General features: G+C 34.4%; 1 protein-coding gene across 2 annotated transcripts; it reads right to left on the bottom strand.

Annotated features, from left to right (window-relative positions):
- Positions 1 to 53,503: 53,503 nt before the first annotated feature.
- On the bottom strand, positions 53,504 to 187,648 carry LOC120627163 (lachesin-like). Of its 2 annotated transcripts, XM_039895038.1 has the most exons (10): positions 187,579 to 187,648; positions 128,099 to 128,181; positions 127,255 to 127,376; positions 113,861 to 114,046; positions 111,094 to 111,283; positions 60,566 to 60,697; positions 59,567 to 59,686; positions 57,568 to 57,747; positions 56,035 to 56,206; positions 53,504 to 53,914 (listed from the first exon to the last, which is right to left on the bottom strand). In XM_039895038.1, the coding sequence occupies exons 1-10, from the start codon at positions 187,602 to 187,604 to the stop codon at positions 53,893 to 53,895; spliced, it is 1,233 nt and encodes a 410-aa protein (XP_039750972.1). In that variant the 5' UTR covers positions 187,605 to 187,648; the 3' UTR covers positions 53,504 to 53,892. The 2 variants fall into 2 exon arrangements, with proteins under 2 accessions (XP_039750972.1, XP_039750973.1); XM_039895039.1 differs by lacking the exon at positions 53,504 to 53,914 and having other exon boundaries at positions 55,492 to 56,206.
- Between the last annotated feature and the right edge of the window lie 25,495 nt (positions 187,649 to 213,143).

Genomic DNA, 213,143 nt, shown 5'->3' with positions numbered 1-213,143 from the left:
TAACACAGTTTCTAACTAACACAGTTGTTACGGTTCCTTAGATTATAAGAATCCGTTGTAAATGAGACACAATAAAGACAATTATTATAGTTAACTTACTTGTGCATGAATGGGCATCTTCGAGGTAAATTTTTTGTGGTATATATAAAAAAAAATAGTATCACAAGAGTTTATTAAAAAAATAACCTATCCATAGGTTTTCCATGCGATTTCTTTACACGGCAAATACTCCTGAGTCGTGTGCATAACTGAACGCAGTAGAGCAATCGTACCGTTATGCGGCATTGGCGGTTTATAGCGGCATTGAATCTGAGTTAAAGTTTTGACCTACCTGAAATAAATATTGCGATTAAGTTAAATGCTTCATTTGCTGCCTGGTTACAAGTACTGAACAGCACTGCTGCTAACAACAAGCACACATCGAACAAACTGTTTGCTGTGGCTCATGTAATCCGCATCTTTTGTAGTCGCATACGATGCGATCAATGCTAGAGGAATCAATTTTTGACGCGATTCATAGCGTACCATGGGTTGCGCGATCATTATTGAAAAGGCATAAGTATTCTTGCTTCAAAACATGCATGCATGATACTATAAATAAAATATTTCAATGTTTTCATATAGTGAAAATCCAAGTCGAAAATCTCTTTATTCAACTAGGTATAGATGGTACTATTGATGCGTACAAACAATAATCTGTGCATGATAGAGAGAGTAATACATTCGTATCATCATCAGCTTTATCAACCCATTACCGACCGACTAAAGGGAACGGGTCTCCTCTCAGAATGGTCTTAGTCTTAGTTTAGGTCCTAATCTACCAAGGCCAAGTGCGCATTGATAGACTTCACATGCCGTTGAGAACATTATAGAGAACTCTCAGGCATGCAGGTTTTCTCACGATGTTTTCCTTCACCGTATAAGCAAGTGATATTTCAAAGGCTTGAATTAAAACGCATATAACTTCAAAAAGTCAGTGGTGCGTGCCTGGGCTCGAACTCGGTCTCCAAGAGAGAATATCACAGATTTTTTTTCACATTTGTATAGATAATATCAATAATTGAAAATCTATTTTTACCAATACCGTTATGGCTACTGACAGCATGTTGTAAATTGCATGCGTATTTTGATAATTTTGATAAATTTAAATCGATCATATCCCAGCATTAAAAAAGAAGACGGTAGATTTGCTAAACTGTGTCAAAAGTGTATACGTACAAGCTGATTTACCGCACCCGTGTCTATTCGACCGGTAAATAAAGGCTATGAGACAAGTGCTCGAAAATTGACTCAGCGTTTTTCACAGTTCGCCGTATTTAAACGTATAAGTGCCTTTTTATTTGACGAGTCTAGAAAAGTGCCCAGTTTTATTAGATTAAACATCAGATCCTTAGGTTTCTTTGCATGGAGTTCACTCACTACTTTCGCCTTTGAAAACTTTTTAGACTTTCTAAAGACTTTACAATAAAATCTAAATGAAGGCATATTTTATAGTTGAGATTACTTTTTATTAGTCAATTCAAAAATAGTTTAATGATACAGTTCTTGTTGTATTTATAACGGTAATTTTTATAAAGGGGCTCGTAATATAGTAAAACTTTTTTGTAACTATAGATTGCAATATGTGGCTTATTCTCTTAATTAGGTATGGCTACATGAATGGCATAACAAAGTCTCGAAATTTATAAAACTTGTGTTTGTGTTACTACATGCCTTACCAAACTTGTTGGACGCTTTACCCAAGTAAACTCATTGTTCTTTTGAGATTGTTTTATACATTTTATATTTTTGTTTGTTTTGGTTAAAATGTATAAAACAATATTGTTTTATACATTTTAACCAAAACAAACTGCCTTATGGCTTATAGGCCTCTATATATACATCTGTTATTAATTTAAAAATATTTGGCTTGTTTACAGACTGTTAAAGCTTTACCAGAACAAGAATATCTAAGTATACCGGGTTTTAAGTCTAGTAGCCAAATGAATAAAGACTACAATTATTTGTTATTTTTCACCGAAAAAAACCGCATTAAAATAGCTACATAGGAGAAGGTTCGACTCAATTTCGTTCAGAAGACTCTTAGAGCGTTAAAGCGGTCAAACTTTTATAATATCTTTTTGCAACGAGGGTCAAAATGACTGATACAATGACCAAGTAAAAGCGAGGTTAAATTCATCTCATGTTTCTCAATGACAAAGCTTCCGAAAAATCGAGAACGATGAGTTAAGGTTAATCCCTCTTAAGCAAAAACGTTTTGATCCAAAAAGATCGGAACAGGCTCTATATAATACAACCGTATTTACCGCTAAGCTAAAGCCTTAAGGGGTTATAAGATTAATAATGGCTTGATTTAATGCGTTTAAAAACAAAAAACTACACCTTTGTATAATAACTAAAGTCTATGTCTGATGCCTAAACGAGCTGCCTCATTGGTCTAGGTCAAAAATAATATAAGGTGTTTTATATTTTCGAAAACTCGATCGCAGTCACAAATCATACTTCTTACAGGGGGTCGCGAGTCGAATTAAACATAAATGTATAAATTCAAATTCCAAATTTCTTTATTCATGTAGGCCGATCACAGGCACTTATGGAGCGTGCATACATATATGTTTACATAATTGTAAGGCGATGGTGATAACTTCGTTCGCCAACTTAAACCTAAAAGCTACGAGGGTTCCAAACGCGCCCTGGTATTTTTTTTTGTTATCACCATCTCACTGTAAATTAATATTAAGCTATAAACTTAGAGCAATTAACACCCAAGCATTTTTATCGCTTAAGTACTCCTTAACATTATAATAGGATTTTTCTATATTTTAAGGTTAAGTAACATTTTAAAGTATGCTTAAATTTTAAGGTGCACCCAAAAGTTAAAATGCCTACGTATATACTTTGAAATTCACACATACTCGTATATACTCGACATACTGACTTTACTTTTCTTCGGCGTGGATAGCACCACTGCGCTGATTGCTGATGCCGGTGCCATGCTTATTATTATATTTCTATACATTTCTTATAGCCCCTAGACGCTGTAACGTTCGCACACAATTATTGCTTCAAAGCGTTTAGTGACCATCACACAATCGTAGCGTAGTGTTATATACTTAGTATAAAACCTTCCTGAATTATGGACAATCGAATTTATGAAATACGAGCTTTTGCCCGCGACTTCGCTAAGCCTTAATAAGGGGTTTACTGCTGTCTGCTGAGGAGTTTTGTACTCTATCTCCAACCACAGTTTGGGCAAAATTAAACACATATTATATCCTCTATAGTAAAAAAATAATTATTTAAATAGGTTATAATTTCTCGGAGATATGGCGTAAAATCATCTAACACTTTCAACCCCTCTCTCAAAGAAACCGAGCTTAAAGTCGGAATAAAAAGTATGCTATATTACTTCTAACACTTTCAAGAATAGGTGTACAAAGTTTCATGAGGATCGTTTAAGTAGTTTTTGCGTGAAAACGTAAAAAACAAACTTACATTGACATTTATAGTATTAGTAGGGATAGGGATAGGGATAGCGATAGGGATAGGGGGATTTTTCAAAAACTACGTTCACATGAGCCTTCAAACATAAAGTACTCTGTAGTATTAGTATAGATATTTATTGGTTTACCAAAGCTTTGGTTATGAACTTTAATGAATTATTAATGGTTATTAATGCTGTATCATTTGGATGATATTCTGATATTGATGTAATGTTTCATAACGTTTATTGACAGGCGTGAAGTGAGCTGAAAATGATTTATCGATGTGTAACGGTCAACGGCTAGGTTGTTTGTAATGTTTGCGTGCATAGGGGGTTTAACCGGGGTAGGTATGAAGCAGGAAGATCCCAAAAAAATTAAAAATTGCATTGCAGTGCATTTGTGTTTCTATTAATGATAGCTGTGATCGTTTTTATCGTTTTATTGCTATTTCCTCTTCAAACGTATAACGTTGTACTATTTACATATTTTCGCCAGAGTTACAATCATAAGCATCTATACTAATATAAGTCTCAACCAATGAGAGAGTTGCAGCCTACGCTGACGGCACGGATGATGATGATTATCAATAATTGGCTTTGATTTTTTCAGGATAAAGTGTTGCCTAGGTCGCTCTTTAATTAACTTTATCTTCTTTAATTAACTTTATCTAAATATTACGTCGATTAATTACTCTGTTGCCAAAAGAATTTATGGAAAGCACCCAACCTAACGTTTTATTTGGATTTAAAAATAGAACATGGTTTGACAGCTCAATCGATCTTGATATACTATTGCATAGATAAAGCTTGCGTCCTGGAGATGGACATAGAATATTATCCCGAGAAAACTACCCGCCTGATTTTTTAAGACCGTAGACAGTTCGCATCTTTTTTGTAACTTTAGTGTAAATAGAATTAATTATGCCTAACTTTGAAAGAAGACACAGACACTGTATTCTTCCGCTCGCTCAGCTCTTGATTGCTCTGCTCTTCAACAAACTTTTCATAAACGCTCGGCTGCGTTTTAAATACTGTCGGGTGAATTAAAATCAATTACTTCCTTTGAATTAAGTATTTCACGAGAATTCATTTGATATAGCCTTAGTAGAAGACTTTCTGAGATTTCATTTGGTTTCTTTAATAGTGCAATAATAGTGGTTTACACGTAAAATTTTACAAGATACCTAATAATATTCAGAATCACATTTATCAACCTATTACCGGCCTATCCAACATTGCAAGGGTCTCCAGAAAGTCAAGTGTGGATTGGAAGACTTCTTACGCCTTTATGGCGAACTCTCGAGCGTGCAGGTTTCAAGGCAATGATGAGCGTGGATTTCTCTCACCGTCAAAGCAAGTGATATTTTATTCAATCAATCAGGCCGATTGGTGCAGTGGGCGGCAACCCTGCATTCTGAGTCCAAGGCCTCGGACTTGATTCCCACAGCTGAAAAATGTTTGTGCGATGAACATTAATGTTTTTCAATGCCTGAGGGTTTATATGTATATCATAAGAATTTATGTATATTATTCATAAATTCCGCAGTCATCTTAGTACCCATACCATAAGCTACGCTTACCTTGGGGCTAGATGGCGATGTGTATTGACGTAGTATATCTATAAGTAGCCTATAACAGTCTACTCACACACACCAAAGATCGCAGTACATGGTAGCAGAAGCACGGAGGAGGCTACTGCTCGTTCTCCACAATATGACGCCTCATACGACACCCGTGGTAAGGGGTGGATATCGAACACGGTTCGATATCCACCCGTATCGAAAAGAAGGTTGAAGTAACCGTCGGCTATCACCACTCGCCTACTACTCATATAACCCAAAGATTCTTTACAGTTCAACTTTCTTGTAGTTAGAATTTCAAATAACTCTTATTAAATACATTTCTATTTCATTTCGAGTAAGAAATACTTGTACAAAATACGAGTAGGTCACCAAAATACTTTACTAAAATATTTTATTGCATGAAAGACTTTTATTGTTTTAACTTGATTAAAACAAATCTTCCCTAATTTTATTTTCCAGAATTGGAGTTTAACAGCAGCAAAATGGTTCAACTGCCAACCTTATTTAGGGTTGCAGCAAAAAGGGCTTCTTCTTGAAGCAATAATGATATGATAATTCGATGGCCCATTCGATGTTATTGGGTCAGCTTCGATCTCAGGGGAAATATAAATTTCCAGACCCAACGTAACAAGGTGTAATCTTTATGAAAAAAAAAACAGAAAATTGTAAGTTAGATTCTAGCAATTATCATCATCAAAAATCATGCAAATATTAACAAATTAGCGTAACAAAAATTAATTTCAACATACAAAAGTCATCGGGAAATAATATTATTAATATATTACTCGTGAGGGTATGGGAGTACCTCCTGCCTAGTGTTTTAGAAAAATAACGTAGACCTTTACAGAAAGAAATTGGAAATAAAAACCTGAAGCAAATCAAAAACAAGTTGAAACGCTACCTATTACATTGAGTGTACGTGCAAAAGCTACAAGGCGGACGTTCATCCAGACCATTCCTACAAATTCCATTAAATTTTGTTTTTTTCCTTACTTTAAATATTAATTAATAAGCTAGTGCAACCCTCTTGAGCGCAAAAATCTTCCATAATGAAGATTAGCGTAATGTAATCGAGATTTAAACAATAATGTATATTTTTTAATAAACAGGTTTAAATTTAATTTAATTTAATTTTTTTTTTGTTTGATCAGAAACTTCTCCAACTGAGTGAATATAAATTCTAAGCATACAGTATTATTATTTGAATGAAACACAATATCTTGTACCGCTTGACTGGTTGTTATACCCATTATTCATTTACATCTGATTGCATTTAATCTTTACTAATAGAACGGACAATAGGTAGTTTTCATTACATTACATTACAGTGTCATCTTATATACTTTGAATAATATATTTATTTGATATACTTAACTTTCATTCTAAATACTCTGCTAGCAAGATCACGTGGTTTTCTTTTTGCTTTTAATTTTGTATCTACAAATCAAGCTTAAATTGATTTAAAATATACTATGCCGTTATAAATCCCAATACATGGTAAACCTTCGTAAGGTGAAGATAATCCCTATCCCTATCCCTACTTCCCTATCCCTATCCCTACAAATAATATAAATGTCAATGTAAGTTTGTTTGTTACACTTTCACGCAAAAACTACTTAACCGATCCTCATGAAACTTTGTACACATATTCTTGGAAGTGTTAGAAGTACTATAGAATACTTTTAATCCCGATTTTAAGCTCGGTTCCTTTGGGAGAGTGAATGAAAGTGTTTGACGATTTTATACCATAACTCCGACAAATTATAACCGATTTGTATAATTATTTTTGTACTATAGAGGATATAATGTAGATATATAATAAAGATCTGAATGTGGTTGAAGATAAAGGACAGAACTCCTCAGCGGACGGCAGCAAACCCCTCATTTAAGGCTTAGCGATACTGAATACTTTAATTTTTTTTAGAACTAAAACTAAATTGAACGCCACGTCAAAATCAAACGCAGACGAAGTCGCGGGCAACAGCTAGTATTATATATATGCATTAGGATATGTTATGAATATATTTCGCGAATATTATCTAAGAATAACAAATTTAATACTGATAATTCATTATTTGATACTGATAATAAAAATGTTGTTGTATGTATGTCTTTATAATTAGAATGAGGAATGTTTGTGAAGAATTATTAAATGTCGAATAGAATACCGTCTCGTAACTAGTTCTTTTTTTATTGTGTGACTGGCGGATTAGTTAAATATTTTAATTATTATTGTCGTAGGATTTCCACTGTTGCTTCTTGGCCATAAACCCATCAGAGACTGTTGTTGTAATAACATTATTAATCTAATAATCAATTCTAGTTTTTTATTATTTTTAGTAAATTCCACTTGAAAAAACTATCAAGAATTTAAAATATTGCAGTTTGTTTTACATAGAATATAGAAGGTCGATCAAATGATCCTTATATTGTTTAAAATTGGAAACGAAGTTGGACCGCAAACAGTTCAATAGAATGTGGACTTTTCCTTTGGTAAATAAAACTGGTCATTAGACAGCGGTGGAAACGTTCGCTCCAATTGTCTTTGCTCGAAAAAACGGGTCCAGAACCTAATGACCCGTCAGCCGTTCATCAATCAATCGTTTCGTCTCCCACTTTCTTTATCCTGTTTTTTTCTAATAAAGTTTTAAAACAAACAGTTTAAAATTCCATGATTCCTGTAGAAAACAAAATAAATAATTGGATTTCTGCTAAGAAAATCTTAAATGCTTAATGTTCCCTCTAAAACACGAAGAAAAGCCAAATTGTAACCTCCATCTATGTAGTTACTAACTAGAACTAACATTACTACTAATTGAAAACGTTTATTCCCATTAATTTCGTTCCAAAATAATGAGTTCAAAACCTAATGACCCATCAGCTGTCATCAATCAATCGTTTTATCTACCTATTATTTATCCGGACAGATAAAAAATATTACTTATAATTTAAAATAAGTAGCGTACACTTTATAGTCGCAGGAAATCACTGCCAGCCCCAAAACATTTTAAATAACTCGTATAAAAGGAGGATTTTACCATTTTATCCCATCTTCTAGCTTTTTCCCATCCTGAGCAAAAACCTAGACCAACGAAGGAGTTAATACTTTTATAATGTTCATAAGTTATTTGGAAAATAGAACATATTAGTTTATATACAGTGTTTCAACTCAAAAACTATTGCACGATGTTGCACAAATCTTCTAAGGGTAACTCATGGTGTGATTCAGCTAAAATGCTTGTATCAAAAGTTTAAAAAGTATCCAATATCTGTAGCAAAAAAACGAAACTTACTGTTAAAAAGATTAAATGATATATTTTATTTTTAATAATAATTATTGGTAAACGGTTCAGAATGCTGACTATCCATTCGGTAAATAAAACTGCCAGTCATTAGACAGCGGCTGAAATGGTCGCTACAAATTGTCTTTGCACGAAAAACGGGTCCTAAACCTAATGACCCGTCAGGCGGTCATAAATCAATCCTTCGAGCCCAATTCGACTTTTTAGTGGCAAAAAAGCTAATACATCTCTATTTAAATATATTGGTTAGAAGAGTTTTCTTCCCTTTTACTTTTATGACCCCTTGGTACTTAACGAGATAGAGTGAAGCAGTTTAGATTTGAGAATCAAAATTGTACAATTTAAATGTCGCTTTTTTGTCATAATCATTACCTTTGAGACGGACTTCCTAAGCCTGGTTTAGAGTAACATAGTGTACCTAAGAACTAAGCTTGAAGCGAGGAGGCCTGTAGGAAAATATTAAGATCGCTGACGGTCATAATAAAACCTTTATGGCCGTCAGCGATCTTAATATTCGAAAAAGGAGGCCCTCAATTCGACTGTCTGTTATTTTTATTTGTATATTTATTACTAGATTACTCCAATTATCAATCGATTTTAATGATTATTTTGTTGTTTGATACGTTATACTTCAGAGGGACCACCATTATAATTTAGTGAAGATTTATTGGCGGAATCCTGCAGTAATAAAGAGAAATCTCCAAATATTAAGGACATACCTATAGCAATATGAGTACTTTTTAAAGGAACTAGTGCCTCTTCTTGAGCGCCATGTGGTCAAGTGGAACTGAAGATAAAGATCATCGATGGCCACCGAACAATGGAATATTAAGTATTACACGGGCTTCTATTATGGTGTATGGCTGCTAATCAATTTATACTCGTCACGATAAAAAAAAATACAGGGAAGTCCTGCGAAAACTACTAAACCATTAACACCCCGGTCTCGGGAATAGCAATATATTGTTACATGCTGTTAACATTTGGCTATTACAACTTAGATTGTAGCAAAACTAGCCACTATAGAAATAAATAATATACTTAATATATTCTTTTCATCCTTTTCAGTTGTTTGACAAAGTCGGTTATTTTTTGTCCAAAAATTTTATGGGTACTAAGCTGATGAATATTTTTATGAATATAATACACATAAATACTTATAATATACAGATATACTCCCAGACACTGAAAATCATTCCTGCTAATTACACAAACGTTTTTCCAGTTGTGGGAATCGAACCCACGGCCTTGGACTCAGAAAACCGGGTCGTTGCCCACTGCGCCAATCGGCTGTCTAAACAATACGTCATACTTGCGAAAATAAAAGAGTTATGTGCTCAGATGAAGGAGCTACTGGAATATATATATATATATATATATATATATATATATATATTTATTCCATATATATATATATATATGGCCATATATATATATATATATATATATATTTGTAGTTATAGGTCGTCAAATTTGACACCTCATACTGAAAATATTATATAAAACACTTTGCAAAATGATTTTACGAGTGTTACGAGTGCTTTTATGTGTCACAGAAAATACTGCCACTGTAATTATTTTAAGTTTTGAACTATTCAAATGATTCTGCAAACTTTTGTATATTTATAAAACGTGCTGCACAGTTTGTAATAAAATTTTACATATGCTAACTACACAAGTATTGCATGCACTGCAGTACTTTATAACAAACTTTGCTATTGAGTTGTTCCAACGATAATATATTTGTATAGGCGAACTTGTAGCAGTGTGACAGTTGGATATTAATGTACAAGAAGATATGAACACCATTTATTCATCTATTGTGTATATATAAAGTTAAGTATTGGTACTAAAATATCGATTGAAAAACACTTTGCAAAATGATTTTACGAGTGTTACGAGTGCTTTTATGTGTCACAGAAAATACTGCCACTGTAATTATTTTAAGTTTTGAACTATTCAAATGATTCTGCAAACTTTTGTATATTTATAAAACGTGCTGCACAGTTTGTAATAAAATTTTACATATGCTAACTACACAAGTATTGCATGCACTGCAGTACTTTATAACAAACTTTGCTATTGAGTTGTTCCAACGATAATATATTTGTATAGGCGAACTTGTAGCAGTGTGACAGTTGGATATTAATGTACAAGAAGATATGAACACCATTTATTCATCTATTGTGTATATATAAAGTTAAGTATTGGTACTAAAATATCGATTGAAAAAAACAGAAAAGACTAGAGTTGACCTTAATCGAAGATTTAGTTTCACCAAATAATGGGCAATGCTGCTAGCACCTAACGAGTACCTAAGGAGTCGAGGGTATTTTATAATAAAAAATAGTTTTTTGATATCTTGGTTATTTTGCGTGTTTGTAAATATTTCACGTTTTATGTTATTAAAAAAACCAAAACTTTGATGCTAAAGATCGCAGGCCCCGGGCTACAACCAATTTACTCGGTATAGGTATGTATAAGTTAGTAAGAAATAGCCAAAAACATAAAAAGTTTTTAATTTGAATTTTCTTTAAATTTACCTTGTTAAGTGTTGCAAAACAAATTCCTTAACGCGTTAAAAGTTTTTCTCAAAATGTAAGACTGGCCTAAACCCAGTGTCGCGGATGTGTGCGAAAGAGTTCCCGTGGTCCAGCCACCAGGTCCAGGCGACTGGTTGGAACACCGTGGGGTGTAGCCCAGCAGTCCGAAGTTACTAGGTCGGAGATGATAATGTACGTAGAATCAAATGCTTGTTTAGAACTGGAACTCATTCTATTCTAGAGTGATAAGCAGACCTCGGCTGCTAGGGCACGTTTTGTACACGATAAGTCAAAAATCTATTCTAAAACGATTTATATAAATAATATCGTGAATAATTTCTACATTTGTATTATATTATCTTTTGAGTTTATTCAAAACCCCCGAGTTAACTCAGATGTAAATGATTTACGATATTTATCAACACGGATTAAATAAACCCAGCACAATTTTTAGCCGCAAAGAAAACATTTTTGTCCCAGTGGACTTTTATGTATGACCGATACATTTTATGTGGATAATTGAGCAGCTTTCATTATTATTTCTTTGTATACTTGTTTATGTACCTTTAATGTACGAAATACATTTCTTTTTATGCCGTTTTTATTAGCCATATAAGCCGTTTGCCACATGTGGCACGGGCTAGTCCCATTGATAGTAGCCTGCGGTAACCTACACAAGGGTCAAGTGTAAATAGAGCGTTATTGTATAGCAACAGTGCTACAATACAAACCCATTTACTTCGGTAATTCAGTATTATATAGTATAATAGGAGAGCTTTTTTTGACAGAGCTAGTCCGGGGTAGTACTACCCATTATTTCAACCGCCAGGCAGCGTTTCAGTTGTCCGGTATATATTCAAATGTAAATTCAAAAACACAAATTCAAAGGCCCAGTTTATAAGCACGTTTGAAACGTCAAGTCAGTCGGTTTGTTGTGACTCTGCTACCGGTTCGGAAGGTAGAGTTCACCAAGAAAAGCCGGCCATAAACTCAGCAGATTTCTCTTTTACAGCATCATTTTATAGATTACAAACTTTAAAATGTCCTATCTTTGAATTTTCTTAGATTTAAAAGGTGTTTTTTGCATAATTACTTTTATTTACGTTTTTGACAGCCGATTGGCGCAGTGGGCAGCGACCCTGCTTGTTGAGTCCAACGCTGTGGGTTCGATTACCACATCTGGAAAATGTTTGAATTATGAATTTGAATGTTTTTCAGTGTCCGAGTGTATTTTTATAGGAGATGGTTCTCAGTTTACTATCAGGTTTGACATCTGATTGGTCCGTCAACTATAACATGTCCTAAAGTCCTGCGGTTCTACTTATGGCGAGCTTGTCCCAATTCTCCGGTGCCGCTAATGCAAACCTTAAGGTGATTATCAGCTACGTTCCTTCTACACTATAGACTACCATGGTAGTATAAAACATGGCTGTATAAAATCATTCAACGAACAATATACACACTCACAACCTCTTAATATAAACGCATATAAGAATACGTTCTCTCATGGATAAAGTGCGAATAAAACAGCTCATGTATTTCTAAATGTATGAAAAGTCACGCGTACATTCTTGAAGAGCTCACGGCTTTAATAAAATAAACTCGCATTTTCAATGAGACTTTATCTCCTCTTACAACTCATTGTCAGCCATTCCTATGCCCTTTTGGCGCGTAATTGAATAAGAGGATTGTTATAAACAGAAAAGAATTTAATAACATTGGATCCCAAGTAAGCAATCACACGATGGGACTATAAATAAAATTGAACGGACCGATGAATATAATTGCTTGGACCAATTAAGTCAGTATAGGCAACGCCATACCAGTGCCGCAGTTCTAAGAAACTTTTGAGTTCTAACGCATCGGCGTAGCAGACGAATAAATATGGCCCTTACTGTATGATTGCTAACCCGTGCATAATATATAAATGCGATGTCAAGTACGTTTTTGCTTGCCTTTTAAATGACATTTACGCTAAATATAAGCTATTTGACACTGCTTTTTTATTCGTTTGATAATATTCTTTTGTTTTTAACAAGCACGTAATTTGTTAAATAGTTTAATATTTAAAACTTTGGCACCATTGTCTTCGATAGACTTATTTTGCTGGGCATAGATATTTTGTAGGGTTTTCTATATTCACGATCGATTTAGTCCAGAGTGGGGTCTCTTTATCTCCTGTCTATTAATTACTCTTAGTAATTCAGTAGAAAGTAGTTCTTCATAATACATAGATACAGTTTTCTGCATCACACGCTGATTGACTGTTATTTTAAATAAGGCCTATGTAATAAAAATAAAATGGCTAAAAAAACTATTCATATTCTGAACATCAGACATTGATTAAAGGTTCAGCTTAAGACCTACGTCTCAGGTTAATAGTCAGGGGTCAGCACTGTGTAAGACTGCACACTGCTGCCCTGCAGTTTTCACTGCATGTAAAGCGAAGTGTTGCTCTGTTTTAGACGATGATTTTCCACTTATCCACTTCCACTTTCCACTTATTAGGTGGGCCATCTACTTAGTCCGTCAATTGATACTATAAGACAATAACATTAAGAGTTTTATTTTGCTTAGTCTTCGGCCGTTTATATACACAGTGTACAAGGTTAAACGTACTATTAATTATTGAATGTATTAAATTAGGCGATTTTTTACAGATGTAGGTAAAAGTGGATGCATATCGTTTCAAGCTTAATAAGAAGTCCCCAAACGGAATTTTTGTATCCCATTCGAAGTCACCTTAATAACAAACTGTGAAAGTTTGCACTGTTAGCAGTAAAAAAAATTGATTTTATTTTTGCTTTTTGAAAGTCCAGACTGCCAGATTAATCTTTCTAAAAGTTAGTCATGAATAGACAAAGATAGGGCGGACATTTATATTACTTAGTCAATATTTTAATTGCTAATCTTGATTGATATTTCAATTTTTAGATATTAGAATAATTATCATATATTCAACTATTATGCTATTGGTGTCCAGGGTACAGATCACGTAGAACCGATTGACGTTAGGTTTTTAAGGTGCTGGAATGGCGACCCCGCACTGGTAAAGGCAGCGTAGGTTGTCCCCCAACGAGGTGGACAGACGACATCAGGCGAGTCGCTGGGAGCCGCTGGTAGGCAAGCGGCCCAGGGCCGTAGGTTGTGGAACTCCCTACAAAAGACCTATGTTCAGCAGTGGACGTCTATTAAATTGATGAAGACGATGACGATGACGATGAACTTTAAATCAATATACAATAATTGTATAATGATAGAAGATAATACACCGGGAGGGACTGAAGTGTATCAATAATGCAGTCGCATTTATATCGAAATACCCACTACCTCAATGTCATGAACATTGGTTGTTAATCAAACATAATTTCAATTGTTTCTTGAAAACTATCTATTAACTATTTAATAAAATATCTGGCAAATATGAATTTATAGTTATCAAAAGTTTAATTATTTACCCACTTTATAAATTTGCTGTAACAATAAATTATTCACTGTGCAATCCACCAGTGAGATTTCTTTTTACGGAACATTAAGCATATCATGTCGTTGGTACCTGACACATGATTTGATGAAAATAATTAATATCATCTTAGAGACTCAAGAATAACAATAATATTGTTTTGAGATGGGGACACTTTGCGAATGCAATAATTTTATTCATTGTCTTTGTTCATAAAAGCCAAAAACAAACTACGAGACTTTTCCATAAATTTTTAATATGTTTCAGTGTGTATACTGTGGGTATACATAGCCGCTGCGACTGTTATTGAGTATATTTTATGTTTCTTCGGTGCCTTTTATTCATAGCCAATGGCTTTCTACGTGCTAAAGTGCCACATAAATTTAATATTATTACGTTTTCAGCAACACATATTCATATATTAAAATATTTATACCGGCTCCTGTTTATATTTTACAGTGTTCTCTAACATTATACTGTTTAAATGTAAAAGGATGTTATATATCTACTTTTGGTGTTTTACGGAATGAAGTGATAAATGCACACGAGCAACAATATATATAACAATAATAATAATAAATGCTTCGGTACTCAAAAGCCCCGCAAACGGAGGAGTTTTTTTATTTATAAATTTTAAATAGTGTTTTTTCTTTTATAATTTTACTGTTTAACATAATAATTATTTATCAATCAATTAAATACATTTATAATAATAAATGCTTGGGTACTCAAAAGCCACGCAAACGGTGGGGTTTTGACTTTGGCTTTATTAATCACAAACACAATTATAAACGTACAAAGACTTCAAAAGAAGGAGAAAAAACACATAAACAATTAATATCTATGTTGCGTCCATGTGGTTAATATATCCCTCCTTAGCTTTGTGCTGCAGAAGCGTTCGTTTTAAGTAGGGATCCAAAAATCATTAAAACTGACTCAAAATTCATTAGAACTAAGACTACATAAATTAAAGGTAATCGTGGCGACTTCGAAGAGTGCTCCCAACAATTTGGATACATGAAGTAAGTAATGACGTAGTCCCATGGCTGGCGAGCTGATTAAAGTAACGAGAAATTGAATTTTGAGTAAAAGTTGAATGCGCTCGCTAGTGGCTAAGCAACGTTGCTGTTTGAGGTACCTAAATTAAATATTAGTATTTAGTTTTATACAACCTAACATTACTTAGAGTGAAAAAGTTTAATTGAAAATGAGCGTAGCAGTATTCCTTGGTCGGTAGGTACCTACTGTCATAGAATCGCCACAATGTTTATTTATTTATGTACAAGGTAGCCGTTCATTAATTTTTCACCGGGTGGTAAGGGATGTTTAGGATGGTAGTGGGCTTTCCGGTTTGGGGGTATCGCCGTAATACAAAACCGATAACCAATGTCGGTTTCTACGCGACATCATACCGGCAGGGTGATTAGTTATCTCGCGACAGGCGTAAATCTTGCAATCACTGCTGTCAAACGTCACTTTTCTTTATTTATTGTATGGAAAAGTGACGTTTGACAGCAGTGATTGTAAGATTTACGCCTGTCGCGAGATAACTAATCTCCCTGCCGAACGCTAAATCGCTTGGCGGGGCACTTTTTGTCAGTAAATAGCCACAGCCAAACCCTAGACCGGACTAGAAAAAGTTTAGAAATTACATTTCCCCAAATTGACCCGCCGGGAACGAACCCGGGAAATCGTCAAAATTGCTTGGGTTAAGATACGTTATTAGTCGTGACACATTCAATATTGGCAACGCGGATGCCTCGAATATGTATGTGATAATACCCACGCGACGTTATGTAGGTACAATTCATCACGCGTCCTCCACTGTAGGAAACCGTCGTGAGAAAACTTGCATATCTCTAGGGAAATTTGAAATATGTGTAATAGTGAATTGCTGTTTCACTTGAGTTAGTCTCAGTCCCATGTTTATGTAGTTTACCTACATGAAACAAAAGTGTAAGTCCGCACAATATACAATATAATACAATATAATACCCACAGAATTAAGAACATACAGAATCCTCATTCAGAGATTATCGTATGCAGTGCATTGTATCCAAAAACAGTAAAAACGCCCCGCGCACGTCTCACTTTACACACGCGGTCCCTTTTGTAAAGTTTAGAATATTAGAGGTAAAATAATTACTTTCAAGTGCAGAATGGTATCAGGTGACTTACCGTTAGTTCGAGAAACAACTCTAAAGTGAAGTGTTTTTTGACGCTCTTAGTTGTGTCTCGATATTAGTCGTGTACACGGTTTCTGTTTTGGTTTCGGTTTTGGTTTCGTGGTACCGGTGACCACCGCAAAGACCAGGCATATCTGCACTGTGCAACCTATAATTTCTTCAATCTTTATACAACGAATCATATAACTCTTCAATATACGCTCGTATCGTCCCGACACCGGAACATCCGTAGAAGATGTTGACTTGACAACTCACAACTACAAAGTTTAAGATTACTATTTCTATCTATCCGCAGCCTAATTACGTCCCACTGCTGGCACAGGCCTGGTCTCTCATAGGAGAGACGGTAACGCAAAGACCCACCACGCTGCTCCAATGCGGGTTGGTGGCCAACTTACTTCTAAACAATATTTTAAATCTTTTTTTTAATCATCAATACCTTAAGTTCGTCGTTACAATATTGTATTTGTCAGATTTTACTAAATATGTGATAAAAAATACATCGGAAAATATGCTCCATTAAAAACGTGCATAAAACTTGTCAACTGGAAATTAGTTGTCACATGGGGATTTAACTTTTAGTAGCTTATAAAATAAACGCTTGACAATTTTCAAATAAAAAAATCCTTTTATTTTTTTACCCTTATATTATGTTTGGAAATTGGGAACGCAAACAAAGTTTAGAGAAAATCGTTCACTAGAATGCTAGCTGTCCCTTTAGCAAATAAAACTGCCAGTCACTAGACAGCTGGCGGTTAAAACGTTCGCTCTAATTTTCTTTAGTTAGAAACAGTGTTAACCCGTAATTTGTTATCGTTTTGTAAGTTTTCAGGGCATAAGTATACAATTAAGTTAAGATACAGCAAATTTTTATAAGCGGACTTTCTATTATAATATGCATGCTTGACTTTATGAAAGGAAGGAAGACGAAGGAAGCTCTTACGGCCGACTGGCGTAGAGTGCAGAGACCCTGCTCTCTGAGTCCTAGGCCGTGGGTTCGATTCCCACAACTGGAAAATGTTTGTGTGATGAACATGATTGTTTTTCAGTGTCTGGGTGTTTATCTGTATATTATAAGTATTTATGTGTATTATATTCATAAAAATATTCGACAGCTACCTTAGTATCCATAACAAAAGCTATGCTTAATTTTTGGCTAGATGGCGATGTGTGTATTGTCGTAGTATATTTATTATATTTTATGATTTATTTATTTTATTTATATTTATTAGATCAATCATCGATCACGCAGTTTAAATGCGGGTTATCTGTAATTTATTAACACAAGTTAGTGTTGGAGAGACATCGGGATGTGACTTAAATAAAACTTGTTTTCACTTGTTAAATTTAATCTATAATCGGGCAGACCTTTGTCTTGCAAATGCTTGGTAAACATGCATATGTTACAACGCACTGCTTCTTTTATAAGGCTCATACAGTTTACAATGTTGACAACAAAAATAACCAAAAATAACACTTTACGATATTTCACAAACTATATAGTTATTAATCTATTTCGAAAATCATTAATTATAACGAATTAAATATAACATAAAATAAAGTATGTAAAAATAAATAAAATCTAAATCGTCTTCGAAATCACCGCAGCGAGGTACAGTTGCTAAGATGCTGGCAGCATTGCCCCTTTGGATGGCCAAACTAATTCGTTGGCCAAGGTAACTGCCCGCTCTAGGATCACCGGTAGACTCGATAACCCTTTTCGATAGTTCTTTGAAAAGAGCTAGTGCCTCCGGACCCCACAATTAAATAAAGCAAATAATTATTATTTAAGCAATTCTATATCAATTAATCCTGTAGTAATAATAATCCTAAAAGTGTAGTGACGTCGCAGTGTAATATGGCATAGCGTAACTAATATTCGGGTGTCATTCGCTTAACACACACAACCATAGTCATAACAACCAGGGCGTGATGTTATCTCCTCTCCAAGAAACGGAGATGGACTTTTGAAAACACCAAATTTCGTTGCTCTGGGTTAATAACTGGGTCTTCCAAATCCAATACCTAATATGCTCTTATATGACTTGTGTCATAATAAATATGACTGTATTACCTTAACCCGAAAACTTTGTTATAGAATACCATTTAGAACATCTATACGAAAAATCTGCAGGCAAGCGTTCTCCATTATTTAGAATGACACAATCATATAACGAGAACTTTAATAATATAGACATTTTTTCTACGCGAATAGGCCTTTAAGAAGCTGGTCATAGATCGTTTAAAATAGTCTTAAAATTAAATTTATATTCTAGTATTCCGGGTGATAATCAATTACTGTTACAGACAAAGTTTTGCGATCACAAGGTATTGATAAATAATTATGTACAGATTTCCTTCTTATGTTTTTTTTTGTTTGTATTATTGTAGAAATTGTTGCAACTTGAATAATATTAACAAATATTTCTGGTAATATGTGGTTTACGCTGTTGACGCCGCAGTGAGTAATTATTTGTACTATGTATACCATTGTGTAATGTGATACTGTGTTGTTGTTTGTGAACCCAAATAAATAAATAAATAAATATTTAATTGCCAGTCCGCATTCGAACATGCTTATCACCCAAACCACAAAGCAGTAATAATCAATTATTATCTTTAACGGCCCGTTACCAGCCCACTACAGGGCACTTGTCTCCTTTCAAAATGAGAAGGGTTAAGACCGAAGCTCAGCTGACCAAGTGACTCGTAATACTTCACACGCCTCTGAGAAAATAAGGAGAACTCTCAGGCATGCATGTTTAGATTAAAAACGTTCATAATTTTGGTAAGTTACTTTAAAAAAGTGCGTACCGGGGATTGAACTTTGTACCAGTGGCGTGTATACAGGGTATGCAAAGGATATGCAGATGATACAAAAAGATGAAAATATCCAGTACGAGTTATAGATACTTAAGGGTAGGCTTTTTATAAGTCTAACAATGTTAACCTTAAGTTTTTTATACCTACTGGAGATTTTCTTCATTCTATATCATCTGCATACCCTGTGCAACTTGGTACTCCCGAGAGGTAAGTCGAAGTGTTAATTACAATATACCACCGCTTTATTTTAAATACAACAATGATTTTATAAGCAACAATAATATTTATATCAGACCATTCAATGTACGCAATTTTCGGCCTATGATTATATGATAATTCGATTGCCCATTGTGTATCATTGGGTCGCTGTCGGTTCCGATCCCGTGTGATATACATTTTCAAAGGTAAATATGAAAAGCTATCTCTATGAATCTTTTTGCCGCATTTACGCATTGGTAATATCGAATAGTGAACGATAAATTTTTGATGGCATTAAAATTATCAAAAGCATTTTCATTAATGTTTTATTGATGCCAAACATTATGCATAGCGTTTGCTTACAGCCTCGCTCGTCAGCGGTAAGCATGTCATAGGTCAGGGTTTCTGGATTCGTTTTCTTGAATCAGTTTCTGTCAGAATTAGGGTTACGGATTTATAACTAACCTTACTTCAAACATTTACAGTTAAAAATATTGTAATATACTAATTAAAAGTTGATGATAATGTTTATAATTAAAACTTATATTACTTTCCGTTGAGAAAGGAGGCCCCTTTTCTGCAGTAAAAGAATAATAAGCTTAGGAGTAGGATGTGTAACTTCCTAATGCCTTCTTGAACTCAGACGAACTTCCGGTCTTAAAACAGCCAACGTCTGTGTCAAGTATGAAGTCCACATAAAAAATATCTCACGGATCTTACACCTTAAGGATCAGAATATCTTTATAACTTACTTTTTTTCAAAATAATACGAATTTCAATCCTACAATTTTCATTTTTCATCTTTCATCCCCTGTTTCAGATATGCATTTGATATAAATTCTTTTTATATAGATACACATTAAGATTCCAGGCAGATATGGGATACTTATTTCCCGTTAAAAAAAAGGAACAGTTCCCGAGAGATTTAATATACTTTGTTTTTGTACGACTTCGCGGCTGAACCGATCTTTATGTTAAATATTACATAAAGATTCAAAAATTGCGAAGTAAAAAAAGTATATACTAGATACTTATTCAGGAAAACTAAACAATCCTCACCCGTTTAAAAAAAACCGAAACCGATGCGATATCACGGGCCTAGTACCTACAGTTATAAAATAAAAAACATGCTATGTTTCAATTCGGAAAATAAGAATCCTTTTAGTTATTGAAGTTATACCCTCTTTGTTTCTTACTTTAAATGTAAAAAACCGTCAGCCAATAGGTACGTCTGATCTCCGCTATTTGCCGGCCAAATGAACATGGGCACGGTAAATCAGCTTACATGTTCACAAAGGCTTTTTCTTGTTCGGTGATCCATGATCCACGGGCAGAATTTAAAGAGCATTAAAAGTACTTAGCTTTTTTCTCCATTACTTAACTCACGTAACTCAGGAGTTTTCCTTATAGAGTTCACTAGTCAAACATTTTTCCTTTGGAACGTTATGAAAATCAAATGAAAATTAATTTTGCTGAATTTATCGTACGCAGTTGTAAAGCTATGGCATCAGCGCCGCGTTTAAACTGCGTTCAAGTTTGCGCCCCGAGCGTGTCCAGACAAAAGAGTTACTGAGAACAGAACTAGAGTTGTTTGAACCACTAAGGACGCAGGTTGTATTGTGCGCTTGAAAGTCGCATAAAGTCAATGGCCTATAACAGTCCATTGCTGGACTAGAGGCCTCCCCTAACGGGAGGTTAAGCCCATAAATAAATATAATAATAATAAATATACTACGACAATACACATCGCCATCTAGCACCAAAGTTATCGTAACTTGTGTTATGGAATAGCTGATGAATATTTTATGAATATAATACATATAAATACTGATGAGATACAAAAAAACACCCAGCCACTGAAAAACATTCATGTTCATCACATAAACATTTTTCAGTTGTGGGAAACGAAACCACGGCCTTGGACTCTGCAGCAGGGTCGATGCCTTCTGCGCCGGCAGTCAAATATCATCACCACGCTGGGCAGATGCGTTGGTGCTCGTAGTAGATGGTAGTGCACATAGTATTTTCTTAGTTGCCTCGTATTTTATTAATCACCTTGTACGACACCCATGGGAAGAGACGGAATGGTGGCAACTGTATTTGGATCTGTTACCACACAGTACAAACGCGTCTCACCTCGCGCATTTTTCGGCAAGTAAACCCTGCTTTTTATTGCCCTTGCCTCCAATCTCACCTGCATTCTACGATGGTAGCTAACCCGTTAGGTGTGTGGCAGTTAGAATAATCCCATACCCCTAATTGGTTTATACGTGACATCGTTCAGGAACGATTGAGTCATTACCTGCCGAAGCCTCCTACCGAAGTTCTCGGGACCCCCTACTTATTAGAACACACCGATTATCAATAATGGACAGAGGATGGAGTTATTGTTATTAAGATTATTTTATTAAAATAAGTATTAAGTTATTTTTAATTTCTAGTCACAGTATTCGTTATTGAATGCTTAAAAAATATATTTATTAACACCAAAGAAGTAAAACTTCATTTTAAACTTAGATATGTGATAACTCATCTCTTGACTTTTTTTAAGTCGAGACTGCAGTAGTATTATCAATCTTCTAAGTATGATTAGTTTTTGGAATATTCTTTATTATTTTTATTATCTATACTTGGAGAAAATATGTTTTTTATTTATTTATTCACTTTATTGCATAACCAAAAAGACTGTTTACAAAAGGTAGACTTAATGCTTGATATCAAATTTATAAATCTAAAATGCATTAAAAAATATCGGAACCCGCAGAATTTAAAATTGAATATTTCCAGCAATCGCGGCCTGAGTGAGCTTTGCCAATTAAGCCACGATTCTCATCGAGCGATGCCAAAATCATTATATGCAGACTGTGCGAAACTTTTCAGTTTCGATCTTTAAACAAGAAATTACACATTGCCTATTAAATTTTAAATTATATTTAAGATTTTATTGCATGAATTTATATTATTTTATGTATTTTATATAGTTATATATTTATTGTATATTTTATTATCAATTATCTAGTACCGGAACGATTAATCGTTTAGCAGCGCGTTATCGTCGATAAGGTAGTGTTTAATAACAAAGGCCTGTGGCTCCCAGAGAAAGTTCAGCAATTATGAAATCTGAAACTGTATTTGCTGGGCATCGAACCCGGTACCTCACTTATAAGACCACAGCGCTCACATTGCGCAAGGAAGGTTGGAACGTCTTTAAGAGACTTATGTTAATACGCCATTGGAGCTGTTATTTTAGATGTTTAAACCGAAAAATAAGAAGTAAGAAAGATAAGAAGTCTGTTATACACCTTTTTAGATTTAAGCTGTCATTGTACAAATCCTTTCTTTTGTTATGTTCACTTTTAATTTTTGTCTTGGTATTAAATTACTTTCTACAGCACCAGTATATTGTTACATTTATTGTTTGCTAGGTATATAGTATATAATTGCTACACACAGTTTTTGTCAGTTACATCAATATAAACATACACCAGTGGCGTGCATACAGGGTATGCACTAGTATGGTGGGCAAATGATATAAAATTTAAAAAATCTCCAGTACGAATAATAAAAACATCAGGATAGGCATTGTAAGAGTCATAAAAGATAAAGTTTTTATTACTTGTACTGGAAATTTTCTTCATTTTATATCCCCTCTATGCACGCCACTGACACCGACACATTTTTCTATATATGTAAAATTCATATAATATATTGCGAATTTGACGGGATTTGAACCCGCATCTCTGTGGTTAGCTCGGATTTTCTTGACAATTTCGACGTCAGTTCACTTATCCGTAGCTACATTGTTGTTATGGTAGTAAGTTTGGTTTATTTTTGTATGTCTTCTTTCGTCTTTTACGCGAATGCTAAAGTTGGCGGTATGCTTTGGTAGAGCAGTAATTAGTCACGGCCGGAACCTCCTACTTGGGATGAAACTTAAATCCTCTTACCTTTAATAACCAGCTTGCATAGCTGCACTAGAGAAAACTGTGAAGAATATAATAATCAATAAAAAATATACACTTTCATGTTTAAGATATTTATTTCCATAAAAGACACACGTCACTTAAATGGAAACAAGAAATTAATAGATATGTAATCTAAGTGTTAAATATAATACGGTATTATTACAAAAAGTTGTTGACCACGTATTAAAAATGTATTTGAATTTAAATTAAACAGTTTTGGATTATATGTTCCGATAGTTTAGTTTTAAATACATTTAATGAGTTTACATGTTTAAAATGTATTTATAAAATAAGTTCGCGCAACATTTAATGCAATTATAATATGTATTAATTCTATTAAAACAATACGTGTTACACACAAGGATGTCTATGCTGCCGAGATAAAGGCGAATTCTGACATTTTGTTTAAACCTGAGTTTCAGACTGGTGATACATCTACAGAAGGAGCTCTCCCTACGTATCTTCCCCTTTTTTTCTACCTGTTGCGTTGAGAAAAAGTCCTTTCGTAGGTGCAGGACATTTTTAATTCAGTGTTCAGTACAAAAATCACCTTTTTCATTCGCCCGACAGTGAAAATACATATTTTCCCGCGCAATAAGTAGAAAATCTTGTTTTTGCTATGGAGTTTTCCCAAACACAAAAACCTTGCCTGTCTGTCTATATTCTATTTTATTCAATGGAAATGCATAAAGCGTGCTTCCTCGCATAATAACTTTCTATTTTCCGTATTTCCCACCACCTATAAAAGTACCATCAGAGTGAATATTCCTGGGAAGTGCGCTCCACCTAAGGCTGCAGAATATTTTTTTATTAGGTGTGAATGCAGCCAAGCGCTTGTCCATACATTAAAAAAATGTGAAGTTTAAATCGTCTTAGTTCCCCAGTAGCATTGGAATGCTCAGACAACGATGTGACGCTTACGCTCGTTTGCTAGATACTCGGACTACGAGGAGTTAGGCCCTATCTCTAACGCCCCAAAAAATAATATCATCTAAATCGCTTACTTAGGTTAGTAACTAACCACTGCCGAAGCCTCCCACAAGGCCAGTTTAGAGAAAATTTGGAGATTATTAATCCTGCTATAGCGTCAGGGAGGTCGACGGAGGGTGAAGTTATTGTTACTTTATTATTCAGTTACTCCCTAGCTTATATTAGACGCTCGTTTCTCTTTTTGCAATTAGGCCCCTATTCCTAACGCCCCAAAAATAAAAAAAACTATTAAAATAGTTCATTAAGCCATCTTAACCGACAGTTCATTAGCTTAAAGGATTATTTAAATGACTATTAGTCACGTACCGGTGGTCTGGTTAATAACGTTAATTCGGACCAGTTCGCCGTTTCTCTGTTTCGTATTGTAGGGTACACGTGAGATGCATGACACGATTGACACGTATTACCGGAACTGATGAGGTTTCTGTGTTTGTAATTACATGCCTTGAAGTCAAGGTAGGGCTAGCTAGCCAAAAGGCTGGTGAATTTCTTTTCTTAGCGACTAAAGGTTTTTGTGAACACAGAAAAACAAAACTTTTGTGGTGAAAGGTTTTCCTCTAATAGTGGGTCAGATAAATCACTAATTAAACTTTCATAAATTTTATAGTTGAATAGTCTGTGGCACCCTTATTGAAACTGTTACTATTCCGAAAAAGAGCAACTGCTGAGTTTCTTGCATAGTAAGTTAAGAAATACTTAAGCTTGTTAATTAATTCTAAATGGTACGTAAATCGTATTAATAAACTAACCCCGAGCTAAGAACAGGTTTTCAGGTTTTCAGGCTTTGGTCAAATTATGCAAAGGTGGGTATAAACTAATTTGGAAACCCAAACAACTTGACGTCTTGAGTTTATTAATCAAACCTTAGATAAGCATTCCGTAGTGAATTTTTCGATCAATATAATGTAGTATTTAACATCATTGGTATTTTTTAAAGTTATATGTAAATTAAGGATACGGTCAAAAGAAAGAAAATAAATATTTATATAAATTGTTAGGAATCATTAAAAGTTATTTACATTTAAAAACAACGGAAATGAGAGTCATACAATAGAAATTGTTTTCACAGATAACAATTCAAGAAATCATACAAAACCTTCAAAAACAATCGTAAAACCCGAGTGAATAGCGCAAGGGATGTCAATCCGGATGGATACAAAAATAAGATTTTGTGATGAATCGTCTTATTTTTCTTTCTAAAGAAAAGTGTGTTCCATTTATAAAAGTTTGTATAAACTTCAGATCCACAATAAAAATAAAATATGCTCGAATTATAAAAGGCTACGATTTATCTTAGACTAGATCTGCCTGCGGCTGTGTGCGTGTATTGTGTGCCTATTTCACTGCTAATCTCACAAAGAAAATGATGCTATGTAAATTACCTAAAACTTTATTGGGATATCAAAAGTATAAAAATAATTTTCAAATTCAGGAGTTCCAGAGATCACTGCGTTCTAATATATCAAAATTCACCTCTAATCTGAAACCCCATTTTGGGGGAGAATTTTTTTTAAATCCTGAAACAATTATTCCTTAATATTAATTGTCAACCTAAATATAATTTTTATCTATATCGATAAAAATTATATTTAGGTTGGCAATTATAATAACAACTTGAAAAATGTCGGGCTTAAATGGAAACTTTCAGCCTCTATATAACATTAGACCCATAGAATAAAAAAAAACATAGCCCCAGCTGTCAGATAATGAGCTATAAAACACACAATATTTTTAAATCCGACTGTTGGTTTCAGAAATAAATTAGCGCGTCCAAAAAACATATAAAAACGAACACTTACTTTAGTAGTGATAATTTGAAAGGATTCACATCTTCCGGGTTTTTGTTTCTAAATTAGAGATTTTTAGTTAGCAAGTAATGTTTACTATGAACGGGAAAATGAACAGTTTCCAGCGGACAAATTACCCGACTTACCCAGTTCGTTTGTGTAATTGTTTGCTTCCTCGCATTTCCCAAACTACTCATTAGGTTTTGATAAACATGAGAGTGGTTGGTTGACTTTGTCTTCCTATTCGGGGTTCCATTTCTACATGATACGTATAATATACGCATTTATACATTAGTCATAGTTAATGGACGACCTAACCGGCGTAGCGTGAGTGCTGGGTTTTAACCGAGAGGTCCCGGGGGAATTTGGGAATTCTTAAGTTCCGATTTTTTCTGTGGTTTGATTTGGTGGGAGGCTTCGTGGCCAGTTGCCCCACTGCCCAGAAAGCAATCAGGCAAGCATTTTAGTGTTCCGTACGAAATCATTTAGAAACCGATTAATGGTATGGGTTTAATATTACATAGGTTAGCCCGTTTTGATCTTAGACTGCATAATCACTTACCAACACATTGAATTACAGTGAAGGGTAACTTGTAGTGGAATTTAAATAAAAAAAAGATAGCATGTACAGCCTAGTGGGTAAGACTTCGGCTTCTCTTTTGGTGTACCAAGTTCGATTTCCAGCAATCACCCTTTAATGTTTCGGAGTTTTGTGTGTTTTATAACTATTGTTAATGATTTTTGCACGCAAATCTTGGCTGAATATGTAGATCATGAATTACGCATAACATCTATGTTTTTTGTACCATGTTCAAACCCTGCATGCTTGAGAGTTCTTCATAATATTCTCAAAGGCTTGGAAAAAAAATTGAAATTAATGGTTAAAGAAGCGGTGAAAGCATAGTGGCTAGGACTTCGGCTTCACTTTTGGGAAGCCGAGCTCGAATCCCAGCACCTCTAACTTTTTTAAGTTATGTGCGGTTTAAGCAATTAAAATATCACTAGCTTCAACGGTGAAGGAAAACATCGTGAGGAAACCTGCATGCCTGAGAGTTCAACATAATGTTATCAAAGGCGTGTGGAGTCCACCAATGCGCACTGGGCCGGCTGATGCCCAGATGAGCTGCTGATGGGCTACGGCATCAATCTTTTACACCAAGCAATACGAGTAGACGCCAGTTTTGCTCGCCTGAACAAGGCTGTGATAAAAAGTCATTTCCATTTCGCAGTGAAGTAAAAAATAACTCTATAAAACCAAACTGCCCATCTCATAAGCGAGCTTAAGTACATAAAACTGCCAGTCATTAGATAGCGGTTGAAAAGGTCGCTCAAATTGTCTTTGACCGAAAAAAGGGTCTCATTAGTGTTACCATATCTTGCTAATATAGTCGAGTCTATACGAATACTACAAATGCGAAAGTATATCTGTACAGTGTGTTCAGTTTGGTACCTATGTTTGGCCCAACAACTGATGCTTACGAAATTTTGCACAGAGATACCTTGTATTTTTGAGACGTACAAGAGAGTAGAAAGTTCACAATGAGTAAGGTCACAGGTTCAAGATTATATTACTTGTCCACGAATTTTCGGTTTTCTAAAATCTCGTTGCTTGAAATCCCTTTTGTTTTCCATATTTTTGTGTGCAAAATTTCATTAAGATTGGTTAAACTATTGAAGCGAATATAGGCACCAAACAAACAAACAGACACATCTTTGCATTTACATTATAAGTATGGATTAAATATGTCCCTGTCTGGTTATGCCAACTTTGCACCTCCAATATGGTTTGTCGAGCTATGCGGATGACTTCATGAAAACCCAAATATAAATAAATTAAAACCATTATTTATCGTTTTAACTATCAGCGACCACTACTGATTATATTATATAATAGCAAAACGCAGGTTTTTAGGTAGGTATTAATCGCATTCTAGTTTAAATTCCACTACAAAACCTTACACTTAAACACCACTTCTTTAATAATATAATTAACCTAAACAGTCGCAAGTGTGTCCACTACATAAAATGTAATCAAAAATACTCGTCAAACTTAGTATCAAATATTAATAAAGAAAATATCTTGTGTAGGTACTCATACAGCCAGGACTGGAAATACATGGGGACCGCAGACACAAACTGATGACTGGCCATCAATCTATCGTTAGGGTCTAATTTGGTTTTTAGCGGATGAAAATAAATTGTATATCCACAAACACTGAAGTTACAAACTGGGCCCTTCTATACATACTCTATTAATACGTATACACTTTGGGAAACGCGTCTTTAAGCATGTTGTGAAATGTAATTAAAGATTGGTGTACGCGTGTTCGTATTAAGGTATACTCATACTCAAAAGTCCAGCTTAGTTATTTTTTTTTGTTTATTTTATTTATATTTTTATATTCCATTACTGGTTAGCCTTTGACTGCTATATCACATGGTTATATACTTGTCTTTAGTCTAACTTGTTAGGGATATGGCAGTTATATTGAATTATAAGAAAAAGATTAGGGGTGTTTCTTCTCTATATAGTACCGGAACGCTAAATTTCTTGGCAGCGCGTGTTTGTCGGTAGGTTGGTAACTAGCCACGGCTGAAGCCTCCAACCTGATTACGTAAATAATGGAGTACAGTGGATATATATATATATATATATATATATATATATATATATATATATATATATCCACTTTACTAAATAAATAACGCCGTCAAATGATAACCGATTTAAATAATTACTTTTAAGTTTATAATGTCTGTTTAATTATGCCCAAATTTCGTGTAGGTCTGATGAAAAAGATTGGAGATAGAGGACACAACTCCTCAGCGGACGGCAGCCAACCCGTCTTTAAAGTCCTCTAATAAAAACTACCCATTGAGATTTAAAAGTTCGCGAATAGCTGCAATATAAAATATAATTATTTCTATGCAATACCTATTATTTACAAATTTTACTCTTGCAATTTACTGCAATTAGACCACTTTGATACTCTTCAAATATAATTTTTATTAATATGAATGTATGTATCAATGTAACTCAAATATATTAGAATAACACGATTGAAAAGTATAACTTTGACTCCATTATAATATGGCTCTTTTAGTAGACACGTAAAAAATTACCTAGCAGTGACCTAATCATTTACAATAAGTTATATTATTATTTATTAGTACAAGCCAAGTTACGCGTGCCATCGTTAATAAGCCGACATGCCTTTTATAAAATGTATGGTAAATTGAAAAGTATTGTTCGTATCAAAAAGAAGTGGGTTTTAGCTATCCTAAATACATAAAGTGCGTAGAATTAGACCGAAATCGAATGACACATGTCTTTCGAAAAACAAAAACAAACGCAGACGAAGTCGCGGGCAACAGCTAGTATTATATATAACGTTTCAAATCGAAAACCCTGGACAATCGAACACAGTGCCTTGGGATCTATAGCCGAAGATGCTTACCAGTACACCTGACATACCTACCCTCATATTATTACCCTTTAATCGGTTTCTATCGAATCGTATCAATATACCAAATTCGTGCCTTTATTTTTCCTGCTTAGATTTTCTGTTACACAGACGTGTCTGAGCTTTTATTTATTCGTTTATTCTGAGTTACTTTCGATTATTCTGTACTTTTCTCATACTGCACTTACTGTGGATATACGATTAGTATTACTCCTACCTGGGGTATTCACAAATGAAATAGCACTTCTATAACTTTTACATTTTGCGTTACCTTTTATGTAGCGAAATTCAAAAGCCCTAAGTGAGGTCAAATGTAAATGATTAATGCTTTTGCTAACGTAAGTAAGGGAAAAATGAATTAAAAACAAAAATATTTTCACGGGATAAATTTTTTGTCTATAGAGATAATCTGCCATTATAGATGTACGTAGAATGTGGACTCTAGTTCGATCTTGTTAGTTTAACATTTATGTATGCTGCTTTGTGATGAGACAATATTTTTCATCTTCATCATCATCCTATTAACATACTTCTGTTGGACACAGGCTAGGCAGGGTCAGAACAGACCCATCACGCTGCCCTAATGAGGGTTGGCGAGCTATGCTGGCAACATAATATAAGATTTGTGTTTGGGCTTAGGAAGTTTGACCATATAACTCAACACCGAATTAAACTCCAATGGCTCACTATTAGACACCGACGAAACTATCATATTTTAAGTTTTCTTTACACTATTCTGTTTCATCCACATACTTCGACTTATCTTAAAGATCGCTTTACATTTCTTGGTGCTATCTCAATTCTTTTACTTACTCTCTGTTCTCAGAGAGACAATAAGCTGAAAGTGCCAATCAGCCGTACGCACTGTTACAATGAGTCATTTACTAACAAGGCAATTAAATTGTGGAATGATCTTCCACGTGACATTCGTTACGCTAAATCACACAGTATTTTTAAGACTCGTCTAAAGAATTATTATTTAACACTGTGAGTTGGATTATTATATTCCACATTTACTTTTTGCCCCGATAACATTATTATATTTAGTTTTAATATTAGTTATTTTACCATATAGTATTTTATTTTATTTTATATATGTACTGTTTTTGTAATTATTAATATGTATGTATATTCTTAGAGTTTTGCGCACCGCTATAAGGATTCATATGTGAGCCAATTCCTCATAATGGTTGCCTGGAAGAAATCACTATAAGTGATAAGGCCGCCTTTGTTACACAAATTTAATTGTACCTTTGTTGTTTTTGTCTCTTTTATTTATTTATTTTTCTTTGATTGATTGATTGATAATAAGTTTATTTAAAATACGTAATGTATTTTAAATAAAATGCTCTATTTTCTGATTCTGTGGGAGCGTGATTAATATTTTCACAAATACAAATAAATCAAACCAGTTTTAATCATTTTAGTGATATACGTCTTCTACTCGTTATTCAAAAAACCAATCGCAGATTTAATATTTTATCATGGGTTTTTTAATATTATTATTTTATTTTTTGTCTTTGATTAGGATAAACTTTACAACTAACTCTTACTTTCTGTAAAAACATGTTGTAGAATAATAACAAATTCTCGTTAAACATACAGGGACTTTATACTTTGTACGGTACCTACTAAAACATCGCATTATCTCGAACTGCATGAAATGACACGCGCACATTCTTTGGAGTACGTAGAGCTTTAATAAAAGAAATTCGCATTTTCAATAGCGACATTTTCTCCTCTTACAACTCATTGTCAGCTATTCCTATGCCCTTTTGACGCGTAATTGAAAAAGACGATTGCTATCAGCTGAAAAGAATTTAATAACACACGATATAAGTGCGACGTCGAGTACGTTTCTACTTGCCGTAAATGACGTATAAACGGAGCAAAAATGTAGCGAATAATCCGACATTGCTTTTACTTTAAGCCGTTGATTTTTAATATGCTTTTCCTACGGTTATTTTGCAAAAACAATAACTTATCAGTTTTGCATTGAACTAAGATTATCCAGAGAATACAGTTTTATAATCTTGATTGACCTATTAGTGATCTGCTACTTCACGTTTTTTTATGTTATATTAGCGAGTGTTTTATGTTAGGTTAGCGAGTTTATAACATAGGTTGTTAGATATAAGAACCCGGACATATGGCTTAACGTACCCTGTAGGATCAGGGGTAGACAAGACAGTAGGGGTATAGATTATAACGGTGAGATCCTAGTGGATACGACTTCGGCTTCACGGTCAGGGAGCCGAATTCTAATCCCAGAAAGTAGGTACTTTTGTTAGTAGGTGCTAATGCTATGTGTTATTTAAGCCGTTAAATTATCACTTGCTTGCATGGTGAAGGAAAACATCGTTAAGTAATTAACTAACCTGCACACCTGAGAGTTCTCTGTAATGTTCTCAAAGACGTGTGACGCCGACCAATCCGTACTGGGCTGAAGGTGGCCTACGGCATAAACTTTTCTCACTGTAGGTGGAGACCCGTGGCCTGTACTAATCGGTTTATATGAGGATATAGAACGAAAAATTTTTCAGGAATCGAACGTAGAACTTTACTCAAACATCGTAACTACGCGACCCAAAGACGCAATACCGTTCAGTTTCATATAAAAAGGAAGAAGAGGCCAGCAAAACAAGCCTTGGCATAATTTATATTTCTCAGAATAGTTTTCATATCAGAAAGCGATGTATTATGAAGTGTCTCAAATATAAGATTTTTTGATGATTCACTCGTTTAATTTCAATAATGTAAATAAAAAATTAAAGACTGACATAAGCGTATCACGTGGTATATTTAAGAAAGCTGTCAAAAATCACAATAGTTTCCATTTAAGAAGAGTTGTAATAGTATTTACTGGTATCAATGTATTTATGATATGTTAAAGTAAGTATATATTTGTTTTTAATTTTTTTTTTTATTTATTATATTGTGTATTATTTTATTTGTGTAATCTTGTTTAAGTATTAGTATGTAGTTATTAGTATGTTTTTTATAACCTTTTGTTTTCCTTATCATAAGGTTGCCTGGCAGAGATCGCTACGGACGCCTTTTGTATACTGCTTCTCTCTATGATTTTTTTTATTCTTCTTCTGTATTTTTTTGTGTGCAAATAAAGAGTTTAAATAAATAATTAAATAAGCGTTGTTTTCTATTTGCAATTAATTAGTCAAGTAAGATTGTCCATTCCATATGTACGAGTATTCCATCCAATCCACAATGATTTAGCGCGCTTTAGCAAAAGCTCCATAAAGATCTTGGAGGGTAATAGAAAAGAAGCGCTAGTTTATTAAAACGGTAATAGACTTGGGTGAAACGGAACGCAGGAAAATAACGCGCGAATAAACGGATTATCGGGGAATAACGACAATGACGATATATAGGAGAGCGCGTAAAAAGGCTTACAACACTGCGGACTTTGTTGTTGAGAAGCTTAGACTGTTTTTTAGGAACGATTTTTTTTTTATTATCCTACTACAAGTAAGGCCTTGACTGCAATATCACCTGGTGGTAAGTGATTATGCAGTCTGGATGGTAGCGGGCTAACCTGTTAGGGAGTATGGTAGTCATACCCCTAATAGGTTTCTACGCGTTATCGCACCGAAACACTAAATCGCTTAGCGGTACGTTTTTGTCGGTAGGGTGGTTTGGCCACGGCCAAAGCCAACCAGCCTAAAGCTTTCTACATCATTGAGACGAAAATGTTACTATCAGTTTCTGGTACAGATAAATAATAAAAATAAAAAAATGTTTTAACCTAAAGATAGAAATTAGTAAATTTTACCAAGTCTAATAAATAATAGAAGAGAAAACAACGTTATTGTTATTAAAGTTATAAATATATTGAATACTGCATTAATTGTAACGTTCAAGTAAAACCTATTTAAGTAGTGATAACATATTGGATACTTCATCCACGCTTTATCTAATCTCACATAACTTTTTCTTTAATATGGTGGTTAAAATATTTAAATTCTTCGAATAAAGCCATCTTTTGTAACTTTTGTATTTGTGGCTGCGATCTGAAACCTAATAACTTTTTGGTATTTTTTTTGTTCATCCCCACAAATTTTTAGTACACCTTTGCTCTACGTTGTAAATTATCTAGGTTTAAAAAAAATAAGAAGGTTGATTGTTTACTTATTAAATATTACAATAATGAAACAACGGAAGATAATATACTGTTTTTCAACCTTTTACTGAAAACATTGTCTTAAATCTGCTACTTTTTAACATATAGACAGGTGTGTAGTGTTTGCCTATTTAAGACTATAAAAATGTCAGCGTGTCTAAATCATTTCGTGAAAAGCCGAAAGTTCACGTATTATAATAAGTGCCTTAAGTACCAGAGTAAGTATGTAAGTACCCAACGAATTAATGAACATGAAATACTTTTTGAATGACTTCAAATTCCGAACTAAATGTTAGTGGTTTAAAAAGTTCCGCCGCTATACACTTTTCCACGGTCTAGGTATAAAAATCTACTACACTTACGACACGACCCATTTAAGAAATATAAAACCGCAATACCCTGTTGGGTCAAACGAAACGGCGATAAATCAGTTAAAGTGGCACAGCGATAAGTGGCGATCGTTCGGCAAGTATTCAGTATTTGAAATTGGGGGCGACACCTGCCCTCACATTGATAAACCATAGAAATGCAATGCAGGCATTCAACGCTCATGCCTTTTCTAAGAACCAATTCTGGACTTTAGTAAAGCAAAAGTAATGTATTTGCACCACTATGGTTACAGAATGGATGGATTGCGTAAAATTTGTTCGAGCTAGGAGCACTGATCTCATTAGCAAGTTGACAGAACTATGTTCTACGAGATCAAATAAGTTTTAAGAAAATACTTAGAATTACCAAAGTTAGCTACCGATATTGCTCAATGAGCAGCAAGGCTGAATTAGCAGTGAGCAAAGCAAATAGTTGAAGAACAAATAGGAGTTAGTAAAGATCAAGATGAAAGAAGTACTCCGCAACCGCAGACTTAAGATCCCTTTGCGCATTCGACTCCTGCGTTGTTACATCTGGCCCATACTGCTATACGGTGGGGCTTGGACTATTAAACAAGACCTCAGGAAAAGCATAGAACGTATGGCCATTAGTTGGAATCGCAAAGTATCCAATGAGGAAGTTCTGCGACGCGTCAAGCAACGGAGCGAACTTTTGCACACCATTAAGATCAGAAAAGTTGCATACCTGTGGCACGTGCTAAGGCACGAGAGATATGAGTCCTATAACTTATTATGATGGGAAAAGTTGCAGGAAGAAGAGGCGTTGGTCGCAGAAAAAAGTCCTGGCTTCGTAATATCAGAGAGTGGAATCGAGAGTGCAGCAGAATTATCTTACCTCGCGAAAAATAGACAAGATTTTACGTAGCTGACTGCCAACCTTAGCTAGTCGGAGATGCCTCTCCGACTGGCGAATGTTGGAAAAGAAGAACAAACAAATATTACGGAGAAACGCTGGACTAGGGTTCTTAGGCTAATTCATTTAAATCCAAATCTGCCTTTGCGCGGAAACAATACTTGTCGCAATTAAACTAACTGTATGACGTGATTAACAGGAAACTTAAAATATACCCACTAGGATTACATAAATGCAAAGAAATTATAAATAAGTACCTCTCATCACTAAATTATGATGAGGTGAAATCTTTTATTAGAACGCTTTTTATAAAATTGAATTTATCAGTCGTGAATTTACACAAATTCTGTCTTACACAAACTTTGATCAACCACACACAAACACACAAACACGCACACACACACACACACTCACACACATACACACACACAAACATATACAGAAACACGCATACTTATTTTGTATATTATAGACTAATAAACTATTTTTATTTTTTATTTATTTTTCGGTACCTACTGGACTGTCGTTCCTGCAAGACGGGTAAATACAATGTTGGCAGACCAACAACATGATGGACTACATCAAACGAGGTGTAGAATCCTCTGAACTATAAATAATCTACGTGCAAGTGTGGACGTCCATCGGTTGATGATAAGTTAAAAATAAGTTAATGTAGTTTTTATTTAAGTACTTTTTTAATTAGATAGAAAATGGTGGTTAGTGGCCTAATTCGGACAAACTAGTATTGCACATATAGACCTAAATAGGTAACTCGACCTCGACCTCGAAGTCGTGCGGCCGGGCGATTTGGCGTCCCGATACCTATCAGGGGTATGGTTTAGCTCACTACCATCCCACTTGCATCTTTATTTACCACCAGTTGAGATTGCGGTCAAAGGGTAACTTATAGTGGAATAAAAGAAATTCAAAGCACTTCGGTAGGTTTATAAATTATCCTAGTACCTAATACAACTGAAAAGATTTTTTTTTACAGTTATACGTATTTTACCTGATAAAATTCTTTCACTAGTTTAACGGCCATAGTGATTTGCAGCATATTTCTCTGGAAGCATTCGCCTACAGAGTATAGGCTACAGAGGCGGTGCTGTCACGTGGCTATAATTCTTTAAAAACGTCCCGACAGCTGCAGCGTCAGAATGTCAGCGCTTGAGAGGATTTACTATGTCAGGAGCGGGAATATTTCATGACGGCTAAGCAAGCGAACTGCAGTCTATCGTCACCTTTTAGTTAAACACCTTTTTTTGAAGTGCAAGGAATATGTAGACGCAATGATCTTTGACAATATCGATGCCGAAATAAACTTTCGATTATAAATTACTAATTACTAAATATATTTATAGTATATTGTATTTTTGTGGGTTAATTAATGTTTAATATATTCAGGATAAATATAACCTAAAATAAACTATTTAAAACTAAATAAAATCTAAAACGTCCTCGAAACCACCGCAGCGAGGCACAGTTCCTAAGATGCTGGCAGCATTGCCCCTTTGGATGGCCAAACTAATTCGTTGGCCAAGGTAACTGCCCGCTCTAGGATCACCAGTAGACTCGATAAATAAAATAAAATAATAAAATAATAATAATAATCTAAATATATTATATTGGTTTTCATCGACTGCAAACTTTCTTCAGATATATAATAAAAAATTAAGATTAATTTGCTTTACTCTGCGAAATGCAGGAGAATCTGTATGACTTTACAATCTTTATTAATTATTTGTTGTAAAGTCAACATCTCCTGGGGATGCTCCGGTTTGAGAGCGAAAGCGTAGAGGGTTCATTGCCGAAGATTTGTTTGGTGTGGAGTATAAAGATTGTAGAAATTATAAACTTTACCATACAGAATCTCCTTCATTTTGCAGCATAGCATATTAAGCTTAATTTTCATAATATACCATGGAATTCAGCAAAGTTACGCCTGCTTCGATCCAATATTCGTTCAGAAAAAAATAGTATTTTTACTATTTTTTTCTGAACGAATATTGGACAACACAGGACAGACAGGTACGAGTAATACAAAATAAATGTAAACTCATCGTGTGTGCATACTGTTTTTACATTATATAATATTATATATCTAATATTCAATAATATTTTGACATCATCATAATATCAACTGAATAACGTCACTTCTGGACATAGGTCTTTTGTATGGCCTTTCAAATAGCACGGTCTTGTATCGCTTGGTGTCATCTGTCTACCTCGTCGAGGTCTACCAACGCTGCGTTTATCGGTGCAAGGTAGCCATTCTAGCACCCTAGGATCCCAACGTCCATCGGTTCTCCGAGCCATGTGCTTTACATAATTTTCATATTTTAACATATATATAAATAATTTAATATACCCTTCACTTACATGTAAAGTTAATAAAATTATATTTACATTTATGACTTTGAAAAGCATTATTCCCATAATTGCCTTAGAAAAACATAAAACATTATCTATTGGCTTCGTTGAAATTTAAAGCCAATTTGAAGCCATTGTTAGATGTCTCATCAATAAATTCAGATTACAAGCCAAGCATTTCGAACTTCGGTACAATTTTACTATTATTGAAGTTAATAATATAATTACACTCTTATTTTTATGTAATCGACCTAGTGTCAAAAAAAATAATAAATTATTATATTGACTTTATCGAGAAACAAATGTCACGTGCACTGATTTTCCATGATTTTATAGCCACAAAGACTGTTCAAGCAAACTTGTCAAGTTGGTTACCATTATATAGCCATTAGGAGTTCTTTCATGTTAAAATCCAAAAAGGTACGTCATACACAAACGAAACGTCGGGGTATGGGTAGAACTGCCATACCCCGAGGTCGTGAGGTAATGAACATGCTAACAACTAGATCAACAGAGCAGAGTAATTTAAGTTTAAAATATAGATCGATTAAATAAGGTCCTTTATAAGATCAAATTCAATAAGCTACATTACCGAAATCCAAAGAGAACGCAATCGCTTCAGTAGGCCGGTTATGATATCGTTAAAGCGAGAGGCGTTGAAGCCACCGACACTAAAAATACGTGACTATTTTATACGATCCTATCTCAAGGAGGAAAAGCGCCTTCCTATATAAAGAGATTTAAATAAGCCCACTTTACCGGATCATACGTTCCTGTATAAAAGTTTGGGAATATTATTCAATATATTCTGCTCTGTTGAGACCTGTTAATTTTCTTTTCTGTGTGAAGCTTACGCTTAGCCTGGTTTACGCATTATCACATTACGCTAGTTTATCTGTGTCGCTTTGAGTTTTTGTGCATTAGAAGACCGAAGGAAGCAGCCTTTCATATAGTCATATATTGCATATATCTATATCCACAGTAATAGACGAGCTTTTAGTTTTCCACTTTTGGTAACCAGAAATCCAGAAACCACACACAATACAAAATTTGGAAGGAAGTAAAATGTAGAAAATGATTGGTACTTTCCTTGCTAATATATAGAAAGAAATACGAAGTACATGAATGATCTATAGATAGTAATAGCTTTCTACATTTTACTTGGCACCGATATCAAAATGTTGTAGAAAATATTAGTTTCGTGATTTTTAGTTATAATATTTTTAGAGTAATCGGTCGAATTTTGACAATAATTTGGCCACTGAAAGAATGCATTTCTAACGACTTTTAGTTGGTTTTATAAAACTCGATATATAAACTTCGATCAAGCGAATCCTTTCGTGCCACATTTAAAGAAATAGATATGGTTACTCACAGTAGCTTCGCAATATATTTATAATAATATAATGTTTTTAACAAAATATTAGTAATATAAACAAAAAGTAGATATAAACAACGGACATAAATTAGTTATGTCTGCATATCGTCTGAGAAAAGTACAGCAATTATTTGTAGGGATAGGTGTATGCTCTTATAACATGATACCGAAGGTTACATTAGATATACCTTTACCTAACTTTAAACAATGGATTTAAACACATTTAATTAATCGTGGTTATTACACGTTTGATGAATTCCTTAACGACAAGGCTGCTTGGAAGTAGGCCGCTCCGCTGTCATCTCTCGCAAGATAGAGAAGAGTTTATTGCCGGTTCTTCTCGGTAGAATCTGCCTTCCAAACCGGTGGAAGTGGTACTACAAACAGACTGACTTGACGTTTCAAAAGTGCTTATAAACTAGGCCTTCTTTTAATAAATGAATTAAAAACTTGAATTTAAAAAAAAAAATTAACATAACCGCAGTATTACTTTAAAAAAGTTTAATTTAATTTATTCATCATTTAATTAAGTTTAAAATACTAATAATAAAAGTGTAAAGAGGCATAATATAGTTTTTCCTTTTAGTGGTAAATAATCATTAATAACTCTGAAAATAAAAAATAAAAATTGTTCGTAAAGCGATGTTTAAAGTGGCATTCACTTTAAAAGCACAATATCGTCTATTGAATTACGACCTGTCAAAAACGAATTCTATCAAATACCAAACTATAGTCCAAACTATGTTAAAAATAGTCTGTCATGACAAGTGAACGCTTAATAGTTCATACACTAACCTACATTATTAAGCCCTACTGCCCTTTATCAAATGGCAGCTTAAATTTTGGCTCCTTTGAAGTGTCAAATGTGACAAACGAATCTCTTACTATAGTGTGGAACTTACAATAAGCGTTTTTTGGATATTGAAGTTTTCCTAATTGCTATTACAATGTTAAAATGTTGTCAACTGTCCAATTGTTATATTAGAGGTCAGTGAATGACTCATGTGAGATTGACTGCACACGGCACTGTTATGTTATGTAGCGAAGGCATCCGGAAAATATTCTATTATTTTTATTTACATTAACTTACAACCGAATAAATAAATAAAATTACTGCGTCATTTCCCTTCATTTAAAAATATTGTCACATAACAATATAAAAAAGTATCTACCTATAAAAGAAAAAAAACTTTACTTCAGATAACAAAAGTAGAGTTTCATTTCTTTTTACGACGAAATTCAATAATATACATTACCGAAATCGAAATAGACTCAATCGCTTTAGGGGTTAGTTATGATATTGTTAAAGCGAAAAAGCGTTGAACCACCAAGACTGAAATACGTGATTATTTTATACGATTTTATTATTATTTCACACGCTAGAGTACTGAATGGTTGGCCAAGTAGTTAGCACGAGGTTCGATTCGACCAACTAGTTATGGGTAATGGTTTAAAAGCTGCCATACCCTGTAACTTAGCTTTACGAGGAAAGCGCTTTGCTATTAGAGACCACATCAACACTTCATCAGGTGTTATTGCTGCCAGTTGCTAACACGTCATCAAATAAAAAAATATAGCTTGCGCTTTTACAATGTACCTACCAATTGCCAACACCTGTCGACATGAGTCCGTAATAATGTGCGCCGTTCGGGTTTATCTTCTGAAAAGCAATATGTGACCTTCCCACAGCCTCTCCAACTGAAAATGATGTGTCAGACGTTCAATTTGATATTCTATGTCAGAATATTTTCTTATGAATTTATATTACTCGACACCCAACCGGTGTCAATAAACCACAATAATGCATGTCGTTCGAGATTCATGGCACCTCAGAAGCAATATGGCGACCTTCCTAACTGAAAATGTCACGTCAGGCGTTTACCTTTTTATTATTTCTTTTCTGATTCTGCTTTAAGTACATATTTTTTTTGCTGCGCATTTTTAACGTATACATATTTTACTATCCAGCTCAATTTATTTTAAAAATAAAGAAGAGTTGGAGTTTCAGGTGTAGTTGAAGTGCTTTTGTGACAGAGCTCGTCCGGGGGCAACTACTGCCACGCTTATTTCTACCATCACGCAACAATGTTGTGTTCAGGTCCGAAAGACGTGGCTGGTGGACACTGGGCGGTAGTCCTCAAGACGTGTTGCTAACATGCCCTGTGAAGTGTTTTTCTGTTTATAGGCAACGATGGTTTTCCACTTATCATAAGGAGGTCCATCAATTATTACTATAAGAGAGGGCCGGAGTCAAGCTGAAATGCACTTTTAAAAATTAGCAAAGTATATCTATTAAGCTTCTTAATGTGCCGAAATATAATCCATTACCTACCTCAATAAAGTGAGTAGCAAATGTATATTTTTTATAGTCCTTATTGGAAGAGTCTTAAAATTCAAATTCAAATTTTTTTTTAAATTTTATCTAAATACCTCTAAAAGAATTAATTTCACGAAGAAGTTGTGGAACTAAACTTTTCTATTATTTTGTCGGCTTAGGACTACTCCCTCCAAAAAGTCGTGTTTATTAAGCATTTTACACATTCAGTGAATATGTAAAGCCAAACTGTCGGTATAGCACATTCACATAGAGGAAATGTGAAAATGTTATAGGAATCATAAATTGTGATCCGCCGTTGTATTTGACAATACAGTCTACACCTGCCCAAATGTCCCCGAGACAATAAACCAGAATAATGCATTTTGCCCTGGTTTTATGTCGACTTAGAAGGAAAACAATATTTTATAACCTGAAACGATGAACTAGTATGTTGTTTGAATTTATTACTAGACTTGCCCTGTGTTTCGCCAGCGTGTTTAGAACGAACTAGAAAGAGTGTTTGAACATGGAAAAAAGGAAAAAATATATTTCCTTTTTGGACGTGTTAAGTTGAAAATACAGACTTTTTTAATAATAATGTTAAAGAATAATGTTAATTATTATTTTAGGCTCGTGAAATTAATTTACTTCCTTGAATTTTTAAATTGAAATAATAAATAATTGTATGTACAAAAAAATGTCTTGGTTAAAAATTTCAATGAAAATTTATAAAATTAAAATGTGTGGTTAAAATCTAATACCTCTTTATTAAACACCGGTACTGATGCCTAATATTGATATTACCAAAAATTTGACGAATATTTGGCATAAGCATTACTAAGATCCTTTAACTTTTCTTTTTTTGTAATTTATTAGGAAACTATCAAATAATCTAATCGAAAATGGCTGTTTATTTAATTAATGTTCAGTGGAAGTGGGTGCGAGAGGTACACCAGTTAAATGTATAGTCTACTTAAAATCTTGGTTTGGAGAGAACTACAGTATATATAACTATATTAAAGAACGAGTTAGTATAGCTGCACTAACAGGTAATTATCAAATGTAGCTGTTAGTGCAGCTGATGTTTTTCATCTCTTACACTAACAAGTGACGCCACGCAATGGACCAGGCATCCAGTTAATTTATGGAATTCTAGGACGATCATCTCAGTGGTACGGTTTTTGACGGTCCAATTGGTCTGTCTTGTCTCCCAGTAGACAATTGAGTAAAAAAGGAGAGCCAAATGGTTACTAAAAAAAACCGTTAGGCGGCCGAACAACGCCGTATACTGGGCAGATATTGACAAGTGATAGCATTAAATCGGGATACTATACGCACTCTCATATTTTGCCTTTCGCAATTTTTGAAAAACAGATATCACGGACCAGCTAAAATATTTAATGAAAACCTAGGATTGCAGAAAAGTATTTGAGATTTTATGATTTCTTCATTGTGTTAGATGTAGGTAATACGGCTAGTTACTGGCAAAACTGATACCAATAATTCAGCGTTACAGCCTAGATTAACTTATCGGAGATATGTCATTTTATGCAATTAAACATCACATATATATTTATAAAAGCTTCTCAAAGTCTATTTATAAAAGCTTCTCAAAGTCTTGTGCGCTGTAGTGGGCCAGTGTAGGTTGATAATTACAAAGAAGACGTTTCGTTACGAATATAAACTTCAAAACCAAAGTTAACCTTTATATCAAGCTGCACGTTGAACTTGGTACCCCCGAAAGGGAAGCTGATCTCTACCTACTAGTCTATCACCGCTTCCACTTCAATAGATAACGTAACCACGTAAACGTCAATTTTGTTTTAAAGGTCTCAATGTTTACGATCTCAGAATATGTAGGTAGGTACTGCTTTCTGACAGGGTCGTTAAATTCTGGTCGCGTTCACCTCTAACCACTGGGGATAATTGAAGGGACTATTTCCTTCCAATATAAAACGAATAGTCTTTTTTCTTTTAAAGCTATTATGTCTTGAGCCGGGTCGTCTATTATTTTCATTGAAGACATTAGTCGAAACCTAACCTTTTCAGAAGCTGGAAATCTAGTGACTATTCTAGACTATTAAACTATCACAATCATTATGTCGAAATCCCTGACGCAGCTGGAGCGCTGTGGACCCAGGTTCGAATACCGGCACTTTTAAAATTTATAAATTCTGAATTTTGTCTGGTTTGGTATGGTAGTCACGCTCCTACTGACAAAGACGTGCCGCTTAGCGATTAAGCGTTCCGGTATGATGTTTCGTAGAAGCTGATTAGGAGTATGGGTTTAATATAACTGTCATACTCCCTAACAGGTTAGCCCGCTACCATCTTAGGCTGCATCTTCACTTACCGCCAGTGACGTGGATAGAGGGTACGCACAGGGTATGCAGACGATGTAAAATAAAGAAAATCGCCAGTACGAGTTATAAATAGTTAAGGGCAGGCTTTTTACAACTCTTACAATGCCTATCCTTAAGTTATTTACAAGTCTTACTGGAGATTTTCTTCATTTTGTATCATCTGCATACCCTCTATGCATGCTACTGCTTAACGCCAGGTAAGATTACAGTCTTGTAGTGGAATAAAAATAAAAACATACTCAGCCCATTTATTGAAATATCCTATGGCTTAAAACAGGACGACTGTTATAAAAAAGAGGGATTAAAATTTTAGACCCATCCCGATGACCCAATGAGGGTTGGAAGGTTTTTAGCGATTATTGGAGGATGTTACTGATAAAAACCGGAATCTTAACTTTAGCTTTACGTGCTCTTAGAGGCACGTAGGTTGGCAACACTAGATTATTTCATTCTAGTCGAAAGAACATTTTTTTACAGAAAAGTTCAATGCATAAATATATTTCGGACATTTTTTCCCTAGAAATGTTCGAGTTGATTAACAAAGGGAATGGTACTGTCTATACGTCGCAGCAAAATGAAATCAGGGATTCTGTCAAATCCTCAGGGATTTCACACATCCCTGAATGAGGCATATACTGACTTTACTTGTTACTGTAAACATCTAGTGAAATGACCGAAAACTAAAGTTTTTCTGGGGGTTATAAAAGTAAAAAAGGATACGCATGCTAGACCATTTTTTTTTTTTTGATGAAGAAATTATAAATTCAGACAGATTCTCCTGCTTTTCGCGGAGTATAGCAAATTAAGCTTAATTTTGATAATTTATTCATGTTAGCCTATCACAGGCACTTATGAAGCGTTCGTACATATATGTTTACATAATTGTAAGCGGATGGTGATAACTTCGTTCGCCAACTTAAACCTTACGAGACTAGGAGGGTTCCAAACGCGCCCTGGTCTAAGAAGAGCCCACAACAAACTTAGCCGAGTAATATCTATCTCATCATATCTCTCATAGCTACTTATGCCTTGTTGTTGCATTATTTTGAGACCCATTTTCATTTTAAGGGGTTCATAAAAAGATACTTTGTATTTTATCTTCTATTTAAGTACACCTCGTTTTATTATACCATGGACTTCATATAAGCGAAATTTCTCAGTATTTATGTGGATTACGCAGCTGAAGTAGCAGTAGGCGGAACAGATAACAAAAATCTACCACTAACAAAATTCAAGCGAGCATTTTTTTAAACTCTTAACAAAAAAAAAAGCTAATTTTTTTTTAAACTCTGATAGTATACCTACTTAGTTAACTTTTGTAACTGTATAACAACATTTGTAATTGTATTATTTGCCTAATTAATTTAAAGTCTCATTATTAGCTATTTATGATTATTATATTTTTATTCTTTAAATCTCTATTCATTAGCCTGTTACTTCAGTTTTCTGAAAACTGACTTCCTGTTTTGATTTTTTTTAATTTATCCATATTTTTTTTTAATTATTTTTTTGGTTTATTTTCTTTGTTTTGTTATTATTTCTCTTCTTTCTATTTTTTTATACCCTAACATTAAATAAATACATATTGTTCGTGTAGTTCATAAGTATAATGATAATAATAATGTATGATTATTTTCAAAGATTTAATTTAATTTAATGATAAAATTTATAATAATAATAATTGTTATAATACCTTTATATTTAAAAAAAAATTATTTTGAATGGTTCAAAATATATAAATAATAATAGTTTTTATGTTTATAAATTTATGTATGTATGTATTCTACTCTTTTTCATCCTTGGACACCACTCTGCGTTAAACAACGCTTTAATTTGTCCGTCTCAAGGATCTCAGCGTTCTGCTAGGGAGAATATTCTCCGAATGATGAAATGTAAGTCTCAAAGTTACTCGGAATCCGGAATGCACTCCCTGACAATATTCGTCGCTCTAAATCCCTGCTATTTTCAAAAGCCGTGTTAGGCATCACTATTTGTCATTATAATTTTGTTGTTCGTATATGTGTACTGATGTATCTATAGTAAATATATATAAATATTTATTATTGTATATATATATCAAGATATATATATCTTATTTTATTTAGCTCATTTAATAATTTATTATATTAGTTGTGAGTAGTATGTACTTTAGTGTGTAAATTTATGTATTGTTTATTGTAATTGCGATTTCCCGTCTCTCTTGTATTATTGTGTACTATCGTTAAGGTTACCTGGCAGAGATCACTTTTAGTGATAAGGTCGCTTTTGCTTTTAATTTTTTCAAGTAATTTTTTTAATTTCTCCTTCACTGCGCAATAAAGATGTTTAAATAAAATAAATAAATAAATAAAATGTAATTGTTAACAAGTGTAAGTGGATTTGCCGTACTAACTAATTTATAAAAATAGTTGATAAGAAATTAAATTGAAATGAAATTTTTTTGCATTTGCACACTGTCTGTGGCAGTCGATTGTGAAGGGACTGTTTAATTTAATGTTTACTTGTTAAGTACTCACAAATCGGCAAATAAATAGGTATTATTATTATTATTATTATTATTAAATAATATAAGGCTTTTGCTTCACTACCATCACGCCTAGATTAAGCCCGCTCGCCTAGAGGTTCTATTCAATTTTTCCTAGGTACTCAAGAGGGCGCCCTAAATAGTAATAACTGTATGTCTATACTCAATTTCGTATGATTTTTCAATAATCTGATTTGTCCATTACCGTATAACCTAATAACCACCCTACTGAATAGGTATACTCGTATAATCCTTTAAAAGTATTCGGGTATGGCCGTACGTTATGTTATTTAAATATATTAATAATTCAGATTAAATATTAAGTTAAGATATTCCGTATTATAGCGACATTGTATTTTTAAGGTCATTTATACAAAAAATTGTTGTAATTTTTGTAAATTTTTGCGAGGAAAAGCTACAATGGAGTATAAGTGAGTTAGTCGAGTATAAGAATTGAAGAAATTATAAATTACACAATACAGATTCTCCCGCTTTTCGAGGAGTATAGCAAATTTAGCTTAATTTTCATAATATATCATGGATTTTCGCAAAGTTACGCCTGCTATCTCTACAATAAATTCCAATGCAATGTACATTCAATTAATCTACATTTTCATTTACATCTAATGATTAAAACTCAAAATTAATAATAAGTGTAATCTAGAGTAGTCAGATTGTGTTTTGTAGTATTATCCTTATGTCTTCCCTTTTATAAGGAAGACCACTAACTTGTTGATGTTATTTTATCTGAAATTTTTCGATTAGATTGACTCTAGCCGTCAAGCAGCTTTCCCCACTAAAGCCTTCGCTTATACAAGAAACTACGGGCTTTGAGTATTTCTCGTTTTTTTTTTCATTTATTGGGTATACCAGCGATTTTACATAAATAAAAATAATATTCGTGATCATACATCCAGAGTGACAGAGTTAGTACAGTAGTGACAGAGTATGCAAAACCATTTGAAGGTTTTGCATACTCAAATAGCATGTAGTTTGTATTGCATACATATACAAACTACATGCTATTTGAGATAATGAACTAATCATTTTCAAAGTGAATAAATAAAAAAGAAATAAAAAGGACAGCAACAAAAGCCGAAACAGAAACTAACGGAAAAAACCAAATTATGAATGGCTCTGAACAAGTGTATGTACAAAAATGTAAAAGTAAAAAGCACTAGTGCGAAAATTACATCTTTCCGCACGATATACAGCTATAATAAGTATCACTTTTTGAGCTACTGTATTAAAAATCCTTTACAGTATCCAGCATTCGCATATAGGGCCGTTGATACATCTTATAGATATGATCGTATAAAACAGTCACGTATGTTTAGCGTCAGGCGTCGACGCTTCGCTCTTTAACAGCATCATAACCACCCGCGGTCACTACGCCCGGGTCTCTGCAATTGAGCTTATTGAATTCGTGAAATGGGTTTTGTATTCGCAAGTTCCTGGTTTCCTACAGTTTTGTTTGCAACTTATTGTATTCAATATTGATAAGAATGCTACTTCTGCGTATCTAATAATTTCAAAGCCCAAATAAATCAATTATTGTTGATAGTCCGGTTGCTTGGAAGCATCCAGCTCCGCTTTCATCTCTCACAAGATAGAAATGTTGGAAAAGAGCAACTGCTGAGTTTCTTTCCGGCTTCTTCTCGGTAGAAACTGCGTTCCGAACTGGTGGTAGAGTGACTACACCCAGACAGACTTGACATTTCAAAAGTGCTTAAATTAGGCCTACTTGAAATGAATTTTGAATTTAGTTTTTTTTTTAATTTTGAATTTTGTTTTTTTTTTTTTAATTTTGATAGTTTGAAGATAACATGGAGAATATATTTCATCATATTTTGATACTCCTCGGTGACGTGGAAAATCTGCCTGCCTTGCCTTAAATCGAAAAGAAACAAATCGATGCCTTAGGGATGTGGTGCTGGAGGCGAGTGCTTTGAGTCTTTTGGGCCAAACTTCCCACCAAGGCGATAGAACGATTCCATAGAGCGCCTTGTTGTGTAGGACCAGGTAGAAGACACCAGAGCGGAAGGTCGCCCATGCGATAGACTGATCAAGTAAAATCCGCTGTGAGCGGCCTCTTGCATGAGTGTTCCAGACTGTCTGCCAGTAGGAAAAATTTCGTGAAACAAATAACAGTCCCCCTCCAATACTAACCAACCCCCCCCCCCATCTAGATTCCCCCCTCTCCTACGAGAGAAATGGCTTTTTCTCAGCAAAGGGACCTTAAGGACCTGAGGACTAAGTATAAAGGATTAAATCAACATAGTAGGCTTCTGATAGAAACCTTTTTAAGATAGGTTATCTTTGTGAACGTCCTGCCATTTGTCACATTAGTTTAAAACTTCGGTACTAAAAAAAATTATAGTAAATTAAGCCAAGGCGTCCAAATTGCGTACTTAGCAGCGTTCAAATTTGCGTTTAGCGCACTACCCGGGGATTTAATATGAAACTTGCAGCTTACTTTTGCCGCCAATCCAAGAACCGCAGTTTCAAGCGAGTCTTGTGATTGGTTGTACGCAAGACGCAAAATAAAACGCCACTACGGCCGCAGGTTACACATCGAAGTATGGATTCCGCTTTAGATCCACTTATTTTAACTACCAATATAATGTGACTTTACAATAAGACATTAAATACATGGACGCTCGCATACAAATAAGTCATCGCATAACAAGAGTGGGATGAGATACCCAACCGACCTTTGACATGGGCCCTGGAGGCACCATAACACGACAAAATTTGCGTAACGTAATTAGCGCATGCTCCCTAAGGCGAAAAGTAATTAATGTGCTTAATAAAATAAAAAAATTAAAACATTAATATTAAAAGTCAAACATCAAAAGAAATATTTTTAAATTTTTCCTGGTCTTCTTGTCGTGCATATATTGATTTAGGACCTGCTTTTAATTCATAGGGAGGTTTTTGTGTATAGCTAATTTTACACGGCGAGAAAAAAATCTACTTTCTATTGAAATTTAAATGGGTCACCATAATTTTTTTTAAATTTTATTTTTAGTTATAGTTGACAAACGAAGCCGATTGCCCACCTGATGGTGATGGTGATAACTAGATTCATAAACTAAAAAACAAAGGTTCCAAACGTTCCAAATGCATTTTGATCTCAGAAGAAGACCTCACCATTTCGAAGTGTCTATAAATAATCGGTTACGTATGAATTTAGAGTATTCAAAGATTTTTTTTGTTCCACTACAAGTAAGCCCTTAACTGCAATCTCACCTGATGATGCAATCTAAGATGGTAACGGGTATCGCAGTTATAATAAACCCATACGGGTTAAAGGGTTTCTACGCGATATCGTACCGGAACGCTAAATCGCTTAGCAGCACGTTTTGGTCGGTAGGGTGATAACTAGCTGTATTCAAAGCCTCAAACCAGACCAGACCAGAGTAAAGTCCAAAATTATAAATTTCCTAATTGCCCATGTCGGGGATCGAACCCGGGACCTCCCACTTAAAACCACAGCGCTCACCACTGCGCCAGGAAGGTTGTTAAAGCTCAGTTTCATACCCCAGCGTTTTGATATATTAATTTATAATAGGATATTCTATAATGTTACGTTTTATTATACTTGCAACTAATTGATATTGTACAACTCTATGATTTAAAACAGTACATCTGTTAAAATTAATACCTACCCTAACCCAGTGGGTGTACGGGTAAATATGAATTTCCCTTGCCCACTGGTGGGAGAAGCCGCTGAGCGCTGGAAGCTTTCCTTACCGCTGGTAGAATCACTACAAACAGATATTGCTTATATTTCGGCCAACTTGAAATATATTTATTTTGATTTCTATGATATAGAACTTTACTTATTTCTATGTGGCCTACATGACTACTTAAAACTTATGGCGAACCTGTTTTGCGTTTAGAAATAAAAAAGCAGTGCTGTGAGGATGAAGTAACCGAAATTGAAGCGTATAGACGGTCGGTAGCCTATGACATTATTAAACTTCAGCGCATCTCTGCCGGGAGTGACACTAAAAAACTACGTGACCGCGTTGCACAATCGATGTTTCCCCTCTGAAAAATCATCCAGTCCGAAATTCGCTCCGGATACGGAGTGAATACAGAAAAAATTACGGCAACGTCCGACCGGGACGTTTACTGAGTATCCTGCATAAATTACGTGTGTAATACTCTAGTTTGAGTTTTATTATCGCTTGCACGATATCTAGGACGATGGGGTCGCTATATATCTGAGTTTTTATATCCTTTTTTCGGCTTGTCAGACTATGTTTTACTAATAAAACCTCCATATATTTTGCACTATTATTAAACTAGGATTTGTATGTAAATACTTGAATGTAACGTCATCATACATGTAGTGAAGTCACGGTGAGAGACAATGTATACAGGGACTTTTCTTATAATTTCTAATTGTGCTGAGCGATTAATTAATTATTCTATTAAGCGATATTGTAATGATTGTTTATACAAAATATGACTTATTGTTGCGTGATTCTTACGTATCTGAACATTATTAAAACCGAGCAAGCTTTATGTATACATATATGGAAGCGGTGATAGACAAGTGGGTAAGACGTCGTCTTGTTTTTTTAGGGGCCGAGTTCGAATCAAATCAAAATATCACTTGATTCAACGATAAAGAAAAACATCGCGAGGATACCAGGTATGCACCTGAGAGTTCCCCTTAATATTCTCAAAGGTATGTGAAGTCCACCAATCCGCACTGGGCCAGTATGGTGTAGGTATTTACGGAGGCACCGCTAACTTTTTCGAAGTTATGTGCGTTATAAATTTAGGAATTTTTACTCACTTTAACGGTGAGGGAAAACATCGTCAGGAAACCTACATGATTGAAAGTTCTCCATAATGAGCTGGAGCTCTGTGCGTGACATCTATCTCACTACCGTGTAATTCTTATGTACGCATCAAAAGTGCCACCTGTGGGCCTACTTGAATAAAGATATTTTTGACTTTGACTTGACTTTGACTATCAATCTGAACTTGACCAGAGTGGTAGACTACGGCCTTATGATGATGATGGTGAAGCTTTTAGCTTATTGATCCACAATTTTAGAGCAACTTTTCTGATACTTACCTTATACCGGGCCACTTTCCTCCTTTTCAATGTGTCGATGTCCTGTTGATACTATTATTAAGTATTTATTATTTAACTCTTTATTTGTACACCGCTAGATGGAAGTAGAATACAAAAGGCGTCCTTATCGCTAAGTAGCGATCTCTGCAAGCCACCTTAGGACTAGGACAATAAGAGCGAGCATGAACAGGTCGTGTTAAATTATTATAAAAAAATCAAATACCTAAATACGGATAAATAAACAAAAATGCATAAATAAAAATAATATAATATAATAAACTTATATATACTCAATCAACTCATAAATACTTAAGAACATGTACAACATTAGGTAATAATAAAAATAAAAATAAACTCGGTACTAAAAGTCGTCATCAATATGCTATAGTCGTCAGCGATTTGCTAAAAAATTAATACTTAATAGGAGAAAAGAATAATGTGCAATTTCTTTTCTAAACCTATCTTTAGTTAGCTCTATAAACCTTTGGAATAAAACGTCGACGCATTAATTCAAGTGCAACACGAAAAATGCATTAGCGGCCGCCGGCCATTCGTCATTGTCCCCGCTTTCTTTTGGACAACGCTTAACCTACGAGAATATTGGCTGGGACATTAAAATCCCATTCCGACCAAATGTTGCCAATTTTTCCAAATGGCAGGCAATAAAACTGTAATAATAATGTGATAAATAAAGTGATAAATATTGACTACATTTTTGTAAAGGGTTTTTTTTATATATTAACTAGCGTACGTAGCCCGCTTCGCCGGGCTAGATTTTGCTTTATTTTATTTAAACAATAAACTAGCATCATTAGATTTTTAATTTAAGTCTCATAATATATTAAATCATTTATTTCTCTTCTATTCTCTTCTCGAGCGGGTGAAGATCCCATCCCATCTACACCCATGTACACCCAACAATAGAAAATCATCATAGTAAATAAAAGCTGTATTTGACAGTTCCAAAATAGGAGTGCTCCGATTGTCACCAAACTTTACAGGATTACTGGCCAGGTCAATCCGGAGATTCCCTGAAAGTTTCATTGAAATCGGTTCGGAGCCGTTACGGAACATACCCACACACTTTCTCTTTTATACATATAGAAGATAGAAGATAGAAGATGGACTATGTAAGTTTAGGTCGCGACGGCTGGGAAGATCTTAGTAGCAAAGCTTTTATAGTAGATGATATGATTGCATTCTGGTCTGAAGATCGTAGTTGCTGGTGTAATGCCAGGAAAATGAGGCATAACCTACGCCTCAGGTTAGACAAGGGGCTTAACTTTGTAGGCCGCGTTCCTTGTGACGTCGTGACTTTGAAACAAAAGCAGACAGATAAATAATTATTTTGAACCTGCTCCAAAAATGCTGGTGTATGAGACGTCTTCGGTGATTGTTTCGGTTTTTAAAAATCACGCGAAAACCCTATTTCCGGCTTCAGCATTAAAGCATGCAAAATTTCCTTAAGATTTATGTAGTTGTGGAGCCGAACATATGTAACAAACAAAAAACATGCATAAATATATATGCACTATAATATATTAGTATGGAGGATAAGAATAAGGATTGTGATACAGAGTTCCATCTAGATCGTCTAGACAGAGCAAACGGGAAGTGAGGGTGGTTCGGCGCGGTGCCCTAACAGATCTCTATAGCAAGCAACCTACGCGGAAACTTCGTAATGACAACGAGTCTGCAATGACGCTGTTTTAGTGGTTCCGGCATTTTCCTCGAGATCAAAGGCGTATCAATTCTTCATATTTTGATTATAGTGCGAATATGGAGACAGAATCAGGAAATCTGAATTAGCGGTAGCAGCTGCCGAATCTGCTCTCTGCATCTACAAATGCTTAAGCTCCGTAAATACCTACTCCTTTATTTGTAATGACTACGTTTTTGCGGCGCTTGCGTTTGAGATTCTGGGCCCATGGTCTTTGGGTACGAAAAAATTTATTAAAATCGTGTCCCAAATATTCGTCTAGACGCCTGGTGACCCAAAGAGCTGGTGCTATATTCTATGGCAATAACCGATGGGTACAGAATTGTTGCAGGAAATAATTACCACTTACTTTATTTACTTACGTCAAATTCAATCATGTTAAAAGAATATACTGGTTATTAAAAAGCTTTAATGGCATTTAAACATATAAGTGATAGACAGATGGACGTGAAAATCAATAGAAACAAGGCGTTTTTACAAAAAGGGCTTTAAGAAACACACAATTACTTTTTTGAATTTTATTTTAACTTTACAGCAGTTTGTAAATTACACATTTATTGTCAAAGTCAACGTAACATATTTATTAGCACAAGATTTCGAGTTAAGTTCTGAAACAACCAGAAAGTTTTGAAGGCGTACACACACTATATCAAGATATCATTACGATAAAACTGTCACACTCTGAGAGAACTTTTGCAGAATCCCACAGAATTCCACAAGTAACATCGTGCAGGCGATCACTTTGAAAGATATTTTTTTGTACACAATTTTGTTATTTCTTCGTGTGTGCTGGCCTATATTTATAAATTGAATTTCACAAAAAGCTAGGTCAACCCAACGGGTCTATCCGCATCGGCAAAAGCGTCAAAATTTGCTTCCTGGTTGCGACCAATCACAGGGCACTTAATCGAACCGGGACGTGTTTTGATTGGCCGCAAAGTCACTACATGGACTTCAGTTAGACGCTTTAGTTTGGCTGTAGATCAAAAGAACTCGTGTACAATGCAGCCATGACTAGAGCCAGTGGCAGCAGAGTTTAAATAAAGTAAAGTAATACGCATCTCACACTTGGTCGCAACGGTCGTCTGGCGGACTACTCGATGCGTCAAACTATGTCATTTACTGTGAACTTCCACGCGTTGCTCTTGTGGACAATCGGAGGACAAATAAATACAATTTTTACCCCTATGTAGCACTGTCGTACTGGAAAGGTCGTTTTCGAGCATCGAAACACTGTAATGTAACACCTAAAATTTCCTTCCTCTTAAAGCTCAAATTCATCTATAATTCTATTTGTAGTATAAGAAACGATGGGGCATTATCAGTTTGCACGGATACAACGCTTTCATAATTTTTATGTCTATCTATATTACACAGCGAAAATATGTGTGTATGTGTCCCTAACAATTTAATCATCTCCGTTACCTTGGGTTCCCTCAATTCAAGAGGGAATGTGTATTTCCTAGGCAAGCACTCTCCAGTTATAGCTTCATCATACAGATACTGATGTTACAGATTTTCGATACTCGACAACGAGTACACGATTGCGAGATTCCAAACTAAGGGATACCGGCCTGAAGATGGGTCGCATCGTGATCGCGGTTGCACAGTGTGTGAGGTCACTAAGTGTACTTATTCTTATGTTTATTGAATATTTTGTTAATATTATATTTTAATAGTTTTAAGTGAATACATGTCTGACTAGAATATTACACTTAACACATACGAGTACACTCGTACATTATGTACGTTGGATGGAAAATCTATGTTTTAGGTTATAACATGTAAGACAATTTATTATTTCAACTATTAGTAACTATTTACAATAAATATAGAGTTATTACAAACCGAAGGAAGCACAGTATGAAACACATAAATATTGCACAATAGTTTCTATATAAGATAAATTAACTGGAAAAAAGAATCAGAAAAAACAGAATTTTCAAACTAAGGGATTTCTAAGTATAGATTAGCCTGCTTCTCCGCCATTTTGTTATTAAAAGCTGTTAACAATGACACGTACGTTATTCTTAACAGTCTTCAGCCCCGAAACCCATTTAGTCGATCCGATTTAGATATCTTTAGGCGATATTCAAAATGTGTTCAGTTTCTACGCTAGTTATAAAAAATTTAAACATTTCATGTTGTCAACTGAAACAGCTGATCGAACTGAGAATAGATAATTCCAATTTTTTTTCCAGAGTGGACTGCTGGACCAAAAGTTGAACATGCGATGGAAACAATACTGCGTGTTTCAAAATTTGTATCACGGTACTGTGATATAATACTTACGCCATAAACGTTATCTGGCAGTAAAGAAGATCATTTAATATTTACATAACAATTATTTATTATTATTATAAACAGTTACTTACCAAGTATTTACTTATGATATAATGATAATGATAATGACGATAAATTCCTATATACATACTTTAATTTCGGAACTAACATAACATCGAATAACTAATAGTCATAAGTAGTAATTATTAGTAATTATTGCAGTATTACCAACTTACTTGCATAATGATGTAGTATATATTACCATTTTTTATATATAATGACCAGTGACTTTCAAATTGGGGCAAGTTTGTGGGACAATTGAAGAAAGGTAATCCCAAAAGTAATTACTTATTTACATGTCTAACGCCTGAACAGACCTCTAATTAACACTGGACTGGCCTTCGCTGTACATAATATAACAGCTTAAATTTTGTGGCTATTCGAAGCGCCAAATGTAATAAACATGTGTCTCCGGAACTAGTTTTTAGTAATTAAAATTTTAGTTCCTTGGACATTTATATTACAGCTTCACAACTTACACAGCCAAACTGGAAACAAAAAAAGTAGCAACTCCAGCGGGAGCCTTGTTCGGCTTCCAGTTTTTTTGTCAAAAGACAATAAAAACACAACTCTATTGACTACTTAAGCAGTTTCTTGTAATACGAGATGATAGTTTTCACATTCAGTTAAGCTAAATCTGAAAAAAATTAATATAGTAACTTATATCAAATGGAATACATTAGGCCATGTTACCGAATGAATGATAATAAGATGTTAAATTGAATCTTAATAGTTTAAAAGGTGTGCACATACTGCAGTGCTGTTAACAACAACGCGTACAATTGCGGTGGCAGGTGTTGTGTTAGATACTGGTGGGCGTGAGAAGTTGCAGGGAGGGTGCGTGCTGGAAGATTCCTTGCACGCTGCCACGCTGCACCCGACACCATGGGCTCGTCCGCGTAGCCGTTCATGCTGAGTTCTAGCCCTGAGGAAAATGAAAACTCATTACTTCTTAACCAATGGTGGTCAGAGCAAATTTAGCGTCATATAAAAATTACTCAAAAAGTGCCACTTTGAAACTCTCTTCAACCTGTACATTTAAATATATTGCACGATTAATGTATCACGCCCTGTAGTGGAATATTACACAGTACAGACTTTCCTTCTCTTAAAAGAGAGGGATGCCAGTTTTTTTCAAATGCGCCAAAACTGTTATGTGGTCAATTCCCAGTTCTTCAGCTACGTTGTAACCACTGATACGCCGATCATGCTCTACTTTTTCAAAAATGGCATCCATTTAATCCTTAATAGGGAACCAGAGCGAGGTACATCTTTGACAACAAAATTTCCGGATTGAAAACCAAATTTGTGCTACTCAGACGCTTCACTAGGGCCATGAGCATCGCAAATTCTTTTCGCGGCTTGCGTTGCATTTTTACCTTTTTTGTAGTAAAATTTTAAAATGTATCGAATTTCTTCATTAGATTCACTCATCCTCACAGTACGAAAAACAAATAAAAATCACACATTTTCCTAATTTGAATTTATCTTCTTTAAATTTGAAACTTTTAATGATACCAAAACCAGCCAGATACAAATAGTATAACCAAAGAGATTTTATTACGTTCATACATACTATAATGCGAAAAGACTTTTTCCCCAACCTAATATTTATAAACTTAAATATTAATTATTATTATTACTTTTTATCAATAAAACTTCATATGCTATATTTTTATGTATTTATGTTAAATTATGGAGTTACGACTGCATAATTTTAACAATGTAATTATTAAAAACATTTATTACATAAAACTTACTATACACTCAATGAATTTCGTAATGACATAGTTACTTTGAATCATCTGGCTCTGCTTTCATCATCACAAGATACAAATATAAATGTTAAAATATTAATTGTCGATGTTGGAAAAGAGCAACTAATGAGTTTTTTGCCGGTTCCTTTTCGTTAGATTCGTTCTACAAACTGACAGACCTTTTGAAAGTGCGTTTAATTCAAAATTTAAAATACAAAATTAATTTTATGTCAAATAGCCTTACTTCTTAAACTAAAAACTAATTTTGTATTTTAAATTTTTAATCAAGACTTAAAACGACTCAATACACTGACACACGCCCACCAAAATGGGACCTGGATTAACACATAGAATACTTTTTTATCTCACAAGAATGTTTCAGCCCTCCGGGAAAACGAAAATTCCTCGCCGGCGGAAACTAGTTATCATCTAAAACTTACAACTCTCCAGGTGCCGACAAAAATGTACCGCTATGCAAAATTTGCCACCGTTTTAGCAGTTATAAATTTATACTGTATTATATACTCACTGTGTAAGCTGACTTGGCTCTCCATCTTCCCCAGCGCATTGACGGAGGCACACACGTAGGTTCCGTAATCGCCCGGTGCAAGCGACTTTATCGTGAGATTCATCCATAAAGAATACTCGTTCACCGCCGTTTCCGTGATGCGGAATTTCGGATTTTCCAGCAATTTGTCGCTTACTAACGCTGCAAAATTTGTTACTCTTCAATAATGATAGGTTTTTTAAAGCTTTTATCACATTTTTTACTTTTTAACAGTAGGGGAATTTATTTCAAGGTTCTCAATTTTACGGTATGTTAAACATGAAAATACTGCGTTATGTTGATACTGTTCGTTACAGTAGCTAGAAAGATACTCATTATTTCGTTACTTTTAACAAAAAGTAATTGGTTTTACAGTATTACAAGGTTTTATTACTATTTTTTTTTACAAACTAGCTACAACACGCGACTGCGGTCGCGTTTATTATGGTTTTCTACAAAATTCCACTCGAACTGTTAATTTTCCTGGGATAAAAAGCCATAGGCAATCCTCGTGTCAATTATCATTCTGATCTGTCCAGCCGTTGTGGCTGTGTTAAATAATGTTTAATAATTATAGGTTTTTATCAAGTTTCAATTACAAACTCTTATAAAACAATTTTATTTAGTTTCTGTCCCGGTGGCTATGTGAATATCAAAAAATAATAGTATTATCACACACTCTTTAAAATGTTTATTGCATTGTTTGTTCTTTTTTTTCTTTTTCCAAGGAAATCGATAGTGGAGTATTTTAGTGTCTTGCTTTCAAACATTGCGGTAAACATCCTAGCATAGTTAATTTATTATCTTAAGTGAATTTATGTACGTAAAGCAAGAAATAAGTCCATCAAACGATATGAAATAGAAATTACTGACTTCAATGTATCTACAGAATTAGTCTTTATTAGTTGGCTAATAGCACAATTATTATATCTGACCGAAGGCCTCGAGATTTCTACAGAGCAGCATTAATCTTGTTTGAATAATGATCTTTGCCCACTTTTTATGACATCTCCATGTTTCTAAATTTGCTTTTTGCTAGTATTTTTCCAGTACTAAAACTACCGAATACTAAAAGCAAAAAACCGTTGAGTTTCGGTTTTTTCTTGGTTGTATTTTGTTGTGAATGTGTGCCAGAGTTACTGCAAACAGTTGGTACCCAACAGATTGGGCTGGAGACATTTGTTCCACAGTTGTATTCACTTTCCGAGCAAGGGCGTAAGGTAATTGGCCAAGTAAATTTGATTCCAACCCTTGTCAGTTGATATAATTGCAATATGCTAATGTCCAGAATGTGAGTCATTATGTGGTAATGGCAGACAGATGAAGCTCAATGTAGGGTATTGTTTATCATCAGCCCCGTCTACCTCAATCGTTTCATAGACAGAGATCAAGGAGTTTACCTAGACAGTGGACGGTTAACTTAACTCAACTCATTATCTGGCGCTGGTCCAAGTTTACTAAGCGAATATTTAATAATGCTATTCCGTGCTCCATGTGTTGCTTGAGGAAGATATCATTAATTACATAGATTTTGCTTTGTTTCGTGATTAATCGCTCCACTCTCATATTATCTTGTGTCCTCGTAGAGTAAAAGCAATCTATTCTCGTTTATCTGATTTCTTCCCGGTTCATGTTAATAAATCTTTGGTGGGTACACAATAGATAGCCGTAAAACTGCATTACATTCTGTACCAGTATTGCCCCATGTTGATATTATCGACTAATCCTTTTTGATTCTTATTTATTTTACCACTTCAATCGAAGCGTGAATATCTTCAGCTTATTTATGGGAACTCTCATTAGGTTGAGAGTACCGAGTAAATATGCTACTTAAATTGTCTGATTAGGTAGTGTCTGTTTTCCTTTTAAACTTATCTTATACTCTCCATCTTTTAGATACACTTAGTAACTATAAATTTATGAATACCTATTCTAAATCATGTCATTATGCAAAACCATTTTAAAACAGAAGTATACATACAATCCTCACGAGACCAGGAGTTCATGGCTTTAGGAGAGGCTTCTATATAACACTGGAGTTCGACGTCACTACCAAGAGGAGCGCCAACCAGTTGATTTGTCACTTTCACTTGTGGGATAACTGTAAACAAACATACATCATTTTCCCTGTTGACTGCTATATTGACATCTTAGACAACCTTAAGCATCTTAGAGGTCCGGTCAATTTATTTATAAAGCATTAATTCAAAGCTTATTAAGCTTTGAATTAATAATTAATTATTATATTATTAATTTAATTATTTTATCAATAATTTTTTTTTATTGAATAAATACACTTTAATTGTATGCCAACGAGCGAATAAGAGAAAAGTCATTGAGCAAGATTAAGAAGATGTACTCAGCGGCTTTATCGTTGCCTAGCAATCTCTTGCAGACAACCCGAGGTACAAAAATGCAGCCATACTTAGAGGGTACCTACTGCAAAGTTAATGATTATGAAAATTAAGCATTATAAGTTAAGTTTGTCTTAACACTTATTCATTGTAAAGTCAACATCTCCTGAGGATGCTCCGATTTCGGAGCGAAACGTGCGTAGAGGGTACATTGCCGAAGATCTGTTTGGTGAGGAGTGTACGGATTGAAGAAATTATAAATTACACCATACAGATTCTCCTGCTGGTCGCGGAGAATATCAAATTAGGCTTAATTTTCATAATATATTATGGATTTCCGCAAAGTAACGCCTGCTTCTATCCAAAGTTAATGATATTATCTGCACTAGCAACATAATATAATAAAAAAGTTTTATACTTTTTAATGTGTGTTATATGTGTGGTACTGGATTTATAAGATATACTGAAAACATAATAATTTTATTCAAATTAATATACTAAATACACAATGTTTTTTTCAAATGAAATATGTGCTAAACTTTTTATGAATTAATAATTCGTCATGGCTTGCATGAATTAAGTAAATAAATCGTTGCCTATCAGTTTGTCCTTTTCTTTAGACTTACAATGCACTTGCACGTGATATCGGCGACTGACGGTGGGCGGTACGCCGTTACTTGCAATGCAGTAGTACGCGCCCATATCGTTCCGTTGCACATGAGACAACTCGAGACCCTCGCCTTTGTGACTCTCGACCACTGTAACAAAGGAAACTAGTTTCAAGTTTTGTTAGAGCACTGTAACATTTTATCTCACCAAACAAGAGCCGAGTTCTTAGCTGTATTGTAGATTTCGACATCTTCGGAACAGGTGCTGAGCTCTATACGGAATTTCAAGGATGTGAAAGGACATTGCCCGTGGTCAGGCACAGGATTTGGCGGCGTGTCACATGTATATTTAATCCAAAATAAATATCTGATCTCTATATTGTTTTTTATCAACATTTCTTTTATCCTACCATTAAAAAACTCTGTTGACTTTACAATTTATTAATTGTAAAGTCAACAGAGTTTTTTAATGGTAGACAATTATTCATTGTAAAGTCAACATCTCCTGAGGGTACTCCGGTTTCAGAGCGAAACGTGCGTAGAGGGTACATTGCCGAAATTGATTAAAATCGCATGTCATAAATATTAAACAATAAAAATTAAAAATTAAAAATTTAAAAAATTAGTATAAAAGATAAAATAGAAAATTACAATGAACAATGATAATTGTTAGAAAAAAAAATTATATTAATTACTGTTTGCTCCGTGTGAATGTATGTAAACCCAATCAGTGCTTTCAGAACGGGTTGTTTAGCTTTCCAGTATTATATATGTCATATTTTTATTTATATATTGCTAGACGACAAGTTTTTTAAAACCCCGTACAATATTTTATTTAGTAAATTAAACTTTTATTATTCTGACTCGTTAATTGATACAAGAGAATGCACTTATGGCACTTATAATTTTATTTTAAAATTCCGTTCTGCTCATCCAAATAAGTAAATAAATGCCTTTGAGTATAAAAATATTATACTGGAAGGCACTTACCTACTTGAAGTTCAAAAATACGCACAGAGAACGAATTTCCAGTTTAATTTACAGTACGTTTACTCCTTATTCCTAATTATTGCGGGAATTCAAAGGAGAAATTTAGTGGAAAATGAAAACGCTTCTCTTAATGACGAAAGTAACGTACAAACTCGACGGAAGATCCCTCTGTGTTCATTTAAACCGAGCAGTATTTAAACAATCGACGGTTTGTTTGTATGTATAGTGCTTTCCTAACTTCATTTTGAAATTCTCAAGCCGTTCAGAATTGAAAAATACTCGTATTCGGACACGTAAGATAAAATAGTGACGGCGAATGCGGCGCTTCTCATTCAATAGGAATGTAGTCCGTTTTGAAATCGCTTTTCAAGTATAAATCTTTTATTATGCTAACACGGTTCATTTAACGCGGCATTAAGTGAATTTGTCGAACATCGTATTTTAAAAATGAACGGGTAAAAGTGCTACGATAAAATGAAGGAACGAAAATTACGATCTCCAAGAGACGGTTGGTTGAGTACTGAAATTTTCTTTTAATATTAATAGAACCGCGGACAGAAAAATGCGACAGTTCATAAATTTATAGAGCCCTTGAATTTGGAAGTAATATAAATATTAAGTATTTTTTAATGACAGTTTATTAATAATTTTAAGCGGTACATGTTGACCCCCTTAAAACTAAACAAGCAAACAGACTACAAACAGATTTAGATTTTTGGTTCGGATCAAAACAAATTACTGCCTTTGTTATAAAAAAAAAATATCGGTACCAATCAGAAATTAAGATAGGTGTGCCCGTGCCCGTGGAGAGTTTTAAGCTGGAAATCCCGGTCATTAGCACTAAGAAATGATCATAATCATTAAAGCTCGCCAAACTGGGTCTAATTTAATTTTAACTTAGCAGCATAGGTAGCTTATCAACATACTTTAAAATAATCAAAAGTCAATTAAATATGATAATGAATTAAATAAAGTTTGTATACTTTTTTTGTTTAAGTTTGTATTTGTAATTTGTAATTTTGTCACGTAAATGCACTCCTAGGACAGCTTTCTCCATCGTCCCTTCTCTGAATAAATCTTTTTTTTATAGGCTCGAACTAGCGATCATAATGCAATAATAGTTATTTATTTTTTTATAAGAAATATGTTATCTATATTTTTTTATTACATGTGTAAGTGTAAGTGTACCTCAAATTTTTTTAATGAAAAATTGTATTACAAATAGTTATGTATCCTAGAACCGATACGAAAACAAGGCTCAATTAAATTTTAAATGGTATAAAAATATCTTTTAAACAAAAATACAATGTTCCGAGTCAGTAAAATATAAAAAGTAAAATATTGAATATGCACATAATATGGATGAGTGTTTTATACTATTTGATGGCGATTTAATAATTCAATACAAAAGCTTTTTATGGTCCTAGAGGATTTTAGCTTCGGCTTGGCATGATTTCAAAGAGCATATTCAAAGCAGTGTAATTACCATGATGTATGCATTCGATGTTTATAGGAAACGCGAGTGCAAAATTGGGGTTGATATTAAGCCGGCCACGTTATAACAATTAGAGGTCTGAGAGATGAAATTAAAAAATTGGTATAATACGTGGTTATCCTCGTCCCACTTCATTGCTGGGTAGTGCAGGTAGCGGTGATAGCCAAGTGGGTAGTAGCTCGAATTCGGGAGGCCGAGTTCGAATCCCAGCACCCACCTCTAACTTTTCTAGGTTATGTGCGTTCTACGTACTTAAAATATCACTTGCTTCTACGGTGAAAGAAAACATCGTGAGGAAACCGACATGCCTGGGAGTTCTCCATAATGTTCTCAAAGGCTTGTGGAGTCCACCAATCCGCACTGGGTTAGCATGGTGGACTACCGCTCTTCTCATTGTGGGGGAAGGCTCGTGCCCTGCATGGGGCCGGTAATGGGTTGATATGATGATCCTCTGACCACAACATAAGAAAATTTTGTACTAGATGTTGCCCGTCAAAGTGTCAAGTTTGAATTTGTCACTGTTGATTTTTAAAATCTGGATTTACGGACGGAAACTGGTGACTAACATAGGATAAAAATATGCAAGCTACCACCGGATACCGAACAAAAGTATTTTTTGAATCTTGGTTCCTCGTTTTTTTTCCAGAATTTAATTTTTAAATTCTATCAAGATTGGAATATTGGCTGGATTTAACTTGATTGGTTTACTGGTTAAGCCAAATCTACACACACTTTTACCATTATATTATTCAGTTTAAATATTCCATATCATCACCATTACCATATCTACCAATGGACGTCCACTGTTGGACATAGCTCTTTGGTAGGGATTTCTTAATTCCACTGGTCCTTTGGTCCTCCAAACCTCGGAGTCCTCCTCCCGTATTTCGTACACATGTACATTCAGTGAATTCAATTTCAGCAAAGCAACACATTTATGACTACCCTGATAGAATGTGCTCACACAATGGTCCTGTTATTTTTTTAAGTTCTAAATCTGGTCAGTTCGAACCGAGTTCGAATCCCTGCACGCACATCTAACTGTAAGTTATCTGCGTCTTCAACGGCGAAGGAAAACAACGTGAGGAAACCGGCATACCTGAGAGATCTCCATAATGTTCTCGAAAGGTGTGTGAAGTCCACCAACCCAAACTGGGCCAGGGTAGGAGGAGACCCATGCCCTGTACCCGAACTAGTTTATCCCTGTACAATTTAAGACTGCATCATCACGTACCACCAAGTGAGATTGTATTAAAGAGCTAACTTGTAGTTTAATAAAAAAAACTGGTCTTCGTAACTTAAGAGCGTTTCTTTTCAACTCTTAGGTCAGTACATATGTACCTAAGATTCATATGTACTGACCTAAGAGCCTACCTAAGATAAATTAGATAGACGGATAAGAAATCCTCCCCCTAAACCAGCTTATATGGGAAACATGCATTAAGAAACGATGCGGCTGGCCGGCTTTAATGTGCGTTTAACAGCAGCTAATAATATTTCAGTTTGTTAGAAGTTTTACAGCTAAAAACCTTTTGTATAGTTTTATTAAAAGTCTCCGGACTCCTAACCGTCTCAGATGACGAAATTGACTTTCTTAATAATCGCGTAGGAAGACTGATGTTTAGGGATTAAAATACCTATCATTTTTCTGTCCCTAACCGCTTAAGATACAGAAGCACGCATAATGATCAAGAAACTTTCAAATCGCGTAAGTGTAAAAAAACAACCGGAAATTTTAATTTTTAAATTAATGAATTAGAACTCAAAGAATCCTCCACAAAAATATGTCAAATCGGACAGAACATCAACATTTTCAAAGATATTTTCCCATTCAAATTTCTCTTTTGTACTTGTATCATTAGGTAGATAGGTATATTTATGGTTTATACCTATGATGTTATTATCCCATTCTTCGTTAGAACTATTGTCATTTTAATCCAAATAGAAAAAGAAGCGACCATTTTGTCGTAACTTGTACGCTTTGTACGTGACAAAAATAAAACTTTGAAATAGTGATATGTTATCCTTTTATAAGTTATATTTCTTAATGTTATATCAATTTTTTTCTTATGTACAGAAGTAAGTACTACTGATTGACGTTTTGAGGTTAAGGATGTTTGTTAATATTAAAAACGGAATAGCCTGCGATTTTACCATGTTTGGTTCGGTTTTTTGGAATCACGCGGTGGGAATCATTTTTCCTCAGGATGCAATCTATCTCCTTGTCAAATTTTATCGACATCTGTTCAGTGGTTTATTTGACTGGCCGACTGACGCAGTGGGCAGCGAACCTGTATTTCTGAGTCCAAGGCCGTAGGTTTGATTCCCACAACTGGAAAATGTTTGTATGATGAACATGATTATTTTTTAGAATAATTGTTTTATAAATATAACCTAAAATAAACTATTTAAAACTTAATTAAATCTAAAACGTCCTCGAAACCACCGCAGCGAGGCAATATATTTTTTAATGTATGGGTGTCTATTTGTATATTGTGAGTATTTATGTATATTATTCATAAAAATATTCAGCAGCCATCTTAGTACCCATATCACAAGCTACGCTTACTTTGAGGCTAAATGGAGATGTGTGTATAGTCGTAGTAGGTATATTTATTTATTTGTTTATAAAATAAAGGCAACTCGATAAGAAACGTATATTAATAACATTCTCAGCAGTTGAGCGTTCAGAGCAGTTGGGATAATGGAGTAGGTGAGTTGCACATTCTAGGCCTGTCAGATTACAACAATAAACAGTATAATAATTGGGTATATCTATAAAAGTATCGTCATCATATATGTTGGGGCTGCCTATCTGGATAAGTTGCGACTTTTTATTTTGCTATGACCTGTTTTTTAACATATTAATTAATAAATTTTATAAAAGGGTGACAGACAAACAGGGTTACTTTTGACTTTATACAATTGAATAGGGAGGTTAAATCTATGCTGGGACATCGATTTTTATTTATTTTCTATTATAAATACTGGCGTGAACGACTTCTTACGCGTAAATTAGAACAGCTATACACATTCGGGGTGACCTGTGTTTATGCCACCTTATCGAGGCATGGCATCACGGTTATGACATTATTAAAGTAGACCGAACCTATCCAACGATCATAAAAAATACGTGGTAGCATAAAAATAGCTGTTCTCTGTCCAACAGTGAGTACGCATAAAATTGAATTCTAACTTTGACCTAGGAGCTTACTTCTATCGCTTAAAGAAGTATGACTTTATTACTTATAAAGCTCTTGTTTAAGTATTATCTAGTACGTTTAAACGAGCAATTCTTGTAAATAATATGTATATCTATAATCTGAATCTCGAAGTGTGAAGAATTATCTTTTACTAGATGTGCCCTGCGGCTTCGCCCGCGTAATTTTGGGAGGCAGCGTACTGCTACATAGTCTACACCTATAGTCATATATGAGATTTTGAGATATTTTCACAAAAATTTTTTTTTCTTACGTAATTTTTTTTTTTAAATCAAAAGTATGCTATATTATTTCTAATACCTCCAAGAATATGTATAAAAAGTTTCATGGAGATCGGTTCAGAAGTTTTCGCATCAAAGCGTAACAAACAAACTTACATTAGTAAGGATTAAAATTAACAAAACTTCTCATACATCCACTTGAGGCGTAGGTGTTAAGGCCCATGTACCTTTAAATATACCGATAACCACACCTTTCAGTTCAACAGCAACAATGGTGCTTAGCGGCAGTACTGCCGGTAAAGAACGGTAATACTTCTCCGGACGAGGTCAGTCACAAAAAGCTCTACTGCTAATATTTATTATTATTGTAGTGCACGAAACCCTTCGTGTGCGTGTTTTATAGTTGTGGGTCTATATCATCATTAACACAAAAGACAAACGCAAAACACAATATATTCATTGCCTGCACACTACAAGCCGCGGTTTTCCTTTCAGCACGCCTAGGATGGGCAGGAGACAATTATATCCCCGGGGAAAGGATATAAATTTATCTTCTTCCACAGCTTTATCAACTCTCAGAGCACAGGTGCACAAGTTGAAATAATATCCAAATAACATATGTGTATTAATAAACGGGGGTAAACTACTCTTATTCCATGTTCCAGTGATTTAGCAGGTGGGCACGTTAATTATATCCCTTATCAGGGTATATAATCGGGGATATAATTTTTATCTCCTGCCCATGCTAGCCCTGCAGAAGGTAAGATTTTAGGCCGTAGTCCACTAAGCTGGGCATATTTAAAAATGCTGTTAAGGCTCATTATCTCGCTCAGTAAAGACGACTATTATTATTTATTTATCTACTCAAACTCATATTTAAGTATTTATGGTATGTTAAAATTTGTATTAGTATATTTATTTTTTATATTTATCAATAGTATTATTGTATTTGTGTAGTCTAGTTTATGTACTAGTATGTATTTGTATGTTGGTTTATGGTATTTTTATGTATGTACTAAATAGTGTACCCCACCTATTCGCTTTTCTTTTTAGTTTTCCTAATCCTAGGGTTGCCTGGCAGAGATCGCTACTTAGCGATAAGGCCGCCTTTTGTATCCTGCTTTATTCTTCATGTGTTTCTTCTTTTTTTTTTGTCTCGTTTTTCTGAGTGGTGCCAAATAAAGAGTATATATATAAAAAAAAATAAGGTAGCCAAGCGTGGATTTACACGCCTTTGAGATTATTATGGAGAATACTCAAGCATGCAGATATCTTCACGATGTATTCCTTCAACGATAAAACAAGTGATATTTTAATTAAAGGAATCAAAAAAAAAAATACTCCCACAACTCGAAAAAGTTAGAAGTACGTGTCGGGGATCGAACTCGATCCCGCTAAAAAGGAAGTCGGAGCTCTGACAACTAGGTTTTCATAACTTCAAAAAAAAACTATATTTTTTAGTTAACTTTGATCAAAATAAAGTAGAAACAGCGTAGAGTTATTTGCGATGTATATAATCTAAGCGCATTTTACATGTTAAGTCCATTAGGATTGTGTTCATAAGTGTAGAAGCATGTACTCCCACGTTTGGCAAAGTACATCAATTTGTTTTGTGGGAAATATTCCTCTTTCGGTAATGTAACGGCTAACATGCTAATTTGTTGCAATTAATCATTACCAACCCATTGCTTATTCAATGTCCAATAGAGGGCACCGGTTTCTCTCAGAGTGGTTGGAGTTTCAGACTCGAAAAATCCTTCATAATTTTGGAAATCCTTCGAAAGTAGTTTAAAAAATAATTTTATCTATGTAACATTATATATAAAATTAATTAATTATAACATATGTTGTATTATAAAATATGTTTGTACTTTTATGAATTTTACGCCATGTTATGAATTAGTGTTTTTTTTATTTTTCATATTTAGGGCCTAAATTATACTTCTTATATTATCCTCTCACTAATGGTTGTATGGGAGACATTGCTTTAGCAACAACCTTATCTCTTATTATTTGTGTGTGCTGAAAATATGTGTGTCGAAATATATGTTTATATTCGGAAACCGGGGTTTCTTGATTTAGCCAGATGCGTATGGTGGATCACCTAAATTATATAACTCATTTAGTTTTATGTTTGCAAGGAAGATAATAGTCATAGACAAAAGTCTTGGGTCGCTCCCCAAGGGTCCATTGCACGATATGCTTCCACGTCACGTTTGGTTTAACAAACCGTTACGTTACATCCAAGCTACGAAGTAACCGAATAATGTTATTTGATTGAGATAAATTTCCAAGAAAAACAACAGAATTAATTTTACTACACTTCAAACTACTTACTATCACAAATACTAACAAGCTTGACGTAAGTACTGAAGTAAATAAATTTGAGTTTTTGAATTTATTTGGCAAATAGTTCAATTGTTAATACTAATGACATTGGTTTATTTTATCGTATACCGCTTAAAAGATTTTATCGTCTGCCGTAGTATCAGGAATTATTTGTTGCAGATTTGAAGGATACAGATTTTTAGAGTATGGATATACTCTAAGTTAAAAAAAAATACTTTATGCAAGTTGATGCACTCGACCAAAACTTTAAGTAAAAATAAATAAACAAATTGTCATAAAGTGCAACTCGTTAGATTTGATTGCGGAGGGATCTTCCACTGACTTGAAGAAAAGAGCAGTAATTATCCAGTAAATTCTGCTTTAATTTAGGTATATAGTATTCCTAATGATAAGTAATTAAGACCTTGACCGACATTGAACATTGACCGCACAATGGGCAATTTATTTAGCATTTTTTTAATATCTCAACATCCTTTTTTTAGGCGTACTCCCATTATTTCTTTTTATTTCTTATTGATTAAAACTCAAAAAGAAAAATCCTGAGCAAATAACTCACAAAAGGCAAAAGTGAAACTTCTTATTAGTGAGTAATAGGATAAATTATTTTATTATTATTTTGGTTTTATTATTTTTTTTGGTTTATTATTTTTTACCAAGCTTTAAAGTTAATGGATATTTCGATGTATAACATGATTAGATATTATTATTGAGTTTTCGTGGTAACTGAAATAGAATATGTGATTGTTTCTGTATTTACATTTAGTCAGTTCCAATGGTACCTATATTTTTATATATATAACTCATATATTTAAAAATATAACTCATATATTTAAATCACAACGATTCTAAATAAGGTTAAATTGATATATATATTCTAAAAATAAATGGTGAATTTGTATTAAAAGTAAGATAAACGGTGCCATTATTCTGAGTAAATGATATTATAGCAGGTTATATTTTATACTTTTCTGTCCGAAACTAAATAATACAGCCACTTTAACCACTGAAAATATTGGGTTATTAGGCATGTAAATTGCGGAATACCTCCACGCGATTGTGAAAATGAATGGATGCGCTTCCAAACTGTTCATTAACATAATTTATTCGTGGCCGTCAGAACGGGCCCTAAATTTGTGTAAAGCTTTTTTTAAATGGAAAAATGGTCTCGTGATTCTCAGCAAAGAACTTGCGAGCCAGTTTAATAATGTTATATTATTATCAAAATGGAAAAACTTGATAAGACGTAAAGTAATGAAACAGGAAGAAAGATATAGTAGAAATGACTGTACTGCAATTTAATTTAAACTGTCTGCTCTACCCAAAAAAATCATTAAATATCTAATTTGGTCAGAATATTTCTATATATTATATTATTAAAGCGGCGAAAGCCCAGTGAGCCCAGGAGCTCGACTTCACCTTCGGGGGGCATAGTTCGAAATCCAGCACGCACCTCTAACTTTTCTAAGTTATCTGCGTTTTAAGTAATTAAAATATCACTTGCTTCAACGGTGAAGGATCATCGTGAGGAAACCTGCATGCCTGAGAGTTCTCCGTAATGTTTGCAAGGGCGTGTGGTGTTCACCAATACGCACTGGACCAGCATGGTGGATTACGGCCTTAACCCCTTCTCATTGTGGGAGGGGACCCGTGCCCTGTAGTTGGTCGGTAATGGGTTGATATGATGATGATGATAATTAATAAAATATATGTTTTCGGTATATCCAATTAAACTTTTTCCTCTAATAATAAAAAAAATATTAAAGTAAGTAAATATTAAATATTAGTAAGTTTACATTTAGAAAAAATAATTCAGTGGGTCCCTGGGGGTGCGAAGAAGCAATCTTATATTATAAATAATAAAAAATATACTACGACAATACACACATTGCCATGTACCCCCAAAATGAAACAGGGTCTCTAACAGTGTATAATCAATACATATTTGAAAATTTAATTAATGTACATAAAAATATAACAAATTTTAAAAAGAAAGTGGAATGTAACAATATTAATATTAGAAGTTTTAATAAACTTGTGGTGCAATTTACTAGGCTGCATGAAATTAGTAATTTATTTAAGGGTAATTGTATATCCCTTTATAACAAATTACCAGATGAAATCCTTGAGATGTCTCTCAATAAGTTCTAAGTTTATATACAACGTAAGCTTATAGAAAAATCCTATTATAATATAAAGGATTACATGTATGATAAAAAACGTTTGGGTTTGAATTGCTCTTACTTCATAGCTCAACATTAACTAGACTGTGAGATGGTGATAACAAAAAAAACACCCTGCTAAGTTTGTTGTGGGCTCTTCTTAGACCAGGGCGCGTTTGGAACCTCCTAGCTTTAGTTTTAAGTTAACGAATGCAGTCACCATCACTAATACTAGTGTTACATGTTAAATGTATGAACCCTTTATAAGTGCCTGTAATAAGGTCTACGTGGATAAAATATTTTTGAATTTCAATTCGAATTTGCCTACTGCCATAATTGGCCTTCAAATTTATTATATAATTTGAATCGCTGGACATGCATTGTCGTTACAAATGTGTACAAATAAACGAGCTTACAATAAATAAAAAGGCACTATAACAGTAAGATAAGTCAATACGTAAGTAGTAAGTAGTTATTTCGAATAATAGATATTTTCCTTTTCCATAACATTGCTGTATAATTTTCCGGTATGATAATCAAATCCTAAGACATTAATAATTACAATTTCTATATATTTTTTTTTATTCCTAAAAAAAAATATAGTATATAGTGTTTTTACCTACGCTTGGAAGCAATGTGTCATCTCTTGTTCAAACGTGTCTCATTGTAATATGGACCTTTCAAAAAGTAGGTTGAAACTGCAACGTTTACTACTAGATGACGCTACAGTCGCTATGAGATTGATGTGAAAGGCATATACTAGTTTCGGCATCGACAGTAGGAGAGCCGTAGCTTAATTGGAGAAAGCTCTCAGGCCGTGATTGCCAGAGAGTCGCAGGTTCAAATCCTGTCGGTTCCGAAAATGTTTATGTGCATTTTAAATATCAAAAATTAATAATTACAAGTTGTATCGTAATTTGATGGACTAAGTTGACCATTCTTGTTAGATGATGTGTAAACAGTTCTCTTAATACATGACTTGGTTCACGAATTCAATGTCAGAGCGAAACAGGCAGTAGGCTTGCTACATACTCGTAGCGAAGTCAAGTCAAATAACAAACACCCATATTAACAATGTCAAGTCAAATAACAAACAACCTTACAAACCTAAGGGTGAAACTCATAAGATATTAAAATTGCGTGATAAACCCACACTCTCACACAAATCTACGCACTGATGCGCTTCAAAACCTTTATTAATATTATTTATTTATGGCTGCCTTCACTCTTGATTATGGCTTTTGAATTTGGGGTAGGCTGTTTTTCATCGGGAACAATGGTGCGAACTTTTCAGGTATTTTAATAATTGTAACTTATTTTACGAATACGAAGGTAACTTATGTTACGAATACGAAGCCAAGTGGGTAAGGCATCGGCTTTCCTTTCGTGGAGACCGAGTTCAAGCACGGCTCGCACCACTGACTTTTCGGATTTATGCGCGTTTTCAACGCCTAAGAGTTATCCATAGAATTCTACAGATAAGTCTACAAGTCTACGAATCCGCACTTGGCAAGCGTGGTTAACTAGGGCCTAAACTCGAGACTCGAGCCCATCTAGAGATTATGATGACGATGATGATACGAATACGTGTAATATTCGTAGTTTAGTTTAGCTATCGGCTGTCTCCATTTTACATCTAGCAATAATGTGAATAAGCTCACTTGAAAGTCTACTTAAGGCTTTAACAGTTTGGAAACTGCAGTTAAAATATATCTCAGGGAGCCCTTACAGTTTTCTAATTCTTTAAAAATCTTTCCAGTGCTTTTTAAGAATACCAGGATCTGCTGATCGTGGACATGATCAATTTCTTAAATGCATAATTTATACCACAGAATTAAGATTATACAGAAACCGTGTACATGACTGATATTGAAGCTTCAAGTATCACTTTACTTAGGTAGTGTTTCTCGAACAGGCGGCCAGTAATTATTTTACCTACTATGTTCCAAGCGTTTACCATAAAATGTGAAATGAGAAAAAGTTTGTGAGCTAGCAAAATTCAATTCCATTTCCATTTTTCACTGTTTTTGGGCACAATGCACTTCATGCAATTATGGCTGTAAGAGTGTTCTGTATGTTTTTAGATCTATGATTTACCACATACATACCTACTCAAATAATCGAGAAAGTACCACAATAAACCCAAATCAACTTTCGGATGCGCTGCCAAACCGTTCATTAACATAATTTATTCACTACCGTCAGTGCCGACCTTAAATTTGTGGAAAGCTATTCTTCACGGCGAAAAAAAAATTGTGTAAATCGGTCACGTATTTTTCAGCGTCGTTGGATACGTACGGTCTACTTTAATAATGCCATAACCACGATGCCAGGCCGTGATAAGGTCGCGTAAACTTCACTTGCCTCTTAGTTATATTATTCCATTTACGCTTAAGGTCTATATCACACAAATTTACCTACGTTATACTTGCGCCATATATTTACCACTACAGGTCACAGGTCTATTGCGAAATGGTCATGATGTTTTTATCACCGGTAAAGCAAGTATAATCTTTTATTACTACAAGTTAGCACTTGATTGTAATCTCACCTTGTGGTAAGTGATGATGCAGTCTAAGATGGTAGCGGGCAAACCTGCTAAGGATAATGGCAGTAATATTAAACACATAACCCTTAATCGCTTTCTACACGAAATCGTACCGGAACCCAAAATCGCTTAGCAGAATGGCCGAAGCATCCAATCAGAAATGACCAAAGAAAAAGTAGACAAAAATTTGCGGAATTCCATTATATATTCCGCGAAAAGCTGCAGAATCTGTATGGTGTTATTTATATTATCTTCAATCTTTATACTCCACAACAAACAGATCTTACTCTCAACCTTGTGGAAGAGAAATTATGAATTCCCAAATTACCCTTGCCGGCAATCGAACCTATAACTTAAAACCAATGCGCTGTGCAATACGGAGGTGGGCCCAATTAGGGCATTTTATTTCCTAATTGTATACCAACGAGTCGATTTTCATACCGTCCGCAAAATGACAATTATTTAAAGTAAATATTTATTTTTAAATTAAAGTACTAACATTAAGCAATATCTAGGTCAATGTACAACAATTTTAAGCTTATACCCAGCTCCATTCAATTTTGCCCCATCTAATTCTCCGTGAAAGTACTTAAATTAAAAAAGCACGTAGGGTAAATAGTTATGGGCCAGAGATCAAATTCGGCCCCCGGAAAAGGAGACTTAAGGCATAACTACTACGCTATCACAGCTTATTGCATATCATTTTGAATAATTAAATGCAGGGTTAATATAGATTTAAAATTTAAGCGCCTTGTTTTAAAAAAAATGACAAACATCTTTGACTTTGACTATCAAAATGAAGAACGAAAGCAGATTTACAACATCTTCAATAAGTTTTCTATCTTGCGGGAGACAAGAGCGAAGCTGGCTGATTCCAATCTACCTTGTCATTTCTTAAAGGCAATTGTAAATGTTGGAAAAGAGCAACTACTGAGTTTCACACTATTAAATGTTTAAACTTGTGTTTGAATTTTTTTAAATACCATATTTTCATTGACTTCTATTTTATAGCAGACAGACTGCAAAATTGCAGTTTTACCATAGAGTATCAAATTCCTCCTGACCTCAATGACAGAATGATTGACGAAAGCAAAAAGTGGCGCATTTATATTGCCATCCACCGACTAGCGTTTCCATATTCAAGCTCTACATAGCGCCTGTTTTTCCTGTACACATCAAATGTGCGAAAATTTTGCCCCAACAACAGAAGGTTTGACTGGTTGACAAAAAATAATAATTTTTGAGATGGGTTTTTTGGAGCTGGCATTTTGTATCGTGCGGTTCAGAAAAACTTTAAAATATAATGTACTAACTTGCCAATTATTGAACTACTGTTTAAAAAAATCACTTTTGATATAAACAAATTTTCCATTATAGAATTGTAGATAGAGTTGATAAATATCATGATTTAACTAAAACCAATAAGCCAGTTTTTTCATGTATGATAAATACATGAAAAACTATAAAAAACTAGCTAATTTTAAATTAACATTGCAATTATGTATGCATAAATAGGAGTTATTATTTGGATTTTTTGGTTGATAATTCTGATTTACTAACTGAGAAATATCTCTAAGATGTCATGAGAAAAAAAAAACTAAATTTATTTATTTCAAGAAGGCCTTTTTTAAAGGCGATTGGCGACGTCCAGTATGTGATAGCAGAAATGCAGGATTTTAAAGTGAAGCTAGCCTCACCCTTAAATGAATTGTTTATTTTTATATTGTAATTGTTTATAGTTAAGTATATTATATTATATAGTAATTGTTTATATAGGAACTCATTGGTTAGGCCCTAGTGCTCGAAGAAAAATTAAAAAACTTCGGCAAACATTAATACAGGCTTTAAACTACAGCTGCCTAAATAAATATTTTTTACACACAAACGTAATCATAATAATTATACCAACACTATTTTCCGCAAAGCCTCAAAAAACGCCACAGAGTAATTTTCGGGCGCCGTAATTAAAACATCGTTCGTATCGCAGGCCGCAAAACTTCGCGTCTGTTTTTCCAGTGAGCATCAAATGTGTGAAACTTTCGCCTCGATGACAGAATGATGGACGGATGGACGAAAGCAAAAAGTAGTGTAAAAACAGACCCAGTTTGTTATAGCCTACTTATCGTGTTCACAAATTCATATTTTGTTTGAATAGAATGAATGTTTTTACTGCCTTCACTTCAACACTTGTCTCCGTAGTACTTAAGTATTTTACTGTTTTTACCCGACTGAGCAACCGGGAAGAAGATTTGTGGCTCGCAAAGCCTAAAGAGTGAACTTTAAATAAAAACTAAAATTCTTATGAACTTTATTTTTAATAAAAAACTTTTTACGATTATTTTCGTGGCGTGGGTATTATTTAATCGAGAAATCCTGATTTATATTCCTATCTAGTGTCAATAGAGGAATTTTTTTTTTAGCTAATAGTTCAAATATGACACTGTTTGATTAAGATTGTCTAAATATTTTTACATTAAGATTAAGTAGTTGAATAAATTTTTTCTTTTTTTTTAAGATATACACTTGCGAACCTGCCATCCCCACCATAAACGCATAGTTTCTAAGGGGATGGATAATTATGTTGGAAAAATATTTGTTACTTTTATTTTGAACAATAAATTAAAAAAAAAAAAATTATAATTTTTAAATCAGCTCAGTCTACTCTTGTGGGAGCCCTAAAGCAGGCCAGTGTAAGTTCTAGTACTATCATCAACATCATCATATCGACCCATTACCGGCCCACTACAGGGCACAGGTCTCCTCCAACAATGAGAAGGGGTTGAGGCCGTAGTCCACGCGGGCCCAATGCTGATTGGTGGACGCCACATACCTTTGAGAACATTATGTAGAACTTTCAGGCATGCAGGTTTCGTCACGATGTTTTCCTTCATTGTTGAAGCAAGTGCTATTTTTAATTACTAAAAAATCAGAAGTGCGTGCTGGGATTCGTACTCGGGCCTCCCCGTAAGTGAAGTCGAGCTCCTACCCACTGCGCTATCACCACTTCTCTATCTCAATCAGATAAGATTCGTAAAGAGTTTATGCTCACCATGCTCAGTCCACATCTCTAGTACTATGCCATGTAGAAAATAAAGCGACTTCTATACACCTTTCAGGTAAGCGCTTTAAAAGATGCTCCTCAAAGACCGCATCGCCACTTCTAAAGTCAGTCATTAAACCAGTCATTCAAATAAAAAAAGAATGTACTCATTACAAACGACAATGATTAAGCAAGAAAAATCAAATGTAATTACTTTTAAATTGTTCTTTCTAATTATCTTAATAAAATTTACTTTTAACTTGAACATCGCAATTTATAAAGGATGTTCTTCCCAACAATTGGATTCATTTAATGTTGCGGCAGGAAATTACGTTAATTACTTTTTTCTTGAAAACCTGAATGGAATGTAAAGGACTCATAAATACTAGATTGGAATTTCCAAGTCAACAGACTGCCGCGCCGTTGACTTTTGGATTTTGCCTACAGAATTTTTATAACTCGGCTTTTCCATTTTTTTATTTCATGTGTAAAATACATGCACTGCTACTAGAAAATGAAAAGTATGCAATACATTTTAAAGTTTAAACTGTAATGGCTCCCCAAGATGGTAATTTGCGCTTTACTTATCTGCAATTGAAGGTTTCATTCGCGTACACTTCAATTGATTGCTGGAATGAATATATAAATAAATATACTACGACAATACACATATCGCCACCTAGCCCCAAAGTAAGCGTAGCTTGTGTTATGGGTACTAAGACGACTGATGAATATTTTTATGAATAATATACATAAATACTTTAGAATATATATATAAACACCCAGACACTGAAAAACATTCATGCTCATCACACAAACATTATCCAGTTGTGGGAATCGAACCCACGGCCTTAGACTCTGAAAGCAGGGTCGCTGCAAACTGCGCCAATCGGCCGTCAATTGAATGAATTTTCAATCGGCCGTCAATTGAATGAATTTTGAATGAATTGGAATGTTCAACTAACGTCCGTTTTCTATATTCAATCTAACTGTAATCTGTTGATAAGTTTTGTAGCAAAGTTCTCATTAGTTAAAAGTTGTATGGATATTCTTTGCCAATAACAACTAAGCTTAGTAATAAATCTATCGATTACGGATGGTTTGAATATTGAAAATGGACGTTAGAATGGCTGTCTTTAGTTTTTACCTTTGATAGCTGGAATTTGATAACCTCTGAACTACATACGATATTAATTTAAACATTTTAAGTTTTAATAACACATTTATATAAGATGTCGTTGCCAATGACTAATGCGTGTGAATCCACGGGGCACCAAATAGTGTAATAATATTTTTATTTGTAGCCCGATGTGTTACGCCTTCTTTTTAATATCACGTTCGTCGTGCTAGCGAACATAAATAAAATTATTCTTGTGGTCTTTGTATTTGTTTGACTGGAGACTTTTGACGTAATATATATATGTTAAGCCCACCAATCTGCATTAGAGAAGAAGAGGAAGAAGAATATCTTTATTTGCAAAATAGACGTTTTAAAGCTGTTACATATTTAAAAAGGTTTTAGGTTACAGTGTATTGCCATACATGGCATGCAAAATAAATAAATAATAAATAAATATATGACGACAATGTACACATCGCCATCTAGCCCCAAAATTTTATAAATAATATACATAAATACTTAGAATATACATATAAACACCCAGACAATGAAAAACATTCATGCTCATCACACGAACATTTTCCAGTTGTGGGAATCGAACCCACGGCCTTGGACTCAGAAAGCAGGATCGCTGCAAACCGCGCCAATCGGCCGTCAATCATGTAAGAATCATGCAAAAAAAATTTTACAACAAAATGAAATTCGTTGCAAAAAATCATTAACAGTATAAAAGTTCTTATTTTAACTATTTTTTGAGTTCAGATCAAAATACAGTTGTCACCCACCCACACTCCCCTCCTCGAGGCGATTAGCTTAGTTTAAGCGTGTAAGTGTAAGAAGCGTGACCAGTGCTCTAAAACCATATCTCCTATGTGAGAGGAGTACTGTGGTCAGCAGCAGTGACGTTAATAGGCTGATGGTTATGATGGCTAGCTTTTTTCCGAGGCTTCGCTCGAGTAAATTTATTTTTTGAGAAATAGGTTGAATTCCGCAATAACAGTTCTCTCTGTCTGGATATCCTTATCTCTAGCCCTGTCAACGTATTATCTGCATCTGTATCACGTCCTTAGTTACATTAGGACCAGCCTGTCGCGGATGTGTGTGGAACCATTCCCGTTATTCAGCCACTAGGTGACGAGTTTGAGCCGCGTGTGGTTTAGTCGGTAAGAGTCTGACAAAACTACTGCACTTCCTCGAGTGCGTTAGTATCTATGAGGATTCCCAACGACCACAACCAGTGGAGACCGGTTTTGGTCGTTGGGAATCCTTTAAATTAAAAAGAAATAAGACTACTAGGGTAGAGACGGAGGAAAGGAAAAAAAAGAACGGAGAAGTAAATTTTAAATGAGATTTCTTTGTCCAATTATTTTTACTTAGGCTTTTAAATACAAGAGAACCAAAAATGTGGTAATTTGGTAGCTAAACATTGGTTCGTGGAATTCAGGCAAATCGGTCAAGAAACGGTGGCATAACTGGTACCTAGAAATAACTTTTAAAAAAATAGGTACAAATGTTAAACGTCTCAAACAAAGACAGATTAGTCAGTTTTTTCCAATTCAAATTCAAATTCAATTTTAAGTTAGCCTACTTTACAAGCACCTTTGAACCGTCAAGTATATCTGTTTGCAGTGACTGTACCACTGGATTGTAAGGCAGATTCATAGAAACTACTGAGAAGAAGGCAGCCAGAAACTTGGTAGCTGCTCTTTTCTAACATCCACATTTTAAAAAAAAACTGTATTTTGGAAGATGAGAGCGGAGCTGGCTGATTTCATGCAGCCATATCACTAAAACAATTGTTTGTAATTTATGAGACAGTTTGTAAATTTACCAATGTAGACTCACTCATAACCGACACAGATTGTTTTAAAATATCCTATATAAAATTCCGGGGAAAAGCGATTAAACTAAATTATTTTATTTATATCATAATATCATATTTATAATTAAATTATTTATATATATTTATGTTGTATGTGTATACAAGCTTCTACAGTATTTTCTTCTACGCCTTTTGTTGCCTGGAACCGATCGCTATATTGTAATTACCTTCCACCTTACCACTCTTTTATATGGCGTTTTTTGAATTTTCTGTGTGTGATGTACAATGAAAGTGTATTCATTCTCTCATTCATTTAGAAAACGAGAATTTAGGAAACAAGATGGAACCGCAATAGTCACCAGTTCCAAGCTTCATCTGTGACTAATTTATAAAGTCCGATTGCAGTCCCGTTGAACATGGCATACGGTTCATTAACGTCCGCTTTTCAGTTTCAAATCGCTTAATTACAACGAGGTCTATAATTTTAGAGCTCTATTTATATCGTACGGTAATGAAAATAATTACGCTTTAGATAATGTTTAGTATTCTAAGCCGAATTTTGCACAGATGGGCGGACTGTTAATTCTTCCATGTAACCTCCTCTCCCTTATACCTTACCCACTGCTAAGAACTTTAAAAGCAATTAATAATTAAAACAGCGTTTGAAAATGAATTTAGTTTATTATAAAATGACCGGTGCTAAATGAACCCGCTTTTTATAAGAAACTTTTATTAATTTATATACAATAAATTATTTCGAATAAAAGTTGCATGCAATACTGATTAATAACAGACTTCTTTTACTTTTTGTTGCACGAATAAAATGAGATATTTGAGAGGCTTGAGTGAGAGGCTTTTCAGTTGACTCGTATGTTTTTTGATTAAGCTTCTTTTTCAGAACAATGTTTTAATTTACAAAAGGGGACTATTAATATAGTAATGAGTCTTTTTAACGACTGAAACGTTTGACAGAACAATGTTATATACCTTTATGGATTGAAAGGGTTCACTGTTAATCATAATAGTAGACAATCTTAATATCACTCAAATTTCACCATAGGAAATTCGAGTGATGTGTTATCCTGACAGACATCACATTCTTGGCATACGATATTATTATACGGGGCGGTATTAAATTTGATCGTACGCCGGTTATATTATACATTATTACATTCCTGTCACGTCGAATGTATACAGGCTTATCATAATGTGTAGCTTAGTGTCATAAAATGTGTACAATTTACCCCTGTCAGGGATTTGAGGTGGAATTTGAGAAACAATGGTTCGTTTTACGTAATTTAGTACCCCTTTCAGATCATCACACTGTTTACCTAATTAAAATTTTCTTTACTCGATAAAAAAATGAGATGGACCGATATAAATATTTTTTTCTTTTTTTTGTTTTATGAACAGCTTAAAGTTAACAGAACACATAAGTGATTTTATTTGGGAACTGCCATTAGAAATAACATTGAATACAAAGCATACATAGCTTTCGATTGGGATTGTTACAATTAAATCAATTATCTATAAAAAAGAGATACAGATTTTTATTTCAGTCTCACAACTCAAGCGATCACTTTTTAATTGAGTCATAATCAAGTCATTAGTGTATCAAATTTAATAAGCAATTCTGACTAAGACTGCAATAGTCTAAAATTATATTACTTTAAATAAAATATAAAAGTAAATATTTGCGCTACAAACTCTCCTAACTTTACATTACAAGACGCATAAATTATTGCCGGCTTCGAGGCGGATATTTTAGTTAATTCGTAAACTTCATACTATTTCCCTTGCCGGCAACGAGTTAAGACGTTAATTAAAACACTTTGCCAACTTTTAGTACTGAATTTCTTAAAGTACGGCAATCAGCTTAATGGCTCAATCAAAGATCACAACAGCCCCATCACATTAAATGTATTATGGCAGACTATTTGCTTTGACTATGTATTTCAGTCTCCCATTTCTTTCATTGGTTTTTAATACAACATAACGTTTTATGTTGATGACCAATGAAACTAATGTTTAACTAGATTTTAATATTAACATAATTTCAGGCCTTTCATAATTACGTTTACGAATCTACAAATTTCAATTAAAGTCGAAGAAAAGGTATTTTAAAAACAATAAAGTACACAAATAACGCAAATATTAGAAAATTTTAGGACTGCAAAAGCGGCCTTATTGCGCCCAACAATCTTCAACATGCAAACACGATTTGAATAAAGAACCTGCTCCAAGAGAACGAAAGTACCATGTGAATACTAATTAATAAATTATATTACTAAGTACTTATATACAACGTGTTACCTAATTACGAAGTACTGTTCAAGGGTGTATAGGTATATTTCGTAAAGAATCACCCTGTAAAAATATTAAATCAAAAGGAGTATATTTATTTTTCAAATAATAATTCAAAACATTATATATACTAAGTGTTTACTTATGACATCCCTAGTGAAGATTAAAGACCGACACGCGCAAAGTACCTACGTGTACCTAGTACGTGAAGGGAGACACTTGGTTTTAATTTTGCATGTGATTTTGCAGCACCTGATTTCTTTCAGTAAAAGCTATGGCAGTGCACTCAAAACTATTAGCGTTTCGATTTCACAGATAAGTCTCTGAGACAGTAAATAGTATACCTCTATAGACTGTGAAGTATTTTTGGTTTTACACGTTGTATAAATACATTTACACGTTGTATAAATCTATAACAATTAATTAATGTTTTATGATATAATAACCGTAAAAGTCAGAGAAAATTTAAGTTAACTAATAACTCGTTGAACAGAATCTTTTGCTTTTTCAAGTAAAACTCAAAGTAATATTAATATAGACTTTTTTTACTATGTTTTTTTTACTATGTTTAAAAAACGTGTAATATACATGTTGTTAGTGCTCTTAATAAATAAATAAACTGTTTGTACGCATGAGAGTCAGGTACATGGCTTCGTTTGAGAATTTTATACAAGTAATATTTCCTAATGCATAACCTTTCGTTGATATTATTTGAAAAATACCTCGACTTTTATATTTTGAGTAATCTCTATGAAATAAGTTATATAAATTATACGAGTAATACATTTAAAACGATAATAATATCTAGTTGATTTAAGACTGAATTATAAAATAAGCTTCTCTCAAGCTAGAATAATAACAAACGTACGTGTTGTGGGAACGGAATAAGTCTAGTCTAGAAAAGATAGGTGAACAAAATAAAGATGGTATTTTCAAAAGAAAAATTGTTATTTCCGTTTTGTTACAATACTGGAATTGAAAATATCGTCCCTCCCAGCCACAGAGATCCCGTTTTAAACAGCCGTTAGCAGATAAAAGTTTATATGGTGCTATATAGAGAAACGTTTAAAAGCAAAAATAATAGAAAGAAAAAATTGGAAACGTTCCTGTCAAATTAAAAAAAACTTAGAATTATTGTATGGTAATAATAAAAAAAGGATCAGAAAGCTTTAGTTATATAGGTTGTTTAAAGATGTAATAATAGTTTTTGTCGTGTCTTTAATAAAGTAGAAACTAAGAGTAGAAAAAAGTTCAAAAAAAAAAGATTTTTTTGCCGCAATATATAGATTTGGGTCTAGATAATATTCCACAAATTAAAATAAGTAATAGATGCACTCAATACAAACGCGAGAATTCCATAAGACCCTAATTCACAAATAAATGTAACATGTTTAATTAAGATTTACGTTAAGATTATTTAGCTACATACTGACTAAAAGGATTAGCTCTAAAGCAACTGCGGGCTATATTATACAAGATAGTAGTTTTAAAGTTAATGAGCTCAGACGATTTCTAGGAGTATTTGTATTAATTAAATCGGACAATCTCATGAAATTTCGTGTTTTACGCCGGTAGAGTAACGGGCAAAGTTTCATTGCGAGCTTTTATCTAATTTATTTTTATTGTTATATGAGGTTTATGGGCCATTTTACACCCCCTGCAGTGGATTACAATGGAGCACAGAATATGGCATGTTTGTTGTTTTATATCGCGATTAAAGTTAATCCTTCTAACAGATACTGCTCTGGCAGATATTCAATAACCAGCTTTTGTATATAATATTTTACCGCGACTTCGAGAACTTGTTAAGCTTTCCATCCCGTTTGTTATCACTCATCATCATATCAACCCATTACCGGCCCTATACTACCCGGCCTGTATTTTAAATTGCGGTGGGTCAATAGTCCAAATCCCTTTATATAAGATCGAAAACCATTGCCCAGCATTGGAACAATATTATAATATAATATTTGTATTTACCTCCTAGAGCTATTTATTTAGCTTTTTTTTTACTGTAAACCAAATGCAGGCGCCTTAGGAAATAATTAAGAACGCTAAACCTAAACTAAACGTTGTTAGAATCTCTCTGGAGCAAATTAGTTTTTAAAATTGAAAATGGTAAGAATTTCTAAAAGAGTTTTCCACTTTCTTTAGGTACTATTTGCTTCATTAGTTCAAATATTAGTTTGAAGAAAGTATTCCACGGCTATGTTTATTATAAAATATTTATTATAATAAATTGTTAGTCAGGTCCGTATAATATGTACTTAAAATTTTAGATTTTTTAGAAATTTAGATTTCTAGCATACAATTTGAGACGGAGCCGTCTTTTAGAGTGTTTAAGTGAAATGTTTTTGGTTTTTTTTTAATGGAAAATAGATATAAAACAAACAATTCTTCCTGGACGAGCTATCCTTTTCTCGAGAAATAATTTATAACCATAAACCTTTTACGAACGACTTCGTCATCAATTGTTAAGAGCTATTTAATTTCTAAAATTGAAAATACCAAGACTTCGCGCATCCATTCCTAGTCTCGGCAAAACTATATCTCGTTTTTATTAAAAATGCGGAGTGTTCAAACGAGGAGTAAACGACCAATAAAAGGTTATTGTTACTGCGGTGACGCCCGCACGTTACCTAACTTATAAAATTAGCTTTCCTTTGGAATCGCCTTTCTTGGCCACCTAAGTATATATTACTGTTGACTGCGTGTCATATTTCAAGTAATTTAAACACCATTTATTAAAAGTACGACCGAAAATCCCTCGAATATCTGTCTTTATTGTTATTTTTCCGCTTTTATTACGGTATTTTACAAACCCCGTGGAAAGTGTTTGTGTTCTTGGGATAATAAGTAGTAATAAGGACTTAAAATAAATTAATAATTACTAACGAATAAATTATAATTTATTTATTTATTTAACATCTCCTTCGCCTTTGTACTTGCGTGAGCGCTTTCAGGTAACTCCAGAGATAGAAGATGTCTCTGATAACACTATATTTTTCTCCACCTCATTTGCAGTTCTTGCCGCGTGACTTTTTATTTCCCTTCCACACAATAATCGATGCGATAATCCATCCCTGAATGTGTTTAAGTCAAGGCTGAAGCAGCGCTATCTGGCATCTCCATATAAACAGTTTATTAGTAGCCTGTCATTATGAATTTCATATATTATTGTATGTATATATATATTCATACATTGTAGTTTACATTTGGTATTTTTAATTATCTGTGCATGTCTATGTATTGTATAAAATGCGCATCAGTTATTCCTTTCGGTACCTAATCAGCATGTACCCGTTTTCACATTCGAGGGCTTCTGGAAGAAATCTCTTTAGAGATAACTTGTCGTTGTGCACTACCTCTTTCATGTTAATTTTGTATTTGAAGTAGCTTATATAATATAATAATATGAAAGGCCTATGATTTAGTTGTATAAAAGGGAGTATCTCTTTTTTTACAACCAGCTCTGTGCCAAAATCTAGTTGATTGGTTACTTAATCAAAGAAAGGTAGAACAATCAAACAAACGAAAAAAACAACACAAACTCGCATTTGTAATATTAGTAAGGATAATATAATCTTATAATATTTGGAGTAGATACCTATTTAGAATAAAAGCAAGCAAATAGTCCACGTGTAACTTTTATTAACTATTTTTCCCGGTATTTTATCCAATATGATACGAAACACGTCGCATCGCCCACCTGCGATATCACTGTGTTTTTCCGGCTCCGATAAATCGGGCTATTAATCCGAAAAGATTTTTCATATCGGACTCCCAGTTCTAGTGATTAGTAAAGTCAAGAAAAAAACAAAATCATTAATTAGCTTTATTTTAAGCTTATTAACGTCCTACTGCTCAGTATAGGCTTCGTCTCTCTTAGGAGAGACGGTTTTAGAGCATAGACTCTGCACGTTGCGCGTTATTATTAGAATAGGGCTTTATTATTTATATCATAGATAGACTAGCGGATGTCAGCACGGGGCTGGATACTGCCAATTCCCTAACTCCTACCTATGTCAGGCTACCTACGGAAGACTTCTTACGGAAATGCCGAACAATTCCTAGCTCGACCTGGCAATCATTGAAACAGCTATTGTCTATTATTGGAAATTTTTAAACCTAACCGAAATCGTCGATTTGGCTATTACGGATGTATCTTTTCTTTAACTATGTGCATTAGAGCCTGAAGTCACGTCGTAGACGTTAAACGTTTAATCACCCTTCGTATTCAACTTCTCGTAAGAATCTACATGAGATTGTAAAGTTAATTTTCCATACTCTCCTTGTATTCGCTTGTAATTCTTACAATGTTTCTTATTAGTTGTTTAAAGTAAGTACATGTGTTATTATCCAACACTACGATTCAAATACGCATCTCAATCTTAGCGTCATGATTTTTTTCAATTTATACTACGTAATAGTAATCGTTATTCAAAGTTGTAAACCCAGATATTCAATTACAAAGAGATAAATTTTAGTTTAAATAACAATAAATGAGTCTCGAAAGTAATATGTTTATATATTTAGTTAAATAATTATAAATTGTATACTGGATATCCGATAATATCAGAACTCTTGAATCAGCAAGTCCGCTATGATACTTGCAATTGTAAGCGTAATATTTGTACATATGGAAGTTGGTGGACTTTTTTATCCCATTATTTTTACGTTCTAAATCCCATCCACAATCGCGCGATACGAATGCAAACCACCTTTGAATTTCTTCTTCATTGTCGCCCAAGCTTCGGATTTGCATAACAACACGCTGGCAAGTAAATGTACAAAGCAAACACTTAGCGTCCCGACGCTTGCACTTGCACTTTAAACTAGACATTTATAGATGTTATATGAAAAACATTTTAAAATATACACCCTTAAACCCTACTACCTCATATTTAAGCAGTGATTGCCCAGTGGCTAGGAGCTCGAATTCACTTTCGGGGGGCAGAGTACAAATTACACATAACTTAGAAAAGTTGGAGGTGCGTGATAATAAACTTTTCTAAGTAATATGCGTTTTGAGTAATTAAAATATCACTTGCTTCAACGGTGAAGGAAAACATCGTGAGGAAATCTGCATGCCTAAGAGTTCTACATAATGTTTCTAAAAGTGTGCGGTGTCCACCAATCCGCACTGGGCCAGCATGGTGGACTAAGGCCTTAAACCCTTCTCATTGTTGAAGGAGACCCGTGCCCTGTAGTGGGCCGGTAATAAGTTGATATGATGATGATGATGATCACCTAATATTATTTACTTAAGACTTAAGTCTTAAGTAATTAATATTAGGCTTGATAATTATTAGACTTAAGACTTAGTCAAGACGTATGAATGTATGGATGTTAGTTACTTTATGACGCAAACACTACTGAACGGATTCAACTGAAATATGAATGGATTATACTTTGAATTAACACATTTACATTTTCCAGTACAATCCATGGTTATCGCGCGATTTATGAAAAAAATTATTTCACGTCGGATGAGTTATTATTTTTGATGCGGAGCCTAGAGGCCAACAAACACCACTATCTTTTCTAAGTTATGGGCATTTTAAGCAATTAAAATATAACTTGCTTATTTTTTTATTTAACTCTTTATTTGTACACCACTACATAGTTAGGAAAAAAATAGAGAGAAACACAAAGACTGGAGTAGAATACAAAAGGCGGCCTTATCGCTTAAAAGCGATCTCTTAGTACTAGGTGGTGTAAAATTATTATAAACCTACATTCAAATAACTACATACGAATACATAAACAAAATGTACACAAAAAAAAAGGAAATATATATATATTTCCTTTTTTTTAGTGTTTTTTTTTTATTTTATTTTTGTTTAAAATAAGTATATAAATAATAAACTAATATATATTATGATAAGCTATATTGATGAATAGATGGAAAAAAAAAACAGTCGTCTTATTGCTTCAACGGTGAAGGAAAACATCGTCAGAAAACTTGTGTGCCAGAGAGTTCTCTATAATGTTCTCAAATGCGTGTGGAGTCCACCATTCTACAACGGACCAGCGTGGTGCACTACGACTTAAGCCCTTTTCACTGTGAGACACCCGTTCCCTGTAGTGGGCTGGTAATGGGTTGAAATGATGATGATGATGATGATGAATTTCAAGTGATAGATCAAACAGAAGACCGTGTTAGAATAGAGTCAGAGACTATAAGAAAGTATTCGTATTGACGTTCTGTCTATGTTGCTCTGTGGTATTTTTGAGTATGGCATCTCTATTCAGTCGTGCAAGTGTGTCAACACTTCTACTGCTTTATCTTTGCTGTAAGTAGACAATAATTAATAATTATATAAAATACAGCAACTGCTTGGATATTATTTAAATGAATACTTGAAATTTTCAAAGTTGGTTGAAAATGTAATGGCGAAAGTTAAAATAAGACTGAAACGCACATATGAAGCAAACAAGTGACACGTAGTATTTTGAATTACAAGAGTGTCATTTTCCTTATACCCGCAACGATTAAAACATTATCAATAGGTATTGATTACAAATCTAAAAGACTGTGTGATGGTTTGAATAACCCGAACAACAGATAAACGTGATTTTGACAGTATAGCCAGAAAATTACGTGGACCGCTTTTTATCCCGAATACTCAATTTCTATCTAAAGACCAGTTAATAAAAGTGGAAGAATTTTAATGGAATTTGGTATATACGTCTTTGGTTTTGGAATAATAACAGTGATTCTTGCTAACCTCTAAAACTTCATATCTTCTTTCACGTTGCAAATTTCGTATTTATAAAATAAATCGGGAAGTATAGATTAGTGGGAGATCTAGGTATTGATCACTTTCCTGCGAGTTAGAATGTGTCACAACGCATCCTATTTTTTTGTGGAAAGGCAGCCAAAATCTAACCGAATATAATCATAACATGACTCAGATACGAAGCAATATAACGCAACGAACATCACAAGTAATATTATCCATTCGTACAATACGATACGTACGACCGAAAACCGCCTTTGGATTCCTTCTTCATTGTTATAACACAAAGATTGGATTTGCATAACGGCACGACGTCATTGCGATTACAAGTAAATGTAACGCAAACGCTTGGCACTCCGACGCTTGCACTCACATTCCAGGCCAGACATTTATGGCAGATATTCAAATGGAACGTAACAATGAAAGTGTATGGTTAATTTTTACGAGCTTTATGTAACCCTTCTCATTGGCGAGGAGATCCATGCCATGAACTTTATTTAATAGATACAACAGAAGACTGCAACTAAATATCATGGCAGATAGTCAAATGAAACTTATCAATAAAGTACAATGTACACTAATTATTGGTTATGTTATTTCATGTATGTATATATATCTTATTTGTATTTATATGTGATATATATATATATATATATGTATAGATATTATAGTTATATATTTTATTTATATATGTGTCTAATGTTTAAATCTTATTGATTGCACCGTCTATCTCTTTTCTGTTTTGCCTTTGGTTGCCTGGAAGAAATCGCTATGTAGCGATAAGGCCACCAGATTGTACTCTCTTGCTTAATGTTTATATATCTGTAACTACTTTTTTTCTTTGGTGTACAATAAAAGTGTATTCCTTCATTCAATGAAACTGTATGGTTGTTTCATTGTAAATTTTTAGTAGTTATTAAATGTTGCTAATAGGTACAGAAAAGGACCGCAATTATATTTTATTTCCACGGTGAAAGAAAATAGATTGAATTTAAACAACACTACGCCGTCACCGCACTGGCAGGTAAATGTATTAGGCAAACACTCGACACCGCGATGCTTGCTCTCACATTCCAAGCCAGACATTTATGACTTATATTCAAATGAAGCGTAAAAATAAAAGTGTATGGTAGTTTGATGGTTAATTTTAAACAATATTTTTATGCAAATAGATTGACTTTACATAACAGTACGCTCTCCTTACGCGGGCAAGTACCTACATGTATAAGCCAAACACTTAGCACCCCGATGCTATTAGCATTCACATTCAAAGCCAGACATTTATGGCTGATATTCAAATGCAGCGTAACAATGGAAGTGTATGGTTGTTTGATAGTTGATTTTAAACAGTCATTTTATATAATACATACAACAGAAAACCGCAACTAAATTATATTTCCACAGTCATAGCAAATTGTTTGACTTTACATAACAGTACGCTTTCTCCGCGCTGGCAAGTACATGTATAAGGCAAACAATTGGAACCCTAATGCTTGCACTTACATTCATAAGCACACATTTATGGCAGATAACCAAATGAAGTATACCAATGAAACTGTATGGTTATTTGATGGTTGATTTTTAACAGTAGTTTTATGTAGCTAATGGATATGGGAGGGAACCGCATTTAAATCATATTTTCATAGACAAAGGAAATAAATAGATTGACTTTACATAACCGTACGCTGTCACCGCACCAGCAAGTAAATGTATAAGGCAAACACTTGGCACCCCGATGCTTGCACTCACATTCTAAGCCAGACATTTATGGCTGATATTCAAATGCAGCGTAAGAATAAAAGTGTATGGTTGTTTGATAGTTGATTTTAAACAGTCATTTTATATAATACATACACCAGAAAACCGCAACTAAATTATATTTCCACAGTCAAAGCAAATAAATTGACTTTACATAACAGTACGCTCTCCCTACACTGGCAAGTACATGTATAAGGCAAACACTTGGCACCGCGATGCTTGCACTCACATTCCAAGCCAGACATTTATGGCTGATATTCAAATGCAGCGTAAGAATAAAAGTGTATGTTTGTTTGATAGTTGATTTTAAACAGTTATTTTATGTAATAGATACAACACAAAACCGCAACTAAATTATAATTCCACAGTCATAGCAAATTGTTTGGCAAACAATTGGAACCCCAATGCTTGCACTTACATTTATAAGCACACATTAAGGCAGATAATCAAATGAAGTATACCAATGAAACTGTATGGTTATTTGATGGTTGATTTTTAACAGTAGTTTTATGTAGCTAATGGATATGGGAGGGAACCGCATTTAAATCATATTTTCATAGACAAAGGAAATAAATAGATTGACTTTACATAATCGTACGCTGTCACCGCACCAGCAAGTAAATGTATAAGGCAAATACCTAACTATACTCTAAAGGGGTATACCTAAACTAAAAACTACCACAGCATGTCCCTCTTGTTGGCTTTGTTAGATGCCTGGGGAACAAATACTTGGTACCCAGATGCTTGCAGTTACACCCCAAGGCAGACATTTATGGTAGATAGTCCAATAAAATATATCTAAATATATAGTTGTTTGATGGTTAATTTTAACAGTAATTATATGAAAAAGGTATAAAAGAAGCCCACAATTAAATTCTTTCACAGACAAAGGAAATAGATTGACTTTACATAACAGCACACCGTAACCGCGCTGTCCAGTTAGGGCAATCACTTGCTCTAACATTCAAATGCATACAAATTATCAGACATTTATGGCAACTCAAGTGTAGTATTGTGAGTCTATTTTGACATTGTTGTGGAGATGTAGAGTTAGATTTTTTTTCATTTTGTATTCTGGTTCTACACGCATAACATAAAGATTATGTCATTATCAGCCAAAAACAGCGTTGGCAAATAGTTGTAGGTACAAGGAAACACTTTGCGTCCTGGTGCTAGTAAGAGTCGCATTCGGGGCATTATATGACGGACGATTGGCACAGCGGGCAGCGACCCTGCTTTCTGAATCCAAACGGCGGGATCGATTCCTACAACTGGAAAATGTTTGTGCGATTAACATGAATGTTCTGCAGAATCTGGGTGTTTATATGTATATTATAACTTTATAAGTATTTTTGTATATTATTCATAAAATATTTATCAATCTTTGGGGTTAGATGTCAATGTATGTATTGTCGTAATATATTTACTTATTTATTTATTAAAAACATAAAGGCAGAAATGCCGCGCCTCTTTTAGGTACCGCAACAAGTTCAGGATACACCACTAGCCACTTTTAGAGTTAATACATTAATGTTTAGGTTAATTAATGTAACACGGTAAAGACAGATTTTGACCATTATAATCTACACATACAAAATCTATCACCTTTAACAGTGCAATAGACTGCATTGAACTGTAATTTTATTATTTTTAACCGACTTCAAAAAGGAGGAAGTTCTCAATACGCTGAGTTTAATAATCCGATGTACATGATTATTCTTTAGTTTTATGTGAAACAGTTGCCATTTGGTCCAATAAAAATTTAGCACAGTTTGGTTTCGTAGTTTTCATTTTATGAACATTTTTGTTTGCTTGAACGATGTTACTTTCGTTCGTATACGGCTTTTTATTTAATATTTTAATCTAATCGCCATTTCATAAGATCTTATATTGAATTTATAATGAATATTTGTTTAACATACGTTGTGTAAGCTTTATCCGAACCGCTAAGTAAACAATTGACTAATAATTCCGCTTTGTAAACTGCCACATACCGAATGGAAATTTCCCCTACCTATCTAACTGTAGCAGATATTATTGGTTGCCTTAATGTAAATGCAAATTGTAAATTGCTTGTTTACTCTCTGTTCAAATGCCGCGCCTTTATTTGCACGTGGATTTAATTTGTACCTTTAATTAAACGCGCGGGAAATTAAAATCATCGTCAGTCTAATTAACATTCCACCCTTGGGCCCAGGTTTCCCCTATATAGGATATGGAGCTTAGATGCACCACTCATATCGGATGTGTGTTGATGGGTCCGATACTTGGATACTTGGATAATGGCTACGGTTAGTATAGAATCATAAAGCCGTAGTTAGAGGAAAGGTGCAAGGGCAATCTCTTTAGCTCTCTTCTCTTGCTCTTTATTAAAATAATGTTTATTTGATTAAAATAACTTTCTCTCCGTTAGCAATTTTGGTATGAATTGGAAAAATTAATACTCACCTGATTTACATAATGCGCAAAAAAAAGGTACATCTTCAATAATTGCAATAAAACAGAGCAGCCAGCTCTGTATTCAAAACTGCACGACGCGACGCGAGCTCACATCGTCGGCAAAGATTAATCACATTTCGAGATTGTGCTTTACACCAATTGACATGTGCCTCTTAACTCAGATCTCTATTTACTAATTACTACTGCTCTATTTACTGATATTAACACAATAAGTTAAAATAATCATTCTGCAGGCTGCTCACATAACATATCCTGTGCTCCATTGTATTACGATGCAAGAGGTGTAAAATGGTCCATAAACCTCATATAACAATAAAATAAATTAGATTAAAGCTCGCAATGAAACTTTGCCCATAACTCTGCTAGCGTATAACAAGAAATTCCATAAGATTGTCTGATTTAATTAGTATAAAATAACTCTAGAAATTGTCTTAGCTGAAAAAATAAGACCACGATAGAGAACATTCACTTGAATCTAACAGAGATACGTGCAAGTGAACTGATGCCAATTTTGTCAAGATGAACGCTACCAAAACCCAAAGAGTTGTTTTGCAAAGAGTTTTTTTTTCAAGAAAAAACTCTTCCACTCTGATTCTCTCTTTCAAACTGTAGCCTTATCTGTGAGCGACCATATGAATATTTTTAATAAAAGCATCTCGTCCAATATCAATTTCGGGAAATGCATCAAGTTTCAGTTTCGAACTGCTAACAACATTACGCCAAAACAATTCCTTACACTACAGCTCTGGCTAATACTTCTCGAAAGCCTTGTGGTTAGGTCTTCAACTAACATTTAAGGGGGCCTTATTTGGTCCCCAACACGCGCTGAAGAGCGCGGAGCTATGTGTGGGTTGAGCAATTAAATATTGTTGCTTTTATGGTGAAGCAAAACATCGCGAGGAAACCGGCATGCCTGAAATATCTGCGTGATATTTTCAAAGGCATGTTAAGTACATCTCCTCTATATTTGGCCAGCATGGTGAACTACGACCTCAACCATTCTTATATATCCTGTAGGGCTAGCATAGGTGTGAGAAAAAAATTATATCCCCCGGTATAGGAACGTAGCAGAGGTTTTAGGTTTCCCGTTTATTATTATACATAAATTATTTGGAGATTATTTCCATCTGTACGCCAATGCTCTGAGAGTTGATAAGACTGTGGGAGAAGATACACTTTTATCCTTTCCCCGGGGAGACAATTGTCTCTTGCCCATGCTAGCCGTGCTGTAGTGGGTTGATGATCATTATGATACCTCTCGGGATAGCTCCGCCAAACACTGATCCAATAGATCTACCAAGCTGTGCGTTGTAGCTGTACACACCGTTCTGTTTTCGATGGGCATAGATACATAGTACGAAATATATATCGTGCTCAGTAGGTGTCTTAATGTCTGAAAACTAGCAAATTAAATTCAACCACGGAAAGTCTCGGAGCTTTAATAGGAGCACGACCAAATTACCTCAATAATGGTAATTGTGATTTCCTGTTGTCAAACGCTGACTTTATTTGCTATGTAAATATAAGGTTGTTAATAACATTCGTTTTAAGTTTCATATGAAAGTAATGTATGCCGATTGTGTGCTGTGTGTTTCGTTTATTTGGTCTTTAAAGTTTTTTAAGAAATTTTTAACAAAAAAAAATATTTATTATGAAATCGTATCGAACTATATAACAAATTTCGAACAGGTTATAAAATACGATCTGTAGAGGTGTTCCAACCAATTTTATGAAGAAGATATGTTACACACGTTCGATGAAATTACTGAACCGATCTTGATGAAATTTTGCATATACTCGTATCTTGCACCCTGGAAATAGGACGAATATCGTAGGACATAGGACATCTCGGAAAAGTACTTGTGAGAGTTCAAGAGGAATTATATAAAAAAGCTTTTGTTGCTTTTGCACGGCTTTGCAGCATAGTTTATCTTGGCATTGCTTGCATCTTGGATCATACTTCTTGTCCCTAGAAAACTCGGACGACATAAATATTCTAATGTTTTCTAGTATAACATATTTTTTTTTTATTTAATGCTTTGAAACATAATTTATTCTCCTTTGTTATCCAGGTACCGTTGGAAATTTATCATATAAAAATGTTCAACTATTATAATCAAATATAATAATACCGACTGTATTATTTAAAAGTAGGTAGCAAATTATATTCAACGTAAGAAAGCCGCCGAGTTGCAAGACGAGCATCGCCAAATTACCGCAATAATGGTAATTGCGACTCCCCACTGAAAATGCCGACTTCATTCACTTTGTAAAATTCACGTGCAATTTTTAAACCGGTAAAGATTTGGGATAAGGAAGCCGTATGAAAAGCTATTTATTTTGATGTTATTACTATCAATTTATTGTACTAATTTGCTGAAGTATTGTCGGATAGAAGCTATTCCGTTACAAGACCTTGACATACGATATTTTCAACAAATATCTAGAAATTATTGAATAGTATTGGTTCCAATTGAAAAACAGTGATAGTCTAGTGAGTTCGGCATCAGCTTATCTTTCGGGAAGACCTAGTTCCATCCCAGAAACGTACCTCTATATTTTCGAAGTTATGTGCTTTTTTATTTTGAACAATTATATTTCGCTTGCTTAGTGGTGAAGGGAATCACGATGATACCTGCATGCCTGAGATATATGATATCTCCATAATGGTCTTAACGGCGTGTGAAGTCTACCAGCCAGTGGGTCAGCGTAAACTCTCATTCGGAGAAAAGGACCTTGATGAGTATAGGTTCAGTAGTAGTCTATCAAGTGGATACAATCTGGATGAATAAGTATTTCAGATGTCACTATCAGGTGTGAAGTGTACTCTGATGAGATAGCAGAATGCTCTGGACCTAAAAAAAATTAAAACATATAAAAGTGCCATTTTGGTCTTTGATCTTTGGAGTGCTAAATGACCCTAAAGAGTCAAGATCATGATTACACTGGGCAGATAGCCATTTAGCTTTGAAATTTTAGCAAAATGTGGCATTGTAGCAATTTTGCCACAATACTCAAAAAAGAGTAGGTTACGGTCCATCATTTCGGTCGTTTATTGAAAAGGACCAAATTTACTGTGTGGTAATATAACTAAATATCCTTATCACGAGAGGTAGAGAGAGTCTTAACACCTACGAGGAGGTGAGATCTCCTGAAATGAGATTAGAGCAAGTTGAAAAAAAAGAGATTCACCTCAATGTCGCGTAACACCACAGAGATTACCTCATATAAATACTGTGAAAACTTCACTTCGAGACCAAATACTCTGTCTATTGTTGACAGAACACTCAATTATACAGTGACTAAAGGTTATATTCACGGACAGAAATATTTAAAGTGTAGCTATTAGGAACAACACTGGCGTAAAACATGTAAGTTTAAAATCATAAATCACGAGCATAATATAAAACGGCTGAACGATAATGAAATAATTATAATAATAATGTGCGAGATAATTTTCAAAGAGCTATTTATTAAAAAATGAACCGAGGCGTAGAATGATAGCTTAGCAAGCGTGAAGAGGGTACTGATTATGTAGTAAGTAAGGTATTCCCTTCATGTGCTATGCAAAATCTTTATTTATTTATTATTTATTTATACTCGTTATTTGCACACAAATAAGAATACAGAAGCAGAATAAAAAAACACACACAGAAGAAGTATACAAAGGCGGCCTTATCGATTCGTAGCGATCTCTTCCAGGCTACCTTAGGATAAGAAAACAAAAGGATAACATACTGCAGGTTGTACATATAAAAAAAATACATACTAATAACTACATACGTGTTGTACATAATACTCGAACTAGATTACATAAATCAAATAATACATAATATAATAAATATTAAAAAAAATAATAATAATAAAGTAATATATACTTTAACATATCATATCTTTCTTACTAGTCTAGTGATTAGATCGACTATTGAACACGGAATTCGTTCAATTCCCAGTCAGGCTAAAATATCGTTAAGTATTTGGATTTCCTGACAATTATCTCTCATTAGCTACCAGACCGGATAGTTTATTTAATGTTGTTGTGAGTGCATGCCAAGCCATCGGTCCCGGCGAACTAGCTTTTGACAATAATCGTTCAAATCCAGGAACGGAGCAGAGTGGAAGATCCGAGCTTTAAATCATTTTCCTCTATGATTTATAGCCATATAGAACCTATGCCACTCTCTAGTCTATGAACTATCCCTAAAAATTATGTCATTATTGCTCTATAATTGCTGCGTGCTCATAATTGCTGCGTAATTAATAATTATAATATACTAGTTGAACCCTGCCACACTTCGCTGTGGCACATTTTTGTGGAATGGTTGAGAAATGAGAAACAAAACAAAGAATACATATAAGTTTAATTTTGCAATATTTGTGGATATACAATATTTTTTTTGTTTTTCCACTGTCTGCGTAGACATAAAGACTCGCGGATATGTGACTGATGCAAAAAATAGATAAAAACAATCCTTGATGCGGATTATATACCATGCTAAAATTTCAGCTCGATCGGTACAGAACTTTTTGAGTTTTTAAAGCGTACACAAACCAACATAACATTTTTATATAAATAGATATGTATAAGTAGGAATAAAATTCTAGTAACAATAAAGGAATAACTGTTTTTATTATTGGTAGCACAGGTACAAACAGAAAAGATCTGAGACTGCACGATCGAATTGCGGCGATCATTATTTACACTCTTAACAAAGTATTTCGCAAATAAAATCCTAACGATGAGCATAAACTCCGCAAATTATTCGATTCATTTCAAAGGAATCCTACTAAAAGGAACGAAGAGTAACTCAAAGCTTTTATACCCCGTTTAAAGCCGCCCTATTGTCTCCGACGATATATGTATTAAGCTTGCTTTCTCTTGCGTAAATAAAATCGATTGGGGAAAGAGGTGCTTAGGAATAAGTGCAAGGGAGGTGGGCGCCGTTGGGTCTAGGTGTAATGCTTCATGCGATGTCGGGGACGATGCAAAATAGATTGAATTGAAAAAAGACGCGCTAGCTATCGGCACTTTGGGGAAAAGGAAATTTCAATCTGTAGGGCCAACAATACGGTGAATGGCCTTCTTATTTTGAAATACCAATTCTCAAATTCTATAGTCTATTTAGGTATCTAGCCCCAATGAAACTAAACGTAAATAATAATTTCACAATCGAAGTAGCAATAAAGTTTTAACACTTTCTGTCGGTCCGAAATAGATCTTTAAAAGTTGATGGCATTAGTGTTTATGTTCTAAATAGAGTTGTGACAGACGAACCAAATCGCACCATTAGGGTTTGTTTCTAGTTTTGTTGGCGGTAATCTAAATAGAGTAGTATGTTCGTGCAGGACAGCTTATCTGTTGACCAAATTTTTTTATTTTATTTTCTCTTTATTGCATAAACAAAAAAAACGGTTTATAATAGGTAGACTTAATGGTAAAGCATTTTCTACCGGCCTATCTTCGGTGTGTAAAAACCGAGAGTGGGTGTGGCAAAAACAAAATTTATATAGTATATTTATATATATATACAGTATATATATATATGAGTTAAGAAAATTAAAATTGTAGTCACGTCATACTCCATTATTTTCAAAATAATCTATTTTATCACAAAACACTCTATTATGTTAAATTTTATTTTATCATATTATAATGTTAAGTGGATAGCGCGTTCTAAGATAGAATTTTCGATTAAAACCGCCATTATATTTTTACGAAACTAAACCCTCAGGCGTTCACTCCATTTCACTGCTCGTTCCACAGAGTGATATAAATATTTACGTGAAAGTCCTCTAAAACCAGTGATAAAAGCGTAAAAGCGACAAAAAACTGACTGCAAACAGATTCGTAGGAGATGCGACTTTTGTATTCCATTTGTAGGGTGTGAGTGGAGGGTTAGTGTAGTAGTTTACAAAATAAGCTGTCCTTAGTAAATGGCATTTTTCATGTATCTTTTCATAAATAACGGTAAATACTTTTTATAATCTGCGCATTATTAAGATAATTATTTTCCAGAGGAACGGGTAAATACCAGTTAACGAAAGTAGAAGTTTTTTTTGTTATACTACATCATTTCTATATATTACACTCATGATAACATTGCTAACATACATGTATAAATACTTTTACACCCGGTGAACGTCTTGGTAGTACCAAAAGAAAAATACTCTAAAGTAGCAATTTCTATACAAAATGTTTATAATTTTTCGGCAGTTCCTTTGGGTCTTGCGTAATTTTCAAAATTATAAACCACCCTATATTGTGAAACACTCACAGCAATAAATTTATATTATATAAAATTAAAAAATATTTGTAACCCAGAGCCAGAGTTAGAGTTAACGATAAATAAATCTTCATCAGTTCTTGAATCAATTGGATTTTGTTATTCATCAGGTATGTGTTATCGGGCGGCATTCAAGACTAGAACTATCTACATTGCAACGACATGGAGCTTACGTTGGGGCTCGGCTGATTCAAGTTTCCTCCAGCCGTAGACCTGCCTTACTGGGAGGACAATCGAGAGGCTTTCCTCGAGCTCATCGAAGAGGTATTTAACTTCGAGGACGTCGTGAGGTCCGCCTTTAGTAGAACTCTTTGTGACGGAGTCCGTCCGTGGACGTATTGGCCATGCTATTTTCTGTCGCAAAACAGCAGTCTTACAATGCTTTGTTCCGTTCTGAAGCGCGTGGTTGCCGGTGTAATAGGCAATTAACTAATGTTCAAAAAATATCCAAAAAATATCTTATTTTTGCAGAAATTAAACGTTTTGTAAATGAAAATAGCTAATTATATTTAAAGACACTATTTCGCCGCGAAAACGCTCACCGGGTGCCATGGCCTTACTCGTGACTTCGTCGGCAAATGAGAGTTTTAGTAATTCCTTGTTCTAGATTATTGATTTTAGTATTGATAACAAAAAGTTAGCAACTGATAGTTTGAAATCACAAAATTATTATAATACTCAAGCCACCAAGATAGTAGTAGGTGTATGTATGTATGTATGTATATAAATACTTTATTGTACACTCAGTAACGTGTATTTATGAGATAACAACATTAACCACAAATATAGGAATGAATGTTCTAAACGGCGGCCTTATCGCTACAGAGACAAAATTCAGGATAGGCAGATATTGGATACAAAAGGCGGCCTTATCGCTTAGTAGTATCAGTTGTAGTAGAGCTTTTCGTGACAAGGTTTAAGCTGGGAATTATTACCACTATGGATATTTCTGTGGTAAAGCAGAACTGCTATGTTCTGGTCTGAAGGGTGTGGTAGCGGGTGTAATATCAGGCATATGATGATAAACTAATTCGCCTCATCTTGATGGACATAGGTCCATAGTGCGGCACTTTGTATGACGTGTTCCTTGCTTGCAGTTCTTCTTCTTCTGTTCCTGGGCCTTTTCCGCACTTGGTTGGTCTGGGACCGTCCGTTGTACGTATGGCCACTGATGCGGTTCCCCGCTGGATCACTCCAGCCAGCCGAACTCACACCAGAAGCTTAGCAGGCCGCCCAGGTCGCCGATTGCTTTATGGAGTGTTGCTGAGGAGCCAAGGTGTGCTGCGCGTTGTTCTGCTACTCCATTGCATTGGAGTATTACGTGTATCGGTGTTTCTTCCGTCTCCATGCATGCTTGCAGTTATAAGCGACGGTTTGGCTGGCATCTGCTTGATACGTAATTTATTACTATAGCAAAAGCCAAACATTCCGTAACAAAACAAAAGCGAAACATTCCGTAAAAAAGAGTGAATTCCTTAAAAACCGTTTACAGAATCGAAGGCCAAAACTGAGGTGGGTATTGAAGACGCAGCAATTGCATTGTAAAAGCAGCGAGGAAGAATGTTTATTTGCTCGATGTTAATTAAGGATTCAATCTTCATAGAAATAAAAGAGGTATGTTACAAAGCAAAATAAACGAGGACGTTTTGTGAGACACTCATGCAAAGAAGTCTACAGATAACAGTGCCGCGTATTGGAATTGTCGCTAAGTGTTGGGTGGATTGCTTATATTGAAAATCGGTATTATGATAAACATCGCAACGGTAAAGGATAGTGTTAATTAATTATTAAATTGGATAAATATTATATGATTGGATATAATTATATCCAATCGACTTAGTAGGTAGGACGTCGACTTCAGTTTCGGGGAGCCGAATTCGAATCCCAGCGCTCACCTCGTTATGTGCGTTTTAATTAAAATATAACTTACTGTGAATGTAACAATCGTGAATAAACCTGCATGCCTGAGAGTTCTACATAATGTTCTCAAAGGTGTGTGGAGTCCACCAATCCGTACTGGACCAACGTGGTGGACTACGGGCTTAAACTCTTCTTATTGCGGGGCGGTAATGAGTTGATATGATGATAATGTTTTGATTGGGTGAAACAATTGTACCAAGAGGAATAATTTAGAATTGATTCTACGTAGAAATAAACGAGGTATGACTTATGACTCGAAGGCAAACATTCCATCAGTAACAAAAAGTAAAAACCGTTTACCGAGTTGAAAGATAAAACCGAGGTGGGTATTGAAGATGCAGCAATTGCGTTGTAAAATCGACGAGGAAGAATGTTTATTCGCTCGTTTTTAATTAAAGATTTAATCTACGTAGAAATAAAAGAAGTATGTTTAGAGGCAAAGTACACAAGGATATTACTCTTTTGTTTGACACATGCCCAAGACGTTTACGGACCACGCTACCGGATAAGTTCGATAACTGATTTATTGACGAGTAGTCTGTCGACCATAGCACAGGTGAAAATGTGCCATGGTGCAAAATGTTCAGCCGCGAAGCGATTAAGCGTCCCAGTACAATGCCATGAAACCGATTACTAGCTGTAAATGCAAGCAACACGTTTCTGCTTTCTGTGGCCGTGGGTATCGAACCCACGACCTCGCTCACAAGGTCGCTGTCCACTACGCCAATCGGCTGTCAAATACATGGATACATTTCTAAAAATTCAAGTCTCTTAAAAAATAATCAAAACTACAGGTATCTACGTAACACTTCAATTTTACACAGGATTGTAATTTTAAAGCTGCTAACAACTCTTCCAACTGTAAATACGAAGCAAAACAATCTGCAATATATTTCGAGCTATAAAGTTGCCGCGAGGTGCGACGGCAAATTGTTAGCAGTTCTACTTGTTTTGGCGAATTGTCGACTTCTCTATAGCTCTAGCTATTTCTTATTGCTATGGTGATAGGAGCCGGAAAATATCATTATAAAACCATTGACATTGGGGTTAGGGCTTCAGCCTCCAGTTCGGGGGACCCAGATAAACTCCCCAGCAACTCCCACATTCACCTCCAACTATTCACAGCTATGTTTGCTTTTTAATTAATGCTATTAAATATCAACTGCCGTGGTATAGAGATTGCAGAATTTTAAAACCCAGATTTTATACCAAGATAGAAATGCAAAATTTCTTCCACATCAGCGGAACACAGGCAGCAAACAAACAAACAGACAAACTTCCGCATTTATTGAGTGTGGATTGTAATTGTTGATTGCGGTTATATGACATTACTTGCAACAATAGAATAATAGAGCTTGGTAACTTCCGAGAACTGTATAAGATAAAACTTTAAAGCTTCTTGTCTCGGTAGATTGTAAATGTTTTATATATTATACTAGCGGTCTCTCGCGACTTCGCCCGCGTATAAGTCAACCTTAAAAGATAGACATATCTTATTGTGAACTTTTATTTAGGACTTTTAATGTGGAACAACTTTGTCATACATCATTTTATAGAAACTTTAACCGTTTGAGCGGAAGCTCTCAAAAGGAGAAAAACCCCGATTTTGAAACATTCTTCATTGGTGCTATGCTCCTATTGATCTTAGCGTGATAATGTATATTTTATAGCCTTTCACGATAAATGAGCTATCCAACACTGAAAGAATTTTTCAAATCGGATCAGTAGTTCCTGAGACCATCGCGTAAAAGTAAATAAATAAACAAACAAACTCCTCAGCTTTTTATAGTAGTATAAAATGACAGTTATTGGTAAATATGGTTTATGTTGTCAAAAAAAAATACGTTTTATAGGTTAGAAGGGTCAATCCATTGTGGATCGCTACTACTATACTTTTCGCTTTACATTGTTTGAAACGTAAATATATTAAAGCGAGCACTATACCAGCTGTTAGAAACACATTTTGAGCAGAAGTATTGAGTAGACCTTCTGCTTATGTAATACTGAAATCAAAAACGAAAAACATGGCAAGCGGTCTACGCGACAAAAATAAATTGATGGGCTCTGGCTTAAACAAACGGGTTCCTACGGACTCGGATTTAAAATCTATAATATTACGCCTAAACGTTATGATAAAGTGCTGTTTTGAACAGACACGTTCAAAGTACAAAGGAAGAAGTTGCACATTTTTATTTTTACGCCCACTGCACCTTTCGTGTTAACTAGGTATTCACGAGCATAAAAGTCTAGCCTTCCTGAAAAACTATTATCAAAATATGCTTTAATAAAGGGTTGAAATGAAAAATTCTTCCGTTTCAAAAGAAAGCACTCGTAACTGGCGGAACAATGTCTGAATGGAAGCGTTTTAATATATTCAGTGCTACGTGGTTTTTTATTTGGAAGGAAAAACGAAATACGCATACAAGCATAAAAGGTGCATTGAACGACTGTTTGTTTGCCTTTTGCTATATTTTTATAATAATTTATATAAAAATCTGACACACCGTAAGTGATGTTAGGGTAAAGTTTTACAGTCGGAGCAGAGTAATACATACTCGTATATATGTTCAGTTTGATAGTAAATAACTCGCCGGACTCATAATTTAAATAAAATATAATTCTGCTTATATTTATTTTTGCTTTAATTTTTTTTATTTTGATATTTAGCCTGAAATATGAGTATTTATTATTATTATTAAGCTTTGTTTGGCTTGAGAGATTTTTAATAAACTATAGCCTTTATAACATAATAAGTTCATATTTGGTACCTATTAGGTATACCTAAAGGTAGGGTATACCCTACCTTAAACTACCAATCCCAAAAAATGAATATATGCGGGAATAGGGTTCTCTTTTCTTCTTCGTGAAATCTTAAAACGGTTATTTTAAAGAAAAAAAAATATTAGAGTATGTCGTATCGACCTAACATTATAAATAAACAGAAGGAATTTACACGTATAAATAGTGAACATATGTTATTCAAATGCCACAAAACCTTATAAAAGTACAAGCAAATATCATTGTACAAACAATTTTGAAACACAACATTTGGCAACAAACGATAGCTGCTGGATATGCTTACATGAAATTTTCATTTGGTGTGCGACTGTTTGCACGAAATATTGGCTAATTGTTTGTACAGCGGCATATCCATAGCGGGGTTCAGGTTCCTGTAGGTACGGGCGAAATATAATTGTTGGTAAAACAATTGTTGTACCGTCAGTGCAATTACGTAATCATTATTTGGGACGTCATACATAAAAACGATTGGTAATTATAATCATTATAAAAAGTTGCCTACTAATTCGATAAATTTAATTTGATTTAACGAATTAGTAGTCAGTTTGGTAGATCCTGAAGTCTTGTAATATTCATTTAAAAAATGAAAAAAAATTTAAAGAAAGTAATGATTAATTCGGTATATAAGAAACAGCCTCTAGCGAGTGTAAGTGACGTGGTGCTTACTGTTACAACCATTCATCCTAGCAAAAAAATAGACAAGGTTATCAGGACAACGTCTAAAGTTGCAATAAAACTTGTTGTTGAGAAATTATAATGATAACAAGTAACATATATTTCAGTTTTTTACATTAATTTTTAACCTATATTTTTTCTACTACTTACGTATAATATTATACGTAACGTACAATATGTGCGTGTGAAGTGGTTGTGATTTTTTTATGAATATAACTTTAGACCTTTATGTTTTTGCTATAGTACTCCGCGATCCTATTTGACCTTAATTGTAAAAACAGCTGATGTCGTGGTTGTTACCGCGTATGTTTTTTAAAATTTTTGTACATTTATTTCTCTTAGAGTATTAATTTCAGGAACAAGGTGATAAACAAAAGTGCAAGGAATTATCACGTTACCTGTGATACCCATCGACATTCCAATCTTATTTCCAACTAACCTGGTATATACAGATGCCACAGTAATATCGTATTCTGTAGTCTTTGATTTAACGCTTAATGTGTTATTACGATACATTAGAGTATTCAATATTAATAAAATACAATATAAATTTATTAAATTTCTGGTCATCAGTTTTATATAAAAAATGTATTCGTATTTCTAAAACTCCATGAGAGTGGCTACGGGCAATTTTTCGCTTACAAAAGATGGCCGAAGTAAAAATGGAAATTCATTAGCAACTTTCCGTAAACTGTATTGCCTTTAAAAAATCAGTACCGAAACTTTGCTATTACTCCTGTTGCCCGCAGGAACGTAGCTCGATGTAGAGTATCAAAAGAAATAAACAAATATTTCATGAAAAATTTAGCGGGGACTGCTCGCTTGTCCTTTTTTACTCTCATCTTGCGAACGGCCCCGCGGCGTAAAAGTGTCGGAATCTTGTTTGTTGAAGTCAATTTAAGTTACGAGGTGTGATAAATTATGTTTGTAAAATAACATATCTACTACCCCTACTGAAAGCCAGTTGGCGCAGTGGTTTTTGCGCCCAAGGCCGTGGTTTCGATTCCCACAACTGGAGATGCTTGTATGATGAACATGAATGTTTTTCAGTGTCTGGGTGTTTATCGGTATATAACATGTATTTATGTGTATTATACTCATAAAAATATTCATCAGCTATCTTACTATCCCTAACATAAGCTACGCTTACTTTGTAGCTAGATGGCGATGTGTGTATTGTCGTAGTATATTTATTTTTATTTTATTATATTTAAACCGCTTCCGATTTATTATTACCGCCATCTGCGAATTCTCTACAGATGTCAGTACTTACTAGTACTGACATCTGTAGAGAACAACTGTAGAGACATAATCATATTAGCGGAAATAGTAAGATGTGATGAAATGACATCGTAGTTAGAAAGTAAACCTGCACCTTGGAACCCCCGAGAGTATTGAGGATAATTTTGTTACCGTTGTGTGTTCTATCAACTTTATAATGGTAATTGTTCTGAAGAGTTGTTTGCATTTATAATACCAAACCTGCTCTTTGACCGTACAAGAGTTGGATAAAAATCTTCCTTAGAAGCTGGCAACGTATCGCTGCTCTGGTGCTGCAGATAAGAAAAAATGTGACTGCAATAATTTAAACATTAGAAGTAAGAATAAACTTACAGTGCAATATACTAGGTTACATAAAATTCATAATTCGTTTAAAGGAAATTGCATACAATTCTACAATAAACTACCAATTGACATCTTGGAGATGTCTCTTAAAAAGTTCAAAGTTTGTATTAAACGTAAGCTTATAGAAAAGTCCTATTATAGTATAAAGGACTACGTAAACGATAAAAAAGCTTGGGTGTAAATTATTGCTCTAACCAGGTTGCTCTTCTAATAATTTAAAATGACATTGTGAGATGGCGATAACAAAAAAAAAAAAAAACACCCGGCTAAGTTTGTTGTGGGCTTCTTCTTAGACCGGGACGCGTTTGGAACCCTCGTAGCTTTAGTTTTAAGTTTACGAATGTGGTTATCGGCATCATCTCACTACCGTGTAATTCTTATGTACGCATCAAAAGTGCCACCTGTGGGCCTACTTGAATAAAGATATTTTTGACTTTGACTTTGACTTTGACTTATGGGTGACGGTAATCAATTAACAAGTAGTAGTTACATAAACTCGTATGGAAAATAATAATAAAATTCCTTGCTCTGTTTTTGTAATGGCATTATAAGAGACGATAGGTTTCCTGCGCAATCGCAGTTTTATTATCCTAGATTCAGCTTTACGCCTTAAAATTTACTTGATTTCAGAAACTGAGACCTTTCTATACTATGTATTCGAGTTGATTTTGTTTAAACACAATATCTAAATAGTAATAATAAAAAGTCGTGTAATTAAAGAAATACAAACTGTATAAGAAGTCAGTCGGGTAATGCATAGGAATATGCATTACTCGACTGACATCTTTTTTTTTAACAAAGAAATTAATATTGTCATCATCATCATCACGCTAACCCATTACTGGCACACTACAGAGCACGGGTCTCTTTCCATAACGAGAAGGGGTTAAGGCCGTGGCCACGACGCTAGCCCAGTGCGGATTGGTGGACTACACACATCTTGAGAACATTTAACGTTTCCTTCACCGTTGAAGCAAGTGATATTTTAATTACTTAAAACATACATAACTTATAGGTGATTGCTGGGATTGGAACTCGGCCCCCGAAAATGTAGTCGAGCTCCTACCCAATGCGCTATCACCGCTTCCTTACTTTAATATCATAATGTCAATAAAATATCTCACCCATAAAAAATTTGCGCTGCAAGAATATAAAGCGTGATTTTACAAACTGTAAATTGGATTCACAACGTTAAGCTTTGGAATGAAAAAAGCGTTTTGTAATGAAATAGAAAAATGATTGTCTGCTAACACCAAGCGGAAAGAAAGCCATTTATGTCAAGTTGTCAACGCGTTTGTCCACATTTTTCCCTTTGAATAGTGAGATTTAAAATCTTTGCATTAAATTATGCTATCACATATTATGTATGGTATGCTATAACGATATTGACAAATATCTTTGTTAATCCATACATTAATGCTGATAGCCTACATTCGAACAAACAATTTGCTTATAATTTGGGTCAGCAAACAACCAAGCAAATGGATATTTCACGTAACAGAAACAACGGATATCATTCCAAGCCGTGTTATTGTGGCGTATTTGTCTGATTTGGACGTAAATTTTAATTATCCTCTTTGTTTGGAACATGGAACGCCAAAGAAACTATGGCAGATCTCGCTAGGCTTCGTTAAATAATTTTCTTTTGTTTCGTTATTCAAAAATATAGCTGTTGCCAGCGACTTTGTCGTACGTATATTATGCTCAGACCCTTGAACTACCGAACAACCACTATACCAAAATAATACTTCACAGGCTTTATAGGTATATTATCTATTGTCTTTGAGATTTATCTATGAAACCGAAACGCTAATAGTGTTTGAGTAAACCATTGCAATCGTTTTTACTGAAAGAAATCTGATACAGCATCTCATGCAAAAGTAAAATCAAGGGACTCCTGTCTCTTTATTAGGTACACGTCTTGTAGCGTAGGCTACTGTACTATGCAGGTGCGGGTCTTTTATCTTCAATAGGGTTGTCACAAGTAAACAAAAAACTTACGTTTTACATTAGTTTGTATGGAAAAATAAATATCCTTCTTTAGATTTAATTTTAATCAGGGAAATATGATTATTCAACCTTTAACAGTATTTCGCAAATCAGTGACAAGTTGTATAGAATATCTCTTGCTCTGTAACAAATGAAAAAAAAACCCACAAGAAGCGTATTTTATTCGGAATATAATGTAGCCTAACTGCTATTCCACACACCGAAGGCAAAAGACCTAGAGGCAAATCCCCAACAAGATGGGCAGACCAGTTAAAAAAATCAAATTCGGACCACTTTTAAATCGCCAAAATGGCCTTCGAAGCCGATGTAGACAGTTTACCAACGCGAAGTTGAGATCTCACCAGGACCACGATCTTCAGTGATGAAGGAACGACCAGAGAGAGAACTGCTATTCCAATCTATTAATTTAATTCGTATAACCGTTCTGGTATGATTAAGTAACAAAAATCCGTCAAAACTTTTACCTGTAGGTACTGGCCGAGGTACTTTTGTTAAGACTTCTCAAACTCAATGCTCTATAAATTGAGATCTAGAAGACATAATACCAATTAGTATATATTTATTATAGTCACATATTTATTTTTTAATTGTTGATGTTGTTGCAAAAACAGCGTTCTCTTTATGAGATACATATTTTTTCTCTTCTTAAACTCCATGTATATTATTATTATTGTTTGTATAGACCAACAGAGTATAAAAACATTCTACAGAATATATACTATATATTTTGCGCACGAAAAGGATGCGTACACAATGCGCGCTATGACGTTCGTTTTCTAGCTGCACGTCGTGTAAATCTTAGCAGACGACCTTAAATCCCGACATATACGTTTGTATCGACATAACTACCTGCATTATGGACCGACTATCAGTAGGTGGTATCAGTACATCACGTGGTCATCCGTATTTATAATGTCTCATTACAAGCTTCTAACGCGCATCTCACTTGCATCAGTTGGTATCTGCTACATGCATACAGCGTTTGTATCGATATACCTACCTGAAAGCAATAATCTGTTTTTCTAACCTCGACAGCGCAGCGCTTATAAAACGAATCGCGCGTAGAAATTACGCTGAGTTCCGTTAATGTTAATTTTACCAACTATTTACACTTTAATAACCAAAATATATATAGTGGATTCATTCTAAGAATATGCATACTCAAGTAGGTAAAAGCTGAATATAAAACTCTTAATAAACTGCAAGGGATATTATAGGTGTAAATACAAGGTTAGCTCGGTAAGCCATAATGCTCATGAGGAGTAAGCTCATAAAGAAAAACTTATGTATCCAATCGGAGGCAACTGTGTTATAACAACAAAGCTGTAATAAACGGTAATAGCCGTACACTATTCCGAACTATCCAGGCACTGCTATAATGAAATGAGCCATCCTTGAAACTTTCATATTTTATTAAGACTTTGACTGCATTCACGACTAGAATAACTTCAGATTTTTGCAGAGTGGTGTCAGAAACTACGGTCGTTACCGTATTTTTAAATTAACTTATTACTTTTATATTCGTCCGTCTTCCGGGATAAGTAGAGATTACTAATTAAAAATCCTTTTAAGACGCATGCGGATAATTTGTGGCGTTTAGTTTTTCATCTTAGGGCTGCTGATTAAAATACGTTTTTATTGAATAAATGCAACTAAGACGAATTTCCATCTACTCGTACGTATAAGCTACTTAGCTTTGTAGTGGACTACCAAAATACAAACGTAGGATTACTTGCTCATAAAAATATTTGGTTGTGATATTTTGTCTGGTGGGAAGAATACTGACAAAGATTATGAATTTCTTTCGTTTATAAGCACGTAAACTCTTTCTGTTTGTAGTGATTCTACTACTGGTTCGGACGGCAGATTGTACCAAAATTTTGCAATTAAACCTAGTATTCTTATCCTCTGTGAGATGAGCTAAAAAAATCCACGAATTCCATATTGAATTATTCAATAAGTGCATTTCCTATTAGCCAAAATCTGAGCTCTTTTGAACAAATTTTAAGGCAAACTTAATCTTTCAAATTTGTATAGAGTTGTCAAACTTTAACCTTATGAAATATATTAGATTTTGCGTGGATGTACAGTCCTTTCACAGTTATTTTACCTCTGTAATTGCTCATAATAACATTACGCCAACCTTACAGCTGGAGGTAAAATAACTGTAAAAGTACTGTAATATTAGCTTACACTACTGAATGTAATAAAACAACCAATTTCAAAATAAGAACACTAAATTAGTTAATGAGGCTCGACAAATTTGAAAAAGGAAGATGAGTTTTTACAAATAATTTTTTTATTGTAATAATTGAAGGAAGAAGCAGATGGACCCTGGTGGCAAGTAGAAAACCCTCGCCTATAAACAGAGCAACACTGCAACACTTCGCAGGTCGTGTAAGGACCATGTTCGCCAAAGTGGCGCCCTACCCACACCGGCTACCTCGCTCTTTAGACCAAAACATAGCATTGCTGCTTGCAGAAATTAGCACGGTCGTAGAACTTCACCTAACGAGCTCTGTTACAAAAAGCCCTACAACTTACTAGACGATTCTATGCTATACATGTAATTGGCTCTGCACTCTCGGATTTCGTTTAAACTCGAGACTATTTCTCTAATAAAAAAAATTAAGAATAAAAATCTGCTTCCATAAATGCATAGCTAAAAAAATAATATAATTAAATATGCATCCGAATATCAGACCTCTATTATGTAGGTAGGTACTAGCTGTAGCCCGCGTTTTTTGTCCACGTTTATGACGGTTTTTTAAAAATCCACATTTGTTTTAGTAGGATAAAATAGCCTATGTTACTCTTCAAATAACTCCAAATCAAAAATCTAATTATTGGTTGCGTGGTCAGGGCGCTAAACAAGGACAAGCAAACAAACAAAAACGTCTGTTTTTGTTTGTTTGCTTGTCCTTTCGCATTTAGAATATTAGTAAGGATGTTATAATACAATGTGTTAACATTAAAATTTAACGAAGGTCAAAAATACTAACCTTTTCTCTCCCTACCGCCGTCATGTCTGAAGACGATCGGTCGGTTGTGTTCTCTTCGCCACATGACTGTGGGTGGCGGGACACCAGTGGCGCTACAGGTCAAACGCACGCTGCCTCCTTCCCTTGCTGAGCTGCCTTCTGTGACGCTGTCTACTATGTCAGGTGGGATCACTACTGATAAGTGACCCATCTGCATGAAATAAGTTCTATAATTAACACAATGATGAATACAGTGTCTGATTTACTGTCTTACAAATAGGACCATGTTAATGTAAAGAAGGATTTATTAGTCTGTTCATTTCTAAATGAATCGATTTTAAAGAAATATTTGCTTATAATAAAACTGTAACGGGTCGAATTCTGTACATTGAAGATTTTTTTCGGAAGGCACTTAGTCGATATTTAAACCAAACGCATCAAACTTTGAATGATTTGAGTTTCATACTACGAGGTAGGACAATTCCTTTGGGAGGGAGGATAAAAGTGTTTGATGATTTTACACCATAACATATTCTTTTTGTACTAGATAGGTTATACTATCAGTTTGGTTTTGCTTTGATGATTTTGTGTAGATTTAATGAATATGATTGGAAATACAGGACTCCTCAGCGGACAGCAGCAAGTTCATCACTTAAGGTTTAACTATACAGAATACATAAAGTGATGCCACATTTAAGAGTACTAATGCTGTGACTGAATAAAATATGTAAACCTGTAGCATACGAATCAACTAACAATCCGATTCCGATTGTTCTTTAACGGTTACTATTCTTTGTTAGAGATAGGAAGTGAGAGTGATGTATATCAAATTATCTTTCAGACTTCTAAATCCGGGCACTCATGCATTTACTGACTTGGGTAAACGATGGTTACTCAGCGCGCAACGACTAATATGTAGGTTTGCTGTTAAGCCACACATTATTTGCAGTCATTTGTTATAGGAAATTAAAAGTATTTTAAATAAGACAAAACGGGAATGGGTCCCCTGGAGGGTCATTTGCTATTGGAAATGTATACGCCATTGAAGGTTTTAAATAGTGAGTGATTATAGCTCCAAGAGCCAGAACAGAAATAATTCTAATACTAACCGTTCTTAATATTTATAATATATTTCTTGAGTGCGTGTGTATGGCACTGAACGCCTCCTGAACGGCTGGACCGATTTGAATGAATTTTGTGGTATGCGTTTGGGTGGCACCCTGAATGGTTTGGATTCACAAATTAGCCCGACAGATGGCGCTGGGGTTGGCTAGTATCAGTCTATATTTGGCACTACTAGTAAGATTGAAAAAAATTTACGTTTGGTATCTGCTTTTTTCGGTAGGTGAAGACTTTGTAATTAACGCGTAAATTACATTTTTTATTGAAACAGAATAGTAATGTTACGAAAAAAGCAGGATATATAAATTGAAATGCTACTTCATAGTTGTATTTATTTATCCGGCTCTTTCAATTTTGTAAGTTTTAATAAGCCAATGTCAAAGTCAAATATTTCTTTATTTAAATAGGCACACAAAAAGGCAAATTTAATGTAAACATAAACATTTGAAGATATTTAAACAAAATTACTATCAATTATTTGTATTTTCATTATTAAAGATACTATGGCGAATGACGCCAGCATGTTAGAGGCGACTCCAATAAGAGCTGTGCTTTTAAAGGCTCCAGCACGCATTAAATTAATACTTTCTACTAAACGGCCGCCCTATAGTTAACCATGGGGTGAGTATTAAGTCTGTGGTAATTTATTTTCGCCCCTTGATCAGTTGGAATCAATCGCTAAACGACTTATTCTATAAACTGTCAATAACAGATCACAAATGGCGCCGGGGCACAAAGCCGCAGCAATTACGGTTTTATACCCCCATAACTCCATTATGTTTGATATAGGGCGACAATATTAATTTGTTATATTTCTCACAAAATTGCTTTTCTTATAAGCCTTCCTTTTAGTTTTTAATACAGCTGGAATTTGTGGAAATGCTTCGACTCGGTTTCAGGTTTTTCAATTTCGTTATATGTGAAAACGTGCTTGTAAACATTTTTCTTTTTGGCGTACCTGCACGTACTTTATCAGGAATGATATTTTTGTGGTATATCTTGTTCTAATTTGTAACTGATATTTTTGAAGATAAATTTAGGCTATTAGGTATATATTTTGATGATAATCAACTATGATATCATTATCAATAGCTTATAAAAGGCCACTGCTGGGCAGATGTGTAGATGATCGCAGTAGATGGTAGTAACACAGAGGACGCTGCTGCCCATACTTTGTAATATCGCGGGAAGAGAAGTGGTGGTAACAAGTGCTGTATCCTAATCTGCCGTCAACACACGATACAAACATCGAGTAAATAATAATTATGTTAAGTTTTGTGATCTTAGGTCTTAAACACTCTCTTCTATGGGATAGGTGGCCTGAGTGATGTGAACTAATGAGTTCCGAGCTAAATATTATCAAAATTTACAAATCCCAGAATAATAAACGTATGAGACTCTGGGCCCAAAAAAATTTATTAACACCGTGTCCTAAAAATTGGTCTTGACGTCTGCGCGGGCGCAAGCTTAGCAACGGTCTAGCAATTCAAAGGGCCAATAGCGCCAGCATTTTACCATGCCCATATGTTGACAGTTAGACGGCTTATAAATTTTGTAAATATTTTTAGTTAATATATTTTTTTTATTTTTATCAAAATATTGTTCATAGAGTGGAATTAAAATAAATAAAGAATAATAAATCTGTACAAATGAATTTGTTTCTTACCTGACTCTTCATAGGGTCTGTATTGACTTGGCACATGTAGGTGCCAGAGTCGTTTGCTTGGACATTGCTGACGTGCAACTTCCAAGTGTTGTGGTTATTGTATGTGACAGACAGCCGAGGGTTTAAAGCAATCATGTTTGTGTGTATTGCCAGTATCGCTTTGGAATCTGACTTTATCCACGCAACCTGAAAAGAAAATCAGTGTCAATATTAATTTATTATAAACTAGCAGTTGGCAGCGTTTATTACGGTGTTTAATAATACCTTGGGAAATGTTTGTTTTCACAGGATAAAAATAGCTCAATATTTCTCTCCAAACTTTCATCTAACTTTTTGCCAAAAATCAAGTTGATGGGCTGCTTAATAATAACACACTTTATCATTTACAATATTACTAGCTGTTGCCCGCATTCTTCATACTCGTTTAATACGGTTTTTTGCAAATACTGTGGGCACCTTTTGTTTTACCAGGATAAAAGTGGCCAACATGTTGCTCCGTATCCGTACTTTCAACTACCGTTTAGCCAAATTTCAAGTCAAACAATGCAAAAGCAAGCAAACTTTCGCATTTATAATATTATCTACTAGCTGTTTTCCCAGGATAAAAAAATCAAGTTCTTTGAATGCTTAGTTAGGGCGTAAGAAGGACAAACAAACATACTTAGGCATTTAATATGTTAGTATGGGTTAAAGTACGAGAAAATTGCAGAAAAATAGATAAATACTGCTATCGGAATGTGCCTTGCTAGTCTAGAAATTCCTAAGTTCAACTATGGATCACGAATTGGATTGCTGAGTTGGCTAAAAATTGTTAGGTATTGAATTTAATTTCTCATGAAAAATTTCACAGGAAGACCTCGCAAGTTACGAATTTGAGCCGTGTGTATACCAGTGCCTTAGGGAGCAAGTAGGTACTTTTGATTCTTATTTTAATGACTAACCTGGGATAATAATCGTTAAAGCCCATCGACACGGATTGGAGCAGCTTGGAGGGTCGCAATACTTTGAGAGAAGAGAATTACTGTAGCCATCAGTTTGACCACATAAGAAGAGAAGGGTTCTGATTATCGGATTATAAGTAGATATTTTTGTAGAGTAGCATGTTGTCATCTTTCGAAAATGTACTGTATTTTTGAATTGTTCCTATATAGTAGGCAGGCAGGGCAATATCCTCGTAATAATATTAATTCAATAACTATCGATTGTAACTCGGACGTCTACCTAAGAGCTTTAGAGCTTTCGTTGAAACTAAGCTCTTGATAGATTCCATATGGACTTTGCTCGATTCGCACGTGTAACCTGAATATAACGTAGTTCCACCATGGAAGCGGCGGACTTTGCAAATAAAAACATACGTGTGCACGAGTAAGCTCTTCTAATATACCTACCTACAGGTAGTATCCGAGACCACTATTTGTACCAGCAATTTTTAAAAATATTTCATCGTTATTACCTAACCTTCATGCTTAAATGCCTGAACTGGTTTTGATATAATTTGTTACTAACGTTTGCCAAATAAGAGTATGCAATCGTCATTGAGGCTTTTCCTCCTCAGCCTATTGATATTCCACAGGTGTGAAAAGATAGGAAAAGAGATAGAGATTAGAGTAAAACTCCCCATGCTGCTCCTATTTGGGTCGTACAGCAGGTTGGTACTTTAACAAGTCTTTTTTTAGTTAAAATTAATGCACCAAGCAGATGGTAATTTGTAACTGTTTTTTTTTTGTTTTATTGTAAAATATCTGTGGTATTTATTTAGCTAAATACCTAGCAACTTTGAGGCTCAACGTTGGAATCCATAAGTCATAAATGCTGGATCTTAAAGAATACGTCAAAATCAACTTAGCCGGCTATTACAAATTATTGCCACAGAAAAGTCAAATTAGGTCATCTTTCTTTTGAACTGGGAGCAGATAACATTATTTGCGAGTAACTCGCTGAGTGCCTTCAATTATACTTTTTCCCTTTGTGTTTCCAGTTTTGCTTTTAAATAAAACTGCAGGAATTTTATAATTTAAGGTCGCTCGTTGTAAATATACTGAAAAGTTTATGAATTCATGTATTTTTTGTTCAAACATAAATATGAAATTAAATGTAGAAAGTGACTGCCTCGCGGGTTTATATAATTTCCTTCATAAATAGTAGATTGTTTTACAAGGGCATTGAACAATCAATTTTGTCCGAGATGGTTATCACCGGAGCCGGAGATTGCGAGGAAATTTGTTCGAGGTCTAGGTTCGATTCCCGGGTCATATCAAACGTTAACATTTATGTGAATGATTTTTTATTTCCATTGCGAGGAAACAAAATATTGTGAATAAAATAAATTTCAAAATAAAGTTCTAATTAACACAAAATAACCTAAATTCACGGTGTACAAATTAAGAGTTTAATTAAATAAACAAAATGCAATGCAATTTTTGTTTCATGTTACGTGAATGCACTTACAATTTTTGGTTATTTTAATAATACTAAATTCTGAATCTCATCGGTGCTTAATTAAAAATAATGCAAACTAATCTCCCAAAAAGGACCTTTATGTTACAAAATTATTTGAATTTAAATATGCATAATATTAAAATATATTAAAAAAAACAACTACATGTATAACATATTGTTACATAAAACATAACTACACAAATAAATATCATTATTTACCGGCAATGCAAGCATGCAGATAGTATGAGTATGCGTGAAATTATAATGAACGAACTTTACCTTCAGGTATATGGATATTTGACATCTTAACTAATGTAATAAATGTGAAAGAGTGTTTGTTTGTCTGTTTGTCCTTCCTCTACGCCCTAATTAAGCAACGTATATTCTATATTTTTCACATAAGGTTAGTTGGAAGGACAAAGCGTAGCATAGGTACTTTTTATCCCGAAAAGAAACAGTATAGACATGATTTTTAAAAAAGCGCAATTAACGCGGACAATGGCCTGTAAGTGAGTAATAACTACTTATTTGTTAGTATGAGCTATTTTGAAATCAGTTATGGGCACTTCAATAATTTTATATAATTTTATCGATGAACATAAATCATGCCGCAACAATGTTAAGGTCTAGGCTAATCGGTTGCCATGAAGTTTGGCAGCGGTTGTTTTTTTTTTAATCACTACAATTTATTATGCTATTCACTCTTCCTTTGCATATCCCGAAGGCAATGTTACTCAATTTATAAGTAGCACGAAATATACGATCATCGGTTAAAATAATTTTATTATAATATTGTTGACGCTTTTTTATCAAAATTTGTTAAATAGTTCCTCCATTTTAAAATGTCAGTAATTAAGTGATGCGTTCCTATCAAGAGTTGCCTTCTTTGTTGAATCTGATGATAATACAATTAGATCCAGAATAAGGAAACAAAACACTCTCCGGGATTGCATACGAGCGTGAAATTTCATTTAATGTCTAGATTAATGTCATAAATTGCTAGCAATTTCCTCGACGCTCCTCCAAGTTTTAAATCGTTTGTATTGTACAGGGTTAGAGGCGAAAGCTAATATGACTCAAGTGAACTCTGATCTCTTGGCGGAATTCCCCTACTGATATGACGTTATATCAGTAGGGGAATTCTGCCAAATATTTCAATAATCAGATTCGTGTAGCAACATTGTCCAATCGCTTAGTTGATGATCATTATTGTCCAGGAAAATTTTAAATTTCAAATAATTCAATGCTCTATTTGAACAGCTTTTTCAGATGATAACCTCAAGTTTATTTATTATTTAGTATTATTGACTTACCATAATTTACAAGTGTCTTAATACTATTTTGGTGTAATCATAAATTCTTACGAATTTCACCGTACACCGTATCGTCAACAATAGTAACCTCTTAGGAAATTAATTACCAATAGTGACACCTACCTACTCACTATGTCAATCAAGATAATCCATATTAGTAAGAATTCCCTCAATATTAATCGGTAGGTATGTTAAAGGTTAGAATTGGTACTAAGTAGGCAGGTACTATGCATATATTTTAATATTAACACACAATCTTATTTAAAACTATATCCTATAACTTTATAAAATATAATATAGCTACGGTCGTCAGCTTTATGTACATTCCTAAACATTTAGAGCCCTGTGTATTATTACAAGACCTCAAATACAGTCAAATATTGTTTCGTTTTGCTTATTACTTAATTTTTGGCTTTGGACCATAAATTATTTTCATAACAATTGTGAATTTTGAGCTATTATGTTCCTTAATTCAGAAGTACCTATCTATTCTCTGAAACTTAAGTGACTTATACTATGTGCCGCTACGCTATGGGCCTTATAAGAAAGTTAAAAAAGGTTAGTTAAGAAAGGCCTTACAGGAAACAGGCGATGGAGAGAGCAACTTGTATGCTACGTGTATCTCTACGTGATCAAATCAGAATTGAAGAGATCCGTAACAGAATTACATAGCTAAATGGGATATCAAGGTGCTGATTTGGCGACCCTGCACTGGGCAAAGCAGCGTTGGTCGACTCCCAACGAGGTGGACGGACGATATTAAGTGAGTCACTGGGAACCGCTGGAAACAAGCGGCCATAGACCATGGGTTTTGGAACTATCAACCAAAGACCGGTAAACTTCAATTGGTTGATGTGATGACTTCAGAAATTACTCCTCTGACGGTCAGACTGATAGAAGGTGACAGGAGCGATTAATATCGTAACCACTTATGAAAATCGCAACCTAAATAACGAAGTATTTAAAAATATTTTATGACGGCGCAGCAATATTCACACAGAACACTAACCTAAAAATCAAAATATTTCGTGACAATTGCTTTGTTTGTTAATGGCACTTGGCATCACAATTCTCTCGAAAAGCTCGTAGCAATATGAAATGTGCCATCATTCTAGCATAATACTAAACGCCATTGAAAATGTTCAATATTTTCAAAAGTAATACAATTGCACTGGCTAATTTCATCTGCTCCAAAACAAAAGACGTCATAAAAATCTAAATAATCAGGATTTTTAAATGATTGGAGTTTAACTACGTTGCAATGGTAACGTAAAAGTGGGGTGTGACACATAAAATGTTACGTGTTTCATCCGAGGAATGTCCCATCCAACCGCTTTCACGTATTTTTCATGTGACATCTCGCTTTGTTGCGGCTGGGAAATAAATTAGTAACAATTTCATTGTTTGTGAGAATTATTTCCAACTAGCACTGGAGCTAACGTTTGTAGCGGAGGGTTTCGTTACGTTTATATAAACGCGTTCTCTTTATATGACGTTCCACGACAGAAGTTATTATTTTGATTGTATGTTTTAAACAAAGAATAAATAATGGCATTACCGTACAGAAGGTCTTAAGTATTATTATAATTGTAATGAAAATATCTTACATGTATTTTGGGATGTAACTGAAATTAAAGCAACAGAGAAATCTTAGAAATGTATTTTGTATTCTCATTTCATATTATAGTAGCAGTAAAACGTGACTTGTTCTGTTTCGACTTTTCTTATACTGTTTTCCACGGTATAGATCAGCCTGTATAATACCCCCATTTAAAGTGCCTTTCTACAACGAAGTAAATTAGTTTTGTCGAAATCGGTTCTACTTTTCTAGCGATAATTAGAAGCCGTAGTCTTGGGTGTGTGTTGTCTATAACAGAAGCACCCCTGACGCAGCGGTGAGTGTGAATTTAAATAGGTGGTCCCGGGTTCGCAGGGGTAATTTGGGAATATATAATTTCAGAATTTTCTCTGGTCTGGTCTGGTGGGAGGTTTGGCCGTTACTAGTTACCACCCAACCGACAAAGACGTGCCGCCAAACGATTTAGTGTTCCGGTGTGGTGTCGCGTAGAAACCTATTAGAGGTACCACCAGGTGAGATTGCAGTCAAAAGGCTAAGTTGTAGTGGAATAAAAAATATATAAAAATAATAAAAAAACGCTGTAGATGGCCTCCGACGTGTCGTTAGAATACTTACTATGGAAACGCCAATTGTGACTCTAATACGCCTGACGCGTACTCTCTAATACGTAGTACGCCGCCTACGCAGTCATATCGAAGGATTTTGGCGTACAGGCACGCGTTTTGTCTTAGAAGATGGTGAAATTTACAAAAAAACAAGACGAACAACTTTTAATTTCATTAAAATTATTTAATAAACAGAATTTTATTTCATTCCAACCTTCGACCTGTCTCTTCACGAGAAGACGATGACGACTTTTTCTTCTCTTCTATTTCAATAACATTTGTATGACAAGATCAATCATCCTCCTTCTTTTCGAGACGTACTCTTAAAATGATCCATTTATCCATATTTTAATCACTATCATCGATTCGCATTGAGCGCATGCGAGAATCTAAAATATTTCCGAGTGACCATCACAATTAACGCTGGATGCCGTCCAAATTCAGCAAACGCAGGACGTGAACTACGGCGTTTGTTGCTTTTTGTTATAGACCACCGCCTAAGATAAGTACTATTGGTAAAAAAATTAACAATTAAAATTAACCTGTGCAAACAAAACGATAAATAAACGTACAAAAACGCTGATAAAATCAAGTGCAGACGTTTATGACATCACATTATATTTATTTATGTAATAATATCAATGTATAAATTTTCGAAACTCACACTCTATTACTCTTTATATACTCGTAATAGGTATTTATATACTAAGGAGCATAAAATTTAAATGCATTCAGTGGAACTCAGAAAACTTTTATCGTTTTCATTAGTTGAACAAAACGCAGAGAGTTTCACTAAACGCTTTTGAATCTTTTACTTGAGGCTTTAACAAAACTAGACCGAGTTAGTAAAGTAATAAGTACTATTAGCGGAAATTTTCACTATGAAAATATTATAGTAAAAATATTTAAGAAAAAAATATTTAAAAAACTACTCAACTCTAACTCTAACTCGTGCTCTTGCCAGACTACCTATCTAATTTAACTACTGCGTGTATAATTAAAAGGTAAAACCCTGCATCCTCTCTTTAGTTTACCTTTACTAGTTGCTTTTTTTAATGTTCGTCTAGAATTAAATACGCAGTATTTTATAAGTGGCACTCATTACCCCTGTGACACGTTTATTTTTCTTTTAAATAACATTTGAAAACTTCAACTGAGAGAAAAATCTTCTATTTTTTATAAACTACGAGCTTTAGTATCCTTATCTTATTTCGTACAGTGTAGGCCTGCCGTTATTAACATATTTTTTTTAAATTTCGGATTTAAAATTAATCTTTGTCCATCTTTGTAATAAGTATCGATAATATTTGGTTAGCGGTTGAGCCAGACATAGGTAACATATACCACAAAAAAATTTAAAAGTAAAATTTAAAATAATTGAGGAAAGGTTAACATTGCTGGTGTCCTTTTTACAAAGAAAGTACCCTTGAATTAAAAATGTTGTAGAAAATATTTATTTCTTGCTTTTTAGTTATATAACAAAGTCGGTTCCTTTTTGTAAAAAAAAAAACACATTCTTTAGTGTATAGTTTTGCAATTATCTAAGTTATAAAATAAAAACGGCAAATGCTCATAACCCTTTACGAGATTTCTTTTCCCGATGCTTGGCTACTAATTGTTGAGGAGTTCTCCCAGCACTTCACCATCAACTTTTTTATTGTGATGAAAAATTTCTTAGCAACCATATACCATAATCGAAGCGCAACCCGTATAGTACTAATAATTATATAGTCCCGGTGGCCATCCATGATCTTCATCGTTAGTTCCACTGGACTATATGGTTAGTTTCGAAAGAAGAATCACAAGTTCTTTAAAAATTACTCACACTGCTATAGGTGTGCCTAAAATCGTGAACGAGTTCCCTCGATTCCTCCAGGATCCCTCCAACAAATCATGAAATATAATGTACCAAAAAAAACAAGAATCATCAAAATCGGTTTAAAATTGCCGGAGTAATTGAGTTACAAATATACAAAAAAACATACAGTGGAAATAAGACACTCCTCCTTTTTTTAAAGTCAGTTGAAAATACATTTTATTATGTATGCCGTAGGAATCCTTTATTTCCTGGGGTTTAAATTATTCTATGGCCGTCTCCATGATGAGAGCAAGTCAATATCAAATATATTTAATTCAATGCAACGTTTGAGCCGCACATAGGATACAAACAAACAAAAAAACAAACATTCAGAAAGGCACAATTTCACAATTATAATATTAGCATTTTAAACATGACTGTTTTATCCGTATTTCCGCATCAACTAGAAGTTTGCTGTGTTCGAACTAGGTATGACGATTATTTCATTCAAAACTTTCTACTTAGTTCATACTAATTCTTAATTATATTATAAAACAGTGTTTGTTGTAAAACCACCGACCTTTTACCTTTTATACAGCATCAGAGCTACGAATTTACGTACAATTTGCGTAGATACTGGTCTACCCTTTATAGGTAAATAGAGGCGATAGACTGTAGACAATAAAAATCGTAACGTCGCGGAATTTTATGCAATTCCTTAGAATGAACATCCCAACTAATCCGCGATAAACTGGAAAATCTGTATAGTTTAATTTTTAATTTCTTTAATGTATGAATTCCCCACGAAACAGAATTTGTTTGGGCAGTGTACACTCTACGCACGTTTCGCTCAAATGTTAAAGCATCCTCAGGAGATGTTCAATTTGCAATAAGTAATTGCTGAGTCTTAGCAATTACTATTTATTTATATTTATATTTATTGCGGATTATAGAAAATTAATTAATTTAATGTTCATTGTATATCATGGAATTGAGCAATTTAACGCCTGCTTCTAACTATTATTTAATATATAACGAGCAGTGGAGATAAAATTATTACTTCAACTGTAAGCTACGAAAGAAGCTTCGCGTACTTTGCCACGTTATTAGGCAGACGAGCGACGTTTAATTGTACCATGAGAGAGATTAATTACACCACATTAATAAGTTTATGACTGTGTCGCGGTGAAAAAGCTTGTAATTTACGTGACATGAAATAAACTTTGCTATTTGCAAAGGTAGATTAAAATTTTAATTACAAATTATTGTTATCTTTGTCACTGCGTTGTATAATTATAAACACGTTGATATCAACGGGTATACACATACATGTGTAAAGGAAAAGGTGACTGACTGACTAACCTTTAAACCCACATCCCAAACAAACGAACGGATCGAGCTAAAATTTGGCATATATGTATGCTATAACGTAGGCGTTAAAAAAGGGGTTTTAAAAATTCATCTCCTAATAGGGATTTGAAATTTGTATGAAAGTCGAAATATAATTTAACGTGGGCAAAGCTGCGGGCATTGGATGATATTAATATAAATGAGAAAGTTTGTTTGTTAGTTTGTTTATCTTTATCGCAGTAACATGGCAACTAAGTAATTTTGTTTATTGTTTGAAAAGGAGGTAGATTATGGGTCGGCGAGTGACAAAAATAATTACTCTTATCCTATAAACAAAGTGCAATTCGGTTAGTACCGTTATATTGCATGTATGCATAAATGATGGAACGGATTTAAATAGTGTATTTTGTCGTGATTAATTGAAATACTGAGTGTATTACTTGAAAGATTTCTTTATGATTTAGCAAAACTTTAAGCAGTGAAATTGAGACGTGACAAAAAGATGTTTACGTTAGCCGAGCGCGTAGAAAAAAGGGAAGGAAAAAGAAAAGTGTACCACATAGTACCCAACGGTCTAAAACTAAAGATGCATGATGTTTTCGCATTGTGTCACAAATTGCCGAGAGTTTGCAAACTCATTGGTTTGTATTGCTTTATGAGTTTAGTCGCATACAAATAGTACGTGTGTTTCATTTTCTATTTTCGCAGACTTACTGCATTGCTCTAATTTTAACGTGATATCCGAAGCCCCTTATTTATACCCCTTTTGGGGATTACGAGTTTTAATATTTAGTGTAAGTTAAGTTAACTTGATTGAGTTCTGTGTTGTATTATAACTAGCGACAACGTGCGTTAACAACGACATCGTGCGTTTAATAAATTCGAATACGTTTCCTACACAAATTTTCATCTTTTATACCACACAAAAAATCCCGACCTACCACGTCGTTGCAAACCCACTTTTTCTTTGTTTGCTGGGCCCCTATGGATCATAAAAAAAAAAACCGTAAACCAAAATCAACTTTATTAATAGCATGTATGTAGATCTGGTATGATCGAAACTAAGATGAATACACTAAATTTAAATAACATGCACTTAACTATATAAAAAATAAAATTGTTAAATGGATTTAAATTCCACAATTTTTGGGTAGACAATAAAGTTTTATACGCCTCTTGAATTTTATAACTCATTTCTTTTCAATAAAAATTTCAGCCTCGAATATTTTCGACGATTGGCTTGAATTTTTGCAGAATAATCAGTGGGGATAAAATCGAAAATTCTTTTATTGAGAGGCAAATTACTGAAATGCTGCGATTCCCAGTCGATTTGCGAGTGAGCTGGTTATCTATAGGTACTAATTGACAATTATTTACACAATTAATAGTGCACAACGAAAGCAGTCAATGAAGCGAGGAGATTCGGCTCTACCATTTTTGCATACTTCCTGATTAAATTGACACAACTTACTTTGGTCATCTTTATTTTATAGCTACTTTAGCGTATTTTACTAGGTAGACACAGATTTTTTATCGATGTTTTTAAGTATTTTACTGTAGGTATTTTTCTGTCAAAGTCCAAGGTGCAATGGCGCTGTGGTTTTATAAGTGGAAAGTTCCGTGTTCGATCCCCGCTGATATAATTTTTAATTTCTGATTATTTTCTGATCTGGTCTAGTTGGAGTGTTCTGCCGTGGCTATTTACCATCCACCCGAAAAAAAAGGTCTCGGTAAGCGATTAAGCGGTTCGGTTCAAAACTAGCCACCACCTCCAACCAAACAAAAAAAGCGAGATTCCAATTTGTATAGATTGTCATCGTCATTTGTTATAATGATACCCATACTAAATAATAAATAAATAAATATACTACGACAATACACACATCACCATCTCACTGAAAACCATTCATGTTCATCACACAAACATTTTCCAGTTGCGGGAGAGCCAAACATTTTGTTAGCAAAATACAAATCGAATACTACGAGTAAGTAACTCATTATTGGAATTATATTTTTTTCATTATTAGAAATTCAGCTTCCAGCGACCAAATCCAATACTGTCACCCTTAAAAGTAAATAAGGACCTTTTAAGCCTTTAATATTGACTGTGTATCCACAGGAACATCAGTATAATACATATTTATTTTATTCTCTTCGCAAAAATATTATAGCGCTTTTTAAGAAATGGCGATACGAGAACTGCCTTGTTGAATGAATATTCTTGTAGTAATCATCATCTCAACCACAGGACGTTCACTGCTAGACAGAAAAGTCCTATGTCTTCTGAAGAGGTTTCTACTCGTTTATATGCCGCTTATATCCAGCGATTACCTCTAACTCCCTGCGTATTAAGTCGTCTATCCACCACGTGGGGGGGTGACTAGTTTACCAACAACTCAATTTTGAGGGCGGGGTCGCTACTCCAGCACCTTAGGACCCCAAGGTCCATCTGTTTTCTGAGCTAGCATGCTAGCGTGCCGACAGTGCCTTATTATGAGGCCCATAGTCTTTAACTATGGGCCTCATAATAAGCCACTGTCACTCAGCGTGCGATGGATAGAGCTATGTTTGAATGGTCAAATTAGAAATGAGGAGATCCGTAGAAAAACCAGAGTTACCGTCATAGAGCCGCGAAGATAAAGTGGCAATGGGCGGGTTACATAGCTCGAAGAACCGATTCAGTAGAAAAAAAACTGATATAATTTGGAACAACCTCCTTACTTGAAGGAAAAGATCATGTCGTATGCTGACACTGAGCATGCCATTCCATAAGACCAAGTTGTATAAGCTTTCCTTCACAGTGCAGGCTATCGAATAGTTGAATGATCTCCCTACGAACATACGACAGGCAAAATCGCTTGATATGTTTTAAAATGCAGTTAAAGCTTATTATCTTGCGCAATAAGACGACTGGTTTTTATTTTCTATTCATTCACATCAATCTATTCATTAATATAGCTTATTATATAAGTTTATTATTTTTATATTTATTTTATATATATATATATATATATATTTATTTTATTTGTGTATATTTTGTTTATATATCGTATGTAGTTATTTGAATGTAGGTTTATAATAATTTTATACCACCTATTTATTCTGGCTCTTGTTGTCCTAATCCTTAGGTTGCATGGCAGAGATCGCTTTTAAGCGATAAGGCCGCCTTTTGTGTTCTACTACAGGTTTGTGTTTCTCTCTATTAGTCCTTTATTTTCCTAACTGTGCAGTGGTGTACGAATAAAGAGTTTAAATAATAAATAAACAAAATGTTAAAAATTCTTACGTCAGTGAAAAACTCGAATGGATTTTCCATTTTTCGAACAGTACATGCGGAAGCTTATTTTTCATATGCATATATTACAAAAAATATCTGAGTATTTGTTATAAAATGATAACCAAAATAAACATACTGGTTAGAAATTATATCAATACAACTTTTTCGGTATATTGCAACAGTGTCAGTTATTAAAAAATACAAATACCGCGCAGTCACAGCAAAATTGTAAAACTAAACACCATCGTTTCAACTTTCATTATTAAATAGCACGTTTAGTGAATATTTTCATATCCTTCTTTTTTCGACGACAAGATAGCCATGATACAGTAATATATTTTATTTATATATTTTTATAATTTTTAAATCTTATTGATTGCACCACCTACCTCTTTTCTATGTTTTTTCCTTTCACGCCTTTGGTTGCCTGGAAGAAATCGCTATGTAGCGATAAGGCCACCAAATTGTACTCTCTCTGTAACTACTTTTTTTCTTTGGTGAACAATAAAAGTGTATTCATTCATTCATTCATGATAAATAAAGATGTTTGCGGAATACGGCAGTTATGTTAACCCATACACCTAGTAGGGTTTCACGCTGCATAGTACTGGAATACTAAATTGCTAAGCGACACGTTTTTGTGAAAAAATTATTTCCCAAACTGCCAAGCCTGCGATCGCAGTTCGACGTAATAATACACCATACTTTATATAACCTGCCTGAAGGTTCTCACTGACCTTGATGTTTCATTATCATCATCATATCAACCCATTACCGGCCCACTATAGGGTGCAGGTACATAGAACATAATTTGTACAATTGGCGGTTAAAAAGTGATCTCTTCGAACCAAATTGCAGAGGACAATACAGTGTGACAATAGCTTATTATAAAAAGTATTTATATTATTATAAATGCTAAAGTGCGCCAATTTGTCTACCTTTTTTCAATTCGAGGTTTCCATTAAAGACTTTACTGAATCTGATGTCAAGGCTAGTTATTATAAAATATTTATACATAAAACTGTTTACTTACCCTATAATTAGAAAGGTGATTGACGACACATGTAAAATGGACCTCCCGACCCTGCGTAACCGTATGGTTTTCCAAAGCTTGCAAGAATTCCGGTTCCACTTCTGCTTGGATCGGCATTTCACCTACAAGAATATTGATAAATATTGCCAAAAGGCATAAGGTACTCAAGATGCAAGTTCGAATTGAAGCTTAAAGCACGTGCAAGTGTGCTCTGGGTGCTTTTATATTCCAATTTGTAATGAATTTATAAATGCCATATCTTTTTTCTTATGAAGAAACCTTGACATCAATGGCAATATGTTACCAAAGATTTGTCAGTAATGTAAATCTTGTAAATTCTACTGAGATGGTCATTGGCAGTGGAATAAATAAGACCTTTTAACACTAATCTGGTCGATTTTTCCTCATTGAAGTGAATGTTGGAGTTTAATCACATTAATTATTCAAATATAAGTATCATTTGTAGGATTCCTACCAAAAAATTTATATGTAGTTATTACTTAGATCTTATACATACACTGCCTCGTGTTTACCTACGGATTACGAGGTCCTATTTGAATCCCAGGTCGGGTCAGGTCAAATTTGTTACTTGTTATTGTGTTTTTTGGATCAAAAACTAAATACTACTACTACTAAGTACTATGCCGTCGTGCGTTGGTCCCGATCCCGATTATTATTGTAAGTAGGCATGTTCAAAGCCACCCAGACCAAAGAGTAGAAAATGCCAAACGGTATTCAGGACCTCCCTCTTAAGACCACGCGACCACTGCGCTAGGGAGGTCTTCAAACATCAAGGTTGGCGAAATGAAACTGGCACAGTAAGCCCACTGGAGCTTTTTCTTACCTGTCACAAAAACGCTCAAAAACGTCGTCAGCCAGCAGGCCGCCTTTGTCGACGGTGAAAGCATGTGTTTGTCGATGATGTTTCTGAAACAAAATATAACGTATTTTATTGAGGAACAGTACTATATATCACAGTAAGCGATGATAGGCTAGGATTTTGACTTCTCTTTCGGGGGGATTGTGTTCCATCCCCGGCACGCTCTAACTTCTCTGTGTTAAGTGTGTTTCAAGCAGTAAAATGTTACTTGATTTAACAGTGGAGGAACATAATGTGAGGAAACCGGCATACTTGATAGTTCTCCATTGTGTTCACACATAAGTAACTCGGACGCCCAATAAACGTCGGGGTCTCTGAGTGTTGGATTTGCGAGTTATCGGTAAAGGCAGCGTTGGTAGTCAAACTCCCAACCTTAATGCCTTATCTTACTCCGTTGATCCCGGTTATTACCACTAATACATAGTGATAAAAGTTGTAATATAATCTGAAGATGCAAGGTCAGGACTATACGGCGGATGCATTAACACCTCCCAGCCAAACTCTTTTAATTTTTGATGAGTGGCTTAAGTCGTGTGAGGCGTTATCATGATGAAAAACCACACCCCTTCGGTTGATTGATTCCGGCCGCTTCCCTGTGTACTTTAGTGGGCTAGTAGTATTAGTAATAGTGAGATGATTGAGGGAGTTGTGAAAAATAATGTAATCCGCCATAAAACAGCTAAAAATCCTCACAACCTTTCAAACAAATAAAACAAATTATACATACATATAATTTATGTTAATGTAAGTGTTCCAGTGTGTCGTTCCTTTATATGCAATAAAGTTGTTTAAATAAATAAATAAATAATAATACACACACACATATGCATACACACATATGCACACACACATATGCACACACACACATATGCACACACACACACACATACACGCACACACATTCCCATTCACAAAGACACGCCAAACTTAAAACACCCCGTAGTTATTGCATTGGGGGTTTAAAAAAAGTCTATTCTATAAAACGTGTATGAACTGAAATTTTGTTCGTTACCTAAAAACGCCCGGTTAATTTGGCGTAACGCTTTTGTTTCGCACGTGGCCACTCATTTACGTCGGTTTTTATTTGAACACGAAAAGGTTAAGTAAACATTACTCTGGAAAATTAATTTTGCGCTCTTTTAAGTATTATTCTTGGTTTTATTTGCTAAAGTCATCGAGTTAATTGGGCCTCAAGAGTACGAATAGAATTAAATGCAAAACTATTCAGTTTGTTTAAAAAATCTCTAGGCAGCATTAAGTTGGCTAGATATTAATCCTAATAAATAATATGCCAATTATATATTAAAAGATGTCGTCATATAATTAAAACTATTATTTATTACATAGCTCGAGGACCCGATGAACCTTGGGGTCCCAAGGTGCTTAATGGTGACCCTGCAAGTGAGTCGCTGGGAGCCGCAGAAAACAACCGGCCCAGGACCGTGGATTTTTTAAATCCCTATAAAAGATCGTCAATTGATTGAAGTGATGATGATGATAATTATGATCATTTAGCATTTATTGTCATTAAGCCTCAGCTTAGGACCTGTGCCTAGCAACAGACAGTTTCCATGGTCAATTTTCACCACGACGCGGTGGTCAAATCTCCAGAAAGATTCATAACTACGCGGGGGATATTAAAGTGCACGAGTGTGTGCACTCTCATAATCCGATGGATAAGCAGCTCTAGCAGGACCAGAAAAAGAAGATTGGGGGTGAATTACTGCCAGTTTTCCAGTTATTAAGAATTTATTTATTGAAAGATAATACTATTCATTGATCCAGGGTTTGAACCTAGGACCTTTTGATCTTCAAATATGCCCACCACTAGACCAACGACGCAATAATAGAACGATGGTAAGATAGAAAATACCAGCACACATCTCTTACTTTTCTAACCCGTGCCCTGTAATGGGCACTCTGGTAGGAGACGGATTAAAAGATTAAAATCTCCACGATACTCTATTTGGGGTTAGCGTGCTTTTCAATACAACGGGGTAGGCAACGCCTTTCCAACAGATAATATTGAATTCATTGACCGAATCACCCAATTCTGTGGTACATAGATCTCGAACTCAATTGATACGTCTAAATATAGCGCTATCCTTTACAATAGAATCGGCTCCATTACCTAATTATTTTTTGGGCCGACCTCCTGACTCGAACTCTTCGAACTTGCTAGAGTAGACTAACGAGGTCATATTATATAGATTTGAATTAAATAACCAAAAATAAAACTCTTTTAAAATGCGTCTTAATGAGCCACTATAAATGATGTGATATATTTTTGTAAAACTGTAAATAATTAGTATTAAAAAAAACTATTTTCTTTATTGTTTTATTGTATTTCTTTCTTTCATGTCTATACACACCAATGTTGAATACAGGCAATTGCTTGTTCCGATTTTGATTCAGAAGTTATGGCTGACGAAGTTCCTTATCAACTTGCAAAAGGTCAATCAACACCCATTTAACGAAGATCCGCCAATGGGAATGTAGTAAACAAAATCATTTATGATCCAGTACACGTACAAATAATGCTATACAAATAATATTATCTCTGATTAATTACCCGCAAATCCCCACATAATTCGATCACAGCCGTAATTAAAGGCTATACAGAAATCAATCAATGCAAGACCACAAATCGATGCGGACCGTAGAAGGCCGCACTTTCATTTGGTATATACCCTTAGTGTAAGATTTTTGTACTCTCGCAATCGTAGTGTCCTTTTCGAGGAACGTAACTATACGGTATAGTTACGTTACTCGAATAAATAAAATGTATTTAATATCAACATTATAGTCACAAATTTTATGTTGATTTTATTTTGCAAACTTCATATCGCTCTTATTCATTCTCACCAGTTTCTCTGTCATATTGTGCTTTTCGTTCCAAATGGTGAAATACCTTCGTTATCCTATTGCCTAATCTGCCCTGTCCACCACAAATCCTGCATCTGTCTCACATTTTAGACCGAATTTTTATTCCTCCTTTCCTAACAGCTTAGTCTCTATCTTATTAAATATAACGTCCTCTCTCATTTCCAATCTGGCTTTAGATTCGTTCCATAAATTTACAGACTATACTACGGTCACTCCTCTACCATAAATTGTGTCAGGATTTGGAAATGCTGATATAAGTCACAAAAAACCAAAAATCTTGATTTTGAGTTCCTTTATATATCACACATGTGTATGATATATAATTATTTATTTAGTTTTAGAATTTAATTTTAGTATTATCTAATAGTAAGCATGTAAGAGATCCATTGAATAATGCTAAGAACTTATGTTACAAAAAAGATGCTAGAAACAGTGTAACATCTGTAACCATTATAATTGAAGGTCAGTCTATACATTGTTTTTTAATTTTATATATGTAAATTGCACCTTTCCCAAACTCGAGCCGATTCTCGTGGGAAGCTGGAGCTCGAAGCTCGAGCTCGAATGGCCATCAAAATTTTCTAATTATAAGAGTGTTATATCTGATTGTGACAGAGCTCGTCCGGGATGGAATACCGCCACACCTACGCCTGAGGTTTATGAATACAGGCAGGCACGGTGTAGGATAAGTTCCTGCTATGCCCTGCAAAGTGTTTCTACTTACAGGCGATGGTTTTCTACTTGCCATTAATTATTACTATAAAAATGAGTTCTAATCAGAACTGAGTACCAGCTTGAATTACAAACTGATGTTACATCTTACCGTTTTCGTCTATGACGTGTTTGTGCTGGAATTTTTGGAGACACACAGATTTCAATAACAAGCGTACAAATCTTTTACTAGGGGTCCTATATTATAGAAACAGTAAACACCGGCCAAGGAATAAATATCCCTGTGCGAGCACCTCCGCGTTACCCGAGGGTACCTACGCGCGCCCCGGGGAACTAATTGCTCCCCTATCGGTATTGATGGCACACAAACGAAGTGGGATCAATGTAAATTATCCACAGTTGATCCACTGCAATGTTTTATTTGTTTAATCCCTGATTTACATAATAATATGTATTACGTATTAGAAATTAGTGCTTAGAGTTATTCAGTGAGCTTTGGAGATAGGTACGCCTAAAGTTACTCTACATGATAATGTGGTGATGAAACCAAAGTAACAGTTAGTAAAGTAAGATAAAAAGTTATTTAATAGGCGTTTGAGACAGGTATGCTCAAAGAAATTATGTGATGAAATCGGAAATTTGGAGTTAGAACCAAAGCAACAAATTAAACTCTTCAAGTGGCAAGGAATGTGAAAGTGGTTATGGCACAAAGCTTGGAACATATTATTGCGTTCCCAAGGTTTAGAAATGGTGTTTAGGTATTGAAATGGTGAACTTGCACTAAAAAATGTAGCCTTGATACACGATATTAAGTAAGCATCAAGAACGTATGTAAGCTGCATTAGAACATAGAGTGTGACAATCCTTACAACAAAACCTATTCAGATGCATCGGTCTGTAAAGTCTACCAATCCGCATAGTCGGCGTGGTGGAATATGGCCTGTATGGAAGGCTTACCTCTTCATTCTGACAGAAGACCAGTGCCATGTTATAGCGGTTCGGCCCAGCAATGGGTTTAGCATATGGATGATGATGCAGGTCTTTAACCGTTTTTTACATGGAAATTGTTATCAAAAGAAATGATCCAGAGACATTTGCCTTAAGTCTATTTCCAGAATTTCTCGAAACTACTTTCTTGTTTCCTATGTTGTTTGTAGATCTTTGCGTAGTAATAAGGTTCGTTGTAACAATATTTCATTTGTATTAGTATCAGTCAAACAGTGTTCTTTTCTCGGAAAGCGTTCAACCTTTCATACGTTATTGATTTACAAACATATAAGCAGCTAATAACATAATCTTCACAAACTGCTACTCAATGCAATATTTAGGAGAGTATTATTTGAGTTATTTTATTGATATTTATCTATTGAGTGTTTTAATTCAAGAAAAATTATTTATATTTTATGAGTCGTTCAAATAAGATAAACCATCCCTTCTTTGTTTTTCCGGATGCTAAGCATAGACATTTTATTACTAGCAATCTAACAAAAGTAGTTTTTCAATTTGTGAGTTTATTCTTATTTTTCCCGAACATGGCGACAGAAGACCAAGTTTCATCATCATCATCATCGTCATTAATTAAACCATAGCACATAGGTCATAGGGCTTTTGTAGGGAGTTCCAGAATCCACGGTCCTGGGCCGTGGACTAAGAGAAAGCCTTTGTTTCGGTGGAAACCTGGGCTGTGTTTAGGACAATGCAGACAACGAAACCGATCCAACTGCAGCAAGGAGTGCGAAAGGGAGATGTTATATCCCCGAAGCTGTTTACCGCGGCATTGGAGGACGTTTTTAAGCTTTTGGATTGGAACGGGCTTGGTATCAACAGCAACGGCTAGTACATCACTCAACTTCGGTTTGCCAACGAGTACTCATAATGGCAAACCTTACTCTGGGAGACCCTAATGTGATGCTCAACGACCTCAGCAGAGTTTCTACATAGGTGGGCCTTCGTATGAACATGAGCAAGACGAAAATTATATCTAACGCTCATGTTCCGCTACACCCAGTAATTTTTAGGAGCTCTATGCTCAAAATTGTAGACATACATATACCTAGGACATAAGATCCATTTGGGTAGGTCATACAATGGGCCTCATAAGAAGACTCATAGTCACTCAGCGGGCGATAGAGAGAGCTATAATAGAAGTATCTCTACGTTATCAAATCAGAAATGAGGAGATCCGTGCAAGAACTAGAGTTACCTAAGCAAGTCGCGAAGCTGTAGTGGCAATGGGCGGTGCACATAGCTTGGAGACAGTTACTAGTAAGTATATTATTAATCAAATATATTTGAAATGAAAATGAAATGAAAATACACTTTATTGTACACCTAACAGAAATTAAATTATAAACAAAAACAACACAATAAAACACAGGTACAATGGGCGGCCTTATCGCTAAAAAGCGATCTCTGCCAGGCAACCCAATCAAGGAAAGGAAAAAAAACCAAAAAAACACAGACTTAAGGGTTAGGTTGTACACAAGAGCAGAGCAGTTAACAAATTAAAAATAGATATATATATCAATTACTATATCATACAAAGTACAAGCCAACAACACAAAGAAAAGTGACTCCGAAGCAAAAAAAAAAAAAAAATAACTAATTAGGGTGGCATAAAATGTTTTTTAAGGAGTCTTTTAAAAATCGGTAGTGACTGCGCGCGCCTAATTTGAAAGGGGAGAGAGTTCCATAGCCGAACAGCTTCAACTGAAAAGGATTTAGAATAGAAAGAAGTACTATGGGAAGGAATTTTTAGTATAAGATTATCTTCAGAACGGAGAGAGCGACAGTGAGAATCACTGAGAAACTCAAACCGTACTTTAAGATATGGAGGAGTAGCTGGATTGAACAGAACACAGTATAAGAGAGAAAGAATATGAATATTCGTGCGAAGGCGAATTGGAAGCCACTCGAGTTTGTCGCGAAATTCTGAAATGTGGTCATATTTACGAAGGCCAAATATGAACCGTATGCAAAGATTTTGAATGCGCTCGAGTTTATGAAATTGCTCCATAGTTAAATCAAGATAGCAAGTATCAGCGTAATCAAGAATTGGAAAGAGGAGAGATTGAGCTAGCGCAATTTTAGTTGGTATGGGAAGGAAATTACTTAATCGCCGAAGAGAACCTACAGCTGCAAACATCTTCCTGCTCACCTCACTAATCTGGGAAACCCAAGAAAGAAATCTGTCAAAAACAACCCCAAGATTCTTGACTGTGTCACTAAATTGTAATTGTACTCCATCAAAAACAACAGAAGGTAAGGTAGTCCAATCTATCCGTGAAATTAAATTCTGACTGTCTTTTATAATTATTTTTGTTTTAGACGGATTTACCCTGAGTCCATAAGATCTACTCCATTGTACAACAGCTTCTAAGTCCTTATTTACTTGTTCAATCGCTTGGGGTAGATCTTGAAACTTAGATTGGGTATATATCTGTAGATCGTCTGCATACAGGTGGTAGAGAGAGGATAAATTCTGAGTAATTGAACTAATGAAAATTAAAAACAGGAGAGGAGACAACACGCCACCTTGGGGCACACCGGCATTTATTGGACACCATTCTGAATATGAATTTTCAATCCGTATCCGCTGCCGGCGGCCGTGCAAGTAACTATGAAACCAGTCAATGACAATAGGAGATATGTAAGAGAACATAAAATAGTTAAAAGTAGAACATGATCAACATTATTCAAAGCATTACTGAAATCTAATAATGCTAATACAGTTACAGATTTATTATCCATCTCGAAACGGATATCTTTAGTAATTTTAACTAAAGCAGTAGTCGTACTATGACCGGAACGAAAACCAGATTGAAATGGATTTAAAAGGTTACATCGAGTAAGAAACAGGGTCATTTGTCTATGAACTATCCGCTCAAAGACTTTGGACAAAAAGGGGAGAATAGAGATAGGCCGATAATCAGAGAAGCATGCGGGATTCCGATTTTTAGGAATTGGAGTTACCTGTGCATTTTTCCAAGAACTAGGAAAAACGCCAGTATTAATAGAATTATTAAAGAGGAATGTAATGACAGGTGCAAGTATTTCAAGGAGTGGTGTGATCATCTTACCACTAATGCTGTCTGTACCAACAGCATCCGAGTTAACCTCTATAATACTTCTCTTAACATCACTAACGTCAATTTGACTAAAAATAAATGCGGGATCATTCGGGGTGGGCAAAGCTAGAATTTGATTTTTTGTATTTAATTTAGTAGTACTATCAATTGTACAAGAAGAGGAGAAGTGCTTATTAAGCTGGTTTAAATTAACATTATTGCAGGAAATATTCCTATTTGCTTTCCCAACACCAAGAGATTTCAGAAATTTCCATACCCTACCAGAGTCTTCCTCTTCAAGTACGGATTTATGAATATGGCGTCGTTGCTCATCTCTACATAACCAACAACAAGTAAAACTTAAAATAGCACAACATAGCTAGTACTTTTTAAATAAGTGTTATCGTAAAAACAATTTTAATTCCTAATAAGAAATTTTTAAGTATCCACCTGCACCTCATCTTTTTTCCCAATTTTAGGATTAAACTGTGCAAGCGATAACTCTAGGTGGAACTCTAATTAAAACTTTGTTTCGTAAACTATGATTAAAAACTCCGAGGAAACATTTGACTTCTTTTTCCTTAAAAATGCTCTTTATGCAAAGTATAACGAACTAAATTATTAGGCCCTCGATTTTATAACAACTTTGTTTGAATAAAGGGTTTTTATCTTGTTTATTAAATTTCATAACTACTTGGATTATTAAACGAAAGAAAAGTTTTTTATTGTTTATTGTGATTAACTTTTTAAATTTTATTTTTCTTGTTACCTGTTGCAACTTAAACTTTAGTATCGGTTGCATCTTTAATTTAAGTACTGCTTGCTCTACAGTCAAAACTTAAATATTTAGAACGCAACGCAATCAACCCATTACCGGCTCATTAGAGGGTACGGGTCTCCTCATACAATGAGAAGGATTCCACCACCACGCTCGTAGCGTGGTCGCACCACCGCGGTCGTAGTCCACCACGCTGGCCCAATGAGGATTGGTGGATACACTATATTTTTAGATATCAATTTTTAGAAGACAAACAGCTTTGCACATGTTTATAAAATTTATAAGTGATAAGCTATCACTAAGAAACCCACCACATCACAATTCAATTATCATTACTAGTAATATAGAGTTTAAATCACTGCTACATCTCAGGCCTAAATAAGATCTCATTTAAGATAAAGACATTGCAAGACCTACCTGCATGATGCACAAATCTAATCTATAGTTACAAGCTAAACTTGATAAGGAGTTGATTGTTCCGACCAACAATGAACGCGCTCTAAGACTGGAAATTAGAGATGCGGCGATTGGTGCTGTAATGAGAAAAATCAATACTATCTGTTACTGATATTTTTAAAAATAACTACGTACGACTTTGTTTTAATTGGTGATTCAATATAGTGTTTTGAAATCAAAGAAATCCATTGAAATTAAATAGTATTATTTAAATATGGTTATCGCGTCATGATGTCAAAGTTTGTAAAAGATTGTATAAAATAACATTTTAACATTATTATTAAAATTAGATAATTAGTATTGTTAGATTTGTGAAAATAGGTACTACCCCATACTGTTTGTTGTGGGCTTCTTCTTAGACCAGGACGCGTTGGGAACCCTCTTAGCTTCAGTTTTAAGTTTACGAATGTGGTTATCGCCATCATCTCACTACCGTGTAATTCTTATATACGCATCAAAATTGCCACCTATGGGCCTACTTGAATAAAGATATTTTTGACTTTGACTTTGACTTTGACTTACTTCTGCCACGTTTCGATTTCGAGGGTCTGTTTGCCGGCGTTACTAAAGGCACATGAGACTTGAGACCTTCAGGTCAATGTCCACAAGGCGGCACTTTTCAGGAAAATGTCTCTGCATCTCCGAGGTTTTTTCTATTTTTACGGTTTTCCATAAACCATAGGGGCTTCCACCTATCGGCTTGCTTCGTTATTTATTACTATAAAAAAACAAGTTCCCCAATGTCTAATAAGAAGCCCACAACCAACTTTACCGGGTATTATATTTGCTAGCATCATCCCACACTGCTACTAAAAATTAAGTAGCTATCTAGGTATAGCAATAAGCAAGGAGTTTTTTATTAGTACGTTAAATTAAATCTTTGAAGATATTGAAAGAATTCATCAAGATTTAATTATGTATATACTAAAGAAAGTATTTATACATTTATGAAAATATGTACAAGTTTAGGGGTATGATAGTAATATTTAAGATAAAAATAAGTAAAAATAAAAGTAAGTAAGTACTAAGAATTATAAAATTATAAACACGTGAGCAACAAGGTGGCCAACTTTGATGTATTCAATAAAGAGCAAGTTCCAGACCCTAAACTTCCTGAAAATAGTCTTATTTGGTACAGAATTATGGTTTTTTAAAATATCTGTCATATTTAAAATACTATACTACCTACAAACAGCGTAAATTTAACTGAAAAGACACAAATCAAAATAATATTATCTTATTAAGCGGCCTTTCTGAAATTAGATTTAATACAGTTGAAACTTCTTGCCGGCCAATTAAATTTGGTATAAGAACGGTTTCTTTTGCTCCGTTACAAAGACTAATAAATTGCCGGGCGTACCCTAATAAATCCAGTTCGAGTCAGGTTCCGTGGCCATAAATTGTCAAATAAATCGAGCAACAACGGCCGGGCCATTGTCGTTTGCCTTCACATCAACTCATAATTCGTATGAGCGTATTGATTGTTCGACGTGCCAACAAACATGCTGCTTTTTCGATTAACAGCTTCGAAATCGTTGCTTTTGAGCTAAACAGGGTTAAATAAAAATATCAGAAAGCTATCGGCCTCTAGCTGTTTACATTAAAACTAAAAACTTTTTTTCTACGACTTTTTAACTGTATAGTTTGAAAAATTAAATTTACATTTCATATTTTAAACTACTCATATTACATATATGCAATAATTTACATATATGTAACATCAGAAACAGCGCGCGAACCATGACCCTATCGTGCGAACACTGACTGAAGACGCGACGTTGTCGGATCACATGATATATTTGATTTCACAGTTTAATGTCACTGTAATAATTTTTTTTTGTATATATATTTTATTTTGAAAAGTAGTACAACAAAATCTTTCTGGTATTTTTTATTAAACCCTGTATAAATAGACTTGCGGATGTAAGTAAATTAGTCAACGTAGAATTTGTGATATCCCGGGAGGGTAAAATGTCGCGTAGAAACCGACATTGGGTTTATTATAGGTTTATTTTAAACAATATCCTAACATCTTAGATAGATTCTGCATCATCACTTACTAGTTGAGATTTCAGTCAAGGGCTGAAATGCAGTCATTTCATTGTATTTTAATAAAAAGATTAAGACTATTTTACGAATTTCTCAAAAAAGCTACAGCTATAGGTAAGGCGTTAAGAAAATAAAAGTCAAAAAATCTATTTTTATGTTTCATGCAAACTTTCTTCTGAGTTTTAACACCATTTGGGTGGTATAAAAAACAATCATTCATAGTATTTTTCTAAGGCTTCAAAGAATATTCTGTTAGTGCAAGGAGTACTTTAGGTGATAATGCAGCGGATAAGTTTAAGTTGCAGCAGGTAGCAAGAAAAATAAAATAAAAAAAGTTAATCACAATAAACAATAAGAATCTTTTGTTTTTATAATCCACGTAGGGTACATCTAAAATAAACTGCCGTAATCCTTGATGAAGTTTAATATACAAGATAAAAACCCTTTGTTAATTCCAACAAAGTTGTTATAAAATGGAGGGCCTAATAATTTAATTCGTAATACTTTGCTCATAAGTTTAAGTAAAAAAAAGTCAAATGTTTCCTCGGAGTTTTTAATCATAGTTCACGAAACAAAGTTTTAATTAGAGCACCACCTAGAGTTATCGCTTGCACAGTTTAATCCTTAAATTGGGAAAAGAGATGAGGTGCGGTTGGTGAATTAATTTGGAATTAAAATTATTTCACTTATAAAATTTAAAATTTATAAGTCCCCAAGTGTAGGTAGAAATACATAAAAATATAAAATTTCTATAATTATTTGTATGAATGAAATTCTTTCTATAATTATGTGACTATGGCGACCTCCCTGGCGCAGCGTTCCGCACTATGGTTTTAAGTAAGACGTTCCGGGTTCGATACCTGACAGGGGCTATTTGGGAATTTATAATATCTTAAATTTCTCTGGTCTGGTTGGAGGCTTCCTCTGTGACTAGTTACCACCCTACCGACAAAGACGTACCGCTAAGTGGTTAAGCGTTCCGGTACAATGTCGCGTAGAAACCGATTAGGGGTATGGGTTCTATATAACTGCCACACCATGTTAGCCCGCAACCATCGTAGACTGCATCATCACTTAGCAGTTGAGATTGCGGTCAAGGATTAAATTTTAGTTGAATAAAGATAAAATTAAAAAACAAACATAATGAATCGTTAGGTAGCATTAACTATAGTAACACATAATTGAATAATAATCCGTCGGCGCCTTTACCGATTGAGTAGTATCTGAACAATCAAGTAGTTAGTTCCTCCCAAGGAATTGCTAATTAAGCGTGGGTAAAGTTATGGCTTCACATTCTTAAGGAGCTTTCATGCTGAATAAATGCTTTGTCTGCTAATATTGGCGCTCAATCTTTGCCAGATAAAATAAACTTGATGGAAACTCCGTTGATGATAATAGTTTGAATGCAATTACTGATTTCCGTTAAATAATTTTGCAGTAAGCAAGTTGCTTGTTCTGAATTATTATGTGAACTGATCCTAATGGCAGCTTAATGGCATCTATTGAAGTGCTTTCACTGTAGTACGAGAGCTAGCAACGTTCTCGAGAACAACTTGAGGTCGCCCGATTACTTTCTTTTTTAATTGAAAGTAAGGGCACGGTAAATTAAACGGTTTCTGTTTAACCATGCACATATTTTCTGTATAGGTTGGTAATTACGGATTTGGAATGTTTTGAAACGTTCAGCAATATAAATTTCAATATTACATATTTTCATTAAAAAATAAATATGTTACGAAAATACACACATTGTCAACTAGCGCCAAAGTAAGCGTAGCTTGTTTTATGTAAGATAACTGATGAATAATTTATGAAAAACACACATTAACACTTATCGTATACAGATAAACACCCAGACCCTGAAAACATCACACAAGTCGGAAAACCTTGGAGTCAGAAACCCGGGTAATGGTCTACTACTCTAAATAAGCGATAAATATCCGTACAATTTGCCAGGTATTTTTTTTTATTTTACATTAATGGCAAAATTTAACTAAAGTTAGAAGAACCAACTTATTTGCTGGTTATGTTAGAGAGATATCTGCTTCAAAGGGCAGCAGAGATACATATTCATAAATGCGCATATATCTGTCAAAATATTGTCTTCCATGTTGTCATGGACATGCAGGCGTTTTATAAAATTTTATTATTTCCTCTTCCAGGCTACTAAAAGAGCAGCGAAAAATTTAATCTTCCATATTTATATTTTCTAATAATAGAACAAACAATGCGCAATCGACCAGTTAATATAAACCAAATAATTAATATGGCATACAAAATTATGTCTCAAAACTATTTTTTATTTTAAATCTCATAATAAACAGGTACAAGTTACATCCAACTTACCTTTCCTAACTTACCGAGTAAAACACGTTCTCGCTGATGTTACTCTCATACTATTACGTCGAACGTGAACATAATTTTAGTGTACTGCAACCGTGGCTTAATTAAACACAATCTATGGCCTACGCTTCCATTTAAAGGCTTCCCTGACTTACTGATTGATCTAACAATGTAGAGCCCAAACGACTGCACACATCGAGCTGAAATCTGGAATATACCTTTCCAGAGCCGGACATATATAAGTTGGGGGTTTTGTTTGAAATCGATCATTGTACTTACTGGAAGAATTAATCATCTATTTATGTATTAATACGTAAAGCAAAAACTTAGTACCACTTTTTAAAAACTGCGCAGACGGAGGGGTATAGTTTAGTTTATCAATAGAAAGAGTGCAAAGTGCTCACATTCTTTTAAATTATGCATAAAACATATATATATATTCTTACTTAATCATTTCACACACACTACCGTGTATTTGACATATACACGCATATGGTATATTATTTTTTAATTATATTTTGGATTATTTATTTTTTGAAAAAAAGCAGCCAAATTGATAATTGATAAAATTGAAAACCTTGATGAAATCTGTGTTAAATAAGTATAGTCTTTAACGATAGTACCTTAATAATGTTCAAACTTATAATTTAAATTAATTATAGTTGAATTTACCCCAGTATGCTACCACTAGTATTAATAATTCTTCCAGTAAGTCGAGGCATTTTATCATAAAGTTTCAGAAATTATATTTCTAATTAACACCATTGTCCGTTCGAGCATAAAATTTAGAAGAATTAATTAAATTATAAGTTGACTCGTATTACGATTTTGGACATTTCTTTTTAAACAACTACCACTTTATGAATTTTATTTATAAATTTTGGCGAGAATTTTACTGAAATACTAACTAATTTACCAAGTTAAGTTTGCTGTTGCCTTTCGTTATCTAGGTTAACCTATCATTATATTCAATATCATGGTATCCAACTTACGCTCTAAGTTAATAATAATCAATTCAATCCAAAATCTTATATCATTTATATCATGACAAAGAAAAACTTAAGACGTAATAAAAAAAATCTTTTTGGTTGGCGAGATGGAAATATCTTGAGTGAGATTCAGGTTATATGGGAGTCCCTCCCTTTTAAAAGGGAGTATACGCGAACTTAAAACCACCACGGTAGGTCCCTCTCGTTGTTTTACGCCCAGTTAACTCATTTTATGCTTCCCGGATGGACTGTACTCTACCCGGTCTATAAGGATATACAAAGTGGAGAATCTGAAGATTCAGAATTAGATTAAGTTATTCATTTTAGGCCTTAGACACTATCAAAGTTATCTCCATTTAAAACGCAGCTAAAAAGCTAAACTCCCATTGATATAAAAGCGGCGCAAATAACATAGCTATAAATGTACACCAAATACAGTCCGAGTCAAAAACGAGTGTAGTCAGTCCGTTAACAAAATGTATGCCCATAACTCGTCACAACAGTTTTCCGTGTGTCACTGGCGACCGACCATGGATGATAAATTACTCTCACTAACTGACTTTCCTGTCACATACTTTATGTGATAACGGATTTGAAAGGCTTTTAAATACGGTTTTTTTATTACAAAAGACTAACACAGCCATTACAGATAATTATACCAGGGAATGATAAACGACCAGCTTTTAACATGACCGCTACAAAGAATTGCATTTTTAGATATTCACCATTTACCATCCAGAATACCTAGTTATTTAGGGCCCTACTAGAAAATGTCGCACAGCTGGTAATTATTTATACTTACAATGTTTTTCTCTGTCTGGCATCAGTTACATAAAATTTTAAAGGAGACGACAAAACATTTTATTTTCATGTTTCTATTTCCTTTGAAAGAGTAATAGTAATAATAATAACAACAGACAAATAACCGCACTTAGAAATTATTTTCATGATCGGGCACAAAGTTTGAACTACATAAATCAATAGTAAGCGCTGATAAAAGCCTAACACCCCTTAATTCAAATAAATCAAAATCAAAGACAGAAACATTCAAATAAATCAAAATCTCACGGATCACCAGGACAAAATAAAAGCGTGGTCTCAGAAATCTCTGCACGGAAGACACCGCTACGACTTACAGCAACAACATGTCGACATGGTAGCGTCGAACGCGTGGCTGAAACGAGGTGATCTATTTCAAGAAAATGAGGGTTTCATGCTTGCCTTACAGGATCAAGTAATCGATACCAAGAACTACCAGAAATATATTATACGTAGACCCAACATCAACGATACATGCAGGCACTGCCGTAGCAGTCCCGAGACTATACAGCATATATCCGGCGCGTGCAAATCCATAGCACAAACAAACTACAAGCACCGCCATGATCAATTGGCTGCAATAATTCATCAGAATTTAGCTTTTCAATATAAATTAAGGTCAGAGAAAGTACCTTATTATAAATACCAACCACAATCAGTCTTAGAAAATAATAGCTACAAGGTTTACTGGGATAGAACTAAAGTAACAGATAAAACTATATACAACAACAGACCAGATCTAGAAAAGAAAATAAATCAGTTTATTTGATAGACATTGCAATCTGTAACACCCATAATTTAACCACCAACTACACCGATAAAATCTCAAAATACACAGATATTAATACTAGCCATAGAAATAAAAAAAAAAAGGGTGGAAAATCAATAGCTAATAATTATTTCATCCACAGGAGTAATTCTACACACAGGGCTAAAAACGCTAAATATACATAAGTCTGCATATACACTCCTACAAAAAGCCCTTATATTAAACACATGTCGCCTGGTGCGAAAGTTTTTGACATGACTCCCCCGATTTCGCGGGCCGGAGCCAAGTGCAAGACTCCGGTCCGTGCTCTGTTTATTATATTTTCGTAAAGAAGAGATTTAAATTTAATATATAAAAAAAAAATAATAAAAATAATAAATTGCGTTATTAGTGAGGGGGTTATTACTTAAATGTGATCTTTGAGGCTATAGAAGACGCATAAAAACTTATAAGGCAATCTACATCGTCACGTCTGCCACAGATCTGACACTGCGCTGGGCAAAGTCAAGTTATTTCTCGGAATATGTTATTTTCACTGGGAGTTTGTAGAAAAAAAAGTGTGTGCGTGTAAGTATTCTTTACGCGCGATTGAAGTAAAACTTTTATTATTATTTATTGATGAAAGAGAAAAATGTTCCCGGGACCCCGCCATTTCATTTTATTCTATTTAAAATTCACTTTCACATTTTATAAATAACTTCATTTGTTAAAAAATTAATTGATAATACAAAATTGAAGGTTAGATAAGCACATGTTAATATAGCCTTACCATTGAATATTATAGAATGTCGCAATCCTCAGAAAATTTATCAATAATTTATTTATTACAAAATACAATTTTTACTAAATATGCTTGTTTATTTATTACAAAAGTAATAAGAGATTATAATAATTAAGAGGTTTATCAAATAAGTTGAACTTCAATAATTTATAAGTAATATTACAATAATATCGTAAATCGTAAATCGGTATCGAGTAAATTAAATTCTACAATACTATGATAATAAATAAAAAAATCCAATTAAGTGATTAGCTCAAGGTTATACCATTATAACCAAGCTAAGAAAAGCTGTTAAGAAGAGGTCCTTTCAATAGGTTTTATATAACAAAATCTCTCGATATGTATTCTTATTGGTTGAAAACTTTAGGAAGACGTTTACAGGAGAATGATTTAAAGAATACGGTAACAGAAGAGCTTGGTATTTTTTTGCGCAAAAGATCAGCCTGGCTGTTCAGGGCGGAAATGCAACCAGCGTTATTAGCATCAGTCAACGCGGTAATAACCTTTACAGTAATTAGTTTAGTTTGACTTTTATTGTATCATTATCAATAAAGAGTAAACAGATTCGTTATCGTTAACGAACATGTCACAATTATTGTAATAGTTCGAGAGACAAACTGAGTGGAGTTTTAAACAGACACTCTTATTATTTTTATTTATAGAAAAGACAGACGTAAAGTACTTTTCTGAACAGTTTCTGTATTCATATTTTTATGTAAACAAGAAATAACTGCCAATATGTCGAAGTAACAAGGGCTTTACTAGTGCCTCTTCCTTGATACTTTTAAGCCGTCGCGGAACACAATTTTTCCAATAACTCGAAGTATTTTATCACAAACTTTTAGAAATTATATTATTTAACAACATTGATCCCTTCGAACAAAATTTGGGACAATCAAAGCCTATTAAGGTTTATAAACTGATTTTTATGGGCTGTTTCGTACTTAGGGTATTATTGGTGCCAATTATGTTGTACATTTATCAATAGTAGAGTTTTTATTACAGAACTCGTTCGTGGAAGTATTACGGACATGTTTATTTTTGCAACCACGCAGCATTGCTTTGTTTTGGCCGGAAGACTGTTGTAATACAAGTATAAGAAGCCTAGCCTAGGCTTAACCTACACCTCAGGTCGAAAGACACAGGTCGGTATTTTGCTGCAATTGAAAAAAGATAAAAACGTCCTGCGAAGCGAAACGATCTGTCTAGTTTTACTATAACACATACCGATTTAAAACTGTACGTTGCGCAGTTACGTTGTTTTAACTTTTAAGGTGAAACATAGCCGATTAGATCTCCAATTCTTATCTTCGGACGAATTGACCCCGTTCAGCCAAACGTCCACAGATTTGCAACCCAAATGTTCATTAATTATGGGAATCCCGACCGCAGTCTAAACCTCACATTAAATACTAATTACATTCGGTAATTGCATATTTGATTATATGTGAAACAAGGATAATTTATGTGCCATTCAGTTGGATTAAGTCGTATTGTGTTTAACGTGCCATGCTTTATTAAACGGTTTTCGGTGTTTAATTTTGTTCGAATAACAAAATTTATGCATTAATTTTGCTATAATTAAAATCGGAGCTTAATTAATAAATCTAAGTTTACACCTGTCGAGTTAATATGACGGTGGGAGTGGGACCTTTGTATCGCAGCGTTGGATGGCCATTAATAGCAATAAATTTAGTTGAATTTATTGTTTATTAATCCTAAACCAAATATTTTTGTGAATAAGTCTGTAGCTTATCATCATCATCATCATCATCATCATATCAAGTCTAACAACCCATTAGCGGTCTACTATAAACCACGGGTCTTCACCCAAAATGAGAAGGGTTAAGGCCCCGAAAGTGAAACCGAAGCCCTATCCAGTAAACTGAACGCTTAGAGTGTTTACTGCTTAATGCTTACTTGTATATCTTAAGTATATTTCATTCTGTGCACCACCCACTACTTTTATGCACCTTTTGTTTTTTACTTAGTAGTTCCCTGAAATGGATACCACTGATAAGGCTGATACCATTTTTGTATACACCTAATGGGTACCTACAGAAATAATGTACACAAAGAAGGTACGTAGTAGTTCCCGAAGTAATTAACTCGTACATGAAAATGTAAAAAGTTGATCTCGGAATTTCGGAATATAATATGCCATTACAGTAGGTGGTAGTTACCTACAAATACTGCGGAATATATTTTGAACATTAGTTTAAAACTTATAGTACCGTTACAGCAAGTGCTATTTCATTGCTTAAAACACACATACCTCCGGAAAGTTAGGCAATCGTACTAACCACTGAATTATCAATTACTTACTTATTAAACGCATAATTAATGAGAAATTTATTTTCTAAGTTTAAATATTGTTCAAAATGTTTACCTAGTAATATTAATAATAAAAAAAAATGTTTGTGGTAATTAGGCCTTAAAGCGCAAACACGCCATCAAATTAGCCGTCCAGTTTGGCGAGATGATCAATTTAAAGACAAAGTCAAAGTCAAAGTCAAAAATATCTTTATTCAAGTAGGCCCATAGGTGGCACTTTTGATGCGTACATAAGAATTACAAGGTAGTGAGATGATGGCGATAACCACATTCGTAAACTTAAAACTAAAGCTACGAGGGTTCCAAACGCGTCCTGGTCTAAGAAGAAGCCCACAACAAACTTACTTTTTTTTTTGTTATCACCATCTCACAATGTCATTTTAAATTATTAGAAGAGCAACCTGGTTAGAGCAATAATTTACACCCAAGCTTTTTTATCGATTACGTAGTCATTTATACTATAATAGGACTTTTCTATAAGCTTACGTTTAATACAAACTTTGAACTTTTTAAGAGACATCTCCAAGATGTCAATAGGTAGTTTATTGTAGAATTGTATGCAATTTCCTTTAAACGAATTATGAATTTTATGTAACCTAGTATATTGCACTGTAAGTTTATTTTTTAAGGTAAGTTTGTATATTTAAGGTAAAAAAACACGATATATTTATGGAATACGCAATACAAATACATTTCAACCGTTTGCCATACACTGCTTCTGTCTTTTGTAGGGAGTCCCTCAATCCACAATAATGATTTTCATCGGCTCCCATTGAGGTCGTCTGTCCAACTCGTTGGAGGCCGAACTACGCTGTGAATCTCGCCTGGCCAGGACTATTATGCGTCATGAATTAGGACTTGAAAGCATAGTATCTTCTATGACGACAACCACACTCTAAAAAACTGACGTAATGATGTTTAAGTCTATGTTTACAACTTTAGTCCAGGTAATGTTGTTAATTTGAACACTATTGATTGACAAATGCGATAAATTAGTTTTACGAAAATCTCATTTATTTTTTCCTAAATCTGTTATGATTAACAGTTACAAAATAAAAATTACAATTGGAGTGTCTGTCTGTGATTTAAAAAAAAGTGATTCTTATCAAGCCTGCATAAATATTTTTGGACCACGATAACATAACTACTTTACTATGGGTCCTATTGACACCGCGACCCAGAAGTAGATGATGTCTCTTCATATTTATTATCTGATCTATGCGGACAAACTCTCATCAAAGAACTGCCTAAGAACTGCCTTCGCGACCCATTAAGATTACTACTGACAACATCACCTCTCAAGACAATTTCAATCGTTGCCTTAGCCGAGGTTCTACTTAAAATGAGGCACTTTTAGGCCGAGCTTTTACTTTTATGAGTTTTAGGCATCACATATCTGGCAAATCTTACGTTTGCTCGGTCCCCACTACTTTACGCTATCTAAATAATAAAATTAAAATAAAATAAAATATAAACTACCAAATAATATTTCTTTCTAATTATCGTTTAATTTTGCTGACGGTAATTTCCAAATGTAATTTATATCGCGAATGAATTTAATTAAGCATATTATCGACTAAATCCAATAGATGCGATGAAATATTACGTGATCTGTTTAATATTAGCGTGAACTACATAAAATCGGACCTAATTACGAGTCTATTAAAATTTACTGCATCATTATGTTATAATAGTTTAATCTCATTTGAATTGCGTTGGAATTAAGTGTCGTAACGTAAAACAATCTAGCGTAATAGGCATTTTATTATTTTAATTAGGAGCCTAATAATTTAGTCAGAACTCGGAAAAGTTTTAATTTAATTACTGTTTAAAACGTGTGGTGGTATGAATTGTTTAACTATCCTAAATATCTACCATTTTATTGACTTTTGTATGTTTAATAGTTTTAACAATGGCGATGTTAATACTTACAGCAAGATGTTTTTATGTTATTTTTTTATGTTATCGTTTTTTATTGTAAAATACATTACTAAATTAATTGTACACTGAAGTTTTAAGACATGAAACTTTTTTGAAAATCAAAATTTTTATAGAGCTACTACAGCGTTACGTTTTTTGGAAAACATTGCCACAAGGATATATTCGTAGGTAAGATAGATAGTTCTTTTCGTAATTATGTTATGGTTGAAGTAAAATTATCCTAAAAATTCCTAAAAATTTTTCTTTAAGACAAAAGAAAAAATAATAACAATGTAATTTGTAGTCAGTTTTTAATAGAGTTAATAAGATATACAAAATACGTACGTATTTTGAATTTTGAATTGAGAATAACCGCATCTTTTAAAGTCAGTTAAAAGTTAAAACTATCGCAATAAGTATGAAAATATTAACACCTAAATCATTTAAGTGCAACCAGTTTTATTCCCTCTGTTTCTGATTTCATTCAATGTAAAAATATAACGTTTATTGATATAGCGGATCTTTGGGGAGAATATTTATTGCCAATAAATATTTGGTTATCCATGATAGGCGTAGGCAAGCACGTTAAGCCAATTTGCGATACCATTGTCACATATATCTTCCTTAATCCTGTTTATAAAATGCATTAGGGAGAATCTGACGGTTAACGCCAGCGATAAACCTATAGTGAAAGTGTGATCAATTTGCGATAGCGTGAATAAACGAGGCGTAGGTCATTATTTTAAAAATACCTTCCATTTTTTAAAGATTTTTAATGTATTGTAATGAATTCTTCACAACGCATTTAGTTCTGTGGCGTCCAACACACAATCACAAATCTGATTAGGATTGTGCTAAGGTTTTATACATACAGAATATGTGGCTAAATTTAAAAAAAGATTTAGCTTATGGCCAATTTTGTAACATGACAAGTTTATTGTTGATAATATCTCCATACTAACTTGACGATGAACGTTACTCCAGTTAAAATATTTGCTAGCTAAATATCTTTTCGGGAGGCTCAAACCTATAATTTTTTATTACTAAAAACCGATTATAGCAATGTGTCCACATTGTTAAAATCCTGTTAAAAGTCTGTCATCTTCTGACAAAACATGATAACTGAACAATCTAGCAGATTAACGTTACTCTTGTCATTACGATTGTTATCAAATTTTGAATTAAAAAGTGATGTTTTCAATTTCACTGGATATTTAATTATCACTAATAACCGATGAAAATTTACGTTATCGGGTTTTGTTATAGGGGTAATTCAGGTCACACTAGGCGATTTATAGAGCAATTAAAATAACGTTCAGAGTGCAGAAGCATTTTGAGTGATGCCGCAGAATTAAAAATAATTAATTGGCTTCTATAGAAGACTTAATTCAACAAATATTTGGCCTCTGCGCTTAAAATTATACATTCGCTATGGATCTCGAACGGTTTAAAAACGTAATAACTGAAGTACGGAGGGATGTCAAAGTCTGGTCGCATTCCGCAGGTCCTAGAAATCTTCTTCTTCGACATCTTCGTTTTTAAATTCATAGTGAATTGATGCAGTCACTTAATAGGTTTTTGATAATGGGAATTGTGATACCTATGTGCAACCTTGGGACTTGCTACGAAGACACAAACTTATACGGATTACCACTGTTAATTGAAAGTGTTGTGACAATTTTTTTTTTTTTTTTTAGTAAAACAAGATTGAGGTTTTCTGAGGGACCAAGATGGCCAACCCTGATTGAAACACAGAACTGACAGAATGCTGATTGGTGGCAGAAATTAGCATGGCGTTAGTACTTCCCAAGACTAGCTCTGTCACAGCGCTATAATTATCTAAAAATATTTTTACATTAAACTATTTTAGATAAATGCCTTTCTCTTGTGAGAAAGGAATGAGATATTATATCCTCCATGATACGTCTATTTAGACGCAAACTAAATAAGTATATTTAAAATGTCTTGCTTGTACTAGGTACATTATTTACAAACTCAATGTATAAAAGGTATTGACAAACACAGTTGTAAGTTCTCTTTTATCCGACGTCACTTCTGTAACCATCCTTTTGTTAGACTCCACAATTCCCGCAACTCTCGCCTGGCGCTTGCTTTACAATGCAACGTGTTTTCCCTTTTATACAAACATTTTCCCTTTATGTTATATAAAGTGACTTTGCAGTTTTATTATTTTATTCTATTTGACATATTATCCTGTGCGTTTGAACTTTTTCGCATTTTGGAGGCGTAAAAGCTAGTAAGTAAGTAGTTTAAGATTACATGGTAGAATCTTTAAAATAAAATATTTGCTTATCAGGTTTCGAATTGATGTAGTTTAGTCAATTGAATATTTTATATAGAGGGTGAAAAGATTGTATTTTCAAAAATGAATTTCCACCTCATGACAAAATAGAATACAGCGTATTTTTTCCCTGTCACTAGTGTCACGACCACGTCCTTATTTAACGACGCCCAGTACGCCAACTAACGCTTATTTTCAGCGCGATGGTGTTGCCCTTTGTCACGACTGAGACGAGGTGTATCTAAAGGGACCTTTTTAATAAACATAGTATAACTAGAAGGTAATGCTGTATTTTGTCACTCTTTAACTGACTGTACTTTTCAATCTCAAAGTGTAATAGAACTAAAGATAAGACACTGCCTAAGTGTTTCAAAGTTATGCCACGTTTATTAATAAAGGTCCAGACCCAGGTTGTATTGGTGGGATAGCGGTTTAGTGCGTATACTTCTTCAAATGTATACCTAAGTCCTAACTTAATAATTTATAAGCATTGTGTTTGTGTAGCGTGATGGGTTTATGCTTTTAATCCCTCTCTCTTATAGAGACATGAGGCCTGTATTTTTCAGTGGGATATTTATAGTGTGAAGCTTATTGGTGATGCTGAAATAACCAAAAATGTTATTTGATAAATTATCTTAGTCTAGTTAATGAGCTTTTTTTTAAAATTTATTTAAAACACAAAAGAGGTCATGACAAAACATAAACATAAGAACAACAATTAATAAAAATACAACTAACCATTCTCCACCACATGCGTGTATAAATGCAGCCAATAGATGTGCTCACAAACTTAAATAAAACTCTGCAAAACTCTGCTCAGTCATATAACAGTTAGTGAAAAAGAATATTATTAAAATTCATACCAACGTTCTTCAACATTATGCTAGAAAAAATACCCATACATATGTGTGATATGTATGTGTATTGTTTACACTCGTCTTTAGCGCAATCGTGTAATAAAAAAACGAATTTTAAAATTTAGAAAACATTTATTACTACTATTATTTTAGAACTTTTAATGAGTACACGATATTAACTATATACTGTATACTGATAAAATTATTGCTCGAGACTCCGGTCCTAATTGAACCTCTTATACGAAACCTAATAACAATAGTTTCAACAAGTTGTGCGGCAACTTACGATTTATATTGCCCTACGATAATATACTACCAACATTGTGTACTTTCATTATACTATCAGCTAAATATTTCCAACGGTTTCGAACATACTATGGGCTTAATTTCGATTCCATTCTCAGGCTTTATCGATCACAAAAAGTTTATCTGGCTTCGGAGCGGGTTTAAGCAAATGCGATGCCATTTCACAGCCATATCTCGACCACCATTGACTTGATCTGACACTAAATCTATTCATCATAATCAAAAGTCAAAAAAGTCAAAAATATCTTTATTCAAGTAGGCCCGGCCCACAGGTGGCACTTTTGATGCGTACATAAGAATTACACGGTAGTGAGATGATGCCGATAACCACATTCGTAAACTTAAAACTAAAGCTACGAGGGTTCCAAACGCGTCCCGGTCTAAGAAGAAGCCCACAACAAACTTAGCCGGGTGTTTTTTTTTTTTTTGTTATCGCCATCTCACAATGTCATTTTAAATTATTAGAAGAGCAACCTGGTTAGAGCAATAATTTACACCCAAGCTTTTTTATCGTTTACGTAGTCCTTTATACTATAATAGGACTTTTCTATAAGCTTACGTTTAATATAAACTTTGAACTTTTTAAGAGACATCTCCAAGATGTCAATTGGTAGTTTATTGTAGAATTGTATGCAATTTCCTTTAAACGAATCATGAATTCTATGCAACCTAGTATACTGCACTGTAAGTTTATTCTTACTTCTAATGTTTAAATTATTGCAGTCAATCATTATCACTAACCAATTTCACTAACCATAGTCCTCCTTTCGTGCCCTTTCATAAATCATAGGTGAAGGAAAGGGGTTCTATGTTTATATCTCTGTAACTACTTTTTTCTTTGGTGTACAATATTTACACCGTAACTACTTTTTTGGAAAGAAAAAAGTAGTTACACAATATGTAGTATTCATTCATTCATTCATTCACTCATTATGTGAACACACACAACAACGTTCAATTGATAGTGAACGAACAGTTATGCGACTTTAATGTAGGTACTGTGTCTATTAGCTGATAATGGTTATTATAAGAAAGGTACAGATAAAATGTTATATAGCAAAGAGTATTAATTCTCAAATAAGCTTACCTAAGAAAGATATGATCGTGGCACAGATCTAATAATTCATATTATGTCAGTGGATCGTGGTTATATTTAATAATCATGATAATATCGTTCTTAGTTAAAATGGTAATTCTATCAAAAACTGGATATCGAATTGTTATTTCGCCTTTATATATATCCAAATTCTGGGCACTAAACAATTTTTGTTCACATTCCGTAAAACAAATCTAAATCCATTTCGCTCCTATTCCCTCGTTGTGGTAGCGTTTATTTGAATTTCCCTATTTCTATCTCAGCCTTTAACGGATCCGAAAGCACGTCAGTCTCGTTACATATATTATATCCTATTTTTATCGCTTTATGTTATTATGATATTTCAAGCAAACTTAAGTTAAAAATATTTTTTGTTTGGGTATTATATATCTTTATTGTTGTATGAAGGATTATAGCCCAGTGGGTGGGACTCCAGCTTTCCTGTTTGAAGGACCGATTTCGATCCCCATTACGCACCTCTAACTTCTCGGAGAAAGATTTTTTATTATTTTAAACAATGAATTAATATCATTTGCTTTTACGGTAAAGGCAAACATCGTGAGGAAATCTTTATTTCTAAAAGTTCTCCATTATGTGCTCAAAGGCGTGTGAAGTTTACCACTTAGTTTATACACTGGGCCAGCGTTAAAGGACTTATCATTCTAAACCCTTCTCGTTCTAAGAGGAGACCCGTGCCCTGTACTTTCATCATCATCATCACCACCATTTACCACATTTACCACCCCAGTAATGATGGTAGGTAGGTATATTAGCATTTAGATTAGAACAAATTCGCTTTCTTGGTATAACTTTGGTCTCTTGATTTTACACTTTCGAACTTATTAGTTTTTTTAATTGTTTGTTGTTTGAAAATTTCTTTATTTTGTCAATAACCAATGTTAAACAATAGATATTATAAGTTCTTATTGCTAACGTAAACTAATATTTTTCGTTGTTCAGGCTAACACACCTTTTTAAACATATACAATGAGTAAATAAAAATACAACAACCAAAACTTAACCTTATCCCCTACGCAAATATAAACGTAACATATTTTTTACCTTATATAAATGTGCTGCTTCCGAACGCAAGCACATTATTCACACTTATTCGAATAAATTATACTACTCGTATACTTATAACTTGTACTATCGAAGTTTTTCTAATTATAAAATCTCCCTGCAGTCAAACATTTTATTTGTATATAATTCCACAACAATATTGGATCAGTTAGTACACACAGAACTGGTGAAACGTATATAATAACGTATATAATCTAACGATTTATTTGATTTCCACTATTTTGACGAATGCTTGCCTGTCGCTCTCTGATGAGATGCAAACAATGGGTTTTCACTTATGGTAGTAGGAAAGGTTTTTTTCACGCAAAAATAACATCTTATGATCGCTGTTTGATCTGGGTCTTATTAAAATGTGTAATATTTTAGTATTGCACATTTACCAAATAATTCTGTGCATCATGCGTTATCTGCAACACAATATGTTTATCGAGAACTTTATTTGAAATCAATCATAATTTCAGCTTACGGACGTCCATTGCTGAACTTAGGCCTTTCCCAAGAAGCGCTACCACGACCGGTACTCAGCCTTCCTCATCCAGCCACTCTCAGACTTTTTTTTGTCTCGTGCTTTGGGGCATCCCACACTATTTATTTATTTATTTATTTAACAGCACTAACAACATGCATATTACACGCACACACACAAACACATGGACTGATATGCACGTCAATGACAAGTGCACATAGCATTGATAAGAGTTCGGTGCGTTTTTTTCTAAAAACTGTGGGTTAGTCATGGAAGATATCGAAGCCAGCTTAGATGCTTTTTTTGGTGGCGCCACTTGTCGTGTAAACATGTCGAAATTCTTCATTGCGTTATAAAAATTAATATTTATTTCCAAGGTAGATAAAACTCAGTATAATATTTATACAAACAATCATTACTGTGCAATAAACCTGTGTTGATGTTATCTCGTAAGAAAGCGAAGTAGTTTTTAAGAAATAGTGGTGTAAAAATAATAACGGCAACTACACACTACGCTTGCTTGCACTTGTTCGTGGTTTCCACTCTTGAACTTTTCTGAGCCAACGGCCATCGCATTTACAACAAGCATTACTTGTCCATTGCCATTTTAAATTGCTGACAGTTTAGACTATGTCAGTGACTTTGGATCTCCTGCGGATATCTTCACTTCTAATTCTATCCTTCAGGGAAACTCCCAACCCAGTTGTGCTTATGAGCTATAAGGACAGGTTGAGTGGCAAATTGCTCAAATTTCTGGGTCAGTCCATTTGTAAGCATCCAGCGCTATCAGAGAGGACGGGAAGGACACTCCGGTTGAAAACTTTTGTTTTCAACTTTTGTACCGACGATGAAAATAATCGACTAAGTTTCCCAAATTTTGCTCAGACTAGCCATGTTGGGTTCTTCATAAAAAAAAATATCGATTCTGGGTTAAAAAAATAAAGAGCCTAAACAAAATATTAATTTTAAAAATATATTTTCGTATATTCTTAATGACTTTTAGAATATTAATATGTTAGCAGTTGATTATGAAAAAGATACAAATTTACTAGCTAGTTAAATAATTCTAAATAGGAACTAATAATATCTCGATGGGTAAATGGGTCATCTGATAATTCAAAAGCTACTCTACATAATGCTATGTCCAAAGCAGACTTTGCAAAATACCCGTTGTTTTAAAAAGAATTTGCGTGTTTCACAAGAATTCGCTTTGTGGTTGAGTTTATAAGGAGAGCGAGTGAAAGGTTATCCACTGCCCGAAATACAAGTGAGATAACCGTTCCTTTATAAAGTTACAAAGTTACAGTATTATAGCTTGGGGCTAACCATTTTCTGTTTATATTTTGTACAATATGAAGGCAATATGATTACACATGCATACAGCTTAGCTCAGTATAGGTATACCAAGTCCTTCTACCCCATAAGCTATGCGAGTGCGTTTCAATTATCTATCGCAAGAACGAGCAACGTTTGTATCCTACATGCAACACATTTTCTCATTAAAAAGCCGTCTTCATCGAGAATATAAAACTTATAGCTTCATACTTGAGTAAATAGTTTAACGGTTGTTATTGCTCATATAATAAAGATGTTATATCAGCACTATTAATAACTCGTAATTTAACCTCATCAGAGAATGTACTTTATGCTGATAGGAAATAGGATTGTAGAGACTAGCCACATCACGCCACTCCAATGCAAGTGGGCTTTAACGGGTAGGAATTATTATCAAACGTTACTGATAACGCCGACGGTTTAACGCGCTCTCCGAGGAAAGGGGGTTGACACTTCCAATTTTCCGAACCCCGGGCTGGTACTGAGAACATTCATTAGAACAAATTCAATACCTTATAATTTTTGCCATAGCCGGAAATCGAACCAAGTACATGGAAAACATTAGGCCACCGAGGCAGCCTCTATATAGAATCTTTATAAAATACTTTTGAAAAAATTAAAAAGATTCCATAGAAACTGCACAGGCAGTTTCTATGGAATCTATCAGATTTACTTGAGTCCAAAGTTTAGTTTGTTAACTTAGATTTACGTGTTTATTGTTACCACATAATTGAGAACATACAGAGTCTACACGACTTATATTAAAGCATCAAAACCACTCTAGTTTAGTTTGTCGAACAAATGATTAGTCACTTCATACCATTTAGTTAAGGCACCATCAGATGATAGACCCAGTGCACACAAAAAAAAACATATTACACTTATTATTCATTACATTTCACAGATTTTTCCAGTCGTCGCGCATTACAGCAGACTAAGCTTGCCTAAGTATTTAATTAATGTATTGCTTGTTTTAATCTAATTAAAAGCATAAGTTCCATAACTTCAACGTAATAAAGTTTCAAAGACAGGGAGTGATCTCTGGAATTATTCCAAGAATATTATAACTAATACTAAACAGTCTCATCTCCGCCTGAAGTTTGTCCTACAGCGGGTCAGTTTAATCCATATAAGCTTGTCAACAGTGTAAATGCTTTGGGTTACGAGTTGATGCGTCACACAATATCAGTATGATTGATGGGATAGTCATAAATCCTGCGTGACCACATCTTTGTGCCGCTTGATATCCTACTATACAACCCGTTTCGCTAGGCATTGTGTGAAAGGAAAAATGCGACAAATCCCTTTTACTAATAAACAATATTTTATGTTGACATCTTCATAAAGTTAAGCAAACATTACCCACCCTATTAAAATCCTTTTGCTGAACACAAGCGTCCCCTCTCTTATTAGTATGGACTTTAAAGCTTTGACCCTCAACGTTACTCCAATGTGAGTTCACGGGCTAACATATGGTAAAAATGAAATTGGAATCGACGGCTTTATTTGCTTGTGCCTAATCCCTTAGACACTTGAACCATCCGAAAGGTTAACAACAAGTTGATACAGAAAATTTCTTGACAGAAAACATAGCTACAATTTTTTATCCGAATCCAGGGAGTTGTAATCGGTAGCTGAACATATCAAATACTAGAACAAGAAGGCAGTTCTATTTAGTATAATGCTTTACATATATCGTTATGTAGTCAATCATTTTATCATCATCACCTCAGTACCGGCCCACTATAAGACATGGGTATCTTTTGAGAATGAGAAGGGTTTAGGCCGTAGTCCACAACGCTGGCCAAGTGCAGATTGGTAGATAGGGACGCACCTTCGAGAACGTTATGAAGAACTCTGAGGTATGCAGATATTCTCACGATTTTTCCCAGTCAAAGTGATATTTTTATTGCTTTAAATTAAAACGCACACAAATACTAAAAGATCCAGTTAACACTGAGCTATAACCGCATCTATATTTTATTTCATAGTCAAACATTTATGTTATCCTAATACGTTACTCTCTAATACTTCGAGGTCACAGTTTGATGCGTAACGCAATACCAGAATGATTGATGAGAGGGTACTTGTGGGTTCCGCGTGTTCACATCTTCACGCCGTTTAACAATGCTTCGTGATTCGTGATGAATTTCTGAAATCACGACAATTCGATTTTCGCACTTAGATTTTGATCTATGAGGTCTCCTAACGACATCCATTCAAATAAAATGAAATGCTTCGTACTCAATATTTATCCTCTTCTGCCGCTAAGCAGAGTTGTCGCAATACTGTGTTCCAATCTGAATGGCGTGGTTACCGGTGTAGTTATAGGAACATAAGACAATTATGTACGTTTTTAGTTGATTGGCACAGAACGGTACTTTGCAGGATGTGTACCTTGCATGCCCTACAAAGTGTTGCTCTGTTTATAGGCCATGGTTTCCACTTCCTATCAGGTGAGCCATCTGCTTTGTCCGTCAATTATTACTATAAAAAAGTTCAGTTGGAGCATCACTCAACAAAAGCACGTAACGCTCAATGTAAACACTTACAGAATATATTGTGAACCAAATGTTATAATTAATAGTGCAAAGATGGTTAATGATGTAAGATTCAGCAAACTGAATTAATGATGTTAAGTCAAAATTGCATTCATAGTTTACGCTTGCTTAACTGAAAAGATGTATCTAAGAAGTTTAGAGGGTTTGAAGCTTTGAAATCCCTCATTTCTTTGAGAGCAGAAAAATAATTCTGATCAATCTAAAGCGCGAAGCTGAAGTGACAATGGGCGGGACACAGAGGTCGGAAAACCGATGGACGTTTGGTTCCAAGGTGCTGGAATGGCTACCCGATACCGGTAACCGCAGCGTTAGCCGGCCCCCAAAGAGAACAGACGAAATCAAATGAGTCTCTCGTAACAGCTGGAAATAACAGGCCCAGTTCCGTGGATTTTGGAGCTCCGCACAAACGACCTATATCTAGCAATGCACGTAGAGTTGTATTAGTTTTAAAACTCATACAAATTACAAACCCGGTTTTTTGTACGAGGAATCTGCATGAATCTAACATGTTTGAAAATAAAATATTATAATATGGCTCTCACACAGAATTACACAAATACATAAGCCCAATTTGCCACTTAAAATAGCGAGCTATAAAAAACAGTTTTACAAATTTTATCTAGGATTAAATTTTCAAAAAATTCCGTGAAACTTTGTGTTGATAAATTCGACATTGGTTTTTGTGTTAAATTTAAACACTATTTTTCAGAAACATTTACTAGGCTTAGGGCAAACATCAGAGCATATATTAAAAAAACATAGAACGTGTCACGCAATATCGGCGTGATGGATGTGCCGAGATAGCTTTTAGTACCCGGAATACTTGCATTTTAAAATAACACGTTAGGCAAAAATTGGTTTTTAAATATATTTAAATATAAATCAAATTTCTAACATATGGATTACGATAAGTTTTAACATTAAATATATTAGTATATGGTTTATTTATAAGTATATTCATATTATAATACAACTTACTAACACATATAATCAAACTTCAATAACAAATAATCTTGTAAACGACTATGAAAATTTTCAAGGGTTTGCCTACGACGTACGACTATGTCAGAAGGGAGAGAATTTCAGAGTCTGACACAATCAAACTTAAGAGAGTTACATACGACTGTACTATATATTATAGTACTGTAATTATCACTTTTTATTAATAAAAAAAAAAAAAAAACTATATGACATATATTCCACTTTAGAACTGGCTTACTAGATCCAGCCATTCATGAGGTACATTCTAATGAAACACTAACAGGTAATTTATTGCTTCTAAAAGTAGGTACAATTGTGTTGAATATTAAAACGACAAGACACCGAGGCACCTTCACACTGCACCGTTTGAGTCTACAAAACTGAATTCTATTGCAAATGCACCTGCAGAAAAAACAACCCACTTACCTCAAGCTAACAGATAAATATACTTCGACAGTAGACACATCGCCATGAAGCGTCAAACAAAGCGTAGCTTGTTATAGGTACTAATCTATCTTCTATATATATAAAATAAAAAGTGTGTGGGAATGTTCCGTATAGGCTCTGAAACGGCTGGACTGTTTTCAATGAAACTTTCAGGGAATCTCCGGATTGACCCGGCAAGTAATCCTGTAAAGTTTGGTGAAGATCGGAGCACTCCTATTTTTGAACTGTCAAACTGTCAAATACAGCTTTTATGTACTATGATGATATTCTATTGTTGGGTGTACATGGGTGTAGATAATAATCTACACCCGCTCGAATAGAAGAGAATTAATACAGAGAGAAATAAATGATTTAATATATTATGAGACTTTAATTAAAAATTTGATGATGTCAGTTTATTGTTTAAATAAAATAAAGCAAAATCTAGACGAAGCGGGCTGGGTACGCTAGTATAATATACAGATAAACAACCAGACACTGAATAACATTCATGTTCGTCGCACAAACATTTTCCAGTTTTGGAAATCGAACACACAGAGAGAAGGTATTATTAAAAAATAAACTAATTTTGACGACCTCCCTGGTGCAGTGGCCTTGGCTGTGGTCCCAGGTTCAATCCCCGGCAAGACAATAACTGGGAATTTATAATTAGCTTCGGCTTTAGCCATGGCTAGTTACCACTCTACCGACAAATATATATGCCGCTCAGCGATGGAGCGTTCCTTTACGATGTCGCGTAGAAAACGATTAAGTTATTCCATGCTTACTTCTGCCGATTAGGGATTTTCATATTTATTAGTTTAATGTAACTGCTATTCCTCTCATAGTTTAGTACATCTTGGACTGCATCATGAAAAACAAATAATATTTATTGGCGCAAGGCAAAATATACTTCAGTGAAATAGTGAACAAAGCGGGAGCACAGGTGAAGATAGGAGGACCAAATGTTCTACAACAAATAAGCTAAGAAAGGAGGAGCTGTCACCAAACTATAGCGCGGAATAAATGAAACGAGACAATGCAATGCAATACAATTGTAGTGAAAAGACGCACGGTCCGTATGTTCTAGTTCCGAACAAGAGGAATGGGAGCTCGCAGGTGCAGGAACAATGCTTCCGAAGCAACAATGTATGTGCCCATTGCCACGCGATTGCACGCCACTCTCAACAAGAGAAGGTTAAATTTTGACTGTGGAGTCCTTCTTTAAGGCTCGTGGTAATTTCGGTATGTAAAAGCGCATTGGCTAACATGTTGAAACTGCTTGTACACTCATTAACGTAGTATATAAAATGTTTGTAGTGTAATATATATATAATATAGTGTAACTATTATTAAAACCGCAAGTATACGGTAAGATTATCGAAAGAAGCAAAATGTGAAAAATTCATCGTAATTTAGTGATTAGTTTGTCGCTGGTAATGTGTGGTACCTATTTAAATTATTTAAAAAGCAGATACCTAGGGTTGCCTGGAATAGATTGCTTCAGCAATAAGACCGCCTTTGCATACCAGTGTTTCTATAAATCTATTATTGTATAAATATAAGACCTGTTCAATAAATTGTTCATACATCTAGCTTTATTAATTTAAAATAAAAGGAATAAAACGATAGAATTATTAGGTGAATAATGAACACCAAACAAACTTTATCCAGCTTAAGTTAAAGTTCAAATGCATTTAATGAGCCAACTTTATTCTTACGCATGCACGAGTATGATTATATTGGCCTACACCGATTTAAAAGATTTATAAATATCTACATAAAAACATGAGAGATAATTCAGTGGAAATAAATAATTTTACTTTGAGAACATCATAAATAAAGAGATGTTTTTGAAACAAAATATGCCGGTTTCGAACTAAGATATGTTCTCAGGTGCAAGAACAGCGAATTGAAATTTTCAACGTATTAATATTTTTAACTTATTAAAGAAAAATTTGTCGTAATGAATACATAAAATAGTAATGCATTCAAGCATCACTATTTTATGTATCGAGTATACTCTCGAGTCTTGCAAGGTTAAAAATATAATACCGAATGACTTACAATCAAATTTTAAATAAAATTGCACAAATAGAAAAAAAAACGAAGAAGGTAAATATATAGATAGATAAGAGAGATAGATAAATGAGATTAATACTCTCTTATTTATAGTAATAACTATCTGTTGCCCGTGACTTCGTCTGCGATTGATTTTGTTTTTTGATTTGGCATTAAATTTGTTCTAAAAAAATTTAAAGTACTCAGTATCACTAACCCTTGAATGAGGGGTTTGCTGCGGTCCACTGAGGAGTTCTGTCCTCTACCTCCAACCACAGTTTGGACAAAATTAAACACACATTATAACCTCTATAGTACAAAAATAATTATTTAAATCGGTTATAATTTGTCGGAGTTATGGTATAAATCGTCAAACACTTTCATCCCCTCTCCCAAAGGATCCGAACTTAATCCGAGCTTGTTGGGATAAAAAGTATCCTATATTACTTCTAACACTTCCAAAAATATGTGTACAAAGTTTAATGATAAAAATGAATGCTTTTCAGTATCTATGGGTGTTTATATGTATATTATAAGTATCTACGAGTATGTATATATGGGCGCAACGACATATGAAGTTGCTGTATTGTTTATCCTAAAAACTAAATTGATTAAAGATAAATTGTAATTGTTATGCTCATAATTAAAGATCGTTAACTAATTGATGTACACCACCTGTAAACAATAGATTGCTTATCACCCCACCTGCGTGTTCTTTATAAATACAGAGTGTTCAGTGTCTTGCGGGTCATTCTGGCACGAGTAGCCAAACCGAGCAGAGCTCCAAATTGTTGTGATAACGTTTTTAAGTGCAATAAAACAATTATTGGGAAAAACAAGTCTTTATTGCACATGGAAAGTTACGATAACGACGAAGAAAATGTCGTCAGTATTGCTGACGTCATTGTTTTTAAATATAATATCGCGTAAGAGACGCCGTCATATATTATATTCATAAAAATATTCATCAGCTATCTTAGTACCCACCAACTAGGCTTTCTTTGGGGCTAGATGGCGATGTGTGTATTGTCGCAAGCTACGCTTACTTTACGGCTAGGTGAATACTTGTAAAAAAGAAAAAACTAAAAAGGATGGTTTAAGATTTTAAAGTTTTAAATTTAAAACACTTCTCTAAATCTTTAAAGCCCGGTTGATGTATTCCATTATGCTTTTTATGTGAACTACAGCAACGAGATTGAATAAATCCTGGCTGAAGGCTTGAGCCCGTCTTAGATAGCTCTGCTTTAGACTAGTCTGTATAAATATATGGATTATTCTGGGAATCAATTTCCATTTTCCTCTTTGGTACGAAAATGTCTTTCATTGATTTATTGTTTATAAAATAATCCGTGTGTAATTTTATTTGATTATAATATTTAATTTAAAAATTATCAATCAGATTAAACTTACCACATACCTGTATCACTCATTCATCATCATCATAATATCAACTGATTGACGTACATAGGTCTTTTGAAAGTAGTTGTTGTTGGATCTCCCGATGATTTTGATGACCTCCCTTGAGCTACGGTGAGCGCTATGAATTTAAATCAGGTCCCAGGTCCCAGGTTCGATTCCAAGCAGGAGCAATTTGGATATTTATAATTTCAGAATTTTCTTTTGTCTGGTCTGTTGGGAGGCTCTGGCCGTGGCTTGTTTTCAAACAACCGACAAAGACGTGCTGCTAAGCGAAATAGTGTTCTGGTGCGATGTCGCGTTGAACCCGATTAGGGGTATGACTACCATACTCCTGAACATGTTAGCCCGTTATAGTAATAGACTAAATCAAGGGCCAACATGTAGTGGAATAAAAATGAAAAAATAATGTCATCCGTTCACCTATTTGGGGGTCTACAAACGCCATTCCTGCACCTTGGGACCCAAACGTCCATCAGTTCCAATCTATGTTCCCCAACCATTGCCACTTTAGCTTAGTGACTCGTCTATATCTGTAACTCTAGTTGCTCTACGGATCTCGTCATTCCTGATTTGATCACGTAGATATACCTCTAACTCTCAGTACTCTCTCCATCGCCCGTTGTGTGACTCTGAGCCTTCTTATGAGACTATGGGAGTCAGCGACCACGTTTCGGGTGCCTTAAGCAACATGCACTTTACGAAGTCTTTGTTCTTCAAGGTTACATATTATAAATGAAAAGATGGCTGCCCATCCGAGTTGGATTCGGCGGTTGACCTCCTTCTCGCAATACCTACCTAACTGGTCCTGGGTATACGTCTTCGTCGACAATTTCGAGTGCAGTGCTCGATAGGTTAATTTATAATATACTAGATGTTTCCCGCGTTTTCCTTCCGCGTTTATTATTGATCTTTACAAATCCCAAGGGAACCGTTTGTTTTCCTAAATTAAAAGTAGTTATGTTACTCTCCTTCCTTTCAAATTACCTTATGCCCAAAATAGATTTTATTAGTTGCGTGGTTAGGGTGTTAGGGAAGGAGAAACAAAACAAACACTTTTGCATTTATAATATGAATGAAGATTATGAGACACTTAAACATCATTCGTGTATTCATTGCAAATAGTTATAGCTCTTTGCTTTATTACTTTTATCAGGTTAATTTGATAAAATACATTAATACTTTGCGAAAGTACGTATTATATGGGGCGACCTCGTGATCGTTTATCATGGCCGGCACCAATAATGTATCCGATCAAAGAAATCTCTAAGCAATATTATCAATTTGTACTGATATACATAAAAGTAAAAAAATGAGAGTTTAACTCTCATTTTTTCACTTTTATGAAACACTGTTAAGTTTTCTAAGGTATTTCGGTTATTCACGTATTGAAGTGATTTTAATTATAGTTCTTTGTGACACTAGTGTAAAAGCGTTAATTAAATTATCATGATTACAATTGCACCACGATACTAAATGGTGGAAGAAGCCGGTGGGTGCACAGGTAGCTTTTGAATTCACCGTGTTTTTATTATGGAGGCCCACTACTGGACACGGATCTACTCAAAGAATTAGGTGAGTTTAGGCCGTAATAAACGACACTGGCCAAGGAATGGTAGACTTTACACGCTTTTGTGAACATTTTGAAGAAGTCTTAGGCATGCAGGCTTTCTTACGGTGTTTTCCTTCACAGATAAAGAAAATGATATTGTCTTGCTTTAAATGTACGTACTTGGACAAGTTAAAGCTTGTTAGGTTCGGACTTGGCCCTCCGAAAGTGAAGCCAAAGTCCTAAACACTAGGCTATCATAGCTTATTTTAATATAAATATTCACATATTTACACAAAGATTCAAACAATGCTCGATATAAGCAAATACCGATTATTCAATAGAGCGTCAGGGAAAGCGTTAGGTTCAATGCAATACCCATTCGAATTCCCACCGAGTCACAGTGGTCGAGCCAACAATGCAAACTCTGGAATTGCTAACTTTATCCCGCTTCCCCGACCTCCCCTCCCGAAGGACGGCGTCAGAATGTGGCTGATTTTCGAGGGAAACCAATTTAGCCCTACTTATGTAACACCCTCAGATTCCCACGTTGACTGATCCTACTAAGTTAAGTGTTTTGGGAATCTCGATTGATTTCGGGATTCTTTAAATTTCAATAGGTATAATTTTAATTTTCAATGTTGTTGAAAATATATTCCATTTGACATTTGAACTGAAATACCTAATTTCAGCAGAATAATATATATTTCAAAATTGAATGCATACTTGAACATATTATGAATGCGCTATATTTCGTGAAAAGCAAGAGAAGCTTTAAGATGTAATTTATAATTTTTCAATCTTTATACCACACACCAAACAGATCTTCTGCAATGTCAAAAATAATAAATTATTAGGAGAGTACATTTCGCGGGGTAGGTATAGCAAATTAAGCTTAATTTTGTTGTACATCATGGAATACCGCAAAGTACGCCTGTTTTTATCCAATAGTTTACATGGGCGTTCGTTACTCAATCATGCTGAAACTGTAAGACTTTATGCATACGAATAGATTATAGTCTGAAATAACACAGAGGCTACGTGTTGGGTTTTCACAGAGAGATGCCATGAGCCATGAGATTAGGGCAATGTTTTTTTTGCATAATTATAGTTCAAGAGTCACATAGGCAGTCGCATCATAATTTCAAGGCGAACGAAGTCGTGTGTAACAACTATATTTCACTACAAAGTACTATAAAACAAAGTTGCTTCCCGCTGTCTGTCTGTTCCTATATATGCTTAGATCTTCAAAACTACGCAATGTATTTTGATACGGTTCTTTTATTAGATACGTAGAGTGATCCAAGAGGAAGGTTTATATGTATAATACATGCACAATATAGTAAATAAATAATTTAATTTGCTGAGTTTCTTGCCGGCTTCTTCTCGGTAGAATCTGCCTTTCGAACCGGTGGTAGAATCACTACAAACAGACAGACTTGACGTTTCAAAAGTGCTTATATTAGGCCTACTTGAAATAAATAAATTTTGAATTTGAATTTTGAATTTGAATTAAAAAATCAGTGATAGCCTAGTGGGCAGCATGTTGTAGGGCATGTTCCTATCAAGTCCTTCGAGGTGTTGTTCTCATCATCAAGTGGGCCATCTATTTCATTCAAGAGTATAAAACTTTAAAAAAAACACGCAAAAAGTTAACATGGAAATATAAAACAGCAAAAATTTAGGAAAGGCAAAAAAGAAACTTAAAACGGAAAACTTCTAAACCAATTTTAAAATAGTGTTTCAAATTCCAATGATACAATTCGAGGGGAGCGGTAATGTCCAATTCAATCCCGAAGCGAATTCGCTCCAGGTCACAGTGGTCGAGCCAACAATGCAAACTCGGGAGTAATTACTAACTTTGTCGCACAGAAACGGCTTCCCTCCCAAAGGACAGCGTTAGTAGCTTGCGAAATTTCAGGGGACTCCAATTGAGCCCTATTTACCGAACACCCTAGGTAAGTTAAATTTCGATGCTTCAAATTCAATAATCTTAATTTATTTTTGCTGGCTCGATGGCCTACTGGTAATCATTTTTAACTATGTTTTACGAGGTATTTTTATTTTTATTTTGCTGACTTATTGATCTATCGGTTAGCATGTTTAAATACTTATATATTATCTTCTAAAAAGATACTCGATTCTGTGAGAGAGATATGGTAAGTTACCGACACCGTACATATTGAGAGGCTCCAGGATTACAAGGTCCTACTCGTAGGTTCGATGTTTACACATCTCACTCACATTATACGGCTGCCATTTTTCCATTTTAAAAGTAGTATTGTTTAATATTCATTGTGCATTGTGTGTGTTTTAATGCAATCTAGGCTTTCAGAAATTAAACTGCTGTAGGCAAAATATAATACGCTTTCCAACTGGTAAGGTTATGGCCAAGCAGTAGTCATTTTAAACAAATGTGTGACAATAAAGACGATTTTTCTTTCTCTCTTTCTTTTCTTTCTATTACCAATAAAATAACATTGACTCACTTTTAGATTTTTGTATAGGTAAGTTTTTCTGTCTCGTTCTTCTATCGCCTCTCTCTTTTAGCGCAGAAAATGGCAAAAATATGACTTTGAAAATAGCACTCTCAATTTTTATAAGAAAAGATTAACTCAGTGCTTAAAAATGCATAACATTGCATTACCAGTTGGAATGTATGAGTACCTTTAAGTTAAAACCAAATCACAAAGGGCCGCAAAAGCAATTGCCGATAATTCAATCCGACGATAGCGGTGACGCCGATTCCAATTCAATCAAACGCGGATTTGCTGCAAGTCACAGTGTTCGAGTCGATAATGCAAAATCTGACATTGCTAACTTTATCCTGCCCCTTTGAAAGGGCAGCGTCGTTAGAGTGTGGCAATATTTCGGAGGAGTCCAATTATTTAAACACCCCAACCGCCCACGTATAGTTAGGTTTCACGTAAAAAGGGCACTGATGATTTTCTTGTGTAGATGACAATCTATGAATACTAAAAATAGACCTGATTTTATTTGTTTGTTTGGTGCTAATCTCAGGAAGTTGTAGTATGATTTAAATTTTATTTTTTTGCCGCATCTCACAGTGGTCGAGACATTAATGACAGTTCTGTTATTGCTATCCCACCCCTTTGAAAGGGCAGCGTAGTTAAAGTGTGGCAGTATTTCACATTATTTTACATCACACACGTATAGTTAGGTGACACGTAAAAAGGGCACGGATGGCTATCTTGTGTAGTTGATAAACTATTCTCTTATGAAACTGCAAAAGTTCGGTTTTTTCTGTTTGTTTGAATGCACTAAAATATGGACCGAATATTTGATTTTAAATATCGTTTTTAAATCTCTAATAAATTCTAGCCAGGTTAAACACCACTTTATATCAATAAGTCAAGCAACGCGTGAGATATATGATGCGGTGGGTCGTAGAAAAAAAATGTTATTTACTTATCAGAAATTGTAGGAGTACGACGTCGCCGAAAACCGGTGGTATTTTATAAAAATGTATACAAATGACCTCCATTGCATTAGTCAAACATCCCGCGGGTTTACCATTCACCTGCCTTGTCTCTCATATAATAGAGGGATTAAAGGCTTATATCATCCACGCAGTTCTAGTCCGCGTTTGCGGGCTTCATTGATATATATTTACAATTTATGTGATAATAACGGGGATTGGTAGCACAGCGGGCTTTCCGATGTACGACCGAAATAACATAAAGCAGTTAGACCGCCATCCACCCTCTTTTTACGTGACATGTCGTGTACTGAACTAGCGCGGAAGGAAGTTTCTTGATCTTGGGCATCTTGATTGCTTTCGAGATTGTTTCGATTTCGATCCAAGTTGCACTTCCGTGCTGTTTAATATACCCGAATTCGCTTCTGTAAATATCATCTTCATAATTTAATCCGTTATCAGCTTATGAATATTATATTATATATTACACTAAAAAATCGTGTTCAGTGTTAACTTGTGTTTCATCCTGCATTGATTTATTAATTTATTTTTTATACAAATATATATAAAATACAAATTAGCCCTTGGCTGATATTTCCCCTGAGATGGTAGCGGGCTTACCTGTTAGATGTGCGGCCTATTAGTTATGTCAATCCCATGCCCTCAATGGTTTCTATGCGGCATCGTATGGGAATCTCGTGGCGTGGTAATCCACCACACCAGACCAGGGAAATATAAACTATCTTTATTTTCGCCGCGGATCGATCATGGGACCTTCCACTTAGAAGACAGCGACAGCGTTCATGGAGGTTGTCATAAAGTGAAAATCTTTATGTGCCTTCTAAATTAACATTAACCATTTAGATTAAAATTATTGATTTTTGGAATTTTTCTTTCTTTTATAGGTAGCACTAGTTCGCAAGAAAGTGGGTGCCTACTCAATACTTTTTGATAAAGTAATCAGTTGGTAAGTGAAAGTTTCACTACCTACGAATACCTATACTGCGTTAAATGAAAAACTATAAATTTTCTGAGCTTACTAGGATACCACTGACGTTATTGAATGAATGGACATAAAACAGAGTAATCCCAAAAGAGTTGCATTTTATTTCATGAAATTAAACCTGGAACGGGTCTTAACTAGTCAACTACAGCCATTACTGTAGCCAGTTAACCAGACTGCAGACGAGGTGAATAGACATCAACCGAGTCACTGGGAGCCGCTGGAAACTAGCAGCCGTGGATTTGTGGATTTCCCCACAAAACAACTTCGACTAGCAGTAGATATCAATCAGTTAAAGTGATGGTGATGATGATGAACCAGACCGCAGAAGTAATTTTCTATAATTTTCAAATCTTAAATATTTTTATTTACTATTTCTGTTGACTGTTTTACATGAAGAATTCCCGTGATCTTAAGACTTGAGTTACTTATAACCTAATGGCCTAGTTTTACCCTTTGCAATTTCCTACAATACTAACAACACTTTAAAATTCAACCTAAAGCACAAAACAAATTCAAACTTTAAACAACTTCGCAGGGAAAAATCGATGATTCAATGTCTCGATAGCAGCAGCGTTATGTCCGATTCAATCCCAATGCAACTTCTCTCTGAATCGCATTGGCCGAGCCAACAATCCAAAACTCTGGAACAGCTAACTCGCGGCCTCTACCTCCCAGAGGACGGAGTTAGAATAAGGACATAGTCTCGAATTTTTGAATTTTTGTAGAAATCAGCTCAGAAAACTTAAAATTTTACATATGTTATAAGAAAGGCCGTAGGTACAAAATGTTGAATTTCTATATACTCTTAGTAAAATTCAAAATCTTTCGTATGGTAACTGCTAGGCTTATAGAAAAAATATTGATGTATCGATAGATCGATATTGATCGTTTGACATACTATAGATATTTAGTAAATCAATAAATGCTAAATTATAATCGGAAATGTATTCTATATATATATAATGAAAATGGTCTTCGTTTGAGGCTCAATCACGCCTAAACCACTGATCGTATCGACATGAAACTACCACCATTCGATGCGAAATTTTTCCGAGATGGTTTATGGCTATCTATTTTTTGAATTCCAACATTCCTTCATTTTTTTATTTACTTTTATGAACATTTATCCCGCTAATAAAAACAAAAGATAAGCATTTTCTCTTGATTCTTTTGTTTTCATGGATTTCAACAGAGTGTATTAAACGGATTATGGTTTTTTACATTCAGCTAAGAATCTACTCACGGTAGTGGAAAACGGCTGGACCAATTGGGCTTTTTTTATCTTCAGAATTGTCAGGAGAAAGTTTTGTATGTAAGAAAATTTTAAAAAAGCCCGATAAAAAGTTAAAAATTTCGATGATAATCGAAGAATTCCCAACTATATAGTAACTCACCACGAAATCTCGGGAACCATAAGTCTTAGAAACGTGAAACTTGGTAGGAATATTACTTTTGCTATGTAGAGGTCAGCTATGAATAGATTTTAAGAAATTCATTCACCAAAGGGGATTGCGGGGGCGTTAACAATGAACAATTCCCGTTTTTAAACTATAGCTCCTATAGACTTCAAATTTGGTAGGAATCTTCTGTAAGAGGTGTAGAAATAGGCTATGAACGAATTTTACGATAGCTCACCCCACAGGGGGTTGCGGGGGTGGGTATTAACAATTAATATTTTTAATTTTCCAGCTAAAGCTTCTACAAGCTCCAAATTTTGTAGGAATTTTCTATATGTGATGTAAAAATGATTTATGAACAAATTTTACGATATCCCACCCCAAAGAAGATTGCGGGGGCGTTAACAATGAAAATTTTCAATTTCCAAGCGATAGCTCCTATAGACTCCAAATTTAGTGAGAGTGTTCTATATGTAATATAAAAATGATCTTCGAGCGGATTTTACAATGAATCACCTCCAATAAGGTTCGCGGGGGTGGGTGTTAACAATAAAAAATTTCAATTTCGAAATATAGCTTCTAAAGATTCTAAATATGGTAGGAATCTATTATTATTCACATAAAGAACATCTCAAAATGGATTTCAATAAAGTCTACTTCCGACAGGAATTGCGGGGGTGGGTGTTAAAATCTAAAATTTTTATTTCTAACCTGTAACTTCTACAGACTCCAAATTTGGTGGGGATCTTCGTGTATGTAGGGATATTCGTGTATTTCCTTACAACAATCGTCTTTTTGGCAGCGGAGAAAAAGTCATTGAGAGGTTTCAAAAACTTAACTTTACATGTAGCTATCCAATCAACGGACTAAGAATTTTACATTCATTTTACTTTTGCAGACTACATAACCGACGAATTCTTTTATTGCGGGATCGCGGAAATGTAACAGATTAAAATGAATGCATTTTCCAAGCACATGAGATGTGGAAAAGAAATTTAGTTACTTATTCCAATAGAATTAATAAAAAACATGCACAATTAATTTTCTATAAAAAATTGATGTCACGGAGAAAATTTTAGTTAACAGAAAATTCGTCGCACTTGAACCTAGACAGATTTCAACTTCACATATGAGACTTGCAATGACTTTAACTTAAACTTTCAATGCTCATTTCAAATTTTTTTCTTCATGTCAATTATTATTAATTTTTGGAAGAAAGGCACGGAAATGTTATAATGATTGCACATTGAAAGTTACAATGAATATTAGTGAGAAAAATCACCTGGATGAAAGATACAGGCTAAATCGATGGAATTTGGAATTTGAGTAAGTCTAAACAATATCGGTGCTTACAGTTCTATCCGCGGGGCCTATTTATGTTCATACAAAAATAAAAAAAAGGAGAATAATAAAAATATTAAAAAAATAAATAAAAATGAAACATAAAATGTAATTTATTTCCTTTTTCAATTCGCCCAGCGTAGCGGGCGGGAAACGGCTAGTAAGTACATGTATTTAAACTGACTGAAACTGCTGAAATCTAGAGTTTAGTTAAAAAATCCAACATAATAGAATGTAAGTATAGTACAAGTATATGTTTGTCCAGCCGTGGAACTTTAAAACGCTGATTATGAGGATAGCAACTTTATATTGTTAGGCATGTCATTACTGTAGGTGACCTCTTGTGTGTCAAAGGATTTAATTATTTAGCCCTTTTAATGCAATACCTCCCCCAACGTTAACTGAGTTGATACAGTATAAAGTTTAATGATCTTGAGCACGTTGATTGTTTCGATTTCGATTCAATTTGCATTCTGATTAATTTACAAGGATTGCTTTCCGTAAAGTGGTTTCCCAAGTTACGGAATATCTAATAATGAGAAAGAGATTGTTTTCCTTCTTATAAAAGTATAATTTTGGTAGCTACGTTTGCTATGTTACCTTAGATACTATTGGGGAGATTATTTTATTTATTTATTACCAAAGATAAGAATAGTATTAAAAAAGACTAGATGTGCACAAATGTGGCTGCAATAGTGATCTGAACATTATACGCAAACTTGCAGTGCACTGTATTAAGCTACATGAAATTAATGATCCGTTTTAACGAAACTGTAAGAGTAGTGCTATTTTAGTATAAAGAAACCGGTAGAAAAGCTTGAGTAGAAATTATTTCTCTAACTAGATTGCTCTTTAATTAGTTTTAAGTAAGAGTGTTAGGTAAAACCCCGTTAAGTGTATTGTGGACTTCTTAAATCAGGGCGTTGGATCTTATCATCATCATCACATCAACCCATTATCGACCCACTACAGAGCACGGGTCTCCTCCCACAATGAGAAAGGGTTAAGGCAGTAGTCCACCACGCTGGCCCAGTGCGGTTTGGTGGATCTTATAGTGCAGTTTATGTCGAAAGGCATGCAATCTTAAAATACACAATTGCATCAATTTGCAATATTAAAATATATACTTGTACCTATGCTAAACTATAATAAAAGTTTAGATAAATAGAAATTAAATTTGAATAGTTTCATAGCAAATAATTTTGATATCTGATTTAAAAAGTTTCCTTTAGGTCCAATTATCCACTTAACATTGTAAACTGTTTGAATTTATACCAGCCACGTTGTGGATTGTTTGAAAGTTTAAACACATCGTTGCATTTTAATTAAGGCAAAACATAGACGTGTACAACTCGTAGTAGATAAAATTACGAATTTGTAATATTAAAACTAATCAAAGCATTTTTATTTTACACAAACACCACTAGAAATAAAATATTGTGTCATAAAGCTACACAGTAAATACATTAAACACAGCCTACAGTAAAAAATCTCTTGGGCAAGGAGATACAGTTACAAAAAAGGAAGGATATGTACAGGGTAGTTGCATATACAAATATATATACTTTGTTACCTACATATATATCTGCAATATATGCACACATAAAATTTTTATTCTAAAATCTATATCTTAATTCTTTTTGGAGGGCGCACTATAAGGATACTTAACATAAATCTGTAATTTATTTCATTCGTGTGTATCTCTCTGTCTCTCTGTCTGTATCTGGGCCACGCATCACGCTGAATATACCGAATGAATTCAAATGAAACTTTGGCCAATTCTAGTTCATAGTATGAGGTAGGACAAAGAGTACTTTTTATTTCGAAATTCAGCTTAGTTCCTTTGGGAGAGGGGATGAAAGTGTTTGACGAATTAAATTATTTTATTGTGCTGGTTAGTTTATAATATCCGCTTAGTTTTGTCTAAATTACATATAGATCTGATGAACGTGATTGGAGTTAGAGGACATAACTCCACAGCGGATAGCAGAAAACTTCTCACTTAAGGTTTAACAATACTGAATATAGTCTTGCAACATTTATAAGGACTACAGTATAAAATTTTTTGAAATTATCTTGTTAGCCTTTAGCATACAAATCAACTAATAATGCGATTTCGGTTCTACCCATTAACAGTTAACGATCACTATTTTTTATAAGGCAGGAGCTGAAACTTATACTAATTTAACTTTCAAACTTCCAAACACGGGCATCTATCCATTTACTGATTTGGGCCAACGTTGCTAAACAACACTGTTCTTTTCAACCGCTACACCGATTTTAATAAAACTTATATATACCCGGCATAAAAAGTATGTTTAAAGAAATCATACTTTTTATGCATTATATATTTTATTTAGTTTCTACTTCAATATAAAATCTGCTTTGTAGTGTATGTTACCATGTTTGGCTCAACCACTAAACCAATCATAATATATTTTGTACAGCAACATTGCAAGTTGGAGCACAGGAAATACATATTAATCTGTGTAAATTCGAAAAACAAAATCGATGAACAGAAATGATAGGGTTATTTTCTACGATATAAATGCGTACTCGCGTGCTCCGCTTATATGTTTTACAGTTTTAAGCACACTTTACATTTTTTACCGGGCATGTTGGTTGCAATTTTTCTAAAGTATCTCTAGATTTTCCATTTGTTTTCCTGTTATATCGGCAGCACAAACTTATTTCCTCGCGAGAAATAATATAACTCCTCATAAGTTTATAAAATTGCACGGCGGACCTGAGTTATTGATTGCAGTAATTCAATAACAATTTTTAATGAGTCTGGAAAACTTTTAATTAGTTAAATTTTTAATATACATTATACATTGAAAATTTAAAAGGTCACCGACTTTCAATAAATACACATTATGTAATATGTGCACATTATTCTACTAGTCAAGTTTTTTCATCTGATACCCAAATTGAGTCTGATTTTTATGAAACAGCTAGGAACACTTCCGACGGATTCACTTTTCAAACAAAAAACAAAATCAAAATCAGTATAGCCGGTCAGAAAATATGCTGCCACAGACACATACACACGCATGCACACATACGCACACACAGACACATAGAAATCTGTGTATCAAACTTATAACATCTCGTCGTTTTGCGGCGGGGGATAAAAAAAAAACAAGTACATTACAAAATATTTGCGATAATTTGAAGTATTAAAACTAGTAAGACGTTCGTTTTAAATCATAAATGCCACTTTACCACTAACGTCACAATGGACAAGAGAACTGTTAGCATCCATGCTAAGTGTGTTTGTTTGTTTACATGCTCCGCGCGATAAATTTTACCGAAATTTGGCATATAGATAGCTTTCTCTTTCTCTTTTCTATTCTTTAACGCGTGAATTTGAATTTTCTTTTTTTTTATATTCGACGAATCAATTTGATAGTCCACCTGATTATAAGTGGACTGCAATGGCCTATAAACAGAGCACCATTTCGCAGGGCATGCAGGAAACAAGTCCTAGAAATTTTCGTCAATCGAGTCAATTCGACTATGAGATGGTGATAACAAAAAAATTACCCGGCTAAGTTTGTTGTGGGCTCTTCTTAGACCAGGGCGCGTTCGGAACCCTCCTAGGTTTACTTTTAAGTTAAGCCTCATGGGCCTGTAATTAAGCCGACAACCACGCCCTTCACAGCGGAACAAAATGATGCTGCTAAGCGGCTGAAATAAGCATGCGTTAAACATTACATAATAATTTATTTTTGCATTATCCTCGTGTGCTGTTACATGAATCTCCAACCAGCTTTGGAGGAGAGATGCAGACATGCTCAGTACTGGGACAAGAAATAGACAATGATGTCAAACTGGCTAATGCTCCATATATTATTGAACGGTATCTCACCGGCGTATGTTTCCCTAGTACTTTTCCAATTGAATTGTGATACTGGTAGCTATTAAATGTAGTAAGTATCCAGCAGTATCATGCTAGTCAATTTAGCTCAGACAAATATCGATAGTTTCCATCATCAAAGTAAGATTATAGCTCATATAAGCTTCTTAGAAGTGAAATAGAGTTTTCATAAGGGCCCTGTCTTCCAGCTTAGTTCATCTTGTACAAGCTTTTATTTAACTTGCTCCGTTCGTATGTCTTTCCTGTTTAAAATTTGTAAGTACCTGCTGGCAGCTGATTGAGCTGAAACTTGGCATACGTATGTAACTCCGGCGATAATGCAATATAAGCTTTAGTTCAAACGTACTTAGAGTTCTGGTCCAATCAATGCAAGTACGTGATTGTCAGTGGCGTGCATACAGGGAATGCACAGGGAATGCACTAAACGGGCGGATAATATTAAAAAAAAAATTACAGTACGAGTTATAAAAAAACTAAAGGATAGGCTATGTAAGAGCTATAAAAATCATACGTAATCATTTTTACAACTCCTAATGGAGATTTTCTTCATTTTATCTCATCTGCATACTTTGTGCATACCCTCTATTCCACTGGTGATTGATAGGTTGGACTTTTCACCTGAGGGCGTACTTTGCTTTTAATGAAGGACATTTGCCGATAACCACCTGAGGGGTTGCTATGGCGTCACCGGGGGAGTGGGGCGAGCGCGAAAGCTCGCCATGAGAAGAGCCCCAGGGCTCGACGACATCGGCGGGAGAGTGGGAGACGTCGACCCGAGGGTGCTTCCTGCGAGGACTCGGACCTCGGCTCGGTTCGACGTTAATCTGACTGTTGGTGGACTTTTGGACTAATCATTGTTTAGTCCGAACGCCCCCGTGACCGTGGTAAGGATCCACGTCCGGATGACGTCAGAAATCGGGGCCCTCGTCTTCGCCGGCGAAGATGCTGTGTTTGTTGCGTGTGTGTGTGTTTTTGGGACACGTTGTCGGTAGTTATTTTATCGTCAGGGTCGTCAAGGACATGCTTCGGACGTCGCCGCTTTGGCTCGACGTCGGGGACGGGGGTATAAGTGGACGCCTCGACCACTAGGGGCTTGGGGTGTCGGACTGCATTTTCAAAGTAGGTCTTTGATAATGATTTCATGTACTGGGCTATAGTGGGAAGATCGAGGTCTCGGTGGAGATCTACGTTACGCATGAACCACGGACTGTCCGTGGTCATACGCATAAACTTGTTCTGCAGGACTTAAAAGCTCCTGTAGGAGCTTTGAGGGCGATGGGCAAATACGACGCTGGCGTATGTCATAATGGGACGTATGCATGTTTTATACACGGTTACCTTGTGAAGGAGGGATAATTTGCTTTTGCGGCAAATCAGCGGATAGAGACGACCCATCACATACGCAGCCTTGTTGCGGGCCTTGCGAATGTGTGCGCTGAAGCTCATTCGATGATCGAACGCTGAGGGCGTACGTAAAGCGTTAGCTCTATGACTGACCCTCAGCGTTTCGTCTATCTGTCCAACAGTGCATCCGTCCATCTGTCTATTAGTTGGCGTAATAGAAGTTGACATTCTTTGAAAGTCATGCTGTTGTAATAACAAAATGTAATGAAAATAAAAAAGTAGACACGTTTTTTTGCAGTATCTTAGCAATGTGAATAGTATATATAGTTGCACTTCCTTATATACTATGTAGATATTGAACTTCCGTTCAGAACCCTTTCTGTGTAAAGCCAACTTTCACTAATCAGTTTTTATGTATCATAAATTTAAAAAAGTTCCTTTTTTATGTTAATAGTTATTCATATTCATTTATTTTTGTCAGGCAGATAGGTCACTATTTAATATTTCGTTTATATATAGATCTAGTTGGCCTAATACATTTAAATTAATATTAATACTAGTATATTTGATACAGTATAATAGTATTATACTACTATAGAGTATCATGGGGTTGATTTAATGATGAAGCTGGAAGGTGGATTCTCCTCCTGAAGTTCATAACAAAATCCCGCCGTGTTTGAGCTCAGTACATTTGTCTTAGCAAGTACTATAAACCTCAGACAACGTTCTAATAACAGAGCTAATGGAAGTCCTTAACTAAACAAAATACCAAGTTATATTCAAGTAGGTAGTTGGATTTGTCTTGACAAGCAGGTAGGTACTATACAAAATCATAACACGACAAATGTTATTAAAAACTTAAATATAATTTTAAATAAAATCATAGTGTAACTTGGGTTTGATACCCGGATCGGGCAATAAATGGTTTTGTGTCATAAAATTAAAATTGTCTGTAGGAGATCGCTTCAAGCAATAAAGCCGCCTTTGGGGTATTTCGAATTTTTTCTTTTGTTTACACATTGTGTTTTTGTGTGCCAAAACTATTTCAACTATTTTACAAGGCTTCAATTTACTTTTTTTATCTCTTTTGAAACACTCTCAGTAGGTACCTTAAATTGCGTTTTCTACACTTTGTTTGAGTATGTCTCGGAGGACACACTTAAAAGGAAGAAGCTAACCATCAATCTAATCCAAAATTTCAGAAGTTAGATTGAATTTAGTAGTGCTATCTTTATCTACAGGGGAAAATAGGAAAAGAATAGCACTACTAAATTCAATCTTTCATCTGAAGTTTTTAGATAAGATTGATTAGTAGTATCGGGCATAATACATTGCGCGTCGGTACCGATTATTTCAAATAACTGGTGATAAGAATTATTTTTAAAGTATGCCAACGTGAATTTGAGCGAAGAGTCGTAAAATTCTAAATATTACTCTCTTTGTCCTGCGAGAAAGGCTTTTCCCAGCAGTGGGACTTTAATGCTTCTATTTAATTGATGCTTTTATTGGTGAACTATTTATTGAGGCTAGTTTCTGCACTGTATGTTTGGCGCCGCAATAAACGCATTTAATGGTAAACTAATCTGATTTATATGACAACCAATACTGCACAACTTTGATAACACATTGTTGTCACAGAAAATTTAGCACGTACATAACTAAGCGCTCACGTATAATGCATACTCTTTGTTCATTCAAACAAAGGCATTCTTGTTTTGTACAGTGAGGAAATCGGGCAACCAGTTCACGGAATTATGGATTTTATTTTTATACGCATAAGAGCCATGGGGTACGGCATATGGTCGTGTGTAGAATAGCTCATATGCACGTGCGAATGACATTTTTACTACTAACAGTGTTTTCGCTTTGAAGAGAGCCGAATAGCTGTTTTTATTGTTCGTAGTCTTTTGTATGGTTTTTCGAGAGAGGTGTGGCCCAGTTTTGACAAAGCAAATAAGTCGATAGTACTGGTAAATCAACGTTTGATTTGGTCAATAATAGGATGGGGTTTTTAAAACTGACCTTTGAAACTGAACTTGGTCTTTACCTTTTCGTCGTGCCTCGGAGAGCACGTAAAGGTGCCGGTCCTAGTTATCAGGATACCTGGTACCTAAAACAAATTTCTTTACCTTTGAATAAAGATGATAAACTTCAAACAGTATGGATTGAATAAAGATGACATACTTCAAACAGGTTAGCCCGCAACATTTTCTTAGACTGCATAATCACTTACCAGGTGAAATAGCAGTCAAGAACAGCAACCGCCGTTCTGTAGTGCTTAAGCAATTCTTGCCAAAGCGGGAGTAGATGGTTTTGATGTCATTTAGAAAAAAAACGGTGTCACTACTGACGAAGACCGGGGAAGTAAGAACAACATTCTGTGCATGATAGCAGATATAATAGATAGTAATCTGGTGTGGAAACTCATGCAGAAAACTGTCCCTTTTCATCAGCAGCACGGGTCTCCTCCCACAATGAGAAGGGGTTAAGACCGTAGTCCATCAAGCTGGCCCAGTGCCAGTGCCAGTGATTGGTGGACTCCGCACACCTTTGAGAACATATTTTTTCCTTCGTCGTTGAAGCAAGTGATATTTAAATTATTTAAAAAGCACATAACACAGAAAAGTTAAGCGTGATGGGATCCGAACTCGCCCCCTTCTAAATTGAAGTCGATCTCCTACCCAATGCGCTACCACCGCTTTACTTTCGTATACATACTTTCCCTTATAGTAATAAAATATTTACGTAATTTGCTTTTTAATGTGGTTTAATTTCATCTTTGTTGTCTGATAAATAAATAATAACTCCTTACGAAAATTAAGCTTAATTTGCTATAGACCGCGAAAAGCAGGAGAATTTGACTTTACAATGAATAATTGTTAAGGACTTAACAATTATTCATTGTAAAGTCAACATCTCCTGAGGATGCTCCGGTTTCGGAGTAAAACGTGCGTAGAGGGTACATTGCCGAAGATCTGTTTGGTGTAGAGTATAAGGATTGAAGAAATTATAAATTACACGATACAGATTCTCCTGCTTTTCGCGGACTATAGCCAATTAAGCTTTATTTCATAATATATCATGGAGTGTAAAAGAGCTAACACTTGGACATTACAAAAGTGTATTAAGAGTGAGACGTGATACAACTCCAATCATGTGTCTAAGCAGCCATTTGTTTTTCAGGTGATTTTATGTAAGCAGTCGGAAATTAAAACTCAACCAGAGGTAGAGCCAATCAACATAAAGACAAACAAAAGGTAAACCGAACACTGCTTCATAAAACAGCGCTTGCTAGATGAGAATATTATTTGCTTATTTGTAGACTTTATTAACAAATTTCAGGACACTTTATTTATTACGAAACTTAACAGAACTAATTGTAAACTTGAATAAAATTGGATGGGGTTTTGTGCAATGAAAGCTATTTTGAAATTCGTATAATGAGGAGATTTTCTGAGAAGAGGAAATTTTTCCAAATGCTCTAGCATGATATCAAGGGAATGTTTAGGTATGCTGTGTGTCTGTGATCAAATGTTGATAACACTATATCTTTGAATCAAAAGGTCCCCTCCTTAGTATATAGTGTTATGCCACCAAGAAAAAAACATTTCCAAGGACGGTCGACGCCGGGCAGGTGGTCGGTCGTACGTAAAAAATATGCCAATACCAAAGCGAAAATGCTTCAAGTTTGAAACAACCAACTTACTTAACTTGAGATAAGAAGAAGCAGAAGAGTATTTATTTCCATAATACATTATATTTTAACTGTAATATTATATATACCTAATAATTAATCATAAAACGTCTTCGAAACTACTGAAGCGTGGCATAGTGCCTAAGGTGCTGGCAGCATTGCTCCGTAATTGGCCAAACCAATTCCTTGGCCAAGATTAATGCCAGCTCCAGGACCCCCGGAAGACTTTTTAACAACATTTAAATAAATAAATAAATAAATATACTACGACAATACACACATCGCCACCTAGCCCCAAAGTAAGCGTAGCTTGTGTTATGGGTACTAAAGATGACTGATGAATATTTTAATGAATTATATATACATAAATACTTAGAAAATACATATAAACACCCAGACACTGAAAAACACTTATGCTCATCACACAAACATTTTCCAGTTGTGGGAATCGAACCCACGGCCTTGGACTCAGAAAGCAGGGTCGCTGCCCACTGCGCCAGTCGGCCGTCAATTTTGGACAATCCTTAAAAAAGAGCTCAAGCCCCTGTTTCCTACGGCCCTAGAGCACAGTAAATATATTAGCTAAAGCTAAATTTATAAGATTTAGCTTATTGTGTAGAGTCCCTCCCCCAAGAAGTACAAAAATGTAATTGTTTTTAAGTTTAGATTTTTGTTTACTTTAATTGTAGTTCATATTATGTATGTTCGTTTTGGTTTTATGATTCTGTGCAATAAGCGATCATATTATCTGATTGAGGTTGGAAACCTTGATAGAGCAACGTTGATTGTCTCTAAACCGTATCCTTCATGGAGAAGAGTATAAAATTCATGGTTTGAGAATAATGAATATGTATTAGTTTCGTAGTGTTTTCATCCATTTATGGTTGCAAATTCCTAAATACAAACATTAAAGATAATTCAATCATGAAACCCGGTTTACTGTACAACCGCATTTCAGCCGGAGTTGTTAATATTGTGGTTATGACAAATAAAACGATGCAATGTTACAGCATAATCGCAGTTCACCCAAAACAGCCACAAATATTGTGATGCAAATTGCAAATTATCGGCCTTAAATTAATAAAGGTACACGGACTTTTTCAACGATGCAAATAGAAAAATCGTTTAAAAAAAATCTTTTATTTTATTCATACAAAATAAGATAATCTTCTCTCTTATCAACGAATAACAAAGGCTGTACTTTATTTCAGTAATATACTGAAAGTTGGTTTACAGTAACGAACTTAAATTCACATAATGATAAATGATACAACAATGATAACAATTTAACTCTAGCTACTGTTATAATATTTTATGCAGTGATGGTCGGCATTTAAAATTAAAACAGAATTGAAAATAGTTTGGTTTAATCGAAAATTTAAAAGTGTAGGTATTAATTTTCATTGTTTTTTGTTACTAATGAAAACGCGATGGGATTCACTAACTTTATTATGAGCTTGTAAACTATATAGTTATTTATGTAGCTGTTATATAATTAGGGGTTTTAAAACACGAACGTGTGGGATATATAATAAGAAACAGCTGTATAATCAACTAATTTATCTGCTCCCATGAAACCTCTACAAAAGATTCTGAAAGAGTTCGTTTAGTGCTAATATTAAAACAGCCAGACCGGAAAACATTTAATATGGTCCGTTATTGATTATATACAGATAAATTATTAATGAAAGAAATATATATTGTAGTCATAATTTACATGTTGTATAGTAAGTACAATTATTAAAGTAGTCATCGCCCACTGGTCGAAATTTGACCATAATTAATTTAAATTATAAGTGTTAACATTATAAAGGTTCTATTGTCAAAGACTATACTTCTTTAATCATAGATTTAGCCAAGGCTACATTGTCAATTTACCTGTTTTTTTTTTTCAAACAAATTATTATCCAAAAAATGATTAAAAAGAGTGTATATGTCAAACACATAGTTACAATAGTAACATATTACGGTACAAAAGTTACTTAACTCAAAGCAATGATTTTTTGACATTCATTCTTATTCCCGACGAAAAAAACAATTCCAATTAATAAATAAAATAATGATGGTAATTATTTTAAGTAAAAGTTGTTAGTGTATATTATTTCATTTCAAAATCGATTCATTGTTTTTTTTTGCAATAAGAGTTCGTTGCTTACACGGTTTACAAGAAATAATTGCAAGCAGCAGAAATACCATTTACATACCAAGTGAAGCGGTAGCACAGTGCTTCAGACTTCAACTTCACTTTCGTGGGGCCGATCAACTTTTTCCAAGTTATGTGCGTTATAGGCAATTAACATATAACTTGCATCAACGGTGAAGAAAAACATCGAGCGGAAACCTGCATGCCTGAGAGTTCTACATAATGTTCTCAAAGGTGTGCGGAGTCGACCAATCCGCACTGCGTTTTTTTAGTTTTACGGGCCAACAAGATTGCCCACCTGTTGGTAAATGTAAACCCGCGCCTAGAAACAGGAAACACTTCGCAGGGCATTCAAGGAACACTTCTTGCAAGCTGCCGCATTGTTTCAATTAACCTGAGGCGTGTCTATGCCTTAAGCCTCATGTGTCTGTAGTTACTAAAACAACCACGCTACTAGTGTAGTACTAATGCTACTTAGTGGTAGAAGCATGGGGGCAGTACTTCCCCGGAAGAGCTCTTTCACGAAAAGCTAATACCAACCCTGTAAGTAAATAATCAAACTAAAAGGAATTAAAAAAAAAAAATCCTTAATTTTTCCATTGAAATAAAACGGAAAATAAAATATTAAATTGTCAATTTAAAAATACCTTTTGCTAAATACGCTTACTTTTCTTATAAAGCGAGTAAATGGAGCCCGCCGCTGTGCTACGCGAAAGCGCTGTGCAACGGATGTCATAAATCTTTATTTCATTACCTCCTGCAGAATTTCCTTCCTTCTTATTATTAAGGCTTTTATACTCCTTCTCATATTATTCCTATGAAAATTTAATAATTTATTATTCATTCTCCTCGAGGCTATGAAGGTGCGATGAATTATTAAAATATTGTCTAAAACTAATAAAACATTGCCAAAAAATAGTTTTCTTTTTTTTCTAAACTGTAAATGGATCACTGTTAATTCAATGAGCACAATTAAAAATAGTTTTTTTTTTGTATTTGCGAGCCCCAATAGTAGCAAAAAGAATTAATGTTTGTAAAAAGTAAACATTCGTAAACGTTGAAAGTGAAAATGCATAACCCCAGTTCTTGGTGCCTATTAAAATCTGTAGTGGTGTACGCAAAATTCCAAAATCGGTAATTTGTGAAAAGGACTGGTAAATTAGATAAAAAATAAATAAATATAATTGTATTATTTAAAAAATTTAATTATGGTCTGTCTTTCACCTATAACATTTCCATGACGATATCATGCCATCTTTCCATTGTGCAAGGAACCCACACTATGTGTCCGGATACACTGTGAGGCTTCATATTAATATTTATGGATACGAGTGCTAGAGTTTTTACATACAGAATTTCAGATTGTCACTCACAGGATAAACATATCAAGCTATTAGCCGTTAGACGAAAAAACGTTAAAGTGCTGCAAATGCAACTGCCACCGCCTGTTTGACTTTTTATAATTTTACAAATGTAGTTTGTAGCATTGTAAAATGTCGCCATGTGCAAAGATCCTAATTAAATTGTCTTTTTTTTATGAAATTCCCAGAAGCGGCCGGCGGCCGACGGCCTCGTGGTTGGGACTACGGCTGCACTTTCGGGGAATCAAGTTCGAACTTCGGCACGCACCTCTTATTTTTCTATGTTCCTTTAAAGCAATAATATCGTTTACTTTAACGGTAAAAGAATACAGTGAAAACCTGTGAGATCTCCATAATGTTCTCAAAGGTGTGGGAAAGCTACCAATCCGCACTTGGCCAGCGTAGTAGGGTACTGCCTAAACTGTTCTTATTGGAGGAGACCCGTGTGTAGGTTTTCCCCGCTAATGGGCTTTTTAATGATGATGATGGTGATCATCTATACCTATTGACATATTTTGCCAGTGGTTAACTTTTAATTGGAAATGAAAAGGAAAGTAAGAAGACTCTAATGCTTCTCTTCTAGGGCCGTTCATCTTTATCAATACAACTCTAGGTGCACCGCTTTACTACTTGTACTTTATGTTTTGTTATAAAGTTTTTTGTTTATGTTTTAGAAGCGGTATTAAGTAGAAGAATACCTTTGAATAGTTTTGTGTTTTAAAATGTTCCCATACATGCTTTTAGTATTTTAAGTAATTAGAAGATTTTAAAGACCTAAAATTTTACATAATAATTTTTTCAAACGATCTTTCAAAAACAAAAAGTTTTTAGTTATGTTAAGTTTTCCAATAAAAAAATTGAATGCATTTAAAAGTAACCTTACTTTTATATGCATTTAAGTTTTTTATCGAAGTGCCATGTATTTTCAACGAAAAAAAATTGCTATCAGTATCAGTTATTAAACTAAGTTCCCTAACGAAATGATGTGACAGCACTGAATTTCGATAAGCGACTGAAGTTAGAGAAGCGAGATAGTTGATGGCAACATTCCATACTTTAAACGTAATTTTATACGTTAATATTAATAGTATAGTAGTTTATAGTAATATTAATAGTTATTTTTTTACTACATAGGAGCAAGAATTTGGCTAAGGTCACTTGAATTTTAGAAACTCTTGAGACAAAAACTTGTCGTCACAAATTGCGGTCAGGAGTGTGATAATACTTGACTATAGAAGCGTAGAAGGGGCCCAGTTAAAGAGCCATTTTCGTCCAATACAGATCCTTGACAAAGGATCAATGAAATAGGATATCTTAGAACTACACCCTTTGAGAATCGTACCGCAGCGATGTAGATGGTAGAGCTAGCGTATTTCTCTTTGAAAGTAATCCCTGCGCTTGTTAGTTCTACGTAAAATATTTCAAGTACTGGGGCTTTATTGTGTTTTCAGATCTCAAACATGCTAGTCACGTAGGTGGGTAGATAACGCATTTTTAATAGTTGATTTGTTTATCATTAAGTATGTTTTTCAATAGAAAGAGGTTTTTAATTTTATGCCCGACGATCCTTTTTTATGCCTGCATGACTTTAAAATATGCGTCCGATCAAATGTGGCTTTAATGTGGTATTTAATTAAAATAATTTTAATTATTTTAAAGCGAGTTTTTATATTCAACTTAATGCTATAAATTTGGTGCGACATCAAGTATCTGAAGCAAAGTCAACGATTATTTTATGGTCAAGCCAAATTATTACTAAATACTTACTTGGGTACATGTAAAATATAAAAGAATAAGAAAGACAAAGAAGAAAGTAGAGTGTTGGATGTATTTTGTGTAAGAGGATTATGCATGAAAAGAAGTAGATAGTGATATGATGGAAAATAAAAGTGAGTCGAATAAGACATGATGAGCTGATCCCACTTAGCGTCTGATAAAAGTAAGAAAAAGACACAAAAAATCGTCTTATATATTAACTATTATGCTTTTTTTCGGATTATGTAACAAATGTTTGTTTTTGTAGTAATTTTTAAGGTATATACTATATAAAGGTTCGTATTTTGATACATCTGTTTTACGTTGATGTATTGTTAAATTAAATTTCTATCTTTTATCAGTGAAATTACACTAAAGATATAGCAGCACATATTCCTAATATATTTCACAATACGTTCATTATAATACTAGCCCACGCAGAAAGTTCTTTACATAATATAATTTCCTAGTTTCGTTTAGCTTTCAAACCTAAAATATTTGATCAAGGCCCGAAAAAATGAATTAATACCATACGTTTTGTAAAATTATATAGCTTGAACAATGTGGTTTAAACAATATACCAAGCAGAAACTCAACAATAAGAAATTCACGTTTAAGCAACAAACAAAGTTGTAAGTTTATGTCATTACGTTTAATTGCGAAACTTTTCCTGTTTAACTTTACAGGCGCCAGTGGCAAATCCTCAATGCTTCCCGTACAAATGAAAACCTCGTTAAATTACAAAACATGTCTCATATTAAAGTACTAATTGGTTAACTTACTTCCTCAAGCGAACGAAGAGAACCATTAAAACGACACAACACAATCATAAGTTTATGAATCTTGTCAAAACCATCCACATATGCATTTTACTACACATATCATTTGTTTCCTAGTTCAACATACTTATCACATAAATCAAGTCATAACAAGTTATCCACGTGGACGTACTATGCGCGGGAAATCGTGAGATTGAGAAGTAAAATTCGCAACAAACTGAACCACCATCTCTCTCCGCGTCCCAGTATGTACTGACAACTGTCACTGAAAACCCGGCCGGTGTTTCGCCCGCTTTTACTACCAGCGCTTTTCCTCTTTTGCCCTGTCTTGCTTTCGCGGAGTTGTGTACACAGGACTTTACGTACACACACGAGAAACAACTTAGTGCGAATCGCCGCGGTTCCGTATGTAAGTGTTGTTTATTTGTGTGCATCAATCGCACATATGTGAGTGCTGAACGGGACGCATCTTCACGGTGGCTTACTATTGCGCTATTGCACACAATAAAATTAAGCTCATTCAAAACAAGACCTAAACCATTCCGTTTTAAGATATATAATCCAAATAATGGTATGTTTATTAAACTATTTTAATGGTAGAGCGATGTGTGATTTGCGCATGTCTGTTGTCAATCTTTTATCTGTGCGGCTACGAAAACTATTGTTGTCCCTTTTATTCTGTAAGTTTTTACATGTAAATTTTCAAAAGTAACTTTTGAGGTTAGCATTAGTCCAGCTTTCGCTTCGTTAGAGCTTTTTTTTTAAAGTTTTAACTTAATAACAGCTAAACAATGTTATAGCAATATATTTCTACAAGCGATTATCCAGGGCAACATACAAGTTAAAGGAGCGCGCTAAGAAAAATACATATAACAAGTATTATATTTAAAGTAATGAACTATTTATTACTTTCAAGTAGTCTTTTAAGTTTTCGTTAAGAAAAACACAAATATTCTCATTCTTTGCTTTATCAACCAAAGAATCCTAGGTCGTTCTAAAATTGTCGCAACTTATCTTACTGAAGAACTTGTACTTAATGAAACAAAATGGGGCTCTAAAAGTACAATTTATGTCCTTGCTACAGATAATAAGCAATGAGTATAGGACACTCTTTTGCAGCGTGCCTACAACGTTTATAACTTTATACGGGGCGTTACTGTATAAAATAACCAAAGATACACAGTTCCATGCTCCTACACTGTATCACAGATAGTAATTTAGAAATATTTTATTAATTAGTGTTAAGGTGTGCCAGTGAGACTCCATACTAATATATAAATGCGATAGTCTTTTTTTCATTTGTCCTTACTTTACGCCCTAGCCAAGCGACCAACCCACCTAATTTTTTGTATAGAGTTAGTTGAGAGGACGGAGAGTAATATAGGCTACTTTTATCCCAGAAAAGCAAACGGACCAAGGGATCAAAAAATACCCTAATAAACGCGGACGAAGAACGTGAAGAACGTGGGAAACTGCTATTAGTATGTTAAAGGAGGAGCTATAATATACGAGTATATAATAAATAAATAAATAAAAAACATTATATTGCGTTACAGATTGTACTTTGTTGTTTAATATTCTGGTGCTACTCCGGAATAAAGGCTCGCTGGACTATTAAAATTACCTTTTAAAATAAAAAAAAACAATTTACACCGCGTATAAAGTTGTTTCCTTGTAGTGCTTTTCATTTTCTTTTATAATTGGTATAAAAATCTTATATTTATCACCGTGTATTTTTTCACGATTTTTTTATTGCCTTTATACGGGCATTATTCAGGAAAAAAGAAAATTAGTGAAAACTAACGGAGAACAGCCAAAAAATCGAAAAAATCTAATTTGGTAATTTTGTTTCTTTCAATGGAATATAGTATAGAATAGATTTACTTTTTTTGCTGGAATGTGGTACATATTTCGATCTTACAATAATATGGTGTTTTTAGGTGTGACACCAAAGTCTACCAAAGGGTGCGTTTTGTTTTAAAGTATAAGTGTTTGCTAATCTGAACCTCATATAGTTAAACATATATGGAAGAGTTATTTTTCATAATGTGCTTAGAAAATAGTGTAAAATTAGAGATAAACTACAAAACATTCTCAAATTTTGAGTTTATGGTTAGTCATAGATCATCATATAAAGCGATAAAAATAAATAATCAAGTATTATATGCACTTATCGTATAATTTTAAGAAGTATTTATATATATAATCAATACAAATAATTTATCGTAAAAGCAGTGATAGTCTAGCGTTTCTAAGTTTAGACTGCCTTGCGGGGTGATAATTATTTTGCTTTTAGTTTACTGGTAGTAAGCCCGTACCTTATAGTTGGCTGGTAATGGGGTGATATTTTACGTCCCACTGTTGAGTACGGGCATCTTATTTTTTAGAGGATAAACTGATGCGGCTTCGTAGGATATCTAATGGCCGGCAGCGAATTGATATCTAATGTTAAATTAAAATGTTTCTAGGTTGTTGTATATCATCAACCCAGGGCTATGAATAACAATATACCAAAGAGCCGGGAGCGCAAACACTTGAGCGTGAAAGTTTGTTTCGAAGTGCCCAAACTCACGAACAATAGTCTCACGTGGCATTACGAAATTGGGGATAATAGACTTGTTACCCAAATGCGGATTATAAGTAGAAGCCCACTAAAACTACGACTACTCACAGGCACTGCAAGTAACAATATTAGCAAGCATACATATTATAAGAAGTCGTTTATTTTAATTCCGTTGCATTTTAGTCCTTGACTGAAATCCGGCTAATTAGCTCAAATTCGGTTGAAATCTCCTGTCAAATCCGGAATACGCTGGCCTTGATCAACAGGGTCATGCTGCGTTACATAAGGGGAACATCGACAACGGAAAGGCCGATGAACTTGTAAAAACAGGCGCTTTAGAGATGTAAATAGGCCTTGGGAAGTCTGCGGCAATCTAAGGCAACTACAACACACATTCGGTGTAGACAACTCCCGGGAATAATTAACCATTCTCGAGTTCTTATAAAACCAATTAACAGAAGGGCCGCATCTGAGGCATTAGCATTTAACACAAAAAACCTATGCATCGTCGTGCGAACGCTTACAGGATACTGTAGGCTTAACAAGCGCATGTTCAACCTAAAGCTGCAGGATACAGATCTATCCAGACTCTTCAAGGAGGCTGCGAAGATGCCACTGCATTTAATCTGTTTCTTCCCCGCGTTAATACATAACGTAGCAACCTTTTGGGGAAGTAAGTAATATAACCAAATGCTAAAGTTCTTCCACCAAAGGAACTGCTGCTGTTCCTGGCGGAAACCAATACTTGCTGGCAGATCTCAATAAATCGTAACCGGTCGACGTGACACCAGTGACCAGGCGAACCTGATCCGCGAAGCAGAAGGAGAAGAACGTAGTATCTAACCTGTTCAGGGTATGGAAGTTATATTAAGCCCAAACCACTAATCGATATCTACGCATACCGGAACGCTAAATGTCTTTGTAGGCAGGGTAGTAATTAGCCACGATGCCTCCCACCAAACCAGAACAAGCGCCATATATTGCCACCCACTTAAAACCACACCACTCACTGCAAATAGTAGAGCTATTTGTACACACGAAAAATGTATAGTTCTTAAATCAACATTAATGAGGTTTTTCTTTGAAACAGTTTTTTTCCGTATGCATTTGTGTGTGAAAAACTGTAATTTGACAGACTGTAATTTATTTCTGGCGTTTGTACAGACAGCGTTACCATGGTTTCAGTTTATCTCTGTAAATTTTATATTCCGTACCGTGTTTTATTTTTAATTTTATTTTTATTATGTATAGACAGTCGCAAACACGTCTGTGAGCACACAGGGTCCCCCTGAAAACCAGCGCTGCAGCTCGCTGCGGCTTCGTGCTGAGGCGGAACCCTATTTGTCCACATGCTGTTGGTTAGATATATGTTTTATACAATTGTAAGCGATTTTGTGGGCAAATATAAATTTCATTTCATTTTGTGGCAAAGCTTGTGCGGGGAAGTACCAACACCATGGTTATTTCTATTGTCCCGGTTTGAAGGGCTTGGTTGCCGGTGTAATTACAGGCACACAAGCTACGCCTGATGTTCATGGACACAGGGCGAAACTTTGTCGCGGAGTGTTTCTTGCATGCCCTGTGAAGTATTGCTCTGTTTATATCAGATCGTTAGACACTAACCAGGTGCCTGGCGATCTGCTCGATTTGTCAATGACTAAGTACTATATAAATCACAATAATTAAAGGTGTAAGTAAAGTACCGATATCAATTATGTTATAATTGAAGAAAAACACTATTCTGCAGTACACAACGAAATTACGAACCACGTACACGTAAGTTGGTTTTAGGCGCTCAATCTTAACTATTTTAAAGGCTGAATGCGCATTTCTTTTTAAATGTTTAAAATAATATACCAAGACCATAAATAGTGCATTTGGGGCGATATTAATTAGAATTTAGTTTAGTTTTAAATACGTATGATTAGAAATTAACCCTAATTTGTGGATTAGTGGTATCTGAATCTTATAACCTTATATAGTGAAAATAAATGAAAGAGTTATTTTCCGTAATTTGCTTCGTTCATAATAATTAAATGAGAGATAAATTAAAAATATTCTCAGTTTTTTTAGCTTATGGTCAGTGATCATTACTAGTATTTTCATGCATTATTATTTTTTTAGTAAAAATATCATTTAGAATTACTGATTATTTCCAAAATGTGATTACACTCTACCATGTAGGAAAAAAAAAATTAACATTTGAATATTATGAAAAGGTGTTTTTAAACCAAAACATGTTAATGAACCTTTTTGGCCATTGACAACAAAATGTTAAATAAAAAATAAAACATTGGGAAAACATAAAAATATTGAGAAAGCTCACTAACAACTGCCAATGCCAATGTGCCATTTTCTTTATTTGACAAATGTTAAAATGAACACAATCAAAGCGACTGTACTGTCCGTTTTTAATTTTCCCATATCCATATGGTTTCTTCGCTTCACGGCATTGACATTCAAGTATTCTGATTTCTGTTCCCTGACACGTCTTACAGAACTTACTTTACAACATTCGCAAATTTTACTTGTGATAAAGATTTTAATGTATCCAATTCGTGTTTGAAATTAAATTACTGTTTGAATTCTAATTTCAATCAATTATACGATATAAGAGATCCGGAGTCAAAATGCCTGATAATCACCTTGGTGTTCGAAAATAAAGTTCGTAAAGTTGTAAAGCTGGAACGTTGCAGAATGGTGGTTCGTGTATACAGAAGGTATATAAATACCATGTCTGTATTACGGAAACTTGAGGTGTCTTTTTGTAAGGTGTATCTAGTGGAAACTATATGATTCCCGGTTCGGGCAAAAATTTTCAAGATTTTCTTATCAATTTTTGTTAGAAATTAAGTGTTGCCCGTCCCGTGCCTCTAAAACCATGTTTAGATGATGTTTTCAGCTATTAGCTTATTCGCACTAGCATCAGTGCTAATAATAGTACCGTGTGGTGAACGCAGATAAGAATACACACCCCACCTTTTTGTCACCACCCTTTCTCTGCGCGGTGTCGTACGAGGCGATTTACGGAGAACGGGCAGCTTTTATACTACTACCGTCCCGTGGTGATTATGAGCAATTCCTCCCGATGGAAATCTACTTTAGTCTAGCATTGAACTGAAAAGCAAATCCTACTAGTAGGTCCAGATATTGAATTTAAACAAAAGACAAATTTTCAGCTTTTAATATTAGTAAATAAAGATAAATATATTAATAGGCAAACAAATAGATAAATAGATATTAAAGAGCGGTCAGTTTATCAGCGGACCAAATGTAAGCCAACAAAAACAGGTTTTTCGCCTAGTCAAGGGTTAATAGGCATCTATTGCGTGTTATAAAGTAGCGGTTATCCCCCAGCAATATTTCGTTCGAAGTTGAATCAAAGAGTTGAGTAAGGGAAAAGTTGTGATAACTTATCTTTCCGGCAAAGAGTTATGAAAGTGCTAACTTTCGGTCCCCGACAAAAAGTGTGGACAGTTTTCTCAACTTCGGCCTTCGACGCGACTTTATAAATGCTAAGGCAATTTCTTTCGAAGTGTCTTTTTAAGATTCTAGACAGACTCAAGCTAGACAACCATTTCAACGGACACTTATTAGTAGGAATACCTTTAAATTATGGACTAAATAACTGTATCATTAATAGATTGATTCAATACTAAGACATACATATCAACATAAATAATCAAAAAAAAAAAGGACATTGTAGACATATATGCAGAGGCGGCCTGATTGCTCCAAGTAATTTCTTCCAGGAAATCTTTGTAGATAGGATTTACAGCAAGCGAATGTAATACATACATACATACCATAATGTATACCTACAAATACATAATATATATAAATATACTATGTATACACAAGTACATTTAAGCGGCCTCACGGACAACGGACTTTTCAGGCCAACCAAAAGACAGGCCCAGTAAAAGAAAAGAAAAGAAGAACTTTTTAATACATTAGCTTTACGCCCAAAATGATTATTAATCTAATCCAAAATCTTCAGATGGCAGATTGTATTTCCTAGTGCTGTCCTTTTTATTCTTCCTGTAGATAAGCATAGCGTTAGAGCTGTAATTTCACTTGCAATATAGAGATTTCGTGCTTTAAATTATTGACATTCAAACAATTAAATTATTGACATTCAAACAATTAATTCAAATATTTAATAAAATTATAATATTTTTTATAATAGTGTTTGACCAACACTTGGAGGAAATATCAAATTTATAAATTTGAATGTGCATATAAAAATTTAATTTCGGTAAATTTTAAAGTCAAAAGTCAAAGTCAAATATTTCTTTATTCAAATAGGCACATATTTGAATAAAGTCAATCATCAATTTTGATTTGCATATTACCTACATGTATTATAAATGTGATATGTTAAAAATTTATACCATACATTAAAAACTCAATAATATTATGTCCTTGATTTGCAGTGTTTGTTAACTTATTGATCTGAAGCTTTAACTAAGCGAGAATTATTCAGTAGTTTTACATATCTATGTATTCATACATATAATGTGAACATCCACCAAAGCGTGTATCCGGGACGAATCCCGGATATACGGTATCCACAATGATAAGAAGTTATGAAAGCCCTCGTTTCACTTCACCACCCTTGAATCCTCATTTTCGTTGTGCATCTTCTTCTTGGCTGGAGTTGAAAACAGCGAGATGCAAATTCTGGCGGGCAACATTATAAAGAATAGCTTTTGTGGATAGACCAACACTCATTCGACCATATTCGACCTTCACGTGTCATGATTCTGAAATTGTGGATCCGGTATCGTCGTAAATCAAAGTCTTCGAAAACTATTGGTGAAAGAAAATCTAAAATTCCATTAAACATAATTAGGTAATACGTATGCTGTAAGAGTTCCTGCAAAGTACCGTAACTACATTTAGAAGTCAAAGTTGTATTACAAAGAAAAACTAAGTGCTTTAAACTTTCATTACCTACCTACAGTTTTCTTCAGTTACCTACTCATTAAAATGTTATACTGTATGAAATGTTGCTAACGAGAGGAATTTTATAATATTATGAAACTTTCTTTCAAACTACGTCTAATATGCTGTTGTTTTTAATCTAAGCTTTATTAATAACAGAGAAACCGAGTTGCCGGTAAATATGCGCACTAACCACACTATCCAAGAAGTTGCATTTGAACTATACAAGTATACTAGCCCGAGAGTAAAGTAATGTATTACTAGCTGAGGAAACTGAAGTATTTGATTTACACTTAATTTTATTTAAAACATTGTGATTAAAATAAACGCAGTGAGTTTTAAAACAACAAAGCTAGGTAAAATGAAATTGGGATGACAGACCCACTCAAAAAATAAATTTCCGCGCAGTTAACTAAATTCTCTACCACGAAGAGTTGTCTGGAGGAGATCGCTTAAATCAATAAGATCACCGTTACGCATCTTATATTTATATATATATATATATATATATATATATATATATATATAAATATAAGATAATATATAATAAATATATATATATATATATTTATATATATATATATATATATATATATATATTTATTATTTTTGTTATTTCTTGTTTCATTATTAATTTATGCAATAAAGACTTTATTTATCTTTCTATCTAAATTTGTTCTAAAATAATAAAAAAACTATAAACTTTATTTAATAAATAATCACAGTTCTTGTCTTTCCTTGGCTGTCAGAATTGTACATGTATGTTAAATTCACGATTGTGTATGTAACGATATAATACATAGGTATAGATACAATACTAGTTTAACTCACGGAACATACTGTTCTGGGCTGCGTATGAGATTGAGATGAGAGACTTAATATTATTTTCCTGTGTTGTAGGTTATTGGCTCCTACTACATAGTTTTTTTAATTTTAGTTTATATTTTAACAATTACCAGATGGAGTTCTAGTATCATTGAACATTTTAAAATGTATTGCTAAATTACTAATTTTTATTTTACTTAATATCTATCCGCTTAAGTAACTTAATAAAACAATAACTTATCAAACTTTAATAATTTGGAATATCAAAATTACTTGCAGTTTTTGCACGAAAAATTTACTCTTCTCATGACCTTTCATGATTCTATTGACCTTTATTTTGAAATAGATTAACGTAGCAGATGGAAATTGTATAAAAATATTTATTTCATTGAATTTATTTAAGAGCACTAGTGCAAGTGATTAGACAAGTGTAAGCGGTACTCTTCTGGTCCTCTGATTCCTCCCTGTGGTATAATATGAGGAGTTATTGGCTTGCAGCTCGTTAGTAAGGACATCCTTCTTGTAATGATATGTCGGCTCACTCGTAATACTTAAACTAGTAATATAAAATGTTATTAACTACAGAAAATTAAATCTTTTGCACTAGATCTCATAATTTAAATTGTTATATCTGTTATTCAGATACATAAAATATTCGTTTATATGCTTTTGACGGTCGATTGGCGCAGTTTGCAGCGACCCTGCATTCTGAGCCCAAGGTCGTGGGTTCGATTCCGACAACTGGAAAATGTTTGTTTGATGAGCATGAATGTTTTTCAGTGTCTGGGTGTTTCTCTGTATATTATAAGTATTTATGTGTATTATATTCATAAAAAAATATTCATCAGCTATCTCAGTACCCATAACACAAGCTACGCTTACTTTGGGGCTAGATGGCGATGTGTGCATTGTCGTAGTATATTACAAACACAATACAAGTACAAACACACCAAAAACTAATACTTGTGCTAAAATGTACACTTATCCCAGTCCCACTCCCAGCGACTCATTAGATCATCTCAACCAACCACCAGTCACTGGGAGCCGCTGGAAACAAGCGATCCGGGGTCGTGGATTTTGGCGCTCTCTACAAGAGACCTACTCGTATGTCCAGCAGTGGTTGTCAATCAGTTGAAGTGTCATTTATTTATTATTCTAGCCATATGGGGGGTTTAACAAGGGTAAAAGGTAAAAGGGTTCAAACTGGGTATTTGGATCCATAGAATAAGAAAACCGCATTTCACCGTTTTAAGTTTGAAAATAATAATACTGTATTTTTCACATATATGTTCATTTACAGCCTTTAATTTTTCAAATTTAATCCAAGAAACTTGTAAAAGTGCCTACTAGTTTCACGTTTTTTAAAATTCAAATCCTAAAGTTTAACTATGGAATAAAATTGCGAAGAAAATATGTTTAACTTTGCCTGTAGCCTGTTTTCTTGAGAATAGTGGGAAAAAAATTTAATCTTACGGAGTTATTCCTTATGAAATATACTTAAATGCGTCCTTCGACAGCATTTAGTTATTCAATTGCACGTTGTATACTTAAACAAAAATTAATTTATAGTAAAACCTCCGGCGTGGATAGTACGATAATTCACACAAAATTGGTTAAAATATTGAGACTGATACGCGCTTTATTCTCGTGTAAGGCTTCCGGCCTTAAAAGTCCGCATTTTTGTTTGCTTCTCTCTGTGGGTACTCCGAAATTCAATTTAAATATGATGGCGCAGAGAGCAAACATGAGTTCAGCGGGATTAAATGACGTGAGCCATTTTGTAGGGACTCCGTTCGTCCGCGAACCCATACATGCAATTTAATCATCGTCAGCTAATCGTCCAAAATTGTCTGATAATCCAATCAAAGTTATCATATCGATCAACTGTTGTTTGCTCTCACAAAATTAGGCTACGATTCTACTCAACCAATTTCGATAATTCTTAGCGCAATACTTATTTATCAAGTTCTGACTTCAAATTGAGATAATTTTCAGCAGACTTCCAAAAGAAGACTTCATGTGAAAGTGATTCCATATACTATTATGATACTAACTGTGCTTGTGCCACGGTGTAATCTGTGAAAAGGATTGTACACGTAATTATTTTCATTGCAATTTGAAACTAACTTAAATTCCCGAAATCAAAAATTATCTCGGTAGAATCTGCTTGGAAAACTGGTGGTGGTAGAGTAACTACAAACAGTCTTGAAGTTTTAAAAGTGCTTATAAAGTTGGTCTACGTAAAATAAATAAATTTTACATTTTTAATTTTGTTTTTTTACATTTAAATTATGTATTCCCTGCAAGAAGGTTACATTTCTTAAATATGTAATACTAATTCATGTCATCCAGAGACTAACATTGAAATTTCGTAATAAATTATTTATTATTGGTTATTAAGCATATAATATATATATTCCTTATTATTGAATTACGTGTAGAGTTTTTCACCGCGGGCCGCATCTAGTATACATCTAGTTTCGAAGAAGTTTGGTATGGTAAACTGTAGCAAACTTCAACTTCAACAACAAATTTAACGGGGTAAAAAGTATGTTATATTCCAGTTTATAATCCATCTTTCAATCTAATAGCATCGTAGCTCTCTAACGGGTGAACCAATTTAGAGTCTTCTTAGCTTTGTTTGATGAACCAAGATGGCCGCCGCTACAAAATGGCGGATTATATATTTTTGACAACTCGTTCAATATGGGTAAAATTAAAAGACTTGAGTAGTGTTGGGGCTTTTTTTATTGAGTAATAGATTAAATATATACTGATTAAATCTAATTACATAGAGATATGAAGAAGATAAAAGATTTCACGCAGAATAAACCGCGGGGAATAGTATTCCTACATCTTTTCCGTTCCAAACGAAATAATGTGAACTACAACGTTCCCTGCAGCTCTATGAGCTCAACAAATACATTTCTAGAGAAAATTTATTCAGATTTTCATTTTACTTAACGTATGCATTCTGAATTCATATTTGTGGTATTAAAATGTAGCATTTTCTTGGCAACCAAAGAAAGCTCTGTACAGCAAATGCATCACCTATCTGGGTTGATCAAAAATCAAAATCAGTCATTTTACAACTATGCAAACCTTTTTTGACTGATAGACAACCTTTATCGCAAACTTTTCTTCATCTTCTTTACAAAGATCGTTCAGCCCATTATAAGGGACAGGTCTCCTCTCAGAATTAGAGGGGACTTAAGCCGTAGTCCACCGTGAATAGTAGGCCAAATGTGAATTGGTAATCTTTAAGAGCCTTTGAAAAAACTATTCAGAATTCTCATTCTGTTCAATCAAGGGTTATTTAATTGCTTAAAACTCACATAAATTAGAGGCCGGGGTTTGAATTCGGCTTCCCCGAAAGTGAAGCCAAAGTCTTTACTACGATGCTATCACGGCTTCAGAAATAAATAATTAAGGAAGTTAAAACACGCAACTCAACTAAAAAAAAATCTGAACAGAAAATATTGGTACTTAAACTCGAATGGAGAGAAAATAAATAAAAGGTTGTGATTAAAGACCTCATTTTACGGATATTCTTTTGAAAGCTTAAGTGATTAGTCCCTGCAAAATCCAATGCGATTGCTTATGAATTATCTGGTCAGAAATTATTAATTAAGTAAGTATCCTACATTGAATTCAAAATTGTATGAAACTTAACTATTTACAGCCGAAAACTTGCTGGTAAAGTTTCTTTGGCCAAGTTTAAATGCCGTTTTTCCAACTTACTAATAATTTCTTTGGCGGACTGCAGTCTCTATAAAACACAAGTTGCTTACAGCTGCTTGAGTTACAATGAACTCAGCTTGAAATAATTAGATTCTAGTGTGATATTCAACAAGCATTTCAAATTCTGATATCCTAACTGAATCGGTCTAGTGGTTAGCATGCAATTTTTGGGATCGATTTCCTCACTTAAGGCTGGCCTGCGTTAGGAAATCTAGCTGCTAAATTGTAGCCTTAACTACCTTAACCAACCAACCTTCTTTAATGGAATTAATCTTCCTAAAAAGAAAAGACTTTCAAACAAAGACTTTCTCTCCTTAAAAATAAGGTAGTTTTTAAAAAGTTGACTAGATTTTCTTTAAGAAAAAAAATAAGACTTACCTAAGCCTTCTTTTTATTTACTCCCTGCAATACGCTACCCTATCTGAAGGACCCAAGACGAGAGTTTTGCGGTTCTAAACATTAGGCCATACAAACGGACAGACAAACAATTGAGGAATCAATTTAGTTAGTATTACCTACTAACTTAAATTCCGAATATTTTGTAATATTCTCTTCCATAGACAAGCCGGCCAAATATGCCAACCATTATGTGCTGCCAAAGAAGGACAAACAATCACAGTTTCAAATTTTATTAAGTAAGGTAATCTCATTATTATTTACCTGTATTCTAACTTATTCGATGATCTTACTTAATTTCATATTTTTGTGGGTAATTCCAGTGAAAAACAAACAAAACAACGTAAATCTCTCGTTTCAGTGATAAAATTAGTAAATGAATATTTTTTCCTTAGCCACTTGTCTAAATACGCTAATCCAATTAGAGGGAATTCATTATACGGCATTGGAACGTGTTTCTCGGGCAATAGTGATTAGTCGAAAGAACCCTTGAAGCCTCTTGGAGAGGCTCTGTAGGCGATTAGTGTTGAAGTGCGCTTCACTCCCTTCACTGCGCCCTTGCCTTGGTCCCTCTCAATACATACGTAGCTATTCACGGTGTATATTATTGACTAGTTTAAATAACCCGTGACTGCATCCATATACAGTTAACTACACCTCTCCACGTTGTTGCACTCCTAATAGTTCTTTAATTATTATAATTTTTTTTTAATTGCGTTTTACTGCATGCATGCCTAAGTGGTTATGCGGCCGAAGGTAAAGCGAGGTTCGTCCCGAGGATACCTATATTTACTCTTGATCTGAATTGTTCCGGCCTGAAGGGTATTGTTGCGGTGTAACTACAGGCATATAAGCCTTAACACCTACGCCTCAGGTCGATTGGCACAGGGTGGCACGTTGCATGACGTGCTCCTTTTACGTCTTACGAAGTCTTTTTCTCCTTGTAAGTGATAGTTGATTGGTCATCTAGGTATAGTCCATCCATAGTTACCTAAAAAATAGTTGTGAAAACGGAAGCAGGAAGGACTATCCAGAACTTTGTAGAGCTTAGTGGGAACGACGTATGAACGATTCAGAATATCGTTTCATACGTGCCCATGGGATATTAACTATGTAAGGTATTTTAATTCTGGCAGTTTATTTAAGTTTAGATGGATTTAGAAATTTTAACTGTCCCTTTCTAAACATGTATCTACCTACAATACATACTTTTAATTTAATTGCTATATCTTTAAAGTTTTAATTAAAAGCCTTTTTTGAACACGGGTATGTTTTTTTTTGTGATTGAAGGATAATTCAAAAATTTGCTAAAGAGATTTTTCTAAATATCTTTTGACATTCAGAACAGAACTGCTCAACGGAATATCAAATTACTCGTAACCCGTGCAATAGGTTGATAGATTTATAGTTTTCAATCCTTTTCTCGCCACTATAACACGATCAACGTTTAAATGATTTAATAATTATACCTTTGCCACGGAAGTAAAGCACTTAATTATTTTAGTAGTGAAATATGCATTCATTTAATAATGTGGTTGTATGATTTATTACTCAAGGTGCAACTACCTAAATGAACAATTCAGTATTATTTAACGTAGTAATCCTAATTGATAATTATTATAATAATCCAGTCAACCAATATATACCAACTAATAGGAACAGCTCTCTTTTATAGGATAAAGAGATTCACAGTCGAAAGGTGAAAGTAAGTCCCCCAAAATTTAACATTCAACATTTATGTAGGGGTCGAATTGTGGATGAATGGCTTTAGGAACCCCTAACTGAATAGAATTTCTATCATTATTGCCTATTATTTAACACACAACATTATCTGTGTCAAAGTCATTTGACAGTTCACTCCTTAATTTTCTGTTAATCTCTTGGTTGTTAAAATTCAGTCAACCAGCATTCAGCCCCTAAAATCGCCGAATTGGGAGTTCTGAAGAATAAAGATTGGACTCTTCGGGTGGCGGCCGAATGGTCGCCCAAAGGAGCCTCGGCTGTGAATGCCATTGAAAGGACATCGAACACGCTTTAAAAAAAATGTCTAAAAAAATTTCAGGCCTAATATTCTGTACTATATAAAGTTCAAATACCATAGCGAAAGTAAACAAACTATCCAAAATTCTTAAAGGTAAAAATGCCTTTACCCAAACACCAGCAGTCACTTGACAAGGGCTAGAGGTTAGATTGGGCTGGGGTTGGTATGCGGAATGTCGCGTCACACGTGTCTCGTAACCGCTAACTTGTCGACTACACTGTGCGTCGCCACACAAAGGACAGCAGGGTGATTCTCCAAATATACAACCGTTTATACAACCGATGTTAACATAATGCTCCTTAGAGAATTACCCTGCAAGTTTTTACCTTTTACAATTTAGCAATTATACAGATGTAGATGTAAATTTTGATTTACACTAATTTCTTAACTTAGCTCACGGTTTAGGATTCGTTCTGTTATTTTTCTTACATATGTTTCATGTGAAAATTAGAGATTTTTTTTTAAACATTATCATGAATAGCAGACATTTCATGACCAATGTAGTAGTACATTGGTCATGGAATTTACAGGAAATTGGGAATCCTGGTACGTGTTGCACAATTTGGCTAAGTTTCAGAGCCACCAGTGTATAAAGACATCGTAAACATCTGCAATGTTACATAGTTGATGATGGATACATGAAGGAATGGTAGGGACATTTTTCATTTAATGACCTGCAATCTTTCCATATGTAGCGTCAGGTATAGGTAAAATATAAACTATACTACAGACAACGTACAATGCGGCGGTTTGATGCAATATTTAATGTCGTGGCAATAAAGCGAAGCGCTAGTTTATATACTAGGCTAAGCTTGGAAAAAAGAGAATAAAAAGCTATGTTAGTCAAGTGTTATTTAATTAAAATCAAAGCTTTACTTAATATGTTAGGCGTTGCCTACAACATCGTCTGCATTGTTGAGGATTTTTGGGAATTCCTATGGGAACTGGTACTTTTCCCAGAGTAAAAAGAATAATTTGTCCGTCAACAGGATACGAAATTTTACCATTATCGTTTTAGTTGTAAATGGATATGGATTAATCCATTCGCACTAAGTGTTTAATCTGCCTAAATGCAAAAGTGTACTAGTTTGTTTGTCCGTACTTAGCGCTTTACCTCAGAAACTCAACTCCATTATAGGTATAAAGTTAGTTGAATGTTAAAATACAAAATGTAAATTGTTGATGTTGGAAAAGAGCAACTGCTGAGTTTCTTGCCGGCTTCTTCTCGGTAGAATCTGCCTTCCGAACCGGTGGTAGAATCACTACAAACAGACAGACTTGACGTTTCAAAAGTGCTTATATTAGGCCTACTTGAAATAAATGAATTTTGAATTTTGAATTTTGAATTTTGAAAGAACGGAGATTAACAATGGCTACTTTTTATCCCAGGAAAAAAACTGTTCCCACGGGATTGGTAACAAAACGTTAACACAACAACAGCTAGAAAGTTGCTTAACTTGTGAAATTATAAGAAGCTGTGCAAGGTAAACTTGACAAGTATAGAAGTAAATATTTTTAAGCACAATTTTAAACAAATATAACGCAGCAGTAACTCTAACGCTTTGGTAACTGTACGATTGCTAAACTATGACTACTAACCATTACTTCCTCCTACACATACAGCCTTGGACATTGTTAGATACAACGGGTTTCCCGACGTTTAGAATAGCATGGTGAATAATTTAATATTTCTTCAAAGGCCTTGCAAACATTTGCATTTGACGGTCTTAATTAAAACATAATTATTAATTAAGTTAATACTGTAGGATCCTTTAACTTAAGCTTTAACAACTTAACCTTTCCGACCTTTGCTCGGGTAGCACGACCACAATCAAAACCATCTTTAGTTTAGTAGTTATCTACGTCCAGTAATATTAATTCATCATTGATGCATGATATCACAAAAAAATAAGATCGTATTTGATTGGAGATTCGTGCCACCAAAAGCACACGATCTATTGAATAGAATCCAAAGTCCATAATTCCCATGAAAATATTTTTTTTTTGGCTGTTCCCATGAGTTTTACCTATTTAATTTTTGTAAAGCCACCTTGTATTGAGGCGAACCCGAAGACATTTTAACTTACTCCTTAATAATGTTACCACAGGAGTTTCAGCATTGGTAACTTTTAATATATAATATGTTTTTTCTTCTTCTCCTCATTTTTCCATTTCTTTAAGACATGAATTTTGTTAAACATTTACGTCCCTTTGAACTTATGTGTTTGAATATTCATTTCTTTTATCAAGAGATTATTAATCGCCCTTTTATATTTCAAAGTAAATTGCGGCGGAAACATTACCAATTCCCACATTATGTTAGTCTGTAAATTCATATTCATTAGTGTTTTGATGTTTTATTTATAAAATTTCATTTTACGTACTTACTTACTTACATACTACGTACTAACTCTTTGCCAAAAATCATCGATTGCTAAGTTAGGGCGAGAAGAAAGGACAAACTAACAAACAAACACACTCTCGAAGTTCTTTCAGCGTCTCTGTCAATGTTAAAACGTTAATATCAATAAGTACTGTAAGTTTTATTTTTATTTTAGGTATACTAGATTTTAAGTAATGATTCAGTGTAAGATACGACCGGCTATCCTGTTCGGGGTGAGGCATTTATATTAAACTCACACCTCTAATCGGATTCGCTTGGTTAGAAAGCTGTACAAAAAGTGCATTTTATTATTCAAAGACCTAAGACAATCTCCAATAGATTCTTTATACTTATATTACGTACGTACGTATTAATTTTATTTTAAAACACATTTATAAATATTCAGTATCAACAATATCTCTTTCAAAATTATTTCAAAAAGAGGAATCTCAAAGGGACAGTGATCTATTCAATTGGTTAGTGAAGCGAGCAATCGGAAATCGAAAAACATTAGATTAATAACCCGCATGTCTACTTCAATAATCACTACTAAACATTAACTTCGAACTAAATGTACTACTGCGAAAAATCAGTGCCATGTCTTGCAATAGTATCATGGATAAAATAAACAAGCCAGAATAATAAACTCTCCCGAGCTGCACTGTCAGCGTACTCTGACTAAATGGTCCGTCATAAAATCTCACTTCTGTCCAGTGAATTCTCTACGCTTTGCTGTATAATATTATTACCTGGTTTCACATGCCTTAACTAAAAGTCGTAACTAAACTTATACTTATTAAAGCAAGCTAAAACGAAAAATTAATTCTAATAATAAAAAAATCATTGTTCACAAATTACAATACAATCTAAAATTAAAAATTCATTGTTCACAAATTGCAACAGTGGATGAAGCATATAACTCTAAATACAATGAGTCTGATGCGAAGAGTTACTTCTCTGAAAGTGTTTCCAATATTATGGAGATGCTCAGGGAAACTGACTTCTCAATTCAAAGAAAGAAAGAAAACAATTATTTCACGAATATAAACATTCCGACAAAATATTTCAGTACCAAAACTATAAGTACGTCTTAAAATTTAAGGAAAGGGGTAATGTGGAATAAGAGTAAAATTAAATAGAGGCCCTACACATAGACGCAGCCTATGACCCCTCTTGGTTGCTGTACGTGTATTAGTTTAAATTTGTTCATTATCTCCTAAACTATACAACGTGAAACGGAATTACGAAATACTGTTGAACGATGCTTAAGTGTATTTCATAAGGAATCACCTATAAACCACGATAAAAAAATATTAAATCAAAAGAAGTATATTTATTTTCCTATACAAACTAAAGCAAAACATTCTAAGTGTCTACTTGTGACAACCCTATTGAACATAAAAGACCGGAACGTGCATAGTACCTACAGAACACTACTCTACAAGACGCGTACCCAATAAAGAGACAGGAGTCCCTTGATTTTACTTTTGCATCTATCGCAGATTTCTTTCAGTAAAAACTATGGCAATAGTTTACTCAATAACTATTAGCTTTTCGGTTTCACAGATAAGTTTCAAAGACAGTATATAATGTTCCTCTTAAAGCTCTGAAGTAATATTTCGGTTTCCATTTACACGTTGTGTTTACCAAATTCAAAATAACATTATCTTTAAGGCCATGTTTATCGATATGAGATCCTCTTGATCATTGAATGTCTTTCTTATTAATATTTATGAAGTGGTGATAGCCCAGTGGCTAAAACTTTGGCGTTACTTTCGGGGTGCCGAGTTTGAATCCCAGCACGCACCTCTAACTGTTCTATTATGTGCGTTTTACCAAATTAAAAAACATATAAATTGCTTCAACGGTGAAAGAAAAACCTGCATGTCTGGGAGTTCTCCATATGGCGCGTGCAGTTCACCAATCCGCACTGGGCCAGCGTTGTGGTCCACGGCCTTAATCCTTCTCATTATGGGCCGGTAATGGGTTGACATGATGTGAATGATGAAATTATTTTCGAAATCTATTGCGTTATTGTAGTTTTTTCCTTCATAGATAAGCATATGTGTTTTAAAGGTAAATGTGTACTGTCGTATTGTATTTATTTTTTTACTAATAGGGATTCGCGATCTTTCTTTATGAAATATTTTAATAATTTAAAGAATAAACGAGTTGGTAGTGCACGTAGATAAAGGTTACGTGTTCTTTTCTGGCTTGCTCACCAAATGTTACTATAATAGACAGAAATCATTTTTTTAGGATTATAGATGATGCAGCGTAAGGTGGAGCGCGCTTGCCTAGAAGATGCCTATTCACTCTTGCTTTCAAGGTACTTATATTGTAGGTACTGGGGAAAATGGAAGCTGAAAGGGCATTCCAGATCCTTACGGTTCGATGGCAAAAAGGTTAGGGGGAACTAGATCAAACAGTTCTTGAGCACATCCTCCGAAATATATCTTATAGTACATATCGAGAGGCAGGCAACCTTGCGCCGATGCTCCAAACTTTGAAGTTTTTTATTGGCTAGGTCACCGATGATTCTTCTAGCACGGCGATCCAGTGAATCCAAGGCATCAAGCTGATACTTTGCAGAGCTATCCCATAAATAGGAGCAGTACTCCATGCACGATATTAATATTATTATTATGTTAGTTTCTCGATTTCTAACAAACAAACAAATATTTCCACTTCATAGTATTAGTATGGAAGTATAGATTACTTTAAAAGACTATACTAATAAGAAAGTTTAATACGTTCAACGTAAAATTAAATTATTAAACCACCATCTTCGTTGTTACTCAAAACAAGCCATCGAAATAAAAGAGGAAACATTTTGCTGCCCCAAACTGATGGACAAATTTCCTGGAAAACTGCTACTTCCGCGCAGGGACAATTTGTCTGAATTTGAATCGCATTTGTTTCCCGAGAAATTTGTCTCCTAAGCCCCTAGTGTATGTACTGGGAACGCCTGCGGTAATTCTTCACGTTTAATTGAATCAAGTCTATTTGTATCTCCCTTTTTCATTATCTTCACATAAACCTCCTAAATTATATAAAATACTAACAGATGGTCCTTTAATTTATCAGCGTAATACAAAGATGCTTTTTATTCTTAGCTTCCAGTAAAAAAATGTTTCCTGTATCTATAATAAGGTGTGTTGTTTTGCTCATTTATTAATTATAACTTATCAGCCTGTTTTGACTTTTTTTTATGCGAAGCACTAAATTCGGCAGATCATACCGGCTTTTGGCGTGCCGCGTAACGCACATTTTGTGTAAAATTAAGCTTCCCTTTGATAGGATTAAAAAAAGAATAATTTTATTTTTGAATATTATCTTAGTTCGTGCCACACATTTTGATTATTTCGTATTTATTTTTATGATTAATAATTTATTAATCATCTTTTCATGCATATCTCGTCCATGCGTGTACCCAGCTTCTGGTCTAGGGCAGCGGCTGTTTTCTGATTTTTTTTTACAGGAAAATAATCGATTCTGAAGCCTTTAATCTTGGCTGCCATACATTTTTTAGGAGTTCATGGAGGACAGGTACGCCCATGTGTTCACAAAACAGTGCCGATATTTACACTACGTTTTATCCTTGGGGCAGATTTGACATAGTATTAGAAAAACTTGGACAAGGACTAATATAGTAGCACTAAAGCAGCATCTAAACAAAAAAGCTAACATAGTTGTTATATAGAAAAATAGGCACAATTTCATTAAGCATTCTTAACAGTCGCTGTTCTTACCGTGCGTGTATAAAAAATAAAGTATCAGGAAGTTGTGAAGTCAATGTTTGTTTTCTAATTTTCCGGCTGTCTACACGAGGTCTGAGCAGACGGGACGTTCTAGCGTGGCAAATGTGACAGGAGTATTACAAAAATCTCTTGATAGATGGTATCTGTGTAATGGTTTTTCTCTTATACTGAATCACTGTTTTCTGTCTTATCATAGACTTTAATAAATTATGTGTAATCCCGAGGACGGAAATCGTTTTAACTGTAACCATATCACAAGAAATTTATGTCCCGAAATGAAAGTTAAGTTCGTAAAGAAAGAACAGAACTAAATATATTTTTCTTCTTGTGTTTATCTTATATGATTTATTTTAGAAGCTTAGCTTGGGAACAGACCGGATTCAATGCTGCGCGATCTCCAGAAAAAGTTGCTATTTGCGAATAAAACCTTTCCATATTCCACCTTTTGATATGATATCATAGTTTAAAACATTGTTAATGTGATTGTGAAACAAACTGTGATTACAAGGCCAGTACTGTAACATAGAAAAAAAAAGGATTAACTACTGTATACTTCCTTTTATATTCTGAGTTATTCATGAAAGACTTTCTATGGAATTATTAATTTTCATACGACTTTAATAAAATTGTGTGAGATGTGTATATATGCGTAGAGATGTCTGATCCCGGAAGATGTTGAACCTACCTATACTTTTAATTTTATTAAAATTTATAAGAAAACTCGGAACTGAAACTGGATAAACTGATGACGCATATGTGTAAATACAGAAAACTGACGTAAGGTCCTAACAAGAAATCCTTGACTTGTATCAAATCATCATTTTCATATCAACGGGTGGAACCCACTGCTGGAAATAGGCCTTTTGTAAGGAACCGGTGTTGTGCCACTTCGACCTCGACTCATTTGCTATCATCTGTACTCCTAGCCTAGTGACTGTGCTAGCTCAAATACAATCTAAGGTATGCCAGTAATATTCACCACGCTTGGCGTATACAATATATGCCAAGCGTTGTGATCCCTAATAATGCTGCTTTATTTTTAATTAACGGTTAATGAGTTAGGTCCAGCTGGTAATCAATAGTTAAACCGCCATTGGTTGGTCTCCAGATCGCTCGTTGGTTATACTGCAGGGTACAAGTACAAGTCAAGCTTCCAACTTGTACTTGTACTTTGCCTCCCCCTTATACCCTACACTAAAACCAACTAGCTGTTGCCTGCGACTGTGTCCGCCATTTTTTTTCGGTTTCTTATTTCGTTATTTATTTTTTTATTCCACTACAAGTTAGCTCTTGACTGCAATCTCACCTGGTGGTAAGTGATGATGCAATCTAAAACGGTAACGGGCTAGCCCGTTGCGGAGTATGGTAGTCATAGGTACCCCTAATTGGTTTCTACGCGACATCTCATCGTAACACTAAATTGCTTAGCAGAACGTCTTTGTCGGTTTGGTGGTAACTAGCAACGGCCAAAGCCTCTCACCAGACAAAATTTTTTTTTCTGGCTTAAAAATAATCTTTGTGCAACTCCAGGATGCTAGTTATTATTTATGTGTCATATTCATCAAGATCGGTGCAACGTTTGAGCCAAGCATATTCAACACACAATCAAACATTCGCACTTTCTCCTTTACAATATTAGCTTATTGGCAAACTTAGCGTGTAACACTAGGTGTAGCTGGCAGAACGATGCAAAGCGACGTTTATCTTTGACGACGGGACGCGACAAAGCAAAATTCCACAATCGTCGGACACTTGCAGTCCGAGAAGTGTCTAGGAAATTGCTCCATTATGCTTGCAAATCGTGAGTTGCATTCGTATCACTTCTTTGGTAGTAATTTGCATGTCTTGTAGTTGCACAGATGCCAAAGAGAATAGCTTGAAAGCTTTGCTCGGAGTGGACATAGAGAAATGAGCCTTTAAAGACTTTGATGGAATGTGTGATTTTTTACAGGGTTTAGCGTTGTGTTTTCTGCAGTATAACAACATTTTAGTGTTGTTCTAACAGTAAAATTTTCGATCAATCAAAAATTAATTGAAATCAAATGAACCACAACACTTGCTTATGAAATATATTTAACCAATCGTTTCATTCAAAAAAAAAATTTCCCTTATTACAATATGAAAAAGTCGCAACGTAACCACAATCCATTTTTTGTAATGACTTTATAGTGTTTAGTGTTTTTTTTGATACAAAAAAACAAGGTGGATAAAATAAATAAAATCAAAGAAAATAAAAAGAGGTTTTCTAAAAGTAAGTGTGTTTAATTTATTTTCTTAACTATTTGAAAATAAACTTTACAATAAAAAGTAACAAAAAGCTTGTCCACATCATAAGAAATAAATAAATTAAAAAAAAAACATTGCTATTTGTTGTTTTTAAATATTTAAATATTTTTTATATTAGCATTTCCGGTTCCAAACTCCAATAGAACATATAAGTTAAATATGTATTCACCCTTTCAAAATTATTTATTCGATGTATTTGGAAAGATTTTTTGAGATTACTTATTGGCGCCAAAAATATTATTTTTTTAATTTCGATATATCCAGTGTCACCTTCACACTAAAACGAATCTATTGACACCACTCACATAAGAATACGAACAGCAATTTAGGCTCTGGGCCAAAGAAATATAAATACCTACATACATACATCGAAAAATCAAAACCCTCCTTCATTCGCAGTCGGGTAAAAAAAAAGCATGCAAAATGTATTGCAATATTATAGTATTTAAATAGCAAAAGAGAGTTATTTTTTTAACTTGTATTATTAAATATTTTAGTTAACAATTAGTTCTATGCCCAGTATGTAAATTCAAAGAGAATTCTGTTTAAAATACCTCTACTCGATTAATGCTATTCAAATATTTAGTTAAATTGTTATACCGCAATGTTTGGCGCTTATAAAATTACATCATTTAAATGTTTGCCGAGACATAATAATTCGTTGTGAAGTTGAATAAAATGTAATGTACGATAATAAGTAAATTTCATTTTGATTCAATTGGAATTTAATTGAGTAATCAGCAAACATTATTGCAACAATATTTATTCAATGTACCTAAATTATTGAGTATGCAGATAACGTGAAATTTATAGTTATGCGTTTCAAAATTGAAATATTTATATTATTACCAGCCGACTGCTTCGCTTGCGTTTATTACGGCTTCTTAGAAATACCGTGGAAACGAGTTGTTTTTCGGGGACAAAAATTAGCCTTTCAAATGATTTGATGCCAAAAATTAAGTGGTTTGTTTTGGCAATGAAAGAACAACCAATCAACTTCACATATATATTTTCATTAAGGTCCACGATAAAACTCAGCCTATAGATCCCCATTGTTGGGACCTCTTCATATTATCAGGGAGGCATTAAAAGCTTTTTTGAAGCAGTAATATCTCAGAGGTTGGGACTTTCGGGTAGTTGAAGACTCACTTTCGGGAAGTTGAAGTCAGCACACCTCTAACTTTACTAGGTTATGTGCGTTTTAAACAATTAAAAAAATAGTATTGATTGCGGTCGCATAAGTTAAAGGATCTTACAGTATTTAGTTAATTAATAATTACATCGTTTTATAATGCTGTCTCTGTGACTACTGCCCAACAGAACGCTATTTTCCAGCCTTTGAGTCGCCATTAATCCGTATAGTATCGTCGGCGTCTTTCAAACTTTATTTATCGTCTCAGTTGTAGCGTGCCATCTTGCTACACTGCGATCAGATTGTTATAGTCAAATTATGTTATATATAACAATTATTTATTGTAAAGTCAATATCTCCTGAGGATGCTCTGGTTTCGGAGCGAAACGTGCGTAGAGGGTACATTGCCGAAGATCTATTTGGTGTGTAGTTTAAGGAATGAAGAAATTATAAAGTACAGATTTTCCTGCTTTTCGCGGGGTATAGCAGATTTAGCTTAATGTTCATAACATATCATGGAATTCCGGTAAGTAACGCCTGCCTCTATCCAATGTTATAGTCAAATTCTAATTTCTCTATTTTATCAATTTAATGTATGAATATGGTATTGGTTAACCTGAAGTTAGTTTGAACCTGAAGTCTGTTCCTTCTTTCCTTCAGTTTTAGTTGATAATTTGTCGTGCCGAGTTCATTAAGCAATGAAGCAGCATCGTGAGGAAACCCAAGTAAGAAGAGAGCTCTCAATAATATTCTTTATCGGGCGTATGAAATCTATAAAACCGCATTTGGTATCCAGGGGTTTTGGGGGGTGATAAATCGATCTAGCTAGGATTCATTTATAGAAAATTTCATTTTATTTGTGTTTTCCGGTAATAACCGATTTGGTGCAACGAAGTTGCACGGGTTAGCTAGTGTAGATTTAACTAAGAACTAAGATGAGATTTTTAATATGAGTCATGCATATAATTAAACATGAAATTTATAAATACTAGCTGTTGCCCGCGAATTCGTTTGCGTTTGTTTTTGTTGTTCGAAAGACACGTGGCATTCGATTTAAGTGTAATTTTACGCACTTTTTGTATTTAGGATAGCTAAGCCAGGTTGGCTGCCGTCCGCTTGTTGTGTCCTCTTTCTCCAATCACACTCATCAGATCTACACGAAATTTGGGCAAAATTAAACAGACATTATACCATCTGAAGGACAAAAATAATTATTTAAATCGGTTATAATTTGACTTTTATGATTTGAGCTTAATTTCTTCAGAAATATGTGTACAAAGTTTCATGATGATCGGTTTAGTCGTTTTTGCGTGAAAGCGTAACAAACAAACTTACATTGACATTTATAATATTAGTAGGGATAGGGATAGGGATTCTTAACAAACTAAATAAATATGTATATTTAACTGCTGAACACACAAACAAAACAACAGAACATCCACCACGCTAGCCCAACCACTTTTCTTTGTGGGATGAGGCCCATGCTCTGTTGT

This window comes from Pararge aegeria, chromosome 10 (genome assembly GCF_905163445.1).
Source record: "Pararge aegeria chromosome 10, ilParAegt1.1, whole genome shotgun sequence".
Classification (NCBI taxonomy): domain Eukaryota; kingdom Metazoa; phylum Arthropoda; class Insecta; order Lepidoptera; family Nymphalidae; genus Pararge; species Pararge aegeria.
This window is presented reverse-complemented; position numbering and strand designations above follow the sequence as displayed.

Coding starts and splice junctions, on each gene's coding strand:
- LOC120627163 (XM_039895038.1), bottom strand. CDS start 187,604: ATGGTTCTCTTCGTTCGCTTGAGGAA. Junction 111,284..113,860: donor CAGACCCTATGAAGAGTCAG/GTAAGAAACAAA, acceptor TATTTCATGCAG/ATGGGTCACTTATCAGTAGT. Junction 56,207..57,567: donor GAGCCAAGTCAGCTTACACA/GTGAGTATATAA, acceptor CATTTTCCTCAG/GGCTAGAACTCAGCATGAAC.